The sequence below is a fragment of the Perognathus longimembris genome, chromosome 3 (assembly GCF_023159225.1).
Source record: "Perognathus longimembris pacificus isolate PPM17 chromosome 3, ASM2315922v1, whole genome shotgun sequence".
In the NCBI taxonomy this organism is placed as follows: Eukaryota; Metazoa; Chordata; class Mammalia; order Rodentia; family Heteromyidae; genus Perognathus; species Perognathus longimembris.
This window is the reverse complement of record NC_063163.1, coordinates 42,933,355-43,221,712: the sequence shown is the minus strand read 5'-3', so window position 1 is coordinate 43,221,712 and position 288,358 is coordinate 42,933,355. Positions and strand designations below refer to the sequence as shown.

The 288,358-nt window shown below is 38.1% G+C and overlaps 3 protein-coding genes, 2 non-coding genes and 1 pseudogene across 11 annotated transcripts; 1 reads left to right on the top strand and 5 right to left on the bottom strand.

Moving 5' to 3' along the window:
• Positions 1–20,762: 20,762 nt before the first annotated feature.
• Cdadc1 (cytidine and dCMP deaminase domain containing 1) lies at positions 20,763–54,793 on the bottom strand. 4 transcript variants are annotated; one of them, XM_048341387.1, is made up of 10 exons: positions 54,614–54,793; positions 53,847–53,944; positions 47,416–47,490; positions 44,920–45,097; positions 38,777–39,346; positions 31,884–31,933; positions 30,754–30,923; positions 28,085–28,274; positions 25,943–26,003; positions 20,763–21,091 (listed from the first exon to the last, which is right to left on the bottom strand). In XM_048341387.1, exons 1-10 carry the CDS (start codon positions 54,693–54,695, stop codon positions 20,994–20,996), a joined length of 1,572 nt encoding a protein of 523 aa, XP_048197344.1. In that variant the 5' UTR covers positions 54,696–54,793; the 3' UTR covers positions 20,763–20,993. The 4 variants fall into 4 exon arrangements, with proteins under 4 accessions (XP_048197344.1, XP_048197348.1, XP_048197347.1 ...); XM_048341391.1 differs by lacking the exon at positions 53,847–53,944 and adding an exon at positions 46,336–46,443; XM_048341388.1 differs by lacking the exon at positions 20,763–21,091 and adding an exon at positions 24,630–25,061 and having other exon boundaries at positions 54,614–54,792.
• A 110-nt stretch (positions 54,794–54,903) lies between these two features.
• On the bottom strand, positions 54,904–66,376 carry Mlnr (motilin receptor). The gene is made up of 3 exons (XM_048340590.1): positions 65,464–66,376; positions 64,235–64,432; positions 54,904–55,094 (listed from the first exon to the last, which is right to left on the bottom strand). The coding sequence occupies exons 1-3, from the start codon at positions 66,374–66,376 to the stop codon at positions 54,904–54,906; spliced, it is 1,302 nt and encodes a 433-aa protein (XP_048196547.1).
• Positions 66,377–71,064: 4,688 nt separating this feature from the next.
• Positions 71,065–186,838, bottom strand: Fndc3a (fibronectin type III domain containing 3A). Of its 4 annotated transcripts, none has more exons than XM_048341383.1 (26): positions 186,577–186,838; positions 164,394–164,529; positions 150,569–150,644; positions 124,548–124,624; positions 117,425–117,662; positions 113,686–113,955; positions 111,306–111,364; positions 108,947–109,104; positions 106,071–106,130; positions 103,450–103,588; positions 98,365–98,418; positions 95,863–95,987; positions 94,236–94,410; positions 93,635–93,721; positions 89,344–89,482; positions 87,502–87,570; positions 86,103–86,221; positions 83,879–83,984; positions 83,616–83,791; positions 81,622–81,735; positions 80,818–80,967; positions 80,430–80,713; positions 80,117–80,329; positions 77,649–77,815; positions 76,755–76,882; positions 71,065–73,590 (listed from the first exon to the last, which is right to left on the bottom strand). In XM_048341383.1, the coding sequence occupies exons 2-26, from the start codon at positions 164,490–164,492 to the stop codon at positions 73,276–73,278; spliced, it is 3,597 nt and encodes a 1,198-aa protein (XP_048197340.1). In that variant the 5' UTR covers positions 164,493–164,529; positions 186,577–186,838; the 3' UTR covers positions 71,065–73,275. The 4 variants fall into 4 exon arrangements, with proteins under 4 accessions (XP_048197340.1, XP_048197341.1, XP_048197342.1 ...); XM_048341384.1 differs by lacking the exon at positions 186,577–186,838 and adding an exon at positions 185,897–186,031; XM_048341385.1 differs by lacking the exons at positions 150,569–150,644; positions 164,394–164,529; positions 186,577–186,838 and adding an exon at positions 128,285–128,469.
• On the bottom strand, positions 99,278–101,269 carry LOC125348283 (annotated as a pseudogene).
• On the bottom strand, positions 107,878–108,005 carry LOC125349800. The gene has a single exon (XR_007210605.1). It is a non-coding gene; the product is annotated as a small nucleolar RNA SNORA40 (small nucleolar RNA).
• Positions 173,324–173,430, top strand: LOC125349836. Its single transcript, XR_007210633.1, has one exon. It is a non-coding gene; the product is annotated as a U6 spliceosomal RNA (small nuclear RNA).
• Positions 186,839–288,358: the final 101,520 nt, after the last annotated feature.

Here is a 288,358-nt window from a genome sequence, read left to right as displayed (position 1 = left end):
GGATGCCTGACACCTTGGCAAGCACCTGCCGTCCCAGTGATGATGAAGAAGACAGTAGTAGGCTGATCGTAGCTCAGGTGCATGCATGCCTGAGTGGTAAGCAAGCGCTTACCCTAAAATTAACCAGCAAAAAAAGGGTTGAGGGCTGGGGATATGGGCTAGTGGCAACAGTGCTTGCCTCCTATACATGAAGCCCTGGGTTCAATTTCCAAGTACCACATATACAGAAAACGGCCAGAAGTGGCACTGTGGCTCAAGTGGCAGAGTGCTAGCCGTGAACAAAAAGAAGCTCAGGCCCTGATTTCAAGGCCCAGGACTAGGACTGGCCAAAAAAAAAAAAAAAAAGCTTATAACCAAAGGGTTGAGAGCATGATTTAGCCGAATCATAGCCACTTAGCAAGCATGAGACTCAGAGTTCACAATTCAAAACTACCCAAATGAATAGAATAGATGAGATTAGAATAGAATAGAACACAGAAAGTCCAATGCCAGCTTTTTGTGTGTCTGTAGTACTAGGGTTTAAACTCAGGACCAATGTCATCCTATGCAGGGGCTCTCTCACTGAGCCATACCTCCAGCTCCAGCCCTTTTCTACACTGGCTATTTTGAGATAGGGTCTCACTAACCACTGGCCATGATTGCTTTAGGCTCTTTCTGTCTACCAGGGATGACACGTGTTTCTCTTGAGATAGGGGTCTAAAAGACATTTTTTTCAGGACGTCCCTCATGCCATGATCCTTCAGTTCTCAGCCTTCCGGTCAGGGAGGATTGCAGGTGTATGCACTTGCAATCAGCAGATGTCATGATTCTAAATGAAGACAGGAGCCTATATGTGCAGAATGAAGGTTAAATGAGTAAAGCTAGGTGATGCTAATGCAAAATCAACCACGGCTGGTCGTGGTGGTGCAGGCTGTTATCCCAGCACTCCAGAGGAGGAGGAGGTGGGAAAGTATCAGGAGTAGAGCTCAGGTCCACACAAAGACAAAAGAAAACCCTCAGCAATCAGGTGCTTCTATAACCTCTCCAGTAGAATGACTTCCTCCTTCCACAGAAGGAGATCAAGATTAACAGGACAAGGTTTCCAAAGGACTTTGAGCATCCTTTGAGTTCTACATTGATAAGAGTTACCACTTTGCAACTCAGAACAAAGTCCGTCCTCTGTTTTATTATCCCCGAGAGCCCATATCTGGGGGATGTGTGGCCTTTGGTAATGTCTGCAGAGAGACAGTGGGCTGCTGTACCTTATAAAGTAGGGTGCAATACTGCTGACATGATCTTTCCAGGATGTTACCGCCTGTAGGATGTACCCCCAACAGCTCCGTTCACCTGTTGGCCTACAGTCCAATAGGCTTAGGTTTTGCACCATGTTCCAATCTGCACTCCCACCCTTCTGTTTTCCTAACCTGAGCCACACAGGTTTGTTCTCCGAGGTTACCAGGGCTGTGGGCAACATCGAATTTGCCTCCAGGGTGGGCTGGCTGGACCAATATTTGTAGCCCAAGGGTCTGGGGTAAAGATGAAAATGGATGCTCTAGGACAGTGTTTTCCAAATTATAACCAGTGGCAAGGTATAGAGCAAGATAAGTATTGGGTTTCTTTGGCTTGTTTTGTGGGATGGGGTGTGTGTGTATGTGTGTGTGTATGTGTGTGTGTGTGTGTACTATGGATTGGCTTGTTTTGTGGGATTGTGTGTGTGTGTACAGTATGGATTGGCTTGTTTTGTGTGTGTGTTTGTGTGTATGTGTCCTATGGATTGTACTTCCAAAATGAAATGCAGGGCACTGCAGGCTGTGCTCACCCTGGCTGCAGTCCTGCACGTTGCTTGGTTGTCTTTTGACTTAAGTCTTCTCATTTGTAAAATGGAAGGCAGGAAGAAAAGTTGGACCAGGTGCTTTCTAATGTCCTTCCATCTATAATGTCCCATGTCTTTCTGACTCTTAAACTAGAGAGGATCTTGACATGCTTTTATTCAACTTTGTTGTTCTGAGTAGCTTTGCCCAAAGACTGCTGATGTGAAGGTGAACTATGGTTGTATTGTCTCCTTTTCTGTAGGACAGTCTCCAGTATTTTGGAGGGAAAAGATTCAGTGTAGAATATCGAAGTGAATTTGAAAGAATAGCCACTCCATCCCAGGTAAGTTTTCTCTTTTGAAAGATAATTTTTTGTTTAGTTTTTGTGGGGAGCGGTTAGTGGCATCTTCAATTTGGCTGCATTTGAAACTCTTCTCTCACAATCAGTTAGGGGGCAGCACTTGTGCCTTGTGACAGTTCCCTGACCCCTCCCAAGTCCCCAAGCCACGCCCCCGGGGCTGCCTAGGCTGTCTTCTCCCCAGTGCATCCTACTTCCCATTGTGCACCTCCCCTCCCCAGCAGGCAGGTCCCATGCCTGAGATTTTCCTGGCTCCTGAAAATTCTCTCACATCTTCTGGCTTTTCATTTCCCTGGAAAGAGAAGTTGATATTTCACAAACCCCTGCTAAGACAATGCACAATTCAGCCTCTGTAGAACATCACAAGGATTATTCTTTGCCGATCCCACTTGTGGGGGAGAGGAGAAGACAGAGAGGGGGAAAAATAAGGGGCAGAGAACAAGAAATAAAGGCAGAGAGAGAAGGAGAATATGAGCGAAGGAAAAGGGAAAATAAATATTTTAAATCCTGTTATAGCCAACACTATCATACTTTTTTATATTTCCCATTCCATATTTGCAGCATCCATTTGAAGTATATACTATTACCCTATTTTCCCTCAAACATGTTTTATTATGGAAACAAAAAAATCTTCCTAACATATTGGATTAGACTGTTGGTCACTGTGACAAATGCCTGACAGAAGAACTTAAGAGCAGGGAGGGAGATTGAGTGAGGCTCCCAGTTTCAGGGTTGACTTCATGGCCACTTGATCCCATTGCTTTAGGCCTGAGGTGAGACTGAAAACTCATGTCAAGGAGGGTCTGGTGGAGAAGCCTGCTCACCTCAGTAGGGCCAGGAAGCAGAGAGAAGCAGGAAGGGGCAGGGACATCCTTCCCTTTCTTCAACCAGGCCCCATCTCCTCTACTAATGCTGTAAACTTCTGAAGCCCTCAATGGATTGGACTAATGCAGTCAGAAGCCTCCTAAGACAATTACTTCCCAAAGTCCCGCATCTGTCCACTGGTACATTGGGGTCAGCCTTTTGCACAGCAGCCTTTTAAGAGCACATTTCATATCCAAACCTGAATACACAAAGATGGAATCATACAGAATATTTCTCAGTCATCATGTCAACTCACAACCAGTCATGTTTCATCCCTTCCTTTCCCCCTGGCCTCAAAGCCTGGTTGGCCCTTCCTACTCTTTCTTTCCTAAACCAGGATTGCATTGAAGGGAATTCCAGTCATCAGATTCTTTGATCTCACAAGTAGTTTGGATGACACCAATGCATGTACTCCTAAAAAAGAAAAAGAAAAAAGAAAAACACCTACTTAGGCCCTGGTGGCTCACATTTGTAATCCTAGCTAGTCAGGCGACTGAGACCTGAGGATTGGGGTTGAAAGCCAGCCAGGTAAAGAAAGTCTGTGAGACTCTTATCTCCAACTAATCACCAAGACATCTGGAGTTGGAACTGTGACTCAAGTGGTAGAGCACCAGCCTTGAGCAAAACAGAAACAAAACAACTGCTGGCTGCTAGTGGCTCATACCTTAAGCCTAGCTACTCAGCACTTGAGAATCACAGTTCAAAGCCATCCCAAGTAGGAAATTCTGTGACACTTTTATCTCCAATTAACCACCAAAAATCAGATGTGGAGCTGTAGATCAAATGGTAGCATTGAGCACAAGAGCTCAGTCAGTTCGGAGAACCATCATACCCCCTCCAATAAAACCCACCTGATAGCACTGATTATACCCCAAATTATTATACTTCAATAATACCTGTAAAATATCAATTGGTGTGTAACTTTCCATACAGGAGCAAGCAAGATGCTCCTCCAAGTCCTGGTGGCCCCAAGTTTCTTCCCTGAGGGCCAGGGAACTCATTCCAAGTTTCCAGGGATGGGCTAGCAGCCTGGAGCCCAGTGCCCCCTGGGGGCCGGGGGGGGGGGAGAGAATGTGGGGGGAAGGGTAAGGAAGGGAGACTGGAGGGGTGAACGGAATGGAGAGGAGCAGGAGCTCATAGCCTGGGCACTACCTTCTCCCTTACAATGCAGCCTCAAGCAGAGACCTTGGAGCTTTCTGGGGGCTTTGGTAGGGATCAGGAGCCTGTGGCCAGGCAGAGGTAGGGGGGACCACACAGGTGAGCCCCCGCCCTCCCAGTACCCCAGGATCCTCACCCTGTCTCCCCAGGATCTCTCACTCCCGGGGGTCCTTCTCCCACCCCCCGGCTGCCAGGAGCCTCTGGACTTTTCCCAAGCCCCGCAGGCGGCTCCTCTCTGGAAAAAATGTGACCTAGAGCCTGGCCGAGGGTAATGGGGGGCGCGAGGGCCAGGGCGAGACGGGAAGGTGAGGGAGGGGAATCTTACTTGGCAATGCGGGCGCCTAGCGCTGCCCACGGTTAGGAAAGGCCCGGGTCTCCGCCGCCATAAGCCCCCCTCCCCCCGGGGGCGGCGATGTCAGCGCCCCGGTGCAGATGGCGGTGTCCGGCGCGGTGGACGGGACGGATGAGCACCTGGGGAGGCGCGGTGCGGGTGGGCGGGCGCTCGACTGGCGCTCCGGCGCTCGGGCCCTGGCTCCGCGCGGCTCTGCTCCTGGCTCGCCTCTGGCTCCAGGCACCAACTCTAGGCAGTCACACGACACTGGCGCCGCTCGCTCGGCGAGCCTCCCGGGGCTGGAGGGGTAAGTAGAGGCTGGGACCCGCGGTGGTAGGGTTAGGGAGGGGAGAGGGAGCCGCCGCCAGGGCTGGGAGGGTCCCCACCCACTGGGGTGGAGGCAGCCGCCCCAGGGGTCGGCCGAGTCACTAGCGCAACGGCGCACCCTGTTCCGCGCCCTCCCCCCCTCCCGCCTCCCGCGCTGCCTCCGCCCCGCCCCGCCTCCCGGGGACAGCGTGACAGTCACTCATTCCCAGGAGCCGGGCCCTGTCCCGCCGGCCCAACCTGTCCCGCGAGGCGCGGCTTGGCGGCACAGCCAGCCTTGGGGGCTGGCCTGTTCCCTGCGGGCCCCAGCCCTCTGCCCTCGCGGCCCCGCGCTTCCGCCCAGCCCTGAGCCCGCGCTCCGCCCCGCCCGGGCCCCGCCGCGCGCTGTTGCCAGATCCTTGGGGAAGGAAGGGCAGCTCTGCCCGCCGCGTGCTTTGCTCCTTTGCGGGCCCACTGCTCAGCGTCCAAAAAACACAGCCTGGGCTCTGCAAGGGGAGGGTGGGGTGGGGATCCGGGGCACCTCGGGCCATCAATGACCCGCTGGGGCGGAAAGAGCTGCCCCAGGGCAAGGTGGGCGGGGCCGGGCCCTGTGGCCACAGCGAAGCCCCTCCTCGCCAGCCGAGTGCTCCACCCCCTGAGGAAAAAAAGAAAAAGATCTTCTGTGGGTGGGGGAGCCGCCATGCTGGGCCTCGTTGAGCACACGAGGGCTGCTGCGAGCATGCCCCCTGCATGCGCCTGCTTTGTGCATTGGGTCCAGGAGAATGTCCCCCCTCGGAGGGTGGCCCCTAGCCTTCTGGGACTTTTCTTAGAAAGCCAGAAGAACAACCCCCTCCCAACCTTGCCCTACAACACACTGGAAATTAATGTTTTGAAGCAAGCACTCAAACCCAGATCTGTCGATGTCCTAGCCCATCATTTCCCATGCCCTGTGCAGCTCATCCACGGTGCCTTATCTGTTTCCCTGCACACCGTGTGGCAACCTGTGGGGGCTTCCTAGCTGTGGATGTGGCTGCAAATGGTTTTCTTTCAGAGAAGTGATGGCTGCTAACAGAGCTCTGCCTTGGAGCAGACACTAACTACCAATCTCCAGTAGGGGCCACAAAATCTCAGCCTTACCCATGGATAGGTTTTCCCATTGTTCAAGGCACCCACCAAAAAAAAAAAAAAAAAAGCATCTGTAGAAGCTAAACAGCACATGAACTTAGTGAAGTCCATTGCTAATCATGCCATTTGCATACTCACATCCACAATGGCTTCCTGCTGCAGCAAACTAAACATTCTGAGCTGAACATGAGGTCTTCTACCATGTGATTTTTCCAGTCCTTGCTCTCACCTTGTGTATATTACCTCCTGCAGGCTATCATCTTTAGGAGATTTGCTGTTGCCCAGCCTTTGGTCACATGGCCCCTTTCCCTACAGGCCCTGCCCTCCCAAGCCCCTTTCAGGCCTTGCTGTCCATTATGGGTTTGTTAGGACTGTGTCATCCATTCTGTAGCTGCTGCTTCTTGTAAATTTTATTTTATTGTCAAGGTGATGTAGAGAGGGGTTACAGTTACAAATGTAATGTAGTGAGTACAATTCTTGTCACACTAGTTAGCTCCTTCATTTCTTTCCCACCTTCCCTCCTTCCCAGTCTCCCACCACCCCAAGTTGTACAGTTACTTTTCAACACATTGTATTGTGAGTATCACTGTTGCATTGGATTAGCTTTTCAAGTACAATGTATGTGTCTCCCTTAAAGGCAAGGCCTGTGTTCTGTTCTGCCACCCTTTGCATCCCAAAGTGCTTTGCTCCTGGTGCAAATAAGGAAGATATTCCTTATTTGGATGAGTGCTTCCTTGCTCGTGTGTCTGTTGTGGAAGCCCCTGTTGCTTTAAGCTGCTTCAGGGGAAGGAAGTGTGAGAGCAGAAGCAGGTCCAGGGCCCTCTGTGTAGAAGTGGAGAATCTGGTGGCAGGAGCTGAGGGGTGGTTACCTGTAGCTCCTGCGCAGGTCTGCAGGTCTCAGCCCTTTCTCACTTCTGCAGTCATGCAGTTTCCCTGACTGCAGCTCTGACCTGGCGAGCCATGCTTGAGAGCTCTGCTGATTCCCAGGGAGAGCAAGGCAGGGTAGATGTTGTCAAAGATGCAGGACTGAGTCCCTCTCTCTGCTGGACAGACCTTCCTACACACTACCACATTCTGCCCTTCCTGTGGCTATTCTCCTTGCCACCTGAGAGTCAAGATCATTCAGGAACCGTTCTCATTATTATTGCCCTTTCATTTTTTGCCAGTACTGGGGCTTGAACTCAGGGACCTATTGCTTGGGAGGCTTTACCTGCTCATAACTGGCACTCTACCAGTTGATCCACACCTCTTGCCCAGCTATTTGCTAATCCATTGGAGATGGATTCTCCAGGACTTTTCAGCCCTGGATGACTTCAGTCTTCAGTCCTCTCAGCCTCAGCCTCAGCCTCCTGCGTAGCGACCGTTACAGGCATGGGCCAGCACCCAGCACACTGCTTGTGCCAATTGGAGATGTATTAGCTAACTTTATCAGCTTCCTCAGTTGGCTCAGCACCAGAACTCTTCACTTTCTCCAAGTGAGGTCCAAGGAAAGCCTGTGAGCAACATTTTATAGAGGAGGAATATAGACTAATAGAATTCCAGGGTTACCTCAAAAAAAGATTTGGGAAAAAGGCAGATGAAGAAACTGTAGCTTTTAGAGACACCCCCAAATGACATATAATTAGCTCCTGCTGCTATGTAAGGTCTCTTTCTCCCTTAATAAAAACCATCCAGCAAACCCCAGTCCTCCCTCACTAAACTCACTAAAGCAGCTTCCGTCATAGTTGCTTTACCCCTTAGTTGTCCTCGCAGTCATAAGAAAGTCATAAGCAAGGACTTGCTCCTTCCATGTTACTCCCTGCAGGTCTGAGGTCAGTGCTTTATCCCATGGCAGATAATTAGGCAGGAGGAAAATACATAAGAATATTGTGTATTGGAACACTATAAATGTTTACTTAATTTCTTATTGGTCTTAACAAGCTGATAAAGAGAGGTTAGCATACTGACTTACCTTGCATTCCCACTAAAATCAAGGTTTCTGTTGCTTTGCAGATTCGTTATATAAAATACTTTGAACTAATGCAAAATACGTTGAACTGGAGCTTACCCCCTAGAATAAAACTCAAAATACATAAAATTATTGTCTACTCTATCCAAGGTAAGTGCTTTAGAATCGAAGGATGGGACCGGAGGACACACCCACTGTTTGAGAGGGCTTGCTTATGGACATGTGCCTAGATGATCATAACTCATGATCCCCACACATGAACTCCACTCTGGAGCTGCCCACTGGGCAGGCGATGCTTGGCCCATGTCAGCAGCTCTTAGGTGTCTTTCTGCTTCCTTAGCCAATTTCCCCTTGAGGGGACGGGGGCTCCATCCCCTTGCCCCTCTTCTCATGGTTCCCAGCCTCAGCTCAGGGTAGGTGACTTTAGGAGAGGAGACCCGTGAGAGCTTGAGATTGCTTCTTTCCCAGACCCACGTCTAGTTCACATTGCCTCTAGGCAGCAGTGTCCCTACATTGTTTTCTCAAGTCCTTTTTGCTCATCACAATATCCTTCTTTCCCTCTTCCCTTGAACTCTGAGCATCTCATTCCCAGCACTCCATCGAGATGCCCTAAACAACATGGGTGATAGCAGAAAAGAGAAATAGGTGCACAGATTGTAAAAAGCCAACTACAAGCTGGGTGTTGATAAGGCTCACAGCTAAAATCCTAGCTACTTGGGAGACAGAGCTCTAGAGAAGCAGTTTGAAGTCAGCCCAGGCAGAAAAGCCTGCGTATCCATCGGCAACATCACTAGAGAAGTAGGGGTGGAGGCTCATGAAGTGATGAGTGCCAGTGAGGTACGCTGAGCAAGCTCAGGGCTCTGAGTTCAAACTCTGGTACCTGGAAAGAAAAAAAGTTGATCACAGTTTTGGATTACAGAACCGGTACTACAGAGAAGCTTCCCAAAGGGCAGCTTGGACCCACACACACCTAAATCTCCATGAAGATGGAAGGGTGGGAGAAAGTGGTGTTCTACCAGAGTCCCTTAGCTACTACCGAGGTGCTACCTACCTCCAAAGAAATGAGACTGCCTGTGTTCAGCCTCTTGTCCCCTCTGGGAGGACAGGCACATTCACTACCTCCACAGGGTTCCCCCCAGGGCTGGCTCGAACTGCCATCCTCTCAATCTCACCCTCCCCAGCAGCTAGGACTATAGGCATAAGCCACCAATACCTAGCTGCTCAAGTTATTGTGGACCCCACTTTTTGCCAAACTGGCCTAGAAAACTTGTGAAAGAGGTGATTTGTTTTGCTCTGTGCTCTAACAAGTCTGTCTTTTTACTTTACTTTTTGAGGTATTGGCCTTGGAGATGGAACCGATCTGAGAGCAGAAATAATAATGCAGCACAAGACCGTATTTGTTTGCAATGTAGAAACTTGTGTGGTGAGTGAAAGCATTTGAACTGAGAATTCTGGTGTTTGCTTCAAAGCTCACAGTCAAGCAGATATGTTGCTCTCCTGAACCATCACTCACCACACAGACGCATGCTGCCCTCGGTTTCCCAGCTTAGTGTTGCTGAGCTCTGAGGCCAACCAAAGCCTTGTTCCAGACAGGCCTTGCAAGACTTTTCCCAAAATTGCTTCAGTTCACGGTTCCTTTGTCTTCACTTGCCCACAAATGCTAGGCATGTCCCCAGAAATCAGTCCAGGTTTTAAATTCCTGTGTCTGGTCAGGATTTGCCATATTATCTTCCTTTTGGTCATTTTTTGGGTCATTTATTGTAGAGCACTGATCCTCCAATTTAGTGTTCTTGAAGATCACGCTGGCTTTGTGAAGTGGAGCTTCTGCCTCCTAAGTAGGATTCAGGAAATCAGGAATGGGCACAGAAGCTCTTAGCTCAACAGAGTCCTCAGTGACGCAAACTCAGATGCGCGAGGTCTGTCACCATGAGACACAGGGAGAGAGCATGTAGCATGTGGACTGAGGAGAAACCGCTCCACACACAGCAGTGGGGGAGACAGTACTGGACTGTAATGTTGCAGAAATGCTCAGGACTGTAGACCTTTCCTGGAAGACATAAGCAAGTTGCCTTTGTGACCCAAAAGTGAACTTTTAAAATTCCTTCTCAGGTTCCTCTTATAAGTTCTACACACACAGACACACACAGACACAGACACAGACACAGACACACACACACACACAGACACACACACACACACACACACAAAACTATGCAGTCCTCCTGAGTAGCTAGGATTACAGGCATGGGCCACCGGCTTAATAGACCCTTTTTTTTTTTTAATAGACCCTTTTTATTTTTTTTATTTTTTTTAATTTTTTTTATTATTAATTGAACATAAATTTTTTTTACAAGGTGTTGTGCAAAGAGGGTGCAGTTACATAGTAGGGCAGTGTGTACATTTCTTGTGATATCTTACAACCTGTTTTTCCATCCCTTGTCTAGGTCAGGTAGACCCATATGCAATATACAATGTATCAAGCACATATACAGTGTTCACAGACTTGGTCTCTACTGTCTCTCCATCTCCCTTTGTTAACAGTCATATATCAGGGAGATCATGCCCCTTTGTTTTCTGTGTTCTAGGCTTGTCTCACTCAACATTATTTGTTCGAGTTCTGACCATTTCCCTGCGAATAACAATATTTCACCATTCCTAATCGCTATGTAGTATTCCATTGTGTATAAGTACCATATTTTTTGGATCCATTCATCTGTGGAGGGGCATCTGGGTTGTTTCCAAATTTTGGCTATTGTGAATTGTGCCGCGATAAACATGGAAGTACAAATGTAATAGACCCTTTTTAAAGAACGTTTTTACTCATTTGTGTTTGGCTTACGTCTGAGAGCATTCACCCAGTGCCCATCCTTGGCTTTCTGTTCTTATCTATGAAAAGACACTTTTTGTTCACATTCACCACTGCCTTTGTATCTAAACATATTTCATCAATCCTGATTTATCAAATAAGTTTTTCCTATGTGTCTTAGCTACAACTAGTATTCTCCTGCTCTAAAATTTGGAGTTGTTTTTAATTCATTCTTTGCCTTAGTCCCTAAACCACATTCATTGCCAGCTCCTACAGAGTATGCTGTGTAATTTCTCTTCACTTTTTCATGTTTTACTTACTGCTGCCTAACGCAGAGTCTCATTTGCTCATTTCTAGAGTAATACAATCATCTGCTTTCTTGGTCTTTCTCCTTATAAATTATAGCATGTGGACTTGTGCAGAATGCATGCTGAAATATTGCTCTCCTTGTGAGCAGAGATATGGTGTGCCATGGCCAAAGCAAGTCCCCATTTTTGGTTCAAATTCTTATCTATAAAATAGACCACTTCTCAAATGTTGTGAGATATAGTAATATATTTGAAGTTACTCTATAAACAATAAGTTACTAAGTCAATGTTACAGGCCATAATTATCCAGCCACTTTGTCACATAGGATGTGCCCCCAGCTATTCCTAGCAACTTTTCACTCTTGTTTTCCTGGCTCTTAAGCTCTCAAATCATAGCAGCCCTGGCATAGCCGAGCTATTCCCATCAATAGCTTGACCTACAGCCTCCCATGAAAGGAGGATGAGTCACCCCTCTGGCTCTTCTAATCCAACTCTAATTTCAATTCATGTTTCTGCAGGTCTCTCCTCTCAGGCCTGTGCTGCTCCTCATTTATCCAAGTCCCTAATGACCAACTCAACTTCTACTTCCTTGGGGATGTTTTCCTATTCAGCCTCTCTGCTATAACCCCCACCTACACACACCCACACACTGCATGATTACACATTCAGTCTTCTTCATTCAGCTTGAAGATAATATATTATTGTACTATTGTTCTTTATGTATGAAAATCACTGAAGGGATTGAGTGTTTGGGGTGTTTTTCCTTTCACAGGGCCTAGCGTAGTCTTTCTCATTATTGTATGAAGGTAAAGCAATGCCAAAGAAATACTTAGAATAATTTCAAAGTTGTTAATCCTCAAAACTTGATCTATTTTTTTTTTTTTTTTTTGCCAGTCCTGGGCCTTGGACTCAGGGCCTGAGGCCGGAGCACTGTCCCTGGCTTCCTTTTTGCTCAAGGCTAGCACTCTGCCACTTGAGCCACAGCGCCACTTCTGGCCATTTTCTGTATATGTGGTGCTGGGGAATCGAACCCAGGGCCTCATGTATACGAGGCAAGCTCTCTCGCCACTAGGCCATATCCCCAGCCCCTTGATCTATTTTTGATCACTCGATTCACTGGAATAGGACATTGGTCCCGCCAGCAACATAAGATTTTTTTTATATAAACATAATTATGCCTTGCTTTTTGAATCAGATGATTCACATTGAACTGTAATGTTTATTAAGTTAAACTCCAGTAGAAACATGAATACTTGGCTTCTCAACAGTGCCCTATTATAACTCTCAAACATGTAGAGTTAATATAAAGAATAGTATTACAACTTCAGAAAAAAGATTACTGTTACTTTACATATAAAATGACTGAGATATGAAAGTGAGAGTATATAATGTATTTTGAATGCTTGGATGAGTGAAAATGAATACTTACCATTAGCTACATTTATAATTCCTAATTCCATGTATTTATTCACAGTTGTTACACGATACCAAACTGAATAAGGCAATATTTCTAGTATCCGATTGCCCGGAATTATGTGCTGATGTCAAAGTGAAGTTTTTTTCACCTGTGAGTAATCAAGAGCCCTGTATGATTGCTCTTGTCTTTTGAATGATTTGGGGGTCAAGATTTCCTTTGCTGCGGTTCCCAATAAGAGAAAAAATACACAGCCATCCATGTCCACGGGAGGGGAGGAAAACCCAAAGCAAAACCATCACAATTTTGTTTACACATTGAAAGTGTTTTTGCTCACTTTTCCCCTAAATTCTATGCAGTTTACATCTGTTAGTTTTCAAGAAAGAAAAATAATCAAACAAGGGTACTATAAATGTTTCTTTTACAGTGCAGATCAGTATTGACAGTTTTGTATCTTCTAAACACATTGCCATCAGTGTGTTTATACATTATCAATAACTGAGGAAGATTTTATTTTCCTCTGAGTTGGTACATGCTATAATTTTCTATTCACTTGGTGTCATGACTGTAACAGTCATGAGTGTGTAGTTTCTACTGATCAGTTGTACAATGTAATGTCTCAGTGTTTTCTTTTATAATGAATTTCTCTGGCTCAGTAGTTTTATTTTTCTGTTAAATCATCTATTCTATCACCACTACCAACAAAGAAGTTAAGTTTCATTTTCTGTGCCTTCTTTCAATGCCTGCTTCCTCACATCTGAAGGAATACCTATTAGCTTTTCAGCTGGTAAATGTGTTGACTCAAATGACCTGGGTATTTTTTATACTGGAAGGTTGCTCTCAAATAATGGAAGCACTCTGAATTCTTGCTCAACTAGTGGTCTGTAAGCAGAAACAGTGGTTTCTGCACTGGCTCAGGGAACCTTGGTAATAGCTCGTTTTAGTGATGATTATCAAGGGTGGAGATGAGAAGGCATTTTTTTTTTTAATTCAGGAAATTCTTTGCTCACCAGTTTTTTGGGGGCAGTACTAGGGTTTGAATTCAAGGCTTTGTTTTAGGCTTTGTTTGGTTTGCTTGCTTGGCTAGATCTCTACCACTTGAGCCATGCCTTCAGCCCTGATTTTTCTGGTTATTTTGGAAATGGGATCTGACTTTCCTGTACAAGCTGTCTTTCACCCTCCAGATCTCAGCCTCTTGAGTAGCCAGTTGTCACCAATATAAGTGGCTAATTATTCAAAGTAGCTGTGTTGATGGTAGGAACATGTTATTTCTTCTAGCTTGGTGTCAAGGACCTTCTCTGGAGAGCTAGTGTAAATTGCAGCTTTGCTCTGATGGGCTCCAGGTGAGATGGCTGTGCAGGCGGCCTTGTCTTTCACAGGATGATTGTTTACTCTGGTGGGTAGCCTAAAGCCTAAGTGCCTACAGCCCAGGTGACCAGGTGTCCTTCTCACAGGAAACATGTTTACTGGCAGATGCCTTGAGGCTTGGGCTGACTTGTGGTTTTTAGTTTCCTCCTACCAAAGTAGATACTGCAGGAAAGCCCTGAAAGCAGACACAGGCTTGTGCATGCTGCTCAGGTAAGGCACCAACAAGGCAGCACAAGGAAACACAGAGAACAGATACAGTTTATGACAGAGAGAGGGGAGGGCTAGTGGAAAGAGGAGAGCTATCCAGGAGAAATGCATGCCCAACCAGTGGTGGGGAGCCATAGGCACAGGGAGACCTGAGGAGCTCGGCGCTTTTGCAATGGGCCCAGGATGTTAGCTGAGCAGGTTTCCTGTGGGAGGTTGCATTGTGGTCCCTGGAGTCATGTGGTAACCCAGGCAGTCACCTTGACACACCTGTCCAGGCCCCCTGGAGCATGGAGTGCGTGGGGCAAGGGATTATATCCACTGTCACATAGGAAGATGGGTGCATGAGACAGAGATCCAGATCTGTCCCACTGAGGAACTGGAGGGGACAGAGACTGGAAACTGTCAGGAGTGCCTGTGCCCTGTTCCTGGTATGCCAGTCTAACGTACATTCAAAATGAATGCAGAGGCAACAGCAGTAAGCATTCACCACAGTATGTTTGGGTGCAAATAGGCACAGGTCTTCAGCTGATTATTCAGCACTGTGCAAATGAGACCGAAGATCAGTATTTTTATTCATCATGAAAAAAAAAAATTTCTCAAGTGGAATTGTTTGCATCTGGTAATTTTGTCTTTAATTTACTGATACTCACCAAATCCTTTCGCACCGTGGCTTCACCATTTTACATTTGTGCCAGCAAGGCTTGAGGGGCTCTGGTGGTCTGTGGTTCTGCTGATTTTCCATGGTGATCTAGTGGGTGTGACATTAGGACTCAGCTTTTGCCAGTGCTGTGGGCCTTTGGATACATTGTCTGGAGACATGAGAGGTGTGTTCAAGCCCTTGGAGTGTGTTTTATCTGTTTTTCTCTGGCTTTTGTCTTTGAATTGAGAGTTTTCTGGATATAGCACCCTCACCAGATACATGATTTGCATGTATTTCCCTTCATTCTCTGGCTTATTTTTCACTCGGTTGCTATGTTTTTTGTAGTTGCTGTTGTTGGTCCTTGGGCTGGACCTCGGGGCTAGGGCCTATCCCTGAGCTCTTTCACTTAAGGCTAGGGCCCTACTACTTTGAGCCACCTTCCCACTTCTGGTTTACTGGTGGTTAATTGGAGATAAGAGTCTCATGGACTTTTCTGCCCAGGCTAGCTTTAAACTGCAATCCTCAGATTTCAGCCTGCTGAGTAGCTAGGATTATAGGCAGGAGCCCCAAGCGCCTGCCTGCAAATGCTTTTTTTTTTTTTTTTTTTTTTAATAAAATTCAGTTTAACAGATTTTTCTATTTCACTGCAATAAGTTTCACCCTTTACATTTTAATTGAAAAAGTTTTCTCCTAAAGTCCATGGGTGCTATGTTATAGAAGGCTGCAATTGATAAATACATAAAGAAATAAGGAAGGAATTTTAATCTCTTCTGACTAATTAGTTCTTGGTATCCATTTTATCATGAAAGTAACATTTTTCTTTAACCCTGTGTTTTCAGTTCCTCCCAAAGTACCATGAGAGCTGTGCTTTCTATTTTTGGTTTCACACTTCGTTTGTGAGGAGAAGACGGTAAGGATATAATGTAATCCAATAGACATAGCTTTCTCTTCCATGTCTGTGTATAGACTGGCAAGTGTTTTTCCCCACTATCCTAAGTCCATTTTATACAAACAAAGAATTCCTTGAGCAACCATTTCAAAGCCCCTGCCATAGGTCAGTGTGAAGTTAAAATGCAGTTACTCAGAGCTTAGTGGTGACCAGTTCCTCCCAGGGAAGTCTACATCTGCTCAGTTCCTGAAATACAGCAGGTTGGGTGTGAGCATGTGTGTGTGGATGTACTGGTGTTAAAGGAAGGCTTAGCTGGCTTCAAGCTGATATTGGCACATTTACATCTAGGACAGAAGTTACATGACCTAATAAGTATTCAAAGGTATAAAAACCATTTGTTTGCTAGTTTCCCATTTGAAAAGATTTTCTAAGAACTGACTTGGGAAAAATAAATTCTAAAAAGAAGTTCATTGTTCCTAAGAACCTACTAGTATATCTAGAAATGCCTTCCTGAACCTGCAAGTTCTCCTTTCCAGGAGTAGTTTTCCTGAAGTGGTAAAAACTACTCAAGATGGTTCAGATCAGAGTTGAAGAGTTTGTTCTGGTGTCCTGTTGTGTGCATGAAGTGATAGTATTTGGTACACCTAGTGCCAGTCTTCAATAATCTGAACTGGTCCTAACAATACCTCAAAAATCTAGTAAGACAGCACCAAGGAAGCACTAGTTGTACAGACTTGTGGTTCACACACAATTTGATTTTAGAAAGAGTAAGCTGCAGTTATAGAAAATTTTTATCATTTTTTTTCTGTATGTATACAAACAAACTTTGACTCCTGAGCAAAGTCCTCCAACAAACACAGGGCTTGGGGGCGAGGGGCTGTTAGGTGCTGGTGCTCCTCCACGTGGTTCTTGAAAAGCATAGCCTTGTCCTTTACGCCACCATGGTAGACACTGTGAGGACGTTTGCCCTCATTTCATAGATGTTTCTGGAGGAATTGGTACGATTTTGTGCATTGCTTTTTGTAAAGCTGCTTTTACAATTATGAGGTTGTTATTTAGATAAAAATACCAGCTTCATCATTTGAGAGAGATATGGATAGAATTAGATCTACAACACACTAGGATATGGTAAATTATCAGGATTCTACATTGTCATACACTGTGAGACCAAAAGAATATACTCTTAGGAGTGAAACACAAAGGCATAATGCCTACATATTTATATATGTAATATATATGAATATAAATATATGAATATAAATATATATGAATATGAATATAAATATATTAATATGTATATGAAATTATATATATGTATACACATATATGCTTATATGAATTCCAGAATATGGAAACGAGAGCTTTCTATTTTTAATTTTTTGATGATTCTGTCTTGTTTTTATATGGTATATTCTCATCTGTATCTCCAGGAGGGTGGGCGAAGGGCACAGAACTCAGGGGAAAAGGGTGAAAAAGTGTAGCAGTGGAGCTCACTGAACACAGGTAAAAGTGAACTGTATAACTTGTGGGCAGAGACAGGAGGGAGGGGTTGGGAGAGAGTGAGGGAACAGAAGACACTGTACAGAAGGAAATGGACTCATTACCTGACTTATGTAATTGTAACATCTCTGTATGTCACCTTTGTAGAAAGTAAATTAACTTAAAAAAACAAAAGAAATAAAAAGAGATACAAACTGGCACTGGTGGCTCACTGGCCTGTAATCTTAGCTACACAGGAGGCTGAGATCTGAAGATCATGGTTTGAAACCAGCACAGGCAGAAAAGTCTGTATGACTCCTAAGAGTCAATTAGCCAGTGAAAAAACCTGATGTGGAACTGTGGCTCAAGTGACAGAGGGCCAGCTTGAGCAGAAAAGGCTACGTGATATCACAAAGCCCTTACTGACACAAAAGAAACAAAACAGTATTTTATTACTAAGTTTCATTACATACCTCCTATTTCTGAGTAATTTCTGTCAATTATAGACATTTTGATAGTTTGTTCAAACTGGGTGTCATTAATTCTCCAAGAAGCATGCTGTGACCAATATGTTCCTTACTGAAGGTGAAGGTGTCTTATGTCACATCTAAGACATGGAATGAGCCAAGTAAGGAAAGCAAGTGGGGCTTAGGTTCTGGTTGTAGCCAGAAACTCACAAGAGTGCTGTACTGAATGCCTTTTCTGTTAGCTCTAAAATAAAAGGTAATGGTTTTTCTTCCTATCCTTAGGCTCTACCTATCACGTACTGAATTAGATAATCTGCATAAACCCAAAACTTGGGATTTTTATCCTACTGATTTTGCCGTAGAGGTGTACTTTGAAGAAGTACTTAAATGAACCGTTCTGTTTGCCTGAACTATTCTATTCTGCTTGAGACAGCGATGTCTAAATTCATGCTACTTAATATTTCTGACCCAATAAATAAATTCTATATCAAGTATCATTAATGATTTCTTTTTGTTGTGTTTTGTTTATGGGTTATTCCATGGCCTTGGTTAACAGCCTTATCAAGCCCTTAGAGCCCTAGAGTTCTAGAAACTTTGGGATGGGTCAAGTAGGATTGTGAAGTGGCAGTGGTACCCAAGGTGGGACCGAATGAAACATGGAACATAATAAAACATAAAGTAAAATCCAAGAAGATTCTAAATATGTCTGTAAATGTATGATATATATCACGTAAAAAGCATATATACACCACATATCAGTCATATACATATCATGTATATATGCACACACAAACATACACATTTGTAAAGCAAAATTAAAAAAACACCCAGGTACATGCACATACAGCAAAATGTTAAAACAGGTAAAGCAATGTGGCACAGGCATGAGATCCCAGCCACTAGCCTATATGGGTAGGAATATCACGGTTTGATGCCAGACCTGGTCAACACAGAAAACTACCCAAAATATATCTAAGACAAAAAGGAATGAGGTTCTGCCTCAAAACTAAGAAAGTTGCTAGAAACAGTCCAGCCACTGTTCAAACCCCACAACTGACACAAGAAGAAAAGATAAACAAGAGAGGCCAATGTGTGATCGCCTCAGGAGTTCCTCAGGCCTTTAACACTCTTTTTTTTTTTTTTTTTTTTTGGCCAGTCCTGGGCCTTGGACTCAGGGCCTGAGCACTGTCCCTGGCTTCTTCCCGCTCAAGGCTAGCACTCTGCCACTTGAGCCACAGCGCCGCTTCTGGCCGTTTTTTTTTTTTTTTTTTTTTTCTGTATATGTGGTGCTGGGGAATCGAACCTAGGGCCTCATGTATCCGATGCAGGCACTCTTGCCACTAGGCTATATCCCCAGCCCTTTAACACTCTTATCTAAATCTTTTCACTGAAAGATCTGTGGATAACTTTCTTCTTCCTCCTATAGAATATAGAGTAAGAGAGGAACAGGTCAGGAGCAGTATGCGTTTTCTAGGAAGTGTATTGGTTACTCTTCATTGGAACAACTTGCAAAATGGGGCCAACCAAAGAATAGAATTCATTCTGAAACAAAGTAGTATTGTTTAAACAATAGTAGAGCTCTAGGGCTGGGAATATGGCCTAGTGGCAAGAGTACTCAACCTCCTATACATGAAGCCCTAGGTTTGATTCCTCAGCACCACATATATAGAAAAGGCCAGAAGTGGTGCTGTGGCTCAAGTGGTAGAGTGCTAGCCTTGAGCAAAAAGAAGCCAGGGACAGTGCTCAGGCCCTGAGTTCAAGCCCCAGGATTGAGAGAGAGAGAGAGAGAGAGAGAGAGAGAGAGAGAGAGAGAGAGAGAGAGAGAGAGAAATAGTAGAGCTCTAAACACAAAAGATCCAAGTACACATGACACATTTTGGTGTGTGTTTGTTTGTTTGTTTATTTATTTATTTATTGCCATACTGGGGCCTGAACTCAATGCCTAGGCACTGTCCCTGAGCTGCTTTTCCTCAAGGCTAGCACTCTACCACTTGGCCAAAGCACCACCAGTTTTCTGGTAGTTAATTGGAGATAATAGTCTCACAGACTTTCCTGGCACAGCTAGCTTTGGAGGATGATCCTCAGATCTCAGCTTCTTTTTATTTATTTATTTACTTTTTGGCCAGTCCTAGGCCATCATCTATTGTTTAGAGCCCCTGAATCAGGCCTGTAGTTTCTAAACTTGTGGGATGGCATGAAGACTCTTGGATGGTGATCTTTGGTAACAGTTGCTTAAAAATAGTGTAGAAGGGACTTGTACTTAGACAACAATACAATTGAATTGGGTGGGATAGCCCACAAAAATCTAGCATTGTTTTTATTGTAAACACTTAAAATGAAAGACTGAGTAGTTAGACTGTTTTCCCCAGACAAAAGAAGTATACTACAGATCTATAAAATTGACATTAAAAAGTGATGCATCAGCTTTCAAATAACTAGTTTACATGAGAAGTTTCTACAGTTTATAAGCTACAGAGTAATTTGAACTAGAAATACTGTGTGAATTATTTCAAGTCCTCTGATGCCTCTCCACAGGCATATATCCTATAGGGTGAGTTCATGTAGATTTTCATCAGTATACAATGACAGAGCTCATGAAAAGTAAAATAAAATGAGTCATATACACACACACACACACATATATATATATAAATGTGTGTGACAATATAGATATGTTTATGTTCATAGATAAGTTTGAGGCTAGCCTGAGCTAGTCTGTGTATAAATATAAAGAAAAACATTTAGAAATTAATTTGTAATGTGGGGGATAAAAACCTGTGACTTGTGCCTCCTACCCAAATGCTCTACCACAGACCTACAAGGTATTGACATTTTTTTTTTTTTTTTTTAGCCAGTCCTGGGCCTTGGACTCAGGGCCCGAGCACCGTCCCTGGCTTCTTCCCACTCAAGGCTAGCACTCTGCCACTTGAGCCACAGCACCGCTTCTGGCCGTTTTCTGTATATGTGGTGCTGGGGAATCGAACCCAGGGCCTCGTGTATCCTAGGCAGGCACTCTTGCCACTAGGCTATATCCCCAGCCCCAGTATTATTTTTTTGAGTATAGTTTTAATATGGAGACCAAGTCCACCAACTTTATGAGTCAATCCAAAGTAGGCAAATTCTGATGACTAGAAAGATTGGGTATGAACATTATCTATTGACCCAGATTCTTAAAAGATGACTGGATTGTTAGAAGATACTGTCACTCTTGAAATTAAGATTTCTCAAAAGAGGAGCATTCCTGGTTGAGTAGTTACTTTCTGTGAGCAAGTTCCTTTTAAACCGCTGTAGAAAATCAAGACCGCAATCCATGCTGGTGATCATATTGGTCTCATAAGATTATTAAGCACACATTGCTTATATTCTGGGAATACACAAATCTAAAAAGGATTCTCATTGCTGCTTTTCATGCCATATAATAAATTAACTTCTTTAAAAAGCAAACAACAACAACAAAAAACCCAACTCTGTGATTTCTTATAAAATCCACCGTTTTGTCAAGAGCCGATGTAGGGAGCATGGTAAGTTTTCTGGGCAATCACTGCAGAGCAGCCCGGCCTTCCCAGTGGCTTTCCAGGCACAGCCTCTTGGTGGGGTGGCGCTCTTCCTTCCCAGACCTGGGTCTCAACACACCATCTAGCATGCAAGAACAACTTCATGTTAGGAAAGGCCACTTCAGTCACAGGGGCACTCATTCCACCCATTTGGGCTTGAATTGTAAACAATGCATAAGGTAAGAAGCATGCACTTTATTTTACCTTCAAATTCTCAACCATTTCAATAGCCCACACTCAAATTTTCAATCTACACTGATTCTAGGTAACTCTTAAGAGCCCAGTGTGGTGGTCCATGCCTGTAATCCCAGCACTAGAAAGGCAAAGTCTTTGGAAATATAGTATCAATAACCCTTTAAAACGTAGATTCCCTCAGTGGAGTGCTGATGGCTCACGCCTCTGATCCTACCTACTCAAGAAGCTGAGATTGAGGACTGAGGTGCAAAGCCAGCCTGGGAAGACAAATCTGACATTTTGAAGTTAACCAGCAGAAAGCTGAAAGTAGGGGTGTGGCTCAAGTGTTAGAGCACAAGCCTGGAGTGAAAAGCCAATGATAGCTCAAGGCCCTTGAGTTCAAGTCTCAGTACTGGCACCAACCACGAACAAACAAAACTGGATTCTCTCATTCACTTAACAGTATGCACCAAATAATTCATACAGCTTTTAGTGGGCTGAGGTGTCATGATTATTAGACTGGAAGAGAGAAAGTGCACCTACTTATCCATCCAGAGGAGAGAACTACCTGTGGGGCAGAGAAAAGGAGCACTCACGTGTACTCTCCAGGTCTTCTCCATCTGCGCAGGCTGGGAGAAGAGCCCAGTTTTCACCTCTTCCTGGCTTTGTTTAGAGTGCTTCAATGCACAATAAACTGAAAATATTTCAGTCATCTGATTCAATTAGTTTGGCTTACACACACCTGTGAAACTAGCACCACAGAGCAGTCAAGTTTCCTCTGTGCCTCTGCTTCTGGGCTCCTGGGGAACCTACCAGAACTGCCTTCCAGAACAGAGCTCTTTCCCTCTCAATTGTCTTTTTATAGAACCATGGAGGGAAAAAAAGATTAAAGAAGCTCCTGCCCCAACGAACAGCTAGAACATTACCAATTCCCATGTGCCTCCTCTCTTCTGTGCCTTTTGATGCTTATCATTTCCTTGCTTTTTAAAAGAAACTCGAGTACATATACAAAGCAAACTACTATTTGGTTTGAACAAATATTCCACAGTTCTTTACACTAAAGAATGAAGTTAGAGTTCATTTTTCACTGCTATCCGGAAATCTATGGTGGAAACAAATTAGACTTTTAACAGCTTTGGCTGTTAAGAATAACATTGCAGCCAGAGGCTGGTGGCTCACAACTGTTATCCTATCTACCCAGGAGGCTGAGACCTGAGGGTCAAGGTATGAAGCCAACCTTGGCAAGTGTGTGAGACTCTTATCTCCAATTAACCACCAAAAGGCTGGAGGTAGAGCTGTGGCTCAAATGATACAGTAATAGCCTTGAGCAAAAAGAGAAGACCAAGAGAGACAGAGAGACATGAGAGAGAGAGAGAGAGACAGAGAGAGAGAGAGAGAGAGAGAGAGAGAGAGAGAGAAGTGACATTGCAATGAGCTGTCTCTTCTACAAGATGAATTTCTCTAGGTCATGTACATAGACTGAATTTCTAGATCATGTGTGAACAAGGTCATAGACACGTTAAGCTTTACAATGATAATCTCTAATTCCAATGTTTGGCCTCATCAGACAAATATACAGATTCCTCAAGGGCCACATCCTCACTAGCACTTGGCACCAGCACACTTTGGTCACGTAAAATGTCATTTTAATTTGCATTTCTCTATTACGAGGATCCTCTTCATGTGTCCATCAGACTCAGACATGTTTCTGATGCTGTGAAATTCCAGCGACTATTATTCCCCAGTAACTGTTTTCCCGATCAGCCTGTAGGACTTCTTACATGTTCTGGACCTAGTAAGTTCACTGCTGTGTGTGGAAAATTTACCCTTCCTGCGGCAGGCTGGTCTGTTCACCGGCTTTACCCTGTCTCTTGTAGAAGAGAAGTCCTTAGTAGGAACATATTCTAATTTCTTAGTCTGTTCTTTCATAGTGAACAAAAATTTGTGTCATAAACATATTCTGTATTTTCTTCTAATACTTGAATTTTTTTCCTTTTCCTTTTCCTTTTACTTCATGTGAGGCTGATGTTTAAGTATTATGGGAGGTAAGAATTTGTTATCAGGAATAACCCATTTTCCAGCACTACCTCTTCAATAGTCTGTCTGTTTCTGCCTCATGTGATATACATGGCCCTCCCTAATGGGGACCAGGCATGCTGTAACTCATCACATTAAAAGCTGTAATGCCAACAGTGTATCCACTGATAAACACTGGCTTTACTCGTTCAGTGATGTTTTGTTTGTGTCTGAGACAGAATCTCATGATGGAGCCCAGGCTGGCCTAAACTCCCAATCATCCTGCCTCTGCCTCCTGGATTCTTACAGGCATGAACCATCATACTTGGCTTCATTTTCTCAAAACATCTTGTCCTTAGACTTTTTATATTTGACTTTTATCTATTTGATGACTCCAGAGTAGGAAGTCGTGTTTGATGTTTCTCTGTACTCTTACTTTTGGTGGTTTGGGGTTTGGTTTTTTGGTTGTTGTTATTGTTGTTCATTGACTTTGAAATTATGAACTCAGATCTGATACTTGTGAGTCTTTTGCTTCTGATAAAATATCCCTGTACTACTCTGAATGGGAGTCTTCTAGCTTCATTCAAGGACCTGTTTCATGTAGGAGTCTCAGGCTCAGTTCACCTATTTTTCAGCCACCACCCCCCCCCCACTCACTTTCAAAGCCCCGGCTTCGATGGGATCTCTGTTCCTAAGCTAACTCTGGCTTAGTGTTTAGGTACTGCTACTATTCTGATAGCAAGATGCTTCTCTTATCTGCGTTATTTTTTTTCTGAGAGGAGTATAGATTCCTGAATATTTTTATTTCCTTGAAACCCCAGTGACTGAAAAGAATGCTCCCCAAGGAGAGGTGATCTCCATCTCCTCATTTTGTTCCTGCTACCAGCAATGACAGGAAAGGAAGACACAATTCCTTAACAAGCAGAAAAGACAGGTGTGGCCAAAGGTTGTCCTCACTCTAGCAGTAAAGCTAGGGGCTGGTGTGGAGGCAACAGAGAGTAACTAAAATGGGCATGAGGTTTCTTTGTGAGATAATGCAAGCATTCTCATTTAGGTTGGGGTAATACTTGTACCAATCTGAAGAAGCTAACAGCCAGTGAATTCTGTACTTTAAAAGGCTGATTTATGCTGGGTGCTGGTGGCTCATGACTGTAATCCTAGCTACTCAGGAAGGTGAGGATGGTGGTTTGAAGCCAGCCTGGGCAGGAAAGTCTGTGAGACTCTTTATCTCCAATTAACCACCAAAAAGCCAGAAGTGGAGCTGTGGTTCATTGGTAGAACACAGAGCCCAGGCCTTGAGTTCAAGACTCAAGACTGGAGAACACATACACAAAAAGGTTAATCTATGATATGTGAATTATACTTCAATAAAGCTGTTTACTTGAAAAGGAGATAAACATATTATCTGATATAAAACTCTTGTTCAAAAATGCATTAATAACACAAACTTAGTTTAATGAACTGTCACAAAGCAAATATTACACTTCAATTCACCACTCTAGGTCAATAAATGAAACATGGCCAGCAAAGCAGCAGCTGTCCTCTGATGCCCTCCTTGCTGTCTCCAGGACTTTAACCAAGGCATGGCTTCCTTCCTTGTCTTAGAGAGCTAGGTAGGAGAAATGCTGAGTGAGTGCCCTCTGTTGACTGTAAGTGGAAAATGTCTTCTATTTCACGGCTCTCCCAATGGTATCTTTTGATGAGCAGTTCTTAGTTTTAACACAGATAAAGTAATTCATCTTTTTAGGAGTAGTTCTTTCTGTAGCCTTTTCGCTAAGACCCGGAACATTATAATTGTTCTCCTCAAGCACTGTCACTGAATATACATCCTTTAATCAGGTCCATACGTTTTCCTTTATTTCCTGATAAATTTTTAAAAAGAACATTTAGTGGAGACATATTTGTTCCAGATCACAAATAATAAACCTATGATCTGAATAATGCTAATTCAGAACACAAATAAGACATTGACTCTTTCAGAGATCTTTCTAGTTCTTGATTTTTCAGAGTAATTAAATCATCTTTATCAGGAAAACTTTTTACTTAGAATACAGTTGTAACATGGCAACTATTTTCAAGTAATATTATATTGTTAACTTGATATTGTTAGAATATGCATAAATGTTCAAAATTATGTTCCTAAAGAAGTGTAAGATCTCTCAAAGATATTACATTCAGAACAGTTTATGCTAACATAAATATTGCAATAAATGATTCACTTATTGTAGGTATGATGATTCTTACTTATAGATTATTCAATAAATAGATCATTGCCATTATCTGACCCAATGGGAAAATATAACATTACTAAGGAACATAGATTAGAGATAGTCTACATATACAGAGATAAAAATAGATATATGTCTTATTATCATTTGGTCCTAGAATCATCCATACTAAGTAAACTTCTTTTCCTTTTCTCACACCCAGGAAGCTTTTGTGTTGGTAAATAAGAGTATTGTTATTTATTGCTTTGTACAAACTGAATTTACAAATTCAATTTGTATATATTTTTGCATTAAAATGCAGATTGTATTGGAGTAATCATTAATTAGTGCTTTCTACAACACCTTGTATTTGTTACATACAAAAGTGAACAAATTGAATGGCAAAAAAAAAAAAATCCAGTATATAAAAGAGTCCCCTTAACACACTAATTTTCATCACTTGCTCTTTAAAATTCACTGTGTCCACTGTCCTCAGCAACAAAGTCACCATTAATATAGGACTTGTAAACACTTACTTTCTTTCTTTTCAGGCTCATTTTCTTCAAGACTATAAGCTTCCAATGGATTAATCTGCCACTGTAAGGGAATACAAATATTTTATTCATATGCTTTAATAAATAGCATTTTAGTCTCCTGCTTGTACATATCAAAACAGCTTTTAAAAAGTGGAACAAAAAGAAGTTGGTGTGTCTATATTACCAAGGGCCTAATAATGCCACACTGACTGATCCTGAATGGTATGACTGATGACATCTTCTAGGGTCAGAGTCAAACTCTGAGAGAAAGAAAGGGTCTTTAAGATGACTTTCAAAAGTAGGGCAGTAAGTACCTCAGATGACTCAGTAACTACAGGCAGCGCTGGAATCAGGACCTGGGCTGGCCAGGCTCTGCATCCCAGAATTCTTGTATATGGGATTCTTCTGCAAGTCACATACTTTGCCTTGTTATTAAAGAATGAACCTATAGCCAAAATTACCATGGCTTTTCATATAAAATCATATAGATTAATGTTTATATACTAGCATTTTATATCATATAACAAAGCATATACATCTCTGGTCTACTATTCTATCTCAACCACTCAGAAAGAAAATAGGGAAGACTAAACATCGAGAGAAACCTGGAGCAGAAGAGAAAATGGCGTGTGATCAGTATTTCATAGCACAGCCTTCCTTCTTTCCTTACCTGTCTAGAATCTCCATCAGAATCATTAATGGCTTATCCATAAAGGTCCTGCTAGGCCTCTAGGTCAACACTAAGGGAGAGAACTTACAGGCAAAGGGAATTTATATGAGAAAAATGTTTTAAAGGGACATGTTTGAAACACATCAAACCACTAAAACCTATTAGCTTGGAGAGAGAAAATGAAAAGGAAAACTTGTGGATTTATATTTAAAATTACTTAAAATAAGGTTTTTAATAACTAAAACCTTAGTGATGTATGCAAATTTTAACAACAGAAAATATAGCAATGTATTAACAATGCTGAGTATGAGTTATGGAATAATGCACACATAATTTTATAATATATGCATATGTGCATATACATATAAGTACATATATACATACACACAGTATGTTTATGTTCTAGGTACCCTGGACTCAATCTGATATACATAAGAGGAATGCACAGCAGTTCTTTCATCTGCTTTTTCCACCATTGCAAATTCTAGTCTATAAATGTTACACTAAATGTTAGGATTAATGAATGTAAAAAACAGTATGACATAAACCATTACTAGGACTACTAGTAGTAATCAGTGTCTGGAATCTGTGGACTAACTGCAGAAATGTGTTAGTACTTATTTATATTTTGTGGCTCTACTGTAGTTATAGGCTAATTCCTCATTTAAGGAAACAAAACAGAATTTGGCATCCTGTTAACATCTTTTAGAAAATTTTCTTTGTAGAGTTCTTAGAACTTCTTTGTACGCTTAAGAGTGCTTCAAAAGTAAACACATTTCAGCTGGGTGCCAGGAGCTTGTGCCTGTAATTCTAGCTACACAGAGGCTGAGATCTGAGGATTGCAATTCAAAGCCAGCTCGGGCAGGGAAGTCTGTGGCACTCTTCTGTTAACCACCAAAAAGTTACATGTGGAACTGGGGCTCAAGTAGGAGAGTGCTAGTCTTGAGCACAAAAGTTCAGAAACAGCGCCAAGATCCTGAGTTCATGCCCCAGGACCAGAACACAAACACACACAGAAAAGTAAACACATTTTTAGAAAATCTAAGTAGTAAAGAAAAATAAAGACAAATTCTGGATTTTTCATGAACTGCTTTTTTGAACTATCAAGTATGAAATTTTAATTTTTCCTGATTTTTATATCCGAGAAATGTGTGTGTATGGATATGTCTCCTGGTCTTCCACTGTTTTCCTCTGCCCACTAAAAAGAGTGTGAGGGAAGAGGTGGGTCAAAACTTTTCTGTTACCAACTCACCAGATGGCACCAAAGGACCTACTGGCTCCAGACACACAAAGTCAGTGAACAACTCTACAGAAACATTAATTCATAAGGCAGAGATCCTCAGCAAACATTTATAGATAAGTGCTTGTACATAAAAATGAATTCAATTATAATCATCTGATGAAACTTATGTATCAGGGCACCAAACAACATGATAGGATGCATGCTTTGAAGAAGAAATTTATCTACTTACCGTAAATTTGCTAACACCCTCCAGTTCCCCAAACTTCATATAAGAAATGTCTGCCTTCTTTTTACCAACATCTACATCCCCTGCATAGATTTGTTTTATGCCTGCACCTTTAATTAAAGGTACACATTCATCACATGGGCACTTGGTCACAAAAATCATACTTCTTTCTTCTGGTTTTATTTCTTGACACCTATAAAAATTGACAAAAGATTATGCAAGTAGTTTCTGACAGGGAAAGTTATTTTGTAGGGAAATTCTTAAAATTGAGCTGCTTGAAAAAGATTTGCAACATTACAAACAATAATCAAATGTTATTCTTGCTTAATTAGTGAATATTCAAAGCCATTCGTAGGATAGTCAGTAGCAGACTGAGGATAGAGGGAGAGAAGGAGGGGATGAACATGTGATTTAAAAAAGAAACCAATGCTAAGTACTTCTTTTCTCTCTTTTTATTAATATATGTTAATTGTACAAAAGGACTTTGTTGTAGTCTATCTTTATAAACATAATGTACTTGAGATCAAATTTATCCTCTATTATACTTTCTTATCCTCTTCCTTTTAAAAAAAGCATTTAATGGGAATAACATCTTTTTGTAATAATATTTGAAACTGAGGTTCAAACGACTTCAAAGCTAATCATGTCAGATTTGACATGAAAGCATTATGGAACCCTAAAAGGGGATCTAACAGACATCTAGGAAATGCTTCCTACAGAATAAGTTAATGTTAAAGTTTGGTTGAGTTTCAATCCTTTTAACCTTTCTCCATGATAGGATGATTATATTCAACATTTGGATATGACAAAGTCATACCTATGTACAAAATGGAGCAAGCAAGCCTGTAATGAGGAGGATGAACACAAGCACAGAGGAGACTTTTGGTGAAATATTGCTCTCTCGGGTAGTTTAGGTATAAGGATTGATGTCGTTTAGGGTTACAGGGATTCCAAGTTCAAGTTCTTTTTTTTTTCTTTTCTTTTCTTTTTCCAGTCCTGGGGCTTGGACTCAGGGTCTGAGCACTGTCCCTGGCTTCTTTTTGCTCAAGCACTCTGCCAACTTGAGCCACAGCACCACTTCTGGCCTTTTCTATATATGTGGTGCTGAGGAATCAAACCTAGGGTTTCATGTATACGAGGCAAGCACTCTTGCCACTAAGCCATATTCCCAGCCCCCAAGTTCAAGTTCTTGATTCTACACTGCTGTCAGCTATCTGTCTTCAATTCTTCCACCCTTCAATTCTTCCATATCTACATTCATCTAGTTGAGATTCTACTATGGTTTGAGTATGAAATTTGTGCTAAGCTCTTAAGTACCCAGCTGGTGGACCCAGTTTTTGAGAGGTGACTGAATAGTAGGGCTATGACCTAACCAAATGATTGATGCATTGATACAGTCATGTAATATGATAGCATTACTGGGAGACAGTGAAACCTTTTCGAGGTGGGGCTAGAAGTAACAAGTAGGTCACTGGAGGCACGTCTCATCAGGCTCTTCCTAATTTACTCTATATCCTGGCAGACCCTTCTGCCATCAAGATTTGCCTCACTGTATACAGGACTAAAAAGCTACCATGGCAAGTAATCATGGACTGAAACCTCTAAAACTGTGAGCCAAAATAAATCCTTCCTTAGGATGTTTTCTCAGGCATGTTGTACCACAAGGAGAATACTCTCATTTCTGTTCATACGAATGCTTTGCATCTAGCCTGCTCAAACAATACACCTAGAGGGTCTCTCACTATAGTCTATATATAGTGAGGTTATGCCAACAGAATTCCACCTCCCCACCACCTGCCAAGGAAGAGCCAACAGAAAGTCTTTTCTTGTCCAGTGCCAGCCTATCCTGTGAGCTGCATTTACCGTTTCCACAGTCCAGCCTAACGAGAATACGTATGCCCCTAAACACACAATGTCTTTTCCTACCTCTAGACTGTGGCTGATGTTAGAAGCAAAAATGGCTTATAATGTAAGTGCTTGAAGGACATCTCAGCCACAATATTAGCAATCTTTTCAAGTTCAGCTCAAATGCCAGCTCCTTCCTACAACTCTTTCTTTTTCCACATCAGTCCCTGGAAGTCCACAGTGCTGGTGTTTCCCCTCCCACTAAATTCCTCTCATTAGGTAGATATAGATGTCCTGCCCTTTTAGGAGTTCTCCCAGGACAGGAAGCATTATGTGGAGACTTACATGGTTTTTAAAAAAATCCCATAACACCCCCCAGCTGTAAATGCTGAGACAGATTTGTGGAAGTGACCGAAAATAACCTTAAAAGGAGGGAATTCTAGCTATAATCTCTAACAAAGGCTCTTTTATAATAAAGCCTGTATGTTTATGAACATAAACCAGTGTGTTCTAGACTTCGGAAAAAAAGAAAATAGTATTAGCCATAAATATGACAAGCTGAACAAGACTCCTTAAGGACAAACTTTTAGTAAAAGAGAGGGAGGGTAGAAAATTAAACAGATTTGCTCAATAAGGTGGAAGGTCAGGAGATTCTATGACAATGGCCTGAGATTCAGCAGCAGGACAGACTTTAATCAAAATTATGTTCCTGAAAATAATGTTTCTTATTAGAATTTTGTAAGGGAAATAAATTACCCCCAAAATATAACTATTTTCAACTGGCCCTTATTATTTTAAAGAAAAGTACACTCAAAAGTATCTCATACCTAAATGTCAAGGCATTCTGTTCCGCATGTACAATGTATCGGAATTTCCTTATTTCTCTGTCTTTCTGCTTGTCATCCATATGTGGGAAGTCAGCATACTCTGATCCAACAGGAAAGGCATTATAGCCACATCCTACAAAGTACATTGTGCCAGTTCCATCACAACCTTTCTGCAAAGTGAGTGGACCAACTACAGTGAGTTTCAGCATTTTGAAAAGTAAGTTTGCAGTAGAATTATAAACTTGCTATCATAGTCCATATAATGAACATTCTTCCTATTTCTGTAACATACTGACTCATCAAAAATAAAATACCAGATCCTCCTCCTAGTTTCAACTAGCCTTGAAGGAAGGAATGTCAAGTTGTGGATTTGTTGAAGCCTGATTCCAAGAATCTGTCTAGTCTATAATCTCAAGACCATCTTTGGTTTCCGCAGCAAATGAAATACTGTGTTGTTTAACTCAGAAATCAGATCCTTAAGACATTTCCCTCCAAATAGATTTACAAATAGAATCCAAGGCATTTCTGTACTTTAAAAAATACTGTATTTCTGTTTTATCCCTTAAAGTAACATGTTAGATGGTTATGAACACTGCAGGTACTCAATAAGAAATCGTCAATTTATACTCTGTGCTGTGTAGCACTTCAGAAATTTTAAAGTATTTTGAACAGACTATTTCTGTTGATGCTACTGTAAACTTGGCACTGGTGGCTCATACCTGTAATCCTGGCTACTCAGGAGGCTGAGATCTGAGGATCATGTTTGAAATAAGCCAGGGCAGGAAAGCCTATTAGACTTTTTTCTCCAATAAATTAACTGAAAGCCAGAAATGGAGCTGTGGCTCAAATGATAGAGTTCTAGCTTTGAGCAAAAAAGCTCAGGGAGCACACCCAGACTCTGAGTTCAAGCCCCACAATTGACAGAAAGGAAAAAAAGCACTTTTCTTTAATCATCAGTATTTGCACTTAATCACAGAATTTCTTACTTTAGTGCTTCTTATTAGTTGTTTATATGAATTATTCGTATTATGAGTAGAATGGCATCAATGATAAGTGTTTATAATAGTTCAGAATACGCTATAAACCTAAAATTCCCAGGTAAATATCTAAAGACTTATTTTCATACTTACAGATTTCCTTTCTGCCCAAATCACAGCCCCAACTCCTGTTTTGTGATCCTCTGAAAGATATATAACATTTAACTCAAAATTAATAATCTGTTTCAAAAATATATTTTTCAAAAAATAAAATTATTGAAATATGCTTCATAAATGTAGCAGTAATCCTTGACATCTTCACCAAAATAGAAAAATTAAAGCTAAGTACTTTTAAGTATGGAACATGGAAGTGAGGTACCAAATAAGCAGAAAGGGTCACTACCATACAGTCACACATGAGTAAGCGTGCAGACCTCTAAAATGGCAGTGGCCAGTCAGACCACTTCTAAAACAGAAATGGCCAATCCGATCACTTCACAGCTGTAACGCGAGGTCTGAGCACAATCTCATTGGTTCTCCATTAACAAGTCAGTTCCTAAATAATTAACTGCATCTAATAGACGATGAAACCAAATAAACTGAATAAAAATGAAGCTTCTGAGCTAATGGATTTGGTATAATAAACATTCACAATAACTGAATTCGTTTTCTGGCATTTTTACACTCTAATCATGAAAAATACATTTTGTGGAAATGTTCCGAGAAAAAGCTTCAAACTTCTCACATAAACAAAGTCTTATGGACTTTCATATCTATTTATCACTGAAATGTACAAAAAAAGAAATGGTCCTAACAGAATACAGTAGAGTCCTTTCCTTGCCAGTCCTAGTTTGCTTTGAAGGAAAATGATGCCAAGTTACGGGTGTCAGACTCATTTCTAAATCAAGTGGTAGAAGTTATGAGCATGAGATTATAATTCCCCTGCACATCCAAAATCCTTGCAACACACGGAGCTGTACTTTTAAAAATCATTCATTTGAAATAGAAAACTCAAAACTCAAAATAGAAATCATATATTTAAGGATCTACTTTTCCTTCTACTTAAGTAAGTTTCGAATTTCTAAGGCAGATATACACGAATTGTGAAAACATAGTATTTATCAAAATTACAGGCATGTATTTACATAGAGAAAACAATCATTTGTGAATTTACTCAAGCACATTCAAACTGGTAAACCAGGTGAACCGGGGCTTCATCTTCCAAATTCCTACAAGCTAATCCTTTCAATGATAATACACTTAGTTACTTTTCCAGTTTCCAGTAAAAATACAAAGAAAATCTGTGCCACCACTATGCCAAAAACTAGGATTCCTTTAAGTTCATTTTTAAAAGTTTTAACTACACAATAAAAATTTTTCATCTCCAAATATACTCAGATTTTCAAAAATTATACCAGTGAGCATATAATGTGTTAAGAACGTTAATGACTGATCCTATTTTTCACCTAAAGATAATAAGCCTTCCCAACCCTATATTTGCCTTTCCTCCATCTCTTTTTAACATTAAGAATTCCAAAGCTGGGCACAGTAGTGTACATCTGTAATCCCAGCACTGCAGAGGTAGAGCAGGAGGATCCTAAGTCCCAGGACAGGCTGGGCTACATACCAGCCTGAGCTACAGAATGAGGTATTGTCTCAAAAAAAACCCAAGAGCTTGGGTTTGGAGCTGTGGCAAAGTTGGTAGAGTGCTTGTCAGTGAGTGAAAGCATCAGGTACCAAGTTGAGCGCTGGTCTTGGATGGAAAACAGAAACAAAACCAAGTCAAACCCAAGGGCTAGGGATGTAGCTCAGTCGTAAAGCACACTTGCCTGGCACGCACAAGGACCTAGCTTTGATAATTGAATTATCATCGCATAAGGAAGATTTCCATCTACTGAGTGCCTTGTGTGTGTAAAGTATTGTGAGAGGCTGACTGTTCAGTGGTGAGGGAAACATCAGCCCATCCTCATGTAACTTACAGCTGGAAGGGGCAGGGCATGGCAAGGAAACATGTACCATGTTCTAAGAGAGATAAGCACAACACTGGGGACACAAACTCATGACAAGTGGCTTGTGTGTGTGTGTGTGTGTGTGTGTGTGTGTGTGTGTGTGGTGAGGCTTGACTCAGGGCTTGGGCATTCTTTAGTCCTGAGCTATTTTTGCTCAGGGTTAGCACTCTACCACTTTAAGCCACAGTGCCACTTCTGGTTTTGTGGTGGTTTTGTGGAGTCTCAAGGACTTTCCTGTTTGGGCTGACTCTGAACTGTGATCCTCAGCCTCCTAAGGAGTTAGGATTACAGGCATGAGCCACCAGCACCCAGCTTGCAAAGGAGATTGTGATGTTAACAAAATTTTGTTCCTTACTGTACCTTAGAGCTTTAGCATGAGAGGGAAAAGAATTCAGATCAATATAGCTTTATGCTACACTAATGTTATATGTACTATATTTTATATATACTATATATTATACACACTTTATTATGTTGTATTGATATTATATACTATATTAATATAGTACTATATATTATATATACTATTATAGTACATCTTTAAGTCAAGTGGCAGAAATTACAACCACAAGGTTATATTTACTGTAAGAATTAAATTTTATGCATACTATAAATAAAAACATGGTAAATTCTCCGGAGCACACTTTTCCTATCACTATCATTTTCCATAATGATTCGTGAGTCTTGGGAGACACTTTCTTTGGTTCACTCTGGGGACAGACTAATCTTGTCAGGAGTAAGGTAAATAGAAATTTCCCATATCTTATAGCTCTACTGCCTGGTGAGGGGTAGCTACATTGACACAATGGTTCTTCCTGTCTTTTAAAATAAAATGAAGCCACTTTCACACTAGATACCAAAGCTGATGAAAGATGAAGTCATTTCTCAAAAATATCTTCTCAAGTCTAATTTTTCTTTCATAAAGACCTTATTATATAGTCTAGATTGGCTTCAAACTTGAGATTCTTCTATCTGAGCCTTGTGAATGCTGGGGTTGCAGGTGTGTGCCATTTTTAATTCTTAGTAAAATTATACCCCAGGATCTGGTTATTCAGTTGTTTTTTTCCCTGTGTAGTTTGAAAGAAAAGTCAGCTGGATTCCTGAGCCAAAATTCCAGAGGAAGCAGAGGATTCTTTACCCTGTGGTCTGAACACCATATGTGGCTGTTTTCAACCAGACCTGTGGTCACATCAGTGCTTGTCTAAGTAGGCTCCATATACTACTTGCATGGAGATTTCATTAGGATTGCATCACAATGGCATTAAGAAGGCAAACTCCTGGCTCCTGGACCCCCTTTATCAGCCTCTCTGAGGAAGGAGGGCAAAGCTCAGGAAGTTTATTTCTCAGTGCTAACCATCAGGCATGCTAAAATTTGAGAACCACAGTTATGATTTAAAAGTTAACATTTTTTGCTACTCCAGCCTACATTTATCACCAACGCTGTGGGCCAATACTGAGGAAGGCACTAATCTCTAACTTTGGAAAACACCTCCTCTAATGGGTAAATAGGATACAAAGAGATCACAACTCAACACAGGCTGTGTAGATTAAGATAGAATGCCCTGGATTCTTCCCTGTAACTCCATCCCTGACTCATTTTGTTACATTCTTAATATCTCTATGAATCCTAGTAATATACTTTAAACTCTTTCATACCTATTCTTTAATCATCATTCAAAAAAGATTATTAACAAGGCATTGATGGCTCATGCCTATAATCCTAGCTACTAAGAAGGCTGAGATCTAAGGATCATTGTTCAAAACAAGCCCAGGCAGGAAAATTTGTGACTCTTGTCTCCAATCAATCACCAAAAATCCAGAAGTAGAGTTGTGACACCAAAAGTAGAACTCTAGTCTTGAGCACAAAAGCTCAATGACAGCCCAGGCCTGAGTTCAGGCCCAGAACTGGCATACAGTGACACACGCACGTGAGTATGCACCCACGCACACAAACACACACATTTGCACACAAGCAAATCCACACACAAAAGGTTATTAAATACCTATTTTCAATTTGATTTAGATCTGGTAGATTTTGCAACTTATGTTGCAAAATGTTTATGTGCATACATATGTGTGTATATAAATGTATAAATATATGGGTCTATGAAGCCCAGATTGGCTTCCAATTTGTAATCCAACTGCCTAAACCTCCTGAGTGCTGGGATTAAAGATATGTAACATCACTTTCAACACACACGTGCGTTCCAACATAGTGATTTAGTGAAATCTTCATCTATAAATTAGAAAAAAATAAATTTGTCAAACCAAAATTTAGTATGTGGGAAAAAAGGTGAGCAATTGGAAGCACATTACATCAGAGGGATATTCACCTGTCTGGCTGGTCTCCAATGTTAAATAAGACATATATAAATGGGACTGGGAATATGGCCTAGTGGCAAGAGTGCTTGCCTCATATACATGAGGCCCTGGGTTCGATTCCTCAGCACCACATATACAGAAAATGGCCAGAAGTGGCATTGTGGTTCAAGTGGCAGAGTGCTAGCCTCGAGCAAAAGGAATCCAGGGACAGTGCAGTGCTCAGGCCCTGAGTTCACAGCCTAGGACTGGCCAAAAAAAAGACATATATAAATCACCTAGCTCAGTGTCTAACACACAGAGCACAATGTTCAATAAGTTGATATTAGAATTGGTAACCAATGAAGAATTACAGGTCCAGAACTCTATCTGAAGCCTTTGTATCAAGTTTTTCCAACAGTTTGATTTATTTTTGATGTATTTATTTTATGGCTAAACTTGACCCAAGTTATTATTCATAGACCTTGCTTTTTGGCATTTAAAACTTGGATAGTCTCTGTAATTATAATAGCCTGGCTTCACATAGATATAGATAAATAGAAAAGAACGAAAATTCATAAATGAACCCAGCTGCAACAGCAAATTTTCTACCTGAAAATGACAGGGGCATAGCTCAGTGATAAAGTGCCTTTTAACATGCACATGGCCATGGGTTAGACTCCAATATTCACAGACAAGTAAATAGTGGAGGGGCCTGATTGCTCTTCCTCTACAAATATTTTTACTCCATAGTGTATATGACTAGCAAGTGCTGTCCTAGTCCTTACTGGACATGCTGTGTAACAATATAGCTATTATAGGACCTTTTTTAATTTTGAAAAATTCTTAAAATTTTACCTGACCCAGTGGTTTTAGATTAAGGACTGTGGACTATTATCTCTGACTGTATAAAAAAAAAAAAGGCTCTTTTATTCATTCAACACACAGTTTGGTGTTAAAGAAAAAATAAGCCATAGTCTCTTTCCTGGAAGGGAAAAGTATAGTATGTGTGGCAGTTGAGTTATATCCTACTCAGGATTTGAGTTTCAGGGGGAAAAATAATTTTTAAAAAGTACCCTTGTGCCAGTTGCAGGTGGCTCACAACTGTAAACCTAGCTACTGAGGAGGCTGAGATCTGAGGACTACAGTTTGACGCCAGCCTGGGCATGAGAGCTCATCAAACTCTTTATCTACAATTAACCACCAGAAAACAGGAAGTGGCACTGTGGCTAAAATAGGTAGAGGACTAGCCTTCAACGAAATAGCTTAGGGACAGCACCCAGGCCCTGAGTTCAAGCCCCATGACTGACCAAAAAAAAAAGTACCCTTTAAGTACCTAATAATTATATATATAAACATATATATATATACACATATATATGCAAGTTTATCTCATACACAATGTGTCTCTAAACACTGCAATCAGATGGTGGGATGAAATTCCAACAGAAGAGATAAAGTAAAATACCAGATTTATATCTCCCATTTATTCTGGAATGTAAGCAGGGCTCTACTGAATTCTAACTAGTTAAGGAGAAATAGTGAATTATAACAAGCTCTGTTTTTCCAGAAAGATTCTTTACAAACATGATATTGGCAAAGATACTAATAGAAAACCTGAGATACCAAATTCACTTCATTAAGTCAGACTGTTATACAGCATGCTTATGGAATTAAGTTCATTGATAAGAATGGAGTGATAATTGATTCTGATGAAGATCAGAGTACCTTGTAGTCCTAGGGCACATTCGGTTAGGGATGTGTTTGGATGATAGAGTTTAAGCATGAGTACTTTTTATTAAGGTTTTCATGGTGATTTTGATATCCTGTCAGTTGAAATCTTCCATTCTATTGAATTCACTTTGACCTGTGATCTTCTTTAAGAATACATTATTGACAAGTAGCATCCTTGTGGCTGTGATCTTTAAGAATACACTATTGACAAGTAGCATCCTTGTGGACCTTTTCTCCCTTCTCCTTCTTTATTGGGATAATTTAAAACCCCTTATACATAAAAATCCTTTCTATAATATTCCTTCTATAAATCCTACAATACTGCTGTCCCTTCCTGCATCTCCCTATTTATTTCAAATGTGATAAATATTATAAATATTGGTAAATATGATGGTGATAAGATGTGAAAATACTATTCCATAACTAGAAATATAGATGCTTTGGTTTATTGTCATAAAAGAATATTATCATAAGGAATATTCCCAAGGAATATTTTCCTTTTCTACATATAATACACAAATTAAAAAATTAAAACTTAAAAAGTAAAAGATGTACATTTCTCAATTTACTGGAGACATACAAGCAATTAGGAAAACCTGCAATAACTAACAGGCCTTTACCTTGATTCTGTTATTCCTATTTTTAATTTTTCAGATTTTGAAATGTCTTTATTAAATACTGAATACATACAAAACATCAAAGAATGATTTTTCTTTTTGTCTCAGCATTACTGGAGGGGCCAATGAACAGTAAAGCCATAAATGCAAGAAGCAGAAAGAAGGAATTAGATCATCCAGTTCTGACTTGTAACTGCAGTGTTGAAGGTAGGCCACAGGAATCCCAAAACTGCTCCACAGAGTTAGCTACACCTAGGTTTCATAACTTCTCTATACTGACTCAGCAGCAAAACTTTTATATCTAAGAGTAAATGAGCTCTACCACAGATGAGTACTTAACATACCCCAGCCCATCAGCCCCAATTTATGAACTAAGCATTTAACTCACCAGTTCGATATGCCAATAACCTGGCCTGAACCATGCAGTGCCTTGCAATTTCTTGTGGCAAGCTTTGATTGCGAGTTTCATTAATCTGTTCTGGATTGCTACAGTAGAATCCGAAGTGTTTAAAATTGGGCACACTGGAAGCTACTGTGGCCAAAAGTAGGATAAGGTCTTTCATGGTTTGCCTTAGATTGCTAAAGTATGGATTTTCACAGAGGTTCTCCAGGCCTATCATCATCAGAATTTGTTTATGCATTTCTTCATTTGAAACCAAAAATACCATTTCATATTCTTTTATTCTTTCTTGTTTACATTCAGAATAAAAGTCAGCATTAGCATCTGGCACTGTTTTTGTAATTTTTTGAATAAAGTCACATTTGTAAGAGGTCTCCTCTACAAACTGCACCATACTACACACTAAAGGTTGGAGTAAGACGCACACATGGGCCCGACTGTTAGACTTCAGTCTTTCCACGGCTTTTGCATCTAATTTGGCATCTTCAGAACTAGATGCTTCATGAAGCAAACTTATTTCTGGATCAGCAGGCCAATACGAAATCCGGTTAACTCCAGCTGAAACACAAAAACATGAAAGGTATTACCTGATACATGCTGATGACTCTGTGCTACTGCAGTAGATCAAGAGGCACCTATATAATAAATGTCTACTAAACCACTGGCCATATAAACTGAGGGCTGGTGAAAAATTACCTACTCAAAGCCCACCCATTGTTAGTTTTTAGAGAGTTCACAGGTTAAATATCATTTTTACATCTTTAAGTAATTGACAAAAATCAAGGGTATTTCAAATAACATGAAATTATGAGAAATGAAAAGTTATTGGAACACCACCCCTATTCATTTACATAGTCTCTAGTTGCCTTTGCATGGAAGAGTGAATAGCTTCCACAGATAGCAATATGGCCTGCAAGACATGAATACTTCCTTCCTAGATTTTTCAAGAAAAAAAGTACCCTGTTTAATAAAACCCAGGATGGAAGACATTTGTGAAACTGCTAATGCTGTCAAGTGTGGTGCCACATTTCAGCTCTGGGACTCCATGCCAACAGAGTTGCCTTTTAAAAGGCTACAATCAAGCCAGGCACTAGTGGGTCACACTTGTGCCTCCTAGCTACTCAGAAGGCTGTGATTTAGAGGACTATAGTTCAAAGCTAGACCAAACAGAAATGTCTGAGATACTCTATCTCTAAAACAGACAACACAAAAAGGGGGGGGGGGCTACAAATGACCACAAACAAGGCCATACTAAATCTACCAGCACAACCAGCATTATTTACCATAGCTAAGATATGGAACCAACCCAGATGCCCTCAGTAGATGAACAGATCAAGAAGATGTGGTATATACACATAATGGAATTCTAAGTTTCCATCAGAAAGAATGACACTGCCCCATTCAGGAGGAAATGGAAAGCCCTGGAAAAAATTACATTAAGTGAAGCAAGCCAGGTCCAAAGAAATATAAGTTGCATGGTTTCCCTCCTTTGTAACAACTATAAGATGTCTATGATATTCTTAGCAGGAGATCACAATAGCCCAGTCACAGGCTGGGAATATGGCCTAGTGGTAGAGTCCTTACCTCGCATACATGAAGCCCTGGGTTCGATTCCTCAGCACCACATATATAGAAAAAGCCAGAAGTGGCGCTGTGGCTGAAGAGGTAGAGTGCTAGCCTTGAGCAAAAAGAAACCAGGGACAGTACTCAGGCCCCGAGTCCAAGCCCCAGGACTGGCAATAAATAAATAAATAATAATAGCCCAATCACTAAGAGCATAGGACCATATGTAATGAAATGTATCAAAATGAATACCAAGAATTGGAAACGAGATGTTCTTATTATGTCCTATGTGCAGTTATTTCTATTTTTTTCTTTGTTTCAGTTTTCTGTACTCTGTCTTGTATATAAGCTCACCTGATCATGGAAAAGGAATCACAGAAACAGAAGGGCCAATGATGAACTAATGCAAAAATTATATTCACTAGACACTATATTGGAAATGAACTTTACAACTTGGGGGGAGGGAAGTGGGAAAGGGTGAGCGACAGAAAATGAGGGAGGGGTAACAGTGTTTAAAAAGAAATGTACTCACCTTACTTATATAACTGTAACCCCCTGTTCATCACTGTTACAATAAGTTAAAAAAAATAAAACTTTTAAACCTGGGTACCAGCAAAAAAGGAAAAGCAAAAAAAATGCTACAGCTGAAACCTGATAAAATCTAGTTTTATGTCTGGAATAAGCTAATTTAGGCATTTTTAAATGTTCGTGTTTCACTGAGCACTGGTGATTCACCCCTACAATCCCAGCCAACTCAGAAGGCTGTGAGCTGGGGATCCTGGTTCCAAGTCAGCCAAGGCAGAAAAATCCAAAGGACTTTCACCTCTAGTCAGCAAAGGGCCAGAAATGTAGGCACAGCTCCAGTGGTAGTGTCAGGGCATGAGACCTGAGTTCAAGTCCCGGTTTCAGCACAAACAATAAAATTAAAATGTTCCTGTCTCTCAGAATTCTTTTGGCAAGCCATCCCAACAAAATATACTAAGGAGAGAAGAGGAAAAAATCATGTATATATCTTTAGTGCAGCATTCCTCAAACTATGAAAAGATAATCTTAGATGACCAACCCATGGAAATAGTTAAACAAATTGTAGTATGTCTCATAGTTATCAAAAACTTCCACAAAGAATTTATAACATGGAAAAAGTCTTACAGGAGTTGTGGTAACCAGGGGGCACAATATTATTTTTTTTAAGCCCACATCCTTAAAAAAAAAAAACCTAAAGAATACCTTTGCCTTTTTTTGTTGTTGTTGTTGTTGTCAGTTATAAGGTTTGAACTCATTTTTCAATAAATGCGATAAAAATAAAGGTTAATAATCAGTCTTTAATTTGTGGGAATTTCTGTGTCTGTGTGTGTTGCTAGGAATGGAACCTAAAATCTCTCTTGTGCACAGTCCCTTTCAAAATAGATAAGCACTCTACCACTGAGCTATACCTACAGCTCTTTCAGAAAAGATTTTTTTCTGTCAGTCATGGTGCTTAAACTCAGGACCTAGATGCTCTCCCTGAACATTTTTGCTCAAGTCCAGAGCTCTACCACTTTGAGCCACCAGCACTTTTGGCTTTCTGGTGGTTAATTGGATATAAGATTCTCACATTCTTTCCTGACCTGTCTGGCTTTGAATTGTGATCCTCAAATCTCAGCGTCCTGAGTAGTTCGGATTACACACATGAGTCACCAGCACCAAACTCAGGAAAGATTTTAATTCATTAAAAGTATGTATGAATTGACAAGGATAATTCCTCAAGATAGACAAATAATAATGAACAATTTACAAAAAAGAAAACATAACTTAATAACAGGAAAAATATGTTGATGTTTTGTCAATTGAGTGGTTTACAACAGAGACTTTTTTGCTAGTTGTTTATGTAAGGCTAGCTTGAGACATTTTTTAAAGATTTTGTTGAGAAGAGAACAACAAACAGTCCACAGGTTGTTCCATTCTTCAAAGTACAAATGAAATAAGAAGTCTAAGTTAAACAGAACCATATTTATCAATTTCCTGTACTCTCTGACTCATTGTGGCTTGGGCTGAAAAGTTCTGAAGGCCTCAGATCTCAGATAAGAATTCTTCCCTGGGCTGAATTTCATCTTCCTTCTGTTCTGTCATAATCCATTTCCTAACCAACAATGATAGTAAACCTCTCATCTAAGCATGCCAGTTGCTCCCAGTGATCCTGACTCTAGAAGAAAAAAGAACCAATCATCTTTTGGCAAATGTTCATGAACTAGTGGCAAATGCTATCACAGAGGTTCCCAAATATTTTTCTTTTATCTTAGGGGCCTTTATGTTCTTAAAAATTATTGAGGACTCCAAAGACCTTTTGTTTACGTAAAGCTTAACTACTGATACTTATTTTAGTAGAGGAAAAGGTTACATTGTGCAATTTGAAACCATTATCAACAAACTTACTGTCTTGAAATATTAAAGTCTTTTGGTGTGTCCTACAACAGTAAGAATGGTTTTTACTCACCCATAATTTTGTAGTATCTTGTACTAGTCATGGGAAAACATTGCTATACTGATTTTGTATATTCAAAACAAATCCCATTCATTAATAACACCATCAATCTATTGAAAGATAGACTGGGAAGCTGTTAAGTTCATAATGGTGGGAATAGTTGCCCAAATTCCAGATTTTCACTCTGAAAAGTTCAGTTTTATCATGGGCAACAAATGAAGTCAATTGTGTTCCTGAAAGTGACAGGTTCATTTATTTCTGAGGCAATGTCTGCCACCTATGTCAATTTAAACAATCATGGCTTTTCAGCTCTTAGTATTCTGTGGAAAAAGTGGATCTGTTCAATTTACAAGTCAATTTAATTATGGAGTGGTTTTCCTTAATGAAGTCTTTGTCATTGTTGGTGGTCATGGGACTTGAACTCAGAGCCTGGGTGCTGTCTCTATTTGAGCTATTTTGTCCCCTATGAGTTATTTTGCTCAAAGCTAGTGCTCTACCACTTTGAGCCACAGTGCCACTTCAAGCTTTCTGGTGGTTAATTGAAGGTAAGAGTCTCAGGGACTTTCCTGCCCAGGCTGGCTTCAAACTGTGATCCTCAGGTCTCAGCCTCCTGAGTAGCTAGGATTATAGGTGTGAGCCAACTGCACCTGGATCTTAATGAAGTCCTCATATTAATATGGACATTAATTTTTGTTAACAAAGTATTTTATGGATACCTCTAAAAATACTAAAAGATGTTCACCCTAGTTAGAGTTAGGATTTGATTAAATCAATGTTTTTCAGTGTTTTATCAGGACATTCTTGTATGAAATTGGTTTCTTCCCTTACTGGGAGTGCCTAAGGAACACAAGGCCTTGCAGTAAGATCAGGCCACAGCACTGGTGGCTTCCCTCACTGCTGTTTTAGATACAATTAGTGTGCATTTAATACTACTGTGAAAATATGATTGACCTCAGGGACCATCAGGAGAATCATTGTAATTGTCTATTTAACTAACTGTAAGTATAGTAATTCAGCTGCAGCATAGGTTCAATCATACCCCTTGCTCAAGATAGCCAAATGATACGTAAGTCTAATGTAGCAAAGCAATTTTCTTTATATGCTGAGCTAATACCAACAAAGACACATTTCATTGTGGGCCCCTCCTGACTTTCCTTCTCCATCTGGCAATGTCTTACATACATCAAGTAGCACTCAGTTACCTCACTCCCAGAGACAATTTATAAACACTGCTTTCAGCGCAGGCAGCTCAGCCTAGGCAGTTTTCTTTTATTCATTCTTTTATGACTCTACAACAGATCAGTCAATCAATGTTTGGTTTTTCACATTCTTACCTTTATATATCAATGTCATTATCTATACTCTATTTTATAGCCTGACTAATACAATGGTATGCTATTAACTCCTAAACTCTCATTTATCCCTGTTTGAACAATAAAATGATTAAGTCATCTGCAAGCTGCTTAAAAATTGTCTGATTTGTACAATAAATAAAAAATAAATTATTAAAAATTCAATAGCATCATATTATGTACAACAGGAAGCATAAACCAATTAACACAAGTGATAGATGTCCAACATGCCTGATCAGTTGGGAAAAGGAAAAAAAAAAAAACACGCCACCACTACCATATTCCTATCTTCTCTATTAGGAACTGCAGAGGAGAGACAACAGAAGATAAGAGCTACCATGCCCAGTCCAGCCCAGGGTTTTTAAGAAGTAGGTATGCCTCCTATGCTTTGTCTCTTTTATGCTGCTCTGGATGCAGCAAGGCCCTAGGGAGACAACAGAAACAATTACCTATATGGAGAAGAGCTGCCTGCTGTTCAGAAACACCTGTGTTACACAGCTCCAGAAGCTAAGTCTGGCATAGGAAGCCACTAGAAAGTTGAGGTTCTTTGTGATCTGGTATTAGTCTATAATTTACTGAGGATCCGTTAGATAATTAGTGGATACAGCTGAGAACACCCACTCTTACAATGTGTCAAGCATTCTTCAAATAGGTATTTGTATTTCTAAATCATCTCTGTGGAATTTAGGCAATTTGTTCTGGTTTGCTCTCAGATAAATCCTCTTAAGTCCCAACAAAATGTTAGCTGCACTTACCATTTACGATCATCTTCAAACAAGTAGAACATGGTTTTCTGGAAAAATAAAGATCACAGTTTTTCAGCGCTGATCCGTGTTTTATAAGAGCAATTTGCCCAGCATGTAACTCTTCACTAGAACAATGTAAACCAACAATTTTCATGTTTTTCACCACCACAAGACCAGTTTTCTTCACCTAGGTTAAAATACAAAATAACATTATTAATTATAAAACCCCATAATTATATGTATTCATAAAATGAAAACTTAGTGTAGTTATATAAACATATTCTATACAAAAGTAGATATCTCTTTAGCTCTGAAATTTCTCAAAGTTTCATGTTGTCTTTAGATTAGAAAATTTCAAAACCAAGCCCTACCAATCAATTAAGTGTATGATTATCACTGAATTAGAAAGAAATGAACACATTTTAATATAGTAAAGGTCAAGAGACAAGCCAGTCTGACATGGCTTTCTGAAAAGTCTGCAGAGGGTGAAAGACAGAATGAAAGCAGAGATCTTAAATTCTAAAACTGACACAGCCTAGTCTGGCCTTGAACTTGCTGTGCAATCCAGGCTGATCCTGAACTTGCAATTTTCCTGTCTCAGCCTCTCAAGTGTTTGGGATTGTAGCTGTGTACCCTCACACCTGGCTTGAAAATATTTTTTAAATTGACTACAATAAATCCTATTCTCAACATTCTTTTCTAAACACTGGATGTACAATTTTCAGCAATGTATGGCAGTCTAGACTAATATAATTGGGTCCCCTCTACTATGAATATATAAGTAAGTTTCAGAAACAAAAAGGGAAAAAATATCCTCAGATACAGATAGGAAGAAAGAACTCAGGCAGGGGTAGTAAGCTCTTCTCAAGTATTCCAGGAGGACTGGACTGCCCCAAGTTAAGCACTGCAGGCTGGACACTGTCCAGGGTTCTAAAGGATGTCAAGGACATTTTTGAGTAAAGGCTTTCTGAAACCTTGAACCTAAAGTGTAGTGACTTGAAAAGAGCTGGTATAATGATATTAATGTTAGATAAAACAGATTAAGGTATGTCTGGTGCTAGTGTCTCTTGTCTGTAACCTTAGCCACTCAGGAAGTTGAAATCTGAGGATCATGGTTTGAAGCTATCCCACACAAGAAAGTCTGTGAGATTCTTATCTCCAATTAATAACCAAAAAGCCAGAAGTGAAGCTGAGGCTCAAGTTGTAGAGCACCAGCCTGGAGAGCAAAAGCTATGGGACAGCATCCAGACCCTGAGTTCAAGACCCAGTACCAGTATTCCCTTCTCCCCCCCAAAAAGAGAAAATATAATTTTTATTTGGCTTTTTAGCTTTGGCTAAAATATCAAGTTTGAGAAAAAAAATCCATCCCAAACTTAATATGAAATAAAAGACTAAGTTGCGTTCTGTGTTGGTTCTTCCACTTACAGCAACTCCCAGAAGACAAGCTTTTCAGGGAACCAATGCTCTGGATCTTGATTTTGCTGCACTTCACTAACATCTTGGCAAGTCGTCTATGTAATCCTAGTCACAGAGCTGTACATTAAAACATGGGCAAAAGAGGACAGTCCGTTTTGTACAAGAACTAGTACATTTACTTAAATGGTGATGCACTATTTTTTCCCTTTGTGTTTCTCACAATGAAAACATCTAAACATTCAGAGGCAAATTATTTCTATATTATTGTTGAGCATTTTAGAGACTTACTCTTAGAACTAATAAGGAAAACTCATTGGAAAGGTACACAGGCATCATCAAAGTAACTTTTTTCAAAATATATTTACTTTCTACTCCATACCCAATGCATTATAGTCTATGGAAAACTCAAAAGATAAAGGTAATAAGGAAAAGTTTATCTTCTAGGTCTGACCTTTGGTTTTATCTTACTTACCAACCAACATGCTAGCTGTTACCATTTCATGGATACTAGCAAAAGACATGAAACTCCCAAGTCGGAGATGATGAACTTTATTATTCACAGTAGAGCAGTAAGAGCATCATGTTTGTGATGGTTTCCTGTCCTATGTCCCATGGGAGGTAGTGTAGCTGGGCTCATACGGATGACTGAACACAGCTCTTTATAGCAATATATTTGTTAGCCAATCTACTCACTGTCCCAGAAGGAGACATTACTTCATCCTCAATCCTCCAGGTTACTTTCTACAAACAACACCAGAGTCTTGCCATATGTTAAGTTATGTACTCATGTGTCAGAACCATGTAAAGGTGTTTCTCAACACACCTAGGTGAATTAATAGGAGGTGTCAAGAGCTGTACTAGAAAAAAATTATTTTAAGCAAGAAGTAGGAGAATATCATAGAATAATCTCATTTGTTAAAACAAGCAACAAGAGAGACACATAGGCTTATAAATGAACAAAAGACTTTTAAAGGAGAAACTGCTTAGAAGCAAGAATGAAGGACCACTGAGTGTTAGATGGTCTTTTATACTACTTTATGCCATTCTTTTTGTTTTGTTATATATGTCTTTTTAAAATTATAAATTCACCTGGTTTTTGTCAGGAGATACTTTATTCACCCCTTCATTATCTCCCAAGGGTCCACACTTTTCCTCTTCATTTTTCTAATGAAAAAATAAGAAGGAAAAATTAGTAATATAATTAGTTCCATATTTCTATATTGAAAAGTTGGCAATTTAAATATTCAATTATAATCTGTACAACTATCTGTACAATTATCTGTACAACTGTCAAGAAATTTATTAATAATGGGAAAATCCTACATAATTCCTAGCACATGCCAGGCCCCAAGAGATTTAAAAATATTAGCTTATTCATTGTGTATAAACACTTCATGAAATGAGCTGGTGATATATAGCTCTCAAGTAGAAGGTTTGCCTAATACATATGGGGCCCTGAGTTTGACCCCAGAAGTAGGAGGTAATGGTAGGGAAGGAACCATGTGGTAGGACAAGGTAAGTAAGATATGTGGTAAATAAGGAACTTATGGGAATATGGCCTAGTGGCAAGAGTGCTTGCCTCATATACATGAAGCCCTGGGTTTGATTCCTCAGCACCACATATACAGAAAAGGCCAGGGCTGGGGATATGGCCTAGTGGCAAGAGTGCTTGCCTTGTATACATGAGGCCCTGGGTTCGATTCCCCAGCACCACATATATAGAAAACGGCCAGAAGTGGCGCTGTGGCTCAAGTGGCAGAGTGCTATCCTTGAGCAAAAAGAAGCCAGGGACAGTGCTCAGGCCCTGAGTTCAAGGCCCAGGATTGGCAAAAAAAAAAAAAAAAGGCCAGAAGTGGCACTGTGGCTTAAGTGGTAGAGTGCTAGCCTTGAGCAAAAAGAAGCCAGGGACAGTACTCAGGCCCTGAGTCCAAAGCCCAGGACTAGCAAAAAAAAAAACAAAAAAACAAAAAAAAAAGGAACCTACCTTAAAAAGATAAAGTAGTTCACTCAAAGTTAAACAACTATTCAGAGGCAGGATGTGAACTCAGATAAGCTGGCTCTTCAAACTGCTGTTCCAATACTTGTTATAAAATTCTTTATTCTTTTTAGTCTTTGTTTTCTTATATTAAGTGAAAAAGATGGAGTCTAGAATTAAGTGATCTCAATAAGTAAGACAAGGATACCAAGAAAAAGATCAAAATTAAGAAGAGTGAGGTAAGGGGTGGGTGGGCGAGGGATAGGTGGAAATATTGAAAGGGGAGAAAATATTGATCAAGATATATTGTTTGTTAAATGGCAATTCCTTTGGATAACAATTTAAAGATAATCTTAAAAAGTATGACAAAAAATACAAAATACAGAATATAGAATACAGACATGTCATTAGTGGTAGTAGAACTTTTCCTTCTATGTTACAAATAATATACTTATTATTTTGGTAACTTATAAAAATACTTTTAAGCAGATAAAAATCTAGTAAAGGGGCTGAGAATGTGGCTTAGTGATAGAGTGCTTGCCTAGCATGCATGTAGCCCTGGGTTCAATTCCTCAGCATCACATAAACAGAAAAAGCTGGAAGTGGTGCTGTGGCTCAAGAGGTAGAGTGCTAGCCTTGAGCAAAAGTAAGCCAGAGACAGAGACAGTGCTCAGGCCCTGAGTCCAAGACCCAGGACTGGTCAAAAAAAAAACACCATCTAGTAAAAGTGCCATAAGACAGTATTTCTAATACACATACTACACATACCTATCAAATTGTTTCTTGCATCATCTGTGACATACTTTGTATAGTAAACGCAGAATAAATAAATTATGTGAAGGCTAGTGAAGTAGTTTAGTAGTACAGAACTTGCCTATCATGCTCAAGGCCCTGGGTTTGATACCTAGCATCACAAGAGAACAAAACAAAAGAAAAATTAAAGTGAAACAATATTTATTATTAAGGATTTTTTTGTCTTAATAGATCTTAGCCCTATGAAAACTAAATGTAATTAAATGGATAATGATAATACTGTAAATGGTAAAGAAAAACTAAGTATCAGCCAGCCACCAGTGGCTCATGCCTATAATTCTAGCTATTCAGAAGGCTGAGATCTGAAGATCACAATTCAAACCAGTCTGGGAAGGAAAATCCATAAGATTCATACCTCCAATTAACCACCAAAAAGCTGAAAGTGGAGCTGTAGCTCAAATGGTAGAGTAGTAACATTAAGCAAAACAAAACCTCAGAGACAGTGCCCAGGCCCTGATTTCAGCTCCAGGACCAGCACACACATACACACACAAAAAAATCCCCAAACTAACATTTTAGGAAATTTATTTCCAGGGCTGGGAATGTGGCTTAGTGGTAGAGTGCTTGCCTTGCATGCATGAAGCCCTGGGTTCAATTCCTCAGCACTACATAAACAGAAAAAGCCAGAAATGACACTGTGGCTCAAGTGGTAGAGTGCTAGCCTTGAACAAAAGAAGCTCAAAGACAGTGCCTAGGCCCCGAATTCAAGCTCCAGGACTGGCAAAAAAGAAAGAGAGAAATTTACTTCCATAAGTATAAACACAATTGGAAACATATATCATATATGAACTCCACATGTATTCCTATTGTTTAATTAAAAGCTATCAACATACCAACTCTGCAACAGTATAGCAATGTCAAATACAAAATTATTATGATCAAGCAAGACACTGGTGGCTCACACCTGTATACCTAGATACTCAGGATGCTGAGATCTGAGGATCATAGTTCAAAGCCAACTGGGGCAGAAAAGTCCACAAGACTTTTATCTACAATTAACCACAAAGAAGCTGGAAGTAGAGCTCAAGTGAAAGAGTATTTGAGTAAAAAGGCACAGTGAAAGCTTGAGGACCCGAATTCAAGACCCAATAGTGCACACACACACACATACACACAGTGTTATGATCACAACTATCTGTAAAATTATACATGTATATTATCTGGTATGAAAAGGAAACCATTTTATGTTTTCATTTTGTATTCCTTTCCATACTACCATTGGTCTTGCTTCTTTGCAATGGCCATGAGATCAGAACTAATGGAATTATTATATACTTCTGCCTTACTCCAAGTTTTAAGTATTTGGGAAATTTACTTTTGTGGAACTTACAACACCTTTTCCATAGAAACGTTATAAAAATGACAGCTAAATTCTCAAGCTAACATACAACAGTCTATTTAACTCAAAAGGTCACAGCTAGAGTAATCTGGAGTATGCTCCAGACCAAGGGGGAGCGAGTGCCCAGGCCTGTGGAAATGCAAGTGCAGGCCTAGGGTTTGATGACTGTGGCACCGGGAGACATGACTGTGAGACTATCGCTTAGAAAACACTGATGCAGTGACCGCACGAGGGTAGCTCAGGAAATCAGAGGAACATAACCTTTCCTATATCCAGTCAACCTATTTCCACATTGGCTGTCATTCTAAACCATGAACTGTGTGTTTGTTTGTTTTTTTGATATAATCCATTTCTTTGCCTGCTTTAACTTTTAAGAGACTTAAGTAGATATGGATGAGTTAGACTTCTAAATAAAATTCCAAATAAAATATCTGAAACCAAACCAATTTCTTTCACTGAAAAAACTTCATTGGTATATGTCAGATGAAGGACCTACATGGCAGAAAAACTGAGATTCATGAATCCAGGAAAGTCGCAGAACATGGCATCTTTTGCTAAACAAGATGCAAAGTTGAGCTGGGCACCACTGGCTCATACCTCTAATTCCAGCTACTACAGAGGCTGGGATCTGAGGTTCTCAATTGGAAGCCAGCCTAAAAAGGTATGTCTCTAGACTCTTATTTCTATTTTACCACCAAAATGCCTACAGTGAAGCTACAGCTGAAGCTATGGTACCAGCCTTGAGCCAAAAAGGAACAGGCCCTGAGTTCAAGTAGAAAAGGCACATGTGCACATGCACATACACACACAGAAGATGCAAAGCTGAATAAAACCTTGGTACTGAGGTTTTATAACTCTGAAGTTCACTAGCACTAATTTTAATCAAACTATGAACTGAAAGTCTTATCTCAGTTATTTTCACAGGATACACAGTTTTCTCTATAAAGTACAAAGAAACAATGAACTGTGTATTATATGCAAACAATCCACCACCCCAGTAATTAGTTGGCCAATGACATTCTTTGTTAAAATTCACTAATTCAATATAATTTGTACTTGGCTTTCAAAAATGAACTTTTTCAGTACAGGATACCTTTTGGGGGAGTATGAGTACATGTGTGGAAACAATTAAAATGAGAATAAATCTGTATAGTAAAAAAAAAAGCTTCTTGAAAATTAATATTTAATCTCAAACAAGCCCATTTTTAAAATGTACCTGTTAGTCTTAAATCTCAAAATATAGCTCCTTAGTCCAATTTTATCTGAAAAAAACCAGTATGAGTTTTTAAATAAAATATTAAGTTATTGACAAGTAGAAAAAAAAAGGAACTTCAAAACTCATGAAGGGAAGTGTTTTCTCAAAGCCATTAATTAATAAAATGTGGGAGGGTGTTAGGGGAGTGGTAAGAAATTGAGAATAGCAATATGTAACATTTTAGTGTTTCATTTTGTGTGTGTGTACACAGGTCCTGAGGCTTAAATTAAGGGCCCAGGAGCTGTCACTTAGCTTTTTTGCTCCAGTCTGGCAGGCTACCACGTGATCCACATTTCACTTCCAGCTTTTCAGTGATTAGAGTCCAGGGACTTTTCTGCCTGGGCTGGCTTTGAACTGTGAACCTCAGATCTCAGCCTCCAGAGAAGCTAGAATTACAGGTGTGAGACACTAGCACCTAGCCTTAGTTTTTCACTAAAACATACCACATCAGGATTGGGAAAGAGAATAAAAGAGGTATTATTTTACCATGAAGTGAGTTCCTTTGCTTACTGTTAAAATCCCTAAATGGAACCCTGATACAGTATAAAGTCTAACTCCTCTGCAAGATATATAATGTCTTTTGGTTGTTTTTTTTTTTTTTTTTTTTTTTTTTTTTTTGGCCAGTCCTAGGCTGTGATGTGAACTCAGGGCCTGAGCACTGTCCCTGGCTTCTTTTTGCTCAAGGCTAGCACTCTGCCACTTGAGCCACAGCGCCACTTCTGGCCGTTTTCTGTATATGTGGTGCTGAGGAATCGAACCCAGGGCCTCATGTATATGAGGCAAGCACTCTTGCCACTAGGCCATATTCCCAGCCCCTATAATGTCTTTTAAAGAACGATTTCTGTCTATTTTTCCAAGTTATTTGTAATCTTACTCCTCTATCCAACTTCATCCTTGAACACAGAATCACAAACTGTTTCACCCCTCTAAGCTTAGTCATGTGGTTTCTCAGTGCAAATCCTACCTTCCTTATGAATCCTCCTTTCACCTCCCCTTTACAGCCTGGCCTTTAACATTGTTAGCTTCTCTACTTACTTGGTTCTACCATCTATCTAAATATAAACTATTTAAATGCCTAGATTTTCTCCCCATTAGAAAATAAGGACCTTATCTTTCCTCCTTTTTTTTTAATTTCCAGTGCCAACTACACCATCTAAACCATGGTAAACAAGCACCCAAAACAAAAAATAGGAGTGGTTATAAATTACCTCCTTAAGAATTTATGTCTTTCTGCAAAAAAAAAAATTGGATAGCAATCTTTTAGCATAATTATTGTAAAGTTATAATCCTTATAGCAAAAGACAATCACAATGTTATTTAAAAAAATTAAACCTTCACTAGGGAAATGGAGCAAGAAGCCTTCAAATTTGAGGTTTGTCTAAGTTGAGACCTTGTCTCAGAAAAGAACAACTGAACAAGCAAAAAAAAATCTTTACACTTAAAAACGATCATAAGAAAACTATGAAAATGTTAACAGTGATGTTGTTAGAACAGCAAGAAGCCACTGGGCAATCCTTTTCCCCTATCAACTGTTTTCAGAATTGCATTTTCCATAGTATGACTTTGGCCCCCTATAAAACTAATTACACTACTAATCCAAATGGTGAGAACCTGATACCACGTTATTTAACCATGGAAGAAAAGGATGAGAGCCAACACCATATTGCCTCAAGGGTATAAGAAAATATGCAAAATCTTCTTACAATACTCTAATTCTTTTTTTTTTTTAATTTTTATATCAGTCCTGGGGCTTGAACTAAGGGTCTGGCACTTAGGGCCTGAGTGCCAGACTTGAACTCAAGATTTGATAGACTTGTGCTACTACCTGAGCCACAACTCCACTTCTGGGTTATTTGGGTGATTAAATGGAAATTAATCTCACAGACTTTTTCTTGCTTGGGGTGGCTTCAAACCAAGATCCTCATATCTCACCCTGTGACTATTCTTAGTATACATTTCTAGCTAGCTTGCAGCATCTTTCTTAAATACTACACACTAAGACCATAAAGGCTATTTTTCAAATTTTAAGGCTTGCCACGTTTTTGGTTTTAAGTGTAACTGCCAACTGGAGCATCAAAGCCAAACTTTAGATTGTTGCTTTTCTAAGGGTAAAAACTGTCTATGAAGACAAATTATACCTGAGATTTTTCTCTCTGGCCTTCTACTCCTGGGAAGAGCTCCATCCAGAGACTGAGCAGAGTAAAAAGGTTGACTTTAGAAAGCCTTGGTGTTTGACCTACAAAAGAGAGGGCAAGCACTTCAGAATTTTCCTGATGATGAAAAACTAAACTCAAAGTCACTTGAGTGCTGCAGCCTTAGCAGGGGAACAGAGGAAAAAGATTAGCAGACACGAGAATCACAGCTTGGTTACAACCTCACGGGCAGCGACCTTCTGAGGATCTTTCCCAAGCCCTTTTTCTTTGGCTTCTCCCGACAGAAAATTATTTATTATCATTATTATTAAACTGATATACTCAGCTGAGGAAACAATCCAAAGTTGGGAAAAACGCTAGCCTCTTACGTGATCCTGTAGTACGTTTTTGTTTGTTTTCTTGTTTTAACTGGGGGTGCAGGACTGTGATGAGTGAGGTTGTAAAGCAGTCGACCTGTAGAAAAGGTCACGAGAGGCTGGTTTGGAATTCAAGGTGAAAGCACGATGCGGGGGGGTGGGGGGGTGTTCAGGTTCTGTAGCTTCCCCCCCCCCCCCCCCCACACACACACACTCCATCCCAGTTCTAGATTTCACGACCTACAGTGCAGGGCGGGACCTCAAGTGCCATGGTAGGCGAGCCAAGGTCGCGCCCAGAGACACCAAGTAGCCAAGCACAGGCGAATGGGAGGAAAGCGGGAGACACTCCGGGCCCAGCGAAAGGCCGGGTGGCCAAAGCAGGTCCCGGACACTCACCAGTCATGCTGCCAGTCTGGGTGCTGACTGACCGCCCAGCCCCCGCGCTCTCCAGATTTTGCATCTGCCCAGCTTCTTTCATCCCAAGCCTCGCTGCCCCGGCTGCCCAGGAAACCTTTCCGGACCAGTCATGATCCTGACCTAGCCTCCGCCCGGCAGCTGACAAGGGCCAGCGGGGCGCAGACAGAGGACGTCTCAACGCCCGCGACAGCCACTTCCGGGCGCGCGAGTGACGTAATGGGTGGCCGTGGTAGAGTGGGCGTGGTCGGCGCTGGCTGCGGACTGCGGTGTTAGCTACTGAGCTTTCCATCGCCGCCGGCTGGTATTAACTTGTTTCTCTCCTTTGATCTTGGCGGAATAAAGTCACTTGAGGATTTCTTGGTGCGGGTCCCAGGGTGCGCAGACCAGTGAGGAGGAGATTGGCTGTTGGGTTGAGAATTTTGTTCATGGAGCCCAGGAGCATTGAAGTGGAAGCGTAGCCCTTTGAGTCACGGTTAAAGTTTCAAGAGAATTTGAGCTGGGCACCGGTGGCTCATGCCTGCCTTCTTAGCTACTCAGGAGGCCGAAACCGAAGGTCATGGTTCAAAACCAGCCCGAGTAGGAAACTCCGTGAGACTAGTCGCCAATTAGAGTGCTAGCCTTGAGAAAAAAAGAAAGAAAGGGGGGACAACTTCCAGGGCCTGAGTTCATGCCCCAAGATCAACACACACACACACACAAGATTAGTCTACTAAATGGCTTTAAAATAAATAGGTCTTTATATCAAATGGCAAGAATATGGGCTTGCATGTTCGCTAGGCAACTTGTCTTCAGAGACTAATCACACAAGTCATTTATCAGGGCTGGGAATGTGGCTTAATGGTACAGTGCTTACCTAGCATGCACAAAGCCCAGGTTCGATTCCTCAGCACCACATAAACAGCAAAAGCCCGGAGTGGTGCTCTGGCTCAAGAAGTAGAGTGCTAGCCTTGAGCAAAAAGAAGCCAAGGACAGTGCTCAGGCCCTGAGTCCAAGCCCTAGGACTGGCAAACACACACATGTCATTTATCAATGAAGTCACCTTAGTCTCTGTTCCTTGTATGCAACAACCTATGAATCTCTGCCCACCCAATGGCTTATTTCTGGCTCACATTACACTCTTGCTGCTCTGCCCCTGTGGATTGTTTCTGGGATTCAGGTTAAAGAAGCAGCCTCTATCCTTCCTCCTTTTTTCCTCTCATTCTTTTGTCTGTGAATAATCCCTTCAGCTTCCCAACCCCTCTGACACTCCATCACAGATTCTTCTGCCTAGATGGAAAGCAAGGGAAGAAATGGTGTTGAGTATTCAGAAAGTGGGGTCAGAAAAAAAAAGAGTTAACAGAAGAAAGGTAGTAAAAAGGGAGGTAAGGAGGAAGGGAGAGTGGAAAAGGAGAGAAAAGGCATGATGTTTATGACAAATTTTCATGAGGACTAAATGATTCCAAGTAACATAGTTTTGGGCAAATTATACATGCTCAAGACTATTCACCACTGCTCCTTTTCTTGACTCATTCATTTGCTCATTCTTTAAGGATAGTCTGAACCTGCTTCTTTTATTCTAGGTCCAGACAGGTGGGACTGTTAGTCCTAGCAGTGAGCTTGTTTGGATAGAATCCTGTCACCACAAAACAAGCTGCAATTCTGTATAGTTGTTCACAAAGGTGCTGGGTCTTTTTTTGCTGTTAGACTGGAGGTGTCTGACAGAGGCTGAATTGCTGGCTTGGAGAAGAAACAGGACCCACAGTCAAATTTGTTCTCATGCTGACAAGTGACTATGCTTTCTGTACAACTAGAGATAGGTAGGAACAGGGCTGATAGGGACGACTAATACCAGTCCATACGTAAGGACAGGAGATTAACCCTAATATTGTCATTCCAGACAAAGAGGTAGTCCCAAACACCACTATGAGTCCAGAAATTAATATTTCTTCAACAATCTCAGAGGCAGTTCCTGGCAGTGCTTTACCCAAGGAGGCACAGAGGCCTGAAACAAAATCCAGACACACTGCAGGGCATGATTACTTTGATGTGGCAGATGGTGTTGCACAGAGAAATGGTTGCTCACACTTGCCATAGGTCTTAGAAAGTAAACTTGGTGCCACGTAGATTCATGTGCTGCTGAGTAAGACTAGGGAGCCCTGGGGCTGCCAGTGCTCCCAGAAGTGAGGAGACTGGATAAGCCCATGACCCCCTGTTCACCCAGGCTCCTGGGTGAATCCCTTGGGCTGGACTAGGGCTTCCCAGCAAGTTGTGGGTGATGCTTGGTGTGATGGCACATGTCTGTAATCCTAACTATACAGGATACAGAGGTCATAGTTTGAAGCTAGATTAGGCAAAAAGTTTATGAGCCTCTATCTCAAAGAAAATTTAGGCACAGTGGTATACACCTGTCATCCCAGCTACACTGGAGGGACACAGGAGGATTGTGGGACTTGAGATCCTATCTGAAAAAAATAAGCGGAGAGCACGGCTCAAGTGGTAGGGCTTGCAAGGCCCTAAGTTCAAACCCTAGTGCCACCAAATTACAAAAGAAAAGGATTCAAATGGTGAAACCTGACTCCCAGGTCCTTTTTGGGCCATTTGGTCTCTGTTGCTTTACATCTTAGGGCAAAGCACCATAGACAATTGGTAAGCAAATGAATGTGGCTGTCATCCAGGGAAAGCTCCTCATTAAGTCATAACTTAGCCTCCTGTGATGGCAATGAAATGAATCCAGAGTGTATTTGGAATCTTAAGGACTTAGAGAGGAAAGAATAGTTAATTAAATAATTGAGTTTGATATAGTATGCTTGCTTAATTTTCTTCAGGACAACTCAATTATAACACCTTTGAGATTCATTTTTTCAACATTATCTTTTAGACTTTTAGCAACTCTAAGTTTAAGTTCTCTGTAAAATTAAGAATATAGTTCAGGGATCTGCTATAAGTCCCCTGAACCCCATCATATGTCACTATTCTGGGGTTTGATAATCCTAATGCGTTGAGATAATAATGCGTTATTGTTTGGGTTTAACTTTTCTACTTGGCTAGAAAAGTGTAAAGTGTTGACACTTTCTCCAAAGTAAACTCTCATCTTATAGTACCATAAATTGCTATTGCTTCTATGTGTTAATTTTTAGACAGTTGCTGATAACAGTCCCACACAGTGAATGTCCTCAGAGTGATGTCCCACTTAACAAGGTCCTGTTTAAACCAGGTGGCCAATGCCTGTCCTAGGTGAGACAGGAGGATCACTTGAACCAAAAAGTTCAAGACTAGCTGTGGAAAGATAGTGAGAACTCATCTCAAGGGCTGGGGATATGGCCTAGTGGCAAGAGTGCTTGCCTCATATACATGAGGCCCTGGGTTTGGTTCCCCAGCACCACATATACAGAAAATGGCCAGAAGTGACGCTGTGGCTCAAGTGGCAGAGTGCTATCCTTGAGCAAGAAGAAGCCAGGGACAGTGCTCAGGCCCTGAGTCCAAGCCCCAAGACTGGCCAAAAAAAAAAAAGAACTCATCTCAAAAGCAAATAAACAGACCAGATGCCAGTGGCTGATGCCCATACTTTTAGCTACTCAGGAGGCTGAGATCTGAGGATCACAGTTTGAAGCCAGCCTGGGAAGGAAAGTCTGTGAGACTCTTATCTTCAGTTAACCACCAGAAAACCAGAAGTGGTGCTGTGGCTCAAAGTGGTAGAGCACTAGCCTTGAGCAAAAGAGCCCAGGGTCAGCATCCAGGCCCTGAATTCAAGCCCCATGACCAACAAAAAATAAATAATAAAGTTTAACTTAGGAATTAAATGCCACTTGGAAATATATTTATGTAATGTATTTTTCTCTTTACTTAAGGAAGACAGGTGCTTATATACTAGCCAGATAATTCAGCTGTTGAAAATGTATGCAGAAGGGCTGGGGATATAGCCTAGTGGCAAGAGTGCCTGCCTCGGATACACGAGGCCCTAGGTTCGATTCCCCAGCACCACATATACAGAAAATGGCCAGAAGTGGCGCTGTGGCTCAAGTGGCAGAGTGCTAGCCTTGAGCGGGAAGAAGCCAGGGACAGTGCTCAGGCCCTGAGTCCAAGGCCCAGGACTGGCCAAAAAAAAAAAATAAAGAAAATGTATGCAGAAAAACTTAAGAATTCTAAGTACCCTTCTGATCCTCCACTTCCATTTCCTCTTCCTCCTTCAAGGTCCTTCCTCTCTGCCACCCACATACCATGTCTCTCCTGTCATGCTTTCATTTGTGCTGTCTGATAGTTCGGAATGTGCTTCCCAGTCATCTACTGACTCAGCCTCTTCCCTTTTCCCGTCCACTGGGGCAAACATATCTGTCCTCTCATTCACAGTCAGTTGAGTTAAATACATACTCTCTACTTGAGATGGAAAGGCAAGATGGAATAAAACATGGTCTCTGTACATACAGAGCATGTACCAGCCAGTGAACCACAGCCAATGAAGCACACAGTGCATCACCCCAGCTGACTGTCCACATTCAGTTCTGCTCTGGCTGACACTTTTTATTCCTATCACACAGGTGCATGGTATTCTTTAAAAGGTGTTTTTTTTTCCTAAGAAGTCAATGAATTGAGTCTGGTCCTTGCAAAGAGTAAATAATAATATGACCTTTACTGGACAACAGAGCATAATCACAGGTGTTACATGCTCTCAGAAGAGGAATTAGCTGCTCAGAGCTAATGCAGGACTTTGTCATGTTTGGGGTTCAGAGCCTTTAGAAAGTAGACTCAACAGTGAAAAACTGTATCAGGTCTATATTTAATTAAAGGCATTTTGAAATCCCTAGACCCATGCATTAATGCTTAAATACAAGCAGCTCCCATGCACTGGGAAGTGTTATTATGACATTAGCACAAGGGGTGAGGAGAGGGCAGATTCAAACTTTTAAACACCACTGACACGTAGCTCATGTGCATCTTTGAGGAATGGACCTGAGAATCCTTGGGTTCAGAGAGTTGATAATAGCTAATAATAATAACAATTTCCTTTGGAAATGATGTCTTCTTACAGGAAAGAGAAGCGGCTCATCATTCTGCTCTTCCTCTGATGTAAGTGCATTGTTAGTTTTGGTTTTTTTTTGCCAGTCCTGGGCCTTGAACTCGGGGCCTGAGCACTGTCCCTGGCTTCTTTTTGCTCAAGGATAGCACTCTGCCACTTGAGCCACAGCGCCACCTCTGGCCATTTTCTATATATGTGGTGCTGGGGAATCGAACCCAGGGCTTCATGTATATGAGTCAAGCACTCTTGCCACTAGGCCATATTCCCAGCCCCAGATGTAAGTGCATTGTTAACCTGTGAGATCATTGTTAGTGGAGGTGACACTGTTACACTTTCCAGACAAAAGGTGCCTTTAAAAGTTGATTGACTTTTATGTTATAGCATGGATCAGTTTTTTTTCTAGAGTAATTTGGTTCTATATGTCTGGTACTTAGCAGTTGCTTGGTATTTGCCAGGTGAATGAATGAAGTACAAACCTTTTCCCAATACTGGCAGTTCACATAACAGAAGTGGTCTGGCCTGAGAAAGTGAAAACACTTAGAGAGAAATCATGGGAACAGCATATAATTCTGTCAGGGTAGAGACAATGGCCAGGCACAGCCTCCATGACACACCAAGGAAAGAGAGGGGGCTGAGGACTCAAGACCACCACAACACAGCTGTCCTCAGTGACCCCTAACTAGGTCACCCAGGACAGTTCTTAGCACAACAACAGGCTACTCTGCTGGACTGAACAATTTAGGTCACAGAACAACTTTTCAAACATTTTTGACCATGATCCATAGTTAAAATTTGTGATCTCTGAATCAAGAAAAACACCAATATGTACATGCGCATTCCTGTAATCCTAACTATGCAGGAGGCTGAGATATGAGGAGCAGGGTTCAAAGCTAGCTTAAGCAGAAATGTCAGTGAGACTCTTATCTTCAGTTAACCACTAAAAAGCCCGAAATGGAAGTGTGACTCAAGTGATAGAGCACCAGCATTAAGCGAAAAAGCCAAGCGAGAGCAGAGAGCATGAGGCTCTGAGTTCAGTATCAGCACACACACACACACACACACACACACACACACACACACATTTCATAACACATTAGCTGCTTATAGTACAAGTAATGGGTTATGCTCTATTCTTTCCTTGACCACTCTGTTCTTTTATTTTATTTCTTTTTTTGGTCAGTTGTGGGGCTTGAATGCTAGGCCTAGGTGCTGTCCTTGAGCTCTTCAGCTCAAAGCTAATGCTCTACCAGTTGAACCACAGAATACCACTTCTGGTTTTGTGAGTGGTTTATTAGAGATAAGAGTCTCACGGACTTTTCTACCTGAGGTGGCTTTGAACTTTGATCCTCAGATATCAGCCTCCTGAGTAGCTAGGATTACAGGCATGAGCCACCAGCGCCTGGCCCCACTTTGTTTTACAAAGAGAAAGAAGCACACCATGCAAAGGAGTCTACCATGCAAAACACAGGCGTGCAGACAAAGTCCCTGGCCCCATCCTCGGCTAGAGTGCTGGACTGAATGAATCTCTCATCCCCAAGTGTGGCCCTGTGAGGCCTCATTCTTCCCTTTGCCACAGGTTCCCCAAGGTGCAGGGTCTGACACCCATCCTTCCTGCAGTTCCCTGCATGGTGGTGAGTAATGGAGAGAATACTCCAGATTCCAGTCTTACTGGGACCTTACTTCTGATAGATATTGAAGGAAAGTCACAACAAAATTGTAATCCTAGCCAGGTGCTGGTGGCTCATACCTATAATCCTAGCTACTTATGAGGCTGAGATCTGAGGATATGGTTCCAAGTCAGCCCATGCAGGAAAGTCTCTGGGCCTGTTATCTCCAATTAAGCACCAAAGAGCCAGAAGTGGGGCTGTGGATCAAGTTGTGGAGTGAAAAAGTGAAGAAAAAAAAACAACTCAGACCCTGATTTCAAGCCCCAGTACTGGCACACAAACAAACAAACAAAAGTTGTAACTGCTGAAATTACATTTTATAGCATTTGATGCTTTTCTGGTAATTATAGATTTTAAAATTCATGACAATCCCAGGACAAATTGTTCATAAATGTCCACAATCTATTGTAATTTTAATTTGAACTCCATCAATCTGAAAAACCCCAAAGGGCCCAGGTAAACCAAGTTATTTATGCCCCCTCCCACCTTGGGGGGGGGTCATACCTACTGACAGATGTGTGAAACTCCCTTTGTAGTTGTGTGACCTGGCAGCAGCCCTCTTCCAAATGTATTTTTGTTGTCAAACTAGGTATAAGAAAAAGCTTCAGTTTTTTAAGTCTGAACATCCAACATATTTCCTTTCACGAATTGACTCCTTTTTTTTCAATGAGAACAGAATCTCATTGTGCAAATCTGTGTTAGGAAAATGGAGACAGGAAGGAAACAGGCCACACTTGATCTTCTACAGGTGAGAATTGTTTATTGAGCTATAGCACAGCCTTCCTCGGGCTTGGAGTCTGCGAGGAGGAAGGATAGGAGTTGGGTTTTTTGTTTTGTTTTGTTTTGATTTTGGCAGTCCTGGGCCTTGGACTCAGGGCCTGAGCACTGTCCCTGGCTTCTTTTTGCTCTCTACCACTTGAGCCACAGCGCCACTTCTGACCATTTTCTATATATGTGGTGCTGGGGAATCGAACCCAGGGCTTCATGTATATGAGGCGAGCACCCTTGACACTAGGCCATATTCCCAGCCCAGGAGTTGGGTTTTTAATGACATCTGAGCAAGGAGGCAGAGGTTAATGAAAAAGCCATTGGTCTGTCTGGGGAGGTGGGGGGCTTTTCAGTTGGGCCCACAATGGAATGTTTACAGCCTGATTTAGGTAGATTGCCCTGCCTGAGTCAGGCAGTCTGTGCATATCTTTGATGGCTTGCCTGATATCTGTATGCACCTGGGAAAACAGGGGGGCAGGGCACAATCCTTCAGATTCCATCTTTGGCTACATAGACTGAATGGTCCAAGAGGGGAGAGGCAAGTCATTCAGTTTGGATTTCAGATTCAGGTTCCTAGGCTCCTGTTTGGGGAAATTTGTGACTCAGTAGGACAGAAATGATGGCATATCATCCCACCAGGCTGAAGCCAATTAACAGAACATGGAGGCACTGTTCAGAGGTTCTGTTAGAAGTCATATTAGGAGAGGAAGCTCCTGACAGGCCTCAGTGCCTAAGGTTTGGAGAGAATGAGTTTATTACACAGATTTATGTAGAGTCATTCTTGGGGTAGGAGGAGAGATGTCATTTTGCCTAATTTTATGATTTGCTTCCAGTCTTGGGAGATAGTGACCCTATTTGGAATTCTTCATGCTTGCTTTTAAAAGTCGCTAACACATCTGGGCATTAATTTCTTGAATCCAACTCCTCATTATCCCAGTTCCTTGTATAGGTAGGTGTACTATGTTTATATTTCAAAAATAAAAACAAAACCCATCCCTGATCTCAAAGGTGATTATTTTTAGGCAATGTTCTATGCACCAATTAGCTATAAAATGAGCAGCCATATTCTCAGAGTACAAAAAACTGAATTAAGACTTAAAACCTGGGCTGGGGATATGGCCTAGTGGCAAGAGTGCTTGCCTCGTACACATGAGGCCCTGGGTTCGATTCCCCAGCACCACATATACAGAAAATGGCCAGAAGTGGCGCTGTGGCTCCAGTGGCAGAGTGCTAGCCTTGAGCAAAAGGAAGCCAGGGACAGTGCTCAGGCCTTGAGTCCAAGGCCCAGGACTGGCCAAAAAAAAAAAAAAAAAAGACTTAAAACCTGCTGGATTCCAGTGGTGCATGCCTGTATTCTAGCTACTCAGGAGGCTGAGATCTGAGGATCAACATTCAAAGCCAGCCCAGGGAGAAAAGTCCTTGGGACTCTTATCTCTAAATAAACACACACACACACACACACACACACACACACACACTCAAGTGGTAGAGTGCTAGCTTTTTTATTTTCTTTTTTTGCCAGTCCTGGGGCTTAGGACTTAGGGCCTGGGCACTGTCCCAAGCTTCTTTTTGCTCAAGGTTAGCAAGCTACCTCTTGAGCCATAGCGCCACTTCTGGCTTTTTCTGTTTAGGTGTTGAGGAATTGAACCCAGGGCTTCATTCATGCTAAACAAGTACTCTACCAGTAAGCCACATTCCCAGCCATAAAGTGCTAACGTTTAACACAAAAAACTCAGAACAGTGTCCAGGCCCTGAGTTCAAGTCCCAGGACCCTCCCCCATAAAAGACTTAAAACTTCTATGATGTTGAGATTTCAAGATGATATAGTGAACAGAGACTGATAAAAGAGAAACTAGAAAGACTGATAAGTTACTTTTCAAACCTTGGTTAAAAAGAATCAATGTGGACATTTTCTTAACCAACTTGTGAGTTTTCAACCATATTTCCCATTCTTCTTAAGGGTATACACCCTTCCATTTCTAGTTTCAATTTCTCTATAGAGCTGTCACCCTCAAAGTCCCAGAACTGTCTTGGCTGTGCTGTTTATTAGGTCATCATCTTTGAGTTAATACTTGTCTGTGTGACCAGCAGTGTCCCTTCCAGTGTCCCTCCCAGTGTCTCGGCTTCCTCCCAAACTTCTCTGTCTGGATGGTCTTTGGAGCAGAAATTTACAAACAGCTGCGCGATACTTCTTGGAAATGAGGTTGTAGAGAATTGGGTTGATGGAGGCACTGAGATAGAAAAGTTGCAGAGAGACAATGTTGAAGTACTGAGAGAAGTACATCATCTGGGAGTCTTCTGTATTTATGTAAATGATTCTGCCAACATGAAAAGGCAACCAGCACACTATAAATGCCACAACCACTGACACTGCAAAACAAGACAAAGGTGCCAGAATTAGCAAAACAACAACATTAGAAATTAAATAAGCCTCTCAACAAATGACAGGGCAAAATAAATTAGAACCTTTACAAAGCCAGAGCTCTACGCAGGAAGTGAGGTTGTTTACTGCATAGATACTTGCTTCAGAATGGCCTGTCCGGCTCAAGTGTTACTAAGGCTGGACATAAACCAGAAGGGACAGTCTTTCTAAAAAGTTGTGGCAGGCTTCCTTTCCCAAACCAGCTTCAGAGATACATTCTCAGTTCTTCCTTGAAAAGAAGTCTTTAGCAAAGATGGTGCAATTAGTCATTAAAAAAAAAGTAAACTCATGATCTCTACCCTTGGGTGAGAGGGAAGGATAAAGGGACTTTTCAGAAACCCAAATATGATCTAAGAATTTTTGTTTTTGTATGTGCATATTTTAAAGCCAGGAGATTATTATTACTGTTATATAAATATATAACTGGCAATCTTTCTTTCTTTTGCCTGGGGTTTGAATTTAGAGCCTGGGCCCTATCCCTGAGCTTTTTTTTTTTTTTTTTTTTTTTTGCTCAAGGCTAGCATTTCGGGCTTTTTTTTTTTTTTTTTTTTTTTTTTTTTTTTTTGGAGGAGGGGAGGTGTTAATCAGAGAGGCGAGTTTCACAGACTTTCCTTCCACGGATGGCCTCAAAGCATGATGCTCCTCAGAGACCTAGATTACAGGCGCGAGCCGCCGGCGTCGGGCAATCTTTGACTTTTTGGTAAGGGCATGGTTCCCTTTGGCGTGAAGGCTAACTGTAACTTTTAATAATAAAAATCCGTAGCAGAACGCCATCTCCCTACTCGGTCTTCTTCAGGGTCCTGTGCGTCGTTCAGGGACGGGGCGTTGCATTAAGACCCATTTACTAAATGTGGAAATCCCACCCTCGGGGGCGCCCGGAGTCGGGGAGAGGGGAAGTGGATGTCCCCGGGGGCGACGGGGACCGGCGGTGCCCACCGCGGGCTGGACGGGCGGGGACGGGACTGGGGGGGCCACTTACGCAGGACACGGATGGTCTGCCGGTGGCCCCTCTCCCTCCCTAAGGCGGCGGGGCCTTGTAGGGGCCCCCGGCTCTTCCACAGCTCGCGCCCGATGAGCCCGTAGAGGAGACTGAGGCACAGGAAGGGCAGGAAGAAGTAGGCAGTGGTGACCCACAGCATGACGCGCAGCGCGCCCAGCCGCGCGCGGCTCGGCCGGCACTCTCGGCTGAACAGCGCGGCGGCGGCGGCGGTGGTCGCGGAACTCGACGGCGAGGACAGCAGCGGCGACCCCGAGGACCCGAGCGACGGCCACGACCAGGCCGGAGGGGTGGGGGGGAACAGAACCGTTTCATTTCCACGAGGGATGGCGAGGACCCCCGGATCCTGCTCGACGCCCACCAGGAAGAAGAAGGGCCCGGCGGAGAGCAGCGCCACGGCCCAGAGCGCGGCGATGAGCGCGCGCACGCGGCGGCGGGTGGCGAGCGCACGCGCGCGGAGCGGGCGGCACACAGCCAGGTAGCGCTCGACGCTGAGCGCCGTCACGTGCAGCAGCGTGGCGTAGGTGCAGCCCTCGCCCAGGTAAAACGACAGGCGGCAGAGCAGCGACCCGAACACCCAGGGTCGCGAGCGCCACAGGCGGTACAGGTCGAAGGGGAGTCCGAGCAAGATGAGCAGGTCGGACACGGCCATGCTGCCCAGGTACAAGTTGGTGGTGGTCCTCATGTCCCGGTAGCGCCCGATCAGCAGCAAGGTCACCACGTTGCCGCTCACCCCGATAGCGAACAGGCCCAGGCACAGAGCGGTCACAGGCACCAGCGCCCCCAGGGGGAAGGCCGAGCACCGGCGCTCATCGCAGGGGGGCAATGGGGCCCACCGGGGCTGCGGCTCCGCCGTGCCCCGGGGGCTGTCACTTCCGTTCCAGGGGCTGTCCATGGACGCCTCCCGCGTGCATGTGTGTGGGTGTGTGTGGGGGGAAGCCACGAGGTCCAGGGCGCGCGTGGAGATCGCACCCCGAGGAGCCCGGGGGGGCGGGGGGAAGCCGAGCCCCGCACGCCGCCGCCGCCGCCGCCGCCGAATGAAGAATCGCAACTCTGCGGGGTCGCAGCCCAGTGCTTCAGGGAAGTCCGTAAGCGGCCGCGCACAGTCCCCGCCCCTCCGCGGCCCGCCCGCCCCGCTCTCTCGGGCAATTCGGGCGCTTCCCTTGCTGCCAACTGGATGAAGCTGTGAAGAGCCAGCTGGGGATGCGGGGGTGGGGCGGGGGTGGGGGGAATAGCTGGCCTAATCCTGTGGTCTGTTTGCGGAAGAGGTGGGGGGGGGGCGTTGGTCTACGAGCACTTTCTGAACCCCACGGAGCTGGGTCCTGCCTGCAGCGCAGCGCATCCCCTGGTTCACGCATGATGCTCCCAGTGACCATCAGGAAGCCACAGTCCTGGCCGAAAGGTGGCGTGCTGGGGTTACGATTTCCTCAGTCAGATAATAAGTACATTTCTGTTTTGGGGCCAAGGTCACTCTTTCAATTGCATTTCCCTGGTCTCCCCCATCACATTCCTGGTCGCAAATTAGATAGTTCATTTCGTTTCCTTCTTTATAGACCTGAAACCTGTCTTCACCCTAGAGACACACTTCTCCTGTAATTTTCTTACAAGCAGGAATCATGAGAGGTAACCGTCGTGGTCATGACTGCTGGTTCCTGCTGTCTTAATTTTGTACCTAAATTCATTAGCCTCTCCACATCATTCCCTCACAATCTCCTCTAAGCACTACATCTGATAAAGTGCACACCAGCCAGGTGTCAGTGGCTCATTCCTGTAATCCTAGCTACTCAGAAGGCTCAAGTCTGTCCTTGGAAACCAGCCCGGGTAGAAAAGTGCCGTGAAACCGGAAGTCAGGGATGGATGAAAATGTTGAAAGAGGTGACATTGATCTAGATGCACCATATTTATTCATAAACTTCTTTGTTCCATGTACTTAAAGATTTTTTTTTTAAGCGGAGCTATAGCTCAAAGTGGCTCAACGACTCCAGGCCCGGAGTTCAAGCCCCACAACCAAAAGAAACCCCCCCCCCCCGACCAATCCCCATGTGTCTGGCCTTGGTCTCAGATTTCTATTCTTGGCATCCTTTCAATTAACGATCGTGTCCTGCACACTAGCTCAGCCAGCACTCCTTCTGATCTACCTTTCACCTTACAACTACCAGGACCTGAGTGTTCCTGCATCTTAATTGCGTTTCTTCCAGCTTCTGACCTCTACGCTGGCGCTGGCACTTTCTAGCTCACTCTTCCTGTCTCTCCTTCACGCTACAGGGTTCCTCCAGTCAGTTAATCCTTCTTCCGTTTCCTTGTCTCTTACCTGCCTCATGTCCTCCTCACTTTCTCCATGTAATCTCCATAAACAGTACAATCACTCCCCACTGTCATACCTGACCATTCAACTACAGCACAACCACAGCCATGGTAAATTGAAATGTCTGCTGACGCCGTTCAGGCTCCCACTTTGCTGTAGTTTTAATGGTAATTGCATGGCTCTAGTGAGGTGCTTAGCTCCCTCCATCTACCATTGGAGTACTTACCCTACCTCCTTCACTCTTCTCCAGGCTGCAGACAACTCTTATGCACCTCCGCTCTCCTTGAGCCCTGATTCTGCTTCTTCATCCTTAAGGCTGGTGGCACAACCTGTTTCTCTGAGGAAAAAAAACAACCCAGCAAATGGAAGAAAATGCTTCACCCTCCCTGGTCCACATTCACTAAATCTCCTTGCTTCCCTGGGATGAGTTAGTGATCCCTTAACCTTATTTACTCTCAGTTCTTTTCTCCTACAGCATCCCCCCCCCTACTTTCTCTCTTCCAGATAATTCCATGGCTCCAGAAAAAATTCCTCAAAAGCATTTTGGCTGTCTGCACTTTTCCTCCCTCTGTCTTTCCTTTCCTTCCTCCTGCCCCTAGATAAAATGTAGTGTCATGGTAAATTGATGTTCTCTGAGATCTCAGCTGTTTGAGAAAATGAATGCTGAGTAAAGCAGTTTGGTTGATTAAACAGATGCTCTCTGGGTAGTGGTTAGTTCCCTCAGATACTTTCCCTTTCCCTAAGGCAACTGGAATCCAAAGGACCAAAGTATATCGGGAAGTTGAATCCATCGAAGTGTATTAAATTCCATGTGCTGCTAGAAGATAGAGGGAACATTTAACTTTGTGTTGGTTCCTGGGGTAGCACTCGCTACTCCAGGTCCATGTCTCCTTCCTGCCTTGTCACCAGCTGCTCTGCTAGCTTTGAAGCCCAGGTCTGTGGCTGATATGTTTTTTTGTTTTGTTTTGTTTTTGTTTTTGATCCAGGGGTATGGTTGGCCTTCATAGGAGGCAGATCCCTGAATGTTTCACCTCTGCCACTCTACTCTGTGGCTTGACGGGTAACCCCAACCTCTGCTGAAGGTACATCTCCTTTCCATAACTGCTAGGGAAGTTTTGAGGCAGCCTGATGATTTTCAAGTCAGAATCCATGCCAGCTGTACTTTGCCCCTCTATTCTGTCTGTATTAAGCACCCTCCATTTAGACACCTTTTTTTTTTTCCTCCCTGTAGCTTGTTGCCAATCAACATACTATTTACTTAGTTATTCATCTATTGTGTGTCTTTCCATGTCTCCAGGGCTTTATTGTGTTCATTGGCCTTCATCTGAGGCCTGGATTGGTAACTGGCATAAAGCATAGTAATGAATGGGCAGAGATCTACAGGATCAAGGTCTGTTATTCCTTCCTAATTCCCAGGGGTTGAAGATAAGGCTCTGATGGCAGTGGAAGTTGAACAAGAGTTTATTGATGATCTAGTGCAAGATAGAGTATTGATACTAAGAGCAAGCTTTTCCTTTTTTTTTTTTTTTTTGCCCGTCCTGGGCCTCGGACTCAGGGTCTGAGCACTGTCCCTGGCTTCTTTTTGCTCTAGGCTAGCACTCTGCCACTTGAGCCACATCGCCACTTCTGGCTGTTTTCTATATATGTGGTGCTGGGGAATCAAACCCAGGGCTTCTTGTATGGTAGGCAAGCACTCTTGCCACTAGGCCCTACTCCCAGCCCCCAAGAGCAAGCTTTTCTGATACTTGCTACATTGAGGTAAGTGTGATGAGGCCCCAAAGATGCACCTGAGCCCTTATAATGGCTTGATAATCCCTACTTTAGGAGGAAATGGGGCCAGATATATGTTCTTTATAATTCTATAATCAGCCATGTGTGTACCAGGTTTTTCCTGCAGCTCATGTGATGTGAGGGAATGCCCAAGGGACCAGACATCTTTCTCCTTATCCCATCAGCATCTCTACACCTGTTATTTGTATAGGGCAAAAGGGAGTCTGTCTCTGGGGCCAGAGCTTAGTGTCACTAACAGGCCTGGGTACATATTCGCAGCTTCCGGTAGCCACCATATATACCCAGGACCATCCTGCTTAAAGAGAAACTGAACATAATAGCGAAAAGCAAGGTACTTGTGTTGCAAGCCAATCTATGTAATGATCAGCATAATGTGTAAAAGTTTTACATCTGATCTATAGAAAAAGATAAATGTGAGTTGCCATACTGCAAGAATATTATGGATGCTCCCTTGTGGCTTCTGTGGACTGACAGTTGTATGCCCACAAGGCCTTTTCCCCAGCCAAACATTTTTAATTCTATTGTGGTATCTACATTGTGACAATTTGCAACTGCTTGGATGAACTTTCTGATGGAAGTCAAAAAGCACTAGAGAGTTCTGGGCCTTTAGTAAGGAAATAGGTGAGAAATGAAGGGGAGAAGACAGGCTTTCTCCCTAATGGGTAAACCATGTTTTTTAGCTTACTTTTCACGCTGAAGATACCACAGCTTCTTGAGTACCTGAGACTAGAGGTGCCTATCACCCTATGGGAAATTTACCTGAGACAGCTTTTGTGTGTGCTAGTATTGGGGTTTCAACTCGGTCAAGTTTGCTTGGATTTGACCCCCGTTGTCTGGATCTTAGCTTCTTAATTAGCTAGGATTAGAGGTGTAAGCTACCAGCACTGGGCTTCATCTTATTAGGTAAGTCAAGCAAATGTAAGTCAAAATGTAACAAATTCACAAAGTCAAGTCATTAGAATAAAGCATCTTACCTTTGAAGTGCTAGGATTTGAACTCAGGACTAGAGTTGGGGGTCTTGCTAATTTTTTTTCCCTGATGGGTCAGCCTCAATCCTTGATCCTTCCATCTGCCTCCCAAGTAACTAGGATTGTAGGTGTGTACCACCACACCAGATCAGTGTGATTCTTGGGTATGAACTCAGGGCTTCATGCGTGCTCAGCTTGCTTCCTTAGTTGCTCCTATCACTTGAACCATACCTCCTGCCTATGTTTTTGCTGGTTATTTTGGAGGAATCCCATGGATCTCTCTTTCTGGGCTAGCTCTGAACCATGACTGTCATTTCAGTCACCTGAGTATCTAGAGTTTCAGATTTGAACCATTGGTGGTTGGCTCCTTATTTCACTCTTGAATCTACTTGATATATATATATATATATTTGAATACGGTTGGGAAATTAGTCTAAAGCACATTGGAAGAGAGGAAATGATATCTTTTCTCAAATATACACAGCAAATAATGAGATGTATGTGAACACAATAATCATATCTCAAAAAAGAATGATACAACTTTTATTTTCCATGGATTTTAAAGATACTTTGCTACACAGTATATGTATTTTAATGAGATTATACTTTTTCCATTTGTATGAAGTTCAGCCGTATACAATTTTAAAGTGATATGTTTGGTAGTGTATCTATAATCTTTAAAAAGTTTAGAGTTTTTGGAATGTACAGTATATGAGGTAAAATCAAGAATTACATTAAAAATTGTTTTCTCTGCTGCACTTATTCTGCAGTGAGGCTCCAATGGAAAGTACACTATTAAATGACATTTACTATCAAAAATAGGAATTCATTTGAATTACTATGAAAAACATAAGCCACTGGTAACTTGCCACAGTGGCACATTTTTACCATTTTAGACATTCAACTATATAGAAATCTCTGGGCTCTTACACTCAAACTCATTTGTACTGCCAAATGTGGCACTTTTAAGAAGTTATTAGAAAACAATTGCAATTGATGTTGTTTTGGGGCAAGTTTTCACTCTACACATGGGAGAGATTAAATAAAATGTAAACATATAGTGTATTATAGTGACAGATCATTCTTACCACTCGGAAAGGCCAAATTTATCCACTTCTTTTTTTAACAAAAGTTAATATTTTTTTCCACAGCACAGATCATTTGACAGAAAACAATTACAATACATGCCCATCTACTGTAAGAGAAATTCTTCAGAGATCTTCAAAGCACAAAACAATGTTCCTTTCCTCAAAGACTGACAGAAGTGCTTAGTAACCACTAAAATGCTAACCTCAGCAACTAAAAATTAGTGATTCACTATCCTAAAATTCAAATAATAAATTAAGAAAGCTAGTTACAGGTGTTTTACAGATAACAGATGTGATACAGGAATTTTAAGATAATTTCATTACAAACTGTATTATTACTGGCAGTCATTGACATCTAGGCAAGATGTACAATGTGATACTTGACAAAATTCATCTGATCATCCAATGACTCACAAATGCAAGCTCACAAAACATTAATGAATTATGCAATTGCAAAGTGCAACATTAACCACATGCAATCAACAATTTGGAACAGTATCCAAACAGACATTATACATTAAACACTAGTTTTCAAGAAAGAAAGCAGCTTAAAGTTTACTGGTGCAAATTAATTTTGTCTTCAGATCTGGTGCCCCAAACAAAAAGATTAGGTTTGATTATGAATTCTGATGGTGATGGCAGTAGTTACAGTAGAAGCAGCAAAACTTATGGGAGTTCTTCAGAATTGGCCTGTACCAGAGAGATGAAGTGACTATGTGGATTTCTGTACTTGATAGTTTATATATGCCACTTAGGTACATGTATCCTCTTATACACTTAAACATAGTTCAAAAGTTCATATAATGGACACCAAATACCTTGAAACTGAGTTTGTTTTTATGATTATGTTTTAAAAAGTTACTATCTAAAAGTCCTTGGTTCTTTTCCATGTTCCCAAGACCTGAAGCAGTACTTTTTGAGTAAACATTAAAATATTTTTAGGTCAAGTAAACTGCCCGTGCGTTCTATGACTTCTCTGTGAATTCATGTATAATGGTCATGAAGAACTCCACATTAACCAAACAGGAAGCTTCTTTTTGTTACACCAATTCTTTCATCCAGTTTGTTTGCTAAGCCCCTCCAGTTATTCATCATAATCCCACTTACCAAATAATTAAGACAAATGAGGAGGTAGAAATATAGCACTAGATTGCTTTCACAGCATCAGACTTTAACATTTTAAATAGCATGTTAGTGTAAATTCTAGTCATTCTGAAATTTTCACTTGGTAATAATCTTTGAAACAAAAAGACCAGCCATTACTATTACACTCATGCTAACTGGTTGAAATATTAATTATAAATTGTTGCCTTGTAGGAAGGTTGTTCTACCGGAAGGCATGTCAACCAAGAAAAAATAAAAGGAAGAAAAATAAAGTAAAAAGACCTAAAAATAAAAAAGGAGAAAAGAAAAAACCTAAACAAAAAATAAACAAAACCTCCCCAAATTGGTACTTCTGTGGCTTGCATTCTAATAAAGTGCCAGCCTCTACCTAACTGATACAAGCACTGAAATGGCAAAAATGATGTGCTATAGTCTCAATGCCAGTGTTAAATGCCACTGTTTTTGTAAAAGCAACAGAGAAATTTTAGTACATGACAAAATAAAAGGTAATACAGTGTTAAAAAAAAAGGTTATCCTTTCACTTGATTACAAAGTACTGAATGATAAAGGCAATGAAGATGGAAAAGAAGGCAAACAGCACAAGGATGACTGCAGCACACTGCTCGTCGCTAAGTGCGCGTCGGGTCCGGGTGCTGTCCACAGTGTCTCTGGTGGTGCTGGCTGGCGCTTCTGTTCTCTGGGAGATGAAGAGCACTGTGGTGCTGTAGGGGCCTACTAGGTCCTGGTGCCCCACAGGGTCTTGGCACTGTCGAATGGCACACACGCGGAAGCGATATTCGCAGTTCACTTGAAGGCTGGAATACCGGAATGAAGAGTCGGGACCTTTGTAAATCTGTGAAATATTAGAAAAGAAGAATTGTGTGTAGAAGATGGGCACAAAATGTTAACACTGACAAATTTTTAAATTATTTTTTGACAGAAAATCAGTATTGTTGATTTTGTCTTTTAAAATGAGATTAAAACATTTATCCAAAAAAGGAGGGGGAAGGAAAGACAAGAAATAGGTGGTTATTAAGAGTCAAAAAATTCATGATATATACATACGAAAATACCACAATGCCTTTTTGTACAATTACAAACAATAACAAACAAAGAAACCCAAACCAATAGCAACCTAATAAACAAATAACAAACAAAAAACAAAACCATTGATCTATGAAAGTATCTATTTGTCTGTTGTGTAAGGGCAGGAGGAATTTGAAAAGCCAGGGTATGAGATCTCTCAGAGCTTGGAGCTGAGCAAGAGAACAAGTTCTTGTCTGTGACTTCACATTCCAGTAACTGTAGACTACATACCTCAGCACAATAGCTACAACAGTAGACAGTAGTTAAGTGTTATGAATGAACCAACACAAAAGTGCTCAACTCAGGGCCCAGCATACAGTAAATGTTTAAATAAGAAAGTAACCATTCTCAGTAATGAGCCTGTCTCTTCATTCCGTAAATGAGAAAAGCTAATGTTAGGTCACTTCCCAGTGAGCTGGTAGGCTACCAATCACTTCCTAGGCTCACATTCTTTCAAGCACTTTCAACTGCTTCAATTGTATCTGCATTATGAATCTAAATCCTTACATACTGGTTTGCTCCTAAAGAAGCAAAGTAAGCTCTGTTTCACTGTGTCTCCAGAATCTGGAATATAGTAGGTATGTAATAAAAGGCCATTAAATCAGTGAACAATTGGCTTTAAATTAAAATGCAGAGGCTAAGAACGTGTGTAAAGGAACATTAAATTCCATGAAAAAATGAACTCTTTAAATAGAATGCCCTCAAACTTTTAGAATACAACTTGCCAGTAAGTTTAGAATTTTACAAATATGTAAAAAAGATTTAGAAGAGACTATGTACAATGAAATTCTAAGGAAACAACCATTTAAAATTTTACAACTCATAATAAACTAAGTGTAGATAGGGTTAATTTAGCATTTAAGTTAAATTAGAATTTGCACTGCTATTTAATATAGTGATGTAGGATCAATTGAGATTCATGTACTACTGAAATGCAGGGTCCCTATTTCCCTTAAACATGGAATACAATTCTTTTTAAAATATTAATTTTGCTTCTTCCTTAAAGGAAACCTACTTATCTGTAAATTACATTTGAAATCTAATTATCATGTCAATTTGCAGATGGTTTAATAAAGAAAAACAATCACATGGCAAATTTAATCTCTGAGTCCTTTGTAGTTTTAGTTAAGATAATGTATTTCTATGCAATTTGAAAGAAATAAGTATTTATTAAAAATTCTACTTCTATTACTAGTGCCAGTGGCTCAAGCCTATAATCCTATTTATTCAGAAAGCTGATACTTAAAGAGAAATAAGGTTCAAAGTTAGCCCACAGAGAAGTCTTTGAGACTCCATCTCCATTTAACCAGCAAAATGCCAGACTAGAGGCATGGCTCAAGTGTCAGCTGTGAAAAAAGCAAGGCCAGAGAATTTGAGATTCAAACCCTGGTTTATTTATTAATAATTGAAACAGCAGAAAATTATAATAAAACAAATGATCATTTTTCTGGAATAAAAGGATATTAAAAAAAATCAGGGCTGGGAATATGGCCTAGTGGTAAGAGTGCTTGACTCGTGTACATGAAGCCCTGGGTTTGATTCCCCAGCACCACACATATAGAAAACAGCCAGAAGTGGCGCTGAGGCTCAAGTGGTAGAGTGCTAGCCTTGAGCAAAAAGAAGCCAGGGACAGTGCTCAGGCCCTGAGTCCAAGGCCCAGGACTGGCAAAAAAAACAAAAACAAAACAAAACAAAACAAAAAAACAGAAAGTCCTCAAAATATAAGTGAGGTTGACAGCAAAAGGGGGAAAAATCAGATCAAACAGTTATAGATTTATCTGAGTGGTGTTCTTTTTATAGCAGACACTGACAATATCAACTCACACTAATAGTCCGTTATTTGTTTTCTAAAATATTTTTGTCTTTAAGTAGTTGTACAAAACAGTTAATGAATATAGTACCTCTAGATCAATGTCATCCCTTTCAACATTCTTACCCACCTCTCCCACCCTACCTTTTCCCTCATTTTTCTTAATTTTTAGGTTATGTATTGCATTACCTTTGTCTTTTGTTTTCTGCCAGGAAGCTGTCTTAGGAAGTCTCTGCCAGGAAAGTACCACCTGTGTACACTTTCATCACGACAATGCCACTGTTACATTCTAGTGCTCTATTATGAATGACTCTCACTATCACTGCAAAAGCTGGTCATTGGTTTCTGCTCTGTCCTTGTCCTGGTCTAGTTTTAATACTATAACCAAAATAACTTTGTGTCTGATCATGTAACTAATGCGGTAAAAAAAAAAAATCCTCCCAAATAACCCAAATCCTCCATTAATTTCTGACTTTACATGGAATAAAAGCTACAGTTAATTGATAAATATACTACGTGATTTCCATATCATCCTCATGTCATGCTGATTTCCTTACTGATCATTTTCCAAAAGGAGTGCCATTTACTTGGGAGCTGGAATGCTGAGGGGGAAGCAGGAACTTTCAAGTGTGACTTTTAAATAAGGCTCAAGTATGTAATGGAGAAGGCTAGGTGGCCGAGCATTGGGTGGGTCTTTATTCTCTATTAATAGCAACTGTTAGCAACTATCATAGCAACCTGACTTCATCACCAGTGCTCTTAGAATTCCTCTTTGGATTCTTGTTTCCTTACTGTTCATCACATTTAAAAAGCATATAATCTTCCCATATCATTCATTCTCTTTACCCTCCTGTAATATTCCCTAACCCTTTACACCTCAGTTTTATATTTATTTGATGCATTGAAGTGCTTGACACTCTATGCAGAAATGTGTTAAAAACAATCTGTTCAAAGTGTAGTACATGCAGAAGAGACTGTGGATCCTGACATCTTTGGAACTTAGTACGTAATTGAATGAATGTTTCAGGATCAGAAAAGTAAAGACAGTTAAATCTTGCATTGAAAGTAAGTATGAAAAACTGAAATACATACATATCTACAAAATGTATCTTGGCACATACCTGTTTGAAATCTGAATCTTTTCCCACCATAACTTGAAGACTGTAAATAACTGGATCACCTTTCATTGGTGGTGAACATTCCCATGTAATTTCACAAATGTGATCATTTACTTTCTCTATTTTGGGGGCTAGAAGGAACAAACATAAATAAAATCTCCATTTGATTTTTAACTTGGCACATCACTCAGATACTTGTTTTATAAGTCAATAAACATCTAAAACCCAGTTATAAAATCAATTATCAGTGAAATTTTGAAGTCTTCATACAAATGAGTTAAAATCAACAATCTTTTTAAGGATAACAGACAGTAACTTGATGAAACAGAAGAATGAATGCGTGAAATGCATCAACAGTACTGAAAAGACTATTGAAAAGTGCTGCTAACTCAGGATCTGCTTAGCAAACAGTATGTTCAAGTCCTCCGATTCAAGATCCTGTCCTAGTAGTTCTTTCTAGTCTTCTTTGGAAAGATGCACAAAATACAATCTTCTCTAGAGTTATTTGAAAACAAGAACTTCTTGGAGTTAGACACATGTACAAATAAAGGTATATATATATATGTGTATATATATATATATATATATATATATATATATATATATATACAGGTTTCTGTGTAAATCTGATGGAAAAATCCAATTAAAATTTTATTTCGCTTAACAGAAGACTTGGTTTCAAATCTAAATGAATGACTTACAACATTTAAACAAAAGTGTGGTTGTGAAATAACAAGCAAATGACTATCAGAAAAGCAACTATCCAATTTAGTATTTCTATGTTAGATTATTAAAACGATTGGTGACTTAGGTGAGTATTTATCTGAGTATTACTGTGACACAACATAGTTTCAAAAATCAATTGGTTATTAAAGAATGTAACTTCGTATAACTTACCTTTCAAGACAGCTGGGACAGATTTTGGAGTGGTGAAAATATATTCTTGGGAGAGGGGACCTTCCCCAGCTTCATTACAAGCTTGAATACAGAATTTATAGGATGTTGACTCAGTAAGTCTTTGTACTTTGTACGTATGACACGGTCCTCTGTACAAGGATATGAACCTAAAATGGCAATAACTTCATTAAACTACAGAGTATTTCATAGAACCTATTTAAAAATCACAGTTATATACATTATTTAGGAATGATAAATTGCTCCCCAAATTTTACACTAGGAATAGTTTGTCACTCCAAACATATCTTTATGCTTCTCATCAGGTGTAGGAAATCACAGATGTGCTAGACTTCTTAGTATGACTTAGTTTACTGACAGTCTGATGCTACATTTCATGCCCAACCATTATTAACTGTTTCAGGCTTTTGGTATGGCTTTATTTCTGACTACTACCTTTTAACATGTATACATGTGAAATGATTGATGGAAGTTTAATATTGTATATATTTCTCCTATTATGTTATCTATGACCAACATTTTGATTGGCTGTTTTAATTTTGTTTTGGAAATTGGGAAATGAATAATAAATGGTAATATAGTACTAAAAATATGAAAAAAACAACATATATTTAATTGCCCCAAATGACTGTATTTCCAAGTAGTAGTAATTGGATAAACCTTTCCTTGTTAATGTCTGAAACACATATACACACTGGCGGGGGGGCAGGGGTGTGAGCATGTGCACATGCGTGGTAGCACTGGGGCTTCAATTCAGGGCATGGGCACTGACCCTAAGGTTTTAAGTTCAAGGTTAGCACTCTCCCACTTGAGCCACAGCCTACCTCTAGCTTTTTGCTGGTTTATTGGAGAAAAGAGCTTTGAGGATTTGTCTGTGTGGTCTGTCTTTAAACTGCATTCCTCAGATCTCAGCTTGCTGAGGATTATAGGTGCAAGCCACTGACACCCAACTGAAACATTTTCATGTAAGGAAAAAGCCAATAAGAAACAACAAAACAAAACCAACAAGATCCATATTGGTAAAAATCACTGCTGAAAATGATAAAACTTGTCATCAGCCAAATTAGGACTGTAGCACTACCCTCAGCAAATGTGAATAGTTCCCAAAAAAATCCAAGGGAAGGAAACTAACCAAAGACATAAACTTGATTTAATTTATTAAAGTTATCTATAATCTCATAAAAAGGTTAATTTTTCATTCTTGCAGCTATATTTATAGTCTACAAAAATTCTCTAGCTGCTAAATGAATATTAAGTTTGAAGTTGTATGATACAACATAATAGAATTTATAATAGAATCTTGGTTTTGTTCTCTTTCACCCAGGCACTAATTGAAAATGTTTCCAGTAAGCTTTCACTGACTAATATTAAATATAGCAAAGATAAATGGCTCTCCCAAAGCCCATGGGAAGGCAAGAATCTCCTAGAGATAAGAATACAATGAATATATAAACTTCTGCCAAGAACAAAGGCACAAAGACATTCAGACACACAAACTATGGGAAATGACCAATATTAGCCTGTGTATGTTCCTGAAAAGTGGTATAATACACAAAAATATCCTATGTTATTTTAAAAAATGCAAGTATATGGGCTGGGGATATAGCCTAGTGGCAAGAGTGCCTGCCTCGGATACACGAGGCCCTAGGTTCTATTCCCCAGCACCACATATACAGAAAACGGCCAGAAGCGGCGCTGTGGCTCAAGTGGCAGAGTGCTAGCCTTGAGCGGGAAGAAGCCAGGGACAGTGCTCAGGCCCTGAGTCCAAAGCCCAGGACTGGCCAAAAAAAAAAAAAAATGCAAGTATATCTCATAGAGCACTTAAGTACAAGCACTGAAAATATTTCATTATTGAATACAAACAAAAAACCCAAAGTAAACCTTGAGAAGAGCTGTTTAATAGCTGTAGAAGGTATATACCATTGTTTCTATGAGATATGTGAATAAACAGCTCCAAACTATTTAAGTAATTAATGTTGTAAAAATTTTGAATAACACTCTAATTATAGTGATTTAGTGAAGCAGTATATGGTATGGTATGTATAATACCGTGTTTAACATATATATCGAAAATGTAACAGAAGCATAGATAAAACCCTGAATGACAGGGAGAATATCTAATCAAAGACTCTAGCTTTAAATAATTAAGGTTATAATCAAGGCTCTGGCCCAGATCGGTCTGTGAGGAACGTTGACTATTCATTCAGTGTGCAGACTGGGTCATGAGTGTAAAAGAGAGTGACATTATTTTTTCCCTCCAGAATCTTAGAGACCTTAACAAATCACAATCACTTACTGTAAAACTACTGCTAGAAAGAAACACTTAGGGGTTATGTTGTAGATAAAATTAGTTTTCAGGAAGAAAGTTGATATTCTGCTTAATTTTAGCATTCTATTTAAGTTATAAATAGAAAATCTACATGAAGACTTCTGATATTTGGAAAACCTACCTTCCATTCTTATCTGCCATTTGAAGGTGGTATTGAACAGAATCTGCTGACAATGTCTTTGGATTTCCTTCTCCCCATTTCAGCTTAAGGTTCTGGTGGTTAAAGGCAACACATTCCAGACGAGGTGGATCAGGAGGAAGGGGTTTAGTTTTCAATTTTATCATATGGCTGAAAGGACCAGCTCCAAGGCTATTCAAGGCTTGAATTCGTATTCTAAGAGTCACATTAAAAACAAAAATACATTTATCATGACTATTTCCTTTGAAGTGTTTCTCTTAGTTAGGCACAAACTAACATAGTTTCAAGAGTGTACCTGTATGTTGTATCTGGTTGCAGATTGTCTATAATATAGCTTGTCATCTTTCCCACTGTTAAGGGCTGCTTATCTCCAAAATCAATGCTGTAGGCAAGGATTTCTGAGCCATGGTCACAAGGCTTTTCCCAGCTTATTGCAAGGCATGAAGAAGGTGAATAATAGGGACTTTCTATATAGTCATCACTTATTTCCTGAAGACAAGTCACAATGGCAGGAACTGACGGTGGAGTCACACAGGCTGTTACTTCACTGAATGGGCCTGCACCCACCACACTCAGAGCCTACAAGTTAACAAAGCCTCCAAATTAATAACATGACCATGGACATGTTCACAAAGCAGTACATGCTACAAAGAGGACTGTGCTGAGGCACTGATCACCTTTACCTGGACTCTGCAGTAATAGGTAGTTGCTGGTGAAAGTCCTTTTAAGTCATAACTGAGGCCAGGTCCACAGTAACATATCTGCATACTTCCTTCAACTCCTCCCCACTCCAGTCGATACTCAGTTATATCAGTTCCATTACTCGAAGGACTCTTTAAGTGAAAAGAGATAAAAAGCTGTCCTGATAGTGACTAAATCATTTTTAAGAAAAAAAGGTTCTTTCCCTAAGCATATTAAAAAGTGGCATGCTTTTGAATTTCTTTAAAATAAACAGTTAAAACTATAACTTTTTAATATTTGTTTTCATTAATACAATCTGAATTTCAGTCTGGTCAAAAATATAACTATGTTTCAAATTAGAAGCAGAAATATGATTATGTATTTTCAGCTCATTGTACTGCAAAATAATTTATTAAGTTAAATGAAATTTAAAACTCCACAAGGAAATTTTCCTTGCTAAATTTCAAAGGAAACTGGAAATATAATTATCACTACTGATTATTATTATAAAAAATAAATACACTGGATATAATAAAGATAAGAGGAATCATATTATACCAATCTTTTTCTTTGTTCTGAACATTAAAATTCACTGGTGGCTGAAATATGTCAGTACTCACACAAAGCATTAGACAAAAATACGAAGTACATCATGAAAAAGAGTCCAAATACTTGAAACTGTAGCTTACGCAAATGTTAAAAAATGTTTTCTATAAAAGTTTAGCTTGGACTTATTCTATGTGTAAAAATAGAGTATCTTTATTCTTTCTACAAACTGCTCCAATTGTGAGTGGAAATGACAGTACCTCCCAATTCACTTGTGCACAAGTTGCAGATCTGCATGTCACCTGAGGGGGCTTGCATTGATCTGGTGGCCCAGGGGCTGTCGTAAAATCACATTTTTCTGAAAATGGTCCAAACTAGAAAAAACAAGCACAAGCATTTTATTTTTTTACCCTTACCACATCTACTGATTTCTAAGAATTCCCTATCTGAAGATTCACCAGGCCAGAAACTCATGGCTCACTCATATAATTCTAGCTACTTAAAGTGAGGCTGAGATCTGAAGATCTTGGTTTGAAGCCAGTCTGGACAGAAAAGCCCAACAGATGCCTATGTCCAGTTAACCAGCCAAAAGCTAGAACTGCTGAAATGGCTCTAAGTGGTAGAACAGCAGCCGTGAGTGTACCAGTGGCACAACAACAAAATGAAACTGGTAATTAAGTTTACCTTCTCCATCCTTTAAAACTAATTGGGTCATAATTCTATAAGCACACATAGAAAATATAACGATTTAAAAATTGAGGGGAATTTTAAGTATCATTTACTATACTTTCTTTTTCCACAAACTGGCTTTTTTAAGTAGGGCAGGGTATAGGATAAATAAATTTTGCAGAGTGAAGAAATGGGAGATAATAGACATATTGAAAACATGCGAGACAGTAAACATAAATGTATTTTAAAATTTGGCATAGGTCTTTGACCTTAGAATTACCACAAACTTCAGACATAAATTCAGACATTAGTATTAAAGATGATTAAAATGTACTGCAGTCTTATGAGGCTGATAAGCTGATGACTCCACATAGAAAGGATATCTTTTTTTTTTTTTTTTGGCCAGTCCTGGGCCTTGGACTCAGGGCCTGAGCACTGTCCCTGGCTTCTTCCCGCTCAAGGCTAGCACTCTGCCACTTGAGCCACAGCGCCGCTTCTGGCCGTTTTCTGTATATGTGGTGCTGGGGAATCGAACCTAGGGCCTCGTGTATCCGAGGCAGGCACTCTTGCCACTAGGCTATATCCCCAGCCCTAGAAAGGATATCTTAAACAAGGTCTACCCACAATGTTTCTGAATTTATAAAAGGACAAATTTAAAGCAGGCTTATAGATATAAATGCAGTGCTCAACTGGACACAGGATATGAAATATAGTATAGTTCTCTAAAATTTGCAATAATATGGAGAAACATTAATTTTCTAAAATGTTAACTATAGAATGGCTTACAGGAACAAAACATTACTCATTTGAGATTGAAAAAAAAATGAATAAACAAACTCCTGCTTTGTACTTAAGAAATTGCCTAGAGAAAAGTGTCATAGTTGAGAGGAAAGATCTTTAGCTCTGGATTATGACAAATCTGGGTTTGTGGGTTATACTATCACTTATTTTCTGTCATTATTGGCAAGGCTTTTCTGAGCTCTAGTTTCTTCACTGTAAAATGGAAGTAGCACTAGTTTTGTACATTTTATATAAAAATACTTGATATTTTTATAATAATTTATTCAAGACCAGAAATGTTTAAAGTATAAGTATCTCCCCTCTCTTGCCCCTTAGGAAAAAAATGAATGACAACTGTTAGTAAATGCTGCATACAAATAGCTTATTGACTTACTAACATTTCTTTTCTTTCTTCTCCAGGCAGTTTCTTAAGTACAAAGCAGGAGTTTTCTTTTTTCCCTTCAGAAATTTCAAATGAGTAATGTTTTGTTTCTGTAAGCTATTCTGTAGTTAAGATTGTAGGAAATTAAAGTGATATCTCTTTACATTATTGCAAATTCACCCTTTAATCTTGTTGAAGTCTAAAGTGCCAGAAATTCAAAGGACAGTTTCAAAATACTAAGATTAAAAAAACCTAGTTATAGGACATACTATGTTTTTATAAGTTTATCAAAAATTATAAATTTGAGGAGCATATGTTAAAAGCAAAATGGCCAACACATGGGTAAGATTCATGTTAAATTAAACACCATTGTGATTATGATTTGAGAATTCAGTAATTCACAATTCAACACAGTCTTCTCACCCCCATTTTGTTAGCTGCACGCAATCTGAAGCTGTACGTCTTTCCAGGAAGAAGGCTGCTCACTGTACATTCTACTTCAGGACCTTGGTAAACTTCTCTGGGTTCATCTCTTTCTGTAGGAGACATTTCTACTCCATAACAAGAAATAGGCGATCCACCATCAACCAGAGGGGGTCCTAAGGGTAGAAAGAATTATGTAACTTAACATGGAGAACATTTTCAGTTCTAACTTAATTATAATTCATTACCAAAATAGAAATTACCCCATCGCAACTGTATTTCTTTTGCTTTGGGTCTACCCTGTAATCTGGGAGGGAGGCATGGGCCAGGAGGCACAGCTGGAGTCTGCACAAGTAAAGATTCAGAGACCTGCCAAAACAAAAGCAAAAACAAAACAAAAATGCCCCAAACCATATAATCAGATTGCTCTTGGCTTAGGAAAATAATACAAAAACAAAGATTGAACCAATAACTTGAAATTATACTTAACTATGAATTGAAAAGGAATAAAGTTCTGAACAGAATTAAAACCTGATTAAATCATTGAAACACAAAGTTTTTATAGGTAAATAAAATAAAGACGTGCTCTGTAAATACTATTCACAAAGCAAGTTACTAAAAAAGGAACTCTTAATATTTCCTTCCCATAATTAAAAAACAGATTTCACACAATTTAATGGGATATGCTTTTTATTCTCTCCAAATGGATCTATGAATGTGCTCTTCTAAGAAAGAATGTTTTAACACTCAGTAAATGCCTTCTGCTTTGTTATCAAAAGGTCCAGACTTAGACTCTTGGTGATTTTGCTGTACCTAAACACTGATTTATCATTATTATTATTAATTTTAAACTTTTCTTTCTTTCTATCTAAAATTTCTAAAATCACGAAAGTTTCTCTAGGAATTTGGTATTCTTTTCCATTTTGTCATATAAAGTCTTTCAGATTTGTCTACTCACTCACCTAATTACACACCCATCATCTAATTACCCACCCATCCATCTAATTGCTCATGTACCTCATTCACTCATTGCTGTGGACTGAACTTAACTCAAGGCCTTGGGCATGGTAGAGAAGTGTTCTATTTCCTGAGCCTTATTCCTAGCCTCAGTTGTATTTGGAAAAACATTCCTTGAAAAATACAGACATAGGGCTGGGGATATGGCCTAGTGGCAAGAGAGCTTGCCTTGTATACATGAAGCTCTGGGTTCGATTCCCCAGCACCACATATATAGAAAATGGCCAGAAGTGGCGCTGTGGCTCAAGTGGCAGAGTGCTAGCCTTGAGCAAAAAGAAGCCAGGGACAGTGCTCAGGCCCTGAGTCCAAGCCCCAGGACTGGCCAAAAAAAAAAAAGAAAAATACTGACACAGACCATTTGTATCATATTCCTTAAAAGCCTTACACATACCATTCTTTTTAAACAGAAATAAAATATTTGCTCATCTAATTTTATTCAGAAGAGTATCCTATATGTAAGAATGTTCAAATGCTGTAACAGAACAATAGAATTTTGCATGGGTTTACTTCTCTTAAATCCAGATTTTTCTTTTTTTCTGTATTTGGAGTGCTGGGAATAAAATCTAGAGCCTGAGGCATCTGAGGCAAATGTTGTACCCTGAACTACACCAGTAATTCCAGGAGATGTTTTCTTATTTGATAGTACTGGAATTTGAATGCAGGCTTTCACTCCTACTAGGCAATTGCTCATCTACTCGAACAACACCCTCACTCTTGTCACTTCAGTTACTTTCACAGAGAGGGTCTTGCTTACATTTTTGTCTGTGCTGCCCTGGAACTATAATCCTCCTAATCTCCACCTTCTAAGTAGCTGGTGCTTTAACATCTGAGCCACATCTCCACTCCCAGCTCTATGCCGGTCAGAGACAAGAGCCTTATGGATTTTTGTGCCTGGGATGGTTTTGAACTGTGACCCTCAGATCTCAGCTTCCTGAGCAGCTATGATTATAGGTGTGGACCACTGGCAGGCTCTCAGCTGAGATTTTCTTATTGAATAAAATAAGCAATTATATCACAAATATGTTAGGGCAGGACTAAGCCTCAGTTTCACAATACTCACATTTTCAATGATATGCTTATAACTAATTTTTACAAAAAGATTATTTCAGGGGGTGGGTAGGGGGAGGGAAGGTCAGAGAAAAATGAGTAATGGGGTAACAAGTTTGATAAGAAATGTATTCATTGCCTTATGTATCAAACTATAACCCCTCTGTACATTACTTTGACAATCAGTAAGTAAATAAAACATGTCTCTAGTATTTCTGTATATTTTTTCAAAGCTAAACAACATTAGACAATACTCATTGACTTTTTACTGTGAGCAAAGTATCATATTAGAATGTTCTGTTAACTATTAACTAAATTACCTTTTGACATTTTTAGACACATGTCAATACTCAAGGTAGCAACTGGTGATCCTAGCCCATTTGGCCAAACTTAAAGAAAAGACAGTATATATGTAGGCATTACCGCACTCTGTCCTCCATCACTAATGCAGTAAACTCGTAAACGATAGAAACAGCCTGGATTCAGTCGATCACAAAGATGTTCCCTAGTAGCACCACTGTAGATCATATCCCATTTGTTTCCTGTAAGACAAAGAATTTTGTTCATCAAGTACAAGGTAATGTTTAATATTCTGGTATCATGGACACAGCAGGTAACCTAGCTTCACTAAATAAGTATTTATGCAATTTATCAGGGACAGTTTAAGCTTGTTTTGAGTTCCCTGGAAATTATCTAATTTTCTTTGTGAGTGCAGCTTCCTAGATTAATCTACATGGCTTTGTTGAAGTAAAATATCTCTGTAACTCTGCATACACTTTGGTGTAGCTTGATAATTTGTTATTCATTAAGAATTTTAAATGTGTTTACTGGTCCAGTAATAACATTATAACAAACAAAAAAATAAAACCAATGTCAGAGCAAGTTTAGTGTTAAAGACATTATTATTTTGCAGAAAATAGGCTATTTTACAGAAATCAAAATTGTTAAATGTGACCAAAGAATGAGGTTCATTTGTATAAAAACTTCTTACTAAAAATAATGTAGTTTCAGAGAGCTGAAACTAAACCCTCAAAGAATCAACAACTCATTGGGTACCGGTGGCTCTGAATCCCTTTCCTCCCTCATGTTAAAGCTCTAAGGTACAGTAAGGGGCAAAATTTTGTTAATATCAAAATCTCCTTTGCAGGCTGGGCACTGTTGCTCCATGCCTATAATCCTAACCACTCAGAAGGATCATGGTTTGATCCTAACAAAATACACACCTGGAAATGGGTACTCAAAAGTGTGCTCATGGGGAAATGGGGTGGAGCCAAGGGGTGGGGGTAAAAGGAAGAAAGGAAGTGAGGAGAATACAGTCATAAAATTCAATGGGAAGGAGTGAAGTTGGGAGGGATAGGGAAGGCATTACTTTATAAACTGCTTTGCTGAAAGGCAACTTCTTCAACAACTACTTGAAGGTAATTTACAAAACAAAAAAAATTTTAGAAGGTATTTTTTCTCTAATACATCTGGGTATAAATCTAAGACCTCATAGTATCTTAATGACACATGTGAGTATGCTGAGATTGAACAAAAGTCAAGGATATACTATAGTTGGATAGCAGTCATATATCTGATTACACTGTATTTCTGGAGATCACAATTTGAAGTGCATCTTAACACCTCAAATCCTAAATGCCACAAACATATAAACAAAACCAAGGATAGTTTGTAGTGAGGTAAATATCAATGGTAGCAGATGAAAAAACTGAGGAAATAAATGATATAAAATGTAAAACCATGAAGAGGAGAGATGAGAATGACTAACTGGAACAAATCTATTACTTTATATTAATTAATAAATCTATTAAAATATTCTTACCATTAGAACCTTCTGCCATCTCCACTACATACTTATTGATAGGTGCCCCTCCACTGTCTTTTGGTGGATCTACTCAAAGAAACCAAATTGTTATTAGGCAAAGTACATAAAATGTAAAAGGGAGAAAAATCTTAATACCAAAATTAGATTATTTAAAAAGAAAAGTAAAGCACCTGCAATGTTTTAATTATCTACATCTCATTATGCCATGTTGCTATCATCTGCTTTTCCATTAATTTGCCACATTTCCCCATGTTTACAGAACCTATAACAATTTTTAATGGGCACATAATATTCCATTCACTTTAGATTCTGAAGGTGGTTTGACATTTGTGAATATTTTGTACTCAACACCAAAGTCTATATTATTCTGAATTCTTTAGGCAGGGATCAACTATCTTTGTTTAACCATGAAAATAGCATATAAGCAGATGTTCAGTAAATATTTGCATTAAAAGAATAGCTAGTTTCGTTTCTACTGCCAACCAAGACAACCCAAACAATGTGCCTGCAAGTTTAGTAATCTCTTATTGTACAATAATATTGCTGTTAATGATTTTTATGGTATATTGTCAGTTCCTCTGTGTCCAATCTGAACTTTGTATTTCTGAGTACACACTTTCCCATAAAAAGATCTGCAAATGACTCAATCTCTCATTTTTTATTGTACTACTTTGCATTAAAAAATTTACTCAAATAAATCATATATTTTTATTAATTGAAATTTTATTAACTTTTTCCCTGTTTTATAAAAAACAAAATTATTAGGCTGGGAATATGGCCTAGTGGCAAGAGTGCTTGCCTCATATACATGAAGCCCTGGGTTCAATTCCCTAGCACCACATATACAGAAAACAGCCAGAAGTGGCACTGTGGCTCAAGTAGTAGAGTACTAGCCTTGAGCAAAAAGAAGCCAGGGACAGTGTTTAGGCCTTGAGTCCAAGCCCCTGGACTGGCCAAAACATTGTCATATACCTTACAAAGTCAAATCTAATAATGCTAAGTTGGTAGATTAAAATGACTTTCTGTAAGAAAACACCAGTTTAAGAAATTATTAGTGTCACTTTTTTTCTAATAAACAACTTGTTGGTCTGGCCTTTTTTCTAGTTAGTTGGCACAACAACTGGAATAATCTACATTAACAGGCTACAGCTGTTCTCAAACACCACCGTGATATTCCCTTATATAGAAATATTTAGCACGTTCCCAGTTATAATTCTTTTTTTTTTCTTATTTATTGTCAAAGTGATGTACAGAGAGGTTACAGTTTCATACATTAGGCACTGGATACATTTCTTGTACTGTTTGTTACCTCCTCCCTCATTTCCCCTCCCCCTCCCCCTTTCCCTTTCCCATGAGTTGTTCAGTTGGTTTACACCAAACAGTTTTGCAAGTATTGCTTTTGTAATCATTTGTCTTTTTATCCTGTGTCTCTCGATTTTGGTATTCCCTTTCACTTTCCTTGTTTTAATACCAATATATACAGTTTCCAATGTACTCAGGTAAGATACAGTGATAGTGCAGGTACAACCACAGGAAGGGGATACAAGAGGATCATCAACAATAGAAGCTATGGTTTCACATGGCATGTTGAAAGTAATTACAACAGTGATATATAACTCGTTTCCATAACAGAGTTCATTTGGATTTTAAACTAGCTCTTTTAACATTTTTTCCCCTCTTCTAAGAACAGATGTAGCAATCCTTGGGCCCAATGTATGGTGATCTTTTCACGAGGCTGTCTAGAGTACTCTCAAATGTTTATCTTAAAAATTATCTTCATTTTCAAATTATTTTAATTAAATACAGAGTAATGATGTACAAATATGCATAGTATCTTACCCCAAGTTATTTTAAAACTGTGTGAATGTATCTTTCCTTTAACTGAAGGCTTTACAGGTACTCCTGGTTTATCAGGACAGGTAGCAAACTCTACTACTTCACTTGGATTACTTTTACCTTCTGAGTTATAAGCAATAACCTGTGATGAGAACACAAAAACTTCATGTTTGATACCTAATGATACTACTGAGCTTAATGAACAAGCAAAAAGCAAAACACAGGTTTGATCAAATGATAAAATACATTTTCAGCATATGATGTCTTGTTTCTTTGAAAAACTCCATGTCTTCAATAGGAACTGGACACATATAACAAATATGCAAGTGCATTCATTTCCTTTTAGGATTACTCTGAAGAATTCAAGCGTGAGCCTCACAGTTTAACATTAACACAACAGCCTAAATTAAACAAGCTATAATCTGATGATTTGGGAAGGCTTGCTTAATTTATTCTTTGGTGCTTAAAAAAGATGTTCACAATATTTTGAATCTCCTATACAAAAAGTGAAGTACAGATCTCCTTCACTTGTGTACAATGTGTACTTGATTCTAACAGAGAGAATGTAGCAGAAATGATAGTGGATATAATTTCTCCATGGAGAAGCCAGTGAGTAAAGATCTAAGGGCTCCTGGCGACAACTACATGAGTAAACTTGGAAGGAGAACCTCCAGTCCTAGGAGACGGAATCAAAAACACTTGGCTCATCTGGTCCTGAACTCCTGGATCTGCAGAAACTGAGATTAGAAATAAATAAATGATCATTTTTGAAGCCACTAAACCATGGGTTGTTATTTAACAATACAGAAATAAAACTAACTCACATCTAAGGTGTCATTTTGATTTTAGAAATTTAATAAACCTATGTTTTTACCTTACCATAGTCCCTGCCTATGACAGTAATGACATTACAGATGAGGACTTATTTTAGGAAGTCTACCATCTGAAAAAAAAATCCTATAGCCCAGGACTACTCAATAAAATTTAGTTAACTTGTTCACTTTTGCTCAGGGTTCCTGGGTCTCACTTACTCAGATTTTTAGGCTCTTTATCTTTTTACACTGCTGCTTTACAAATGAAACTAGAAAAAGTTTTACTTAAAATACTCTATGAAGTGCAGAGTCTGTTTAACTTTACTGTCAGAGGAAACTTTAAAAGTCATAAAGAGCTACTCATGATTGTAAGACTACATATATATATGTATGTATGTATTTCAGCACTGTCTCCTTTTACTGTAGAACACCTTCTTTGGTTAACTATAAATGTAGTTAAAGAAATAAAGCCATAAATTCAATCCCTTTTCAATTTTACAAATAAGCAGAGTAACATTTGGTGTCTACCATATAGAGAACACTGTTAGAAATTCTAGGTGTGATGTAGCCCCTTGCTTCAGGGTTTAGATTTTTTTTTTCCTTTTTTAAGAAAGAGTGTCGCAATGTTGTTCAGGCTGACCTTGAACTCCTGGATTCAAGTGACTCTCCTGTTTCAGCCTCCAGGCTTTGGCTTTGTTTTTTTTTTTTTTGTTTGTTTGTTTGTTTTTTGTTTTGGCTATTATAGATTATGAGACTTTGAACATTTGTGTACATTTAAATTTTTATTTTTTACAGTGCCAGGGAATAAACCCAAGACCTCACACCACTTGTTAGGCAAGCACTGGGCCAGCTAAGGAGTTTCAAATCTTTATGCAGAAGACAAATATGCATGTTAAATGGATTTAGAAGGTAAAAAAAGATTCTCAAGGCCTGCAGTAGTTCAGGTAGAGTTTGGAAAGGGAAATGGAAGTGATGAAAGACTATTGGGCAATGCAGTGAAAGAGAAAACTTGGGTAAGAAAGAGAATGGAAAGAATGAGTAAAGAACAAACAGTGAACTCAGTGAAGCAGTTCAGCCAGTTCAAGTAAGGAATAGAAACAGTATGCTTTAAAAAATGAATGGGAATATGAAGAATCTTTCATAAAACTTTTCTTAGGTTTCTTAAAAGGAAGCTGTTTTTCAGAATGATTTGTCTAGGTACAGAAAAGAACTGGGAATCAGAAGTCAAGAGAAGTGTTTAGAGCAGTTACATATGGAGTATGTTTGGAAATTTAGAATTACTTAGGATAAAAATCAACTCAGAATGAAAATAGATAACATATCCAAGTGAGACTGAGAGGTTCCAAGAAGAACTAAAGACTTAGTAGGAATACATTTCAGTTAGGACAGAGAAGAAATGAAGGTGATAGTAATATGATTATCTATGCTTAAGTATGTGAGTAACATAATGGAGTGCTGACAGAAGTTGAGGGATGTAGATACTGTTATTTCTCTTAGAAATAAACAACAAGGAAAAAAAAGTATGTAAGTGTGTATAAAATTAAAGGATCTAAGGCTTCCTAGCTCAAGGTACTAGGTCTTTGATCTTTAAAAGATTTGTTACTAGAAAAACATTATCAGGAAGTTCAGGCAACAACAACAAATATCAGCTTTCCAATGGCCCAGTTATCACCAGCTACTAGCCTCTGAAGCCTTTCAGGCTTGAGAAAAACCCTGGAAACCAGGTCCTAGTTTACCTGCCAGTGAGTGATTTGATGGGTTAGGATTACTTTCCACAATCAAATAATAATCTTAAAATAATTTTGACAATTTTGTTTTGTTTTTAAATTTCATTTTCATTCTTCATTTGTCCTTAAAATTTTTCCTTGTCCCAATTGTTCACTGTCCACTGTGTCAATTTCTAGCATTGGTTCATATGAATTCATTTAATATTAATAATATTGTTTCTTTTCTTTCTCTCCTTTCTTCCTTTCTCCCTCACCCCCCTCCCCACCTTCTTGTCCTGGGGATAGAACTCAGGGCCAGGGCACTGTCCCTGAGATTGTTTTGCTCGGAGCTAGGATGCTACCACTTGAGGAACAGCTCCACTTTTGGCTTTTTGGTAATTAAGTGGAGATAAGTACATCATGAACTTTCCTGTCTGGGCTGGCTTTGAATCTCAATCCTCAGATCTCAGCCTCCCGAGTAGCAAGGATTACAGGCATGAGCCATTTTATTTCTTAAGAACAGTAATATGCTATGTAATCATTACTTCCTGAAGTATATTTAGAAATTTTAAATTATTCTTATTTAGTGTTCTAAGATTTCTTTAAGGCATAAAGATTCTCCTGCAATGTCAAGCTAGAAAAGGAAGACAGCCTGCTTTGGCAAATACCAGGATTATGTAGAAGATAAATAATGTGATCCAGTAATATTCAAAGAGGTGACTCATGGACAGGTTTTCCTATCCCAACTCTGTTATTTTTGAGTGGCATTTTATAATAGCCACTGCCTCCTAAGGAGATTCTGACTGTATAACTCCTCTCTCTTACAACTTGAGGGGGCTCCCAATGCGGCTCAAGTGGTAGAATGCTACCTGAGCAAAAAAGCTTATCAGGAACATAAGGCCCTGTGTTCAGGCTAAGTACTAACATAAAAAAACGAAAACCAAACAAACAAAACACCTCAACCATACTCAAACTGCTTACTTCCTAAATATTTTACAATATTTTTCAGGGGAAAGCCAAAGGTATTAAAACTAGTTTAGAAATTTGATAACGGACAAGAGTACACAATCTTTACAAAATAATTACAACGAGAAAGGAGAATTTTACAGTAAAGTGACTACCAGGAATAAGGTTGTGTGCCACTTACTATGATGCATAGTTTTATGGCATTACTTTTTGTAATGTAATTGCCAAAAAGCATACTATGAAGTGTTTTCTAACAAGACCTATATTTTAAATAATGTGTGCACATACTATGCGAACAAGAGCCCCAGAAACCATTAAAATAGTTTGAAGGTAAATATAATATGTGAAAAATATTACTATGTAATAAGAAAGTAAACCAAGAAAGCTCACTAAAAAACGTCAAAAATTAAGATTTGGAATTAGAGAAATCAAGTAGGTACTAGACTTTAAAATAACAAGAGGGACTGGGAATGTGGTTGAGTGGTAGAGTGCTTGCATGCATGAAGCCCTGGATTCGATTCCTCAGCACCACATAAACAGAAAAAAAGCCAGAAGTGGCTCTGTGGCTCAAGAGGTCAGAGAGCTAGCCTTGAGCAAAAAGAAGCCAGGGACAGTGCTCAGGTCAGGGACAGTGCTCAGGCCCTGAGTCCAACCACCAGGACTGGCAAAAAAAAACAAAAAAAAAAAAACCAACAAAAAACAAGAAAGAAGGGGGAGGGGGCGGGATAGAGAGACATGAGAGGAGAAAAAGAGGGGAAAGGAAAAGAGAAAGAACAAAAGAAAAACATATTAAGAGCTCTCAAACCTTACCTTAAATTTATACTTTGTACTACGTCTGAGATTTTTCACTGTGTAAGCAAGATCTTCTCCATCATATTTAGGCTTAAAACCATATCCCTGTAACAAAATTTTCATTAAATGTGTAAATGAACAAGTATGAGAAACAACAAGTATGGGAGAAAATGCATGTTCCTCTTTGTCTTGGGAGACTACATGCATGTGATTACGGGTGTCTTGAGTATAATTCTCACCTTGATGCTTCTATCTTAAGTGGATGGACCCAGAAATGTTACATAACCTGTTTAAAGTATCAGGGAACTTACTCTCAACACAGCAGCTAAGAGAAGATTTCTGTGTTGAGGGAGGCTAATAGCAACTTTGTGATCAGTAAAGCTACTCCAAGAACTAAAAGGAATTTCCCAGAGATGATGTAAGAGCTAACCAGATTCTAACTGTTGAATGCATTTAATTCTCCCTCAACGCACAATCTTTTATTTTACAAACTTCTCGGTCACTTCCAATCCCACCAAAATAATAACAAGCCAAGGATTAAAGTGTCAATACTTACTATATTAGATTGTCACACTAAAATGTTTTAAATATCATATTTAAATTATATATTCATACTTACTGAACTTTCTTCCTCCATCTCTAATATATAAGAAATTCCTTCATCTGATGGTGTTCCTGAGGGTTTACTCCACTGTAAGGACAGCCAAGTAACCCCAGCCTTAGCTAGTACAGGACTTGCTGGCATAGACGGGGCACAGCCTGAGGTGTAATATAAGACTTCTTCACTAAAGCCACTGTGGACAGGCATGAAAAAGAGTAACTTTTACAGCTGAAGAATATTTTTTTTGAAAATGAAAAAAATTTTTTTTCAGTGCTAAGGATCAAACCCAGTGTTTTGTTCAGGCCAAACAAGCTTTTTTTGGGGGGGGGGGGCAGTCACGGGGCTTGAACTCTGCTCTCCGCCTGGGCACTGTTCCTGAAAGCGCCACTTTTGGTTTTCTGGTGGTTAATTGGAGATAAGAGTCTGATGGACTTTCTGGCCCAGGCTGGCTGTGAACTGCAATCCTCAGATCTCAGCCTCCTGAGTACCTAGGATTACAGTTGTGAGCCACCAGTGTCTGGCCCAAATAAATATTCTACCTAAGTTATATCACCTACTCTGGAAAATGAAAAATTTGAAGACTGAATTATAAGCCAAATAAGGTATCTTTTATTATTAAGTTGCACAAAGGAGTTTCAATTCAATATGTCAACTTATAAGTTCAATGCATCTTGATTTGTCTTCCAGCTATCTCAATCTTACCGATTCCCTCAAATTTCCCAGGTCCATTGAGTCAAATAATGTATCTTGAATCTGATAATTATCTTTAAGGTAGCCAGATACCAAAAAGTAAACGAGTAATCTTTTTCTTCAAATGCAGTTTTGTTTAGATATTTAAGGTTTTATATCTTAATGTATCCAGAAGAAATCTAGCTTTATAGAAAAACACTTCAATTGGTATAAATTCTATATGCTTTAAAACATTTTCATATAAGACAGGAAATACAAATTCTCAGTTGTGTAATTAAACCTACCTGCCACATAAAGGTGAGCAGGAGTATCTAAATAACAAATGTAATTTCAATATGACACTTAGTATTATCATTATGTTTTTGGACATGTTAGACACTGGACTCAGGGCTTTGTGCTTGCTAGGTAGGTGCCCTACTACCTGAGCCAATATTCAGCCCAATGCCTTAGCTATTTAAATAGGCATCTTAGATGCTTCTGGATTCACCACTTTTAAACAAAATCATGAAAGCCTGAACGCTGAGGATTGATAGAAAAAAATCACTTAGTCACATGTAAAGGTTTAGAATACATTTTCTTGTGTGCCTTGTGCTCTTGTGTGTGGCTTTTCATTATGTTTGTTGCTCTACTACTTCGTTTTTTTGCTGGTTTGCAGATAACTGCCACAGATTTGTCTCCCTGACCTGGCTCCAAACTTAAGTCCTCAGATCTCAGCCTCCTATATGATTATAGGTGTGAGGCACCTACATTAAGCTTTAATTTATATTTGAAATTGCTGATTTTAATCTCTCCTGTGATTCCTATGTAAGAAATTCACTTCTAGCTTTTCCTATGCTAATAATGTAACTACATCAATAAAATGAAGCAGAATTTTTTATAGTACTGTGAAAAATCATACATATTAAGTTGATGGGATAATCTGCAATAGTTACATTATTTTATAAAATAACCTTACCTTGAACCGTAGTCATTTTTGGCTGATAATCTAAATTTACAACCCATTGCCGGAGACAATTTAGTAATTTTAAATTGTTTCTGTGAGCCAACATAACACTGACAAAACTCTCCATTTCCTTTTCCCTAAAAGAAATGGATAATTATTATACATTATGCATAGTATTATAATTAGTATGTATGTGACTGTGTTTGTGCACCAATACTGGGGTTTGAACAGGGCTTTGTATTCTTATTGTCTTTTGCTCAAGGTTAGTGCTCTAAAACTTGAGCCATAACTGCACTTCTAGCTGGTTAATTGGGAATAAGAGTCTCTTTCAGGTTTTTCCTGCCTGGACTGGCTTCAAAACGTGATCCTCAGATCTCAGCTTCCTAAGTAGGATTACAGACATGAGCCATCATTGCCTGGCCTGGTGTATGTTATTACAAAGACAAATTTACAACAATTTTTTTCTTGTTAGCGGTGAGTTAGCTAGTGTACATTTAATGGTCATCTCTGTTACAAGTAAATCATGAATCTCAAGGCTGACATATGAAGATTCATCAAGTGCAGAATCAAAAAAACAGTAAGTTGCTACACAATGAAGCCTGTACAAGTATTGTGTTTTAGCCAATGCTAAATATGTGGCCATAAGAAGCTCTTTTTAGGTAAGGCCTTTATATAGTGGGCACAAGATAATCTTTGATATGGACAGCTTTTTCTCAACCTATGAAAAATTCCATCCAAACAGTTTTCATTTATTCAATTTTTTGGTGGTACTTGGATTAGAGCTCAGTCCTTTACATTTGCTAAACAGGAACTCTACCACTGAGCTGTGTCTCCAAACACCTATGCAAATAATTTTTTTTCAAATTTTTATTATCAAACTGATGTACAGAGAGGTTACAGTTTCATACGTTACTATGCAAACAATTTTAAGAAAATATACTTGCAAAACTCCACATAGATATTGCCAAGAATCTGAAAGTAAATATTTGGAGTGGACAATGCTTATATTTAACACAGAAAGAATTCTAGCAGAGAGAACAGCCTAATATCAGGCAATAAGGAGGGAGGGAGAAGTCAGGTCCAGATATAAGAGTACTGGAATGTTAGAAAATCTTGGTGCTAAATAAAATGGATGAGTTCCTTAATTGCACATTTTTCTTTATTGTGTTGGCACAAGTAAAGGATGGTTAGAGTGACTTCTTTGAAGAAAACATTGTATCTAGCTATTTTACTAAACTCTCAATAGTTTTAATGATAGTAAGTCTGCTGAGTGGTTTAAGAAAATCCTATTATCTCTCAGTAATTTTTGATCACCAGCCAGGACACCATGTCTATAACCTCTTGTTTCAGTTTCAAGTCATATAGCATTTATTATTACTTCTGAAATAATATTTAATGTTAAGGATAAGTAGCAACTGTCACTTGTTTCTGCTCTGAACATTAATTTCTTGTTTAATAATGGTACAAAAATGGCATAATAAAGAACGAGTTTTTTTATTCCTAATTTGCTTTGAGTTTTATCTGGGATGTTTAGCTCCTCATCATGTAGCAAGATTATATAGTTTTTCTTTTACGATGTAGTATCTTTATAGAAATTGAATTTTGAATTCTCTACTATGGAATAAGACCTTTATGGTCATACTTTACTTTAAAAAAATGTACTGCTAAATCCCCAAATTATTAATAGAGTTTTCTTTCATTTTCTCTAGCCACTCCTCTAACTTGATATAAAGAACAGAACAAAAATAATAGGTTAACTGACCACAGAACAATATACTGAGCAGCAGTAATAGTGCCAGACTGAATAATTCTTGTCAAAGATACCATGGTCCTAATCCTTGGGACCTATGAATGTTACAGGGTGACAGGACCACAAAAATGTAGCTTCTTAAGGATCTTGAGAAAGGAGACAAACTTAGTGACCTTCTAAGAGGAAGGCAAAGAGTTTGAAGACAAAAGAGGAATAAGGTGATACAATAATGGAAGAAGGGAAGAACACCAGGTGCTATAGTTATGAACCAAGTAATGAGCACAGCCCACTGAAGCTGATCAAGATAAGGAAACAGCCTCCTTCAGACTTCTGGCTTTTAGAACTGTACAAAAATAAATACGTTATTTGATGCCATCATGTTTATGGTAATTAGTTATAGTAGCATAGGAAATGAATACCTTTGCTATTAGGGTTGATGTAGGCAAATGTTTATTTTTATGAAAGTAATTATACAAGTGACAAGTTTCTCCCCTACCCTTTGCTGCTGGGGACTGAATCTAGAGCTTTGTGCTAAGTTCTACTGCTGAACAATATCCCCAGTTCAAGTGACAGTTTTGATAAAAATGACAATGACAACACACCAAGAAACCTTCAAACGACATGGAGGTTCAGTCAATAATGTTTTCTAATACTATCCATTAATGTAACACATAAAATCATTATTGTTTCTCAAAGAGAAAATAATTACCACAGACAAAACATTTCTGCTCAACTTTAGCCTTTAAAGGATTCAATTTACTTACCTCATCCCATTCTAAGATAAAGCTTTGGATTTTAGAACCATTGTCACTAGGTGCCTGAAACATCAAAAAGAAAACAAGGTGAATACAAATTAGTATTTCACAAAAGCTATTGTGATTAAGAGCTGGGCATTGGTGGATCATGCCTGTAATCCTAGTACTCAGGAGCCTGAGATCTGAAGATTGCTGTTGGAAGCCAAGCCAGGCAGGCAAGTCCCTAAGACTCTTCTTACCTCAAATTTATCACCAGAGAATGGGAAAGGAAGTACAAGAGATTACATGCTAGTTTAGCTATATTAATATTGGGTAAATGGAGTAAAGGAAAAGGCATTGCTACAAATACTCTGGCGGTCTGTATTATTGTTCTCAATCATGTGAGGGCACTACCTGGGAGAGGGCTAACTCCAACAGCCTGTGGACAGCAGACCTGGTCACTGATGAGTGATCAGTTATATGTGTACTCCAAGGGGCTTTAAGAATCATGGTTCTATTCAGGTTCAGCAGCTCACACCTGTAATCCTAGCTACTCAGGAGGTTGAAATCTGAGGACTGGAGTTCGAAGCCAGCCCAGGCAAGAAAGTCTGTGAGACTCTTTTCTCCAATAAACTACTCCAAAAAAGCTGGAGGTGCTGCTGTGGGCTCTAGTGGTAGAGTGCTAGCCTTGAGCACAAAAAAGCTCAGGGATAGCACCCAGGTCCTTCGTTCAAGCCCCAGGACTGGGGGTCAGGGGCGGCGGGGGGGGGGGAAGAACCACCATTCTAGCCAGGTGCTGGTAGTTCACACTTGTAATCCCAGCTACTCAGGAGGCTGAGAGCTGAGGACTGAAATTTGAAGCCAGCCCAAGCGATAAATCCAAGAAACTCTTATCTCCTATTACCTAGCAAAAGGTGGAAGTGAAGGTGTGGTTTGAGTGGCAAAGCTGCAGTTTTGAGAGGAAAAAAAACTAAGGAAGAGCCAAAGGACTTGAGTTCAAGTTTCAGTATCAGCAGGTGTGCAAGCGTGCGCATGTGCACACACACACACATACACACACACACTTTGTACTAGTAGAGCATGTTCTAGATGGGACTGATTATTTTTCCTGTGACAGTCCTGGGATGAAGGAATGAAGATAACATAGAAAGCACAGAATGGATCATGTCACAAAGAACATGTAATACACAAGTTCGCCCTGTTCTAAGTTGTTGAAGTTTTGGAGCCATGTATGGTCAGTTGACTTCCTTTGACTAGGCATTAATAACAGGAAACATGGATGATTTCCAGGAGGGAGATTTAAGATGTGACTTATGCTATCATGTTGTTTTTGTAGCCTACCTTAGCAAAATGTGGCTAATATAAACAGCCCTTTTTTTTCTACAATGACTTTATTATAAATACATTGTTTTGGAACAAACAAGTGTGGCATTCAAGACTATGTGCCAACTTGCTCTAAATGAAGAAATAAAGAGGAAAAATGGGACCAGGAACCATTTAGAAAGAGAAAAATAGCAGACACCTGCCGTGCTAAGCATCTTTCTCCCAAGAAGAAACAGAAAACCACTGGGCTATCACATTGTTCCTCGCCTATTCAGTTAAAATAAGCTTTGGGGTTGGTGACCCACACTGGCTCTGTAAATGACTGTTCCTCTTTAGTTCTGAGAAGACTCTTCAGTTTCCAAGCATCAGCAAAGGAGATTTTGATCACATCTGTAATTCTTTGTTCAATGATTAGATGTCCTCTACTTACTGGGGGTAATGTCCGAAAAATCCTTCAGCACTCCAGCGAAGTGTTCTTTCTGAGTCTTAAAATGCCTTTTTCTGTGGAGGAGGTTTTATTCCTTCTCTGAATCGGGCCACTTTCTTTGGTCCAGACATTGAAGAAATACCCTGTTACTTCAGATATTCTTCAATTTTCTCCTCATCTATTGAGCCCACAGTGACACTCCTCTAGTTTCTGGAATTCTTTTTTTGCCAGTCCTTGAACTAAGGGCCTGAGCACTGAGCACTTTGCCACTTGAGCCACAGCGCCACTTCTGGCCTTTTCTATATATGTGATGCTGAGGAATCGAACCCAGGGCTTCATATATAGGAGGCAACAAACACTCTTGCCACTAGGCCATATTCCCAGCCCCCAGTTTCTGGAATTCTTCATCCACAGAAAACCAAGAGCTCTTATCGTTGAAGAAAACTATTTTTTTTTTCTTGTCAGGATGATTAACTTTAGTATCTGGTCTCCTAAAGCCTTGACAGCTTTCTGGGAATTAGGCAGTTCTTCTACGTCTTCTAAAAGAATTCCTCCTAACCCTTGCTGGTCATGCTAATATAAGAGGTGAAGGAGAGCCTTCTTTTCTTATCTTCCAAGTTCTGCTTGGGCTTGATGGCATATTTCCCATTTATCACTTCAATTTTGGGATTGTTAACTAATTCCTCTGCATTAGCCATTGTTTCTGTTTGAGTCCAATGTCTAAATATTGAGTTTCATCCAAAATCTCTTTTAATGTCAGAGGGCATGTATCTCCTCACTGATGCTGAGTTTTCTTTTAATTCACAACCTCAGCAAGTACACCAAACTTATATCTAGAGCTTCCAGATAGAGCTTTCAAGTTAAAATGATCCTTTGTTATGATCAGAACTTTGTTTTGATCCTGATGACCATACATGTTCTATCTTTGCTCTCTTTTTCTTCTTTGATGATGAATCAGAAGGTAATGGATGATTTTCTTCCACGAGAGTAGAAAGAGCTCATTTCTTAAACAGCTCATGTTCTCTCAGTAAACCTGGATCCATAATGCCTGAGGGAGGAGAGCTGCAGAAGACTCACCACTCCTGTCCCATCATCTCCTCAGTCCTCCAGTCATCCTGGCTAACACCCCGCACTGATCCTCTAGTCAGGGTCTCACTGCTGGCAACCGTGGAGAGAGAGCTCAGCAAAAGACTGAGCCTGCCACTTCCTGTTGTGGCTACTAATCACTTACTCCTTGCAGCCACTGCGGAGGCTAGTACTGCCCAGGACACCCTGGGTCTCCATGACAACAAGAGGGCTGGGAGAGGCCCACCAAAGAACCCACTTTAAGTTGGAGGTGCTAACACACCTTTCTTAAATAGAAATTCAAGTTTAAGAGGACTTTCTCCAGCTGGTTTTGCATTCTAACCCATGAGACCACCTTTCAACCTATCAACATTTACTTTGTGGCTTTACCTTAAATGACTTAAGGTCAGAGAACTTTATTCCAGATCTCTTTTATGTAAAGAGGCAGTAAAACTAAGCAAACCCAGATGTGGAACCCAGCTTCTAAACCCCCAACCTGGGCCCTTTCTATCTGTGAACTTGTGTTAAGGATTTAGGGTTCAGAAGCAAAATAAAAGGAGCTGGTGGCTCATGCCTGTAAATCCTAGCAACTCAAGGAGGCTGAGATCTGAGGATTGTGGTTGGAAGCCAAGCTGGGATGGAAAGTCCATGAGTCTTATCTCCAATTCATCACCAGTAAACCAGAAGTAGAGCTGTTGCTCAAAGTGGTAGAGCACTAGCCTTGAGTGAAAAGAGCTTAAAGACAACACCCAGCCACGAGTTCAAGCCCTATGACCAAATGAAAAAAAAAAAAAAAAGGTACAAATAGCTAGCCAGGAGCTAGTGGCTCATGCCTGTAATCCTAGTTTTATAGTAAGGAAGCTGAGATCTGAAGATTGCAAGGTGAAGCCAGCCCAGAGATGGAAAGTCGGTGAAACTTATCTTCAATTGCTCACTGCCCCCTGAAAAAAAATCTGGAAGTGGAGCAGTGGGTCAAGTAGTAGAGCACCAGCCTTTAACACAAAAGCTCAGCGACAGTGCCCAGGCAAGTTCAAGTCCCAGAACCCACAACAAAAGAAAGGAGTGGGGTGGGGAAGATAACAATAAAGCAATATATCCAGTGCTCAAAAAAAAAATTCTTGACTGGAGTATTAAAATGCTATGTTGAGGGGCTGGGGATATGGCCTAGTGGCAAGAGTGCTTGCCTCGTATACATGAGGCCCTGGGTTCAATTCCCCAGCACCACATATACACAAAATAGCCAGAAGGGGCGCTGTGGCTCAAGTGGCAGAGTTTGCTAGCCTTGAGCAAGAAGAAGCCAGGGACAGTGCTCAGGCCCTGAGTCCAAGCCCCAGGACTGGCCAAAAAAAAAAAAATAAAAAATGCTATGTTGAACAAGGTAAGGCCTCTTTTCCAGCTTTTCTTCGAGTTGGAGGTAGAAACTGTGTAAAATGTTTTAACTTACCTCATTTAATAATCACATTAAGTGTATGATGATGTCCTATTACCTAAATTTTACAAAAGAGGAAATGGGAGCTTCAAAGAACTAAGTTTGTCCCAAAACTTATATTCATTAAGAGTGAAGCAGAACTTAATTTGGTCTGTCTGACCTTCAAAGCAGAATTTCTACCACACAGTATATTCTATGGAAGGAACTGAATAAAGACATAAATGCCAACTTTAGCTTTTTATAATCACCACTGTACTGGCATTTTCAGACTACGTATATCCTAACTTCCAACGTATGCCACTGTTTTCATCCCAGGTAACCGCTCACTGGAATTCTTATATGTTAGATGAGACAGTAGTAGTTGAGTAACATATGCAGTGACTAAACAGGTTTTGTTTATATTTAAAATTAAACAAAAATAGTAATTATTTTGTTTGTTATATTCAAGGCATAATTATAAGTCTACCCCCTCTCTTATATACATGTAAAAAGAAAAGCTAGTAAGAGAATTATCTGAAAAAAATGCCTATTTCATATATATATATATATATATATATATATGCATACACACAGTCAAAAAGACTGCCATTATACTATGGGGAAGTAAGAGAATGCCCAGTTATAATGCTCTACAGAATATTCTTACCTTCTTGGGCTGGGGATATGGCCTAGTGGCAAGAGAGCCTGCCTTGTATACATGAGGCCCTGGGTTCGATTCCCCAGCACCACATATACAGAAAACGGCCAGAAGTGGCGCTGTGGCTCAAGTGGCAGAGTGCTAGCCTTGAGCAAAAAGAAGCCAGGGACAGTGCTCAGGCCCTGAGTCCAAGGCCCAGGACTGGCCAAAAAAAAAAAAAAAGAATATTCTTACCTTCCATTGCAAGGTGAGTGAGTTTTTGGTCCGGTTGGCTATTCTTGGTGGATTAGGTACATCAGGCTCACAGCTCAAGGTAGTAAAGTTTTCAGCTTCTGAAGGAGTCCCCTTTATAGAATTGGACTCTGCCTGTACTCTATGAAGATAAAATAGTTTTACTCTGAAGAGTCACTCTCTCTTTAATTTCAAGAATATCTACTTTTAAGTATTTACAGGTTAGTAAGGTGCCTTCTAAATATTCTATCAAGAAGTTATCAATATTAGAAGTGTGGCCCTAAAAAAAAAATACAAACCAGGTTTTCTTTTTATTTCAATGCAAGCCAAATTAACATTTTGAATTGTGACATAACTGTCTGTACATATATGTATTTACACAAACATGCAAATCTCAGACTCCCATGTACGTATCACTCCCAGATACGTATCACCACATCCAGATATGGGTTGGGGAGGGGGTCTCATAAACTTATTTGCCCAGGATAATCTCAAACTGGAATCCTGCTGTTCTCAGCCTCCCAAGTAGCCAGGATTCTAATTGTGAACCACTGGCACCAGGCTGATTCACGTTTTTCTTGTTGTTGTCGTTTTTAATGCAGAATATAAACTGAGCACTGGTGGCTTATGCCTGTAATCCTAGCTAATCAGGAGGCTAAGAACCAGAGTATCAGTGTTCAAAGCCAACTGGAACAGAAAATTCTGCAAGATTCCATCCCCAACTACCCAGTAAACTGCAGGGCTGAAGGCATGGCTCAATTATCAGTCATGAGCAAGCAAGCAAGGTGAGTGAAGAACTAAGGTCAAGCCTCAGTTGTAGCACATACACAAAAGAATGCTATTTCTTACCCAAAATTAAATTCATGATTCAATAATGGTTATAATTTGTATTTTTAAAAATATTACACTGGACAATATTTTGTGTTTAACCACAGGAAATTTACTTCAAGAGTATTTTTTTTTTTGTTTTTTGCCAGTCCTGGGCCTTGGACTCAGAGCCCTAGCACTGTCCTGTGCTTCTTTGTGCTCAAGGCTAGCACTCTGCCACTTGAGCCACAGCGTCACTTCTGGCTATTTTCTATATATGTGGTGATTGGGAATGGAACCCAGGGCTTCATGTATATGAGGCAAGCACTTTTGCCACTAGGCCATATTCCCAGCCTCAAGAGTAACTTTTTAATTGTAAAATTTGTTTGTTAATTTTATGAAGGGGTTTCACTGTGGTATGTTCTTATATGTATAAAATGTGCTTTGGTCAAATTCCCTACTACTTTCTTATCCCCTTTCTCTCTTCTAGTGTCCCATTATTCTATTTTCATACATGTATATAAAGAGCTTGTAAAGTGAATTTATATTTGGATAGATGGGAAAAAGTTAATAATGAGGCAATATATTTACTTACATTTTATTGATTTCCTTTTCTTTTCCTTTCCTTTCCTTCTCTTTTCTATTTTTTGGTGGTGGTACTGGGACTGAACTCAGGGCCTTACATTTTTGTTTTGTTTAAGGCTGATGCTATACCATTTGAGACACAGCTCCACTTCTGGCTTTCTGCTAGTTAATTGGAGATAAGAATCTCAAGGACTTCTGACTGGGCAGGCTTTGAACCTCATTTTCCTATATAGTTAGGATTATAGGCAATTCACCAGTGCTCAACTATTTTGTTTTCCTCAAGAGAAATCATCACATTTCCTTTGCAAAATAGTAATAAAATGTACATATACATAGGAAAAGCATGTCTTTAGTACAGATAAATTCTCACATTCCTTTTATATATCACCTTATTATTTTTATTCCTCCTGTATTTGAATTGCTAAAGAATTTAAATAAAAATCAGATTATAACTCATATTCCTTTGAAGGGTAATGTTAAATAGAATAATCCCAACCACAAATGGTCCTTTACAAAAAGCGAGGTATCTTATATTGAGCTGGGAAGGCCCTAGACTTTATACATTTTTGTTAAAATATACTGAAGGCACTTTAAAACATTAAATAACTTCTATTAAATGTGAAACTCTCAGAATTTTTTTTTTTTTTTTTTTTTTTTTGCCAGTCCTGGGCCTTGGACTCAGGGCCTGAGCACTGTCCCTGGCTTCTTCCCGCTCAAGGCTAGCACTCTGCCACTTGAGCCACAGCGCCGCTTCTGGCCGTTTTCTGTATATGTGGTGCTGGGGAATCGAACCTAGGGCCTCATGTATCCGAGGCAGGCACTCTTGCCGCTAGGCTATATCCCCAGCCCGAAACTCTCAGAATTTTAATACCTCAAGTCCTTTCTAAATCTCTATAAACTTCAAATATACAAGAACAAACACGCATTTTTAATGACTCTGTTCTACAAAAGTCTCAAAAGTTGGGGCAAGTTTCCAGTGCTAACTAGATATGGTAAATATATTTTACAGATCATTCCAATTCCTAGGTCCTACAAATAAGATGATTAACCCTTCTTTCACCATACACTTTAAATGTTTTGAATTTTTTTGGGGGGGATACTAATAATCATGCCTATAGAAAAATCAAAGAACATGTTTTTAATCCAAATATATTTTAGATTTTTAACAAGAATTATTAAAGACATAACCCTACACTACAACATATAAAAGCAAAATGAAGGAGTTTCCTTACTTTGCGTAGTAATCTGTGGCTGGTTTCAGATCATTTAACGTGACACTTGTTTCTTCTCCTCTGAGGAAAAAATAGTAGCAATACAGTGTCTGATAAAGCATTTCCAAAGGATGTACATTACATATGCTATAGTTTATGGAATTTAATTAAACTGCACTGCTTCTTTACCAATTATAATCATATTCAGATTCCAATATGTACACTTAGTGTAACTAGAGGATGTGCCAAATTTTAACTATGTGCTGGTATATTACTTTGATACAAAAAGGTGTAGTAAGCAAATCTGACAATGTAACATAAGCTAGACTTCATTTTTCAGAGTTAAGTTTGGGATATTCAAACTATGAAGAAATGGAACCATTTTCAATTATTTCAAAATCTACTTTGCATACAGAATACTCAATAAAACAAGCCACTGAAAGAAAATCTCCCACATTTTAACAAGGAGTCTCATTATTTCATTTTATTATAAAGTAACATGATATTTTATTAATAATATTGCAGTTATAGTTCAACAGATAGTAAAGAAGAAAAAGCAAGTCAATATTTTGTACTGCTGGGGATTGAGCCCAAGACCTGGTGTTCAATAATTTAGAAGTATTTATCCACCATTTACCTTTTCTTTTCTTTTGGTGCCAGTTCTGGGCTTGAACTCAGGACCTGGGCACTGTCCCTAAACTTTTTGCTCAAAGCTAGTGCTCTTCTTGAGCCACAACTCCACTTCCAGCTTTTTTGTGGTTAATTAGTCTCACAGACTTTCCTGCCAATGCTGGCTTTCAATTTTCTGATCTCAGCCTCCCGAGTGGCTAGGATTATAGGTGTGAGCCACCAGTGCTAGTCACTATTATAGTTTTACACACAATAGCACATATCTTAAAATAATTACTTGATACAACCATTATTTGGGTATCTAGCCATAACCAGCCTTTCCTTCCCTCTCCCATTCCCTTTCCTTCCTTCTTTCCTTTTTTTTTTTTTTTGTCAGTATCAAGGCTTGAACTCAAGGCCTCATCCTTAATAGGCTGGTGCTCTATCAATTGAACCACATCTCTCTGCTGTTTTTTGCAGGTTATGGAGACAGTCTTTCAGATTTTTCTGCCTGGCCTAGCTTTAGACTGAGATTTCACAGATTTCAGCCTCCAGCTCTTTCTCCCCTCCCTCACTTCTTCTCTACTCCCTACTCTTGAACATGTTTATTTTGTTTCTTTCATTCATGTTTGTTTTTTTACTCTAATCTTATGGATTTCTTTTGCTTCTCCATCTTTTGCCTTGAATCTACCTTGTTTCTTAAATCAGAGTAAATAAATTTGACAAAAAATAATCATTACCTCATCAATGAAAGTACATGGTTAATAAACTGAACTGTTGCAGTAGCATTCTTAGAGAGACTTTAAATTGGTGCAGGATAAAGAAGATGAGTAATGTCCCTCTTATGCTCCCTGGTTAGAATGAAGCGAAAAGAAATCTTTCCTTTTAGCAAGCAATCATATCTAACTTGAAACAGTAATTAACATCAAAGGAATCTTTATGCTGATGATTTTTTTTATCCGTTACTTTACCCTTTGCTAGGTTTACTTTTTTCTTTGAGTAAGACAGAACAGAGTAAACACAAACCATCTCAACAGAGAAAAGGCAGGTCATTTTTATGATCTTATGTGATGATAACAGTCAGTGAGGCAGTTTCATTTTCTTTTCTTCTCCTTATCAATGACTTGGTTTTTTTTTTTAAAGCTTTTATATCAACTTTATTCTCAGAGCCCAACTGTGTGAGTTAACAAGCCCTCACATTGCCAACTATTGTAGGAATCATATTCCTTCTCACATATACCAAAATCTCATACTCAACAATAAGTTCTGGGATGCAAAAGAGGATTTATTTACTACTTATACCTGTCTGTAAGGCTTTGTTACAAATAAAAGACAAACACACAGGTCACTCAATTACTTTTTTTTTTTTTTTGGCCAGTGCTGGGGCTTGGACTCAGGGCCTGAGCACTGTCCCTGGCTTCTTTTTGCTCAAGGCTAGCACTCTGCCACTTGAGCCACAGCACCACTCTGGCCTTTTTGTACATATGTGGTACTGAGGAATTGAACCCAGGGCTTCATGTATATGAGGCAAGCACTCTTGCCACTAGGCCATATTCCCAGCCTCAATTACCTTTTGAAAGAAAGATACCAAGAAGTGTTCTGCAATGCGATCCTTTAAATGATTACCTTGTTTCCAATAATCTCTGTGGCGCTTAAATTGTAACTAAAAAACTGGACTTAACCTTTACCAACAAGGGCAGAAATACAGCATTTAAAAATGAAGTCATAAAAGCCATAATTTCACTCAATTTCTAAGGCTTCTGTGGCATGTTATTCTTTTGGACCACATAAGAGAACTTAAAAGAACCTATCATGGTTTTTGAAATGATTATGAAAATACCAGTAAGGAAATCGGGCACAAAATTCATTTTACAGCAGGACCTATATAAAGTAAACATATAAAGTACATGTATAAAGCAAACCCAATCCCTGAGAGGAATAAGATGAACACTTCAGGAGTCCACAATAAAAAATTCTCCATTCCTTGGTCCTAGGTTCTACTTATTACAAAGTACATTACTGCATCATGAAGATGTTAGTACGATATACCTATTAGAGAGTCTGTTGGCTTCGGGAAGCTGAATGTGGCCAGTGAAAGGGACTGCTCTAAGGGAATGTAGACAAGAAGTGTCAACCAGCCTGCTTTTGACCTGCCTACATTGAAAATCACTAAGTGGTCAATTTATAGATTAGAATAAAAACATGAGGAAGAAAATTAGTAATAAGCTCGTAATGATAAACCCATTAATGTGCATAATTGGAAGAAGCAAAACCTAACAAATACCTACACATAAACACTCTTGTACTTCCCATCTTTCCCAGTACTTGAGACCAGAATTTCATAACCATAGAGCTCTGGTACAGTAGTCTCATCTGTTTCGCCATTGAGGAAAATGGAAGGTGCTGACCAGGTCAGTACTATGGTTCTTGCCTGGATGTCTGAGGCCTATGAAAATATAACATTTAGAAGCAATTTGAAAGAAATGTAATTTGTACATAAACAATGAAATACTTAGTACACTTATGTGATCAAATACCTATGTAGACATATACAAAATGACTAACAGATGGAAATTTTCTTATTTGTACATCACAATTTGTTGTTAAAAGTAAAAAGGCCAAACAAGTTTAAGGATCAATCTATGATATGTAAAACTATTAGAGGGGATGGGAATGTGGCTTGGTGGTAGAGTGCTTGCCTAACATGCATGAGTTGGCACTGTGGCTCAAGTGGTAGAGTGCTAGCCTTGAATAACAGGAAGCCAGGGACAGCGCTTAGGCCCTGAGTTCAAGCCGCAGGACTGGCAAAAAAAAAAACCAAAACCAAAAATAAACAAGAAAACCCCACCCCCCCCCCCCAAAAAAGAGAGAAAAACCTAGTAGAATAGGTAGGTGTGGGGATATATTGTCTGTAATCCCAGCACTTGCAAAGCTGAGACAAGAGATCATGATTTTGAAGCTAGCCAGGGCTACATAACGAATATGAGGACAGCCTAGAATACTCAGCAAAACCTTTTCTCAAGGGCTGGGGATATGGCCTAGTGGCGAGAGAGCTTGCCTTGTATACATGAGGCCCTTGGTTCGATTCCCCAGCACCACATATACAGAAAACAGCCAGAAGTGGCGCTGTGGCTCAAGTGGCAGAGTGCTAGCCTTGAGCAAAAAGGAAGCCAGGGACAGTGCTCAGGCCCTGAGTCCAAGGCCCAGGACTGGCAAAAAAACAAAAACAAAAAAACAACCTTTTCTCAAAAAGACCCACCTAAACTATGAGTATAGGAGTATAGATACTATATGCTATCAAAATTGTTTACCACAGGGCTGGGGATATGGCCTAGTGGCAAGAGTGCCTGCCTCATATACATGAGGCCCTGGGTTCGATTCCCCAGCACCACATATACAGAAAATGGCCAGAAGTGGCGCTGTGGCTCAAGTGGCAGAGTGCTAGCCTTGAGCAAAAAGAAGCCAGGGACAGTGCTCAGGCCCTGAGTCCAAGCCCCAGGACTGGCAAAAAAAAAAAAAAAAAAAAAATTGTTCACCACAGCCAGGATATGGAATCAACCTAGTGGACGAATCAACCTCAGTGGACAAATGCATCAAGAAAATGTGGTATATATACACAATGGAATTCTATGGGTCCATCAGAAAGAACGATATTGCCCCATTCGTAAGGAAATGGAAAACTTGGAAAAAATTACATCAAGTGAAGTAAGCCAGACCTAAAGAAACAGAGGATGTATGGTTCCCTCATTTGTAGTAATTAGAATATGCCTATAAATCTACAAGCAAACAAAGTAGACAGTAAAAGACAAAATTACACCTGGACATGATAAATAGGACTCTAAACATTCACCAGTGAGACCAAAAGAGGATATTCTCAGGAGAGGATCACAAAGGCTCAATAGCTATGTACGTATGATCATATAAAATGATGTTTATCAAAATGAACTCCAAGAAATGGAAACAAGAGGCTTTGTTATTTTACTTTTTTCTCCCTCTGTCACTGTTTTTGATTTCTGTACTTTTTGTCTTGTATGTAAGTTTATCTGTTTGGGGGAGCTCTAGGGGAGCACAGAAATGGTGGGAGAAAGGGTAAACTAATGCAGCAGTGATACTATGTCAAAAATGATCTATACAACTTGGGGGAGCTTGCCACAGCATTAGCACAATGTAGCTGTTTTCTTTTCTTTTCTTTTTAAAAAATTTTTATTGTCAAACTGGTGTACAGAGAGGCTACAGTTTCATATGTTAGGCATTGGATACATGTTTTGTACTGTTTGTTACCTCCTCCCTCATTCCTCCTCCCTCCCTCCCCCCTCCCCCACTCCCTGTTTTCCTTTGCCCCCCATGAGTTGTTCAGTTCATTTACACTAAAGAGTTTTGCAAGTATTGCTTTTGAAATCCTTTTGTCTTTTTACCCCGTGTCTCTCAATTTTGGCATTCCCTTTCAGTTTCCTAGTTCTAATACCAGTATACACGGTTTCCAATGTACTCAGATAAGATGCCGAGATAGTGCAGGTACAACCATAGGAAGGGGATACAAGAGGATCATCAATAATAGAAGCTAATGTAGCTGTTTTCATAAATATTTACTGAAATATATTGGAAAAACATACTGAAAAATCTATTTCAAGAAAATATGATACTTACCACTGGTTTAGCAATATTGGAAAGAAGTGCTTCAAATGCTTTAGTTTCTTCATCTTTTTCTTAAACAATTTTAAAAAATAAAAAAAATAAGGTGAAATGTAATTTCCTTTCCTTCAAATATACCATCTGAAACTTTTCTTTTCTTTTCTCAGCCTGTTGCATAGCTAGGATTACAGGTGTGAGCCACTGGCATCTGACTCATTTTTTTTTTTTTTTTTTGGTGCTGGCCCTAGGGCTTGAACTCAAGGTCTGGCTGCTGTCCCTGAGCTGCTTTTGATCAAGGCTAGTGCTCTATCACGAGTCACAGCTACACTTCCAGCTTTTTTTTTTTTTTTTTTTTTTGGTAGTTTAGTGGAAATAAGAGTCTCACTGAATTTCCTGCCTGGTGGCTTTGAACCTTGATTTTCAGAGCTCAGCCTATGAGTAGCTAGGATTTCGGGCATGAGCTACCCACACCCAGCTGAGACTTTATCTTTTCTACTTTTATCTTAATTTATACACAGTGATGTATATCCCTTAAGTATTCATCTGTTTCACATTCTATTTTACACATGATTGCTTTACACGTAACATCACTTTATGTATCTGTATAGTCAGTTTTGGTTATATGAAGTACATTTTTATTCATACATACTGGTAAATGATTCTCCTTCTGTGGAAAGCTCTCATTGCTAATCTCACATCTTTTAGTAAGTCATCTGAACAAGCTTTCATTACATGCCATAACTAATTCCTCAAGTAGAATTATAACTCATTTGTCCATATTTTATAACCACCACATACACACAAGAAACTTTAGCTCAGCTGGGCACTAGTGGCTCACACCACTGCTTAGCTCAACTCTCCTGCAATAGCAGCATTGAAAAGAATTAAGATGTTTCAAGAACATTTTTGAAAATGCTGTCAATACATAAACCATGAAGCCATTAAAATTTGAGAGGAATGAAAATGATAAGAAATAGGAAGGTAGATAAGGTTAACATGGCTTACATTTTGTTATTTCCCTAAAGGTGAAAGCATTTTAGTTCCAAGTCATAAGCTAGTTACAGTATTTGATAAAACAACATAATAAAATGCAGGTGTCAATTGGTAACTATTATATTACTTGGTGGAACTGGGATTCGAACTTAGGAACTCGACCTTGTTAGGAAGGCATTCTAGCACTTGAGTCACACCCCGCTTTTTTGTTTTATTTTTTTTTAGGCTGAATGGTATTTTTTTGCCTGGGACTGGCCTTGGACTCAAGACTCTTCTACCCATGCTTGGTTGTATAGATGTGCAATTCCTTATTTGGCTTATTGGCTGAGATATGTGTGTGTGTGTGTGTGTGTGTCTGTGTGTGTGTGTGTGTGTGTGTGTGTGTGTCTGTGTCTGTGTAGTAGTTTTTATTAATTTTTTTTTGGCCAAAGTAGGTCTAGAATCCCATCTTCCTGGCCTCCACTTCCTTTTTACTTGGGGAGCTAGTAATCTGACCCAAGATTGTCTATTTAGATAAAGCTACTAAAGGACAGGAAAACTGTGCTATTAGTGTTTATGAAATGGCACACTAGTATTCTTCACAGTCACATTTGATGAACTGTTTTGAAGTTTGCCATAATCTACTTTCAGAAGTTAGAAAGATAATGGAATCAGAGAAACACAAAAGGGGATAAATGCAAAACAAGTGTTCACACCTGTAATCCTAGCTACTCAGGAGGAAGACACCCAGGAAACTGAGGTTCAAAGTGTTAGAAATAGCTCCGGATGTTGGGGTGTAGGAATAAGGACATGAAGCCAACATGGGCAGAAAACTCCAAGAGATTCCATCTCCAAAATAAAAAGCTAAAAGCTGAGCTAAAGGCACGACTTAAGTGGTAGAGTGCCAGCTGAGTAAGTAAGCCAAGCAAGCAAGTGAAGCAAGTGCAAGGCCCTGAGTTTAAACACTGGTACCAGCTGGGGGAGGGGAGTAGGTAGGGGAAGTAAACAGGGGATTTTAAGAAATTAAAAAAAAAAACTTTCAAGAAAGGAGAAAGTAATTCTGTATTAACTATAGAGTATAAGAAAGGACTGGTTAATGACATAGTTATTAATAGGGACTTAGATATACAGAAGTTGTAAGAAATAAAATAGTGAAAAGATAGGATAACTTTAGTGGAGGCTCAGAAATAGAAAAAAATGGAATCTGGATCATTATCTGAGTTTTCCCTTCAAACAAAAATTTCTTTCAAGCAGTAAGATTTACAATTGTCAAAAATTAGCCTAGTAACACTGAATTTTTCTCACATTTCTACATTCTCACATTTCTCACAAATCTACAGTTTATTTAAAACAGGATGAAATGACTGATATTTTTAGTAGGTTAAAGGATGGAAAGAATAAATGAGAAAGGATGAAAAGTTACCTTCTATTTCTATATCAACTTGTGTCCCACATTTCCCTCTCCCTGATTTATTTCTTGCTGATCCTGTGTTTATACCACTGGCATTGTGCCCTTTTATAAGACCATTATGCTCATTTATGGGAGAAGGACATTTTTGGGGTGATGATGGTGGACTGCTCATTTTATCTTTTTGTGTTCCTTGGCGATCTTTTAATTTTTTCTGCAAACGTTCATATGTCTTGCTAGATCTTTCATCTCTAAAGTTGGACCTTCCATGTGTAGAATGGGCATCTAGAAAGAAATAAAACATAAATGTTAAAAAGATCGCTTTTACTAAACATAGAGCTCCCTATGATCCAGCAACCCTACTCTTGGGCATTAAACCAAATGATCACAAACAAGGCCACACCAAATTTACCAGCACAACCATGTTCACTGCAGCATTATTTACCATAGCTAAGATATGGAACCAATCCAGATGTCCCTCAGTAGATGAATAGACCAAGAAAATGTGGTATATATATATACAATGGAATTCTATGCTTCCATCAGAAAGAATGGCATGGGCTCATTTGTAAGGAAATAGAAAGACGGAAAAAATCATATTAGGTGAAGTAAGCAAGACCCAAAGAAACATAGGCTCCATGGTTTCCCTCATTTGTAATAATCAGTATATGTCTAGGATAGCCCTAGCAGAGGACCACAATAGCTCAACAGCTATTTACATATGACCATATAAAATGATGCTAATCAAAATGAACTCCAAGATATGAAAACAAGAGGTGTGTGTTTTGTTTTTGTTTTTTTAATAAACTGTTATTTCTTTATTCTTTCATTTCTACTCTGAACCATAACTGTAAGAAGTGAAAATAGGGCTGGGGATATGGCCTAGTGGCAAGAGCACTTGCCTCGTATACAAGAAGCCCTCGGTTCGATTCCCCAGCACCACATATACAGAAAATGGCCAGAAGTGGCGCTGCGGCTCAAGTGGCAGAGTGCTAGCCTTGAGCAAAAAGAAGCCAGGGACAGTGCTCAGGCCCTGAGTCCAAGGCCCAGGACTGGCAAAAAAAAAAAAAAAGAAGTGAAAATATCAGTACAAAAACTTACATACTCAAATATTCAAAGCAGCACATTTATAGACAAAGGAAAAGCAACCTAACTATCCAACAACCAATAAATGAATACACAAAATATGGCATATTGAAGTTTGATATTACTCATCCATAAAGCGGAATAAAATGCTACCATATAGATGAACCTTAAAACCATTACATTAAACCCAGACACAAAACACAACCTATTACATAAATATCTTAAGAAAAGTCATATATGTAATACATATATTGTATATATTTAAATAAAATAACCCAGAATAAACCCTCAGAAACAAAATAGATTAAATGATGTGGTAAAAGGAAATAGAAGAAAGAGAGGGATATATTGTTGGTAGATATATGTGTTTTTGATATAACTGTGTTTTGTAATTAGGTAGTAACAAACAGTGAATATAGTATATGGTTGAGCATCCCAAGCCCAAAATAACATGTTGTTGAAAATATTATTTTAAAAAATTACCTTCAGTGTATATGTATAATATGTGTATTAAAAAAGTGAATTTTATGCTTAGATTTAGATTCCCATTTTCAAGATATATACACAAACTATGGCACATTTATATATTCCTCTTTTGTATTTGTGCTGGTTCTGAGGGCTTGAACTTAGGATCTGGATGCTGTTCTAGAGCTTTTTTGCCCAAGGCTAACAATCTACTTAAGTCACAACTTTACTTCTGGCTTTTTACTGGTTAACTGGAGATAACAGTCTTATGGACTTTCCTGTCTGAGCTGATTATGAATGGTGATTCTCAGATCTCAGTCTCCTGAGTAGCTAGAATTATAGGCACGAGCCAACAGCAGACTGATTTTGTGACACGTAATATGTTTGTATACACACACACACACATATACACACACACTAGTATGTAGAGAAGAAGTTCAAGCTCAAAATGTTAAGAAATTGGGCTAACATTAGAGATCAGGTTCCATTTTAGGAACCCAACCTAAGTAAAAATGTACATGGAAAAGGAGTGAGGGAAGCAGCTACTGACTATAAAACCAGCATTGTTGGTTACTAGGATCCAGTGGTAGATTCCTTGGCTTATGAACTCAAATTTAATACTACTCTTACCTTCTACCATTGGATAGCTGGTTTAGTTTGTAGATTAATATCCTTCACTTTCCTATGATCCATTGTAAATTATGTCCATGTATTCTAATGCAGTTCCTCTCTACATGACAATAAACTGTTTCTTTCTTTCTTTTTTGTACCAGTACTGAGAATTGAACTTAGGGCCTCTCACTCTCTCTCAGCTTTTTCACTCAAGGCTCCACCACTTCAGTACACCTCTACTTCTAGCTTTTTGCTGATTAATTGAAGGTAAGAGTCTCATTTTATGCCCGTTAGCTTTGAACTGTAATCCACAGATCTCTGCTTCCTGACAATAAGTTTTACAGTATATAATAACTGTAAAATCTAGTCTAATTTTTCGAAACACACTCTAGAAAAGTTACCATTGGCAATAAAACAGAAGAATGAGACTAGTGTGCATCATAAATCATTGCTATTTAAAATGTGTTTGGGTCACTGTGTAAACATTGCCGAGGCTTTGTTAGAAGCCCTAAGTTTAAAAAACAGAGTGTATATGTGTGTGTGTGTGTGTGTGTGTGTGTGTGTGTGTGTATGTATAATGTAAATAATCAATCCACCAGAGGGTTTACTACATAGCAAATTTTTTTTAAAATTTAAATTAAGATGTGATATATGCCCTGGCTGCAGGGCAATAGGGTTATAGCAGAAAGGTAGTAATATGGTGATACTGTTTGAGGGTGGGAGCTAGAACGGATGGGAGAAAAAGGAGAGTGTGAAGAGGGATGTGAATATGATTGAAATACTTCATAGTCAAGTATAAAATAATGAAATTATTAAAAACTTTACAAATCAGGAGGAGAAAGGGGCAGTAAAGAATAATAGAGTGAATATGATCAAAGTACATCATACGCGTGTGTGGAAATATCACAACAAATCTCAGTGGTATACTAATTTTAAAAATTAAAAGGGAAATATAGATAAAACGAAAACACATAGTAGTTCCATGAGAGAAAGGGAAAACCAAAGACAAAAATATTATTCCGGAACTAGTGGTGGTACACACCTGTAAACCAAATTACTGAGGAGCTGGATGCTTGAATGGGAGGAACTGGCAAGTTCAAGGATAGCCTGGCACAGTTATTGTTACTGAGACCCTCTGTCAAAAATTTTAGTTTTGAAAGATTTTGGCTGAAGATATAAATTTGAGACTGTCAGTAAATATGTAGTGTTTATAGCTATGAGAAAGGATAAAATTATTATTTTGTGCTATGTGGCTCATTCTGGTTTCTTTCATTTGGTCACAAAATTTAGCAACTTGTAGTGGCATTTCAGCCTTCAGGGTTTAACTACAGCTTAGTTATTCCTGGCTGAAAATGTTCTCAGAGCTTAACTGTAGAGCATGATCACACTAAATACTGTTGTTGCATGATACACATTTACTTCCTCTCTTTCACTTTTCTGTTTACTTTTGACTTGTTTTAACATAAGGATGAAACACAAAGAATAGTGCTTAAGCAAGAGAAAGTGATTGTGGTATTATTACCATGTAATGTTTCTTTTACATGATAGCAGACAGCAAGGAATATCCAAACTCAAGTTTTATATTCCTTACCTACATCTCCATATACTTGTGAAGACTGATACTGTGGCATGTACTGTGTTGCTATGTCTCCAGCTCCAGTCACTGGTGAGTACATATGGCGTGGTGGAGGGGGCATCATGGTTGGAACAGGAATGAATCCAGGCAGGGGAGGATGTGGGGAACGATGGATGACTGTGTGACCACCAGGGTGAAACTCTGGTGCCTGAGGAACTACAACAACTCTTCGAACACCATTGTCTTCAATAACCTAGAAAACAAATATCAGATTGAAGATCTCTCCTGTAGGTTATAAGCAATTTTTCTCAAATGTTACAGCAGAAATTAGACACCATCAGAAAATTTAAAAACGAACATGGAAAGAACTTATTAAATACATTAGGTACATATGAGTCAGTCTGAACCATTTGTTTGATATTTATATCACTGTAGTGTTTAATTCTTCAAATCCTTACGGATTCTGTAAGTTAATTCTAAATTTTTTCAAGGACCAATCAACATATTAACTATGTAAAGTTCATAACAGTATTGCAAGTAGGACCTTTTTATTATTTCCATGTTTTAGATTGGGAAACTGAAGAACAGAGATGTTGAATAACTTGCCCAGGGTCACATAGGTATTATGCCGGAACCAGTATTTGAACTCAGGCAGTGTGACTCCAGATCCCACTCTACTCTGTGGGCCTAGACTCTACAGGTCCTTGATTGTTTTATGTATTTCACAATGCAAGGAGGATCTTGTTTGGCTAAAAAAAAAAAAGTTGAATCACATACTTAAAAAATGGCTAAGGGTAAGGGTAAGGTGTAAGATATCACAAGAAATGTACTCACTGCCATATTATGTAACTGTACCCCTTTTGCACAACACCTTGTCAACAAAATTTAATTAATAAATAAAAAAATAATAAAAGGGAAAAAAATGGCTAAGGGGCTGGGAATGTGGCTTAGTGGTAGAACGCTTTCATAGCATGCATGAAGCCCTAGGTTCAATTCCTCAGCACCACATATACAGAAAAAGAGCTTTGACCCAAGTGGTAGAGTTCTAGACTTGAGCAAAAAAAAAAAAAAAAAAAAAAAAATGCTCCGGGACAGTGCCCAGGCCCTGAGTTCAAGCCCCAGAACTGGCTAAATAAATAAATAATATATATATGTATATATATATACATACATACACACACATATATAAATGGCTAAAATGGTAAACCATTTTCTGCTATGTATATGTTATCATAATATCTCTTCTCTCCCCCAAATCCACAATGAATGGAGAAAAAAAAAGAAATTTTAAAAAAAGAGAAAAAAGAACCAGACTAAGGCTGAAATAACACAGAACTTCACTACTCCAAGCAATGATTCAAACAGTCAATAATTTTAGAGGCCAGAAACCTCAAAACTGTTCAGTGTCACAAGGCCTAGCTGTTAAGAAACAGCCAAACATTATACATCAAATTTCACATAAATAGGTGAGAAATTTCCTTATGGTAATGATAAAAGTAAAATCAGGTTGAGAAAAGGGAGAAAAAAAATCTTTGTAGTCTATGTTAATATTCCAGAACAGTGATTTTCTAACCACAGGTGCCACCTAATTTCTAACTAGGCAAAGCCTTGTTTTCTCTTTCATGTATTAGAACACAGGAAAAATTCAGAATTGCCAAAAAGGAGGTTGTGTTTATTATCTGATTATTTTACATTGTATATAACTATGCCCTGTCAGACAGTATGTTTCATAATTGCTGTATATATTTGTTTATAGAGTACCTGGAACAGTACCTGGCTTATGGTAGACACTCTAAAAAGTTTTACTTAATGAATATGATCTGTTAATTCTACTACAATGTTGCTCTAGTTCCTGTTAACACCACCTAACTATTACAGTTCTGTGACCTCTCAATTCTTTGCTTTCCCTCCACTTTCAGCAACTTATTTCTACTCCAATTTTATACACTTAAGCAATACAACCATTTCTAATTCTTCATTCAACAAAAATTTATTTTATATGCCCAACTACACCCATATGTACATGTTATCAGGAAGTAAATGATGTCCTTTATCTCCAGCTCTTTAGCACTTCTTCAGCCAAACTGAATCTCCAAGTTTTCCTTCTATTCTCCCAAGACAGCAAAGGCTGAGATCAGATTGGTTGTAAATCTTTGAAAAATATACTGACCTCACTGCTTGGTGTTGACATAAGGCAAAGTGAAATAACAAGTACAGCTAAAGGAGGTAATCTGAAACTTATCCTCAGGATGATATTGGCCTTTCTCCACATTGTGAGGTCTACAATCCCCTCACTGTTAGATGCCCTGTCATTTCCATAACAACACACATTCCATCCATAACAACAACAAAGAAAAACAAGGGAACTTTTGTCATGGCCTTTCAGGAGTCTAACTCAGGTAATTTCAAAACTTTTTATTTTTGATGTCATCAACTTCAACATTAAACTACCAAGTGTTGTTTCTTGTAATGCTATATTCTTTATTTTTTATTTATTTTAAATTTTTTTATTGTAAAGGTGATGTACAGAGGGGTCACAGTTACATAAGCCAAGTGTTACATAAGTCAGGTTGTGATATTAAGGAAATACAACTTAGTACTTTTGACAGTTCCTTGAACTAAAAGCCTTGCTTTCTCATTCATTGCTGGTGTTTGAGCCACGCCTCTAGACTGTTATTTTGTTGGTTAACTGGAGATGGAGTGTTTTACAGCCTTTCTGGACCAAAATGGCTTCTAACCAAAATCGTTCAGATCTCAGCCTCATGAGTAGCTAGGATTACAACAGTGAACCACCAGCATCTGGGTAGCTTAAATTGTAGAGATTTTGTGTGTTCACACTTGCATAGCTGTCACACATTTCTGTCTCTAAGATCCATGTCCATCTTTCATAACCTTCCTTTTTTCATTTAAATGGCAATACTAAAACAATGCTTAAAATAAAAATAGGACAGCTGGGCACTACTGGCTCAAGGCCTGTAATCCTAGTTCCTCAGGAGTCTGAGATCTGAGGGCTGTGGTATGAAGCTAGCCTGAGCAGACAAATCGGAGTCTTATCTCCAAATAACAAGCAAAACAATGTAAGGCATGGATCAAGTAGCAGAATGCCTAACATAATTGAAAAAGCAAAGCAAAGAGTATAGGCCTCAGTTCAAGTCTCAGTGCTGAGGGAAGGAAAAAGCCAAAAGATAGCAGCAATCATGGAGCTTAGCTATAAGTAAATGACATTAGTTTATAGAGTACCAAGTATGTTCTCTAAATAATCTGTCTTTGCGTAAGTATATAACTTGGCATATAAAAAATGAGGCTGCTAGTTATTAGAAAGGATAGTGTTACTTAGAAATAGTTTTAAAAAATATTCCAGTAACTTAAAAAAGGAGGCACAGGTGATAAAGTAACAGTAACAACCTGTTGATAATTTATGAAGCTGGGTCATGGGTACAAAAGGGGCTAATAGTATTCACTCTACTTTTGCATAATTTTGAAAACTTCCATCATAAAGGAGAAACAAAGTATTGCACAGTCATTTATATATCTTAGTAATGTTGGGGAGGATGTAGCTAACTGTCACATATGTTTAATGGGAATGAAATTAATATGAACTGTAATGGAATGGATATTAGCGTATATATCAAGGGCTTTTAAAACTTCAAATCCTTTATAATTTCATTAAAAAATTTACACTAAGTAAATAAAAAATAATAAGATAGGTGCAAATATTCAGTGCACCTTTGAAATTACAAAATAAAAACTGGAAAAGACAAAATATTCACAAAATTTAAGTTATTAAATAAAGAGGTATACTGATACAATTTTTGAAATAGATTTGGTGGTACAGGGTAACAATGTTAAGTAAAAAAATTATGCTTGCTTAATATTTATAGTCTTAGAAAAAAGGCTAAAGGAAAATACAGTAAAATATTTACAAAGAGAATCTTCAGGTTATAATGAATTATTAGTGAACAACTACTATTGAGTAATGCAATTTTCCCCTCTGCTCTTTTCTATGTCTTTCGAGTTTGCTATATCATCTGGATTGCCATTGTCTGAGTAGCTAAGAATAAAGGTATGAGGTGAGCCATCAGTGATCCTTAAATTCTTTTAGTAATTATGAGATTTTTGTCACTGGATTATCCCATGTACTTGAAAATTATAAATTTCTTACCTGATCTTAAATTAAGAACAAGAATACTAAGCACACAAGTCTCATGTAAGTCTTCTAGTAAGATTACTATTCGAGTTTGTTAACGTAAGTCACAACTTACTACACTAAGTGCTATAAAAATGCAAAAATAATAAATAAATAATAAATAAAAATAATAAAAACACTAATCCTCAAGGACCCTAAATTTCCTATGCTATTATAAAAAACATTCCCAAACCGAAAACAAAACAAAAACCTTAACACTCCCCCCCATGCACACAATTATATAATTAGCCAGTATATATTACAATTGAGTGGTATAAATAAGTTATAATAAACGATAATACATGAAAAGGCATACAGAAATGGATATGTGATTGGAAGTAGCAAGAGAACAAGGCAGCAGAAGCAAATTAGGACAGAACTATGTAAGGCCTTAAATGTGAAGAAATCCACACTTTTACAGGATAAGACAACTATAGGCCTTTTATATCTAAAGGAGTGAAAAAAAATCAAATAAGTGCTATAAATATGTTATTTTATTTACTTTCAGTTTGAAGATATAAAAGTTTGGCCTGGATGAGTATTTGATTAATTCAGTATTTGTCAAGTACCTACTATCTGGACAGGCACTGTATTTGGCACTGAGGATAAAAAATGAATAGAATCCTATATAATCTAGCAGAATTAACTCTGACTGCATGCACTACTATACTATTACTCTGTCTTGAAAACTCCAATAATCAAGCCATACTGGTCTCCTTGCTGTTTCCAGGATATGAAATAGGCCCTCAATTTTGGACATTTGCACTGGCAGTTTCTAATCCCAGAATTCCTTTTACCCCAGATAAATGCAGGGTTAACTCCTACCTGCCCTTTAGGACTTGGTTCACATATGACCTTTCAAAAAGGCTAGTTATACCATCTTATTTGAATTCTAACCAGCTCTGTCCTGCCCCCATGTTATTCACTATCTGGTATGTTAATTATCCACTGGTTATACTTTATGTTGGTTTATCTCCACAAGAACATGAGGAGTTAAGTCTTTGCATCTTTTATTCACAGACAGATCCCAAACACTCAAGAGTATTTGACATATATGAGCACCCAATATTTATTTGTGGAAAACTGTTGACTGCTAAACAGAGGAACTGTAAAAATTCATAATCTTCCTACAGGAACCAATTAGCAAGCTGTGGTAAGTTGAGAGATGTGTAATATGCCAGGAGAGAATAAAAACAGCACCAGAAAAGGCTCGGGAAACCTGTTCTTCTAAGAGTTTGTGGTTGAGTAAAATGAGAATAAAAAATAAAAAGAAAAATCTAAAATGATAGGATATTAGAATACCTTACCATTGAAATAATTTGTCTTAATCATTTTATGTCACTGACACTTTTTACAGAATATGGTACACTATACTACTTAATAAGTATTTAACTGAAATATGCTAGAGAAAGGTCTTCAAGTGAACAAAGTTCTGAAAAGGGGTACCAGGGAAGTAGAAAAAAATAGGCATTAAAATTATAAAATTAAGGCATTAAATCAAGAAAATCAAAAACTGATAGTGGTGTCTAATTTTTAGAGGTCAGAAGAAATGAGGCTAGAAAAAAGGCAATCTGGTAAACAGCAGAGAGCAGTTTCAGTAGGGTAATATGAGCTGAATGCAGACTTCAATAAATTAACAGTACCAGTGTGTTAAACAAAAGTAGAGATAGTGAGCAGAAGCTATTCTCCTGAAAAGATAACTAGGTGCTTTCAGACATATCTCCTCATGTGCTATCTTCTCATCTTACAATGAGAGACTAACAGAGTCAAGGAAGTTGATTTGCCTGGCAGTCAGCAAGGGTTTGAAATAAGACACAGATTCAGCTTTTCTGACTCTTCGTTTTAGCAGACTTTCATTTTCCCTACCAGAAAACTTCCTTTTCCCCTCATTCATATACTGGTGCACTTTAAAGAATAAACAAAGAATTTACCACAATATCCCACCTCCCTGGCATAAATAGAGCAAAAAAGACAGTTATTTCCCAAAAGGGATTTGAGGAGAGTACAGACTACATACAAATTCAATAGTGGAAGATACCAAATACCCACACATTTAGTTTAATTCAGTTTGTGTATGTAACTTAGCTGTACTTCATTGTGTGTGTGTGTGTGTGTGTGTGTGTGAACTCGAGGTCTTGTGCTTTTAGTCTGCTTGCTTGCTCATAGGTGGTGCTGGTGCTCTACCACTTAAACCATGTCTCTGATCTGACATTTTGCTGGTTAAATGAGGATGAATGGAATCTTTAGGATTTTTCTACCTGGGCTGGCAGATCAAACCATAATCCTCCTAATTCAGCCTTCAGTGTAGCTAGGATCACAGGTGCCTGCAGCTATATTATTCTATTCTTTATATTCTACTCTCCATATTCTATTCTTCAAGTGAAAGCTTGCTAACATATGAGAAGAGTAAAAGACATAGGATAAGCAGTGGTATGGTTGGTTTGATTCCTCTTCTATTATATGTATTGTTAGTTTGAGGCCAGTTTGGGGCCACAACCCAAAAACAAATCTTCTATTTACCACAATATGCCATACAATTGTTGTCAGTCTCTGAGAGTCCTTGTATGAATAAGAATGGGAGCACTGTCCTGGCTTACTCTTAAGCCAAAGGATCAATTTTAAAAAGTTAAGTTGCACTTTGGCAACTTAAGATATTATTTACATTAGTCACATATTCAGGGAAACAAAACTCGAGAATAATTTTTCTTTTGTAATTCATTGCCAAAAGCCAAAGCCAAATGATGAGTGCTACTAATACTAATAATTTTTCCTCCTTTCCAAATTTGCTAATATTTATGGAAGACAGTACACTGAGCAAAGTTCAGCACTTAATGATATTTTTTTCATCAGAATCCAAGTTAAAAAGAGCAATATTATCACTACTGTGTGCATATGTATGTATGTAATATGCATAAATATATAATTTTTAAAGAAAAATAACAAGAAAAGTACCTGTGGGGCATATCCAGGAGGCACATAAATAGGAGGCACAGAACCATTTGGGGACATCATTGGAACCTGAGCAGGACCTGAATGGGTCATAGAAATGAGGTATTAATCCATGATTGTTTAGCAAGCTACAGTTGAAAACAATTTGAGTATCGCATCCAAGACAAATACTCAGGCCTACAGTGACCAGACAAACAAGAAACTGATGATTGACTTGTTAAAAAAACATTTGCCTGGCAAAGTGCACATATAATCATACTTAGGTTTCTTAATCCTGCAGGGTGATAACAGTCACCCATGGAGCTTTTTAATATCTGAAGTTTAAAACTGTTATTCAGTATTCATTTAATCTTGAATCATTATCCTAAGTGACTTACAATTATGCAAGTAACAAACAGACGCAGGAAAATCAAACTGAACTTTGTATAGAAAAATCAATGGAAATGCAAAAGACCAAAGTTTCAAAATAGAAAGGGCAGGAAGAAGAACAGTTAAGATACTTATAATGTACTTTGTTAGGAATAACAGACTCCTAAGTAATGTTCAAGTCATGATTTTGGTTCCTAAAAACAAGATTATAATATATTTACAAAAAAAAAAACCAAACTGTTTCTTACACTGGAAAATTCTAAAAAAGAAAACTTCAACTTCTCTTGTCCTATATTTCCCTTTCCTTTTATAATGTCATGCTTTCCAAATATATCTTGTTTACCTTCTCTTTCCACCTTTCTGGGAATAAAAATAAGCACTTGCAGGAGGTGTGTTTTATTCTTTCTAGGAACTAAAATCTTACTTGCTTTATCGAACTTTTTAGAAAAGTATATCACTTGAAATCTTTTCTTCCTGTAACTGTAGACTGCTGAGGCCCTTCACCCATATTTTTAATCACTGAGAGAAAAGCTTTTCAAAGAAATTACTATTTCTAAGTAAATACAGTACCAGAGTCAGATAAAGAATGTAATGGGGAAAGGATCTCTTTTATACAGAATTTGATCTGTAAGTGAATATTACCACTGGTAACCTTATACATAATACTTCAGAAAAAGAGAATAAAGAGCATGAAGGATCCCGCAAAGCCAGTTTCTAGCCCTACTAGGAAAGGGGGAGGGGTGGGAGCTCAGTGGGTGAGTTGTGATGGGGGAGGGGAAGAGAGAAAGAAAAAGAAAGAGAAAAAAAAGAGAATAGAATATGTAAGAAAAAGGGAGTGCAAGAGGGGAAATACTAAAGATTGGCAGTGAAAAGGGAAAGAGGAGAGGGAAAAGGAAAAAGAGGAGAAAATCAAAGGGTAGAAAGCCAAAGAGGGGTAAGAGGATAAAGGAGGGATGGGGGGAGCCAAAAGGAAAGGGAAGGAGGAGGCTAGGAGAGGAGGGCGGGACAAGCAGGAAAGGGAAGAAAGAAAGAATGTAGAAGAACTGGAGAAGAGAGAAAAAAGCTAAAGCAGTTAAGAGAAAGTAATGAGGGAGGAGAGTGAATGTAAACTAAACTACCTTGTATAATATCTGGCTATAAAGAGTAATTCCCATCCAAAACAATCATATCTAATGCATGCAGTTGTTTAGAATACTACCGTAATGATGTAATGTTTATACTAACAGGTTTTTTACATATTTTTTTCTTTTCATAATAATTTTGTCTGGTAAGTATTATCATTATCATACCCCATTTTCCAGACATGGAAGCTGAGGCACAAGGAAGTAAAGCTTGCCATAGAGGTAGAACTAGAAAGGATATATTTCAACTACATAAACATTAAAATAGTATATATTATTTGCAGTTGTGATCCAAGGCTTAAGAACTATATTCCAATGTTTTTATGAGAAATTAAGGATGGCTTTGACTCTATTTCCTCAAAACATGAAATAATGCAGGAATGCAATTCCCCCAGTTTAAGCATTATATTATGTATTATGTTAATAAATAACATTTGTGAACTGCTTTATATTACTATGAAGAAAGGCTTCATTCAAAATACACACACACACACACACACACACACACACACACACACACACACACACAGTGCTGGTACTGTGGCTTAAACTCAGGGCCTTGGATTTTTCATTCACAGTTGGCACTCTAGGCCCTCTAGTACTTGAGCCACATTTCCAGCCCCAAACATACTTTTTAACTTCTACATTCCAAACCCAAGACATATTAGAACAGATTTACAACTACACGACAAACAAAACAGTTCTACAGAACAGTTTTGCTTCTGTTAGCTAGCTAATTATCTAAGTGCAGTAAATTTACCTAAGTGCAGTAAACTAACTTTCTAAATTCTAAGAGCTGTGGCTTAGATATTATTTATAAAATATTAAACTTAGTTGAGAAACAGATAAAGACCTTACTGAAAAATTGTTAATACTGATAAAGGAAATTAACACTTGTTGTCAAGTTTAATGTTATGTCAAGTCCTGTTTTTGTATTTATTTAGCCACCAGAATAATTAGTTATTGTGGGTTACATTCATTATTATTATAAAATGACATATTTTGGGGGGTTACCCTCTTTTTACTAAACATATGACTATATAAACACTATGCAGTTATCACATTACTTTTTGCTTTTTTTTTTTTTTTGAGATAGGGTCTCTCTGTAAACAGGCTGGCCTTTGAACTCCAACCTCCAGAATATCTGGCTCACAGACACACACCACCACACTTGCCTTATACTCTACTCTGCTAAAACAGTTTAGTAACACAAAATTTGACTTCAACTTACTTCCACTTCATTCTACCCAGTAAAATTTCTAATTAAGAGGTAGAAATGGTACACAGTTAGAATATGTAAAATATTGGTAAGATATATTCAACACTGAACACATAAACCTCATAATACATAAATCAGTAAATACAAGTACTGAGGTTGAGGAATACAATGTTTACAATATCATTTCTGTTGCCATTAGTGTCTATACAAGCAAATGTTTGATTACCTCAATTGTACCAACAATACTTTTTAATTTAGGAAAGTTTAACGGATTACAAGTGACTTAAATTTTTATGTAGTAAGGGAAACTCTGCCTCAAGGAAGAATCTGTATCTGTTAAGTTTATACTATTAAATGTACACCTGGCAGACGAATAATAGCTACATCTTAACAGCTGGGGATACACCTAACAGCACCCCCACAATGCTTTGAGCATCACATGGGTATTCCAATCACACGGGTATTCACCATTTTAATGGTGTATTTTCTTATGTTTACAACCCACAGAAAAGAAAAACAATTATGTTCATCAAACAACTGCCTTAAATTTGAGATATTCTCCACCCTAATTCTTAAAGAGTGCAGTGACCTAATACTTCAGATATTCCATCTAGTTTACGTTAAGTTGTCCCTTATACATTCATATTTAAGATTTTTTTTCAAAAAAACATGAAAATTACCACTCTGTCCAATCGTTTAAATTCTAAAATGCAATGGGGCTGCTGACGTGCTACACGTCCTCTTTAGAAGCAAGCTTTCACAATGGCTTCCAAGTAATCTGATGCCAATTTTCAGATTTTAGTCTTAAAAAGAATACTGAATAAAGCAAAGCCTCTAGAACAGGATAGTCTGTGTAATGTGAAATCAGTCTAACTCTACAGTTTTTGTTATAACTACACAGCAACAATTTAAAATATTTTTATGGTGATTATACTTGGCATCTATTAAAAACACGCGGCATGGGTTTAACTACAATGCTTTCTAAAAATGTTTTAAAATAAAAGCAAATGTTCAAAAACAGCAAATCTTACCACTCATTTTGTTTTTACAGTAGCAGCAGCGAGCAAGAAAATCCAACAAGGAAACAGCGTAGTACACGTTAACAGCTTTAATTGGAGAACAGTTTCGCTTTTGCTAAGCTGTAGCTGTAAGAGGAAGAGCCTTTGACCGAGTCACGTGACAGTTGCCATGTGATCCAGAGAGCTGGGGAAAGCCAAGCCCAAAGGTTCCGTGCCGTTCCTGACTCAGAAAACACTAAATGGTTTTTACTGCTGCTGTCCCTGAACATGATCGTCTTTCAAACCTTTTTTAAGCGCCAATTTAAAGGCCCATGAAAATATGCTTTAACATATGTATTTTTTTGTAAAGCCATCTTCTTTTGTGTTCATTTATGACACTAATAACACCAATGATACATTGTATTCTAATTTACACATTCTAATTTTCACTTTAAAAGCGTTGAATAAACATATAAATTTAAAAGGTTACTTAGTCCTTTCTCCATGCTCAATCCTTAAAAATTTCCACAAAGGATTGTGTATGGGATAGGACTTGACTGACATGTTTAAGTTTTTGTTTTAGGTGGGTGCTGTGTGTGTGTGTTTTGTTTTAGGTGGGTGCAGTGTGTGTGTGTGTGTGTGTGTGTGTGTGTGTGTGTGTGTGTGTGTGTGTGTGTGTCTTCCTATGTAACCCATACTGGAACTTCTAATCCTTTTGTTCAGTCTCCTGAGGAGTGTGGGTCACTGTGCTTGACTAACACTACTACTTTTATTGTTGGCTTTATTTTTTTTTTCTGACTTAGAAAGATTTAAACTGAACATTAAGATGCTAGTGGATGACATTCTCGCATATCCAGGCAATATGAAAAGACAGGCTCAGATTTGTGTTCAGAGTTCTTTATCCAGAATAAGCAAGACTAGGAAGGAGATCAAAATTCAGCTACAGAGAGGAAGACTGAACTGTAGGGAGGCTATTCATTACTTTATGGTACTGCTTAACTGCTGAGAAAATTTATTCACAGCTAACTCAAATGATTGTGACTTGTAACAAGTAGCACAACAGAATTAATCATTTCAATACTTGTTGCAAAGGCAATTATTGTTCTTTGAATCTTAGTCTCCTTTTGTGAAACAGTGATATCCGATCCATAGCACTGCTTTGAGGATCAAACCAGATATATTTAAGCATATAGCACACTAACTGATGCTACTCAAAAGACAGTAATTCTTCTCTTTATGTGTAGTTTATTCACATGTATAACTTTTGGAGGGAGGACTTAGGAGGGTACACAACTCAAAGGGAAAATGCAGTAGTGGAGCTCACTGTTGAAAATGAACTGCATACAACTTGTAGGTGGAGATGGAAGGGGGTGACTGGGAGAGAATAAAGGAACAGAAGACACTGAAAGGAAATGTACTCATTACCTGATTCATACCATTCTAATCCCTCTGTACATCAGTTTTATAACTAAATTATTTTTTTAATGATAATTATTGTAAGTGAAAATGTGATCACTATTCACTTTCATTTTGGGAGGTCTTGTGTTTGTTAGGCTGCTTTATTATTTTACCCATAGCCCCAGTCAACTATATATCTTCATAGTGCAGAATATATGCCAAACATCATTTGGCTATTTTGCTATGTTAATCTTCACAATTAAAAGAGTCATTATTTATAGGTAGGGAAACAGAAGTAGAGATCAGTTAAATAACTTGGCAAAGGCACAAAGTGAGTCAAAGGCAGATTATCTAATGGTAAAGCACAATTTTAAAAATGTAGGCCATATTCAAGGTCCTGTCTCCTCAAAGATGAGAAGACTGGCAAGGGACAACCTGAAGCAACAGATATGAATAAACTAATGCCAAATATTCCTGGGAAGATAAGCAGTAAATGAATATTCTTACAAGTGGGAAAGGGTAAATGCTAACTGCTAATTTCCCCCTCAGATTTGTAGCATGATCCCAAAGAACAAGACCTAAAGGACAGAAGTCACCTGATCTAATGGAATCTACTGGTAAATGTATACCCAGCCATGCCTTAAAAAGTCTAATTCCTTAACGTATGAAACTGTAACCTCTCTGTACATCAGTTTTATAATAAAAAAAGAAAAAAAAAGACAAGGATAAGCAAACTCTATTGTTGACATTATATTTAAAGTTCTAGGTGAATTTCCTTTGGCGTATGCCATGTGGCTACTGTATATGTTTTTGGTACACTAGGTGTTGTATATAGCCTACCTGATCTAGGAAAGGGAAAGAAAAACGAGGGTGTAAGATATCACAAGAAATGTACTCACTGCCCTATTATGTTATTGTACCCCTTTTGCACAATACTTTGTCAACAAAATTTAATTAATAAATAAAAAGTAAAAGGAGAAAAAAAAGTCTAATTCCTCATTTTGGCTCACATTTTGCCACAGCTGTGGTTTTCCACTTATTGCCTCTTCAATTGATGATGTTCCAATTCATCTTTCCTATTGTGCTCTCTGGGACCTTTTTCCCATTATGTATAAATATCCATGTACCTTTGACCTTTCTAGACATGTCTGTTCATGTACTGCCTTAAATGAATGAGTATGCCTAGTACATTTTGTCCAGCAGCTACTCATTCTCTCCCGAGGCAGTACTGGTAGTCTCCAGATACTCTCAGGCTGTTTTCCATTATCACTGTTATTGTTTCAGGCTGAAGTTTCTTTCCCCTTGAGATCATGACACAAGTGGCATACTATACTTTTCTCCTTTCATGGCTGTCACATTATTTATTGAGAATTTTGATAGTTTTTTCCTCTGCTCCAGATCTTGACCATCAATATAATAATGTCCAAAACATAGGTTCATTATGTCCATCTCTTTCATTCTGGTTTTAATAAGCCATGTTCAAAGCCATACTTTGGAACTTATTACTTAGAATTTCACTATCTCATCCTCCATCTTTCCCTTACTCCTGCTGTGGTCTTGAACTCACTGTGTAGTTCACACTGAACTCAAACTCATGATCTTGCTTCAGCCTCCCAAGTACTGGGATAATAGTCATTTCTGGCTTTAATTCTTTTTTTGTCCAACTTTTATTCTTTCTAATAATGACCTCTCCCTTTCTCCTCAACCAATAATGCCTTCATAGCCTGTCTGACTTACTCTCTCATTGCCAACTTCTACTTCTCTCCCTTAAAAAGCTCTCAATATTAATCAGATACTACTTTCTTTTTTCTTAGACTTGAACTGTAGAAATCATATGATACTAAGAGTGCCAGTCTTAAAGCAGTTCACAAAGTTATTTAGAAATCTACTCCTGGTCAGTAACCTATTCCCGGAGTGATTATTAGAAATCCTCACTATACTTTCAAAAGTCTAACCCACCTGACCGTAACCAGATTTCTCAACATGAACTTGGGACTCTTTCAAGGTTATATACAAAGTTTTCTTACTTCTTTAGTTTTTAGAAGCATCATCCCTTCACAAAAACAAAAGAATCTCTCCACTTCTTTACTTAAGTTGATCCTCCTCTGGGACTCTGCTTTATTAATAATTTCTATTTTGTCCTGGATCTCCACCTTCTTCTCATCCTTCTGTGCTCATAAATATGATAAAGTTTCACACACAACACTGATCTTCTACCATGGCCTATGACACCATCAGCGACTACTCTTAACCAACCTTCACTGAGGTAACTTTTGAGCAAAGACTTGAAAGAAAGGAAGGAATGAGTCATGTGGATATAAAAGAGGCAAGCAGGACAAAGACTCTAAGGTGGGAGCACGAGTGGTATGTTCAACATAAAACAAGGACACTAGCATCACCAGAGCAGCATGAGTGAAGGGGAGAAAAGGAATGAGGACTTTCTAATAAAGAGGGACATGAGCTAATATTTTGTTGGGTTAGTTTTGTAGACACTGTAAGGACTTTGGATTTTACTTTGCATGAAATGAGAGACAGACACTGCTGGATTTTAAGACAGTATCTTAATTATATTTAAAAAGAATTCATCTGACTTGTACATACTACTTGTGGGAATAGCCAAAACTAGCTGATAGATAAACATATTAATAGGATTTATAACATTCAACACTATTTGTATAACAGCAATACTACTTGTTATAGTACCAAAGTGAATGGAAGCAGACTTTGGGACAATCCAGTGTTCAGATTTGGATATGCAACATTTGAAATGTCTAGTAGGCATCTCCATACATATCTCATGTAAATGACCATTGCTTTAACTATTTTGGAACTCAAGCAGACACCTGGTTTGGAGGTATAAATTCCAACGTATTTGGTCAATAGTGTTTAAACTGTGAGACTTGATGACATATCACCAAAGAAGGAAAAGCATATAACAGAATCTAACGTGATAAAACACTGCTGCCATGAAGATATTTCTGTATGTCTCTTGGCCCCCTGTTTCTTTACGATACTCTACATACCTAGGTAGAGAAATGTTGGGTCTTAGGGTTATGTGAATATTAATTCACATAGGACATGTAATAGTTTTCCTGAGTATGAATATTATAAATGGGTCTCCTTGCTCCCATTCCCTAGCAATAAAAAGAAAATCTATTTCCTCTGCCTAAAACCCATAAGCAATTCTTAACTATTAAATGAAGTCTAAACTCCTGACCACAGCCTATTATGCTCCTTATGAAGCAGATAGTGCCCCTAAATGGGTAAAATACTACTTTCTCCTCATTAATACTGCATGAATCACTTTTTTTAATTTGTACTAAATATTAACAAGAGAATTTTAGTTTTTTGTGCTAATTTATAGCTCATTTTTATTATAATTTCTAATGTTTGTCATATCCCAAACAATAGTAGTATAAGGTATGCTGGTAAGCATGGAGCTTGGAGTTAGCCCATTTAAATCTAGTGATGATTTGTAACTATGAGTTGTTGCAAGTTACTCAGCCTCTTTGTATCTTCGTTTCCTCAGCTGTAATATGGGGATGATAATTATTCACTTCATAGGGATATAATGTGGACTAAAGAGTCCATATTTGTAATACACATTTGTAAAATGCTTGGCACAAAATTGAATATATAAGCAATGTCATCCAGGAAAAATTGTAGTGCTTGTCCTGACAAGTGTATGTAAAAGAGTAATAGTTCAAGAAATGTCAGTTCGGGTTAGTTAACGTGTTAAAATGTTATGAAGAAATCTAAGCAATTGCTATGCTATTAATTTAAAAGAACTCCTTGAAAACTATGTGAGACAATATTATGGCAATGAAAATGAGTTATATTTTAAATTTGCTTTAGACATAACAAGCTAAGAATGGAAAAGTAAAAAACACGTTCATCATTGCAAAATGTTCTATAAACTCTAATGTTCTCAATATTCTGTTTATTCATATAGAAAATTCTTTGTGTAGATTATTAACAAAGCTTTAGGAAACAAATGGATCTATAGTTTTCTTGCTATAACTGAAAATTAGGTTAGGACTCTGTCATTTAATGCTGAGTTTTACAACTAGTGGCAACTGTGACAACAGTAAGGGTATATTGTGTTAGGTCCTATCAAAAGGGCATAAAGACTTAAGTCAATATAAAAAGGGCTGGGATGTGGCTCAGTGGTAGAGGTCTCAAGTTTGATCCCTAGAATTATACACTGTACAACAAAACCAAAGAAAAGATCCAACAACAACAAAGAACATACAAGAAATCTTGTGATTTGCAAAGAATTCAAACATTGTATGCCTCAAATATTTGCTAGTTGCATATTATACTTACATAGAAACAGTTGTAAGGAAAGATTCTAAAAACTTCTGGTAAGTGAAAGATATTATAACGAAAAAATGCAATAAATTACTTGATGGCTTGTTCTGGAATTACTTGTTCTAGGATATAAAAATAAAATATACCCACAGCATTAAAGCAAAAAAAAAGAAACAAACACACCTAAAACAAAAATGCAATCAATAACAAATTAAAGAAGGGAAATTAATAAAGAAAAAAATATTGTGCTTATAATCGTAGCTACTCAGGACGCAAAGCCAGCCCTGACAGAAAAGTCCAAGTACTCTTATCTTCAATTAATCAGCAAAAATGCTCAGTGAATGCCTGAGGCCTGAGTTCAAACCCCAGTACCAGCATACACACATAAATTAGGTTATTTTTATGACATTACTAGAATTGGGCCATAAAAGCACTCTAGTTTGCCTAAGGAGCTGTATTTAAAATTATATACCATGGAACACAATGTCAAATTAGTTGTGTGGATCAAGTATAGCTCATTCTATCATAGTACATGACTCCACTGGTTTGTCTTGAGAAAAAAAAAGTAGGAATAACCCAATACTGATTACCACCATGTGAAAAATCCAGGAAACTATTACTATGTGTCCAACTTTAAGAATGTACTCTCCAAAATGGCTGCAAAAGAAGCAGCTAAGAATTGAACTAATCAGATAGATGACTTGGAGACTGTTAGTCTGACTGTACAGAGGCAAATTAATAGCTAGAAGAGTTGACTTTCCCCTTACCCGCCCCCCAAAATAAGTAAACAAGCCAGCTATTATTAGGCTGTTGGTAGACTGTAATAGCATGCCTGGGTCACTTGCACATCAGAAAATTTAAGAAGCAGACTCATTCAGTTCAGTAATGAGTTGTTTCAGATTATTAAGATATAAAAGGACAGAAAGGGCTGGGAACGTGGCTTAGTGGTAGTTTGGTTTAGCATGCATGAAGCCCTGGGTTTGATTCCTCAGTACCATATAAAGCAGAAAAAGCCAGAAATGGCTCTATGGCTCAAGTAGCAGAATGCTAGCCTTGAGCAAAGGAAGCTCAGGGACAGTACCCAGGCCCTGAGTTCAAGCCTCAAAACTAACAAAAATATAAACAAATAAATGGACAGGGATATGAAATATTATCACTTTTTCCTTTACAAAAATTTACCTGCTCCTTCAAAAGACTGACTCTGACCAATATCATGACCAGATTTTTGTGGCAGGATTAAAGTGTAGGTTCTGAATAAATACATACATGTGTTAAGCTCATGATACTTAGACATTAACTGATATATAATGTCAAGGGTTTAAGAAGAAGCCAATAAATGCTACTAAATTACTCCTCCATCAGAGGGAATCTATTGTTGAGGAGTAATTGACAATTATATGTGGCTAGGTGTGAGGGGCTCATGCCTGTAATCCTAGCTATTGATACAGCTGAGATCTGAGGATAGCAGTTTGAAGCCAGTCCAGGTCTTGAATTAAGCGTGCGCGCGTGCGTGCGCGCGCACACACACACACACACACACAGAGTGATTCTATGGGTCAGAAAGAATAATATTGTCCTGTTTGTAAGAAAATGGAAAGAATTAGAAAAAAAATCATACTAAGTGAAGTGAACCAGACCCAAAGAAACATAAACTCGATGGTCTCCCTTATTGGTAGTAATTAGTATATGTCTAGGATAGTCCTAGCAGATGATGGCAATAGCTCAATAGCTATGTACATATGATCACAGAAGATGACACTAAGAGAAATGATCTCCAAAATATGGAAACAAGTGGTTTATCATTGATGTTGTTATTTTCAATGTACTATGTGAAATTATTTCTTTTTTCTTCTGTCCATCTTCCCTATGATTTAGCTCCTGTTGTCACCGTATCTGATTCTGGTACCCTGAGTATCTTATATATGTCTGTCTGAATTAGGGAAGGGAAGGGGAACATTAAAATGATGAGACAAAGGGTAAAAGGCAAGCCAATGCAACAGCAATACTTAAAAGACAATACATTGTAAACTAACTGTATAACTTGGGAGGGGAAACTGGGGAGGAGGGAAGGTGGGAGAAAAATGAGGGATCAGTAACAAGCTGGATAAGAAATGTACTCACTATCTAATGTATGTAACTGTAACCCCTCTATACTTCACCTTAACAATTAAAAAAAAAAAAAGGCTGAAATCAGTGCTGTAGCTCAAGTGGTAAAGTGCTAGCCTTGAGGAAAACAAAACAAAACAAAACATGCCTCAGCGATAATGCCCAAGCCCTGAGTTCAAGCCTAGGACAGGCACGAAAGTGCACACCCCACCCCCACCTGCCCACCAAAAACAACAAAAATCTCAACAGTTATAGATGCAAATAATCCTGTAAATAAGGAGAAGGAAGGGTTAGAACCTATCATTTTGTTCCAGGGCTTAAATCAAACCTGTTTCACGACTTTTAAATCTTTTCTTTTGCTCACCTATGTTTTTCCTCCTTTCCCTTCAATAGCATGAATAATTCTTCAGATCTGTCCCTAGTTACTTATCATTTTCTTTCTTTCCTTCCTTATTTTTCTGCCTGGGCTGGCTTCAAACCACAGTCCTCAGATCTTAGCCTCCTGAGTAGCCAGGATTATCATCATGAGTCACTGGGCTCAGGGCTCCATATTCTTTCTCTGTAATTTTCTCCTTATAGCACACTAAAGCATTAACAAACATTATGTTATATGATGATTACGCATAGAAAACAAGTGTAAGGACCATTTTGAAGCCAAATATATTTTAGGTTAATCGGTGAGTGTGAGAGGTAGGAACAATTTAGGAGACTAGACAGATAATGGTCAATACAGACAAATGTCTGTGTTTAAAAACTATATCCCAAACATTTAAATTTAAGCAGTAATAAACTTTTAACACTAATTTTACAGACTCATTAATAAGGTTTTTATTAGGGCAAACTAAGACATTAGAGGAAGAGGAAATTAAGGACAAACAGTAGGAAATGTATCATATTATTATATCACTTTACTTCACAGGAGTATAACTTTAAAACACTGGGAGATAGTTAATGTCACAATTTTAAAATAGATTTTTATGTTGAATAAACTTAGCTTAATGAAAAACCACTGAATTATCTTTATCCTTCCCATTTCTTAGATGAATGGAATTTCTCTAAACTTACAAAGAGTTAGGAATTTTAAAATATTGGCATAAATTAATTGTACAAAAGGATTTCACTGTGATATTTACATACATATAATGTAGCTAATGAAATTATACTATGCATATTACTCTTTCTTAATTATACTTCTCCCTACTTCTAACAGTTTTTGGTGGGTTTCACTGTGCTATTTTCATACACATGCATAATGTTTTGCTATAATGTTCACTCCCATACCCCTCTCCTTTCCTCCTCCTCCTCTCACCTGCTGATTCACCCCTCAAACAGACCCCTTTTACAATCATGAATTAGATTTCATATATGAGTGAAAATATAATATTTATCTTCCTGAGCTTGGCTCATCTTGGTTAACATGATGATTTCCAGTTCCATCTATTTTCCTGAAAATGATGTAATTTCATTCATTTTTATGGGTAAACATTCCATTGTTTGTATGCACATATACATATGTGTGTGTGATATGTGTGTGTTCCTCGACTTGTTCCCTATTTTAAGCCATGGGTACGTAGGTATCTCTTTTGTATGTTGAGTTACATTTTTTTAGATATAAGCTCAAGAAGAGGGCCCTCTTCTCTCTCTCTCTCTCTCTCTCTCTCTCTTTCTTTCTTTCCTTTTCTTTCTTTTTTTCTTTCTTTCTTTCTTTGCCAGTCCTGGTCCTGGGGCTGGAACTCAGCCTGGGCACTGTCCCTGAGTTTCTTTTGCTCACCATTAGCATTGTACCACTTGAACCACAGTGCCACCTCCAACCTTTTCTGTTTATGTGGTATTGCAGAATTAAACCTAGGGCTTTGCGCATGCTAGGCAAGCACTCTACCACTAAAATATATTCCCAGTCTTTCCTTGATTTTCAGTGATTACACTAACTTACATTCCCACCAACAGTGTAGAAAGGTTCTCTCTCCCTCAATCTTAATTTTTGCCAGAATTTGTTTCCTTTTGGAATAAGTGTGTGTGTGTGTGTGTGTGTGTGTGTGTGTGTGTGTGTGTGTGTTCTGGTCCTGGGGCTTGAACTGGGGCTCAGCATTGTCCCTGAGTTTTTTTTTTTCCCCTCAAGGCTAGTGCTCCATCACTTGAGGACAGCTCCATAGATAAGAAGCTCACAGACTTTCCTGTCCAAGCTGGCTTCAAACCATCATCCTCAGATCTCTTTAGTAGTGAGGATTACAAGTATGAGCCAGCTGTGAATACTTTTTTAAAGGTAAAAGAGGAAAAGGATTTTCCCCAGGCTGGCTGATGGGAAAGAGAAGAAACTGCAGAATAAGGTAACTACATCATATCAATCAGGGATACTTCTGAAAGTTGAAGGGGAGTAATAACCATTAAAATAATTTAATTTAGCATGAATAAATTATATAATTGTTTTTATTTTATTAAAGAATATGAATGATTCCTATTAAAACACATAAATGCTTTATCAAAAATATATACAAGGGGTTAGGAATATGGCCTAGTGGTAGAGTGCTTGCCTTGTACACATGAAGCCCTGGGTTCGATTCAGGACCACATATATAGAAAAAGCCAGAAGTGGCACTGTGGCCCAATTGGTAGAGTGCTAGCCTTGAGCAAAAAGAAGCCAGGGACAGTGATCAGGTCATGAGTTCAAGCCCCAGGACTGGAAAAAAAATATAAGTACATTAAATAGCATTTAAAGGTCTTTATAGTATTAGAATACTAAAGAGTAATATAAACTGAATAGTATATATCCATATATTTTAATCAATTTGCTAGCTATGATTAGCTGAATATCTTATTACTAATTGAAAAGTTTCTTCTATCAATGTAGTCTTTTTTTAAGTGAAAAATGCTAGAAAAAAATTTATTAGAAGAGAAATATAACAGAGAGTACTTGTCATGGAGATGTGTAATTATCCTATCTCCACCATCTTGGATGTCTTTCTCCTTACAGAGCTTGGTTTTGGATTCAATAGTGAGAATTGGTTGGCTCTCTGATTGGTAGGTTTCCCTTAAGGTTGTAATGACATCAATAATTTTTTTTCAAAAAACAAATTGCTTGTTGTATTTCATGATTAATAAGTTTAATCCTGACATCTCTTTTCTGTAATGTTTTAAGATTATGTTTAAACTAGAAAAATATTCTTGTTTCTGAAGTGCTGTCTAGTAAGCTTGGTGTAAATTCTACTAAGTATAGCATATATATATATATATTATTTCTTATTAACGTGATTAAATTTTAGGTCCAAATATTTTCTTTCAGAGGTACCATAACACTTTAAATATTCTTGCAAGTAAATATCACTGCATTTTCTTATAATCTTTTGAATGCATCAAAGTCAGACCCTATTTTTAAAACTTATGATTGATTTAAAGGTTGACTGCAAAAAAGAAACCATTGCTAAGTAATATTTATACATTTAAATAGTACAATAAACAACAAAACCACTCAGAGAAATTTTTATATAACCCGAGGCAGGAATATTTGCATTTTATTGTCTGCAAATAGCTCATATTCGTTGGATGTATATGCTTCCTACCCATTCCTCTAATTGGTGGCCTGGTGACACCAAGTGGCCAGATAGCAACAAACACTTCCATCACTACTACCAGATAACAAAAAAGACTAAGTCTCTAGCCCTTTATATCTAGTGCTATGGTTTAAATGTGTGTCCCCAAACTTATGTGTTGAAATCTTAATCTCTTAATGCACATACTGGTGCCATTTGAGGGGGCTTTTGGGGAGTAGTGAGTGTTAGATAAAATCATGAAGGTGGGATCCACATGATCAAACTAGTTGCTTTATTGGGAAATAAAAATAAAAGAGCCCTGCCTGAGCTGGCATATTTCTTGTGCTTTGCCATGTTATGATGCAGCAAGAAAGCAATGATCAGATATGAGCCTTCAACCTTGAGCTCTTCTGACTCTAGAAATACGAAATAAATTTCTCTATGAATTACTCACTCTGAGGTACTATGTTATAGCAACCCATCTAGGCTAAGGCATTTAAGTATTTAGTTTTACTCCCAAGTATCTTAATCTGCTGTCTTTGGCTTTACTTTATGACCAGGGTCAGGAAAAAATGGACAGTGGTTTATTCTACTTGTCTTTGAGATTTAAAACTAAGTTAAGGGCTGGGGATATAGCCTAGTGGCAAGAGTGCCTGCCTCGGATACACGAGGCCCTAGGTTCGATTCCCCAGCACCACATATACAGAAAACGGCCAGAAGCGGCGCTGTGGCTCAAGTGGCAGAGTGCTAGCCTTGAGTGGGAAGAAGCCAGGGACAGTGCTCAGGCCCTGAGTCCAAGGCCCAGGACTGGCCAAAAAAAAAAAAACTAAGTTAAAGTGAAAGCACAAGGATGGATACTTACTTACTTACTAGGGAAGATTGAGTTAGAGGCTAGAAGTGCAAAATCGTGGCTGACCAAAACACATTATGGCTTATCACCTTAGTATAACTACTAATATTCAGTTTGAAAAATGACAAATCGGAGACAAATGTTAAATCAGTTAGACATCAAGATTAGATACCAATATGAGAGGTATAAACTGGGACTGTTCTAGACGAATAGGGGTGCAAGGTTACCTTCTTAAAAGGGTAGGCCTATCTGTCTGTACTGGGGTTTCAACTCAGAGACTCATACTTGTTGTGTAAGCAACTCTACCTAGGAGCCATGCCATCTCTAGCCCCTTCTCCCTGATATTTGCACTGATTATCATGAGACAGGGTCTTACTTTTTGTTTGGCCCACAATTCTTGTGTTTTAGGCTTTCTGTACTAGCTGGGATGACAGGCACCACCAAAAGTTCAGCTTCTTAGCCTTTGACATAGAGACTTGTAAACTTTTTTGCCTGGGCTGGTCTAGAACTGTGACTCTCTGTCTCCCAAGGAAGGAGGTTTATTTATTAAGGCTGTAAAACCCATGGTAACATATGTTTACACAAGATTGGCAACTAGAACAAGAGTCAAATTTAGGAATTAACAAATTGGTGATTATAATTTGGAATTAAAAGGAAGCAAGAAGTTATAGAGGAGATAGAAAATATCAAGGTCATTACTTATACTTAGATGTTTAGAGGCTTATCTCTGGAAACTTAATATTCTTTTTAAAGCTTGAATAAAGCAGAATACATAAGTTGGTGTCCTGAGAATTAGGCAGAATTACTGATGAATTACTATATCATCATGGTTAGAATTTACCTTTCACATTAATTGAAATGCACATAAATAGGTAACTTGAAGTAGGAAATGTGTTAACCAAGTGTCTGTTTCTAAACAGGAAGTTGTTTTTAGTAATCTTGTTAGAAATACACAGATGCTGTTATATCAATGTGCATGTGAATACTACTATTTTTAGTACCAATCTAATATGAATGATGATGAATCACTCTTTGTTATTCTAGTAGGAAGCAGAACTTGGGATTTACTGCAGCACATTAGGTTAACTATGTCTCAACAACTGAACACCCACACATTGACATCACAGAGCAGTGATATAGATCAATGACGCAAATCCTGCCAGGAGCTAACATTAAGGCCACTGAAGTTAAATGAGTGCTCAAGTGACATGGCAGTGTAGCCATCCACTATGAAGACTATATTAAATTAGTACTGCTAATGGTAAAATGGATTCGCTAGGCTTTTTAAAAAGTATAAAACCCAATCTTTTAAAATATTTAATTATATGCCCTCTGTATAACAGATTCTAATTTTAATTTTCCTCAGACATTCTGTGATTTAGGGTCTGTACCTATACAAACATGTCCTTTCTTTTTCTTTCTTTTTTTTTGTTTTTCTTTCTTTTTTTGCCAGTCCTGGGGCTTGGACTCAGGGCCTGAGCACTGTCCCTGGCTTCTTTTTGCTCAAGACTAGCACTCTACCACTTGAGCCACAGCATCACTTCCAGCTTATTCTGTATATGTGGTTCTGAGGAATCGAACCCAGGGCTTCATGTATACGAGGCGAGCACTTTACCACTAGGCCATATTCCTAGCCCCTACAAACATGTCTTAAATAACTAAATGAGTTATATGGAAAATAGCCTCTCTGGTAAGGCTCTTTATATAATCATGTGTAGATATGTTACTTATTATTTAGTAAGTACTTTACATAACATGATGTGCTTGACAAATAACATTAAGGTCAGATTTAGAGCAATGTACCAGGACCTAATAATTCACTTCAGTGTCAGAACAGTGTGCTCACTATTTCCTTCTTCTTATGACCTTTAATAATTTTAGTTCTACTACTGTTGGACATAAAACATTTTATGGTTAAAGGTAGATTAGAAAAGATGGAGTATTATGAGGTTTTAAAATACCTTCTCAGCGAGAGTCCTGGGGGTTAGGGGAAGAAGGGAAAGAAGGAGAAGAGTAAAAAAAGATATGAAAAAGATTAGATATCTAGATCTTGAATAGAAATTTATCCTTGTGTGGTAGAGGAGGGAAATTTTTGGTGTCATAATTTCTCTCTTCATTGATTGGTGTTGAACTTCAATCAGTTGAAATGTATTTCTGTACCACAATGTAAGCTTCAATAAAAAATTTGCTTAATTGTGTAGACAAAAAAAAAGAAATCTAGATCTATCATATGAGAGTTATAAAAGCAAAGTCTAACATGACAATTAAATATTTGAAGTTGTGTGATAGATTCATTAATGAGGTTCATTGTACTGTTGTAAATATTTAAAATTTGCATTGACAGGGGCTGGGGATATGGCCTAGTGGCAAGAGTGCCTGCCTCGGATACACGAGGCCCTAGGTTCGATTCCCCAGCACCACATATACAGAAAACGGCCAGAAGCGGCGCTGTGGCTCAAGCGGCAGAGTGCTAGCCTTGAGCGGGAAGAAGCCAGGGACAGTGCTCAGGCCCTGAGTCCAAGGCCCAGGACTGGCAAAAAAAAAAAAAAAAATTAAAATTTGCATTGACAAAGGCAAAGGTGAAATAAAGCCCTATCTGTTTCTGACATACATACATATGCTCAAAAAAAGAAAAATTCATTTTGTACCTGCAGAAAATTTAAAATATCTTCTAGTAACAGAGCTTACATTGTGCTGTTGGTTCTGAAAAGGAACTAGTCCTGTACCTTTAAATAATTATACTTCCTCAGAGTTGATAAAAGAATATTACTTCTCAGGAAGACTGGAAAGTCAAAAGGAAAGGAGAGCTGAAGTGTCTCCCAAACTTTGGTTCTATCATTATTAATGTAGCAACTAAAAAAATGCCTCAAGGACTCTTGCTCATACCCTCAGGCACTTGCTTGCTAGTCATCTCTTTAACAAGTGCTGTTTCTTATGTAACCATTGTTGATCAAGATCTTTCCCACAGGGGCTGAGAATATGGCCTAGTGGCAAGAGTGCTTGCCTTCTACACATGAAGCTTTCGGTTCGATTCCCCAGCACCACATGTATGGAAAACTGCCAGAAGGGGCACTGTGGCTCAGGTGGCAGAGTGCTAGCCTTGAGTGGGAAGAAGCCAGGGAAAGTACTCAGGCCCTGAGTCCAAGGCCCAGGACTGGCCAAAAAATAAAAATAAATAAAATAAAAAGAGCTTTCCCACAGCCTAAGTTTCTTTTCTTAATAACTAACCAGTTGAAAGGGATATTTGCAAAACCTGCTGAGAACCTTTGTCACAGTTCTTTTTTAGAGATAATCTTTAAATTTAGATTGTTCCATAGAAGAAAACAAAGACTATTTCCCACAAGTGTTGAAAACATGTCTATACATTTTTACTATACATCTTCACATCAGAAGAGTGGCTTATAAAGCCTTATCTTTCTCAGTCATTTTGCATTTTTTGATCATTTGTTATTGTTCCTGTTTTACCCTACTTATTTCAACCTCTTCATTTTAGTCCCTGGCAGCAAACAGTCTTAAAATGGGGGAAGGAGGATATACTAAAACTCATTAGGTAGATGGCATGCTAAAGACTGAGAAGGAAAAGAGAGAAACAGGAGTTCTATATCCTTTTCATAGCCTCCAGGCTTCAGGTTCTAACATTACCAGACTGTAAAACAGATCCTTAATTATAGGGATTATTATTATTTTTTTGTATCCATTGTTGAGGCTTGAACTTAGGGTCTGGATGCTGTCCCTGAGCTCCTTTGCTCAATGCTAGTGCTCCACCACTTTGAGCCAGAGTTTCAACTCTGGTTTTTTGGTGACTAATTGGAGATAAGAGTCTCACAGACCTTCCTGCTAGGGCTGGCTTTCAACTGTGATCCTAAGATATCAGCCTCCTAAGTAGTCAGGATCACAAGTGTGAGCCACCAGTGACCCACTATGGAGATGTTTTATGATGAAATTAAGCAGAAAAAGAAAAGAGGACAAATTTGTTTTATTTTATCAGGATCTTTACTTGTGGCTATGAAATAGGCACAATCAATATTTTTATTAGAGGCTTGGAATCAAACCTTTTGTTGTTCCTCAACTATACTGTTTTTTCCTAAAGCAGAACATTCTTAGTTGATTTTTCTTTATTCTTATATCATTTACTTAAAATTTGTAGTTATCTTTAAGTAGTTGTACAAAGGAATTGCCATTTGACAAAGCAACTTATGAATACAATGCATCTCATTAAATAGTTTCACAGCTATCCTGTGAATACTAGGGCAACTATATGTATATTCTTTACAAAATACAAACTCTGTTCTGTACATTTATCTTAAAGATCTTTCCCTACTGATGCATAGAGATGTTTCAATCTCTTACTAGTCATAGTGTTCGAATGTACTGTATTTATTTCTCTACCAAAATTCAAGTTATTCAAACTTTTCCTGTTTCAACAATGCTTAATAAACAACACTATAGAATATCATTTCACTTTGGTGTATCAATAGGTAAATTTACGAGACATAGATGCTGTGTCAAAGGTCTTTAAGCTCTTTAACTTAATTTAGTTTTGACATTAGCAAATTTCGTGTTTATACTTATATTTTCATCTATACTTGTAGTTATCTCACTTTTTGATAATTGTCAGTCTGAAAGGTGAAAACAGTATCTCACTGTAGTTACTTTGCATGTTTTTAGAGTAAGGTTGAAATATACATGTTTAAAAGCCATTTATTTTTCCCTTTCTTGGTAAGTCTGTTCCTAGTTATTGTCTCTTTTGTATTGGATTTGCAAGGCTCTGTAAATCTAAGAAGGTAACTTTTTGTAATTTTTTACAAATATTTCTCCTATTTCTTTTTTACTTTTCTTTACATTGGTGTTTTCCTCCTCTACTCAGCAGTCTATCTATCTATCTATCTATCTATCTATCTATCTATCTATCTATCTATCTGTTTTTGGATGCTAAGAATATGAGTTAGTGATGAGTTCCAAAACATTAGAAGCTAGAAGTTGAAATTTAAGATAAACTTTTCAAAGATAGGAGCTTCTGAAAATGTGTGCTATAAAATCTGAATAATATCTTTTTGGGAAAAGGGTTTCATGTTCAAAAGTTTAGAAGATGCTGAAAATAACCACTTCTTGAAAATTCATAATGAAAATTAGCATGTTAAAACCACTGAGAAGCCTTCAGCAAGTAAGTCTCTTTCTAACACCACCAATTTACTGGTCCCTTACCTTCTTAAGATACCTAGTAACATTCCATGGTATCAATTGTACTACTAGAGCTTGACCTAGACTACATATATGACTACATATTTGGACTATGCAACTGTTAAGAGATTGAAACATCTCTATGTATCACCAGAAGAAGGTCTATATGTTTCCTTACACAGCATCTTATAACCCTCTTGTAAACCAACTTCATCCTATTTATTCTAGATTCTTTGATTGTCACCCCAACAACAGTGCTACTTACTTCTTGAATAAGGGGACAGTAGTAGAAAGATCAACTAACTCCTAGCTGGCAGAGCAGAAAGCCAAAACAGCAGCAATAAGATCAGTGAACCTGGTCTGAGAAATCTGGAACCCAAAGGGAAAGATACAAGATTTGAAGATGGAATTTACTGCTATTCTTACCCTGGTCGGGAGAGTCTTACAATGCTGGTTGTGAGGCTAAAGCCAGGAGGGTTTTGAGTTCAAGGCTAGCTTGGACTATACAAAGAACTCCTCCTGTCTCAAAAACACCTTACCATCTTGTGGGATTGTTTATTAGTTTCTTGGCTTTCCTATGTAAAGTATAAAAAAACAAAGATGATACATATCAACAAACTTTAACTCACCTTGAAAATTTCCTATACATAATCCAAACCATAAAATAATAAGCAGAAATGGTCTACATATAACTCATTATTTACATACTCAAATGAACATGTCCATAATAATCTCAATTGGTGTTTACACTGAAGATTCTAAGGCACTCAAATATCTCCAGGTATAAAAAGTCTATTTTTGGTATCCATTAGTTAGCAAGGCAAACAAGTATATATTTTAGCAATTCATTTTACTATCAGTAGAATGCCTGCTAAGCAAAAGGCATATTTTATCAAACAGAATCAGAGATGAAAAGACAATTTATATTGTTAAGGAAAAAAACAGAAGATAGTATTTCTTGAACACTTTACATAAATAAGGGTTTATGCGTTCTGTTGATAAGTCTATTATAAGCAATAACCATTCAATTACTTTAGGAAATGTGTGTCTGCACAGGTATATTGTTAAATTTAAGCTCTCTTTTTGAACTCATTCTCATAACTAAAGAGATTGCTAACATTTAATTAGGAGGTTATTCTGAAACCAAAGACTATTTACTTAGAATGAATATTTGATTCACCTAAATTCTTTCCATGTTTTTCTTCTTTTTATAATATCTCCCACACAATGAATGATAGGACTCTGGAATAACAAAAACAATGAGTCCATTTCTATCTATCCATAACTGTTAGGACATTCTTCCTTGAGTCAGAATCTGTTTTTTTGTAACTCTTAATTTTTGACCTAAATTCTACCCTCAAGAGGTACAGAGAACAAAGCCTTCCGAGTAACTCTTTCAAGGTTCAACATTCTTCATATATTTCACGGCCTTCCCTTTTTTTTTTTTTGCCAGTCCTGGGCTTAGACTCAGGGCCGGAGCACTGTCCCTGGCTTCTTTTTGCTCAAGGCTAGCACTCTGCCACTTGAGCCACAGTGCCATTTCTGGTCGTTTTCTGTATATGTGGTGCTGGGGAATCGAACCCAAGGCTTCATGTATAGGAGGCAAGCACTCTTGCCACTAGGCCATATCCCCAGCCCCAGCCTTTCCTAAGAATGATTTTATGTTTCAATGTTCGTTTGGTTGCCTTACCTGGAATAATCTCAGTTTGTCAACACATCTTTTATACATGTTAACATAATTATCATCTAACCCACATACAACACCATTTGTTTTGAACTGTTTCATTTAGTCCAAGATTTCATTTGTTTGCTTTTTTACAAATGAGATACCATAGATGACTCATTCTGAATTCTGACAAAATAAGAAAGTTCTATTTACAGTGAAGTCCTCTTCTCCTGTACTGTACTGGGTACTGTCATTTGTTGTAGAGAACAGGGTATGAAACTCTTCTATATTAGAGGAGTTACTTTGGTGATATAAATAGACCATTATTCCTGCAGGTGCTAAAACTAGTAAGCAATGGGGTATAGTTATATGCTTGACATACTGAAAAGCCTCCAAAATGTAATTTTTTTTAATCTTTCATACTGAACTCAAAACATATAGAAATATGCTGGGGTTTTTTAAGGAACTAGGGCTATACATGCTTATAAAACTTAACAATTGGCTTCAATGAGAAAAATCAAAGCAAGAGCTCCACAGAACAGATGATATCTAAAGGAAAGGTCCTAATTTATCACTCAAAGAGCCAGCTCCACAATAGGACTCTTAAGAATTTGCCATAGATTCTTAATGAAAATATACTTCTATGGCCTTTCCACTAACACATATTTAGAAACGGTGATGAATTTCCTATTCTGTTTACTGCCCCACAAAATATAACTGAGAAGGGTTGTCTTTAGCACTTATTACAGAGATCTACTAATATGAACATAAAAACTACTCAATAAATATTTAATTTTCTATTTACAAGTTAATAAGAAAACAAATTTCAAAGTATCTCTCATCAAAGGACAATTTGCTGACATTATCAAAGCACTGTGTTACAAAAACATTAAGCATCAAGTTGTTAGGTCAGTTTCAAAATCTCTCACTAGAAACAAATCTGACATTCAACATAGTACCTCTATGTGTGCAAAAACCAATGTCTTGTTAGAGATGGCATAAAAGAAAAATGAGGCAGGAGTTCAAATCAGACAGTATAAATAAATCAAACAGTGAGCAGAAGAGCAAACTGGAAAGCAGTCCATAGGTGACTGCACTTCTAGGTATGTAGGAGAGTAATAAGGTAAAGAAGTAGGGAAGGACAGACATCAGCTCCAGGGATTGAGCCCAGGGCCTTGAGCATGTTGGGCAAGAGCTCTACTGCTGAGCCAAATCCCCAGCCATTGTGTTGTTGAATGTGGGAGGAACTGTGCTTTGGTTTTCTTTGAATTCCTAACAATTAATATAATACACTTCAGGAAATATTTAATAAATTAATAGAAAAAAAGATCAGCATTTTCTCTCCAGGCTGTAGGTTATAATTTTTTTTTTTAAAGCTCTGTTCTTAGGTAGCACTAACTCACAAAAGCAAACCAAACCAACTTTCCTAACTTGGAAGCCTTAGGGCCATGAGATCTATTTTTTTTCTTAGTTTCACTGTTGTATGATTTTCCCTCTTTGAGACTTTGTTAGCCTTTATTGCTACTCTTTCTATGGCTAACTACAGCAGTAGTTCAGAAAGGAGTTTACCACATGACAGAAACTAACAATGAATAAAAAGCGGAGATGAATTTCAGTAGTTATTAGGCTTTCTTCTTCCTATATTTGTCTCTTTTAGGATATATACAAGATGTTTGAGAGTATACTGGTCTTTATAAAGATGTTAAACCCAGTCCTTTGTTTACTATTCCTTCTACCTATATTCCATTTTGTAAATCTGAATAGACATAGAAAAGAAAAAAAATAATTTTATTTAGTTCCCTTTATCCTTTCCTGTGTTCTTAAAAATTCTGTCTTGTAATTTTAAGAGTTTGCATTCTTACAATGTATCATGTACACAGTAAGGTGTCTGATTTCCAGGGAAACACAGAAATTTGGCCATGTGCAAAAAATATCTTCCAAATAATACTATTAGTACTAATTAGTACTGTTAGTACTGCAAGCACATTAGAAATAAGACAAGCCTTTAGGAACCAAATGAAGGAGTTGCCGCACATATAAAATTAATTATATTGATTTATAAGAAGGGAGTTTACAGATTACAGTTACAAACTAACCACTGACATTTATAATTTAAGATTTGATCATCCAACTGGGATTAGCATTTCTTGTATTTTAAGTTCCACTAAAACTGTAATAAGTATCCTCACTTGCAAATGTAGTTGAAAAGATCAATGCAATATTAATTTAAATGTTTCAATTATAAACACTATTTATTGAACACAATTTGAAAAAAGAGACTTTTCTTAGCAAGTACTATATTGGAAAAATATTCTATCAAGTACATAGTAAAAAAATTATTTTCATGAAAACTTAACTGGCAAACTGGAGACAGGTAGAGTTTATTGTATTGCTTATAAATCCTACAGTTTCTTTTAAGCTGATTATTATGTGAACTCTCCCAATTCTGAATTATCCTAACTGCCACAAAATTATTTCAATTAGAGAAAATTCTTGTTATATTTGCAAATCATATATTTAATGAAGGGCTTTATGCAGAATATATGAATAAATATTATAATTTGTAAAAGTCAAACAGCCTAATTATAAAGTGAGCAAATAATTTGATAGACACTTCATCAAAAAAGAAATATGAATGGATAAACACTTAAAATGCTCAGTTCTATTAGTATGTAAAAATTAGAACCACAAAATCATTATGATATATTGCTATATGCCCAGTAGTGTGGCCCTATTTTATTTATTTTTTTGTGTCCATATCTTGGAGTCCATTTCGCTTAGCATCATCTTATATGGTCACATGTACACAGCTATTGAGCTATTGTGATCCTCTTCTAGGATGATCCTAGACATATATTCCATTTCCTTATGAGCTAAGTCTTAAAGCACTGGTAGCATTTGGATGGACTGCAGTAGTCCTGGTGACTAAGGTGAATTCTAGGTAAAGAAAATAGTCCTGACAAGTTCAGGAGACAGTAAATAAGTTCATTTAAAAAAGACTGAAGGGAAGCAATGTTGGAGGGGAAAGACTAATGGAATATGGCCTGAATTCACTGAAGATTTGAGCAGAGAAGTAACATGAACAATCAAATGTAAGAGTTATCAAGAAGTTAGGACAAATAGAGAAGTTAGTATGCTGCTGAAACAAATGACAATGTTCAGTGTTTGTGCTTTTATGCATTGGTAGTGACAAAGACTGGAAAAAACTACAGGCATACACAGTATTTGTGACATACATTTTTTTGTTTTTACAAATGGCAATAAATTACTATTCTTACCTGTAATGCACTGAAATTGTCCATCTTCTCTTCTTATTGTAAATGCTTCCCCGGGGTTAACTTGTACCAGAATAACCTAAAATGGGGAAAAGCAGTATTATCAAAACAATTATAGACAAATCAGCATATTAAAAAACTAAATGTTTCTAGAAAGGCAGACATAAGCTCTTTAGCCTTATGAAACTGAGAAAGTCAAAGATCACACATGTATAATGTTGGTTTATTAAACTGATTTTTTGTAGGTCAAATTTAGGCCAGAAGTGAAGGGAATGAAAAAGAAAATAATAGAGCTGGGGATATGGTTCAAGTGGTAGAGGGACAGCCTACCAAGCTCAAGGCCCAGAGTTCAAATCCCAGTACTTGGGGGAGGAAGAAAAAGAAAAGAAAAAGAAACTAGTGAAAGCTTTCATCGAGATGTCAATAAACTTTACTCAATAATTAAATACAGAGTTAACCCAGGATATTTAGATTTACTGTAAGAGTTCATTGGTTGCTAACTATTGTGTTTTTCTAAAGTATAAATTGATGGGTGAGCATGAATGGATATTACTTGAATGCAGTTCAATCATATTAAGAAATAAACTAAAACTATATCAATAAACTAAATTAATAAAATTAATAAAAATATAACTACTAGAAATACTTAAACTCAGAGAGGACCTTGAGCTTGCTAGGCTGATGTTCTACCACCTGAGTAACATCCTTTTGGCCTTTTTCTTTTTTTCTAAATAGGATCTGGCTAGCCTGGATCACAGTCGTCCTAGTTACACTTGCATGATAGGCATGCAACACCATACCTAGAGCCGCCCTCTCTTTAAAAAAAAAAAAAAAGGTTGGGATAGACCTCACAAACCTTCTATTAGGCAAAGTCCTGAAATCCTCCCTTATGAGTAAATAGGATTCCAAGTATAAGGCACTGTGACCAACTCTGAGAATACTCTTCAAAAATAAATGGTAAGGGCTGGGGATATAGCCTAGTGGCAAGAGTGCCTGCCTCGGATACATGAGGCCCTAGGTTCGACTCCCCAGCACCACATATACAGAAAACGGCCAGAAGCGGCGCTGTGGCTCAAGTGGCAGAGTGCTAGCCTTGAGCGGGAAGAAGCCAGGGACGGTGCTAGGGCCCTGAGTCCAAGGCCCAGGACTGGCCAAAAATAAAAAAATAAAAAAAAAAATGGTAAAAATGAGTGCCTGGAAAAGAGCTGTTTCTATTAAGTATCTTATGCTCCCTGTCATAGCTCTCCTGTTTTCCTAACAGTTTCTGTTAACCTCACATGAGTCAAATTATAAAGATCTTAGATATATTAGAAAAACAGTGATTATAAAGATGCTACAAACTTTAATGATAACATGCTAAAATATAATTATTTTTATATATAATCTATATAATTATCTTAGCAATAAATGTAAGCTAGAAGTAAAAAATCTCATTTATAAATAAATTATATTTTTAAAGTATTAGTGTCTTAATAGTTTCATATACAAAGATGTTTCCAGGTTTTGTTTTTTTCATTTGAATCATAGTATTCTCTCTTTCTCTCTTTCTCTATCTGTCTCTCTCTGTCTCTGTCTTTGTCTGTCTGTCTGTCTGTCTGTATGTCTGTCTGTCTGTCTGTCTGTCTGTCTCTCTCTCTCTCTCTCTCTCTGTCCTGGGGCTTGAACTCAGAGCCTGAGCACTGTTCCTGGCTTCTTTTTGCTCAAGGCTCTGTCACTTGAGCCACAGTACCACTTCCGGCCTTTTCTATTTATGTGGAACCCAGGGCTTCATGCATGTTAAGCACTCTACCACTAAGCCACATTCCCAGGCCCCATAGCATTCTCTCAAAATACAGATAAATAGAAGCTGGAGGAGTGGCTCAAGTACAAGAGAACTAACCAAACAATTAATTCCAGCAAGGGTCAGACCCTGAATTCAACACCAGTACTGGAAAAAGAACTACTTCCCTGCCCCCCACCCAAAGAAACAAAACAACAGGTAACTAATAGATTTAACAAAACTATTATAGTATAACCAATCCATTCAATATATCCTCAGTATCCATGGATATATGGTTCTGAGCAGAATGCTGTTAAGGAAAATGTATTATAAATGTTCAGAAAACATAAAGCTCAGTATGCTAAAAAGTTTTCACATTTATCTATACTACATCTACACTAGATTTGTGCATCCACAGGTTGAGACTGCATGGATTAGGCTACATTCCTGTAAATTTCAGTTGTACACATTAATACTATATACAAAAATCAGATCTTATTTTCTAAATACTGCAGATGTTTGATTCATTTTCCCCCATAACACTGGTCTAATTTCTGCTAAAGATATGCCACTTTGAATAAATGTAAAAATTTCATCCTATCACGTCACACATTTCAGTGCCCTTTGTGGCTTGGGAGGATGTTTAGAACTTTTACATTGCTTCTTTTGTCTTTTGGATGATGTATTATTGTAGATTCAGAAAATTAAGTGTAGGCAAATAATCAGCAAATCACACAATGACTTAAAGATAACTGATGGTAATGCTGCACTCACTGAGAGTTTCTTATCAATTGAGAACAATATATGAATGGGAATTCATAATTTTTGGTTTTACAATTTATTTTATTTACTTCATTAATGAATTAACTAACTATTTAATTTACTGTGCTTGGCCATAGCCATGTGAGTCGGTGAATAATACTTTATGTTTACAAACTGGTAAATTTGTAGTTTTAATTTGCTGGCAGAACCTATACACAAAAAAGTCAACTCGGGCTGGGGATATAGCCTAGTGGCAAGAGTGCCTGCCTCGGATACACGAGGCCCTAGGTTCAATTCCCCAGCACCACATATACAGAAAACGGCCAGAAGCGGCGCTGTGGCTCAAGTGGCAGAGTGCTAGCCTTGAGCGGGAAGAAGCCAGGGACAGTGCTCAGGCCCTGAGTCCAAGGCCCAGGACTGGCCAAAAAAAAAAAAGTCAACTCACTCCTTAACACTAATTACATAATATTTAGATAAAAATTATAAAATTAGATTGAAGTGCTAACTCACAAATATACAACAAAACCACTTCCAAAACTTTAGCACTCTATTTACTGTTGCTTGCATCTTTTTCAATTTTCTCATATATTTGTTTCTACCACAGCTACCTACAACTGCTCTAAGATTCAACTGTTTCTGTTCCCAAAGTTACAATTTGTTCCAGCTCACTAAACATGAAGGTAATTTTCATTGGCAAAGTGGACCTCAGACTATCCTTAGTCTTATATGGCAACTTTAAAAAAAATTTCATTCTGGTAGCATCTTATATTATTTTACAACTGTCCAGTGTAAATACACATACAGGTTGGGTGTTAAAGGTCTAATTAATTATTAGTATACTCGTCAACAGCCACCTCCAAGCTTGCTATCAAATTAGCTAATGTACAGCAAGTATCCTATTGTACCTGCATGTATCTGATTACCATAGTAACAAAATAAACAAACAGCAGTAACATCTGCTTCTAAGTCATCCACTGTCAGTTAGCAAATTAGATTTTAAGAGTAAACTGCTTCCAAATATATTTCATGATAAAGCTGTATATTTATTTACATACTTTTTGCCTCTGATCTTGGAGAATATTAAGTTTATGTGTACTACATGTAGATACATATGTATGTAGTTTATATATACTACATGTAGATATATATGTAATGATGCAGATAACACCATATTTAACAACAATAAATACATAGAAATGATAATCTATTTGGTTTAATCCATTTATCAAATACTAATAACTGTCTTATAGTAATTTATTTCTGGATCATTAGTAATCACATATAAATTATGCAAACATATAAAAGGTAAATGGGTCTAAAATAAAACAATTTTTACTGAGATAAAATCTAGACCATAAAAATTGTCCTATAGAATACAGTTTAGTAGTTCTTAGTATATGCAAAGCTGTACAAGCACCAGCATAGTAATTTTTTGAAGTTTTGTTAACTCAAAAAGGATATTTTGTAAACCTTCACTACTGGTTTCTTTCATTAAGCACGTTTTCCAGATTTATCCAAATCGAAGCACATACTAAAGTACTACCTAGCAGTTTGTGGCTGAGTCATATTCTATTGCACAGATATATGCAATATATGGACAACTGGAAATCATCTACTTTTACCTATTTTGAATGCTACTAAACACTTTTTTGCATGGACACATATTGTTTCTCTTGGGAATAGAGCTGTTGGCCCATATAGTAACTATTCATTTGAGGAATTTGCAGATATGTTTTCCAAACTGGATTTACATTTTAATTTCTACTACTAGTATGCAAAGGTTCAAACTTTTCCACATCTTTTCAGTATTTTTGTTATCACTTATTATGTGACTTATTAAAATTATAGTCATCTAGTAAGTGTGAAGGAGCATTTTATGAATACTGTTAAAAATATTTTCATGTACTTGTACATAACTGTAAATCCTTTGTCTACCAGTTGTATTGTGTTTCTTTTGTAAGAGTTATTTATATATTCTGAATGCAAGCTTCTTATCAGATACATGGGTGCAATTATTTATCTTCTAAATTCCTTCTTTCCTATTTGTTTTTGGATCATTATTGCAAGTGGAGTATTGAAGTCTCCAACTATTATTTTTTATTTGTCTCTTTTCCTTCAATTTGCTCAATTATCATTTCAGGTATGTGGAAGCTTTGTTTGCTGTTAGGACTAGTGACCTCTTTTTTCATTATATAAAATTGATATGCCTGTAGTAGTGTTTTTTTCAGTACTTGGGTTTGCACTCAGGGCTTTACACTTTTTAAGAAAGCACTCCACCATTTGACCTATTCCATTAATCCTTCCTCCTCCTCATCCTTTGCCGCCTCCTCCTCCTCCTCCTCCTCCTCCTCCTCCTTTTTTTTTTTGTGGTGGGTCATGGGGCTTGAACTCATGGCTCTTCAGCTCAAGGCTAGTGCTCTACTATTTTGCCACTTTCAGTTTTCTGGCAGTTAACTGGAGATAAGTCTCATGGACTTTCCTGCTCAGGCTGGCTTTAACCTTGACCCTCATACTGCAACCTCCTGAGTAGTTAGGATTATAGGTGTGAGCCACTGTGCCTGGCATATTAGTCTTTTTTTACATTGGGCATGGGTCTACCTTTATGCCCAGGCTGGCATGTACTATGATCCTCCTATTTGTGCTTCCCTTTATAGCTGGGTTGACAGAAACATGCCACTGTGGCCTGCCATTGTTTTTCTCTTGAAGCTTGAGGTCACAGGCATGTGCCATGATGCTGACTCTTTAGTTGAGGTGGCCTCTTATGAACTTGCATGCCTGGGCTGGCCTCAGACAGTGATTCCCCCAATCTCTACTCCCAAATAGGATTAGAGGCTTGAGGCACTATACTCAGCATTTTTAAATTTAAAGTTAATTTACTTGGTATTAGTGAGTATTGTTTCCTTAATACAGAAAACTTCACTTCTATTTTGGTTATAGTTTGCAGTCACTTTGCCAAAGAGAAGTTTTATTCTAAAAGAAAATTTTCCTAACTATAGGGTTTAATTTAATAAAATATCAATGCTTTTGTTGATGAATCCAAGAATATATCAGAATTTCACAGCCACTACATTTCATCTCTTTAAGATATTTCAGAGTTTAATAACTCTTTTTAATAACAACTAATATATCTTATTAAACTAGCGTGAAATATTTAACATTTCTATTATAATTTTATAGTAGCTTGAATTATGTGAAAACATTTCAGCTAACTGCTCAAATAAAATAGCTTGCTTATTAGGTACTTAAAATAACATGCTAAATTTTATTTTTTGGAAATATACACCTCAATAACAAATGAAATGAATGACATCAACCCCAGTTATTCAGTAAGAGTCCTTATATTGTTTTGTGTCAAATATAAAAATCAATTCTAGTTTAAATTCTTTAGACCTTTGTTTCTTAATGATATATTTTTATTTATTCTTAATAACATTTTAATAAGCTTTTTCCTTTTAGACTACTTTATATCCAATTTCTAAGCCAGATTTTATAATCCTTTGGAACAAGAATTAACAGAGTATTTTATGCAGAGATAGTAATTGAACATAAATGAAGCTAAGTTTTTAGCATTGCATAGCTGCACTTTTACAACAAAATTAAATGCTCAAAAGGTAATATAAGCAATTTTCCCATCTGAACGTAGTATGTAAAACTTCTTGGGTCTAAAAAAAGCTCATGAATAATTATACTAGAACTTGAAAATGTATTTTCTCATGAAATGCTATTAGAAAGTAGCATGGTATAATCATATAGGAGGAGGGAAAATGGCAGAAAAGGTTATATTCTAATCTTCACAAAAGCTTCTAAGAAAGAGGAATTTAACACAGAACTATTTAATTGTCAGGCAAACCTAGAGATTCGTGTTTTAGATATAAAATTTATGATTGAGGTTCTGGACTATAATTCTGGGGCACAGATATGTCACAATGATATGGATTATTACTGCAGTGCCTTAGTCATCTCAACTCTAAGTTTATTAAGTGTTTACAACCTGGTATACAAGCTATCAATGTTTTTTTATGCATGTATTCACAATTTATAACTTTTTAAACTTAAAAGTCTAAATTTTTAAAGTACTTTTATCTCAAATTTTTGAGTAGTTTTCCTTCTGATTTCTAGCTAAACTAACAGAGCTTTCATCTTCATGAGTCAGCAATAAGTTAGCAATACCATTAGGTAAAAGCTAATCTTGTAAGTTTTTTTTTAAGATGCTATAAAAAGTGAAGAGTACCTTCATTTTTCCTGGTTCTGATTTTGGTTTCCTCTGGATATAGAGTTCTAAATTGTCTAAAGTATGATTTTCAACCAAGTGTCCAACCAAAGAGACTGCTTTTCATGGAAACTCACCAAGTTGTCTACAAAGATGATGTGGGTTCCAAGGCTGAGAAATTCAGTTGCCTAAGAAGCAGTTTATTTATTCTGAAGTTCTGAAGTAAAGATTTGAGTGGGAAGAAAAAAACCTAAAAACCTCTTTTTACAATTATTCACCCAGCAGGCTTTGAACAGTTTTATTCTATATCTAGTCATATATTTATATTAGGTGAGGATTGATTACATTGCCAATGTAGATAAACAATAAACATGTTTCTAAAAGTTTAGATAACAATTAAAAATCTAAAATTAGGCTAGAAAAATGTTTTATTTCATACAGAATAAAACACATTTAAAATTTTTGTTCCACCAAAGCCCCATTTTGGATGACTCCCCTGCAAATTACAATAGAGTAGGAACCTCAGAAAATCTACTTTTCCATAGCATGAGTAACATAGGTTAAAATGGTCCAACTCAATTTTTTCAAAAACTCTATCATTTTGTAACCCCTCTGTACATCACTTTGCAATTAAAAAAAACACCAAAAAACAAAAAACACCTCTAGCGGTCAACTAAAGCCTTGAAATAACTCACTCAAGGAAATCTGAAACCACATAAGAACAATGAGTATTGAGCCATTTTAATTTGCTCTATTCTCTTTTCCTTCTCCCCAACTTCATAGTGGCCTTGAACATCTACAACTTCAAAGTCACAATATTAGTGAAAACCAGACGAATTAGTCACCACAGGGTTTGGTGTTCCATAAGAGTTTCATCTCCAAAGAACTGTCATCATCTTATCTAGCTGGCTATTTCCTGGAAACCAACCACCAGTCAAATGGCTTGTCTTTATTTGGCCTGCCTCAGAGCTCTGCTTACTGTAAACAATACAGGGCAGTTGGTTAACATCACAGTTGCCTATGGAGATAATAACAAGTGGAAAAACAAGAAGCCCACCAAAAACCAGGAAAGGAAAAAAATAACTGCAGAATAAGATAGCTACAGGTAGCTTTCAACAGCTCCAACACAGTCCAGGCAAACCAACTTTCATTTTGAAATCATAGGCCTGCTTATTCAAGTGTTGTATCAATATGCATCGCTTCACAGTGAATCAAAATTTCCTCAATTCAAATAATATGAGGGCTTCTCACCTCTCATATTCTTGTAATATGAATAAATAAAGTGAATCTCTAGTTTAAATCTGATCTTTTCTCCGAAATCGAATCTACTATTTTTTTGAGAGATTAAGACCAGAATAAATTATTAGGAACCTTATAGACTTAGCTTTGAATCTCAGTTTTTGTCTTTTAGAAGCTCTTTTACTTAGCTTAGTAATAACACTGGTATAATTTTGAATTTGTATAAAAAGGAAATACTACAAAAGGAAAAATTAACTTCTTAAGACTTATTAAAACTAAATGAAATAATATATGTAAAGGGCTTGACTCAGTATTTGACACAAATTAAGGGTTCAAATGGTAGATGCTATAGATTTTATTACCTCTAATTATACATCCAAATACCTTAAAATCAAATAAAATTCGTACTCCTTCAAATCCCAATCTTGCTGCTACTTTTGTACACTTACTGTATTTGTTTTTACTAAGTTTTTTCTATTTCAACCTCAAGATTAGCCCCCATAACTCAAGCAATCCCAAGTTTATAGCCTTAACCACCTTGTATTAAGGGCTCATACACGAAGCCATTATTTCTCCTGCTCTAAATCATATATGAGCCACAACTAGAGACAAGTCTATAGCCCAATGTCCTTTAGGATTATCATGCAGTCAAGAATCCAGTGGATGGGCTGGGAATATGGTTTAGTGGCAAGAGTGCTTGCCTCCTATACATGAAGCCCTAGGTTTAATTCCTCAGCACCACATATATAGAAAAGGCCTGAAGTGGCGCTGTTGCTCAAGTGGCAGAGTGGTAGCCTTGAGCAAAAGGAAGCCAGGGACAGTGCTCGGGCCCTTAGTTCAAGCCCCAGGACTGGCAAAAAAAAAAAAAAAGAATCCAATGGATATCCTACAATTTAAGAAGAATGAGGAAAGGAGGAAAGGAGTAAGTAGAGGAGGGATTGGTGAGAAATTTGAAAGGGTGACATTGGTCAAGTTATACTGTATTTGTAAACTCCTTTGTTAAATGGCAAGTCTTTTGTACAACTACTTGAAGGATATGATGATGATGATGATAAACCCTAGACAATTCTAGACTCTGCAATTCTTTGTCTTTCTTTGCCTTTTCCAATAAAGGCTTTGGCCTCTCTCCTAACTTTCTTGTTTTTGAGACAGGGTTTCGCTATATAGCCTAGATGGTTCAAATTCATGATGCCCTACCTCAGCCTCCCCAATGTGGATTACAGGCATAAGCCATCATACTCAGTGTTTTCCTGTAGCTCTTGCTTCAGTTACCTAACCAAAATCTAATTTACCCCCATAACTCTCTGCCTTCTTTTGAAAATATAGGTAATAGAAACCATTCAGTGCGATCAGTTTCTCTGTGTTCTCTCTCAGTTTCTTCCATAAAATCCTGGTGGTACAAATCAAAAAATTAAAAGTCAAGGAAAATTGCAAAATAAAAGATTATTTTAATGGAGATGATTTGGATGAAGAAACTTGATAACCAGATCAAACATTTTTGGCGTTTGTTTTTGTTGCTGGGCATCAGTTTTAGGACCTGTCATAAACTAATTACGTTCTCTGCCACTGAGCTACATACCAGCCCAGGCTGAGATTTTTAACTAAAACGCCGAGAGTGCTCTATCCCTTTGGAAGATAAATGCATAGAAATTAAAGTAAATAATGTCACATTAATAAAGTACTGAACCACAGGAGAAGACAAAGTATCTGAACTTTTCTTTTGATGGTGGCAAACAAATAAAGCTGGGCATTCTACTTGTGGTGAAGTTCGTATTTTCTAAAACAGACCTAATATGGAAATCTATCAGAGCATCATAATCACTTTTATATGCTTTACTTCCTTTACCAGAAAGGGATATAAAATCAAATCAAGCAAATGACTTAGAATACAAAATGATATAGCTACTTTGGCAGTTTGGTTTCTTACAAAGTTAAGTTTTACCATATGATCCTACAATCATTCTCCAAACTTGAAACTTAAATACATCCAATAGTCCTCACCTGAGTGTATGTATAATTATATGTATAATTATAATTATATGTATAATTGCCCCAAATTGGAAGTTCTAAGATGGTCTTTAATCGATGACTGGATTAATTAGCTAGAATATCTGTATAAAGAAGTACTATTCACTATTTTTAAAAAATAAAAATCAGCTATTAACCCATTAAAAGAAATTGTCTAGACCATCTCTCTTGCTTCTAGAGAAGTAAGTTTGAAAAGGCTTCTTGAATTAACCTTACATTCTGGAAAACATAAAATTATAAGAGAATAAAATGATCAATGGATTGTTGGAGGTTCATGGTAAAGAGGGATAAAGTGGTAAAAACATGGAATTTTTAGAGTAACGAAACTATTCTGTATGATACTAGAATGGTGACACAGGGCATCATATACCTGTTAGAACCTTTAGCACTGGAACTAGAGGCATGGCTCAAATGATAGAGCACCAGACATGAGCAGAAAAGCCAAATGAGAGCATTAAGCCCTGAGTTCAAACTCTGGTACTACTAGCATGTACTGGCAACAGCAGTGCATGTGTGTGCATGCACACATAGACACATACACACACCTGCACATACACAAGCAAAATCCAAAAAACAGACAAAACAAAACCCCAAAGAACTATAAAACACCAATGTTCAAGCATAGTATTTTATCACCCAGTGCTAAATAATATGCTTCTAGGGGAAACTGCAGAAGAGATAGTACGTAAGAACTTGGTACTATCTGTTAAATTTTTCTTATAAGCCTTGTTTGTAAAAATGCCCATTAATAAAAGGGCAGGGAGCAGGATTCTATAAATACCAAAAAAATTATTCAGCTGCTTGCCACTCAAAAGTAATAATGAGTAATGTCTGTAAATGTTTCACTATAAACAGTAGTAGTGATGTTTCAAAAGCTAAAAGGCCCACCAAATGTATGTTATTGTAGCAAATATGTTTAGTTTATAAAACTAGGAAATATTGGTGAAGCAATACATTATTAAAATAACCAACCATAGGAAAACCAATTTGATTCCAAGAGATAGAACAGAAATCATCCTATTGGGTATAATACTCCCAAGAAAGTCAAGACAAGAGATAACCCTATCTGTTACTCTTAATTTTTAACATCATTCATGTATCTGGCTTTTAGTTTGCTGTTTTACTGGAGATACTTGTGTCATTTGTCCACAGGCAAGCTTTAATTTGGCATACCAATGAGTTCTTAAGATAGGTTATTGTTTATTGCCAATCATTAGCTACTTTTGTTTAGTTTCTTACATATTCTACTACAGCTACTGGTCCACTCTCTTGGATGCATACCTTATATCATTAGAAAAATTATCTTTCTAGCTTTCTAATCCATTGCTCACTGTAACTATCTATAACTAATTCCTCATTAGCATATCTACAGTTTCTTTAGTCTTCAATTCAATTCCAACAAACATTTACAAAGAGTTCCTTTGGGTTTGTTTAGCCCTTATAGTAACAGCTACTCTAAAAAGACTGCATGCATGCATACACGCATTTATTTATTTATTTATTTATTCATTCATTTATTTAGTGCCTGTCCTTAGAGCTTAAATTAAGAGCCTGGGCACTGAGCTTTTTTTGTTCAAGGCTAGTGCTCTACCATTTGAGACATTTTGAAGGTTAGTTGGAGATAAGAATGCCAGACTCTCCTACAGTGGCTGGCTTTGTATCACAATCTTCAGATCTCCACCTCCGAAATGTAAGATTACAGGCTTGAGCCACTAGTGCTCAGTTTTTACCTTTTTTTTTTTTTTTAATGAGAAGAAAATGTACTAGGAACATAATAACTTGGGTTAGGACACCTGAAACAAATCCAAGTATTTCTACCAGTTTAGTGCTTTTTCTATTCATCTTTAGGTCTTTCTGTGCTAGTTAGAATTCAAGGCTTTTCTATACCTCCTGAAACGTGCGCATTTTCTTTTTCTGCCACTCCCCTTACTAAGGACAGAATTCAAGACCTCTAGGCAAGTGCTCAATTTAAGCTATGTCACCAGCCCTTTTCCCTCTTTTTCACTCTTCTCTCTTTTTTAAGGGATACTATAAAAAAAAACCCTATCCTTCAGACCTCAAAGTTCAACTTGATCTTTACATCTTACTCTAGTAGGTTTTTGTTCCCACATCCATATCTACATTCATCTATACCACCACTACTGCATGACAGCCATAGTGTTCAGAAGAGTCCAAGAAAATCCTACCAACAGAACATCTTTTGGGGAAGAAGGAGCAAACAAGCCTTAAGCACTGTAATGGTGTTTCAGCCTGGTGTTGTGTTGTCCCCTCAGCAGAATATACAACTATAGAAACTATGGCAATGTGTTATATAATTAACTATTTAATAAATTATTTTCTGTAGTATATTATCAACTATTTGAGCCTAGTGACTGGTCAGAAGCAACGTATGATAACAGCCACCAGTCTAAGTCTCCGAGGAGCCTCAAAAAAGTAAATAAATACCTGCCACATCTATGACATTTCTGTAGAAGAAAACAATCTTGAGACTTAAATTTGACCATGGAAATGAAGTTAGTGAAATGAAGTTGCTGCTTGAATGTATATGAGTACATGCTAAAGCTAAAACCAGGACATAACCATTTTTCTGTGATGTTTACTCAAAGCAGAAAAATCTAGAGCCCAAGCCAATTACTTTTCAATAGCAAAGAGTAGGTCCTTACCTACTCTTAATTGTACATTAGGGGCATTAAATTTGCAAAGTAACAAGTACGGTATGAGTCTTTTTTACTTTTCCAAGGAGACAATTTGAGTAGTGCTTAGGAGTACAGCTTAGAGCTTAGTGTGATCTTGATCCAATTATACAGCCTTCTTAAGCTCATTTTGTTTCATTTGCAAAATAAGGACAGGTACACTTCTTGCATGGGAGTATTGAAAGAATTAGATAAACTTCTCATAAACTTCTCAGTAAAATGTAACACAAAAGTATGAAACTGTTCCTTTCCTCTGAATTATCATTTGCTCTTTGTTTTCTCATCTACAGTATTAAAATACCAACCATATAAGATAGTTGTGAGAATTAGGCCCATTGCCTACAATCCTAGAGCCACTTACATATGCTCATTATTCCTATCCTTTCAGAATTAAGGGACATTGAGTCAGTACAACCACAGAACTACACTGTAAAAGCCCTGGGTTGGGAAAACAACCATATCAGCTTTCTAGGAGGGAGAGGCTGGTAGAAGATGGGAGAATAAGAAGATAAAAATTTATTATTTTATAATATAAGCAGTCATTTAATTGCATAATTAAGCCACAGTATCATTCATGACCCGAAGAAATGATTTATAATAATCATGAAATGGACACGGTTAAACTTGATTGAAAAACATGAGGGGCTGGGAATGTGACTCAGTGATAGAGTGCTTGCCTAGCATGCATGAAGCCCTGGGATCAATTCCTCAGTACCACATAAACAGAAAAGGTCAGAAGTTCAAGTGGTAGAGTTAGCCTCCAGCAGAAGCAGCTCAAGGACAGTGCCCAGGCCCTGAGTTCAAGCCCTAGGACTGGCAAAAAAAAAAAGAAAAGAGTAGTAGTACATTGTTTATGTAAAAAGAAAACAAGAATAACTTTAATGGTAACAAAATACAAACACAAGGAATTTGACCATGAATTAGTGATGCACTTTAGAAAGAACTTCAAAGCAGTCTCATTACTTTGTCATCTTATAACATCAAAAACCATTTTGAACTCCAGTTCATTCTGAACTGCTCATCCTGCTAATTAGCAGGAACCCATTATTGTGAAGCATAATTAAATGCTAAATTTTTCATTCTTATGAAAAAGGCATGTGTGCTAGACACAGAAAATAAACATTTCAATATTCTTACCTGTTGTGTTCCATCTGCACTTACAATAGGAGCAGACAGAAGAGAAATATCACTACTTAAAATCTGAGTTGTATCCAGTAGCGGTGGATGTTCTGCCATTATCAATAAGACATAAATACCAGATAACCCTTCAACTCTGCAAAACAAAAATATGTAGTCATTTGTGTATGTACTTAAAAAGATATTAAATACAGTATATTCAGTATCTGTTTAATTCTTTAACATAAAGTATTTTTTAAATTTAATTTGTATTGTTATCATTAGAGTGCTGTGCAGAGGAGTTGCTGTTTCTTTCTTTTTTTTTTTTTTTTTTTTGCCAGTCCTGGGACCTGGACTCAGGGCCTGAGCACTGTCCCTGGCTTCTTCTTGCTCAAGGTTAACACTCTGCCACTTGAGCCACAGCGCCACCTCTGGCCATTTTTTGTATATGTGGTGCTGGGGAATTGAACCCAGCGTCTCATGTATAGAAGGCAAGCACTCTTGCCACTAGGCCATATCCCCAGCCCGGATTTGCTGTTTCATAAATCAGGCAATGAGTACATTTCTTTTGGGACTATGATTAAAGAGACAGTCTTATCAAAAGAAAACCACAGTACTTTGTGGACTACTTTTTTAAATTTAAGGAAATAATATTTCTTACAACCTAACTGTCTGAAGTAGTTGTAAAGTAAGATATATTACAGATAATACTGATATCAGAAGCATCTATTTATATTCATGTTAAATATCTAGATAATATTTCTTTAATTTAATCACCACTACTTAATCTGAACACTGCAGTAGACACTAAATATAGCTGTTTAATGAGAAAACTCTACTACTAACTTTTCTCTTTGATAGGTAATTGTGAAGCCCCTGCTTCTTCATCACCTTAATTGTCTTGAAGCACTACTCAAGAATTATGATTTATAACTTATTTTTCAGACAGCAAAGTCATAGAAAAACTTGCTCAGGATTAGGGTAAGAACCTTCATGTTTTAATTTTAAGCTCTTACGTTACTGGTTCACCTGGTTTATTATTAACTACAACAAACCAAGTATTTTCAGTAATGACACATTTAGAAATCTTTAGCTGTAGATGCAATTATCAGGCTTCAGACTACGGTACTATTAATAGGCTATATTAACACTCTATACAATATGAACCATAAAACATCAATGTAATCTGTTCTGCTCTATCACTCAAACTACAATCGACAAGCACTTTAAATTTTGTCAAATGATTTCTCCCTGTGAAAAATACAAAGAATTTTAAGTCAGGAGTCAATATATCATTTTCCTTCTTGCATGGTACATAACTTAGTATATAGTAAGAAACAGGATGTTAATTCGCTATTAAAGAGAGACATGGTAAGCAATGTGTCTTCCTTCCTCCCTCTCTTCCTCCCTCCCTCCCTACCTTCCTCTTCCTTCCAATATTACAGAATACTACTGAGGAAACAACCAAATTCTTGTTTCCAGAATGCCAAATTAAACAATATATTTTAAGATGTTAAGAGAGACTGGAGGTCTGAACATGAAAGATTAAAAGAATGCCTAAAAGATTAACACAGAAATACCTTAATAACCATAAAACAGAAAAAAAAAGATTTCGCAAATAGAATATAAAACATTTCAAATCATAAGGGAAAAGAGATTATTGGACTTCATTAAAATTATAAATGTATTTTAGCCAGATAGCATTGGCCCAAACTTGTAATCCTAGCTACTCAGAAGGCTGAGATGTGAAAAATCACTTTTGAAGCCAGTTTGGGCAGAAAAGTTCAAGAGACTTTTAAATAACCAGCAAAAAGGCATGAATTGAAGGCATGACTCAAGTGATAGAGCACCAGCCATGAGCAAGAAAGCCAAGTGTGCTAAGACCCTGAGTTTAAGCCCTCTAGTACCAAACACAAGAAAGTATACTTTAAAAATGTTTTAGGAACTGGGAATATGGCCTACTGGTAGTTCTTGCCTAGCATGCATGAAGCCCTGGGTTTGACTCCTCAGCACCACATATACAGAAAAAGGCAGGAGGCTAGGAATATGGCCTAGTGGTAGAGTGCTTGCCCTGTATACATGAAGCCCTAGGTTCGATTCCTTAGAACCACATATATGGAAAAAGCCAGAAGTGGCGCTGTGACTCAAGTGGTATAGAGTGCTAGCCCTGAGCAAAAAGAAGCCAGGGACAGTGCTCAGGCCCAGAGTTCAGTCCCCAGGACTGGTAAAACAAACAAACAAAAAACAGAAAAGGCCAGGAGTGGCGTTGTGGCTCAAGAGGTAGAGTGCCTTGAGCAAATAAAAGCCAGGGACAGTGCTCAGATCCTGAGTTCAAACTCCAGGATTGACAAAAAAAAAAAACTTAAAAAAATGTAACACACTGACTGAAGATATTTGTATCATGTAACTAACAAAAAGTAAACATTCAGAACAGAGCCAACTACAAATTTCCTTTTTAAAAAAACTATTTTTTGTCTTTTCTTTTTTGGTACTGGGGGGGCTGAACCCAGGACACTTCACTTGCTAGGAAAGTGCTTTGCCACTGAGCTACATCCCAGCCCTACAAATAGGCTTAAAAAAAAAATGACAAGAAGCTTTTGAAGAGGCTAATACACATATGAAAAGATTACCAAATCCACTGTAGGTAAATAAAATTAAAAATCACAGTGACACACAGTTATGTACCTATTAGGTATCTACTTGAGTATAAAAATTTTTTAAAGACAAATTCATATAGAGTAGGAATGAAAACTCATAAAATCATTTTAGAAAAGTTTAATAATCTCTACCAAAGTTGAACAAGGCATACTCTACCACCTAGTTGAGATCTAGCCATGAGACTCTAGTGTGAGTGTGTGTATGTGTTTTTGTAATCTTAAAAACAATATTAAAAACAAGTACAGGTACAAGAAGTTCACAGAGCAGGACTTGGTCATAGTCCAAAATCATATACAATCTACATACACCTTCAAAAATCAACTGATTTACTCAATAGATTATATTCAGTAATGAGAGTGATTTGGTAATATGAGTAAATCCACCAATACAAAGTGATTGAAAACATATAGAAAAATACATACTGCAGAGATTTATTTATATAAAGTTCAAAAACAGATAAAACTAATTTATGTTGTCAGGACAGTGGTTGCCTTTGAGAATGAAGAAAGATTAGGGACAGGAAGAAGATATGAAGATTGTTTCTGGGGTGCTAGTAATGTTTTGTCTTGACTTAGGAGACTTACATATATTCTCCACTGAATTATTAAATAAGCTTTTTTGCTGAGTATTTATGTACTTTTCTGAATGTATTATACTACCTCAGTAAAATAGCATTTAAAACTTAAAATGAGCACATGATCATTTCAATTGATGTAGAAAAAGTATTGGACAAATTTGATTCCTTTTCATGATTAAAAAGAAAAACTCTTTACAACACAGAATTTACCTCAACAAAAAAGAGGCCACATATGAAAAACATATCCTACACAACTATCAAAGATTGGAAGATTTTTCTCTAAGATCAGGCTAAGGTAAGAGTGCTCATTTTTGCCTCTAGTATTGAATGTAACTGTAGATGTTTCCGAGTATTTAGACAGGGAAAAGAACTGGAAGAAGTAAAATTATCTCTCATTACAGGTATTATCTTATATGTAGAAGCTCTAAGGATTTCACAGAAAGTGTTAGCATTAATGAGCAAACAGTAAAGTTTCAGGATATAGAGTCAACACAGAAAATATGTGGCTATACTTTAACAATGAGCAATCTGAAAAAGAAATAGAAAAGATTCAACTTATAATAGCACCAAAGAGAATAAACCACTTCGAGATAATTTTAACTGAGGAGGTAAAAGGCTTGTGCACTGAAACAACGAGCCATTGTGGAAGAGAAATTAAAGGTAAAAATTATGGACAGCATTCCATGTCAGAACATTGAAATAGTACAAATTTAAAGATGTTTATAAGCCTCAAAGTTATGTACAGACTGAATACAATCCCAATAAAAATTCCAGCAGCATTTTTTGCAAAAGTAGAAAAATTTATCCTAAAATTTATGATACCTCAACTAGCCCAAACAACCAAAACAAAACCAAAAACAGAAATTATGGACTCACACTTTCTAATTTTGAAACATATTAAAAACCTACAGTAATTAAAACAATGTGGTACCATCATAAAAACAAACAGACAATGGAACACAGGACTCATAAATAAACTCTCACATATGCAGTGAAATGATTTTTGACAAGAATGCCAAGATCACTCAATGAGAATAGTCTGTTCAACAAATAGTGTACCGAAAACTGAATATTCACATGCAATAGAGCGAATCTGGACTCTTAATACCACATGTAAAAACTAATTCAAAATGAGTTAAGGTTTAAATATAAGGGATGGGGGAAGCCTATAAAACTCCTAGAAGAAAAGCTTCATGACATTGGTATTGGTAGTGACTTGGATATGAGAGCAAAAACAATGAAAGCTAACAATAGACAAATAAGATTGCATCCAAATTAGAAATTCTGATATGTAAGATGACACATCATGTGAATGAAAAGGGAGTAAGTTAAACATCTGCAAACTATATTTTAGTTCTGGCTACTCTAATAAACTATTACAAAGTGGGTAGTAAGCAGATATTAATTTCTTACAGTTCTAGAGCTGTAGGTACAAGATGGTGGTAAATTTGGTTCTCTGTGAAGGCTCTTTCTTCCTGGCTTTCAGATTGCATAGATACTACACTGTATTCTCATATGAACAAGAGAGGAATCTCTGTTATCTCCTCTAAGAATATTAGTTACATCATGGCTTCACTCTAAGCTTCATTATCACTCCAAAGTCCCACCTCCTAATAAGATCGCAGTGAGGATTAGGACTTGAATAATTAATCTAGGGAATAGTATTCAATCTACAACTGCCCCATTCCACTCCTGCCCCACCCACCAATATGGATGCCATTTTCATTTTAGCCCAATAACCCCCAAAGTCTTAACTTATTCTAGAATCAGTTCTAAAGTCCTAAATCTCACCTATATCATCATCTACATACATTAGATGTGGGTAAGACTGCTATGATTCATCCTGATTTATTTCCTTTCCAGCTTTGAATCTGTGAATCTAGGTTACAAAATACAATGGCAGGACAAGCATAGGCTAGACATTCCCATTCTAAATCTATCCTAGAGGAATATACTATATTTAAATGTCATTAAATGTTCATATTTCAATAGGATGCTTTGGGGAGATGGTAGAGAAATTAAATGTACCAAATAAACATGTATCAAGTACTTACTATGTACCTACTATGCTTTTTTGGTTGTTTTGAGACAGAATCTCACTGTGTAGCCCAGGGGGCCTCAAACTCCCCATCTTCTTGCTCCAGCTTCCTGAGTCCTGCAATCAGGTACATGTGCCACTGATTTTGTGGTGTCTTTTTTTTTCCTGCTGGTACTCAGAACCTTGCAGTCTCACTTTGCTCAAGACTGGCATTGTATCACTTAGACCACACTTCCACTTCTGGCCTTTTGTTGGGTAATTGAAGAAAAGAGACTCTCTGTGTCGGCTGGCTTGAAACAGCAATCCTTAGATCTCACACTCCTGAGTAGATAATATATAGTGCCAGCTGTGTCACTTTTTAAAAAAAAATAGTGTACCTGACATCTCGTACTGTGTGTAAAGTACACAAAATTTTAACACACAAATAACCTGGGAAACCATTACTACAATGTCAGTATAATGAATTTTCCTCTTTATAATCTCAGCATTCACATTTCCATGACTGATGTTGAATTTGTCTTTATGGGCTTACTGGTATACCTTGTTTTACCATATCACTTTTTGATTAAATAACTTTTTAGTTCTTTTTACCCATTTTGTTGCTAGGTTATTTCTTGATATTAGTTTTGATAGCTCTTTATACCTCCTGGATACTGGCTTTTCACAGATAAAGGTGATTTAAAAACATTTTCTAGGCTGGGAATGTGGTTTAGTGGTAGAGTGCTTGCCTAGCATGCATGAAGCCCTGGGTTTGATTCCTCAGTACCACATAAACAGAGAAAGCCAGAAGTGGTGCTGTGGCTCAAGTGGTAGAGTGCTAGCCTTGAGCAAAAAGAAGCCAGGGACAGTGCTCAGCCCCTGAGTTCAAGCTCCAGGACTGGCAAACAACAGCAACAACATTTTCTACTAGCCTGCTACTTGTCTTTTGCATTCTATTGCTGATGTCTTCAAAAGTGAAGAGCAAATGTTTATAAAATTATGTTCTATCAGTTCATTTATGCACAAGGCTTTTGGAGTTCTAAGAAATGTTACCTAAGCTAAGGTACCAGATTTTTCTGTTATGATTTCAAGGCATTTTATATTTTGGGCTTTACAGTCTATCTACTTATTCATTAGAAAAAAGAGTATTAAGACTGTCACTACAAGCCGGGTGCTGGTAGCTCATGCCTATAATCCTAGCTACTCAGAAGGCTGAGATCTAAGATTCAAGGTTCAAAGCCAGCTGGGTCAGGAAAGTTGGTGAGACTCTTACCTCCAATTAAGCGCTAAAAGAGCTGTAAGAAGAGCTTGTCTTCAATGGCAGATCCCTAGCCTTCAGGCAAAAAAAGCTCAGGGACAGCACCTAGGCCCCAAGTTCAAGCCGCAGGTTCAACACACACACACACATGCATACACACGCGCGTGCGCAGACACACTAGTGTTATGGCTAGACTTACATCTACTAGTTTGACATCTGTCCTATATGTTGTTCATCCCCTTCCCTTTATTTGCTTTGTTTGGAATTATTATACTATCTTATCTGTCATATTGGCTTATATAATTCTGTGTTATGACATAAGTGGCCCCTTCAGGGTTTATGTATCTTTTACTTTTTAGTCTTCCAAGTTGTATTATACAATTTCAGGTGTAAGTATTCTAACCTCACAATAAAAATCTGTAACTTCTACCATTGGGCTTTTTTCATAGCTATTATAAATTTTACTTTTACATATGCTACAAGCTCCACAATCATTGTGATTTTGTTAAACCATCAATTGTCTTTAAAGCATTTAAAGAGAGAATCTGATTTATTTGCCCATGTAGTTACCATATGTGGTACTTTTGTTTATGTAGGTACAGGTTTCTATGTGCTTTAACTTCCCATTTTCTTGACCACATTTAACGTCTCTTTTATTGAGAAATGAAGATGACAAATCCTTTCAGCTTTTGTATGTCTCAAATCTTTACTGTGTCTTTGTTTTAAAAAGATAGTTTCACTGAGCATTAAGATGTCAGGTGTTTCTCTTAGTAATTTAAAGGTACTGCTCCACTAATCTTCTAATTATATTGTTTCTGATGAGAAATCTGCTTGTCATTCTTATCTTGGTTGTTTTGATTGGTTGTTTTTAAATCTTATTTTCTCCTTATAACTTTAAGGAACTTAATTAAGATGTTCTTTGACGATTTAGTAGTTGTGCTAGATATTGTGACCTGGTTGGCTGGTGGGTATTTTTGTATTTCCACCAATATTGAGTTTTGTTCTGAGATGTAGTTAAGTGACTAGTTTGGTCTTTTTGGGGGTCTTGCTTTTGCAGGTTCAGAGTTGTTTTTATTCTGGGGCTACTTTCTCACTTATCCTGAGAGCAGGTTCTCCAGAGTCACACAGACACCTGGTGAATGATGAGGCTCTAACTGTTGTAAACAATTCTTTTGTTTCACTTCCCCCTCTCCCTCCCCAGATACATGGAAATGTATATATTATCAGTACAATGCTGAATGCTGAGGGAAATTTTTTTTTTTAAGTAACATCATCTTAAATCCCATATGTAGCTCTAGGTGTCTGGTATCTTCAGAGCATTTGAGTTACCTTTAGTTAAAAAGCAACCATAGGGCTGGGAATGTGGCTTGGCAGTAGAGTGCTTGCCTAGCATGCATGAAGCCTTGGATTTGATTCCTAAGCACCACATAAACAGAAAAGGCCAGAGGTGGCGCTGTGGTTCAAGTGGTAGAAGGCTAGCCTTGAGCAAAAAGAAGCCAGGAATAGTGCTCATGCCCTGAGTCCAAGCCCCAGCAATGGCCAAAAAAAAAAAAAAAAATGCAACTATACCTGGGACAATTCCATTTTTTCTTTTGGTCCAAACTCCATACTTGATACTTTCACTTACTGGCTAGTGCTCTACCAACTAAGCCACACCTCCAAACCCAACAATTCTATCTACAAATACTTGGTTGACCTTTTTAAAAATATTAGCTTTTATACTATTCATTGTCCACTTTGCTTCTTAATACCTTAAAAGTCCACGACAGAAGTGCTAAAAAGTAATATGTTTTGTTTGCAAAGAGTAAAGAAAATATACATACATGTATACACATAAATACATACATGTGTATGTATCTGTATACACACATATATACATACATTAAATTGTGACTATGCCTGGGTACTATATCCAATTATATCCCCAGGACCTCCTCACACACACAGTAATTGTGAATATAGTTTTCCAATTGTGAATATAGTTGTTTTCCCTATGTTTGAACATGTTGAGTCCCCTCTCACCTTTATCATGAGAAACAATTTAATTTCTTTGTGGTACAGAGAACTGAACCTAGGGCCTTGTATGTCCAACTCCACAATTAGTAATTTTATATTTAAAACAGAAAAAATGCTTTTGTAATCAGCACTTAGAAAATAAAGTACAATAAAATTACCTTAATTTGGCAGGTACTCACATAGAGGCTTAGAATCTTTTTTTTTTTTTGCCAGACCTGGGCCTAGAACTCGGCCTGAGCACTGTCCCTGGCTTTTTTGCTCAAGGCTAGCACTCTGCCACTTGAGCCATAGCACCACGTCTGGCCATTTTCTGTATATGTGGTGCTGGGGAATCGAACCCAGGGTTTCATGTATGTGAGGCAAGCACTCTTGCCACTAGGCCATAGTCCCAGCCCTAATTCTTTCTTCTTTAAAACTGCTTTATCGTGCTCGCTTCGGCAGCACATAAACTAAAATTGGAACGATACAGAGAAGATTAGCATGGTCCCTGCACAAGGATGACAGGCAAATTTGTGAAGCGTTCCATATTTTTTAGGTAACAAATAGTACAAGAAATGTATCCAATGCCTAACGTATGAAACTGTAACCTCTCTGTGTATCAGTTTGACAATAAAAATTTTAAAAATAAAAAACTCTTTGAAGGCAGAAAAAAAACCTGCTTTATCACAGCTTTAGACCTAACACTATACTGAAATTGTTTTTTATTTACTTTTTGGGGGCCTGTCCTGGGGCTTTAACTCAGGGCCTGGGCGCTGTCCCTGAGCATTTGTGCTCAAGGCTAGCACTCTAGAGCCATAGCACCACTTCTGGTTTTCTAAATAGCGTATTGGACATAAGAGTCTCATGGACTTTCTGCCACTGACTTTTTTGGTAGTTAATTGGAGCTAAGAGTTGCGTGGACTCTTCCTGTCTGAGCTGGCTTCCAACTGTGATCTTCAGATCTGTCTCCTGAGTAGCTAGAATTACAGGTGTGGGCCACAAGGGCTGGCTTGAAGTTGTCATTTCTAAAAGCACCGTAAGTCACCAGTTGGGAAGCTTCTGCAAAGGAAAAGAGGTGCTACTAAAAATTACACAGAAAAGAAAACACAAATCAAAGCTGACCAACTAGATTCTTTGATCCTATCAGTAATGATTGTAATTGTTGAACTATGCCATATTTGTCATATTACAAAGATTGTTACTGTTTATATTAGAAAAGTACATACTTTTTAAATTTTATTTATTTTAAATAAAATTGTTCTAGGTAAGTTTTTTTTCTTATTTATTGTCAAAGTGATGTACAGAGAGGTTACACTTATTTTTGATCCCAAACCTAAACTCCATTTCTACAGCTAACAACTGTGCTGTGTATTCTTTCCAATTTTTCTCTGCACTTAATTGTTACAAGTTTTCTGGGAGTAGTTGTTACATAAAGAAAAAAAAAATCACATAAATTGTTCAGTGTTTGTTTGTTTTTTGCCAGCCCTGGGGCTTGGACTCAGGGCCTGAGCACAGTCCCTGGCTTCTTTTTGCTCAAGGATAGCACTATGCCACTTGAGCCACAGTGCCACTTCTGGCCTTTTCTATATGTGTGGTGCTGAGGAATCGAACCCAAGGCTTCATGTATATGAGGCAAGCACTCTTTGCCACTAGGCCAAATTCTCAGCCCTGTTCAGTGTTTTTTTCATGTGAAATATATAAAGATTTTCCTAAAGAAGTGGATCTAAACTTCAGTTGATGATGGTGCCTCATGTTCTACTGTTAAGGACGTACATAATTTATTCTAATGATGAACACTGATTAGTTCTATTTTCTCTTCATACATTTCTTCCTCTCCAGAACATACCTATGTAATATTAACATTTTCAATAACCCTACCCTACCCTTCAGAAGAGTGCACATTTAAAAGTGACAAGTAATGCCAAAATTTCAGCTAAAAAGATGAAGCTACTTATATTTGATTTACTAATTTATAAGTGCCTACTTTCCATTTTGACACTATTATTAAGTTTCCAACATTTCTCTGTTATACTGATTTTTTAAAAGTCATGTTTCATTGATGTTTTTATTTAAACTTCTCAGCTTATTGGTTTGGATGCATTTTTCTTCAGGGTGTTATAGGAAATCTACATTTTTACTTTTCTGAATTTATTGCCTGTGTTCTTTCCTGTTTTCTATTAGGGTCTATTTTTCATAGTGGCTGGAAGGCAAATTTCATATAGTTTAAGTATTAATTTTGCTCCACTTTTAAAATAGCTCCTAAGTTAATATGTCACTTACAAAGGCCTTCACCTCAAAATTTTCTTAACCCACTTTAAAAATTGTAATTTACATATATATTTAATTACTCTGGAATTTAGATTTCAAAGTGGAGCAATGAGAGTATGTTAGTTTTACCCCACAGCCAATGTCTATACTATTTAAAAACTAGTTCTTCCATTACTCAATAATTTCTCATTCTTTTTTTTAATGCATGAATCCTCTCCTGATCTTATTGTTTCTTTGATCTATGCACTTAACCCTACACCAAAATCTTATTTTTGTAACTGAAACTTTATGATAATTTTTGATAGGTTAGCTGTTCTTCATTATATTCCTTTTTGAAATTTAGTGGCTGTTCTTGCACTTCCCCCTCTCAATACTTGAACCCTCAGTTTTTTCCAATTTTAAAACTCTATTGAACTTCTGATTACAACTACATTGACTTTACAATGAAGACTAGTTTTTTAGGAAACTGACATCTTAGATTAAGTTGTCACATTCAGGAAGACTGTGTTCATCCAGTCATTTGGACCTTCTGTAGTTTTCTTCATATAGCTTTTGAACATTTTTACTATTTTAAGGTATTTTATAACATACTGCTTTTCTTTTTTGAAAGTGTCTCACTGTATAGACTAGTCTAGATCGAAACTTACTATGTACCCCAGGTTGGTCCCAACCTCATGATCCTCCTACCTATGTTTCCTGAAGGCTTGCACCACTACACGTAGTTTGTTCTACTTTTCTACAGTTTGTACTACTTTTTCTCAATGTATTACATAGCTAGCTACTTTTGTTATATAAGAAAGCTAGTAAGTTTACTTTATAGATTGCCATTTACTGAACCTGTTCTGCATTTTTTAAGTTTACAGATGAGAACTTGGTACGAAACTAGGTGCTTTCCCACTACTATTAGGAATAAGGCAAGGATACTTATTCTTGTAATTTTTTTCTCTGTCCCCCATTCTTGTGTATGTGTGTTACTGAAGACTGAACCCAGTCTCAGGCATACTAGGCAAATGTACTACTACTGAGCTATACCCCAGCCCCAAGCTTGTAATTTGTTAGGTAAGCAATCATATCGGCTATAAATAATAATGGGCAACTTACCCCTCCATCATTTAGAGGTTATTCTTCTTTGTTTCCTGATGTATTCACTAAGACTTCTGGGGGGAGGGGGAGGTGCACGCGCACGTGCACACATGCTTCTTCTGGGACTTGAACTTAGGGCCTGGCATTGTCCCTGAACTTCTTTTGCTCAAGGCCAGCACCCTACCACTTGAGCCACAGTGCTACTTGCAGCTTTTTTGAATAGTTTATTGGAAGAGTTTCACAGACTTTTCTGCGATGGCCGATTTCAATCCACAATCCTCAGATCTCAACCTCCGGAGTAGCTAGGATTACAGACATGGACTACCAGTGTATCTTTCAATTGAAATGTTTAAAATATTTCATTATTATATTTGACATAGGTTTTTGGTAGAAAATCTTTATGAGGTTGATGCTTGTTAGATACAACTTATGGAGAATGACAACTAAATTTTAGAAAATGATTACTTAACACAAAAGAGTTTCCCAATAAATCTATGAATATAGTAAATAGCATTAATGTGCTTCTGATGACCAAATCACTATACTCCTGGGATTCAAGATATTAGAAACAGTATGAAAAGTAAAAGCCCAGGCTCTGGAACTAGAATATCTGTCTTAAAATCCTGTCTTAAGATCCTATTTGTGGGCTGGGGATATGGCCTAGTGGCAAGAGTGCTTGCCTCCTATACACGAGGCCCTGGGTTCGATTCCCCAGCACCACATATACAGAAAATGGCCAGAAGTGGCGCTGTGGCTCAAGTGGCAGAGTGCTAGCCTTGAGCAAGAAGAAGCCAAGGACAGTGCTCAGGCCCTGAGTCCAAGCCCCAGGAATGGCAAAAAAAAAAAAAAAAATCCTATTTGTAGGATCTTAGGTATATTATTCAATTAGTCTGTGCTTCAGTCCTCACATTTAAAAAAATCACTGTAATACTATCTACCTCAGTTATTTAAAAAATAACGAAGTAAACAGATTTATGTGAAGCAGTTTGGAATGATACCAGAATATAAAAATCATATTAATCATAAGCACTACTATTTGCCAAGTAACAGTATGTAGCCAAACAAACTTTGACTACGGCGTCAAAATCTGGTCTGCTGCTTAGTACATAGTTTAATCAGAACATGACCATACATGGTTTTCGTGTTCCTATAGCTCAGCTTAAGGAGATGTGACAGAGGCCCTATGACCCAGAGTGCCTGAAATATTTACTATCTGCTCCTTTGTTTACAAACTACAATTACAGTAGTAGTGTTGAAACTCTAAGAGTTCAGAGTCCAAAAGTTGAGACAAATACATATATCACATTTCTATCTATCTATCTATCTATCTATCTATCTATCTATCTATCTATCTATCTATATCTCTCTGTCTCTCTCTATATATATATGCTACCATATAGTATGCACAGGTATCATGAAACATACAGTAGTTCAGTATTAAAAGACAAGGAGTCACACAAGTAAAAAGAGAGAAGCATTTTATTTACTTTTAATTATTGTATAATATATATGTATTTATATGAATTGATCACTCATCGTAGTCTGTAAATTCCTAGAGCAAAGAAGTTATGACATTCATGTTCACAGAATCTAGAACATGCTTAGTTTTCAATAAATGACAAATGAATAATGAAAATAATAATAATGATGATGAAAATAGCTGGATAATTAGACATGTCCATCCAAGTTCTAGATACAGACATACTATGGGCAAGCATTTTACATGCCACAGTAAATGGGCTTTATCTTACTCTTTGCAATAGGCCTATTCTTAGAGATAGGTACAATTATTACTCTGCTGTGCAATGAAAAAACAAGGCTTACTGTAGCTGAGTGACATGTTTATAACAGCCAGCAAAAAAAAAAAAAAAAAGTCAACAAATAAATCTATGCCTCTGCCTAACAGAAAACACGTGCTCTTACCATGCACGCCAAAGTTGGGAAGTGTGATACAGTCACAGGGCAGTAGAGTATGGATTCTCAAAGACAGAAGAGAGTATAATCAATACAACAGAAAGCATGTGACTTTAATTTCTAAAACTGATGAATCATTTTAATAAATTCATGTTTCTGAAGTACTCTGGAAAAGATGGGCATTGGTGGCTCACACCAGTAATCCTACTCAGGAAGCTTAGATCTGAGGGTCATGGTTCAAAGCCAGCCCAGGCAGGATAGTCTATGAGACTCTATCTCCAATTAACTACCAGATAGCTAGAAGTGGCACTGTGCCTCCAAGTGTTAAGAGTGCTAGCCTTGAGCAAAAGAGCTCAGAGTCAGTGGCTAGGCCCTGAGTTCAAGCACCACCACCACAACAACAACAACAACAAAAAAAGGAAAGCAAACTGATAGGTTAAGTTTAGAATAATAGCTGCTCCTTCATTTTACCTAAATATAACTCTATCACAAAGACTAATTTTAGTAAGATCCAAGTAATTGAGAAAAAAATATGAATGGTTAATACATGATGGCATTTAAGTAATACTGATCTGATGTAACAGAAATAGTTGATCCTAGCAATTTCTAAGAAAATTAAAAATCCAGGGGCTGGGAATATGGCCTACTGGCAAGAGTGCTTGCCTTGTATACATGAAGCCCTGGGTTCAATTCCCCAGCACCACATATATAGAAAATGGCCAGAAGTGGCGCTGTGGCTCAAGTGGTAGAGTGCTAGCCTTGAGCAAAAGAAGCCAGGGACAGTGCTCAGGCCCTGAGTCCAAGCACCAGGACCGGCAAAAAAAAAAAAAAAAAGAAAAGAAAAAATGCAGAATATTTAAACATAATGAAATTACAAACCAAAAAACTTATTTAGAGGTAAACTAAATCATTATTCCTTCAAGCTAGCTCATAACTAACACACTGGCTGAATATAACATCAACTTCTGTAAAACAAAGCACAGAATATACGGGTTGACTATCTCTGTAGCAAAATGCTTAAAGCCAGAAGTGCTTCTATTTCAGATTTTGGAATGAATGCATGTAGTAATATCATTAGTTATTTTAATAATTCTAAAAATGAAATTCAGGAAGTAGAAGTACAGCTTAAAAGGTACAGTGCCAGCTGTGACCAAGTAAATACTCAAGGCCATGAGTTCAAGCTGTAGTACCAGCACACACACAAAAGTAAACAGAAAGCTCATTTATGTTTCATAAATATCTTATATGTCTGGCTTGTAGGTAATTTACACAATAATTTTAGTGCACCTGCATTCTGACTGCAACCCATCACAAGAGATAAGTGTGGAAGTTTCTACTTGTGGTATCATAATGGCACTTAGAAAGTTTCAGATTTTAGAGCATTTTGTATTTTTGGGTTAGGTATGTTCAACCTATAATTACTTTTTAAAGAAAAGTCTTAAGTGCTTTAAAATGTGCTTATAAAACATCAGTCGAGAAGCCCTAGGGAAATGGAAGATTTTTTTTTCCCCTTCCAAGTTATGTGGTTACAAGTTTATTGAAGAAGATTATATGTACATAAATCAATTAAAGTAATAACACATCGGGAAAGTGGATAGTGAAGAAATCAACTTTTTTAAAGCACTTTGCTCATATGTACTTTTACATGGATTTTAATATGCAGTAAAACAAAATAATTTTTTGAAAAATTTCTTTCTTTTGCAGGCAAAGTGGGATTGGGCCTTTTCTATTTTAAGAGAGGGAGCAGTCTGAACTACGCTTTAAGTATAACCTCCTATGTAACTGTGATGATAGGTCTGTGCCATCACAGCTAGTTTATTTGTTGTGATGGGGTCTTGCTCTTTGCCCAGGCTGCCCTTACACTTTGATCCTCCCAGTCTTATCTCTTGATCTCTGTCTCTTTGGTAGATAGGACCACAGCCAGGGAGTAGCTCCAAGTCATGCCAGTAATTTTTCTGAGGCAGTGGGTTTTGAACTCATAGCTTTGTACCTGCCAGGAAGACACAGTACCATTTAAGCCATGCCCTCTCAACATTTCTTATAGAAGATGATCAATGCATATCTGTCACATGTAGATAATCTTCACATGGAAGTTTATTACAAAGTATACATTTCTAGCAATTTGCACATAAGAGAGCTCAAAAAGTGAGGAATTAAAGTCAATCACAAGTAAAATTTCATCTGTAAAATAAGGCTACAGGTATATGTAAAATTTTAAAAAATAATCAAGTATAGGCCCTAAAATCCAATGGTATCTCAACAAATGGGTCTTAATTACCACAGATACAGAAAAATTTTCACCTAAAAAATTCATTTTTTGCACATTTTTAGCCAATTTGGAAAAATACCTGAAGTACAGAATCGACTAGTACCTTCTTGTATAAAAGGAGAGAGGCAAAGTGGACATGGACTGAATTGAAAGATGAGGTGGGATGGAAGAAAGCTTTTATTTGCAATCTCTCTGCCAAAAGAAGCAGTTAAAACTTTTGAGTAAACTAAATGTTTACTAGAGGCATACTATGTCTCCATTATTCTGGAGAATAAAACTTGAACTCAAGATTTTTAGTTTTTTTTTTTAAGCTGTACTGTTACCAATACATAGTTTTAACTATTATAAGCACTTATATGGTACTTAATGTTTTTCTGATTTCCAACATCTCTTGTGTTCTCACAATATCTGTTAGAAAAACCGAACAGATTTTCTCTATTTTAAGGATAAAAAACAAAACAAGATTGAAGACAGAAGAAAGATTAAGAGCTAAGTCACTATCCAAGGCTTTATCTCTTACCTGGGAAAGGAAAACAGCTGGAAACGGTAGAAAGTTTTTGCAGCATCAACAGAAACTTAGGAAGGGGGTGGGTGGGGCAGGGAAAGTAGTGAATAAATTCTTAAAGTATACATTAAAAGCAAAAAAAAATTAGGTAGCAATTTATGAAGGGTTACAACTTAGTTGAAAAGGTTTGTGGCACCTTAAAACTTCAAACAGTAGATATATTCACAAAAGATGGCAAAATGGTGGTAAGGAAAATATAAAAATCAGCTTATATTTAGTTTTATTTGTTTGGTTTTAATGTCGTTTTCTTTTTTTGTTGTTGTTGGTCATGGGGCTTGAATTCTGGGCCTGGGCACTGTCCTTGAGCTCTTCAGGTCAAACCACAGTGCCACTTCAGGTTTTCTGGTGGTTAAGTGGAGGTAAGAATCTCATGACCTTTCCTGCCTGGCTGGCTTTGAACCATGATCCTCAGATCTCAGACTCCTGAGTAGCTTCCTGAGTAACTAAGATTACAAGTATGAGCCACCAGTGCCCTTCACTTTTATGTTTTTAACAGGAAAGACCACTGGTTCTAACTAGTTAGCACCCCATCTTAAATACCTTTACTTTCCCCAACACTTAATACCAACCCTACTAATGCTGCTGAATGAAACAAGGCTCTTAGGCTACATTTGATCTTATACCACAGAGTAAAGAGTAATCCTTGTCAAATGACTTACACAACTATAACCCCAGGCACTACTGCTCACCAGATAATGCTACAAGATACATAGTAGGCTGAATTAGCATTGTCTTAGAAGTATACATATGTAAACTTAGAAATTTCAAAGAGATATCTCATGTAAACTTTTAAAATCACCAGTACTTATCCTTTAAATCACCATGACTTATCTTAAAATAATTTTTTTTTTTTTGGCCTCCTGGGCCTTGGACTCAGGGCCTGAGCACCATCCCTGGCTTCTTCCCGCTCAAGGCTAGCAACTCTGCCACCTGAGCCACAGCGCCCCTTCTGGCCGTTTTCCATATATGTGGTGCTGGGGAATCGAACCGAGAGCTTCATGTGTAGGAGGCAAGCACTCTTGCCACTAGGCCATATTCCCAGCCCCTTAAAATAATTTTAATGGAAATACTTTAAAAGGGCTTTCAAGTCTTTCTTCCTTGCTTGGATCTCCACAGTATAACCTTCTCTTGATGGCGCTATATCCTCTATGTAAATATCAATTACTGGACTGTTTGACAACACAGTGGCTCTTCATGAAGTTACTGCAGAATCTCTGTTGGCTCTTTCACTAACACATCCAACATTACTTTTACACATTAGGTTCTAGGTCCCCTGCTGTCACTCATAGGCCACCAACATCCTAAGCCTGGTTTCTAAAATGTTAGCTATAGAATTTTTTTTTTAAAGCCAGAGCATCCAGTTGATATACTTAACCTTATACAAATTTCAGCCAGTGTAACTATTTCTACTGTTGTAAGGCCTGGCTCAAAGCTTTTCTTCTTTTACTTCCTAGTTCAAGCTTGTACTTGAAGTCTGGCAATGAAATAACAAGTAGTACTTATTTTTGTGTATTTTGTTTACTTTCACAAACTGTAAGGGAAAATATAGGAGCGACAGTCATAAAACATATCAAATAACCATTTAGACAAAACGATAAAAGATATTTGCAGTATCTGGCACATGGACAATCAACTAGCCAATTAGCCTAGTAAACTAGATTGGATGGTCAAATGGAGCCCAAAGACAGCTTCTTTTTGTTCGGTCTTTGAGCTGATATTTTTCACATTAAAAAGCTTTTTTAAAGAAACAAGAAAACAAATAAGAATATTTAGCAGACTACAGAGTAGGTATGATCTAGTACTCTACAGAAAGTTTGCTGACCTTTGATCCAAGTTATAAAAACAAATACATGTAAACTATCCATTACACATCAAGCTTATGTCAAAGGAAATACATATTTGTCTCAGTGATGAGTTCCTAATGATACAGTCAAACTGTTCTGGTCTTCTCTAACCTTCCTGATTGTTTTTTTTTTTTCCATATCCTAGGACTTAGTCTATCTCTCGTGACCTTTCTTCCTTCTAAATCATTGTCCTCTGATGCTCTCAAGCTGATTTCCTTCCTATTACTTCCAATTCTGCTTGTCAAGCTATTTTAGAATGAGTTTCCCTTTGGTACATAAATCTTCCCTTAATTTCAAGTCTGACTTACTTCAAATGCCAAAACTACTATAGCAATCAATGTGCCACACACTTTAATTATACTATCTTAGATATTTTGTTAGTGGTCTTCCATGTAAGTCTAGTATCCTCAACTAATGTGTAAACTACCTGAAAGAACACAGCACATCGATTTTTATCATCACTTTGAAAATATCTCATCATCCTCTGGGAGCAGCCATCTTCCAATCACATCCATCTCTTTTTTTTTTTTTTTGGCCAGTCCAGGGGCTTTGGGACTCAGGGCCTGAGCACTATTCCTGGCTTTTTTTTTTTTTTCCTCAAGGCTAGCACTCTACCTCTTGAGCCACAGTGCCACTTCTGGCTTTTCCTGTTTATGTGGTGCTGAGGAATTGAACCCAGGGCCTAATGCATGCTAGGCAAGCTTTCTACCACTAAGCCACATTCCCAGCCCCCACATCCATCTATTTGAAAGGACAAAATAATTGGTAATTGATTGAAAACATCAAAAGAGGAATCCTGTAAAGGGGCTTGATGGAAGACCATAGGCTACAATGTAAACATATATATATATTAAAGGTATATATTAAAGACACAACCACAATAGAGAGAGAAGGTTAAAGATCAAGAAAATAGACCACAGAATACTTTGAAATAAAATAATATCCAAGTGTTAAGAGAATAAGAGCTTACAAGACATGAAAAAGATTTTCCTTTCAACATATTAGCCATTAGTTGCCTTTTAACCAGAGGCTCTAGACACTGATAAACACAAAGGCCTTATTTTCTTGTTCCAATGGGACAAATTATAGTAAAAGGCTAAATGGAATAGGTGTATATAGTATTCTATATTTTTGAGTTTACAATATTGTGAACTTACATGAATACTACTTATTTTAGAGATTGCTAAACAAACAACAATAAACAGTAATCACTTATGTAGTAACTGGCTGTTAATTTCTAAACCAGGAGCACATCCTTATATCAATCTCAAAAGATGAAACCTAGACTCATTTTCATGGGATACATGCATAAAGAATGCTGTTTTTTAAAAAAAAGCCTACTTTGGTTATAGCATCAAATTGTATTTTAAAACAACTATAGAAAAAAAGTGCAACAGGACCTGAATTTATGAACATCAAAAAAACTTTCAAAAGCATAAATATTTCTCAAGCCTAAATATTTTTAAAAGTATATGTAAAATGCTTGTAATCTAAGAAAAGCTACAAAAACAAATAAGAATATTAATTATGCACTCCTCCCCACCTTGGTCTTACAGAATCTCTCAGTCCTTAACTATACCTGGCTGGTCGGGAATGAGGGAGACATTTTTATTAAGTAATAATAAATATTCTTAAAATTACATTGTAGAATTTGACAAGTAAAAAGGAATCATTAAGTGGGTGATAAGACAAATCAGCTCTCAATTACTCACAAGAAGAGAGGAAGTGATGACACAGATGACACCGAAGAATGTTTTCTCCAATGCCTGGCACTAATTTGAGTGAAGCAAATTACAAGTATGCTTCACTGAGCCATGTTAATCAGGAGTTTCTTTTTCCTGAATATTGAATGCTTTGGAAGATTCTGATATAATGGAAAAAGAGGGAGTTAATCTAGAAGCATACAGGTGGCGAAAGGTAGCTGCCCTGAGATAAAAATTTTCCACACTATCTACACAGTGAAAACGAGGGGTGATCTATGAAGGGAAAGACAAAAATACTGTAAAATTTTATGTGGTAGTGCTAGTAATTTGTAATATAAAATATATATGAAAATCATTAGATTTTTTTCGTGTCAAGTCATCCTCACTTATTACCATGAATGATAGTTACTACTGGCAGTAAGAATTACTAAGCTAAAATGCTTTAAAAAAAAAAACACAACACAACAAACCCACAAAATCTTAAGTTATATTTTTTTTAAAGTTAAAAAAGAAAACCTATCTTTTCCACTGCTTTTCTGTGAGGCTCACCATCTGTCTCCATGATACTTTATCTCACTACTTCAGGAAAATTAATTCAGACAAAAATATTAAGAAGGCAGGGGGATTTCGGGGGGATTTAAACAAAACTTAAGATGGCAAGAATGACCGATTTAGCAAATTCACAAAAAACGAAGTATTTCTCCAGACACAAGATCAGAACCACAAAATTCAATTTGTTTCTGCCTAGCATATGGCTCCAACTCTTGAGTGGCATATGTTTAGTACAAGTGCTGGGAAGAGCAAAGCGAGGGGGGAACACATTATAGAAAGAGTTCAAATCTTATTTCTTTCTCGCAATACAGGGAAACACACAAACTTGGGTTTCAAGAACTAAAAAACACGGACCCGAGGAAGAAGCCGAACAATTATGTGGCTCAGACTGAAACCGAGCGAATACGCACGATGTGTGCACGTTGTATAATGGAAAACGAAGATCTTGCCCTTCTTAGTAAATAGGTGGTCGGACACAAAGGTGTCCAAGGGGCCTTCCATTAAAATCTGACCAAAAGCAAATCTCGAAATTCACCATCCCTCCTACCCCCAAAGCAGAATTACAGACGCTTTTCTTCCCACTCAGCCCCCCCCCCAAAAAAAACCTTCAAGGCTTCAATAAAACACGATTCCAGCAGTCACCGTGCTTGCAATTTGACGTCGATCTTTTTTTTTCCCCCTCTCATTTTCTTTTACCTCCCCCACGACGCCCTTCCAAGGCCGTGTCAAAAGTTCAAAACATCCAGGTTGTTAAACGGGGCAAGGGCCGCAGCCTCCCCGGTCCGTTCCACCTCCCGACCCCCAACAGGTGGTTCACTCACCTGGGGCGGCGGAGGACCCGCCAGCTACCGGCAGGCAAGCAGCCACCGAGGGAAGGGAGACTTTTCCAGGTTTCTCACTCCCCACCAACGGGAAAGCGGGAAAACTCCGAGTCCGAAAAGGCCAAGCTGGGATCCAAGTCTGGCGGACGGGGCTGCCACAGGCGACGGCGCCCGGCGATCGTGGGCCCCGCGGGCAGCGCGCCGCCCCCAGCCCTCCGGAGAGCCGCGCGCGCGGAGCTCCGGGCAGCCGCCGCCGCCGAGGGGGCGGGGAAACGGGGGCTGAGGGGAGGGCGCGGAGAAAGGAGAGGCGGAGGGATAGAGGGAGAGGAAGGACCGCCGCGCTCCCGCGCCGCCGCCGCCACGGCAGGATGGCGCCTCCCGTCCGCGCCTCTCCCCCGCGTCCCCCGGCAGGTGCCCGGCCAGTGGCGGCTCTCGTCCTCGACCCGCTCTCCCCTTTTCCCAGTTCCCTCCACCCTGACACAGGGACATGACGACAGCCGAGGACGGCTCCGGCTCCCCCCTCCCCCACCTCCGTTCGACGGGGCTGAGACCGGCCGACGGCGTCCCCGGCCCTCAGCCTGCGCCTCTAGCCTAACGGTTTCCGCGGCGGGCCGGGGCCGCGACGGGTCGGCGTCCCCCGCCTCCCCAGGCCCGGGCGGAGGGGGCGCCTCGGCTCTCACCTCCGACTCACGCCGCTCCGGGAGAGGGGGCGGTGGCCGGCGACTCGCCAGAGGCGCCGCTCCCTCGGGTTCCGGATGGCTTCTACCTCCAGCCGCGGAGAGCCAGCTCTGGGGGCGGGGCCGCCGCGGCCGCCTAGCCCGGCGGGACGGAGGTGTCGGGTTTTTTCTCTCCCCGGGTAGTGACGGCGCCGCCTCAGCCCCGCTCTTCGCTCCCTCTCCGCGCAGCTCCCGCTTTCTCTTTCACCCGAGGGACCACGAACACCGCCGCCGCCATGCTTACTACGGAGCCGGGAGGAGGAGCCCCGGAGTCGGCGCGCCCAGTGCGGCTGCGCGAGCCCCGCCGACGGCGCCCCCGGCCGGTCAGTCTGGGATCCGGGTCTCCCACCCGACACACAACTACCCCACAACCCTGAGCTTTCACCCCCCTACCCCCCCCCACCCCCAGCGCGCGAATACCCGGCCCCCGGGCCTTGGTCTCCCCCTTCTTTCGGCTCCCCCCGGGGGCCTGGAGTGGGAAGGGTGGGGGAGGCGTCGCACCGCCGGCCTACCCCGCTCCGAGCTCTCCGGAGCGGCCCCGCGGGGTTCGGTTGTGTGTGATCCCCGCCGCCGCCAGGCTGCTAGCCCCACTCGGAAAATCGGGAGCTCATTGACGTTTCTTAGGGCCACCGGCTCAGTCCTCAAGCTAGCCACCACCCCCCTCCCGAGACGCACCGTGCAGACCCCTGTCCGAAAGCACCCGAACTTAGCGATGGCAGAGGCTTCCTAGAGACACTCCCCCAAAGCTAGGAATCCCACTGGAGTGAGGTGGGCAGGTTGCTTTACCCGTCCCCAAGCCCCCACCCCCTTTTCTGACCTCCATTGAAAACGCACCACGTAGGCTTTTTCTCTTTTAGCCAGCCAATTCTCTTGGCAAACCATTGCATTTAGTGGTGGTGGTGGTGGTGGTGGTGGTGGTGGTGGTGGTGGTGGTGGTGGTGTGGACGCAGCAGCTAATTCCTTAAACTTAAAGCAATGGTGGGGGTGGGGGACGCCGCAATAATGCATGAGGGACAGCAGGATCTTCAGACTCTTCCAGTCCCCAGCCATCGGAAGACTTGGGGAGTGGGGAAGTCTCCAGGACCCAGAGTTCTACCCCAAGAACTGTCCTTTCAAAAAGAAAAATGGTGACAGATGTAACCAAACGCCACATCTGGCTTGATTTCAACATATTACTTGTATCTTTTTTTCTTTTTAAGGCGGTATTTCTTAAGACTTTTGGCAGAAATCGGTTTCAAATGTATGCAAGTGTTCTCTATGATTGATTGATTGATTGATGCCAGTTCTAGGGCTTAAACTCAGGATCTGAGCACTTGTCCCTGAGCTTTTCTTGCTCCAGCCGCAATCGCTCTACCAATTGAGCTCCACCTCCAGTTCCGGCGTTTTGATGGTTAATTGGAGGTAAGAGTCTCCTTGGCTGTCCTGTTCAGGCTGGTTTCAAACTGTGATCCTCAGATCTCAGCCTCCTGAGTAGTTAGAAAACCCAGTGTTCTATTCTTTTAAATAATATAATGGTTGATGAAATTCATTTGGAACCATCCAGTGTGATAACTTGATCCTAAAGTACCGTAGGATTGCGGACAGAATCCCCACTTTGGGGTGCTTTTTTGTCTTTGGAATGTTTTCATCACCTTTCCTAATGTCCATCACTTCTTATCTCTTCGTCTGCCTCTTAATGCACTCTAATCCTTCTTTTCTCATTCTACTTAACTGTTTTTACTTTTTGTTTTCTTCTTTCTATGGTTCCAAGTGCTGACTGATTTGGATATTTATATCCACAATCAGCTAATGAGAGGTTCCTTTTCATTCCATCAATAAACAGGACTGTGACTCCATAGGGAAGGTATCTTGAAATGTTTTCATTGCCCTTCCTTCCAAAAATACTTTCCCTGTGAAAAATGTTCTATATCTTTTCATTCTTTCTCCTTTTTCCTCTTTCTCTTTCTCCCTCCCCATCTCTCTCTCTTTGCCTGCCTACCTGCTTGCCTGTCTGCCCCCTTCCTTCCTTCCTTCCCTTCCTTCCTTCCTTCCTTCCTTCCTTCCTTCCTTCCTTCCTTCCTTCCTTCCTTCCTCCATCTCTGTCTCTCTGTCTCTGTCTCTCTCTCTCTCTCTCTTTCTCCTTTTAACTTTCATATTTGGGCTTTTTTCTAGATAAAATGGCTGGAAAGCTGAAATATAACTATATTGCTTTTAAATGAGAATTTATCAGACTGTGGGTTGACTGGCTTCTTCATAGTATTCCCTGCTTGCTCTGTTTGGTCTGAGGCTAAGCTAGTGGTTTCCAAACTTAACTCTAAGCTAGTAATTTCCCAAGTTTCCTACTCAGGAAGAATCCTACAATCCACACCTCAAAATTCTGATTCTTTGGTTTACTGGGGAGGCCAAGCAACAGCATTAAAAATAACCAACTTTTTTTTTTAAGTATGGTTGGGACATACCTCCATGAGTAGGCAGAGCAAGAAAGAAGGGCTATTTTGAAGCAGACTAAAACATAGCATATAATTCAGGAATGTTATTGAAGTAGACCTAGACATTGTGGTATGATACACAATGCTGTAAGGTGGAGTCAAGTGAAGACTGGGGAAATTATATCCTGTGGAAAGAATGGAATACAGACATAAATTCTTTGGGAATGGAGGGGGCAAGAATTTATGGTGGCTTGAACAAGTCACTTCTCTTGTGATAAGGACCATTTTCAATTCTCATTTTTCTGGAGCTCTCAACAGTACTCAGTACTTTGACTATTGTTCTTTGTCTTATTGCTGGTGTTGGTTTGGGCAGGACTGGCGCTTGAACTCAGGGCCTTATGCAAGCTCTCTACCGCTTGAACTATTCGCCAGTCCTTTTGGCTTTAGTTATTTATCTGAAGATATAGAGTCTTTAATTTTTGTTGGTGTCTGGCCTTAGATACAATCTTCCTTTCACATAGCTGGAATTTCAGGCAGGCTCATCATACTCAGACTTGAGTCCTGTTCTTCCTTGACACTTCTTCCTTTAACATTGCATTTTCTTACTTTTTCTCTTACTTTTCTGAGCACTGTCTCTTTAATCACCGTGCAGATCCTAGCTCTTCTACCTACCAATTTAATGTACAAGAACCTCAAAATTCAGTTGTATGTTCTTTCCTGTGTTCATTATAATCTTTTAGCCTATATAATATCACCTACATCTATGACTTTAGTTATCTATATGCCAGTGATCTTTACATATGTGCTTCTAGATCAGATTCTTCCCCTAAATTCCAAGTGTGATACCAACTGCTTCACTGACATGCCTTAGAATTGGCCAATTGAGTTAATGAACTTTCTGGTTTTCTTTCCCCTCATTTATTTAGTTGTTCAAGTTAAACATCTAATAGTCATCCCTGATGTATTCCTCACCTTCATTTTCTGTATTTGTTGCAGTATCAGCCCCTAGAAATTTTATGTCCAAATATCTCTAAAAAGTCCATGTTTCTTCAGTTACTACCAATCTAATTTGGTCAAATTGCATATAATCTGATCCTTTCTATTCATTTCTTCGCTTGCCAGCCAGAATGATCTTTCAAAATGCAAATGGGACTGTATCAGTTCTTACATAAAATGCTTAAGTTCTCATTGTTTGAGTTTTTAAAGTGGTCTGTGAGACTATACAGGCTGTGGCTTTTCCTGCCTTTTCAGTCTCTTCTTATACCATTCTCTCCCCTGGCTTGGCTTCCTAGGCAGAAGATTTCCTGGCCTCCTTTTAGTCTCTCAAATATACTTTAATCCCTACATCTGAAAGGTGTATAGGAATGTGCTAGAAGACAGTGTTCACAAAACTCTCACATTTTTTGTGCTTGTGAGCAATCACAGCTTTTCTAAAAGACTGTCTTTTCAAGGATCTTTGCTTTGCAAAACAGACACATTATCCCTTACCAGAAATTAAGGAGCATTTGTTAATCTTCTAGTATAACAAAGATAATACCTTCTCTAGAGTCAAGGCTGAAAAAGTTTTCTTGCAGCCCATTATAAAGATTGGTGTTTCCTAAGCTTAGAGGTCCTCAACTGTGACATGAACTCGATGTTTTCTTGAATTAGAACTAGGAGGCAAGGGAACAGGCAAGAACATGACAGTGCTTTCTGCTAGGGCTGTGAGAAGGAAGTGGTCAAAGTACTTTGACCCTAAAGACCCATGTTTTCTGCCAGCATCCACCACAGCTTGTAGGGAGGACAGAATCTTGGATCCTTCACAGACCCTTCATGACAAGAAGAAGTCGTCAAACAAGTAAAAGTTGCATCTCCTATGGTGGTGGGAAAGCAGGTTTGGAAGCTGGGATGTGATGGGCCCTACCTTCCTCTGTGTCACCTTCCTCTGTGACCTGCTGTTGCTGTATGGAAGACAAAAGTATGAGGAAGTGAGTTGGAGGCTTGCCTTGAGATGTTTGGAAGAAAAGAAATTTGGCAATGGAGAAAAGGAAAGATAGAACACCAGATTGACTATTGTACTGACTGAATTTTCTTAGAGAGCTGAGGGTCCTAACTGAACAGAACCAGAGTGAACACTGTCGGTATTACTTCTCTCTTTGGGTCCAAGTGTGGAAGAGGAAGAAGTATTTGACTTGAAGGTAGTATACTAGTTAAAGCAGCCAAAGCCTTTGTTTGGCTTTGAGGAATGTGATTATAATGTGTGGGAAGAGAGACTGGTTTTAGAATCAAGTAAATCTGGGCTTGAATCCCAGTTCTAGAGCTGATTAATTGATCTGAGAAATATTATCTAACCTTTGTCTCAGTTCTTCATCTGTATGCTACCAATAGAATACTGAGTTTGAAGGATTTAGTAGTGTATCTAGGCATGGAAATGTCTAGTATATGCCTTCCTGATGCTTAATAACATAAATGATGGCTATGTAATTCGAATGGCCTTGCTAATTATCATATAGTGAGACTGGGGAAACCCAGAACCTTCCTCCACATTGCCAAGGATACTTGGAAAAGGACTTCATCAGTCCTTTCTCCAGATTCCTGAACTTGTTGCCATCTCCTCCCCTCACTGTACTTTCCCATGAATGGAATAGTTGCTTCCCTAAAGGTAAAGTAAAGGGGAACGAGGGAAAAGATAAGATATAAAATAAAAAACACCTTGACGCTGATATTGACCATTCACACCATAGCAAATTTCTTTCCCTGGCCATCATTCTCCTCACAACCTCTTCTACTATTTTCCCATGGACCTCCACTCTTGACAGGAAAGTCCTCCCCATTTTTTTTTTTTAATTCTTAGGACTTGTCTAACCACCTCTCTTTAAAAGTCACCTGGGAAAATTCCAAAATTCTTGTTGGCTTATTATTACTCCAAGAATTTGACTCTTGTTTTCATTACTCACTTTTATCCAGAATAATCTTAGCTTTATTTCAAAATCAAGGAAGTTCATTCAAGAAGTTTCCTAGGACTGAGGGTGTTGCTCAGTGATAGAGTGCTTGCTGAGCATTTATGAAGTATAAGCTCAATTCTCAGCACTACCAAGAGAAAAAAAAGTAATTTGCTATACTTAAAAAACAACTCTTATCTGAGAGAATCAGTTCTTAAACATTGACATACATAAAAATTGCTTGGAATAGTTGAAGATAGTTTTCCCATTCCATGCCCCCTTTTTCCACCTTAAGATTTGGATTCAGAAATAGGTACATTCTAAACACTGCAAGAGATTCTGATGAGAGTAGTCCCCATACTTAGAGCATCTTAGAACAACCAACTCAAACAACAGTCAACTTTAACCAAGATTGTCTTTTTCCTATGACATAGAATTATACTAGTGTCAACTGAGTTGTTCAAGAAAATTGCTCATCTATGGTTTAAGATTTTTTTAGTGTTTTCTTTATTTAAAAAAAAACTAAGGAATTTCATAATCACAAAATGGTAATCCTAATAGTCCAGATTTGTCAGTGTTAATGATACGGTTTCAAAGCATGCTACAGGGAATAGCCTCACTTCCCAAAAGGGGAAAGACTTATCTGGTTACCAGGCCAGGACATAGTGAATAGCGTTCCCCTCTGAAGGGGCTATACAATCATAGGCAGAAAGATTAGAAGGATTTCCCCTAGGTTGGAAAAAAAATAGTTTTTCTATATCTGTCTTCAGGACTGTTAGTAACTCTTTGATGTTTTGTACAGCTTGAGGGGAGTCTGATAGCAGCCTTGGGGTTGAACACACCATGATCATTATCCAGCATAACCAGATGACATATGAATTAATTTTAAAGACAAGGAGATAGGCATCTATAAGGATAATGGAGCAAAAAATGACTTGGGATTTTTGAAACTATCCTCAAAGCTACCTGGCTTTCTCCACATTCAACAAAAGAAAATTTCAAAACTAGAGCAATCCTAGGAAACAATGACATTTTAGTCTGGGAAGAATAAAAATAGAATGTATGTAAAATAGAAAAATGAAAATTCAGATAACCTAAATTCTGTTGTAATTTGCCAAACTTGAGAAAATGTTTCCTCAATTTTCCAAATTAAATATTTAAGTTATATTTTAAATACACTAGACAAACCAATTATCTCCTTTTGATAGCTAAAATAAATGTTTCTATACATGGAATAATAAATGTGTATTATTTTAAAATATAATGTAAAAATTGAACAGATCACTTAAAGAAGGATGCACATATACAGTAATGGGGAAAATCTAGGGAAATCACTTGTAATTGAAGTTTCTAATAATATAAATACTAATTTAATATGGAATTATACATACATGAAATAAAAGACTGATTTGATTTCTTATTTCAAGTTTTTACTCTGTAAGCTTTTTAAGAAATCAAGTCAGCTGGGCACCAGTGGCTTACACATGTAATCTTAGCTATTAAGGAGCTGAGATCTGAGGACTGCAGTTTGAAGCTAGGCCAAGCTGGGAAGTCCATGAAATCTTACCTCCAGTTAACTAACAGAAAGTCCTTGGAATTGGAAGTGTGGCTCAAGTGGTACAGCACTAGCCTTCAGTGGATAAAGCTAAGAGAGAGAGATAGAGATGCCCTAAGTTCAACCCCAGTACCTGCACACTTACAAAAAAAAAAATTAAGTAACTGCTAACTTTTTATATTTTGTGCATTTCTTTTTTTTTTGGCCAGTCCTGGGCCTTGAACTCAGGGCCTGAGCACTGTCCCTGGCTTCTTTTTGCTCAAGGCTAGCACTCTGCCACTTGAGCCACAGCGCCACTTCTGGCCGTTTTCTGTATATGTGGTGCTGGGGAATCGAACCCAGGGCCTCATGTATACAAGGCAAGCACTCTTGCCACTAGGCCATATCCCCAGCCCACTTTTTATATTTTGTCTTTAGACTATACACATGATATAAGCTCAGTACCATTATGTTAAAAAGACAAAGGTAAAATTAATTACCATCTCCTGTTGCCATTGCCTTTAGCTCTCCATTTATATACTTGGTATAGTATGAGTGAGGTTTGACACCTCAAAACTCACTCTGGATTTTAATTCTTGTGATATACTAAAAGAGTGGAAACTTACTCTGACTGTGGTATTTAGAGACGAGGCTTTTGCTAGATGATTAGGATTAGATAAACTCATAAAGGTGGTGTCCCCGTGATAGAATCCCAGTGGTTTTCTAAGAGTAGAGAGGCCATAAGACACACATATACACACACATGCTTCTCTGTCTTTGGCCATGTAATTTTCTGTATTCCCTCAAGACTCTTCCAGCAAGAGACCTTCATCAGAGGCAGCCCCTTGATTTGTACCTCTGGAACTATGAATGGAACCTTTTTGCTTTATAATAGCTCTAATCTATGCCATTAGGTTATTACCAACAGAACATGAGCAAATACTAATTTTGTTTATAGGCATAAGCTCATGAATCAATAACATAGTACAAGCCTTATACCTCTAACTAGACAGAAGCCAACAAGTGAAGTTTCCTTCTTCACTTAGCATACATTTTTGTTCTTTGTAAAGTGACCTGCTCTGTACTTTATAGACATCCCCAAACATGCTCAAATCCTAAGGGAAAACCAAAACAAAACAGTTTAAGCTTAGGCTATGACCCTCGCTATGTACTTTACATGAGATGTTAATGAAATGACATGCAGGACATTGATATTGCACTAGGCATCTTACTCAACATAGAGTAAGAGCAAATTCCTTTTTCTATTAAGAATCTCATTTAAATTTATTATCAAAATTGCCTCACAAATGGGAATTGCAAAGGTGAGAATGTGAGAATTATTCAACAATCAAGAAATGGGGTACTTTTTATAATGAATCTGTACCAACAAAATGCTTTGACCTTAACAGATTTCCTTTTTGTGCTGATTATTTAATTCTGCTTCTAGTACATGCCTACCCTTTTATACTGTCTGGGACTAGAAGCTAATCTTAGGTATTGGGTTTAGAAACTACATTTCCCAGACTCCTACACTAGATCCTTCCTGCTAGGAAATGTCAATGTTAAGCACATTAACTAAAGAGTTAATATTTACATGTTGTTCTTCAAAAGTCAATGGCTATAAGAAAAGCCTTGGTATGTTTTGGCACATACAGACTAGGCATCTGTGTGCCTTGTCCTAACCATGATGCCTCCCTCAAAGAGCTTAGTGCTAACTATATGAGGATCCCTCTACTCTAAGCTCTTAGGTTTTTCTCTTTAGTCCCCTGGCCTCTGAAGCTCTGCAGACAGTAGTAACTCCTTCTAGCATGCTCAGTTTGCTCTTTTTCATTCTTCTAACATCAATGTGACAAATACCGTTAATGGAATCTCCGTGTCGGACTTCTGAAGTCCTAGCTTAGACTTTGACTGGTAGATTTTTGGCAAGATGGATATAAAATATGTGATTAGGGAACCAAAATATGCTATGCAGAAAGAATATTCAGAAAACACTGAAATAAATAGCTGAGACAAAATTGTTATAGAGGTTCAGAAGAGCAACAACCAGTTTCTATATGATGGTCAAAGACAGGTATCATGGTTAAAAATCTTAACTTATTTAATGGTTGAAACAACATTGTGAACCAAGTACTACTATCCTAATCCATGGATGAGAAACATTGCTATGAGAAGTTAACACAGTATGTACAGCTAAGCAAGTGTCAGAACTGAGATAGGTCTGTTCTACTCTAACATACTCTTCATTATTCCACGTTCATTCAGAAATTTGAGGTAAACCTTGAAGAATAGGCTTCAAATGAAATGGCCTTGGAATGGTCTAGTGGGAAAGATAAACATTTATGATAGAAGATATGAAGCTATATAAAAGAAAATATAGGTTGAGGCCAGCACCAGAAGTACTTTGGCTTATAAGTAATTTAGTAACCACTTACTGTTACTGTTACTATTACTATTGCTATTATTTGTGGTACTTGCACTCACCTGGTATGAAGAAATGGCAAATCCAGTAAGTTTTTCCATTAAAGGCTTGATTATAATTAAGTCAATATTTTGTCCACAGGGATTTAGAAATAACTTAGTATTTAGAACAGAGTTAATGGAAGACAGAATTTCTCTGTAGTCCCTTTGCATAAAGTGTGTCTCTCTAATGCAAAGCTAAGAAAAAGAAAATAACTAAGTAGATTGTCCTTAAAATTCTTGCCTAGTAATCTTTTTTTAAATACAAAAGTTTTTTTAAATTAAAAAAGTCAAAGTCTACATCAAATCAAGGCACCAAGAAACCTAAACTGTACAAGTTTTCTGTGTACTTAGAAAACCCAAACACACAGTTTATAATAAAATTATTAATTTAGTCTAATTTAAAGAAAATGTCATAATACCCAAATGATTAAATAGTTTTGTCATTTTAATTAAATATTTCACCTGAAACATGGAAAATGGGCAATAGAGAAAAGTTACTCTCAAGGGTAATTTGCATGGTGAATGAAATTCCTAGTTTCAAAAGTCCTGCCTCATAATCTTAATAGTGACATTTGAAGATTTTAAGGAAAGCTTTTCTAAATTAGAACTGCAAAGATTGTTATAGTAATTTTCTGTTGGACAGTATACAAAAAGTTGGAGGCAAGTCCTATAGATAAAATGGTGTGAAAAATTGTCTCTTCAGAGGATGAAATGCTTATTTATCAAGAAAAGGATAAAAACCACTTGATTGGATTTTCAGTTAATTTGACTCAAGTGTTTTTTTTATTTCCTCTTTACAAGAGAACAATTGAAATACATAAAGCTAAAAAGAAATATCTATCTCTTCCATCAACTCATACTTCACTGAAGACTTTAAGGTCATTATATTTACTCTTCGAAGATACTATATATATTATTTGAAGTTGTGTTTTCAATCAGCTAAGCAGGTGAACAAATGCTGGTGTTCTTAATAGGAGCTCTCTTTTTGTTTGCTTTTATAAACTATATTTCTTTCTGCTCCATTTATCACGTTGCTGGCATTAATAATGCTACTTATACACTAAAGAAAACTTAAACATTAAAAAACACTTATTTTCTGTTATATACTTTATCTTTTGAAACTCTATCCTAATAGATTGACAATTGCCCTTATTTAGAGGTCACATGATCCTTTTTAGTCTTATATTGTCTGTCAGTACTCTAAATTCCTCACAATGGCAATGCAAAGCCTGCGAATCAAAAGCCCTGTGCTAGTTTTCTCATTCAACAAGTGCTTCTTGAGGGCCCATGTATAGTGTTTTCATTGCTGTTTATTTCTAACTGTTTGAATTTCTGTGATTTTTTCCACATAGCCCATGGAGTTATTTAGGAGTACATTTCTTCTTTTCAAACATCTTAAAATTCACATTTTGTTCTTTTTTTAGAAGCAAGAAAAATACAGCTTGAATCCATTTGATTTTGGTTAAATATTATATTCAGGTATGATTGACATATAAGATGTGGGCATTTTAAATGCATATAGCTGGATAAATGTGAAGATGCATATATATATATATATATATATATATATACAGGACTATTACTACAAACTATGCTGTAAACCTATCTATTGACTACAAAAATTGCACATTTTCTAACCTTCTTAAAAACATTCTGGACCGAGTACATGTTTTGCCTAATAGCTATTCTTTATCGTTGTTGAGCTCTGGTGACATAATATGTGGTTATTCTTTTTTTAAAAATTCTATTTGGTACAAAACTTTTCATATTATTGGATTGAATATGTTAATTTTCTTATTCAGTTTTTCATTATTCTTATTAACCACTTGGTGTTTAGGCTCCCAGTTAAAAATCTCCCACTTTGGGGCAGAGGGGGGGTGGAGGAATGAAAAAGGAGGTAACAAACAGTACAAGAAATGTACCCAAGGCCCAACGTATTAAACTGTAATCTCTCTGTACATCACTTTGACAATAAATAAGAAAAAAAAATAAAAATCTTCCACTGACATGGTCAATTCATCCATTTCTCCAAGTAATTGAGTAAGATTACTGTACTATTTGGGGCTATTAACTACTTAATGTGTTGAGGATTGATATATTTTCTCAGCAGATCATTTCTTCTTTAATGTATCTCTTTATAAACTTAAACTTCAGTATATCTTTTTTTTCCTTTTAGTTGGATTTAGCATATAATTTCTTTTGTTCAGTGCTGGAGATTGAACCCAGGGCCTTAGGCATGCTAGGCAAAAATGTTCTAGAACACAGCTATATCTCCAGCCCTCGCTGGTATTTTTCTGTCCATTTATTTTCATTCTTTCTGTGCTTAAGGTGTATCACTTACAAATAACATATAGTTAGAATTTTACAAAATCCATTCTAATAACCTCTATTGTTTTCTAGGTAAATATATTCTAGAATTACTGTGACTTCTTATTTATTTAGATAAGTTATTATACCCTTAGTTGTATTTGAATCATGTTTCTCTTTTTCTTTATTCTTGTTTTCTAATGGATTAAGTAAATTTTTCCATGTGTTTTATTATTTTCTCTACTGTCTTGAAGTTACAGAATTTTGTTCTTTCAATGTATTTATGATGTACACCTTTGTATTTCTACCCTCTTACAAGCACAATACCCATTTGGCATCCTTGGCTCCATCCCATGCAACATTCCTATTACTTTAGTGTTCTTTTTTTGTTACCATTTTTCTTTCATTTAAAAGCCTTAGTGAACTTGATAATGGCATGTAAATAAATATATTACATATGTATGGAAAGTTCTGTATTTTATTCATGAATTTAAAAACATTATTTTTAGAGAACTAGGTATAGTGGCACGAAGCTATAATCCCCACTCCCAGGAGGTTGAGGCAGGGGAATCTTGAGTTCCAGGTCTGCTTTGCTTATATAACAAGATTTTTGCCTCAAATAAAACAAAGCAAAGCAAAACAAAACATTCTTTTTAGAAGTAAACACATAGGCTTTACTCAATTGCTAAAAAAGCCTATCACAAAAAGAAAATCTAAAATTCCATATCTAGGACTTCAGTATCTTTGCATGTTTTACCTAAGTTGGTGCCTCAGGATAGGGTTAACTTAAAAAAATGTGATCGTGTAATTATAATCTCTCTGTATATCACCTTTAAAATAACAATATAGTGAAAAAAAATTTAAATGATGTAATCATGAATCAGAACCAGGACCTTAGGAATAGTGATCAAAAGACATGGCCCTGAAGTTAAATATTATCATGCATTTAGAGATTCTGAGCATATTCATGTAGAAGTATACTTAGACTGATATAAGACAGGCAGGAGAAAAGACTTTGAGAGGTTTTTGGATATAGTTGTTTTGACTCATTTTTCTCTTCCACCATACTACATCTTGAGTTCTCAAACTTTGGTATATAGATGATACAACTAAATCTGAACTACTGGAGATAAAGAATGCCTGTGAATCATAGGCCAAACTCAAGGACATAGCTAGCTTGCACAGCTTTTAGGGTTCCTCCTCCCCCCCCCCACCATACTTGGTTTGATTTAGGCCTGCTGGGAAGATGCTTTATCACTTGAAACACTAACCCCCTCCCCTCTGGTTTTTTGTGGGGGTTTTTTTTCTGTGCTGGAGACTGAACCCAAAGCCATCCACACGTTAGGTAAACACTCCAACACTGAGCTACTTGACCCTCATCTTGCATAATGTTTGAAAGGCAACAGTTAGGAACATTGTATTGTTCCTTTATCTGGAAAGTCTTGCCCTTTTTTCATCCCTCTTGGGAACTTTTACTTATCTGTTAATCCTATAGCATATGTAGAATCTTCTGCATTAATTCTTTCTCCCACTCCTCTCATAGTCCTTTGAGCATTTCTCAATGCAATAGGAAATTTTATATTCAACATCTGTGCCACTACACTGAGATCCTTAAGGGCAGGAACTATTTTTATCCACTATGATTTTTTCTCTTACCACATCTCATGTATTTGTTTCCTCACAGATATATCTTAGTTTGAAGCTAATCTCTTGTAGATTTAGAATTCTCTGCTTAAATACTACTTCTATTTTGTTTTTTTCTTACTCTTAGATCAAGATTCTTGGGAATATATACTGATAAATATACCTACCGATAAAAAATAATCCTTGATAATGACTGTGGCAGAAACAGTTGTTTATCCAATGTGTATTTTCCCTTTCTTACATGCACATCATAAAAATTAAAAAAATACTAAAAAAAAACAACCCTGGTATTTCTCAATCTTCCTTATATATAAAATACAATCATGTTAGCCAATTCTGAACTATAAATAGAAATTACTGAGTAGGACTTCCAGGAAAACTCTTCAAAAAGAGTACAAATTTTTCTGGCTCAAACATTTTTGCCCTTTTTCGTTTTCCTGCGTCACATCTGAACAGAAACAGTGTTGGGGTTGAAGTAGACCTCTTAGGACCACAGGGTATGAGCACATTAGGATGGTTGGTTAGATAGAAACAAAAAAAAAATCTTGGTCCTGATTGTATTGCAGAGCTGCTAAACAATCCTGGATATTCTACTTCAAAGCTTCTTGTAACTTGGACAGTGTGAAACTCTTAATTTATTTAAATCTCCCTTTCCCTTCTCCCTCCTTCTTTCCTCCTTCATCCTGCTCTACTTTCCTCCTTCCTAACTCTTCCTCCTTCTTCACATCCTCCTCCTCTTCCACTTGATTCTTATTACTCCGTTCTCTCTGTTTCTGACATTTTGTGTACTCTAATTCAAACCTTGATTGATGTAATCTAGCCACATCAATGACTAGGGTGTTGGTTAACCTATGTTAATATTAACCTATGTTAGTACAGCAGAAAAAAAAGGACTGACTATTCCTCGGTTGTTGACTGGAACTGAGAACAAACTATATTCTATCTGATCTCTCTGTCCCTAAATTCGCCTACTTATAATTTTCTTCACTTGAATAACTTACAGGGTAAAATGAAACAAATGGCTGTATTTAGAGTGGGCTTTATCTGAAATAGTTGATGTTCAAATTATTTCATTAAAAATGAGCCGTCAAGCCAGCCACCAGTGACATACACTTGCAATCCTAGATACTCAGGAGGCTGAGCTCCAGAAGACCAAAGCCAGCCTGGGCAAAAACGTCTGGGTGACTGCATCTCCAATTAACTAGCAAGAAGCCAGGTTGCAGATGTGGCTCAAGTGGCAGAGTGCCATCTGTGAGCAAGAAAGCCAATTAAGTACAAAGACATGACAATATAGTCTTTGATGTACATTTCCTTTATGGTGGAGGATTTTTTTTTCAGGCCCTCATGCTTGCAAGCCAAGAACTCTACCATTTGAGTCATGCTCCTAGGCTTTTTTGTTTTTAGTTATTTTTGAATGTGTTCTTACATTTTTGTCCAGCCTAGCCTGGGCCATAATTCTTTTTTGTTTCTCATGTTGCCGGGTTTACAGTCACGTGCCACCATATATAACCAGCTTGTTGGTTGAGATGGAGGGTCTCCCAAACTTTTTCCTGCCTCTGGCCTTAAATCATAACCCCCTTGATTGATTGCTGCCTCCTGAGTAGCTAGGATTATAGGCTTGAGCTTCTGTAACTAACTTACTTTGTATATATATTGCATGTGTTTCCTAAGTGGCTATGGATGTATCATCTTTACAATATCAAAAAGCAATACTTAAAAAAAATGGCACAGGAGTTTGAATTCAGGGCCTTTTACTTATAGGGCTTGCTTGCTAGGCTCTTCATCTTGGCCTTTTGCTGATTATGTTGGAGATGGAATCTTGAGGGTTTGGGGTGTGTGTGTGTGTGTGTGTGTGTGTGTGTGTGTGTGTGTGTGTGTGTGTGTGTGTGTTTTGCATGAACTTACTTCAAACTGCATTGCTCCAGACCTCAGCTTCCTGAGTAGCTAGAATTTCAGGTGTGAATCACTGGTGTCTGGCTAAAAATAAGAATAGTTGTGTGGTTTTTTTTAAGTAAAGTATAGTAATAAGAGTACTCTTATAGAAAATAAAATATTTCCCCTAAGAATATTATTGAATTAAATAGTTCTTTGACAGGATACAGAAAAGGACAAGATTTTTAAGTCCCCCAAAAGAATTTAAGATCTTGTCTGAGTCTCACCGACTAACGTCATTACAGACTACCTATAGATGCATGTCCTGCTGTACTCAGTCTTCCAGTCATACACCAGAAACCCAGGAAGTAGTCAGTCCCTCAGATTCTCCAGACCAGTCTCTTGGCCAACAGAATGTTACCAAATGAACTTGTCAACTCCACTTGGGACAAAGAATTATCCAGTTGATCTCTAGCTTAAAACATATGACTTGCAATGGAAGGATTGTTGTTGGTGGGGAGGAATTTGAATTTTCACCATTCTCCTGTCTTGGGATATTGATCTTTCCAGCCCACTTCTGAAGCTGAAGTTTTAGGGAGCTGTTTAACAAGGAATCTAGTCTTTGGCTGGGACCAGTGGGTTCTCTTGCTTGCATTTTCTGTCCTGTTCAAATGGCCCTCTTAAAATCTTTATACTATTAATAAGAGGATGCCACAGAAAAATTAATTTAAGAAAGAAGCATCAATTAAATAGGTTTAATTTAGTTCTAAAGAGAATACATACTAAAACACACAAGTACCAAACACCACCAAGTTTATTGCATTGCAACTTCTTTAGCTTTTGTGTTAAAGGAACTCGCTGAAATTGTAAAACAGGGTCTGGGAGGTTCTTTGGGAAAATGAAAGAAATAAAAGGCAGGAAATGTTTCTTGAAACATTCATAATCTACTTTGGAAGAGCAAATATATTCAGACAACAAAGTAACCAATCTGGATCTGTTTTATATGTGTCTTGTATGTACAATACATGCACAAGTATCATAGAGTTCTATACTGTGGGAGATATTCACTCTAGCCCAGTAAGATCTAGAAAGTTCTTGGAGAGGTAATAGCCATTTTTGTCCTTAAAGGGAGGGAGGTAGGGGAAATAGCATCGGTGTTTCAAAAGAGTTCATTAAACTAGAAATTTACTACCTATTATGCACTTTACAATTTTTTTCAACTATTTTCTAAACAGTGCTTCTCAAAGCAGCAAAATTTACCTTATATGAATTATTATGAGAGAATTGGCTTCTCAGGAGAATAGAAAGACTCAAGTAGTATGAAAAATGCATAAGTTAACTTGATCTAGAATATGTTGTAAAAAGAGAAATCTGAGCTCTTTAAAGGTCTTTATTTTCTGAATATTTGTATAAATTTTCTATATACTGGTAATAGTGTCTCATATTTTAGAAATCAGATGAGTCCAAAATGAGGGAAAAGGAACCAGGTCTTTGGGCATTTTTTTTCATTTTAAAATAAATACCCTTCACTTACCTCTTCACATAGACTGTTCAAATAACATACTCTAAATCCACCATTACTAAATGAATAAATATACAAATAAAGAACAAGGAAAATTCTGAAGAAATGAATAGCGAAATTAGTTTAATACATTCCAATAAACATTTGGGCTGTTAAAATGGAAACCAAGCCATCTGGCTTAAGAATAGATGTCAGCTTTAATGATATTTTTTAAAAATTGTGATCAAGTTGCAGGATTTACATAGATTTTTGCTGTTTTCTTTCTTGCTAGATTCATTGTATAGTTATGCCAGAACAAATTCTAGATTTGAAATTCCAGTATTCTATTGTGACTTACTGCATTTCTTAAAAACAAGGAACTAATAAGGGTTAAAAAGCCGCCATTACAAAGAAACACATGAGGAAATGTTCAACATCCCTGGCAGTAAAGGAAATGCAAATAAAAACAACCCTGAGATACTGCCTCACTCCAGTTAGAATGGTCTATACTCTGCACTCAGGCAACAACAAATGCTGGAGGGGGTGCGGGCAAAAAGAAACCCTTCTCCACTGTTGGTGGGAGTGCAAATTAGTACAACCACTCTGGAGAACAGTATGGAGGTTCCTCAAAAAGCTCAGCATAGACATACCCTATGACCCAGCCATACCACTCCTAGTCATCTATCCTGAACAACAGGTCTCAGGATATCATAAAGACATCTGCACATCTATGTTTAACACTGCACAATTCACAATAGCCAAAAATATGGAAACAACCCAGATGCCCCACTACAGATGAATGGATACAAAAAAGTGGTACCTGTACACAATGGAATACTATGTAGTGATTAGAAATGTTAAAATATTGGTATTCGCAGGGAAATTGTCAGAACTTGAACAAATAATGTTGAACGAGACAAGCCTAGAACATGGAGAACAAAGGGGCGTGTTCTCCTTGATATATGACTGTTAGGGTGGGGGGGCCGGTGGGGTAGGAAACAGTAGAGACCAGGTCTTCAAAACAACAAACTTCTTTTCAAATGGTATTTCCACAGGTTTGGGTCAGTGACCTTACATTATGTATCTAAAACCAAACAACTACTAAACATAAAAGGTCTAGATCACAATAAAAAAGGTCTGGATCACAATAGCTCAACAGCTATGTACACATGATTATATAAGACAAGGATAAGCAAAAACAACTCCAAAAGAAGGACACAGGAGGATTCTTTTGTTGATGTTACATTTAAAGTTCTAGGTGAGTTTCCTTTGGCATATCCTACGTGATTACTGTATATGATATTGGTACATTGGATATTGTATATATGCCTACTTGATCTAGGGAAGGGAAAGGAAAACAAGGTTGTAAGATATCACAAGAAATGTACTCACTGCCTTATTATGTAACTGTCCCCCTTTTGCACAACACCTTGTCAACAAAATTTAATTAATAAAATAATTTTTTTAAAGCCACCATTACAACTTAATAAGTGGGTTAGCAATTCACTAAATTCACTTGCCTTCATTGTCTAAGTTTTTCTTTTTTTTTTTTTTAACACGGAACACATTAAATTTTACTGAAAATATGGTAGATCTTGAAGGCTATACAAGGGCTCAGGAATTTTAACTAGTCACAATACAGGAATCAAGATAATTGAACTAATTATTTATTCTCTATTTTTCAATGTCACTGTACTTCAACATGTGATATTCAACAGTTGAGTTTGTGACACAGAACTCTACTGCCCAACTACCAGCAGATTATAATAGGTAGTTACTGTATTATAAGCTCTTTGAAGAAGAAAGGTGTTATTTAAGTATTAAGCATTGTTATGAACATCCTGCCATTTAAAAGTTCAAAAGGAAAGACAAATGTACCTGTCTTCATTAGTGTTTCAAATTAATTTGTGAAGGATAAATTATTTGCAAACCATCTAATCTTTCCCATATGCTCTCATACCTAGATATAATTTCAGCCAAATCTATACAAAGAGAGAGCTGTGAATCTAACCTTTATTCTTCCTTTCAGTTCTAATTAATGCATTTACTACAGGATTTCCCTTATATGGTTGGTTGTACACACAATTTTGGAGGAATTAGTTTTCTTTCACAAAAGAGGGTTAATAATATTGGCATAAGCAGTGCTATGTCCCTCCAAGTGAATGGGTAATATAAGAAAGAACATCTGACTTTTTAGTTTGATAATCATGCTTTGAGATCCAAGTTGTCTTAAACTGTGCTATGAACATGTAGAGACTGGTTACTGAGAATGTTTTTCACTTATTTTCAGGAAATTTACAACAGTCTACATACAATTACCAGTTAAATTAACAGAATTATCCGACTCTTTGAATGGAGCCAATTTTTATGACTGGGGTGCTTGATGCTTATTGGGATATAACCAGCCTTTATGGCTTTTCAACTTCATTAGTTACATTTCCAAAGTCATCCAGCTTGAAGCTGTCCAAAGAACTTGTGTTTCTGATATAATTGATACAGAGTACAAATTGAATTTCAAAATGTTAAGAAGTCACAAATACCAACTTTGAATATCTCACAAGTGCAATGGTTCAAAAAAGTCTAAACAGATTAGAGACTCAACTTAGAACATGATAAATTTAGGCTGGATGAGAGTATATAATTTTTGTTCCAGTTAGATTTATTTTGAATTCAATACTAGTTATTTTTGGTAGAAGGTAGAGTGTGAACATTTCAGATGAAATGGTACTATGTTAAATTACCTGTTCTAAAATGAGAATCCCTTTCTCTTTGTGATATCCCATTTTAGAAGTAACGTATGATAAATTAAAATTTATATTGTACCAAATTGAAAGGATGAAATCCCATTGCTAACTACTTTAGCAATCAAGTAGTAAAACCATGGTTTCTCAGCGATTTTTGCCTCTCTACATATAAATGTTAAGATTTCATAAAGACCAAACTTCTTGCCTCTTTACAGGGGTAGAGTTCCAATTAAAAAAATAACTGTCTCTTGAAGGGATGAGAGCTGAGCAAACCTAAATTTAAGTTAAAAGCCTGAACTCATTGTATGTGAGTAGTCTCCTAATTTTAACAGCAGTCTCACATTAAGGGTTCTCTGTGTCCCTAAGAAAGGATGATTCAGAACCTCATAGCATCATTTGGGCTTTCTGGAGAGATTATTACATTATATCACTGTCACCTGGGAACCATATTAAGGTGACTAAGACAAACCATCATGAATCATCAAATTTAGCTTACTGATCAGAGAATGTAAATATAGGCTAAGTTTAAGGGAATTAATACCAACAGATTAGTATAGGAAGTTTCATCTTATACTTGGGAGTTAATAGAATTACTAGATTCTCCCTGATCATACCTCATACTTTGGTTCTTTCTTGGATTCTCTTTTCAGGAATATTACTGTCATCCCTACTGAGCATCTTGGCTACTGTAAGCTCATTCTGTGTTTCTCAGTTTCTCCTGCTATACAGGACTTCCTTAACTAAGGAACCACTCCCTACTAACAGCAGCTTGTGGCCAATGACTGGATAGTAAAGTCAAATATGGCCTGGCCAATTTATCTGAACTTGGAGATGCTGATAGTTCATTCTGGATCCTTTTCCAATTGGCTGAGGCCAATTCAACAGCTCTGAGGATCAGCTTCTTTTCTTCCAACTTCTGTCATTACTTCATTATAGGTATCTTTCTGGAGAGTATTCTTCCAATAAGCGATCAGAATCTTGCTCACTGCAACCAACAATCCCCCCCCCCCTTTTTGTAGGGAAACCAGTTTAAGACAGATTGTCATTCTGAACTGGCCTGCTGCACTGGTACACCTTCTGGTAAAAAATAAATATCACCACCCATCTAAGCCAATGTTTAATGTTCAGATGGTCAAATTACTTGTTTGAGTTAGTTTGGAAAATGTAAGATGGCAGAAAGGTTTATACCTGTGATTAATATAACAGAAAACAAAACTGAAAGAAGGCAATAGTCTCCTGTACAGTGGCATTGTTTTTAGGTGTGGCTGAGGAAGGAAGGGAGTCAGGTCACATGAGGACTGTGGATACCTGGAGTTGGGAATGCTGAGAGGAAGGCTGTGGGAGAGAGATACTTGACATTTTTACTTAAGGCAACTCCTAATGAAGCTTCTCTAGACCATAACTGCCCACACAGATGCTTTTCATTTTGAACTCCCTTTCCCATGTTTTGGTGGTAAGTCTTGTGTCACTTAAATATTTAGTATGAATATACCTTACCTTATACTTCATTTGAAGCTTTGCAGTATTAATACAGACCTGTGTACCTAACAGGAATTTAAGAAGTATTTGTTCAATGAATGAATACATAAATGAATAACTAGCTACACATAAGGTATAATACTTAGAAAAGAAGAAAAAACATGAATTATTCAAAGATCCTAAGTTTCATAAGCCATTTATTATTTTGTTGTTTGATGTTTGGTTTGAGGGGTTTGTTTCAATTTGGTTTTTGAAACAGGGTCTTGCTACATTTCTTAGGTTAGCCTTGAACTGTGATCCTTCTGCCTCCATTTCCCAAATGCTGAGACTGCAGGCATCATGTGAAGCTTGCTAACCATTGAAATCATGGTTGTTTTTTAAAGAAGCATTTGGTACATGTCTTTTATGTTGACTGAATTGAAATGATATTTTTAGATAACATTTGTAATTTGAGTGTCTTGGTATGAGAGATAATAAACCATGTAATTTTAGGCCATGTCACAGCTCAGTGAGGACCAGTAAAGGTCTCTAGGAAGGTTATACTCATTATATAAACACTGAGTAATAAATGGCTTCTTTTTGTTCAGGGAGCCGGTTACAGAAGCCCCCTTCTGCTGAACACAGGGTTCTGCCTTGTCTTGGAGAACAAAGCTGAGGATTGCAGACCACTTAAATGACTGTAAAATGACTCCATTTCCAGATAAAATAACCAGGCTCTGATTTCTCTTGGACAAAAATCTTAGAACATTTCTTTCTTCTTCTTAATCCCACTGACCAAAATACTCAGGTAAAACATTTCTAGGAATAGCTAAAATGAGGATAATGAGCATTTCCTTTTACCATACTCCACTATTCCAGGAAAGATAATATATTCTTTTATTGATTCTTATTAAAAACATTCTAAGGTTATTCCTCCCTCCAAAGCAAATACCTAACTAAAAATATCAAAACCATACATAGGCATAAACTAAAACCTGTGAGCTTAATCATCAGTATATGATTACCTAAAATAGATGTAAGAGTGAATGAGTATAATACTGAAGCAGACAATGATCTCTTGTGTGTTTGCCCCTCCTCTCTCTACTGGTCCCACCATGACCCAGGAATAGGACTGCAATGACATTCATTTGAAACTAGACAAGCTAATATACCTAAGAAGGCCTATTAAAGTCATAGTCAAAACTGGATTCTACACTAAAAATTTATTAACAATTTTTAATAGTTTGAAATGCATTTGTTGTGGTGAGTAATTAGGAAAAATATGCAAGTTACAGAAAAAAAAACTGGGAAGGATAGTCACTTCATGTCAATAGAAACTTCCAGAGAAAAAGACTCCAGATAGAAAAAACAAAACAAAACAAAACACTCCAGACAGAGTGTGTAGGAACTGGAGTCAGGGCTCAAGTGATAAAGCACCAGTTGTAAGCTGGAAAAAAAAAAGTGTCTTCAGGGCTGGGATGTAGCTCAGTGGCAAAGCGCTTGCCTAGCAAGTGCAACATCCTGGGTTCGATCCCCAGTACCAAAAAAGAAAACACAAAAAAATACAGTTAAAAAAAAAACCCAACCAAAAAAAAAGTGTCTTCTTTTAAATCCATGAACAAAAGTATGATTGCATTTCAAAGTTTTATCACATTGAACATGACTGCAATCATTTTGCCAAGAAAAAAAGACTTTGATAATGCTCCCATGGAATATATTTTTAAAACAAAATAGCTTTCTGATGAACTCACAATATAATTCAAGTCAATAAACGGCTTAATCTTTTGTTTGGGATAAAGAACTATGAGTCAAGTATTTTTTTGGAGGACACATTTTTAAAGGTGATTTTAGTTTCAGAGTTTGAATGAAACTGTATTTCCCCTGCTGAAGATCATTACAGTACCAGGAACAAATGAAATAAGTAAACAAGTACAATAAAACAAAAATGTCTTTAACATTGAAAGATAATTTTGCCTTACTATGTGGTAGATGGAGAAAGTACAGGCTATGTATTCAAATATTGATTATATATATACACACATGCTGTATATTTTTGTCAGAATTGCAAAGGTGCTTTCTATTTGCTTAGTACTATTAAAACGTTCTTTATATGACAATGCGCCACTGGAGTAATATTCACATGGCATTTTTCATAACCACCTTTTGTTTTTCAAACCAATGCAAAGTAACATCTACAAAACATGTGTACATGTGTGTTATTCTCACAAATACTGCTAGAGGTAATGACATAACAATAATCAATAAATGTCTAATTGCACCTGAATCCTTCCACTGCTCAAACAAAACAAACTGATGTATGAATTGAGAAAGGATTGTAGTCTAATATTTGATGGAATTATCATTCGAAGTAAGAAATTTGAAATCTTAAGGGGGTTAGAGAAATTCTCCTTTGAAGAGTGGGGAGACCACATTGCCATTCCAAATACAAGATTAGGCCTGTGCTGCGATGCACATTGTTGTGCTGGTGGCTTTAATGTGATTATGTTTGTGGTCTTTTGGATAGATACCCAAAAGTGGGGCTGCTGGGACATAGGGGAGTTCTATGTTTAGCCTCCTGAGGAATCTCCATACCACTTGCCAGAGTGGCTGAACCAGTTTACATTCCCACTAACAATGAAGTAGGATTCCCTTTTGGCCACATCCCCTCCAACAGTTGTTATTGTTAGTTTTCTTGATACAGGACATTCTTACTGGGGTTAGAGGGAATCTCAATGTTGTTTTGATTTGCATTTCTTTTATGGCCAGTGATGTAGAGCACTTTTTCATATGTCTCTTGGCCATTCTCATTTCCTCATCAGAGAAGTCTCTTTTGAAGTCTCTAGCCCACTTGATGAGGGGGCTATTGATTCTCTGTGGTTTTGTTTTGGAGGAAGGTAATTTTTTTAGTTCTGCATATATTTTAGATATGAGGCCTTTGTCCGTTGAATGGCCAGTAAAGATTTCCCAATCAGTGGGCTTTCTGTTTATCTTGCAAGCTATGTCCTTTGCCCTGCAGAAACTCTGCAGTTTGATGCAGTCTCATTTGTCTAATCTTTCTTTAATTTGTAGCCTTTCTGGGTCTTTGTTAAGGAAGTTCCGTCCTGTGCCAAGGAGCCCAAGTGTTTCTCCTACTCCTTTGATTAGTGTTTTCATGGTGTCTGTTTTGATTTCTAGGTCTTTGATCCATTTGGAATTGATTTTGGTGCAGGGTGATATATAAGGATCTAGTTTTAGTTTGTTGCATGTGTTGAACCAGTTTTGCCAGCACCATTTGTTAAAGAGGCTATCATTCTTCCAGACTATTGTTTTAGCTCCTTTATCAAAGATTAAGTAGGCGTAGTTCTGTGGGTTCATTTCTGGGTCTTCAATTCTGTTCCATTGGTCTTCAGGCCTGTTCTAGTGCCAATACCAAGCTGTTTTTTATTACTATAGCTTTATAATACAGCTTGAAGTTGGGTATTGTAATTCCTCCAGCACTGTTCTTTCTGCTTAGGATTGTTCTTGCTATTCTAGGTCTTTTATTGTTCCATATGAATTTCTGGATTGCTTCATCTATTTCATTAAAAAATGGTGTTGGGATAGTAATGGGTATTGCATTGAATTTGTAGATAGCCTTTGGCAATATTGCCATTTTGATTATATTAATCCTCCCAATCCAGGAGCATGGGAGGTTTTTCCATTTCCTTAGTTCTACCTTGATTTCATTTTTCATGTTTTTAAAGTTCTCATCGTAGAGGTCTTTCACTACTTTGGTTAAGGTTATTCCTAGGTATTTTATGTTTTTTGAGGCTATTGCAAAAGGAGTTGCTTTCCTGATTTCAGCCTCAGTCTTCGGGTCGTTAGCATAGAGAAAGGCCGTTCCTTTTTGAGGGTTTATTTTATATCCTGCAACTTTGCCAAAGTTTTGGATCAGCTCTAGTAGCTTGGGGGTAGAGTGTATGGGGTTCTTTAGGTATAGGATCATGTCATCTGCGAAGAGAGAAAGTTTAACTTCATCTTTTCCTATTTGGATCCCCTTTATATTTTCTTCTTGCCTAATTGCTCTGGCTAGGAATTCTAGTCCTATGTTGAAGAGAAGGGGAGAGAATGGACATCCCTGTCTTGTTCCTGATTTTAAAGGGAATAGCTTTAGTTTTTCACCATTTAGAGTTATGCTTGCTTTGAGATTCCATCTCACCCTAGTAAGAATGTCCTATATCAAGAAAACTAACAATAACAATTGTTGGAGGGGATGTGGCCAAAAGGGAATCCTACTTCATTGTTAGTGGGAATGTAAACTGGTTCAGCCACTCTGGCAATTGGTATGGAGATTCCTCAGAAGGCTAAACATAGAACTCCCCTATGACCCAGCAGCCCCACTTTTGGGTATCTATCCAAAAGACCACAAACATAATCACAGTAAAGCCATCAGCACAACAATGTTCATCTCAGCACAATTTGTCATAGCTAGAATCTGGAACCAACCCAGATGCCCCTCACTAGACGAGTGTCAGGAAAATGTGGTACATATACACAGTGGAATTTTATGCCTCTATCATAAAGAATGACATTGCCCCATTTGTAAGGAAATGAAAGAAGGACTTGGAAAAAGTTATACTAAGTGAAGTGAGCCAGACCCAAAGAAACATGGACTCTATGGTCTCCCTTATTGGGAATAATTAGCACAGGTTTAGGCAAGTCACAGCAGAGGATCACAGGAGCCCAATAGCTATACCCTTACAAACACATAAGATAATGCTAAGTGGAATGAACTCCATGGTATGGAAACGATTGTTATATCACTGTTGTAATTACTTTCAATGTGCCATATGTAACTGTAGCCTCTATTATTGATGGTCTTCTTGTATCACCTTCCTGTTGTTGCACCTACACTTTCTCTGTATCTTATCTGAGTATATTGGAAACCGGTTGGTTATACTGGTATTAGAACTAGGAAATTGGAAGTGAATACCAAAATCGAGAGACACAGGGTAAAAAAAAGACAACTACAAAAGCAATACTTGCAAAACTGTTTGGTGTAAATGAACTGAACAACTCATGGGGGGCGGGAAGGAAAGGCGGAGCGGGAGGGGGGAATGAGGGACAAGGTAACAAACAGTGTAAGAAATGTATCCAATGCCTAATGTATGAAATGTCACCTCTCTGTAATTCAGTTTGATAATAAAATATACATATATATAAAAAAAGACACAGAGAAGTCAAGCAACAGTAGTACACCATCAAAGTACTGAGATCAATTAACTGTTCATGCTTAGAATTATAGCTAATAAGTGTGCAATGTATAAATAAAATGTATTTTCAAATTAAAAAGATTAGGCCTGTGCAAGTGCTGGAGGTAAAAAGGTGGGTCAGTACTGCAGTTCATTAATTACAGTAGGCTTAGGATGGTTCTGAGTAAGAGTCTTCAGTGAGCCAGTATCATTTCATTTTTCCATGTAAATCAAGTAAGTGGATAAGTGGTCTATCCTAGAATTGACCTCTTTGAAGGAGAAGGGCAGTATCTGGACTTGAACTCAGAGTGTTACACTTGCTTGACTTTCTTGCTTGACTGGCACCCTATGACATGAACCATGCCTTCAGTCAGGCTTTTTGCTGGTTATTTTGGAGATAGAATCTACTGATTCTGCCTGGGCTGGCTCTGAACCGTCATCTTCCAGGTCGCAGTCTCTTGGATTATTGGTGCCAAGCTAGAATTGAACTTTTATTTGCCAAAATGTATTACTGTTTACTTAGTTTTCGTTCATTTGCATATTATTTTAATGTAAGTCAATGAAATTACTTCCTTTCATTACAGTCTATAAAATGCCTTCCATTACTTAGTTCCTACCTGGGAACAGTTTTCTTCTGTGTGTAGCTCTTTCCTGTTTCCATCATCTGTTTGTTCTGGCTAGTTGTGATCTGTTGCATTGTTTGGAGAAGTAGAATAATTTTAAGAGTCTAAACTGAAAATAGCTTCCTCCTCAGTAGAAACAAAGGTACTGTATCAGCTTCTGGTTCAAACTGAGTAACACCATTACCAGTACCCATGGGCACCTATGCTTAAATCCTTCCATGAGCAATGTCACTCACAAGGTTGATACACTTGAATTCTTCTCTGTCTCTGTCTTTGTCTCAGTGTCTCTGTCTCTGTCTCTGTCTCTCTCTGTCTCCCTCCTTCCCTCCCTCCCTTTCTTTTTGTGTTGTTTCTAGGACTTGAACTCAGGCCTGGGCACTGTCCCTGACCCTTGTGCTCAAGGCTAGTACTCTACCACTGGAGACACAGCACTGCTTCTGGCTTTTTGGTGCTTACTTGGAGCTAAGAGACGCATGGACTTTCCTTTGGAGGTTGGCTTTTGAACCATGATCCCCATATCTCAGCCTCTTGAGTAGCCACTGGAGTTTGAATGTCCTGTTGGATAATAATCTCTCTAAATTGTGTCATTAATTACTTCTAATGATCATATCATTAGCTTATTACACATGTCTTTAGGGGTGATTATGAAGCTTAGCTGTATTCATTCATTAAAGATAAACCTATTGCTAAAGTGCTCGTCTCGTATACATGAAGCCCTGGGTTCAATTCCTCAGCACCACATATTTAGAAAAAAGCCGGAAGTGGTGCTGTGGCTTACGTGGTAGAGTGCTAGCCTTGAGAAAAAAAATCCAGGGACAGTGCTCAGGTCCTGAGTTCAAGCCCCAGGACTGGCAAAAAAAAAAGTAAAATAAACAACCCTCTCCTTCCACCAAATTATTCCAATAACCGACATTATCAGTTCAATGAAAAGAAATCCATTCCCTTATCACAGCATATTCATTGCTTCAACTTTTCCCCTCTAACACATCCTTAGCTCTTAAGCTACTACTTTGCTGGATCAAATTAAAAGTCTGATTACTAAGGCTTTATATGTGGGGTCAATGGTTATTGTTGAGTTCTTGTTCTTTGGAACAGAAAAGGTTGGGTAAATTGTTACCAATGGATGGCATTTGGTATATGGCATGAGTCTTCTACATATATAGAAATGAAAATTATTTCAAAAGATTTGCGAATCAGATCATCCTATAATTTGCTCTTGGCAGCTCTTTTTTGGAAATGCTGGGTTTTTTAAGTCATATGTTATTGTTTCTAGTTGCCATGAATCTACATTTTAGACTTCTGAATTTAAGAATTGGTATTGCAATACTTTAAGTAGATTTAAGGTAATTAGAAAATTTTGGTTTTTCTCACATTTTCTACATCTTACATTTAACTCCACCAGGTGCTAAAATGGCAGTTTTTAATACAATAAAGTGGTAGTATCCATTATTGCTATTTCATCAACGTTTGCTGCAAGAATTTTCCTTTCATCACCTGACAACTCTCCCCGTTTATAGCACTTAGGACTAACCAAACACAAATATGATAATGTTTTAAGGTCAAACTGCATTGTATGCTTTGAAGTTTTAATGTTATATTCTTTTTAAGTTGAATTTCTGGAAAGAAGAAAATGAATATATTTATAACTTTAAAATTTTTTTAACTTTCCAAACAAACTAAAACAACACAAAGCTATAGTCTCTCACATTGTTCACAATAAAATTAGTTTTGGTAACTTCAAAAAAAAAGATAAACCTAGTTTATATGGTAGATTCTCTGCCAGAAACTGAGGATCCAAAAGTAGAAAGACATATCTTTTTTATGGTTATTTTTTCTGATTTTTTGTACTTTAGACAAGCACACTACCACTTGAGGCAACTCCCAGCCTATAATTTATTTTTATCATAAATTTTTGATTAACGTATTAATTTTATGTATTGTTGGTCTCAGTACACACATACATGTGTTAACTAATCAAACCCAGCTTCCCTTTATCTACTTTCCTTTCTCTTTCCATTCCCTAGGAATCGCTATTCTACATTCAGGTCAACTTTTGTTTGTTTTTAACTTCCTCATATCAGAAAGAATGTTTGGTACTTGTCTTGCTGTATCTGTCTTATTTCCTGTAACATAATGTCTTCTAGTTCCATCTATGTTTCTGCAAATGACAATATTTCATTCTTTATGGCTGAATTAAATTTCATTTTGTAACAATAATAAATTAAAAAAAACACTGATGGGCACCTAGGTTGGTTCCACACCTATTTTAAATAATGCTCTGATAAACATAAGTGTGCATTCATCTCTTGGATATGTTGATTTTATTTATAAAGCATGTCTTACTGTTCAAAAAGAAATGAACTCAGTGCAGTACCTGACTTAAATAACTGTAACCACTCTGTACCTCACCTTTACAATAAAAATTTTAAATTTAAAGCATGTCTTTAGTTTTCTGTTTTAATTCTCATTTTGCATTCTACTTTCCTGATGAAGAAATAAGTCTGCAAGGATGATATTTGGGGATGAAGGAGGAAGCCACTCAATCTCTCAAGGCAGGTCCAGGACATGCCAAGTAAAGTATTATTGAACATACACAATTGTAGCTATGCAAGACAATCAGGAAAAGACTCAGAAAGAAAATCATATCTCCATGAAAACACATCATTTCATGCTTTTGCAAGTTTGCTTTTTTGCTCATGATCTTAATTTAGATAATGACTCAATGTCACCATTCTAGTGGTATGCTGAGTGTTTTGGATCTTACCATCTGCTTTCATCCATGGTTCTAGTCTATATCCTCTCTGTCCAAGACTATGGGAGACTCAGAAGCTCCTGACTGGTTCCATTTAGCTACAGTCTCCTCTTTAGCCTGTTCTCCATACAGATTGGTTTTTTCCTGAACTCGAATATGGTCATGGTCCTTCCCTGGTTTAGAACCTTCACTGGGTCCTTATTGATGATGGATCATCTTTCACCAGCCCATCTCCTTCTATCTTTCTATCTTTATTTCCCAACTGTATTCAACACACTCCAACTTCTCTGACTTTATAGTTCTGCCCTTCTGCTTATCTGTGCGGATACCTTTCACCTGGTTTTTGTCTAAAGACATTGTTCAAATACTCCCATCTTCTATTTTGTTGTTTTGAACACATTGCAGTCTTTTCTGTGTATCCAAGATATTTTACACACTCCAACTTCTCTGCCTTTACAGTTCTGCCCTTCTGCTTATCTGTGTGGATACCTTTCACCTGGTTTTTGTCTAAAGACATTGTTCAAATACTCCCATCTTCTGTTTTGTTGTTTTGAACACATTGCAGTCTTTTGTGTATCCAAGATACTTTGTATGCATTTCTAATTTAATGAATCATATTATATTTAAATATTTGATTACATCTTGTCTTTCTCTTCTGTATACTATGCCTCTGAAAGGTGATGGGTGTCTTATTTTTCATTACATCTCCAGACAGAGCACATACACTGATCCACTTATTGAATGTTACAACTTTTTGAATGTTGGTTGAATGGAAAGTCTGAGTTGATATGTTTCCACAATCTATATACTATATACTATACTATATACTATATCCTATATACTAGGATTTCATTGGTTATAAACCATTTGTAATGTGAAGATTATACACAATATTGATAACAGTATAATAACCAGAATTTTCTCAACCTTTTGTACTAGATAAAGGAAAGCTACAGATATACCTCTAATTTGCTTGAATTCTGGATAATAGTATAATTTTCAAAAATAGGGGATGAGAAAATTATACATGGCTCAGGAGAACAATATTCTCTAACATTAACTGAAAGCTTTCAAAACAAAAAATATAAATTCTCCTTATGTCTGGGCTATTTTCCCTGGTCTCTTTCCTACTAGAGATCACATTTTTCTTTCTGTACACGTAATATTTTCAGAGTTCTCTGCTGTTGGGAAGAATTCTGCAACCTCTAGTTAACCTATTTAGATCTCAGTGTTCTTATCTGTATAATGAGGCTAATGGTACTGAGCTGTTCTCCCAGGGATGTTTGATTGAATATGTTTCTTGACACTGAACAGGCCCTGCATACATCAGCAAGGATTTTCTAAATGAAATGTTCTATATGACCAGAAAACAGTTTCATTTGGCATTGTTTTAGAAGCAAGCACATTTCTGAGAAGAAACATTTGCACCATCAGCAAACATTTCAAAATAGATGTAAGGTAAAATTATGACTGTAGTGAATGTTTCATTTGAGGTTGATAAGATAGGCAATATTTCAAAATAGTTCTGCCTATGATTTTTAATGGGAAAAACAAAGCTTCATGGAATGTAAGACTATTTTCCTATGTTGAGGACACTGTTATAAAGGAGAATTTCTAGTGGTTTGTTTTTTACTCTGAGACAGCCCTTTGTTGCATTGGACCTTTTCAGAGTGCCTTCTTTGCCACTTCAAATAGGAATAGAGTTCAGAATTCCTGAGGTAATGACCCACCGGGCATATTTTCCTGGCATTTCATGTAACAACAAGGACTGTATTGATTCCTCTCCTAGCCTGGTTTGGGTGACAGGATCTCTGTTTCCATGACTCTCATTTTTTTACCCATCTGATCTTTTCCTATTTGTACCTTTTCATTTTTAATGATGATGAGTGGCAGTTTTTTTTTCCTGGCAATATGTGGTCTCAAACAGGTAGAAGAAACAAGCTAGGAGGGAAAGGAAAATTAAAGGGAAAATGTAAACAAAATATATGCTGAAGTGCTTCTGAAATACTGAAACATAGTAGGTTGAATTTAGGTTTATTTGAAAAAATTACATAATAATATGTTGTTATACTTTCCACTCATCTAACCCAAACATGGATTTTCTGAATGGGTGAATTGGTGAGTGCTTTCTTCAACAGCGTTGTACAAAAATAATAGCAGAGCCAGTGTGGTTCAGGTCTGTAATCCTAGCTACTCGAGAGGCTGAGATCTGAGGACTGTGGTTGGAAACCAGCCCTGGAAGGAAAGTTTGTAAGACTCCTATGGCCAATTAACCATCAAGAACCCAGAAGTGGAACTCAAGTAGTAAAGTTAACCACCTTGAGGGACAATGTCCAGGCCCTAACTTCAAGCCCCAGTACTGGCACACACATAGAAACCACACATGCAAAGGTTCCAGGAATGGGTAGAATCAAGCCTTAGTCAAGCTTCATTCTTTAGGGTCCATTCCCATAGCTGGCTTGGTGAGCAACAGGACCATCTGGAAATACTTTTTAACATTAAAAACTTTTTATGGACATATAATACATTTAAAGACAATACCATATAAAGATATGTAAGTTTGAAACTGGCAACTTTTCACAAACCAACACTCATTAACCAACATCATTCGAGGAAGTTTTTGTTTTTTACTTTAGGATTCCGTTTTCAGAAATCTTTCTCTGACTCACTGAGACTCAAGAATTTAAATAAATTCCTCAGGCTGTTCTTTTGCAGCCAGTTAGGCACCAACTTGCATTTATGAACTCCATTTGCATCCCAGGGTGCATGACTTGAGTAGCAAGAAAGATTAGGGTAAGTCATGAGCCCCAGAGAAAAGGGAAACAAGGAGTCCCCCTTTGTAAAGAGTTCCAGCAGTTGTTTGAGGAAGGAACAGATGGCAAAGCCCTTCCAGTTGCCTCCTAATATATTATACTTATCTTGTATCATTTAATAATGGAATCTCAAATTCAGTGAAGTACAGTGTTATCAAGAATAAAGACTAAGTCTTGGTCTTCCTGGAGTCTAAAAGTGGTCATGCAACTAAAAATAACCAATCAGCAATATGTGGAAGTGTCATGTAAGAATCTGGGAAATAATGAAATATTTAAAGAGGTTGAGACATACCCTTCTTGACCCAATTCTTTTAGTTACTGGGTGAATGGAATATAGAAATGTGGCTGCAGTTCAAGCAGTCATTTTGATCTAGAAGGACAGTGACCATTCATTAGGGATAGTAGAGCAGAAAGCTGGTAGAAGGAACTCTATATAGTTCATATTAATTCTATAATATCAATTCTGAAAATTTTATTTGGTGTGTGTGTGCACGTGAGCATGCGCACGCATACATGGGTGCTTGGGCTTTAACTCAGGGCCTGGGTAGTGGTCCTTAGATTTTTTTTTGTTCAAGGTTGACACTCTACCACTTGAGCCACAGCTCTTTTTGGTGATTAATTATACATAAAAGTCTTATGGACTTTCCTGCCCTGGCTGGCTTTGAACTGTGATCCTCAGATTCCAATCTAAGTAGCTAGGATTACAGGTGTGAGCCAGAGGCACCCAACCTGACAATGAACTTAAGGGATATAAAAATATTCAGTGTTGTGCCATAGGAGCTTACCATTTGAATAACAGTTTATGTGATAGGCTTTTTTCTCTAGGCTTTCTCTACACCAGGCCTTTTGTTGGTATCTAGAGTGCTTTTGGTGGTGAGGATTCTCTAGAGAAAGCCTTGCTCTGGGCAAGTGGGTGACAATTTTATAATAATAAGTGAGTTTTATGGTTTAGGGGCATATTTTCAGCTAGCACAAAGGGTACTGGATCCAGGAGAAGGTAGATATGTTGTCAGGTCATAAGCCAAGATAAACCAAATGAACTCTGGCTCCAGTGCCAGTGGAGCGCTGGACATAAACTAGTTTATTGGGACAGGGCAGAGGCAGAGGTTAGGGAAGAGCAGCAGAACATTCAGGACTGACTCAGATGTGTAACATGACCACCTCTAAAGCCCTGCTGGAACTCCTAGTGTTCTACATCCTCTCTCCTCTTCAGAAACCTATAGGACTAAGGCTACTTGCAACAGACATCACAGACTCACACTGTCATAGGTGGGAAAATGATCCTTCTTTGACATTTTATATGTTATTTAACTCTTCTAAGCCTCAATTTGCTCATCTATGAAACTTCAACTATGAATATGTAGCTCACAGGCATTTTGTCATACAGTGAGAAACTTACTGTACAAGGAATTTGAAAATTGTGACAAGTAATGCCTATGTAAATTATTATTACTGTCTCCCGAGAAGGATAACAGTGATTTAACTATGTAGTGCAAATCTCCATAGCATTTAAGATGAGTCTACTATAATTCATTCATTGAAAATGAAAGGTAATAGATCTATGAAGCCAGGATGTAATTAGTAGGTTTGTAATCTGCTCAGGAAACAATGTCAGAGAGAGAAATGGTATTCTTATTTGAGAAAAATCATTTAAGGACATTATACTGTCATAGGTTTATTTACTTTTTAATCATTTTAGGGATAATATGGTTTATCTTAGGGAAGAGATGATTCATAAAAATACTGTCATGATTCACCAGAATCAAGAGTAGCCTCATTATGAGTTATTGAACATTGTATGTTGTTTGGGGCAATCTTCAAGGATCAAATGCAACAGTCAAGGGGGCTTGGTTTTCACCATAAAACTAGCATTGGGGTATACAGGTTTACAGTTGTATTTGTTGTAAAAAACCAAGTTTTATAGGCAACAGGTGCATTCTAAATTGTGTAAGGCTCTGCTCTCAGGCTGACGCTAAAGGGATTTGGAAAGATTTATGAGATGGGGTGACAGCCAAGATGATTCTGGAATTGACTTTTGAAGATGTCATTTTGGTGAATGACAGGTTACAGTTACTTTAAAATGGTGCTGATTTGACTTTTCTCATAATTGTAAGGATTTTGTAAGTAGTAATGAAGCTATTTAGAGGGGAGAGGGAGCTCATATTTAACTACAGCCTGTTAAATTTTGGATACTGTATGAATCTAATTAGTTCTGAACATGTGGTCTGACTTCCTCAGTCTTTGAAACTCACTCCTTTCCTCAGCCCAAAGGCCATAGATTTCTTCCAGTAGGATTGCAATCTACTCATTCTTTTAAAACAGAATTTGTACTTAATTAATGTCTTCTCTTAGTATTGCAATTAACTTGATGACAAAGAAATTAGTTACGCTTCAAAGAAAGAGGGGGAATGGGGAAATAAAATTCATTCCATGCTCTTGTACAATGAGAGTCTCTCCTTCCTGTGCCTCCACTCAACAGTAGCCCCACCCAGACCTCCATATTTGCTCCTCTCTGCTCAGAAAATCACTCACTTTCCCCTATGCTCTCATGTTTCAGAGCAGTGAGTTATTCTCTCAAAGGCTGGTGACATTGGAACTTAATATTGTCAGGAACAATAAGAACGCATTTCTTTTCTTCTTCTTTTTAAAAAATATTTTTTATTATGTTTGTGGTTTTTTTGGATAGATACCCAAAAGTGGGGCTGCTGGGTCATAGGAGAGTTCTATGTTTAGCCTTCTGAGGAATCTCCATACCACTTGCCAGAGTGGCTGAACCAGTTTACATTCCCTCCAACAATGAAGTAGGGTTCCCTTTTGGCCACATCCCCTCCAACAGTTGTTATTGTTAGTTTTCTTGATACAGGACATTCTTACTGGGGTGAAATGGAATCTCAATGTTGTTTTGATTTGCATTTCTTTTATGGCCAGTGATGTAGAGCACTTTTTCATATGTCTCTTGGACATTCTCATTTCCTCATCAGAGAAGTCTCTTCTTAATTATTTAGCGCACTTGATGAGGGGGCGATAGGTTCTTTGCGGTTTTGTTTTGGAGGAAGGTAATTTTTTAGTTCTGCATATATTTTAGATATGAGGCCTTTGTCTGTTGAATGGCCGGTAAAGATCTTCTCCCAATCAGTGGGCTTTTTGTTTATCTTGTGAGCTATGTCCTTTGCCATGCAGAAGCTCTGTAGTTTGATGTAGTCCCACTTGTCCAACCTTTCTTTGATTTGTAGCCTTTCTGGGTCTTTGTTAAGCAATACTTGCAAAACTGTTTGGTGTAAATGAACTGAACAACTCATGGGGGGGGGCGGGGAAGGAAAGGCAGAGGAGGGAGGGGGGAATGAGGGATGAGGTAACAAACAGTATAAGAAACATATCCAATGCCTAATGTATGAAACTGTAACCTCTCTGTAATTCAGTTTGATAATAAAAATAATATATATTAAATTTTTTTAATTTTAGTTTTAATTAATTTCAGTTTTGTACACTATTGTTAATAACTAGAGAGAAAAATTTGAGCACTTAAAAGCCTAATTTATTTGATTATTTATTTGACAGGTCTTTATTAAGAGCTTCCTATGGACCAGGTCTCTATTCTAAACATAGGAGATATAGCAGGAAACCAATAACCTTACCATCATGGAGTCTTCATTTGAATGTGGGAAGCGAGAAAACAAACAAATATTATGTGAGTTGATATGAGGTTTCAGGGAGGAAAAAAGAAAACAGTTTAAGTTGTGGGAATATGGAGGTTGGATGGAGCTAGTACTTTCTATTTTCTAAACACGTGGTCTTAAGAATGTGCATTCTTGGGGTGGGGTTATGGCCTAGTGGCAAGAGTGCTTGCCTTGCATACATGAAGCCCTGGGTTCAATTCCCCAGCACCACATATACAGAAAATGGCCAGAAGTGGCGCTGTGGCTCAAGTGGCAGAGTGCTAGCCTTGAGCAAAAAGAAGCCAGGAACAGTGCTCAAGTACTGAATCCAAGGCCCAGGACTGGCCAAAAAAAAGAATGTGTATTCTTTGCCCTGAAAAAATGCAAGCAAAGCAAACAAACAAACAAACTCCTGAAATAAACCAGTAAAAATAACAGAAGAACAACCTCCAAACCAAACTGACATAAACATATTTGGTGAGAGGGTCTGAACTTAGATTTTTTTTATAGCATTTCTATGACATTTAATGTAACTAATCTCATCCAAAGGCTTGTGCTGACTCCTAATGGAGATAATTAGAGGAAGAAGGCATGGACAAAATATGAAAGTACCAAGTGAGAGAGGTAACAGGAAAGGGAAAGACAAGAATGAGTTTTCATCATTGAAATGCTTGTAATCATATATCAAACTTTTAGAATTTTGAGCATGGTCACAACAGGGTAGAGAACTTCTGAGACTAAATTATAAGAAATCAATGAATATTAAATTTAGTTTATTTCAAGCTTACTTTTTATGGAAATAATAATGAATCCCCCCTTGTACATCCTACTTGATGTTAGTAAAAATTCAGAAAACATGCGTTCAATATTTATTCAATTTCAAAAAGAAAAATTAGAAAATAATGATGTGAATCTATTCTCACAAAACTCAAGAGCTTCATTTAGTCTTCATGGAAACCCATGAAGACTAGAAGAATGAGCTCAGCATCTGTAGTAGACAGATTTAGGCTTGCAGCCAGCCAGGTCTACCAGATTTGTATCCAGATCGACCTTAGGAAGTTGATTAATTCCCTGGGTCTATTTCCTGGTGTATGGGACATTTCTCATATTTAAAATTATATGGTGTATTCAAGGGCTTAAGCTTGGGTTACATTGTACTACATGAAATTAACATTTTATAGTTCAAATATATTCAAATATCAGCAATTTCAGGTGACAGCTTGGTTTTCTACGGGTGCTCCAGTAATAGTACCCAACAATAGCTACTAAGATTGTCGTGTTTGTTAGGCTTTTTGTTGTTGTTGTTATTTAGGTTTTTTGTTGTTGTTGTTGTTGTTGGTGGTGGTGGTGGTGGTACTGAGCTTGAACTCAGGGACTGGACTCTATCCCTAAGCTTTTTCCCTCAAGGCTTGTGCTATACCACTTGAGCCACAGCTCTCCTTCTGACTCATGTGATTAATCAGAGGTAAGAATCTCATGGACTTTTCTGCCTGGGCTGGTTTCAAACCACAATCTTCAGTTCTTAGCCTCCTGGGTAAAGAGCATGATAGGCATGTGGACACCCAACCTTATTCAATATTTTAAGGATGTTTAAACTTGATGATGTAAGAGTATCTATACATTGATGAAGACCTATAAATGGTAAAAAAAAAATAATATGGTTTATTGTTTTCTTTTTTTAAATAAAAGCTTTAATGAGGACTTGAGGTATGGCTCAAGTGGTAGAACATCTGCCTAGCAAGTATGAGGCTTTGAGTTCAAACCCCATGACTTCAAAAAAAATTAAATAAAAATTTTATTGAGATAGAATTCACACATCATAAAATTATCTCTTTAAAGTATATAATGAAATGATTCTTAGTTACTACAGAGTTGTATCATCACCACTATCTAATATTATAATTTTTTTTATTACTCCTAAAAGACACTCTGTACCCTGTGCTCCTATCCTTGTAGCTTCTGGTTACAACTAATCTATTTTCTGTGTCTACAGATTTGTATATTCTGGGCATTTCATTTAAATGAAATCAGAAAAATGTGGCCTTTTGTGATGGATTGCTTTGGTTTACTATAATGTTTTCCAATGCATACAAGTTGTAATATGCATCTTCCCTCCCCTTCCTTGCCATTCCTTTTCTTTCCCTTCCCCTCTCCTTTCTTCCTTTCTCCCTTCCTTTTTTAAGTATTGGAGATTTTTTTGTGTGAGACATTAAAGCCACACATTAGTCAGGCAAGTGCTCTACTATTTGAACTATGACCCTAGTCCTGTTGACTTTGGTTTTCTTTCAGTAGGTTTTCTTTTACTAACCTCCTAGGCTCTTCTTACTCCAGCCAGTCAAGCTGACTGACCATTGAGTTTAACAACCACACAACCTGAAGTGTAAATGAATACATATTAGCCCATACTTACATAAATACATATGGAATGAAAATAGAAGAGAAATCTTCCTTAAAGAAAAATCCCAAGTAATAGAACTCCTCCTCTAGGAAGTGAATGCCCTTCCAAAGCATTGAGTCTAGAAAGGGAAACGTGGCAATGCTACTTTAGCTAAGTGATACTGATCACTTGTTGTCACTTATAACATGTCATGCTGACATTGGGAATCCTCTGATATGATGAAAGGAGAACTTCACCTGTATGGTAGTCTTCCCCAAGATTCATAACCTCAATTTAATTGTGAGAAAACACCATATGAATGCAACTTGAATGACATTCTACAAAACACCTCACCAATATTCATCAAAACGTTCCATGTTATAAAAAAAAAAAATAAGACTGAGAAACTGTCACAGAGCAGAGGAGACTATGGATATGTGACAGTCTCAAGGATGTTTCTGCCCAGGCTGGCTTTGACATCTGTTTGGAGACATGACTTTTCATGGAATCTAAAAAAGACATTTGTGGAAAAACTAGTGGAATAAAAAAAAAGAAACACCACATGGAATGTAGTTAATAGTAAGAGTACCAATTAGTACCAATGTGGTTTCCAAATTTTGGCAAAGGTACTACTACAATATATGATGAACAGGAGTTATTCAGGAACTTTCTGTAATTCCATTATAAATCTAAAATTATTCCAAAATAAAAATTTATTTGACTGCTGGGCGCTGGTGGCTCATGCCTGTAATCCTAGCTACTCAGCAGGATTGCAGTTCAAAGCCAGCCCAGGCAGGAAAGTCCATGATACTCTTACTTCCAATTAACCACGAGAAAACTGGAAGTGGCACTGTGGCTCAAGTGGTAGAGCACTAGCCTTGATCTGAAGAGCTCTGGGACAGCTCCCAGGCCCAGAGTTCAAGACCCATAACCAAAAAAAAAAATACTTGAACAATGAAACCTTTACATATAAGCAACATATTTAATTAAAATATAATTATATTCATCAAAAGTTAGTTAGTGAAGCCAGATGCTAGTGGCCAGTGCCTATAATCCTAGCAACTGAAGAGGCTGAGATCACAGGGTCTTGGTTCAAAGCCAACCCAGGCAGAAAAATCCAAGAAACTACCTCCTCAATTTAACAACAAAAAGTTCAAGCCCAGGTACTTGCACATAGACACAAAAAGTTGGCTAAATCTTTATTGCAATAGTATCAGCAACAAAGATTTTTTTTTTTTTTAGCATTTGATTCTTGGCACTGAACTTATAGAGTATACTTCTCGTTTTTCTATGGATTGCCTTATCTCTTTTCTTAAGCTGTATCAGCATTTACCAAATTAGTGAGTTAGTGTTACTCCTAAGAAAGTATTAATTTACTTTGGTCTCCTTTACCTGGGCTTGCTAAAACACACTCTGAACATGCCTGCTGGTTGATATCATTCTCAGTGTAGGTCTCAGCTCTTATATGAACAGTGATGACTCTGAAATCCGTAGCCTTATAATTCTCTCTTGAGATTCAGCCTTATATATCTCACTCTTTTCCAGATATAAACTGATTGTCTCATTTGTACTATAATTAAAGAGATCTCAAAGTAAAGTCAAACTCATGACCTTCCCACTTTTTTCCTGTTATAATTTCTCCTCCACTTCTCTTCCTCTTCCTCAATTTCAATTATTATCTATGACTTGGCCAAAGAGAAACCTGAGTGACTTCAAGTATCTCCTTGCTATAAACATTGGTTACTCAAACTCAGACTGGTCATGAGTTGACTTTTGAACTTAACCTACTTTTGATTTTTCCCAGTCTCCAACTGAGCTAGGTACAATATTGGAATAGATTCTCATGTAGTTGCTCATTATTAATTTGTGGGATTATCGAGGTACAACACTCCTCTTCAGTGTATAACTGAATGGCCTCTTGCATTGAATGGTTTTGTTTATGAATCTTCCTTCACAAAATTTTTTATTGTTTTTCTTTGTGTTGCTAAAGGTTAGATCCAGGGCCTTGTACAAACTAGGGTAGTAATTACTCTATCTCTGAGCTATAGCCCCAGCACTAAAAATAATTTTTGAAAGAAAGAGCTGAGACAATTCACTAGAATGCTTATCTGACACACATCATTTAAATTTACATCAACAGATTTTTTTCAGTTAAAAATGCCTGGGATGAAGGTCTTTTATGTTTTGCTTTTTGTCTTTTTCCGTCTTCTTGTTCTGGGACACAGATGTGAATGACTAACTACATCAGTAATATCCTAGGGCTCAAATCATATTAAATGACAAAAACAAAACAAAAAACCCTCCATGACTGATACCTTCTTGTTCTTGGAATTCTGCTATAGAATTCTTGGAAAACACAAGAAGCAGGACAGTCCAAAGTTTACTAGAGACTTAAGAACAGATATGGGGGTGGGGAGAAGGCTTGTAACTGCTAATTTTTGCCTTTTGATCAAGGGCAGTGAGCTTGTACAGACTGATTTCACATCATTAGTGGAGCTCTTGATCACACCTCTCTCTTTAATTCTTTCCTGAGTGAATTTCTAATTTGCCTTTGATTTTTTGTGCTAAAACAACAGATTGTGAAGGATCAAAGAGGATAATGACAAGGGGGAAGTGGTACATTAGTGACATCTTTGTAGGAGGAATAGTAAGCTATACATAGTATGATTCCTTAGAAGTAAGCTTCTGAGAAGTAACTTTAGAACAAATTCTAGTATCACACTTGAGGAAATTGTCCAAATATCATATTTATTCTTTAATATTCATCCAACTGGTAACATTGACCATCTACTACATTTTGTCTAATGTACTACATTTTGTCTAATTTACATACATTCACTTTACACCATTTTTATACATTCTGTGTACACACACCTGCACATACATATACATGTACTCTGTAGACCATTATGTGAGATTTAGAAAACAGTAAGAGAAGTGTAGAATGGAGTGGATCTTAAAGTCAAATTGGATTATGTTTGAATCCTGATCATATTTTTCAGTAGGTAGAGGTAGTGGAAATATAACTCTCATAATATGTTCACGCAAAACCAGAGAATATCTGGGTGCTGGTGGCTCATGCTTATATCCTAGCTACTCAGGAGGCTGAGATTTGAGGATCATGGTTTGAAGCCAATGTTCCCTGGGCATAGAAGTCTGTGAGACTCCAATTAACCACCCCAATCTGGAAGTGGAGCTGTGGCTGGAAGTAGTAGAACACAAGCCTTGAGTGTTAAATCTCAGGGACAGTGCCTAGGCCCTGAGTTCAAGCCCCACAACTAACCAAACAACAACAACAAAACAGAGAATGAAACCAGGCACTGATCAGTGGCTCATACCTTATAATCCTAGCTCCTCAGAAAGCTGAGATCTAAGGATGGAAATATGGAATCAGCCTGGGCAGGCAAATCCATGAGACTCTAGTCTCCAAATAAGTATCAAAAACAATGGGAAAGTGGTAGAGTATTAGCCACCAGTAAAAGGCTGAGAGCATGAAGCCCTGATTTCAAGCCTCAGTACTAGCACAAAAGACAACAAAATACCCAAAATAACAGAACAAAATAAAAAGACTCTGAAATTGAAACTCCTTTGCACAATTTCCTTAATAAAAATAAATAAATAAATAAAATGTGATTCTATTTGGAATAAGTCTTTTCAGATTAGAAAGAGCCCTGAATCTAATGGTTTGTATCCTAACAAGGAGAAGACACAGGAACAGAAAAAGGACACTAAAGACAGGTAGACATTGGAGTTGTGCAGCCAGCCCCATGTCAAGGAAAGTCAAAGTTGCAGGCAGTCATTAGACACTAGGAGGGAGATGTGGAGTAGTCTCTCAGAGATTCCAGAGGGAGCCATATCTGCCAATATTTTGATTTGGGGGACTTTTTACCTCCAAACGAGCTACTAAAATTTTTTAAAGATGTAAACATGGTAGTAATTTGCAGCTGTCCTAGGAAACTAATGCACTTGCAATAACTTTTGCTAACAAAATCTAGCTCAGCTCCAGCCACTTCAATGTGAAGGGAACAGCATTACCTACTTATACAGTTAGATGAGTAGGAAAGGTTCAGAGAAGTGGACAACGTATGCAAGTGCTTAGCACAAGATCTGGCACCCACTAATCATTTGATAGATATGAACAATGATAAAAAAATTATAGATAATACTTATGAGCCAAGTATCTATGCATTAGATACTTCCAGATCAAGTTGAATTTCTAATTTATCAGTACTGTGATTGCTTGAGTAATATTACCTTTGTTGTTCTTTGGGGTCCTTTTGTCTTTAAAAAGGAAAAAGGAAAGAAAGAAAGAACTATGCTTCTCAGAGTTCTAGTTGCAAGACCCCCTATGAACCCCAGAACTTTTGTCCCTGGACAAAAGTATAGTATACATTGTTCCAGGCATGACTGAAGACTTGACTAGAGAAACAAAGGTCTGTATGTATTATTTACCTCTCTAGTGCACTTTTCTCAAACTGGGTCAGTTACATCTCTTCAAGTTTATGACTGTCCCACCAGTCCTCCAGGAAAGATGTGTAGATCAGGGAGAGGAAAAAAGCCAAAGAACATATTTAGCACCTAGGGAACTGCTTTCTTTCTTTAGATTCTTTCTTTTCTTTTCTTTTAAAATTATCTGTAGGTAATTGTACAAAGGGGAATTCAGTAGATCTTTTAAAAAATCATTTTAATAACATTTTCTCCTCAAGTTTGATAGCTTTTTTGTGCAATTTATTTCCAAGTCCCTTATTTGATATTATATGTAATTTCTGTTTTCAAATTGTTTCATAGCTTTCCAAGCTTTATCAATTTTCTAAATTGCCTCTATTCAATGAATCATCTCTGTGTTCTTTAATCACTTGATGTGGTGAAATCCATTTCTATGTACTATTGTTACATCACCCATGCATTCCTGGGATAAACTCAATTTAGTCATTCATTCAGTTATTTAAATAATAACATCACATACCCAGTATGTTCTAGACAGTGCTTAAGGTGTTGAGATGCAGTAATGAAAAAAACAACTACCACCACCTCTACAACCAAAATAGAGGCAGCACTCACCTACTGTCCTTTTGTCCTAGGCAGGGTTATAGCCCTCCTAAGCCCTGGAAGCATTTATTTTTTTTCTCAGTTTCTCCCATAAATGTTTTTGGTGTTTGAGGCATATTCACATAACCAAATATCAGAATTACACCTCTTTGCCACCATTGTTCAAATGCTGAAGGAAAAAAAATGCAATTTTTCTGTGAAAAGCACAAACAAAAACAGAATATCATCTTCACAAAGCATATGTTAGCACTTTACTCACTGAATTTAACTTAGAATTTCGAGATCTATTCTCTTGAATAAAATTGGCCTTAACTTCACTTTCTTGTATTTCCCTGTATGTTTGGATGCAATTATATGATGAGCATAAAGCCTACTTTAAAGAAGAGTTGTGTATTAGTCTGGATATTCAGTAGAACCTTTTTTTTTCTGGTTTCCACTTAAAACAGATATTCTTATCTGTATGTGGTAAATGAGTCTAAGTAGTGTACTGGAGAGTGATATAAATTGCTTCCAAAATCCCAAAACAGGCACATCAAGTGTTGTGCCACCTTTTCAGTACAAGCCATAGTGACTCCTTTTTTACTCCAGAGGAGTTATTTTAATATGCTCTAGATTATTGGATGGCAGAACCTTTAATAAGGTGACAGGCCTCTGAATTTCCATGGAGCTTACCTTTACCCTTCTGTTGTGCATCCTCACACCTTGTCCCTGGGTCTGTGTAAATATAATTAGCAAAGCATTGCCTCTTCAGGTTTATTATCTATCTTCTTCCAGGTTAGACTAGGAGTTTTCCTTCTTAGAGCATGATGAGACCTATTCTTTATTATGAACCTGGTGGCAACAAGTTATATTTATAGGTAGTCATCAGGAGGTCACTTTGTCAGGCAACTACCTCAGTTGAAGTTATTCCAGGTCAAGGAACACAGGCTCTCTTAAACATGCCAGGATAGGTTTCTTTTTAAGGCAAGAGAATGTCACAGTGATGGGCAAGGGAAGGTTTCAGATTCCCAGTTTCTTCTGAACCCAAGCAGACACCTTAATTCCAATTTCCTACCTAATTAAAAATTTACTTATTATTATTGTAAAGGTAATATTCAGAGAGGTTATGTTTATATAAGTCAGATAAAGAGTACATTTCTTTTCAAACAATGTCACTCTTTCCCTCACCATCTCCCAATTTTTCCCTTCTGTCCTCAATCACAAGTTGTATAGTTAATTTTCAACATAGGATCTAGTCAGTACCACTGCTGCATTCGTTTACCCTTTGTCCCTCCATTTCTGTGCCCTCTTTACCCTCCCACAAACAGATAAATGAACAAACAAGGAAAAATGAAATAAAAACAAAAACAGCAACAGAGAAAAAAATCTATTGTTCCCAATTCCTGGAGTTTATTTTGATAAATATTACTTATGTGATCAGATGCAACCTTTACTCAGAAATTCAATGTTTAAAAACAGAGTCTTTGAAAAACTGTATGTGCTATTTATAATATCTGGGATTCATATTCCACTGAATCATGAAATGTGGAAAAGGGTGAAATTGAATGGTTTAGTAAGCAAAGAAATAATCAAGAAAAATATAATTTAGAGTTTAGTTTAAATATAGCTTACTTTCTTCTAATGATGTATAGTTTGTAGACATTTGATATTGTATGGATTTCATATATAATCTTGACACTTATTGTGATAAAACACTTTCAATGGCAAAATGAAAATTTGATATTTTGTTAATTATCAGAGACTTGCTTTTTTTTCTAACTTAAGCTATATTTCCCCCAATGAAGTGATTTCTAATAGTTTCATAGGCTGATAAAGTTGGCCTTAAAAAATAAGGAAAAAAATCTGGAAACATTTGAGTCAAAGATGTTTTCTACAAGGTCTAATTACAAGGATTCTCTGTAATTAAACTATTCTGAATGGTGGCTTAAGTTTTAATAGGTCAATATCTTATTTTCCCATGATTTTCTTCATTCAGACTTAAGGAAAATAATTTTTCTCTAAAATTCCAGTGCATTTCAGAGATTGATATATGTAAAATGCATTCAAATTATAAAGTTCAGTACCAAATGCTGTCTTTAACCCCTAATGTATTTTGTATTTCCAGAGCAGTCTAACAGCTTCTTTCTTCCTTTGTCATTGCCATAAATCATAACACAGATGGTGTTTCTTTTTATCTTTCAGGCAGATTTTACTCCTGTGCCACAGAGGCATTCTGCATCAATATGGTTTTTTGGTAGCTGGCTTTATATTGCTGTTGACAAGGCTGATATAAACAAGTTGCATAATTTACATGGGTAGCAAATAAATCACATATGAACGCTTCACTCTACTAATCTGATGTCTGGCAAGTATTCTTGTCTGCATGGAGAATGAGCCATGTTTAAAGTCAACCCAGAAAAATAAAAACAAGCTCACTTTTTTTTTTTTCTCGTGTTTGAGAAGAGGGTCTGGATAAGCAAAATCTGGGTTAATCACGACAATGGAAGAGGCTAAAGAAGCATCTTTTCCAAGGGTCATTCTAGGCACATTGTTATGAATGTCATTGGAGAACTTCTGATAACCAACAAAGTAAATGAAGTTATAAGGTGATTGATATACACTAGAGCTTGTGATCAAAACTCAAGAATGCCTAGTTGCATACTGGTAAAGGTCTGAAGTGCTTCAATAAAGGTTGATCTTCACATGCTTTACCTTAACCCAGGTTTTGCTAATATTCTGTGGAGCTCTGCAAATGGTTAGACCTTCTACTTCATTTGCATACACTATTTTGATAACTCCAGTATTTACTGTCAGGCCCTTCCTAAAAAATTTGTATCATACTCACACTCTTGTCAATTCAGATTGAAGTAGAAAGGGGGTATCTGTCTTTGTATGACTTGTTCTAATGTAGCCACAAAGTGCCTCATATGAAATAGGTGTTCCTATACCTGTTGAACAGATGCACTCTTCTCAGGAAATATCATTGAATGACTTCCTATTGCTTTTCATCTAAACTCCCTCATGGATGACATGTAGGGACTTTTGTGACCATGCCCTTAGTGACCTGCTCAATTGCTTCCTACTTAGAGTGCCTTTCATGATAATCCAATTTTACTGAAAGTCTTTTGTAGAATAAGGAGTGTTTCACGAGCACTCTCTCTCTCTCTCTCTCTCTCTCTCTCTCTCTCTCTCTCTCTCTCTGCAACATTTTGCCTAAATAATAGCTTGAATTTCATCCAGTTCTTCCTTTTCTCTTCCCTTCACAGCTGTGGTCCTGCATCACAATCATAAAATAATTCCAGTTTTCTTTAACTCCTTCCTCTTTATCCTTCACTTTCCCCATAAAATCTCTTGCATTTCTAATCTTGTTTTGGTGTCTTCTTCTCTGTGGACACGATCTAATAATCACATGATTACTTTTCTTCTGTCGTTTTATTTATTTATTCTGTCACTACTATTTTTACTTACTAAATAATAAATAATTCTAACGTATGAAAACAAAAATATTCTTATGCCTAAACTGGAGAAGGACACACACAAAAATTATAAACCAATTTCTTGATTAGCAGTCACACAATTTCTTGATAAAATACTTACAAACCAAATTCAACAGCAATTAAGAAGATATACACCATGTTCAAGTTGGATTCATTCCAAGGATATGCAAGGATGATTCAATATATTCAAATCAATAATCATACATAACCTTACAGCACATAAGCAGAATTAAGAACAGAAACCACATGATCATTTCAATAGAGCAAAAGCTCTTGACAAAATTCAACATTCTCTTATGATAAAAGCACGGAAGAAACTGAGAAGAGAAAGAGCATACCTTAACATAACAAAGGCTACATATGACAAACCTATGGCTAATACCATATACTAAATATACTAAATGGGGAAACACTGAGGTTATATTTTGTATGGCAACAATGCCTACTCTCCTCACTCTTATCTTAATGTAGTTCTTAAATTCCTAGCCAGAGTAATAAGACAAGAAAAAGTAATAAAGTGATGCAAATACTAAAGAAAAAGTCAAATTATTCTTATCTTTTCTGTATATCAACAATGAATATGCTACAAAATAAATTAAGAAAACAATCCCATTCATAATTGTCTCAAATATGACCTAGAAATAAACATTACTAAGGAAGTAGAAGACTTCTACAACAAAAATTTTAAAACCTTGAAGAAACAAATTGAAGTAGACACTAGAAAATAAGAAGCTTTCCCATGTCTATGGATTGGCAAAATTAATTTTGCGAAAATAGCTATACTGCCACAAATGGTCTACAGATTCAATATAATGCACATAAAAAACCTGACATTATTCTTCAAGGAAATATTTTTTAAAAGCAACCCTAAAACTTATATGGAAACATAAAAGAACCTGAACAGCAAAAGTAAACCTGAGTAACAGCAATGGTGGAGTTATCACATTAACAGACTTCAAATTATTCTATTAGAGCTACAGTAACAAGACCAGCATGGTATTGGCAACAACAAAAAACGGCAACTGAACAAACAAAAACAGGTAAGTAGATTAATGGGATACAATACAATATATAGAAATAAACCTGCATAGCCACAGTTATCCAATTTTGACAAAGGAGCTAAAGACATGTTGGGGAAAAAAGCAGCTGCTTCAACAAGTGGTGCTTGGAAATTTCAATACCCACATGTAAAAGATTGAAACTAGACTTCACTTTCTCACCTTGTACGAAAATCAATTCAAAATGAATTAAAGATTTTAATATAGATCTAAGACTTTGCGACTACTGTGGGAAAATACTTAAAGATGTATGCAATTATTTTCAGAAGAAGACTTCAATTGACCAAGGAATAAGAATAATAATGGACAAGTGGGACTTCATCAAGTTAAAAAGTTTCTGTATATCAAAGGAAATAATTACCTGAATCAAGAGATAACTCACAGAATGGGAGAAAATATTTGCAAGCTATTCCTTAGATAAAGGATTAATATGCAGAATACACAAACATCTCAAAAAAATAAGAAATTCAACTAATAAGTAGGCAAATGAATTAAGCAGAAGATGAAGTTTGCTAAAGGTGAAGTATGAATGGCTAATGGAGAAAATTTCAACATCTTTGGCCATGTTGGAAATGCAACTTAAAACAATACTGAGATTCCATTTCACTCCAATTAGGATGGCAACCATCAATAGATAATAATCAACAATAAGTAATGTTGAGGGTCTTGGGTAGTGGGTGGTAGCGTAGGATGGAGTGAGGAAAGTAGCTCTAGTATACTGTAAGTGAAAATGAAAATTAGCACAACTTCTATGGAATTCAGTATGGAGGTTCATCAAGAAATAAAAGTAGCTGGACATTGATGTCTTATGTCTATAATCCTAGCTACTTAAGAGGCTGAGATCTGAGGATGGAGGTTTGAAGCTATCCCATGCTGAAAAGTTTAAAAACCTCTTACCTCCTATTAAGCAGCACAAAGCAATAAGTGGAGGTATGGCTTACATAGTAGAGTGTCACCTGTGAGCAAAAAAGCTGATTGAGTGCGTGAGGCTCTGAGTTCAAACAAACCTTAGTACTAGATAACTATTTACTTACCTACCTACCTGTGTTATAAACCTGCAATAGTCATCTTGGACATATATTCAAAGAAGTGTAAATCAACATAAAAGAGACATACCAGCAACATTCATGTTAATTGAACAACTAATTAATGGATAAACAAAATATAGTATATTTTATAGCAGAGTAATCAGCCATAAATAAAAATGAAATTAAGATGCAGGAAAATAGATGGAACTGGAGATCATCATGTTTAGCAAGGTAAGTCAAACTCAAAAATCCAAATATTGCACATTTTTGCTCATAAGCGGATATAGACCTAAATGATCACTACAATAACAATGGAGCAATGAGCATATAAGGGGGACTATTTGGAGTGGGGAGATAATTGGAAAGGCAGGAGAAAAGGAGAAGGTACTGAGTGGTGAATATGATTTAAATACATTTCATGAACATAGACACACTAACATGAAGATAGCATAATAAAACCCACTTTTTGAGAAGAAAATGCTAGGAATAACAAAGAGAAAGAACCTGATTAAAGCATATTGGGCACATCTATGAAAAAGAACACAATAGAAAACCTTTGTATAATTAATGTCCACTCATAAAAACAACAACAAAATTGAAAATGCTGGTAAGGATGGTGGGGGTGTGGTATAGTATAAGGAAAGATAATTTTTGCACTGTTCACTATGGAAATCAGCAGGGAAAAATCCTCAAAAAAATTACAAATAGAACTTCCATATCATCCAGATATATGTACCAAAGAATTAAAGTCATCTTACTGTGGAGATACTGCATATCTATGTTTATCACAGCATTATTTACGATAGCCAAGTTATGGAATCAGCCCAAGCACCCATCAATGATTGATTGGATAAAGAAAATGTGGTATACATATACCATGGAATTTTATTTAACTATAAAGAAGAATGAAATTGTGTTGTCTTCAGGAAAAGGGATGGAACTGGAAGATCATTAGGTTAAGTGAAATAAGCTCAGACACAGAATGACAAGCATCACATGTTTTCTCTCACATGTGGAGTTTAGAGAGAAAAGTAAATGAGTATTAATGATGTGAAAAGGGAAAGGGGATTGGGAAGAGATAAGAGAGGGTTGAAGCTATATTATATGCCCATAAAAGAGAGGATGAAACTATAGTATATATCTTTGTATGAAAACACCATAATCAAGCCCATTATATTGTAGGACTAATATATTAAATAAATAAGTATGTAAATATAAGTAAAAGATAAGAGTCTTTATGGAATTCCTATCTAAGGCCAACTCACTACTAATGTGGAGACAATATCCTTTCAATTCTAGAGACAATGCTTCAGAAACCTTCTCTTTTGTATCATCAAAATTTTCTCTCTGGTATCATTCTCATTAGTGTGCAAGGAAGTTATGATACTTTACATCTTGAAATAACCTTCCTGTTATAACCTTCACAGCCTCCTCCAACTTCTCTTGTGTTTCTCTTTTCTCTTTCTTTTCCAACAAGCCTGTTTGGCAGAGTTGTTCTGTTCACTGTCTCTGTTTCTGTAGCTTCCTACTTTCTATCTCAGATCCATTTAATCAAACTTTCACCTCATCACTCCACTGGAAAAGTGCTTATAATGACATAAAAATGGCCACATCTCAAGATTTGAAAATAGCTCTCCTGTTTCTGTGAAACAGTTTTTAGTAACTTCTAGCATGCCGCTTTCTTGGTTTCTCTATTCAACACTTCCCCTTGAATTGGCTAGTCAGCATTTCACACTTAAAAGGCACACAACTTAACTGATGATTTCCAGCCTCAAACTTGACCTTTTCCAACCTTCCTCTTTATCAGGCCCTAGATATGACTTTTTTTCTTTTTAGTCTCGTACCCAACTTCAAATCCAACTGGTGCCCCTTCTAAGTAACATCACAAAACATAGGCCATAAGTCTGTCTCATTTCACATCTAGACAAAGGTCTAAGGAACATGGAACAAACAAAATATGGTCTGGTGAAGCAAGATGGGAAAACAAAGAAGGCTAGTTAAATCCATTCATGGAAAAGTTGAAATTTTCAATCTGCATGTCCTTGACTGTCTACTGGACAATCCCTTCCCATACAACCTCCTAAATGGTTTAACAGCTGCATTAGTTGGGTTTCTCCAGAGAAAAAGAACTAATAAGATACATATAAATATAAGTCAGAGGAGATTTATGGGAATTGGCTTGTGTAATTATAATTGCCGAGAAATCTTGTAAATGCATTTGGCAAGCTGGAGAACCAGGAAAGCCAGTGGTGCATTTCAGTCTCAAGTTGAAGACCTAAGAACAGGAAGGACCTCTGGCATAAATTCTAGAGTCCTGGAGAACTAGGAATTCTGATGTCTGAGAGTAAGAAAACATGATGTCTCCTCTCAAGAGGACAGAATGAGCTATCTTTCCCGTGTTTTTTTATTCCATTTAGTTCTTTAGCACATTGCATAGTATGCTTGTTCACATTGGTATGATGGTTGTGTTTATTTCATTTTCTGATTCAAATGCTAATATCCTGTAGAAATGCCTTCAGTGTCACATGCAGAAATCATGTTTATGAAATACTGGGGATTTCTAAGCCTAGTTAACTTGTTACATAAAATTAACTACTATGGACCAAGCATGATAGATCCTACCTACTCAGAAGGAAGAGATAGGAAGGATCATGTTCTAAGCCAGCCTGGGAGAAAGTGATCAAGACTGAATTTCAACCAATAAGCTAAATGTAATGGCAAGCACTTGGTACATCAATTGGGTAAGAAGAATAAATAGGAGGATCACAGTCCTGGCAAGCCCAGGAAAAACCAAACTAGCTTGTTCAAAAATAACTAAGAGGGAGAGAAAGATGGCGCCGAAAGAATAGGGAGGCACCCCAACTCCCACCAACTGAATAGCGAGCTGGGAACTCCAACACCCAACACCCCATCAAGAACCCAGCAAAACCAGCATCCAGAAGCAGTGGAGAAATGCAGGTAAACAAAAAGGAGCAAAAAAGAAGAACCAAAAACCTACACCGAGCTGGAGATTCACCAGGGCACCCTCCCCCCACCAGCCGACCCTGGCCCAAACAGGGTCAGGCTGGGAAAGGGGAACCCGGCGATCGGTAGACAGGCTGCCAGGAGTGCAGAATTCATATAGCGGGAGACCCCACGGACACAAGGCAGGGTGCAAACCAAGACACACACCGGCAGCGACGAGAAGTTCGGGTCCACACCGGGTTCGGACAAGGGAACCCAGCGCGGCAGAAAGAGGGAACCGGGGAAGCCACCACGACACTTCGCCAACCCCTGAAGGGCCAACGGCTGCGCGGGACACACACACAAAGCAGCAAAAGTGAGTCCCCCATATCCCCTCCCCCAACGGGAGACTAGCTATCAGAGACCCAAGCCCGACAAAGAAGCTAGATCTCCCTCCCTCCCCCTCCCCACCCCCGAGGGAACAAAGAACCCCCAAATCAGGCGGGAAGCTCCCATCAGGCACTGGGAAGTCAGTTTAGCAGGGGAAGGGCGGAGCAGCCCCCAGGCCCCACAGGTTCCTGAACTGGCAGAACCGGCCCCGCCCCCTTCCCAACAGGGGCCGGGGGACGGGCGGCTGTGCAAGCCCCACCCGAGGCGCCTGGAGCTTGCAGACTCTTACAACTAAAATCACAGGCACTGGTGGGCAATACCAGCCCAGCAGGGTCACCTGAGCTTGATCACGTCCCCCCCTCGCAGCAGAGGTGAGGTCTGAGGGTGCCAAGCCACACCCGGACAGTCGATCCCACTGGGCCCCACACATACCGCCTCCCCCAACGGACTCACAGGAGGGCGCAAGCACAACCCAACAACCCAGGACTCGCTCTGGGAGGCATATCCCCCTAAAGTGCCTGATGTAGTGGACGCACAGCGCACAGGAGGGCGGGGCCCCCGGCGACAGCACCCGCTCTGGTAGGCGTACCCTGCACTGGTGGGCGGGGCCACAGCAGCAGCACCTGCTGCCATAGACACGCCTACACAGGAGGGAGGAAAGAGCTACAAACCAAACCTGAGAAGCTATCCACAGATCTCCAGATGCGCAAATCACAAAGAAACATAACTCAGTTCATCAAAGGGCAAGCCAACTCGCCAGCTCCAAAAAGCAGCATGACTGAAGAGGAGATGGAGACTAAAAAAGCAAATGAGGCCATGTTAACAGGAATGATCGAAAGCATCAGAAATGAAATCAGAAAACAATTCCAGGAGTTTAGAGCGGAAATCTGGAAGGACACCCAGGAAGCCAAGAAAGAAATGGAAGCAAAAATGGATACAATGCAAGCCTCGTTTAAAGAAATGGAAGCAAAAATGGATACAATGCAAGCTGCCTTTAAAGAAAATCTCCACATCCTGAGAATTGAAATGCATGAAAAAATAGATTTAAAATACAACTCTTTAAAGGAAGAAATTTCCACGATCAGAGCTGATATGACAACCATAAATAGCTCTCTAACATCCATAAACTCCGCAATTGAAACCATAACACAAAGAGTGGACCATATAGAATCCAGAATCTCTCGCCTGGACGATGAAGCAGCTGACAACAACCAGAAAATGACCACACTCCAAGAAAAGGTGAAGCTTCAGGGAAGACTAACCCAGGAACTAATGGACAAAGACAAGAGATATAATCTGCGCATAATTGGAATAGAAGAAGGAGCCGAATACCAGAACAGAGGGCTTAATCATGTTCTCAATAAAGTTATTGCAGAAAACTTCCCCAATCTCACAGGGGATCCCATCCAGGTAACCGAAGCCTATAGGACACCTGGCAGGCCAGACCCCAGGAAAACCACCCCAAGGCACATAATATTCAAGGCTACAGACCTCAAGATTAAAGAGCAAATTCTGAATTCAGCCAAAGTGAAGAAGGAAACTTTTTTCAATGGGAAGAGGATTCGAATAACATCCGACTTATCCACACAAATTTACCAAGCTCGAAGTGAGTGGAAGAACACCATCCAAGTACTTCAGAATAACAATTTACAACCTCGGATCAAATATCCAGCGAAATTGGAGTTCACATTCGAAGGGAGAACCAGATCTTTCCACACCAAAGAGGAGCTAAAGGAGTATGTGAATAAAAAACCAGCCCTACAGCGAATATTAAGAGGGGAACCCCACCCAACAGAGATAGTAAAAGACACACAGACAGAATCAGAAAGAAACTTCAATAGCCAAAGTCCAGCAGAAAGACCAGCTCACTAAAGACAAGAAAAAAAAAAAAAGAGGAAAAGACAGCCCAACAAGAAAATGGAAGGAGAAAAAACACCCTTATCTTGATCTCTTTAAATATAAATGGCTTAAACTCCCCGATAAAAAGGAGCAGACTGGCAGAATGGATTCGCAAACAAAAAGTTGACATCTGCTGTCTACAAGAGACCCACCTTACAGCAAGGGACAAAAACAGGCTTCGAATGAAAGGATGGAGCAAGATCTACCAAGCAAATGCACCCACCAAAACGGCAGGTGTAGCCACTCTGATCTCAGACAAGCTGGACTTCTCATTAAAGTCCACTCAAAAAGACAAAGAAGGACACTACATATTAATACAAGGAAAAATCCAGAATCAAGAAATCACAGTGATAAATGTATACTCACCAAACAAAAGAGGCCCTACATATGTCAAGCAAATTCTCACAGAATTACAGAGCAAGATAGATGCACACACAATCATAGTGGGTGACTTTAATACTCCTCTCTCTCCAAGAGACAGATCCAACACCCAGAGGATTAGTAAGGGAGCTGAGGACCTAAATAACACCATTTCCCAAATGGATCTAACAGACCTATATAGAACTTTTCACCCTACAGAGACCCAATACACCTTCTTTTCAGCAGCCCATGGATCATATTCCAAAATAGACCACGTCATAGCCCACACAAAGAACCTCAGCAAATACAAAAGTATTGACGTCATCCCATGTATTATATCTGATCACAGTGGATTAAAGGTAACCCTCAACAACAAAGGAAACCACAGACACTATACACACTCTTGGAGGCTAAACCCCACGCTGCTATCCAACTCTTGGGCCACAGACCAAATTAAAGATGAAATCAACGAATTCATAAGCCACAATGACAAAGAAAACACATCACAAAGAAACCTATGGGACACAGCTAAGGCAGTACTGAGGGGCAAGATCATTGCACTCAACACCCACATTAAAAGAATGGAAGCAGAGCAGGTGAATACCCTCACGATGAAACTAAAACAACTGGAGAAACAAGAAATGACAGAATCTAAAACGACTAGGAGGGGAGAGATCACAAAGATTAAAGAAGAGATAAATCTGATTGAAAATAGAAAGACCATTCAACAAATAAATAAGACTAAAAGCTGGTTCTTTCAGAAAATAAACAAAATTGACAGACCCCTTGCCAGACTTACAAAAAAAAGAAGAGAAGAGACTCATATACGTAAAATCAGGGACTCCACCAGAAAAATTACAACAAATACACACGATATTCAAACAATCATAAGGAGCTATTTCCAAAACCTCTACTCTGCAAAAAACAATAATTTTACAGAAATGGATCAATTCTTAGAGAAGTACAAACTGCCCAAACTGAACCAAGAAGAAATAAATCAACTAAATAAACCAATAACTTACGGTGAGATACAGGAGGTAATCAAGAACCTCCCTACTAAGAAAAGCCCAGGCCCAGATGGATTCACCAACAAATTCTACAAAACCTTTAGTGAGGAGCTAATACCAATACTCCTCAAACTCTTCCGCGAAATAGAAACAGAGGGAGAAATCCCAAACTCATTCTACGAAGCTAATATCATATTCATTCCCAAACCAGGCAAAGACCCAACAAAAAAGAGAACTACAGACCAATATCACTAATGAACACAGACACAAAGCTCCTCAATAAAATATTAGCTAACAGGATCCAGAAACTGATCAAGAAAATCATACATCATGACAAGTAGGCTTCATCCCTCAGTCACAAGGATGGTTCAACATCCGTAAATCAATCAACGTAATTCACCACATAAACAGATCTAAAATTAAGAATTACATTGTTATCTCAGTCGATGCCCAAAAAGCCTTTGACAAAATACAACATCCATACCTATTAAAAGCTTTGGAGAGAACAGGAATAGATGGAACATTCCTCAAAACAATAAAAGCCATATACAACAGACCAACTGCTAATATCATATTAAATGGAGAGAAACTTAAATCATTCCCCCTAAACTCAGGAACAAGACAAGGATGCCCACTCTCCCCACTTCTGTTCAACATAGTGCTGGAATCCCTAGCCATAGCAATAAGGCAAGAGGAGGACATCAAAGGGATCCACATCAGCAAGGAAGAAATCAAGTTATCCCTATTCGCAGACGACATGATCTTATATCTGAAGGACCCAAAAAACTCAGTACCCAAACTCCTACACCTAATAAACCAATTTGGCAAAGTAGCAGGATACAAAATCAATCCACAAAAGTCAGCAGCTTTTCTGTACACCAGCAATAGACAAACAGAAAAGGAAATTATGGAAACAATTCCATTTACAGTAGCCAAAAAAAGAATGAAGTACCTAGGGATCAACTTAACCAAGGACGTGACGGAACTATTCAATGAAAACTACAAAAATCTAATAAGGGAAATCAAAGAAGACACAAGGAGATGGAAAGACCTCCCATGCTCATGGGTAGGCAGAATCAATATAGTGAAAATGGCCATATTGCCCAAATTGTTATACAAATTCAATGCAATACCTATCAAAATCCCAGCCACATTCTTCACTGAAATAGAGAAACCAATCCATAAATTCATATGGAACAGCAAAAAACCTAGAATAGCCAAAGCAACTCTAGGTAAAAAAATAGTGCAGGAGGTATCACAATACCAGACTTCAAGCTCTACTACAAGGTCATCATAACAAAAACAGCATGGTATTGGTATAAAAACAGATAGGAAGACCAGTGGATTAGAATTGAAGACCCAGAAATAAAACCGCACTCTTACAGCCAACTGATATTTGACAAAGGAGCTAAAGACATACAATGGAATAAACATAGCCTCTTCAACTACTGGTCCTGGGAGAACTGGGCAGCCATATGCAGAAAACTCAAAGTAGACCCAAGCCTATCACCATGCACCAAGATCAACTCAAAATGGATCAAGGACCTCAACATCAGACCTGAATCCTTGAAACTACTGAAGGACAGAGTAGGAAAGACAGTAGAACTTATAGGCACAGGAAGGAATTTCCTGAATAGAGTCCCAGGGGCACAACAAATAGGGGAAAGACTCAACAAATGGGACTACTACAAATTAAAAAGTTTCTGCACAGCTAAGGTCATAGCCACCAAAATAGAAAGACAGCCAACGATATGGGAAAGGATATTTACCAGCACAGCAACAGACAAAGGCCTGATATCTGTCATCTACAGAGAACTCAAAAAACTAAGCCCCTCCAAGCCCAATAAACCTATTAGGAAATGGGCAAAAGAGCTAAAGAGAGACTTCACAAGAGAAGATTTAAAAATGGCAAAGAAACACATGAGGAAATGCTCAACATCCCTGCTAGTAAAGGAAATGCAAATAAAAACAACCCTGAGATACCACCTCACCCCAGTTAGAATGGCCTATACTCTGAACTCAGGAAACAACAAATGCTGGAGGGGCTGTGGGGAAAGAGGAACCCTTCTCAATTGTTGGTGGGAGTGCAAATTAGTACAACCACTTTGGAGAACAGTATGGAGGTTTCTCAAAAAGCTCAATATAGAACTACCCTATGACCCAGCCATACCACTCCTAGGCATCTATCCTAAACAGCAAAACCCAAGATATCAAAAAGACATTTGTACTTCCATGTTTATCGTGGCACAATTCACAATAGCCAAAATATGGAAACAACCCAGATGCCCCTCCACAGATGAATGGAGTCAAAAAATATGGTACTTATACACAATGGAATACTACCTAGCGATTAGGAATGGTGAAATATTGTTATTCGCAGGGAAATGGTCAGAACTCGAACAAATAATGTTGATTGAGACAAGCCTAGAACACAGAAAACAAAGGGGCATGATCTCCCTGATATATGACTGTTAACAAAGGGAGACGGAGAGACAGTAGAGACCAAGTCTGTGAACACTGTATATGTTCTTGATACATTGTATATTGCATATGTGTCTACCTGACCTAGACAAGGGATGAAAAAACAGGTCGTAAGATATCACAAGAAATGTATACACTGCCCTACTATGTAACTGCACCCTCTTTGCACAACACCTTGTAAAAAAATTTATGTTCAATTAATAAAAAAATAAATAAATTTTAAAAAAATAAGAGCAAAAATGAGTTGGGAGTACTGTTCAAATGGTAGAGAATCTGTCTAGCTAGTACGAGGCCCTGAGTTCAAATGTCAACACATCAAACAACATACAATAAAAAATAATTCTGACCACTATCTGTCCCAGATGGATATTGGGAGATAGGCAGGAAAAGTAGCTGACATGTGTTCTAGACTTGTTTGTCCTGTGGGTCTCTGTTCTGTTCTGTATTCCAGGTGTTGCCGCTCAAGGCTCCATTTTCCAGATTTTCTCATTAGTGGCTTTCTGGGTGGGTTTGTCTAATAGGAGACAACAATGGAAGACAGAGAAAAAAGGGAAGGAGCTGCAAAGACTCAACTTTTAAGCATGGACTGAGGACCTACAACTACCTGCAATCTGTGAAGTATGGAGAATGTCATACCTTTAGAGAAAGCAAAAATGCTGCTGGTGGATTCCTCACAGGTCCAAAGGGCATTATTTAAATGGACTGTCTACAGAACTACATTTACAGACCACCTTTAGTTTATATGCTGATTATCTTCTCCTCCCACACCGTCTTATTAGCATTTAGTGGTTGCTCAAGGGGGGGTGCAATTATTTTGACATGTCCATAAATGCATACAATGTGTCTTGATGAAACTCACCATATTCTGATTTGTTTATCCTTTCTTCAAATTCATTTTAGGATAATCTAGGTGCAAATATTTCATCAGGGACCCTGCAGACCTGCAGCTTCTTCGGTCCTGAGATAAAGTGTGGAAGACAGCTTATGCAGTGCAAGGAGCTTCTCTTTTATTTTTTCTCCTTTCTCCACACTCATCTTCCTCGTCTTCTTTCTTCTCTTTTTCTTCTTCTCCTCATCCTTCTAAGAGATAAAGCCTTCTTATATATCTCAGACTGGCCTGGAACTTGCAATCCTTTGCCTTATCCCCTTAAATGTTAGGATTATAGGTGTATACCTCATGGCTGGCCCAGAGATCTTTAGAAGAACATAATGGCCTTATAGTACTGATGACATTATGGGAATATGATCTCCTACAAACTCAGTCTGAATAAGATACCTGACCAAGTGACCTTAATTGATTGCAACATTTTTGTACTTTCCTCTGTTTCTTCCTCTCCAACCCCCATCACTATAACAGCATAAAGGAAGATTCTGAGACAAAACTACTTAGGTAAGTTCTATAATATTAATTCATTGAACTGAAAAAACACCAGATATTTAAAGGAAGAAAAGTCACAACATTATTAAGATGATACACTTTACACTTGGTACAATCACAATGAAGATTGTGATATATTTTATCAGTCATAGAAGTATACCATTCAGATCTCCCTTTCAAAATTCTCCATCTTCAAAATCAGCAGCATAGCTACAGCATCTTCACATCTCTCTTCTGACTAACCTTTTCTGCCTCTGTTTTGTAATGACCCTTGTGATTACCTTGGATTCACCACAATAACCCAGGATATCTTCCCCACCTCAAGATCCTTGACTAATCGCATCTGCAAGATCCCTTTTTCCCTATGAAGTAATAGTCACAAGTTTCAGGAATTAGGATGTTGACATCTTTGAGAGGATTTTGTTGTTTGCTACAAAGAATTTTAAGACAAAGGCCATCAGTCTCTACCTATCAGACCTTGTATAATGTCTCTTCATAATTTAACCTTTTGCAATTTGAGCTAAAAGATCTTGTACCCTAATGGCATCAGAGGTATGTATGCCCTACATAAACCACAGGCAGAGGAAAAACAAACAAAACACTTAAACTCAATCTAATAAATGAAAACTTAAACTTTTGTTTTTCACAAAAGCGTGCTGGCGAGTTTGCAGCTATGTGTTACAGCAGCAATAGGAAACTAATACACTCTTGTTCAAAATTATAATTTTATTTTCTTAGTATATTCTGACATTCAACATGGGCTCTAAACATCTTCTAAAACTTATATTTTTGATGCTGGGATCTGAAGATATCAAAGTCAGTTTGGGTTTTCTGGCGAGCAAGTGTTAACGTGAAGTTAAAGGTGTAAGAATTTATTAGAGGAAATACCAGTGAAAGATATAAAAGGCAAAAAGGGACAGGGAGGCTGAATGAACCTTCCTACTAACACTTGGGGAGAGGTAGGAGGAGCACTGAGTAAAAAAAAAAAGCTTCAATATTATAGCTTTGGGAAAGTGTCAGCCAGTCCAAGGAGAGCTCCAAAAGAGATAGTGTGCATGTGTGTGCACGTGTGTGCATATGTGCGTGTGTGTGTGTGTGTGTGTGTGTGTGTTTGTCTCCTGGGGCTTGACCTCAGGGCCTGGGTGCTGTCTCTTAGCTTTTTCACTCAAGGCTGGAACTCTACCATTTGAGCCATACTTCCATTTCTTTTTGTGTATGTGTGCGGTTAATGGAAGATAAGAGTCTCATGGATGTTTTTGCCAAGCTGTCTTCAAACTGCAATCCTCAAATCTCAGCCTCCTGAGTAGCCAGGATGACAGGCAATGAGCCACAGATGCCCAACTAAAAGGTAGTTCTTTAGAGTCAAGGCCTAGCTCTATTTCTTCCACTGTGTTTTGACTCTGGATGAATGCTATACTAAGTACCAGAGGTATTTCAAAGCTGGTGGCCTTCCACTAAGCGCTGAGGCTTCAAGCCGAAGAAGGCAGGCAGCCTTTGGAAGCAGAAAAAGCAGGGAAATCGATTTCCCTCCAGAATCTATAAAGGAATGCAGCTTGCCCAATCCTTGGTGCTGGCTCTGTGAGAGTGATTCTGGATTTCTGACTTTCATAAGTTTTTTGTTGTTGTTGTTTTTTAAGGCTCTAAGTTTGTGGCAATTTATTACAGCAGAGATAGGTTTATAATTTTGTTTTCTTGGCACATTCCGACATTCAGTATCTGACCACAATTCATACTAAGTTCCTCTGTATGTCATCATTTTATTCATTCACTTAAAAATCTCCATGTAGCCTGGTGATTAGAGTTAGACTTGAGAACTTGGTTGGAACCCTAGCTTTGCCATTTACCAGGTCTGTGATTTTGGGACAATTTACTTAACTTTCTTGGGTTCTGATTTCTTTGTCTTCCAAATAGGACTGTGGTCATAAAATGATGGGCTTTGTTCCAAAACCCAGCCTACTTCCTGTTTTTACAAATATTTTTATTGGAACACAGCCATGGCATTTACATATTATCTATAGCTGTTTTTGCACTGCTAGGCTAGAACCATGTAATTATGACAGAGACTATGACCTGTGAAGTCTAGAGCATTTGCTATTTCGCCCTTTACACAGTAGCTTTCTGGACCTCTAAAATAGGACAATAATGGCATTTTTATGAGGATAAACAGAGTGCTCAGACTAGAGTGTGGGACATAGTAGGGACTTAGGAAATAGCAGTTATTATTTTTGCCATTTTATGTGACTTGTTACTATCATTATTACTAGTCTAGGCATTGTGGGCCCCTATTCACTCTTCTCACTTCTAGGAGAAGACCTTTAGACCTTCCTTAAGCCTCAACTATAAGGCTTCTCTTAGAAACATCTCTGACCACACCAATACCTACTATAAGATTGTGGGTGGCCTTGAATCGGGGCCACACAAAATTTATGAGGGAAAAATTTTAAGGTCACCATGAACTCAATGGCACTTGGAAATATATATCCTTTTCCAAAATCTCCTCATTGCTAGTTGTCTTTTCCTCTCATAGCAGCCTGTACATGATAGTTACATTCAGTAGAGTTTGTTTACTCTATCTTACCTGGTTCTGGATCCTCAGCATGCATTTTAATAGTATAAACTTCAAGGCATGATGGTAAATATTGTAAGATTATAAGAAATGTGACTTGATTCCTGCCTTACGCAAGCGTGGAAGAAAGTAGAGTAGGCCAGGGTGAGCTCCACACATTAGAATTTTGTCTTTTTTTCTCTGTGTATGTATATGTGCAGAAGGGCAAATGGTAACTTAGTGCTCTGAGGTATTTGCCAAACAAAGCTTGAAGGAGGAGATACGATAGGAGAAAGTGAGGACAACAGGTATGACAGAGAGGTTTTCTTATGTGTTAGTGTACCTGCGCTGTCCAGGTATATCAGGAAAGATTTAGCCTATCTACATGGAATTCTAAATGCCTTCATCCAATTACCTCTAATGTTAATATCTTACATAACCACAGGACAATAATTAAAGATATAAAGTTAGCATTCATGCAACAAAACTAACTGATCTTCAGACTGTATTTGATTTTTCCAGTTTCTCTACTATTATTCCTTTTTTGGTCCAAGATCCAATCCAGGATCCCACATTACATTTAAATGTCTTGTCTCTCTAATTTCTCCAACTTGAAGTAGTCTTTTATGATGTGTATAACTTAGTTTGTAGAATGTGCCTCTGATTTGGACTTTTTTAATTTAATTTTTCAGGATTAGATACTTTTAGCAGGAATACTACAGAAGTATGATGTTTGTGTACTGTACCAGGAGGTACATGTTAGCTACATTTCTTAACCTTGGTTATTTATTCAAGGGAATGTATTCTAAGTTTCTTCATCACAATGAAACTATTTTCCCTTGTATTTGTGAATATCTTGAATATATATAACAAAGCTATCTAAACACTTGTTTCTCAGGATACTTTTTAGTATCTATTAATTACAGTACTATTTGCAAAAGTTTTTTTCCTATTTCCATTTTTTCCTATTTCCGTTTATTGTACATTAAAATTTTTCTTTTATATAACAAGTTTGAATGGCTCTTTCTCATATTTTTAATTATTTATTTACATCAATGTGGACTCTTGGATAATCATTTTATGTGATGAGTTATAATCCATTATTATCATTATGTATTTTGTTGTTCAGATTTTGCAGGAGCTCTGAAGAATTTAAGGGTTTCACAGGTACCTCAGAGAACTTCCAAGGAAACTCAAGGACATTTGAGGAGATAAAGGGACGTATCTTCTTATTATCTTACTCATTATAATCAGCACAAGTAGGAGAGATGATTTGGGATTCTGTTGAAAGGGACCTAGGGAACATTCCTTTATATGTTTACTGTCATAAATCCAAGAAGTCTTAACATGAGCTAATAATATTTCAGAGTTCTTAAATTTGAACATACAACCTCAATTCTTTCATTCTGTTTTCAAAATCAATTGGAAGGCCATTCTCTTATGAATAAAGAAATGTCCAATCACATAACTTGTTCTTTTTAAAATTTTTACTTATTTATTTATTGTCAAAGTGATGTACAGAGGTGTTACAGTTTCATATGTAAGGCAGTATGTACAACTACTTGTTCTTATCTCCAATGTAGAATAAGCTCCTACCCAAAGGAAAGGAGCAATGCCAATATGATTAAAAACTAAATACTGAATAGTCTGTGTCTTACTGATAGGCTAGTTTAGAATACCTCATTGAGAACATAGGGCAATGTTCTTCTTCTGTCCTTGCTGTACCTATCATGTAAGTTGGCTTGCAAAGTTTACCTCTGAAGCAGCTTGGCCAAGTGCTCTTTCAGGCCCTTCCTTCACTATTCCAGATAGCCTCAAACTCTGCCATCCTATTTTCCAGCTTGAAAGAGCCTTGTTTGGGATTCCAGACTAAATCACATTAAGAAATATAGCTTTTTTTTTTTGCTGGAAATCTCTGCTTTATAGAGTATCAAGCACATACCCCACGGTTAATAATCTTGGAGCAATTGCTTGAGTAATGTATCCTCCTGGAGAAGAAGTTGTGAATAGGAAAAGTCAGTTTCTAAATCCTGGCATCCTAAAAAAGAATCTTGTACTCATTCTGTTTTCTTCTCTGCCCATACAGAGGTGTCAGAGGTGATGAACCAGCTTCACCTGCATTTCAGATGCATCAGACAATGATGATAGAGAAGAAAAACTCATTGTGTGAGCTATGGATCAGCCCTGGTAGAACTAACTTAAAGTGCAGGTTGCTGGCCACTTCGAGTGGGTGAGTAGCTTACAGAAATCCACACTTTTTTAAGCAGCTGCCTCCCAGTGACTTCTATGTACATTGAGAATCAGTTTGGTTGGTAGAGCTAAAATTGTGTGTTCTATCAAGTGTCCTAGTCAGAACCATGGGCTACCTCAAGTCTCCTTAGCCTGTCTTTGTTCTGCTAAGCATTCTGGGATATTCTACATTCTTTATGCAACTTCCCAACTTAGGCAGTAGGCCTTATCACTAGGGTAAATTTTTTTAAAGGGCTGGACTTCTCAACCAAACCCTCAGGTACCTTTTCTTACCTTGCCCCATATTCTACTTTGCTCTAGGGTAGAGGGATTCCTCTGAGCCCCAACTCTCTTAGGGACTGTCTTACTGCAAGCCTGGCATGTTAGAGTGTATAAACTCATTTCTTTTTTTTTTTTTTGCCAGTCCTGGGCCTTGGACTCAGGGCCTAAGCACTGTCCCTGGCTTCTTCCCGCTCAAGGCTAGCACTCTGCCACTTGAGCCACAGCGCCGCTTCTGGCCGTTTTCTGTATATGTGGTGCTGGGGAATCGAACCTAGGGCCTCGTGTATCCGAGGCAGGCACTCTTGCCACTAGGCTATATCCCCAGCCCCATAAACTCATTTCTTAAACTCATAGAACACCATCTGCCTAACTACCAAGTGTTCTGCCATTTCAGAAGTCTCTCCTATGTCTACACATCATACCTGTAACTCAATATACCAAGACATTACCTTTACATCTAAAACTAGATAGGCTAAATCTTTCCTGATATACCTGGACAGCGCAGGTACACTAACACATAAGAAAACCTCTCTGTCATACCTGTTGTCCTCACTTTCTCCTATCGTATCTCCTCCTTCAAGCTTTGTTTGGCAAATACCTCAGAGCACTAAGTTACCATTTGCCCTTCTGCACATATACATACACAGAGAAAAAAGACAAAATTCTAATGTGTGGAGCTCACCCTGGCCTACTCTACTTTCTTCCACGCTTGCGTAAGGCAGGAATCAAGTCACATTTCTTATAATCTTACAATATTTACCATCATGCCTTGAAGTTTATACTATTAAAATGTATGCTGAGGATCCAGAACCAGGTAAGATAGAGTAAACAAACTCTACTGAATGTAACTATCATGTACAGGCTGCTATGAGAGGAAAAGACAACTAGCAATGAGGAGATTTTGGAAAAGGATATATATTTCCAAGTGCCATTGAGTTCATGGTGACCTTAAAATTTTTCCCTCATAAATTTTGTGTGGCCCCGATTCAAGGCCACCCACAATCTTATAGTAGGTATTGGTGTGGTCAGAGATGTTTCTAAGAGAAGCCTTATAGTTGAGGCTTAAGGAAGGTCTAAAGGTCTTCTCCTAGAAGTGAGAAGAGTGAATAGGGGCCCACAATGCCTAGACTAGTAATAATGATAGTAACAAGTCACATAAAATGGCAAAAATAATAACTGCTATTTCCTAAGTCCCTACTATGTCCCACACTCTAGTCTGAGCACTCTGTTTATCCTCATAAAAATGCCATTATTGTCCTATTTTAGAGGTCCAGAAAGCTACTGTGTAAAGGGCGAAATAGCCCCCCCCACCCTCCCACACCCCCCATCCCCCCCCCCGCCCAATATCAATTGGGAAAGAAAAGAAAGTCCTTCTGAATTCTATGAAGGTATTTTTTCACCTTTAGATTTATGTGATTAAAACAAGGCAGAATTTATGCAGAAGCTAAGAACCTGGCATATTTTCCAGTATGTATTAAGTATAATTTGTAATCAACTAAAAATAGTTTCTAGGTCTATTTTAATAAAAAAATTTGGACATTGAGCATTTGATTAGAATTTTGTGCCTTATTATGACTTTAAATCTGTGGAAAATAATTTTTAACTTACATAATTTTGATTGATGGCATGTTTTCTAGAAAAGCAATCCTCCACAGAAGTGAGAATGGTCCATGAACTAATTATATTTTATAATCTATTCAAAGAAACTGAAGTGTTCTTATCATCTTGCTTTTTTTTTTTTTTTTTTTTTTTTTTTGGCCTGTCCTGGGGCTTGGACTCAGCCTGAGCACTGTCCCTGGCTTCCTTTTGCTCAAGGCTAGCACTCTGCCACTTGAGCCACAGCACCACTTCTGGCCATTTTCTGTATATGTGGTGCTGGGGAATTGAACCCAGGGCCTCATGTATGCGAGGCAAGCACTCTTGCCACTAGGCCATATCCCCAGCCCCATCTTGCTTTTTTTTTTTTTATTACAAGTCATCATTGAATGGCTAAATTTAATTGCAGCTCAAATGTGGCCACTGTACTGAAGGGTTTTTTGGTATAGTGTCATTCAAGAATGTATGGGTTTAAAATAGTAGGAAATTGCAAAACCATTTGGTGTAAACCAACTGAACAACTCATGGTGGGAGAGGGAAAGGGGGAGTGGGGAGAGAGATTGAGGGAGGAGGTAACAAACAGTACAAGAAATGCACCCATGTCCTTATATATGAAACTGTAACCCCTCTGTATACCACTTTGACAATAAATAAGTAATTTTTTAAAAATAAATAAATAACTAAAATAGTAAGAAAGAAATACATGGCCTAATTCAATTCTGGATTCTGAGAATAGACTCAATCCTGTGTCCCAGAGCCAACAGAGACATTCTTTGAGCAAATCCATGACCTGAAAGGACACTTTTGTTCATTCAGAAACCTGTATAACAGAACCAAGGAAGACATATGAGAACACACATGCCTCTCCAAAAGGAAATGAAGTCGGTGTAAATGTACTGCTGGTCCAATTTGGGTGATGGATGTTTTCCCACCTCTCATGCTGTAGAGGACTGATATATTGATTCTGGAAACAGAGATTTTAGTGCATGGATAGTGGAAAATAGAGATGGGAGTGTTGAGATTATTAGTGTGGTTGTCATGGCATGTGTAGGTGTAAGACAACTGCAAAACCAAGGATAAATATATAGATTTGGTTAAAAAAATTACTAGCTAATTTTCTTTGGCAACAGCTTTAAGATCAGTAGAGGCTAATATTTATATGGTGCTTGCTATATACTAGGCTCTGAGCCATGTGCTTTCTATATTATTTACTCATAAAACCATCTCACCAATTGTGGCGATAGATGTTAATTAAAATGTTTCCATCCCAAAGGGAGAAACTGATTCAGAGACATAACCTAACTTGCCCAAGCAGCAGAATCAGGAACTAGCTCTGGGCAGCCTGGCTCCAAGGATATGCTTTTACCTACTATGCTACATTCAATCTCCCTTAGTGTTTGTTTCCTAATAGTATTACATTCACTTTTATCTTCTGGTCACATGCCATCAACTTTCTATTGGTCTGAATATACAGTTATCACAGTCACTATCGTATAAACACTTTATATAAATTATATGATTTATTTCTCGTAACAAGTGTGTGAGTTCAGTTTCTTCATCTCACAAAGTGAAGTTAAGTGATAGTCTCAGCAAGACAAGTAATAATTAGCCAAAGTGGCAGTCATATTAGAGAGCCCCTGAGGCAGAGCTCCTGTTCTCATACACTGTTCTGTCCTTCCTCCATATTGCAAGGTGTGGCTGAATATAAGATCTCCCTGTTTGAACTTCATTTCCCAGGTGCCCTTGACACACAATGCTAGGCAACTTAGGTTGAACCAGTGGAGTATAAGAAGAAAGAAACACTGCAATTTCTACCAAGAAAATTGCTTGCTTTGAGCTTCTTCCTGTGAAGTCAAGTAGAGCTGCCACAGTTGCCCAAACTTGGTAGTGTGAGATACCACATTTCTTCTATTGGGATAAGTCATAGTTCGGGTGATTTCTCTTAGACATCAGAAATGTTCTGAATATTTCTGCATACTGGCGCAGGTGTGTGTGTGTGTGTGTGTGTGTGTGTGTGTGTGTGTGTGTGTGTGTTGTTAACAGCTTACTTTCTACCATAGTACCAACTGGTTCATGTATCAGAACAAATTAGAATTTTCCAAGTGGTCACCTATGCTATTAGTCAGGGTTGAAACACTCTGAGAACAAGTCACCTAGCAATGCTCATAGGCTCATTAGTTTAAGAATAGAAATACTGCTATTCACTAGATTGTGAAGGAGCCATATTATTTTTATAATGCATTTACTTAAGTTGATGTGACAGAATAGTGTTTTGTGGTACAGAAGGAAAGATCTTGATATTTTATTTTGTATGTGTGCTACTACAGGCACTTGAAACCAAGGCCTCACACTCATGTGGCTTTCTTGCTTGTAGCTGATGCTCTACCACTTGAGTCATACCTCCAGTCAAGTATTTTGCTAATTAATTGGATATGGTATCTCATGCCCAGGCTCTTTTCTTTTTAAACTGTGGTCCTCCAGGTCTCAGCTTCCTGAATAGCCAGGGTTACAGATGTGAGCCACTGGCACTCAGCCTTCCCCCCCCCCTTTTTTTTAAATTTTGGTGCTGGTTCTGGGGCTTGAACTCAGAGCCTGGGTGTTGTTTCTTAGCTTTTTTGCTTAAGGATAGCACTTTTCCACTTGGGTCACATCTTCACTTCTGGCTTTTTGTTTTCTGATAATTAAATTAAGATAAGAGTCTCAACGGAATTTCCTACCTGGGCTGGCTTCAAACCGTGATCCTCAGATCTCAGTTGCCTGAGTAGCTAGAATTAGAAGTGTGAGCTACTGCTTCCCAGCTTGCCTTCACATTTTTTAAGTGAAGAAAGTGCCTTACAAAATGATAAAGCATGATCTTTATCTTGTAACTGTAGATCTTACTCTATTGAATCATTACAAGAGATTTTAATTTCCTTTTACTTCTCTTTTTCATTGCTTATCTGCATTTACAATATTTTTTCTTGAAAGAATTTGTGTTATATCTTAAACCCTAAAAAGATGACATTAAAGTAGAACATATAGATAAACAGAAAGATAGATGGGTAGGTAATACAGACAAACAAAATTCAAAACTGCAGTGGCATAGAGAACTAGAGGTATAATTCTTATGGCACGGAGCACATGAAGGTTCCAGGTTGCTTGGTAGGGCTGTACTTTACACATTCAGTCAGGGTTCAAGGCTGACTGAGGGTCTGCCATATTGTATAAGTGTCTTGTAAGTCACTGTGGGTATCCTTAGTCTCATCCCGAGGAATGAGGAAGAGCATAGGGCTATGTGTGTGGAAAGTGTTTAGAGCCAAGCCTGGAGGCAGCAAACACTCCATTCCCATTCCATTGTGAAGAACTCAGTTTTGCCACAACTAACAGCATACCATCTCGATTGCTCTTGGTTGTTCATAGAGGTTACAACAAATGGTAGGACAATGACTGTTAATTTTTTATTCTTAGCCTATTTTTTTAATCTTGATGCTGTTAAAATATTTTTAAAATATATTTTTCCTTAAAAAGTTTTATTTCCTAATAAGGAAAGAGGAATGCTTTCCTCCTTCCAGATTCAGGACTTAGCCTGTTATTTTCAGCTTTGTAACAATCATATTGATTCACTCTGTTATTATGCTCTAACTAAGTTTCATTTCTGAGCAAGTGGCACCTATTATTTATAGGTCAGAAAGAACGTTGACATTCAGACTTGTCTCTAGGGTGAAGCTAATGAATTGTAAGATTGCTTCATGATGAATAAATTAGTTTCAAAACCATGGAATTCAGAAGTTTGGTATTTTCTTTCTTGAAATCCCATATTGCTGTTTGATTCCCTGCTGTTTGTCTTTGGTTTTATAGATCAGATGAAATAAGCGCTTTGCTTTCTCTTCTCCACCCTTTCTTTCCATCCTTTTTGTCTAATACAGGAACAATTTCTTAAACATTGAATATGGTCTAAAGATTTCAATGAGATATTTCTTCTGGGGATTGCAAAAACAATTTCTCAACCAGGCCAAGTCTCTCATCCTTAAACAACGATTCCCTCCTACCCAGTGTAAGATATTCTGATGAGATACGTTTTTCTTTCATTCTGACTTTATGATTTTGATGAAACAGAGGGAACTGGCCTAGAGACTTAAAGTTCTGAGTCAGGAGAGTAAGAGGTGATGGGTGAATCACCTTGATGCTTTAAAGCTTACAGGTTAGAGAAACCAAAAGATTTGTGAACAATGTTTCCAAAGGTAATAGCATCACAAAAGACAGTGGTAGAAAAGGAACCCAGACTCCAGAATGTGTGGTTTGAAAGAGAATTTAATAAGAGTGACTAATCCAACACTGGAGAATCCAACACTGGATTTCCTCCCATCATTCATATATTAGTCTCTCCCTCACCCCCATGTTCCACTTTCCCCTCCGTTGACTATTTTTTCTGTCTATTTTTTTCTTTCTCTCTCTTTTTTCTGGTACCATCAAGTATTTAAATGATTTTTTCCTATTCCCTAAGATGTGTACAAGTAGAATTCTAAAATACATGCAATGTTTGACTTGCTGTGTTGTCATGGATACATAGGTATTTCCTGCCTTCTAATAGCCCATAGCCTTTGGTAGGATACTTCTACTCTTTGAAGGGGAAAAAAAAGGTAATTTTTCTAGAGAGGGTTATGAAAAATGTTCCAAAAGAGAAGAAGAAAAGGACACTTACACTTGGATCTTCAAAATTAAGTAGGAATTTTGCCAAGTAAAGGAGAAAGAAAAGTCACTTAGGCCAAGAGAACAAAAAAAAGACTTCCCCAAATGAAATGAACATTATAAAGAATTATTAGTGAGAAAGCATCTCCTTCTTTATATATCATGAGGTATAATACAGTGAACAAAGATGCCAAAGCTTTTCCTACTTAGAATACAGTTATCTAGATTTCCCATCATTTGGAATTTTAAAAATCAACAAAAGTCTCTAAGAAGCCAATGTTTATGTGGCAAAATTCCTCTATTGATAGAAGATCCATTCATCCTGTCAGTCTATTCCTGATTATCAGAGACCTCATTGTATCAAAGAAAATCAGAGGTAGCCATCTGGATGGCACTAGGGAAATGATTACAATTGGGGGTATCAATCCAATGGCTGAGTTGATTAGGGACACTCTTAGTAGAAGGAATAGCTAGAATCATGAGACTTTGAAAGGAGTCGGGAAAACTAGAAGAAACCTTAGAAGGTTCAATCATGGGAGTCTGGAAACATGGAGAGACAAGGCAAAGAGGCCTTGGTCGGTTCTGCACAGTATATGAACTAACTGATGTCCATAATAATTACAATAGATTATTTTGAAAAAGACTAAATTCAATTCATTGTACCCTGTCTTAGAAGGCAGTTTGTATTACTTTTAGGAAGATTTGTTAGGAAGTTTGTATTCATTTTAAGAAATGGAAAAAATTTTTGATGATGTTGCAGTAACTCAACATTCTGCAACCTAGCTCTCTGAATTTTAACTGCCTTTAGTTAAACATTTAACTGGGAAGAAAAGATACAGGTACTCTGGGCCTTCTTCCTGTTCACCTGAGCCACCTAAAGCTTGAGGCCAAGGTAGACAGAGAAATGAGCCAGGTATATTGCTCAGGAGTTGGGCAATGTTTAATTAGGTGCACATTTAATTTCCAATGAAAAGTTAAAACTTTTTCAAATCTGTTTATTTTACACCAAAATGCCATTTGCTTATATAAGAGAATCATTGCTAATGTGCAATATCTCAGTGGCAAGCAGCAACTTAAATCAGAGTGAATCACTGAAACCTTGGCATGGGCAACTGAGCATGTTACAGTCAAACCTGATGTTTAGAGTGCTATACTTCACAGAGTGCTTTCAGCTGGATACCAAGTGCTGGTGAGGATGTATAAAGCTTGATTTTAGAGGAGGATATTGGTAAAGACCATCCCATAGAGCAGAGGCTTTCAACTCTGGGTTTACTCAGAGCACCCAGGCCCTACTCAGGCTGCAAACACCAGAGTATCTCAGAGTATCCAGGTCCCCCTCCTTCCCTCCCTCCCTAACTCCCTCCCTCCCTCCCCCCTCTCTCATACACACACACACACACACACACACACACACACACACACACACACACACACACACAGATTCAGTAGTAGAGTTTAAAGGCAGGGCTTCATGCTTTCTAGGCAGGCACTCTATCATTTGGGTTTTTAGTTATTTTTCAAGTAGAGTTTCCTAGGGCTGGTCTAAGACAGCAAACATCTTACCTCTGCCTCCCTTCTAGCTGAGATCATAGATGTAGACCATCAGGACTGGCTTATTGGTTGAGATGAGGTCTTGCTAACAACCTCAATCTCTTCTTCCACCTGTTGGTGGACTAGCATCAGACTGTGATCTGATCTTTGCCTTCCTCATAAAGCCACTATAAACTAGATCAGAAATACCTTTTTTTTTAAAAAACAAACAAACAAACAAAAAACCTCAAAGAATTCTAACTTGAATCCAAGATTGATAACTATTGCTGAAGGGTCAAATGTCTATACTTTAACAATTAGACATTTTCCATTTACTTTGGATAATATCTAACAGCAATAATTTGTGCTTTTAAGAATTAGTGGGATGCAATGGAATTTTATGCCTCTATCAGAAAGAATGATATTGTCCCATTTGTAAGGAAATGGAAGGACTTGGAAAAAGTTATACTAAGTGAAGTGAGCCAGACCCAAAGAAACATGGACTCTATGGTCTCCCTTATTGGGAATAATTAGTACAGGTTTAGGCAAGTCATAGCAGAGCATCACAAGGCCCAATAGCTATACCCTTAAGAACACATAAGAAGATGCTAAGTGAAATGAACTCCATGTTATGGAAACAATTGTTATATCACAGTTGTAACTACTTTCAACGTCCCATGTGTATCTGTAGCTTCTATTATTGATGATGTTCTTGTATCACCTTCCTGTGGTTGTACCTACACTATCTCTGTAATCTTATCTGAGTATATTGGAAACCGTGTATACTGGTATTGGAAGCAGGAAATTGAAAGGGAATACCAAATTTGAGAGACACAGAGTAAAAAAAGACAAACAACTACAAAAGCAATACTTGCAAAACTGTTTGGTGTAAGTGAACTGAACACCTCCGGGGTGGGGGGGAGGGAAAGGGGGAGGAGGGAGAGGGGTATGAGGGACAAGGTAACAAACAGTACAAGAAATGTATCCAATGCCTAACGTATGAAACTGTAACCTCTCTGTACATCAGTTTGATAATAAAAATTTGAAAAAAGAAAGAAAGAAAAAAAAAGAATTAGTGGGATGTTCTAGATAAGCTAGGAAGTGCTACAACGCTACCTAAAACCCAGATGTTCTGCTTCTAGGTATATCTCAGATGTTCCTGTTAAGGAACATTTACAGGAATACTCTCAGTGGCAATACTGTACCTGGAAGAACAGATGTGTGAGATCGACCAACATGGACTGATCTTAACATATGGTGAGAACTAGAATGCATTTCTTAACAAAATACCTCATAAGTAAGTAAAAAAAAAACATACAAAGATACAATGCAATAGTACACATGTTCTTTAAAAATGAGGTACACAAAATGTGGGAACAAGAAGGCTGAGAATAGGAAATGGGGAGAGACCAGGATGAAGAAATGCTTAACTAAGCCCACAAATATATGGGAGCATCCCGGCAACAATGCCAGCAGCATGCTTGGGAATAATAAAGATGATGATCTCAGCCTCTTTGCTTGTGTAGTCTAGAACCATAGTTCTCATCCCCAATGAATACACAGTCTGAAGAAGTCTCAGCTACCATACATGCCATCAAATTGTTGGGGCAGGACTCACGGGCACATGACCCCACCTCATTTACCTTGGGCTAGTTCCAGCAAATACTCTACTTTGTTGTAGATCCACAACACTGAGGGGGTACTTATTACGTCTATTTCATGAGGACAAAATTGAAGTTCAAGGCATTCAAATAATTTGGTCAAAATAGGAGTGAGTAAGCAGAACAGCTGACTCTCCCTCATGACTTCCACCTTCAGGCCATGGGATTTTCCATGAAGTTCTCATAGAGGTCACCGTGACAAGTACCACCTTTGTCACCTCTTTCTGGATGCCTCTGATTTGCAGTGACTTGCCTTTTTAACTCAGGTCAGGCAACACACATTTACTTAGTTACTCTTTGGGAGAAACACATTTGGAAGTGGGGAATAGACATGTGAAAGGCTTTCTTCTTGTCTCTTAAAGAAGTTGGTGAAGAGAGAGAGTTTCAGAAAACTCAGCCTCAGATTTTAATGTGAAGAGTAATGTAAGCCATAAACAAGATAATATTGGGATAGTTGGCATAGGAAGACGGTTTTTAACCAGGAGACAGTAGTTTACCAGTTGAGTCAAGGAAGATTTTGTGATGTTATTGGGAAGAACATCTGGAAAGGTAAGCTAGGTTTGTGAGGCACCTCGGTGCTGGAATGACAGACTTGCTTGTGACTAGTCAGGGAGGGGGAGAACCAACTTATCATTCCTGAGTTATGTCCTGTTTTGTAGCCCAAAGCAGAAAAGCATCATGAATTCTTTCCACATATCTACAGAAAGGGAGGGCCAGGAGTTAAAATCTCTGATGCAAACTTCCCTATACCCCTGGAGGGGGCAGTCACAAGGGCCTGTGTCTGATGCTGTTGATAGTGTGGGTGACCTTTTATGGTCTGTTCTCATGTAGCTTGAGGCTCCTTTCCAGCATCAAGTTCCCTCCTGCACCACAGGACACTCACCTTCCTTCTTGAACTCTAGTGACCCCAGAAACCTGAGCTATAACTTTGAACCAAATAGTTTCTAGCCTCCTGAGCTTGGCTATAAATTCTTTGAATGCATAAGTCAATTCTTATGCTTCTATTGTTTACTGCCTTAGAAAATGATAGACATACAGTAGACTCTGGAAGAAAATGCCTTATTGATTATACCAGTCTGTTTTGTTTTGTTTTGCTGGTCCTGGAGCTTGAAATCAGGACCTTGTGCTCTTGTTCAGCTTTATTTGCTCGTAGCAAGCACTCTATCACTTGAGTCACACTTCCACTTCTAGCTTCTTCTTGTTATTTGGAGATAAAGAGTCTCAAAAATTTGTCTACCCAGATTTGTCTGCCAGGATGCTGCCAGGATGACAGCAATCCTCAGATCTCAGCCTCCTGAGTAGCTAGGATTATAGACTTAATATGAAGCACAGAAGGCCAGATGATGAGTAGAATATACCAAACTACTTAATCCTTCCTTTACAGATTCCTAAGAAAAAAGCTCTAAGTCATCAAATACTCTGCTATTTTATTTAAATTAGCATAATAGGTTACATGAGCATTTTAAACTGCTCACGCAGTACAGAAATCTCCAGAGTGCTAGTAGCTGCTTACACCTACTTCTTAGCCAATATTTTTGCCAGATCCTGAGTCATAGCCTAGAAATCAATTCTGCCCTTTACTGAAAAATCATTACAGGGCCAGGAAAAATGATCCTTGTTGTTTAATCAGTAGGGCTATTGGCAAATCGAGAGTCATGGATACTGTGTTTATGTGGTGAGGGTCTAAATGAAGAATACCAAGCAGAGGAGAGAAATGGGATTATGCTCAATTCTAAGACTTGCTCAGAAAAATGAATTCTAGGGGAAGGGTGTTTCAGTTCACTCTGTGATTCACATAATCACATTTTCACACATTCAATTTTTCATAGAATCTTTTATATCTCCCTTCCCCAAATAAAAAGAACATTCTAAAGATGAAACATTTGTGATATAAGGAACTGAATGTAGGTGTAAAATGAGGTTATTCCATGGCCAATTATTTTTTGTGCTATCCTCCTCACTTGAAAAAACATAGTCTGAGTTTGAGAGATGATAAGAAAGAGAGGAAAGTGTTTACCATATAATAAAAAAAAGTCCATAGAATGGAAGGACCCTGATGGGAAGATTGCTGTGTTATTCATGCCAAAGAATGTAAGACTATCCCCCCACAATAAGAGAATTAAAGATCTGTGGATAGAAGTGTATATTTTAAATTTTTAATTGAAGAATAAAGTTGTCTGTATTTATGAGGTAAAATGTGGTGTTTCAATAAATACATGTATTCATTGTGTAGGAATTAAGCCAGTGATTAGTGCAATCATCATTCCAAACATTTATCATTGTTTTATGGTAACAACATTAAAAATCTTCTAGCTATTTTGAAATAGATATGCCTACTCATGTCATAAGGATTAATATTGGAAATACACAATGCATTCAAAATACTTAATAACAAAAGGGCAGATAATCTGATTACAAATAGTCAAAGGAGGCTGAGGGAATAGCTCAATGGTAGAATAAGTGCTTAGCACCCTAAGGCACCAAAAGACACAGTAAGAGGAGTAAGAAAGTCAATAGATTTGCCCAGACCTTTCTTACAAAAAGACATACAAATGGCCAACAGGTACATGAAAATATGTTGAACATTTCTAATCATCAGAGAAATGGAAATTCAAACTGCAATGAAACCCCACTTTACCTGTGTCATATTGGCTACCATGAGAAGGTAGAAGACCAGTCAGGGTAGTAAAGATGGGATTGCTGAGAAAGTAGAGAAAAGGAATAACTGTAAATTAGTGCAGCTACTTTGGAAAACCATGTGGAGGTTTCCAAAAACAACTTTAAGAAGTGGGGATAGAGCTATGGACAGAGGTTGGTTAATGTGTACCAAGTTATAGTTAGACAGGAGGAATAAGTTCTGGTGTTCTGTTACACATAAGATGATTACAAGTAATAAAAATACTGTACATTTCAAAGGAGCTGGAAGACAGGATCTCCAGTGTTTCCATGACAAATGATGTATGTTTAGAATGACATGTATACTAAATACATATATACATTGCATGTGCACATATATGCATTATGTCATGTATATATGATGTTGAGACATGTATACATATATACATGTATTGAGGCATCACATTGTACCTCATAAATATATGTGTTATATGTTAGTCAAAACCAAAATAAAATTTAAAAATCCTAAGGTTTTTTAGAATTACCATCTAATTTAGCAATCTTACTACTTAGGTATGTAACTACTCAGAGGAATTGAAATCAGAGTGAGGGTCTTACATTTTCTTTAGCCAGAGACATTGAAAATGATACCTTATACAGACACTGTCACCAAGAGGTCAGTCCCTGTTCATCTGCATGTCTTCAGGCTTGGCCATTAATTCCCAGGTCTACTCTATTGAGGCTACGATAGAAGGGTTGAGTGATATGAACCTGGTGGTTTAAATGAGGACCTACTTCTAACTTCTCTCTTTGGGGACAATCTGGGTGCTGGTGGATTCAGACCCTCTGTGCCCACAGTGAGACATGACTCCTTTGGGCTCACAAGATTTCCATTCTATTTTTATTGTGAATTACTGAGACTATAGCCTTCTTTACTACCACTTTGTGGATAGATTTCCATAGCTCTGTTGCCTTTGCTATTACTTGCCATGCAACCAATATTGATCTATCAGTGTATGGGACACACATACACACACACACACACACACACACACACACACACACACACACTAAGGGAGTATGAAGGAATAGGAATAAGTAAAGCTTTTGGTGGACTCTTCAATATGCTTAGAGGAGAAAGAAGGAACTATAATTCACATTGCATCCTCTCTTACTGGCAAGCAGCCTATAGGCATTCAAGTGGGGAAACTGCTCATGAGGGATGATTTTTTTAGAAGTGGTTGTGTATAAAACACATGGAAGAAAATTCATAGTAATGGGCACCCGATGCTTGTGTATGTCCGCTGCTGGGCTGTGAGAACCTTGTTTTGCTTATTTCTTTTGACCCAATTCTTCAGGCTGTGACTACATGTAGTTGGAGTTTAGTTATAGCAATTGCATATTGATAATATAAATAAGAATAACCATTTGATGAAAATTTTCAATATGTTCAGACATTCACATAAATAATTTTTGTAACTTACTATCATATTTCTCTGATGCACGTATGATTATTTTCATTTTTCAGATGAGTCTCTCAGAAGGCAGACACCCAACACAGTATGTGCAAAGTATGTTGACTATAAGTACCTATTAAATGCTATGATTATTGAATGCATGTTAAGAAGTTTACTCATCATCCCTCAGGGTCTAACAGGCAGAGTGGGATTTGATTTCCCTCTATAGGAAGTTAAAGCCCCTGTTAACAAGTTCTCAAGGAATGACAGACAATGCTGTTATTTTCCCATCTACAGTGCCCAAGGGGACAATTTTTTTTTTATCAAGGAGTCAGTTTACTTCCCTATGGATAGTTGATAACAAAGGTAAGATGGCTCAGAGGTAGTTTCTGGGGTATTGTTACATTATGACCAAATCAAGACTTCATTTAGGGACTTTTTATTGTTATTTTTAAAGAATTGTACAAAGGGGTTAGAAAAATCAGGTTATGAGTACAATGCTTCTTGAGCATTTTAGTCCTTCCTTCACTTTTTTAGTCCTTCCCCTTTTCTCCCTTTCCACCTCTACCCAGGAGAATTTTTTTAAATAAAAAAACCAAAGGGCGGGGCTGGGGATATAGCCTAGTGGCAAGAGTGCCTGCCTCGGATACACGAGGCCCTAGGTTCGATTCCCCAGCACCACATATACAGAAAACGGCCAGAAGCGGCGCTGTGGCTCAAGTGGCAGAGTGCTAGCCTTGAGCGGGAAGAAGCCAGGGACAGTGCTCAGGCCCTGAGTCCAAGGCCCAGGACTGGCCAAAAAAAAAAAAAAAAAAAAAAAACCAAAGGGGGCTGGGAATATGGCCTAGCGGCAAGAGTGCTTGCCTCCTCCTACACATGAAGCTCTCGGTTCGATTCCCCAGCACCACATATATGGAAAACGGCCAGAAGGGGCGCTGTGGCTCAGGTGGCAGAGTGCTAGCCTTGAGCGGGAAGAAGCCAGGGGCGTGCTCAGGCCCTGAGTCCATGCCCCAGGACTGCCCCCCCCCCGCCCCCAAAACAAAAACAAAGGGACTGGGAACATGGCTTAGACGTAGAGTGCTCGCCTCGCACACATGAAACCCTGGGTTTGATTCCTCAGCACCACATACATAGAAAAAGGCAGAAGTGGGTCTGTGGCTCAAGTGGTAGAGTGCTAGTATTGAACACAAAGAAGCCAGGGTCAGTGCTCAGGCCCTATGTTCAAGCCCCAGGACTGGCAAAACAAAACAAAAAGTAAATTTATTTGAGAACTCACAAAAGGAAAGTAGCTAGACTCTCCATTCAGGGAAGCACCAAAGAAGCGTCCCCATTTAGATAATTTTTGAAAAGTACTTTTTCAGTGTTCTTCTTTTCTTTTATCCATCCATCCAGAAAACCATCACTGAACACCTACTATGTGGTAGGAGACCCTGAGGCAGGTACTAGAGAAAGAACAAAGTGTAAGATGTGGTTCCTTATTCTGATAAGTTCCTTTTCTTTTAAAAGAGTCACAAGGATGAGTCAACTATTTTATTTCAAAGCCCTAACTAGACTATTGATCAGAATGATCTAATTAAGGAGTTGCTAGAACATGGTATTCCTAAAAAATGTGGGATGTTAATTGTGAGACTTTTTACGGAAGTATCCGAAAATGACCACAGATGTAAGGATGTAGGTCTACATTTTAACAAGCAGTGGTTTTTCTGTGACACTTCCTATGACAATAGCAATGCTGATGGCTATTTAGTTTCTCTGTGTGTTTTTAGTTTAGAGAAAAAAAATTGAATAGAAATCCAATAGTTCCATCCCAACACTTACTATTTAAATTTTCTTGTCATCCTTCCAAATAGTTTCCCTCAGCACATTTATTTCTTCAGATATTTTACAGTCAGCGTTTTGAAGACAGCTTCCTTTTTAATTTGGATTTTGGCACCTTAAAAAGTACAGTTTGATCAAGGAAGGCACCTACCTGTTTCCCCCATCTTGAACTGCAAGAGACTACCTCTTTAATAATATTTTACATTTATTTTGCACTTACTAATTTTCAAAGTGCTTTCCTATACATTATCTTAATGAATTCTCTTAATTACTTGATGAAATGTACCAGAAAGTGTTCTTACTACAATTTTTTTTTATTACTGCTACAAAAACAATGCATGTTGAAGACTGGGGAAAAAAATCCAAAAATTTACAAAGCAGTCTACTGCTCCTGCCTCTTTCCACACCTCTTTTCTGAGGTGCCATTTTCAATAATTCCTGCTTTTCCCTCTCTTGATATTTGCCTCCTTCATAGCAAATAATATCATTATTGGGTCATTTTTTGTTTTGTCAACCTTAGATAGAATTTATTATTTCATTTTTTCAAAAGAAGAGAAGTTTAGTTTATTATATTACCTTGTCTTCTCCTCCAACTTTTGTCACTTATATGTTTCTTATGTAGTTCTTCTATATATTCATAACACTAAATAATATAGTATTTTAATCTGTATTTGTTGATACCTCAATTTTAGGAAAAATATACACCAAGTCCATTTTTACAACATGAAGAATTTTTATTCCTATATTTTCTTCACTTCATACCTTTCTTTTATTCCTAGTCAATGTTAGCAATACCATCACTTTGGGGGGAAGTGTGTGTGTGTGCCAGTCCTGGGGCTTGAACTAGGGCCTTGGTGCTGTCCTTGAGCTTTTGTGTTTAAGACTAGTGCTCTACCACTTGAGCTACAGCTTCACTTTCAGGGCCATGGTGATTGATTGTAGGTAAGAGTCTCATGGACCTTTTATTTTGTCCCCACTAATTTTGAACCACATCCTCAGATCTTAGCCTCCTGAGTAGATAGTATTACAGACATGAGCCATAGGTGTGAAGCTTCTACCATTACTTTTATACTGTTAACTTTTGTGTTCTGTCTTGCCACTATAATTAAATCTCCTATGCTTTGCTTACAAGTTGATTCAGAAAAATTAAAACTCAATATTTATTTTGACATGATTAGTGATTAATTTCACAAAGGAGAAAATCCAGTCTTGCAATGAAACCTATGTAATTTATAGGAGAATATTTCCAGAACCAATGTATTTTTTCTCAAGTAACATCAATTATTCAAAATTATGCTACAACATGACAATCTATCTTATTTTTGGTCAAATGGCTTTCTTATGTAGCCTTTTGTTTTCTGGAATTTAAATAGAATTTAAAATTTTTCAGGAATTTGAATTTTTAAGGAACTGTATAAACATACACATATACATTATAGTTTTAGCAAGGAAAGAATATATATGTAAATATATGTGTATATCCACTTTCTTGTTTAATGCCTTTTTCTTAGACTCTGCTGACTGTTCATGACGTTATACCAATTGCTCTGAAGGCATTCTGAGCACCTAAACATAGAGATTTCTTCAAGTACCTCATTCCTGGGTTAGGTATTCTGATTTTGTATCACATATGTTCCTCATTCTTGGTTTCCTTTTTGTGTTAGCAACATACAAGAAATTTCCAGTTGTTTTCACAGAAAAATGAATGGGGTATATTTTCTGAGTCATAACAAATCTGAAAATCTGCTAACAAACTTTATGATTTGAAAATTTGCAAAACATATAATTATAACTCTGAAATAAATTTTCATCCCTTTAAAGGTAACTCTTCATTGAATTCTAGTTTCTAAGGTTGGAGGTGAAAAATATGTTGTGGGCTGGGTAGTGGTGGCTCATGCCTGTAATCCTAGCTACTTCAGAGGATGTCTGGGGGATCTATGTTTGAAGCCAGTTGGGACGGAAACGTCTGTGAGATTCCATCTCCAAACTTACCAGCAAAATGCCATGTTGGAGTTGTGGCTCATGTAGCAGAACTCCAGTTGGGCAAGTAAAAGACCCAGTACTGCAAAAACAAAACAAAACAAAAAACCATAACCCAAACCAAAATACTCCCTCCACCAAAAAAAAAACCCAAACACATAGAAGATTAATTTGGAGGTTGATTTGGGGTTGCAGTATGGTAAAGTTGTGTTTCTGTTTCTTTCTTTTGAAAAGTCTAGCTTTTTTTTTAAATTGTATGTGGGGTTTTTTGTTGTTCTTTTTGCCTTTTTGTTTTCAGAAATCTTATTCATTTGAGCACTCAGTGGGAAAGTTCCAAGCTTTCTTTAGCTCCAGGAAATTTTCTTGAATTACATCTTTAATTGTTGATGCTGTTGTTTATTGTATTACTGTGAGATTTACCTTAACTTTTCTAAATTTATTTTCCATATTTCTTAACTTTTTGTTGTTTTAGCTTCTTTAAAAATTTTCTATTATGCTTTTTTTCTACAGAGCTTTTTTTTTAATGGGAGAGATTCTTACTTTCCATTTAAATTTATGAATAAAGTGCTAGCTTGTTTTGTTGCTCATCTAACTTTTTTCTTTGTATGTGGGATTAATGGAACAGGATCAAATCTGGTGTTGTTTCAACAGTGAATGTTTAATTAACTATGCCTTTTCTTATCCTAAGCCTACTTTTGGTCTCATACCTCCTGACTCTGGGCTTGTAGCTTTCTTGGTCTCTTCTTCTCCAACTCCTATCTCTGCTATGGCTTTTAACATAAAACCTGGGCTCAATGTGAAGCCATTTTTAAGTCTTCAGCATCTACTACTATTGAGATGTGTCTCTTCCCTTAATTTTCTTTATTGTTGGTTTATGGATGTCTCTATGAGGGAATATATCTTAGTCTGCCCTATTGAACCAAATCTTGATTATTTTCTATTCCTGAAACTTGGGCTTAGAGAGATGAAATGCTTTGTCAAAGGGCAATCAAGTTGTGGGACCAAAAACTAGAATTCTGACTTCTTTTCACCTAATCTAAGGTTCCTTTAATTTCTTACTCTTCTTTACTTCTTTTTGTCTTTGTCAGTAGAATTCAATACAGCGGAACAAGAATGTTTACAAATTTGCTCAGTTGAGCCAGTTGTAATGAAGGACAATGTATTTGTATTTGTACAGAGTGTTCCTTAGCTCGGTGTCACCCAACCTCATCTTTGCTTTCCATGGTAATGTCAGAGATAAAAAAGATTTTTCAAAGTTTTTATTTAAAATGTAGTGTAAGTCATTTTCAGTAAGAGTTTTAACATAAATTGGCTGGATGAGAAAGCAGAGAGGCACTTTGAAAATTTTTCATTATGACTTGTGAACATTACATGTATCGGTGTCTAATTTAGATCCAATTTCTTTAACTGAGTAGTATGCGGGATGAAAGAAGGATGTACAAAATTAATTACTTCTACTATGTAGTCAAAACATAAACCTCCCTTAACCTTATCTACACCAACTTCTACTCTCTCTTTGCCATTTTTTTTTTTTACTTATTAATACTTGGAGAAGAGGAGGAGGAGGAGGAGGAGGAGGAGGAGGAGGAGGAGGAGGAGGGGGGGAGGAGGAGGAGGAGGAGGAGGAGGAGGAGGAGGAGAAGGGGAGGAGGAGGAGGAGGAGGAGGAGGAGGAGGAGGAGGAGGAGGAGGAGGAGGAGGAGGAGGAGGAGGCACCTGAGCATAGAATCAAGGCTGTTATGCAAGGAGGATCAGCTAAAGTTTATTTAAACTTCTCATTTTCATTTTCAGAAAACCTTAGTCAACATCATCAGAGAGAAGCTGGAGCTATAGTAGAGAATCTCTTTTACCTAGGCAATATGAAGGCAGAATATATGGATGCAATCAGTGAACAAATATCTATGACATGTCTCCTACTATGTCCAGACATTGTTTTGGTATTAAAAAGTGGTGAGCAAGTCATCCATGACCTCTTTCTTCATAGAACACTTAATTTAATGGGAGAGAGAGAAGATGATTCAAATAGTAGAAATATATGGTAATATACTAAATTGAGAGAAGTACAATGGAGGAAAGTTCCACATACAATACTGTTGGCAGCTATAGAAGATAGACAGGGAAGGTCTTTCAGAAGGAGGGATATTTGAGATGTTCCAGGGGAAGAAGAACATGTTAGGCAAAGAGAACAAAAAGTGTATGGGCCCTGTGGCACAAGTGGGCATAAAGTGAACTGAAAGAAAAATCAGACAAGCTAGAGACATAGGCAGAGTCAGAAAACCAAGGACTATGGTTTTGAGAATGACTAGAGGGCCAGACTCAAGTTCTGAAAATCACACTGCATATGTTGTGAGGTTGAAAAAACTAGAAATTGTAGATTAGCAAAAGAGGACCCATGAAACCAACTAGAAGACCATGTTATTATCCAGGTAAAAAATACTGGTGATGTGGTCAAAAGTGTGGTAATGGCCATAATGCCAGTGGCTCATGCCTATAATCTACTCATGAGGCTGAGATCTGAAATTGGGTTTGAAGCTAGCTCAGATATGAAAGCCCATGAAATTCTTATTTCCAATTAACTAGCAAAAATCTAGACGTACCATGACTCAAGAACCTAGTGACAGTGCCCAGGCCCTGAGTTCAAGCCCTAGTGCACACACACACACATACACACACACACACACAGTATTGCAATAGAGATGGAGGAACATGGGTGTATTCAAGAAGTATGGAGGGAGTAGTATTTCTAGGATAGACAGTAGGTTAAATATGGGGAATAAGAGGGTGAGAAAGTATATGGGCACCAAAGATAATCTGTCTCTTCCAGATGGCTGCATGCTACAGGAAATACCATGTTTTGCAAACAGTCTAAGAATGGATTCTATTATAACAGTTGAAGATGTAGGTGGTAAACTGGGGTGTGGTTGTTCATGCTGTAATACTAGCTATGCAAGAAGCATAGTAGGAGGGTTTTGGTTGGAGGCCAGCCCAGGCAAAGAGAATGACGCCCTACCCCAAAAATAACTAAAGCAAAAAGGGCTGGAGGCATGGTTCATGTGGTAGAGAGCTTACCTAGCAAACACAAGGTCTTGATTTCAAATTGTTGCCTGTTGAATAAAGGCTAAACAGTTGGGCCAACTACCATATGATAGAAAACCCTTGATGGTACTGCAGTGTTTAAATCTATAACTGTGGACTTCCCATCATTTTCTCATTTTGAACTCAGGGCCTGGGCACTGTCCCTGAACTGTTTTGTGCCCAAGGCTAACATTCTACTACTTTGAGTCACAGCTCCCCTTCCAGTTTGAGGGTGGTTACTTGGAAATAAGAATCTCATGGACTTTCCTGCCCAGGCTGGCTTCAAACTGTGATTCTCAGATCTTGGCCTCCTGAGTAGCTAGGATTACAGGCATGAGCCACTAGCACCTGGCCTTGTCTATCATTTTCTATCATGTCCTGAAGACCATCCAATGAAGCAGCCAAAGTGATTATTTTCCTCTTAGCTCTTTTCTGGTCCTTGTTTGATATTCTGTATGGGTCAATTTTAAAAGCATTTAATCGACTTGTTCAGCAGTCTCTGAGGTCACTGCTTCTATTTTATTGCTGCACAAATGACTGGTTGGGTTCTCAACTTTAGGGTGGTGGGACATACTGACTTGGGAGCATAGATAAGAGCCAGATGCCTAGGAAACAAGGACAGACCCAGAATGTAGCTTGAGCAGATTACAGAAACCACAGCCTTATTACTCTAGATACCTCTCAGTTTAGAGATTTCCTGCTTGAGTTGCAGCCAAAAGGCAAATGTAAGTGGTTGGTTGCTTGTCAACAGGCTCATTTAGTGGTTTCACAAACTGCAAAATGTATATAGTCGTATATTCAATACATAGTTGTATATCTCTATTCTAAATAAAAGTGAGATGGAAAAAGTAGTAGGAAGGACATCACTTTGTTATATTCCCTTGTTAAAACAAGTACTTGCTGCTGAAAGTCCCTATGGGAAGGGCAAAGACAATGGGAATCAGAAAAACTAAGGTCTAATTCCCAGCTATGCACCTGCTAGCATGGCCCTAGACAACTTACTTCATATATTTGTGTTGTATACAGTACTTGTCATCTGAGACAGGAGGTAACTATATTTATCCTCAGCTATATGCTGATGATTCATGAATCTGCATTTCTACACAGGTCTTTCTTAAGCTCCTTACCCTTATATCCACTTGCTTCCTGGACGCTCTCTATGTAAAGCTTCCATTTCACAGGCAACTCAAAGTCAGTTTGGCTAAAACCAAAGTTATCTCTACACCCAGCCTAAACAAAACAAAACAAAACATTTTTTCCCATAGGTTTCCCAGATTGGTGAATATACTCTTCAATGATCTCATTCCACATATCAGAAGCTTGGAAGCAGCCTCCCTGACTTCTCCTTTAGCCCTGCCCAGTCAGTGTTTAGTTCCTCACTATGGTATATCAGTGCCATCCCCTAATGTCTTTCTGATTCTTCCTTCCCCACTCTCATTATACTTGTCCAAGTCACTGATATCTTTCAATAAGCAAAAATATTGGCTTCATGAAGCTGAGGTATCATTGTGCTTATGAATCTTATCCCTCATCTTCACAAAGCCACTTTTAGTCCTTGAAAAGTGCCATAGACTCACTTTTCACTTGACCTTTTAAAGTGTAAGTCTTTTTGTCTGGAATGTTCTGGTCATGCCCCATCCTTTTATGTCTTTTGCTTAAATGTTACATCCTTAGGGAGCCTTCCTTCATTTCTATTCTCTCCTGTACCAGGTTAAGTGTTGTTCCTCAAATAATTCCACAATGGCCCATGGAATTCCTCCAATAACTTCTGTTTTGAAGACTTACTTTCCTTCTACCTTCTCAGCCCTTTCAAACAGGTAAGGTATCCATTCTTCTTATTAATATATCTTTAGCACTACTTGGAAAAATATACTTGTAAAATGAAGCAAAAATAGAATGAAGGAAAGGAGGAATGAAGGATGGAAGGAAGGAAGGATAGAAGGAAGGAGGGAGAAGGAAGGAAGGAAAGAGCAGGAAGGACAGAATGAAGGAAGGAAGGGAGAAAGAAAGAAAAACAAAGAAAGAAAGAGAGAGAGAGAAAGAAAGGAAAGAAGGAGGACTGATAAAAGAAAGCGATCATTTTTATTTCAGAAACAATAGATTTCAATAGTAGATCTTATAGGTCAGGACATTGCACTTGCTAAAAGAGTGAACCGAAATCAGGATGGATAGATCTTTGTTGCTTTATGAAGCTATGTTATGTTAACAGAGAACATACCTTCCCTCCAGTGGTGTACAAAGAAGCTCCTTGTAGCTCTTGATTGTGTACTTTCGGGAAGTTTCTTGAGATGCGGTTTGTTCATGTAGAACATAAAGGGAATATGTCTGAAAGTTCTTCCAACTTTAGTTCGGTTTTACTTTGTAACTCATTCCTTTCTTCCTTAAGATTTTGGAGTTTCACTTTTTTTCTCCCTTCACACTTTTTTTTAAGTGTATTAGTTGGCAGTAAAAAACAAAAGGTGAGGGGTTGAAAGGTTTTAGGGAAAGTAGGCAAATATATATATGTTTATATATATTTATATATATTTGTATCTCTATATAGGTTACTTTATCTGTAGCTGGGGCTCTTTTTTTTTTAGTTCTTTTTTTTCTTATTTACTGTCAAAGTGATGTATAGAGAGGTTACAGTTTGATACGTTAGGCCTTGGGTACATTTCTTTCTTTCTTTTTTTTTTTGGCCAGTCCTGGGGCTTGGACTCAGGGCCTGAGCACTGTCCCTGGCTTCTTTTTGCTCAAGGCTAGCACTCTGCCACTTGAGCCACAGCGCCCCTTCTGGCCATTTTCTGTATATGTGGTGCTTGGGAATTGAACCCAGGGCCTCATGTATACGAGGCAGGCACTCTTGCCACTAGGCCATATCCCCAGCCTGGGTACATTTCTTGTACTGTTTGTTACCTCCTCCCTCACTACCCCCTTCCTCTTTCCCTCTGCCACCATGAGTTGTTCAGTTGGTTTACACCAAATGGTTTTGCAAGTATTGCTTTTGTAGTCATTTGTCTTTTTATCCTTTGTCTCTCGATTTTGATATTCCCTTTCCCTTCCCTAGTTCTAATACCAGTATATACAGTATCCAGGGTACTCAGATGAGATACAGTGATAGTGTGGGTACAAACACAGGAAGGGGATACAAGAGGATCATCAACAATAGAAGCTACAGTTTCACATGGCATATTGAAAGTGATTACAACAGTGATATAACAGTCGTTTCCATAGGGGCTCTTTTTTTAAACTCAGGGCCTGGGTGCTATCCCTCAGCCTCTTTGTGCTCAAGGCTACTGCTCTGTCACTTGAGCCACAGCACCACTCCCAGCTTTTACTGAATGGTTTATTAGAAATATGAGTCTCATGGACTTTCTGCCCCAGCTAGCTTAAACTGTGATCTCAGATTCCTGAGTTGCTAGGATTACAGGCGTGAGCTACTGGCACCTGGCTCAAGCTTGGACTTTATTACACTTTTTATTTTCATAAAAGCTTTAATTGAATTTCCAGGTCTTCTATGACAGTTTCAGAGTGTTGCCCATCCAGAGTTGATTGTGAGTGACTTTAAGGTGTTGGTTTCAGTCACAGCATATATCATCTATTACATCTATTATACTAATCCTCCCACCCCAGAGATGACTGCTTAGAAACTACCATTAAATATCTCCCATGAAGATCTATAACCAAAATAAACCCATCTATTCTAAATACCTTTAAAAAAAGTTTTACTAGGATTTCAACAAAGAGTGAGACTTCCATTGGAATGAGATTTCCTGGTACCTCAGTTTCCCTAAGATTCTATATCTGTAAATGTCTCCTTTGGTTTCTGCATGAGATGGTTCTTTCTTGTCATCCACAATTCAGCTGAAATATCAGCCCTTCCTAAGAGACTCCTTTGACCATCCTAGTTAAGTCAGTTCCTCCTACTCCTCAGAACTTAACATATCATTGTATCTGTCTTATCATGATTACATCATTTTTACTGCCAGAAAACAGCACTCATTCACTTGCCCATTCTATCTTTCTTCTTTTTTTGATTCTAATTAAAAATGAACTTTTTAATTTGAAAATGCTAAATACAGAGGGGTTACAGTTACATAAATCAGGCAAAGAGTGCATTTCTTTATGGACAATGTCACCCCTTCCCTTGATCTCTCCCAGTTTTCTTCTTTCACTAAAATAGAAGCTCAGAGAAAGATGAGAATTTATCCATCTTTTTCACTGCTATATACTCAGCATTTAGACCAATGTATGAACAAAATCAATACTTGAATAAATACCATGGGAATAAAACCTCTGGGATGAGTAGGAGTTTACTATTTACCCAGCAGCCTTGAATGCTGGGTAATATAGTGCCTTGGGGTTTTTAGGGGTTATGTGGCCTCTTCTGCAATCTAATGTTCCTGGCTTGCTAGCCACACTGCTTCTGTAATGGGAGAGTAATAATATCTAAATGGAAATTATATAGCTATTCACATACATGATTATCCCAAAATTCCTGTATAACATAATAGCCAATAGCAGTGGCTGACTTTTTAAAAAGCGCAATAATCCTTTCCCCAAAAGAAAATTGCATAAGAAAGCCTAATATACATGAGATGAAATGAAGTAAATTAGAAGAAATAAGAACATGACAAGAGCTGTAGCTCAAAAAAAAATTTTTTTTTGGCCAGGTACTGGTGGCGCACGCCTATAATCCTATCTAATCAGGAGGCTGAGATCTGAGGATCATGGTTCAAAGCCAGCCCAGGCAGGAAAGTCCATGAGATTCTTATCTCCAATTAACCACCAGGAAACCGGAAGTGGTGCTGGGGCTCAAGTGGCATAGCACTAGCCTTGAGCTGAAGAGCTCAGGGACTGTCCAGGCCCAGAGTTGAAGTCCTATGACCAACAAAAAGGAACATGACAGAAGATAGATGGAATTTATAATTTTGCCTCCTCCTCAGAAATAACACCTTCTTTGTCATGGGAGATTTTGGAAAAAGTTTTACACTTACTGGATTACAATAGTAATAGGTAATATTTTTTTAATACTTACTATGTGCCAAGTAATGAATGTGTATTGCCTTCTGAGTTCTTATAACAACCTTATGAAATAGGTATATTTGTTAATCTGCTTTGGGAAATCAGGACAGTAAAAACTTCAAGAACTTAAAGATACTTGTCTACAGTCTTTACAGTTGTCTTTTTTTCAAAGATGGTACTAGTGACTCTCATTTCTTCATGTTAATGCCCTTTGGTAACTTCTTTCACATTAAATCAGGCCTGGCCAGCATGACCAGCACAAAAGAGGAGAGGTAGTGGTGTGTAACTTCTAAAGGCATGCAACTTCAAAAAGGCATGTGATTCTGTCTTGTTTCCTTGGCATTGTTTCCTTGGGTTATTTGTTTTGGGGTGAGCTAGTGAGCATGTTATTAGAACACTAAAGCAGTCTGTGGAGAGGCCCATGTGGAAAGGAAGTGAGTCTCCCTGCTAGCAAACCTGTCCCAGCTTGCCATGTGAGTGAGCTACCAGGAAAGTGATTGTCCAGCTTCAGTCTAATCTTCAAATGATTGCAGGCTCTGAAACATCTGGTTGCAACCTCAGGAGAGATCTTATGCCAGGACCACCCAGTCAGGTCACTCCTAAAAACAGTGGAAGATGAAAAATGATTATTTCTCTTATGAACTACACAGTTTGGGAGTGATTTGTTGTATAGAATTAGATAACGAATGTGGTCTTGCAGTGAACCAGTATTTTAACTCCAGGTCTCTCTCTAGAAAGTTCTTAACTATGAATATTTCATTTTCTTCCTAATTTTTTTTTGCTCAAGTTTAAAAGTTAAACAAATATCTTTCAGTCTGTGTCACTGATCAGAAAACTGAGGCACAGAGAGATTAAACAATTAATTAGTGGATCCAGAATTTGAAGCCAGTTGATCGAATTCCTAGACCTGTGCTCTTCACCAGCATGCTAATAATTATTTAAGAATCAGAAGAACCTTTCAGGAAATTCATAGGGAGATTGTATACAAGGGATGGAATGGGAAGGAAAGAACCTAGACGTGTGTATTTTTTCACTTGGAAGTTACTACAGTAATTGAAAAGAATAGCTACCTGAGTGAAACAGGATTTCTGTCATGCAGTCTTAAAATAATAATGAAGCTATGTCTAATTGTATCTTTGATATACCGCTATTGGCTACTGAAGATGATACATTATGACATTTTTAATATTACAATCATCTCTACTCACTGGTCAGTATTTCAGAAGGAAATTAACCATGTTTCTGCTTAACTCATTCTTCTAAGTGGTAGGAGTTGAATCAGTTTATGATTGCTTTCACCATTTTTTTTTTTTTTTTGTCGTGGGGCTTGAACTCAGGGTACTGTCCCTTAGCTCTTTTACTCGAGGTTAGCACTCTGCCACTTTGAGCCACAGCTACATTTCTGGTTTTTGAGTGCTTAATTGGGGACTTTTCTGTTTGAGCTGGCTTCGAACTGCAATCCTCAGATCTCAGCCTCCTGAGTAACTAGAATTATAGATCTGAGTTACTGGTGCCTGGAACTTTCAGCATTTCTTATAACAGTTTATCTGTTTTCCTTTAGCACTTCAACTATTATCTTCCTATTGAAACAGACCAGTATTTTTGAAAGAAGAAGGAGAATGGACCAAGATTTTCTGTTTTTGAAGTAAGTTAACAAATCAATGATAAGTGAAATGAGAAATCCTGGCTCAGGAAGAGAGAACTGATTGTGTCCTGTCCTTGGTAGAATTTTGAGTCATTCATGCAGTATAGTGTCTGGAGAGTTCTAGTGAGTCATGCATTGCTAACTACGGAAGAAAGATGAATTTTCTAAAGCTGTCTATTATTACTCATGTCTTTCAGGACATAAACAGATGCTGGTATTCTATTGACTGGTGATCTAATAGAAAGTTTTGCATAGACAGACAGATCTGACACAATTCCTCACAAACTCTGATAAATTTGGCACTGTCCTTTAATTTGGTTTGCAAGATGTTTGCGTTAACATTGTGGCTTATTTGGGGCTTGGTGTTAAAAGGATTGTTTAGTAACAAAACGGAGCCATTTGGAGTTTGTGGCAGCCTGGAGGAATGCTCTTATTTGATAATAAAACAACAGAACAAATGTTCTTTACAGTGATTCATTCCTCACGTGGGAAAGATTTCTTTTTATACATATTCTCTCTCTGTTCAATACATGAAGCTGTTTTACCTTCAATATTGAAGGCAGAATTTTCAGTGAGCAATTTGGGAACAATATCTGTAAATTATAAAGAGAGGCTCCTTTGCAAAAGTAACCATAGAATTGAATGTTAGGAATCACTTGGGTTTTATTTCTAACTGGGCCAGAGTTTGCATATAACCTTGAGCTATTCATTTAATCTTTTTTAAACTTAGAGTTTTTATCTGAAATGGGCAAGAAGAAAATGCCTACCTATTTAGCTAAGGCAGAAACTATTTCCTGATGGGAAGATGACTCAGCAGCTCAGGGCAACAATGTCCTCTTGTCCTGGACATCTTTGGGAGACAGAGATAGCCAGAAGATTGGCAACCACATCATGCAAATAACCCTGACATTTGGGGCTGGTAAAGAGACCAGTCACTTGAGGTTTGCTATTTGCCAGGAATTGTGTTAGGTCTTAAAAGACAATGATGAGTGGGACATACTCTATGTCTCTGCCCCCAGGAGGCTTATTGTCTAGCCTACTTTGGGTATATTTAGGGTTATTGAGAAGGAGTCTATAAATTTATTATCTGGTTTAAGCCTTTTTAAAAAAAGTACAGGATCATTCAGAATCATTTTTCACTAAATACAAACCTGGGAGTGTTTTAGGAGAGGAATTTGATATCACTTGGGAATATTGTTAAGAAAGGCATGACAAAAAGTGTAATGTTGGATGATGCTATTCTGGAGCAAGTCTAATGGTGGAATTAGCCCTTATAGCTCATATAGCATGTCTTCATGAAGTTTCACACTAGAGTTAGGAGCCCTCATGGGATTTCTTTTTTTTTTAATTCTAATTTTGTCCTTTATTATCTTTAAATAGCTGTACAAAGGAGTTGCCATTTAACAAAGCAGTTCATGAATGCAATGCATCTTGATCAATGTCACCCCTTTCATCATTCTCCCCATTCCTCCCCTACCCACCCCTTTCCTCACTCTTCTTAATTTTGTAGGATATACATTGATTTCTTTTCACTGAATTCTTCCCCTTTTCTTCTCTTTATTTGTCTACCTCTTTCCCCTTTCTTGTTACCAGTTGATGATTAGCATTTTGGATAATGATAGGTAGGATCTCCAGCAATTGAATGATGAATTCTAAATATGAGAGCGGTTCCAGATTTTCCATGTCAGGAATATGCCCAGTGGGGATGCACAAGTAGCAAAGGACCTGGCAACCTTGGTCTTGTACTAAGGTTTGGGTTCAGGTGGCATTCTTCACAAGAGTTGGTTCTTCCCACCAAAGATATTTGAAATGCTTCCCTTTCCCCTGACACCTAAGAGTGTTACTCCAGCAGGAGAAAATGTAGCTACAGGTGCAGCGATTAGAAGCTGGGGTGAGAGGTGCAGCATCATAACTGGGCATCCATCTGCTCTAGCAGATGTCAAACATCTAGGGGTTCTTATATCCTCCAGCATTAACAGCTTATCTGTTGCATTCTAACTTTTGAATTAAAATGGTTCAGGCTCCTATATTACTGTGGTGAATAGCCTAGTTGCCTTGAAATATTTCTTAAGATTCTTAACAGTTTACATTTCCAAGTCATCATCGACTCTCTGAAAAGTCTGAGGGATACCTAAGCTAAATGAAAGCACTCAACTTATAAACTGAAAAGGGAATGGACATACTCCTCGAAGTTAGTTGGATTTTGCTGTTTTAAGGAAGATGGTCATTTAGGGAAATGCACTGCCAAGAACTTAGAGTGGTTGAAGTAGAATTGTGGAATTTCATAATAACAGTGACCTTAATGGTTTCATTGATTCCCCCAGCTTTAGTTCCCAGATAACTGAGCAACCTTCCCATTCAAACTTGGTTTTGTGAGCACCACAAAGAATTTACTGACCAATGGACACAAGGATTTCTGCAGTATATTTCAAGGTAAAATAATAGACATTGTGCTTTATTTGTTTGTTCTTTCATGAATTTATTTTTATTAATGTTAATCAGCGGCCTGGCACCTAGTTATTACTAGATATATCATGAGAATGAACCTCTGGCCATACAGCAGAGGACTAGGCTTTAAATGAGATGATCAAGGTCATCGTCATCCCCTGAGATCCCACTGGCTCCCCGTCTAGACAACAACTCTGTTTCAGCGGTCTCTTACTGCAGCATGGTAACATGCTTTGAGAAGACAATTTCAGTGACCTTAATGTTCTGAGCTAGAGTCAGCTGGTGGTAATGGCTGACAACCTGAATATGTTTTTTAGCTGAAATGAGCAAGGTTTGCAGTGGTCGCCACAGCAACGGCAAACCCCTGGGAGTTTTTAGCCGAAGACTATAAGGGCAGCTGTGAGGAAGACTTCACCTGGGATTAATAGTGACTAACTTTTAGGATTAAGCTTCTGGGAATGCTTTATGCTTTTTCTAGTAAACACAAGTACACACTGCGATTGTTCTTCAACATGAAACATTTTTCTTGGCTTTTATGCAATTTTGTCTACTCTTTTTCCTTTTCTGGATTTCATAAATGCTCACCAAATCTTTGTAACAGCTTCCAGTTTGAAGGATGGGGAAAGAAAATGATCAAAGAATTTGTTTTAGGCTTACAGAAAAATCTTGTTTTTTTAATCTAATTTTTGAATCTGCATTCCTGAATTTTTCCTTTATTATCTACCCACCGGGCTGTACTTAACCACTGCATCCAAAGAAAGGCAAAGTAAGATACTAAGGAGAAAAGAACAGCTAATTTCGTTGTTTGAACTCTATTCTATGATGTTAAAGTCTTAGCCACTTGCTCATTGGATGGCATTTGGAAGCGGTCACATTATCACTTGCCTTGTTGTTGAGGTGGGGAAATACTGTAGCTATTCCGTCAGCAAATATGAATTAAAAAGGATTGACATGTAGTCTAGGAATTGGGAAACATGTTAGAATAATTTAAAGGATGACAGTCCTGAGAATGACGCACAAGGAGATCTAGCCACAGGATTTGTTGAGGTGTTTGTCACAGAGACATATAAAATCTTAGACTGAAGTAAAGTGCCAAGTGGGTAAAATAGATAGTGGCCAAGAGGATGATGTTAAAAATGTTGCCTTAAGGTCCTTGTGATTAAGAACACATGTCAGGGCTGGGGATATAGCCTAGTGGCAAGAGTGCCTGCCTCGGATACACGAGGCCCTAGGTTCGATTCCCCAGCACCACATATACAGAAAACGGCCAGAAGCGGCGCTGTGGCTCAAGTGGCAGAGTGCTAGCCTTGAGCGGGAAGAAGCCAGGGACAGTGCTCAGGCCCTGAGTCCAAGGCCCAGGACTGGCCAAAAAAAAAAAAAAAAAAAAAAAAGAACACATGTCAATAGCTTCCTTAGATCAATAGATCCAGCAACCTGCAAGTAAATGCTAGTAATTTTCTTGGAATAATAGAATCACTAAACACAACACCATACACACACACACACACACGTGTGTGTGTGTAAACAGCCAGGTACTGGTAGCTCATGCCTGCAATCCTAGCTACTCGGGAGGCTGAGATCTGAGGTTCAAAAGTCAGTCCAGGGAAGGAAAGTCCATGAGAGTCTCATCTCCAATTTGCCACCAAAAAGTTGCAAGTGGAGCTTTGCCTCAAGTGGTACAGTGCTAGCCTTGAGCACAAAAGCTCAGTGCCCAGGTCCTGAATTCCAGCCCCAGGACTGACGTACACACAAAAAAAGTTGTAAACAAATATGTAGATAATACTGAGCTAAAATAGCACAGATTTGTTTTCTTTTGACTATCACAAAGTTTTTACTATATGTGATGGATTAAATATTTATGTTCTTCTGAAGAGGCGGGGACTGGGGGGGTGGGAATGGTTATTTGGAGATAAGAGTCCTATGGACTTTCCTGTCTAGGCTGGCTTTGAACTGAATCCTCAGTTCTCAACCTCCTGAGTAGCTAGGATTACAGGAATGAGCCACCAGCTCCTGGTAATTCTCGGGTTTTAAATGTAATTGAATCACCTGGAGAAATTGGTACAACACAGATCGCTAAGCCCAACCCCAGAACAGAACCTGCATTTCCAATAGATGATGTGGATGTTGGGAGTTTGAGACAACACTTGTAGAACCACGGATCTGGAGTCCTAGGCATTGTTTTGAAAGGTCATACATTAGTAGGAGGTCACTGCAGTCAAGAGGTGATCAGAAGGACAGGCACACAGTAAAATGAAAGGACTAAGCATCAGGGCTAGCATGGAAGATGAATATGGCTGGCTTCTAGTAGTGTGGCTTTCAACTCTCTTATCCTTTTATCTATGATGATTGCTTCTCTGGACACAGAGTAGATGCCCAAAGTTTGCTAAATCAACTGCTGCTCAAATAGGATTTCCAGAAATGAGGGAATTTGTACAACTACACAATAGGCACAGCTTCTGAAACTTTAATTCATCTGGCATCTTTAGGAAAATCAGATAGGTTTTTTCCAAAATGACTAAAGTCATGGTCTTTCTAAAAGACAGGACAAGGTATATCCATGGAGGATCCTAAGATAATCACGCTTGAAAGTACTCAACCCTGCCAGCATCTTTTATAGGCTTCCTTGGGTTATCTTTATTCAAGGCAGAAACTTGAAAATTGAATTTCAATGATATTCAAAAATAGAAGTGTAAGGTGCAGCATTACCAAGGGCCTAGAGCAGCTGTGACCTTTGCCCTACTCAAGGTGTAGCTCTAAACATTTAGACACAAGCTTTCTTTTGCCTTAACCATTTTAGGCTTAACATAAAAATGCTCACATAAAAATCCAGTGTCACTCTATATAGAGGTTGTGGTAGTTGGGGTGTGTGTGTGTGTGTGTGTGTGTGTGTGTGTGTGTGTGTGTGTGTGTGCAGTGTTATATTACACAGTCATTCAGGGGCTCAGTCTAATGGAGGGTTTGTCATCTTCAATGTGAGATTTCCAACATGGCTCTGAATGCCAACATTCAGGGGAGTAGAAAATACTGATTATGATGGGAGGAGGGACTCATCTCAGTACCCCAAACCATCCTTTAGCTAGGATTTAATTACATGGCTATGAGCTGCAAAGGGCAGGGGAGAGTGGGTGTGAAGAAATATATTCCCCACCTGGGCACTCACTTTCCAATTTTATGATATAAGAAAGAGAAGATATAGAAGATATTTTCAGATAAAACTACTGTTATATATGTGGAGTTCATTCAACACTGCTATGTATATAGTGGATAAATCCAGGTCTTTATTTAAAACATCTCTGGTCTTTCTAGAAGTTTAGAAGGGCACAGAGTATGTTAAAATAGAAGTAGTAAGCTAGGTGCCAGAGGCTCACATCTATAATCTTAGCTATTCAGGAGGTTGAGATCTGAGAATCCTGCTTGTAAGCCATCTGGAGCAGAAAAGTCCAGGGGACTCTTGTCTCTAAATAAACAACAAAAAACTGGAAATGAAGATTTGGCTCAAGTGGTTGAGTGCCAGCTATGTGAGAACACAAGGCCTTGAATTCAAGTCCCAGGACACACACACACACACACACACACACACACACACACACACACAGCCGTAGAGGTAGTAAATAACACTAAAGTAAATGTCCTTTTGTTAAGCTTTATAACAAAACACTGTCTTTTGGAAATGGAATGATAAAAGTATCTCTCTGAGAAGTACCTGTTCTATTTGTTGTGCTGGCTTGAGGAGAAAAACTTCAAAGGACTTTCTATCAATGATTTTTTGTGTGTATGAGGCAGGCCTGACTATTGGCCCTGGCTGGACAGCCCAATGTCTGACCTATGTGGAAATCCTCCTAAAATTTATAATTTATGTTACAGATTGATGCACAGAATAAAATTTATTCTTGAAAAACTCAGTGCAATGTTTCCCAGTGTGTGCTTCTAGTCAACTTGATTCTATGAGATGTTTCCAAAACAAAACTCAATATGACAAAGTTTTGTGGCCAAAAAATAAAGTTTAGGAAACACTGTGTTGTATTTCCCTCTTGGAAAGTTATTGCCTGTTTTAACATCTTAAGGGTTATGAGAAGTTGTAAAGAAACTGGTTTATTTTGATTGAACCTGGTATTTTTCATATTTCCCCATGGAACATATTGTTTAGCAACAAGCATTGCTATCTTGTGGATTTAAGGTAATCATTACCATGCCATCATTATCCTGCTTTAATATGATTGCACATCTGTTGTGGTAGGTGGCACCTTTTTTCTTGCCAAATGATCTGGATTACAATGGGCTTTGAATTCTTTTCTCTGTTTTTGTTCTGTTTGCTTTTGTTTTACTAATTCTTCTGTCCATATTGAGCTATTGTCCTCTGTTTTGAAGAATGTTAATGTCTCCCCATAAAAGGGTCTTTTCCATGGTTGGCTTCTTCTAATCTCTAAGATAAGAAAAGGATCAAACTTGCTTGAATATGGGGAAATAATTATCTAAGAAAGCCTTGCAGAAGAGTGAATATATTTCCTTTGACTTAAGTGAACATATTCTGGCAAGTCTATTTCTGTTTCTCTGGTGCTTCCTGTTTCTTATTTATATTCTAGAAAGAACTATCCTGAGGAGTTGAATTGATAGTGTTCCTTCCCAGTCAATAGAGCCAGTCTCACCCTAGTATGTTAGCTGATCTCAAGACATTAACTAGTCTCATCTCCAAAAGGTCTTACCGTTGATTCTCCCATGATTCCAGTTTCCACAAAGGAACACTCTTAGATTGAGTCATATTTTAACATGTGATTTTTTTCATCTTATATTACTTGAATGGCTGGATTTTATTTATTTTTTTAATTAACTTTAAGAAGTTGTTTGGAGGAGTTGCCACTTAAAGCAGTTTATGAATACAATGTATTTTAATCAATTTCACCTCTACAAATAGTCTCACCCATCCCTCTCCACTTTTTTTTAGATTTGTAGGATATATATTGAATTTTTGACTGCATTCTCCCTGAATTCTTCTCTTCCTTCATATAACTCTCTCTCCTTGACTCCACCCCTCCCTTCTCAAGTACCCATTTCCTGGTGTTTATTTTATTGAACTTAGACTTTGCCTTTCTAAAGAACTACAATATTTGAGTTCTCCCTTAGATCTACCATATTTTAGTTACTACTTTTGTATACACTTGTATACCAACCAACATATTTACTTGTGTGTTTATAAACTAATTCTAGCTTGCATGAGGAAAAACATAGAACCTTTGTCTCTCTGGGCTTACTTACTTCACTTAAGTTTTTCCAAGTCCTTCCATTTCTTTGAAAATGGGACAATATCATTCTTCTAATGGATGGGAAAATTTGCATTGTGTATATATATCATGCTTTCTTGTTCCAGTCATCTATTTAGGGGCATTTGGGCTGATTCCATACCTTGACTTTAGTAAATAGTGTGTAGTAAACATGGTTGTGCTGGTGGCTTTATTGTATCCTGGTTTATAATCTTTTGGGTAAATGTCCAGTAGTGGAATTGCTGGATAATAGAGTATGTTTAATTTTTCCAGGAACCTCCATACTCTCTCTAGAGTGGTTAAACAAGTTCACATTCCCACCTACTGTGGAATGTCTGGGTTTAAAAAACTCATTCTTTCACCTGTTTGTCTTTTTAAAGTATATCTAGATCTAAAGGATGAAAATAAACTACTTTGTGAATGATGACTGGTAGTTCTGTGCTTTCTTCAAATCTAGTTCAAATTTCCAGTCAAAGGATCAAAACACAAGCTTCTACAGGAAAAAGAACTTACTTTTGTTTTAGCTTCTTAGTATTTTTTTGTTGTTGCTTTTTTTTTTTTTTTTTTTAGTAGTAGGGATTGAACTCAGGGCCTCAGTGCTTGCTAGATAGGTGCTTTACCACCAGAGCCATTTCTAGTTAGTAGTTCTGTATGGATTTGCAAGCTGAAGAATATCTAATCATGATTATGCATCTATAAATAAAATTTCTTTAGCGTTAGAAGTATGATTCTATACCAGAAAGAAACAAAAAATAAACATCCTCCCTGCCAGGTGCTTCTGAGCATAAGTACATTTTTTAGTTCCTCTGCATGGCACTACTGCCTATGATTTGAGAGGTTTAGATGACAGGAAGAGAAAGAAAAACTTGTGTTCTTTTCTATCAGGTATTCTTAGAAATGCCAACTCATTTTTCTAGAGTATATATAGCCCATGCTAACAAGAAAATGAGTCACTTCCAGCACTGCGTGGGGATGGTGACACCGTAGTAACACTGCTTGAAAGCAACAATTTGAGTTTTTAAAGTTACAAATCAATTACCCAAATGAGAAGACTATAAAGAGGGCTCATATCTCAATGGAACTGAGGGTTGTTATCAAAGTTAACTAGATATATATTTGATATTAATGTATATAATTGTTACTGTGCCCAATGGTAACTAGTTACAAATGATATTCACAAAAGCCTAGTTTTCTTTTTTCCTTTTTTCAGTCTGTTACAGCCAAGTTAATCATTTCTAGAATTCTAGTGGGTGTTAGGTCCTGCCTAACTTTTGTCAAAGAAAACCAGAGCTTGACACTGGTTATAGTGGTAAAGGGAATTTTACTTAACAAAAAGGACAAACGATTGCCATAGAGAAAAAGAGTCCATAGAGAAATGAGCTGGATTTTGAATATAGCATGGACAAATGGGACTTAATAGCCAGACAGCAGGATGAGGATGATGAAGGTAAGGGATGGAAGATGGAAAATTATCAAAAGAAAAACATTAGAGAGCTGGGTGCTGGTGGCTCACACCTGTAATCTCATCTACTCAGGAAGCTGAGATCTGAGGATCATGGTTCGAAGCCATTCTAGGCAGGAAAGTCTGTGATACTCTTATCTCCAATTAATCATAGAAAAAAACCTGAAATGGAGCTGTGGCTTAAGTGGTAGTTTGCTAGCTCAGGGATGGCACCCATGCCCAAGGTTCAAGTTCCAGGACCATCAAAAAAAAAGAATAGAAAAGAAAAACGTCAGTGATAAAGGGATTCTGGTTAAACTAACAACTAACAGGATTCTTGCTAAAGGCAGAGCAAAGTGATCAGGTATCCAAGATGGGGATTCTTTTCCTTCCTTCCTTCCTTCCTTCCTTCCTTCCTTCCTTCCTTCCTTCCTTCCTTCCTTCCTTCCTTCCTTCCTTCCTTCCTTCCTTCCTTTTCTGAGCCAGAGTGTCATTATGAAGCCCAGACTTGCCTCAAAGTCATGATCCTCTTGCTTCAACCTCCTGAGTGCTGGGATTACAGGCAAGTGCCATAAAGGGGTGAGTATTCTTGATAGTAGGACTTTTACTCTAGCTAGGCAAAACTGGACATGTAGGTTCAAAGACTGGAGTACAGCCAAGAAGTGGGATCAAGGAAAGCTGACTAAATTCCATCAATGATGGGAATCTTTTTTTTTTTAAGGTAAATATAACTTTATTCATTTTTATTTATATTTTATTGCTAAGGTGTTCTACAGGGTGTTACAGCTACATACCTAAGGTACTGAGTACATTTCTTGTCAAACTTATTACCTCCTCCCTCAATTTTCTCCCACCTTCCCTCTTGAGTTGTACAGTTGGTTTATAGCATATTGTCTTGTAAGTACTGCTGCTGCGTTGGCTCACCTTTTAGCCTTTGTCTCACCATTTTGATGTTCCCCTTCCCTTCCCTAATTCAGACAAACATATATACAACATTGATGGGGGTCTTTGTCACCCTCTATATCCTATTTTTCCCATCCACAGTTCTCTCTACTCCAAACCACTTAATCTATCTCCTCAATTCTCCTCAATGTGTCTTTGATCCTTGACTTCTCCTAATCTTTGGAATGAGAAAAGAGTGTCCC

Coding starts and splice junctions, on each gene's coding strand:
- Cdadc1 (XM_048341387.1), bottom strand. CDS start 54,695: ATGAAAGAAGCTGGGCAGATGCAAAATCTGGAGAGCGCGGGGGCTGGG. Junction 39,347..44,919: donor TTTGAAGATGATCGTAAATG/GTAAGTGCAGCT, acceptor TTTGTGTTTCAG/CTGGAGTTAACCGGATTTCG. Junction 31,934..38,776: donor GTTATTGGCATATCGAACTG/GTGAGTTAAATG, acceptor TATATCTTTCAG/AGGATCACAAAACAGGAGTT.
- Mlnr (XM_048340590.1), bottom strand. CDS start 66,376: ATGGACAGCCCCTGGAACGGAAGTGACAGCCCCCGGGGCACGGCGGAG. Junction 64,433..65,463: donor GCAGACCATCCGTGTCCTGC/GTAAGTGGCCCC, acceptor CTTGTTTTGCAG/TGTCAGTGGTTGTGGCATTT. Junction 55,095..64,234: donor GAAGTATCGCGCAGCTGTTT/GTAAATTTCTGC, acceptor CGTGACTCAAAG/GGCTACGCTTCCACTTCAAT.
- Fndc3a (XM_048341383.1), bottom strand. CDS start 164,492: ATGGCAGAACATCCACCGCTACTGGATACAACTCAGATTTTAAGTAGT. Junction 117,663..124,547: donor CTCCTGGATATGCCCCACAG/GTACTTTTCTTG, acceptor TTTGTTTTCTAG/GTTATTGAAGACAATGGTGT. Junction 89,483..93,634: donor GTACAAAGTATAAATTTAAG/GTAAGGTTTGAG, acceptor TTCTCATCACAG/GTTATTGCTTATAACTCAGA.